The 280,971-nt window shown below is 37.4% G+C and overlaps 2 protein-coding genes and 4 non-coding genes across 6 annotated transcripts; 3 read left to right on the plus strand and 3 right to left on the minus strand.

Moving 5' to 3' along the window:
• The first annotated feature begins 19,975 nt into the window (after window positions 1-19,975).
• On the plus strand, window positions 19,976-166,991 carry ST8SIA1 (ST8 alpha-N-acetyl-neuraminide alpha-2,8-sialyltransferase 1). The gene is made up of 5 exons (XM_049783839.1): window positions 19,976-20,299; window positions 75,927-76,071; window positions 110,639-110,748; window positions 116,969-117,061; window positions 165,736-166,991. Exons 1-5 carry the CDS (start codon window positions 20,064-20,066, stop codon window positions 166,220-166,222), a joined length of 1,071 nt encoding a protein of 356 aa, XP_049639796.1. The 5' UTR covers window positions 19,976-20,063; the 3' UTR covers window positions 166,223-166,991.
• LOC126023776 (U7 small nuclear RNA) lies at window positions 24,771-24,832 on the plus strand. The gene has a single exon (XR_007500839.1). It is a non-coding gene; the product is annotated as a U7 small nuclear RNA (small nuclear RNA).
• On the minus strand, window positions 33,772-33,901 carry LOC126023098 (small nucleolar RNA SNORA22). Its single transcript, XR_007500310.1, has one exon. It is a non-coding gene; the product is annotated as a small nucleolar RNA SNORA22 (small nucleolar RNA).
• LOC126023144 (small nucleolar RNA SNORA51) lies at window positions 40,110-40,242 on the minus strand. Its single transcript, XR_007500351.1, has one exon. It is a non-coding gene; the product is annotated as a small nucleolar RNA SNORA51 (small nucleolar RNA).
• A 56,213-nt stretch (window positions 166,992-223,204) lies between the features above and the next one.
• LOC126023272 (U11 spliceosomal RNA) lies at window positions 223,205-223,333 on the plus strand. The gene has a single exon (XR_007500451.1). It is a non-coding gene; the product is annotated as a U11 spliceosomal RNA (small nuclear RNA).
• Window positions 223,334-248,482: 25,149 nt separating this feature from the next.
• Window positions 248,483-277,517, minus strand: CMAS (cytidine monophosphate N-acetylneuraminic acid synthetase). Its single transcript, XM_049783818.1, has 8 exons — window positions 277,087-277,517; window positions 271,354-271,496; window positions 271,052-271,207; window positions 265,144-265,277; window positions 260,014-260,108; window positions 259,486-259,657; window positions 257,943-258,096; window positions 248,483-248,681 (listed from the first exon to the last, which is right to left on the minus strand). Exons 1-8 carry the CDS (start codon window positions 277,380-277,382, stop codon window positions 248,491-248,493), a joined length of 1,341 nt encoding a protein of 446 aa, XP_049639775.1. The 5' UTR covers window positions 277,383-277,517; the 3' UTR covers window positions 248,483-248,490.
• Window positions 277,518-280,971: the final 3,454 nt, after the last annotated feature.

Consider the following 280,971-nt stretch of genomic DNA (forward strand, 5'->3'; position numbering starts at 1 on the left):
AGAAACACTCTCAAATAATTTTTATGATACAAAAAGTGACAGATATGCCATAAAAAAGAGAACTACAGGAACCAGAGCAGTGGCGCAAGCAGTAGAGTGTTTGCCTTGCACATGCTAACCTAGAATGAACCACAGTTCAATCCCCCAGCATTCCATGTTGTCCCTCAAGCCAGGAGCGACTTCTGAGGACATAGCCAGGAGGAACCCCTGAGCGTCATGGGGTGTGCCCCCCAAAATAGAACTACATACCAATATTCCTGATTATTAGCTCATCCCCCATTCTTCCTTTATAACCTTACATGCTAATAAGACCTACCCATTTCTGGGAGGGGTCTTTGATGGGTAACAAAAGGTTTAGCCTCAGGGGGATTTGGAGGATGGACTGAGAGAGAAGCATGAGGAGGAGAGATGGCTAAAAGAGGCTGTATGCAGGGCTGATGATATCCAGCATAAAAGGTTATGAGAGAAGCCACACGTGTTGGTTGGCTAGGGTCTTGAATAAAGCTGATATCTCCTGAAGCTTGCCTGTGAGTTTTCCCCCGCCACTATCCTGAAGCTGCAGACCCGTTGGCTGGAGGGGGTTGCAGACTTGTGGCCCGGGCTGGAGGAGAAAGGCCTCATCTCTCCATCCACCTCCATCCAGCCCAATCCAAGGGCTATTTTGCAACACCTGATGAACACAGATGCAAAGATACTAAACAAAATCCTATCAAATAATATCCAAGGCCTCATCAAGGAAGTCATATACCATGACCAAGTAGGATTCATTACAGAGATGCAAGGATGTTTCAACATAAGCAAATCAATGTAATGCATCATATAAACAGAAGAAAAATTAAAATCCACATGATATGTCAATAGATGCAGAGAAAGCATTTGATAAGGTTCAACACCCATTCATGATCATAACTCTTAACAAAAGTGGAAGAAATTTTTCTCAATATAGTCAAGGGCATTTACCATAAGCCCATGGCAAATATTATCTTCAATGGAGAAAAACTGACTTTCCTCTAAGATCTGGCACAAGGCAAGAACTTATCAAGAAAAAGACATCTAACCCCATCAAAAAATGTAGAGAAGAAATGAAAAGACATTTCCTCAAAGAAGAAATACAGATGACCAGAAGGCACATGAAAAAATGCTCCATATAACTAATAATCAGGAAGATACAAATCAAAACAACAATGTGATTTCATTTCGTGTCATGGAGATTGCTACATATCTTAAAGAACAAGAACAATCACTGCTGGCATGGATGTGAGGAGAAAGAAACTCTCACTCAGTGCTGGTAAAGGCTATCTAATCCAGCCTTTCTGGAAAACAATATGGAGATTCCATATTGTTAAAACTCTGGACATTGAGCTCCCATATGATCCAGCAATTAGGGATCTAGTGTAGAACCACAAAACTACATTACAAAAATACCCTCTGCACTTCTATGTTCATAGCAGGACTTTTTACAATAGCCAAAATCTGGAAACAACCCAGATGCCCTACAACAGATGAGCAGCTAAAGAAACTGTGTTACCTCTCAGGGATGGTGAACGCGCAGCTCTAGAGCCAAATGCGGCTCCCTGCCAAAATGAATGCGGCTCTTTGCCTCCTATCATGATTTTGTATACTGTGGCTCTTTGCCAAGTTTGGATTTTGTTCTGCTGCTTCTGAGGAGGGACCTTTGAGGAGAGATCTCCCAGCGCGTAGTCCCTCCCCAGGCTGCATCATCCCGTCTCCCATCCCTCGGAAACAACTGCATGGGCCAGTGAGCCGGGGACCCGTGTGTCACATGTTGGGTCACATCTTGCCGTGAGTTCTTAGTGTGGAGGACGCAGCACACCCTCACCATAACTGCAGGATTTTGACCCTCCCTCAAAATGGCAAAATGCAATATGTGTTTAATATATTATTGTTAAAACTAGATGCCTTTGTGTGTTTGTGTGTTTTGGCAGGTCACTGAGTGATGTGGCTTTCTGACTCTCACAGTTTAAAATTTTGGCTCTTTGTGTTGAGCTTGTTCGCCACTCCTGATTATGCAGCTATTAGAAAAAAATGAAGTCACAGAATTTGCCTATACATCAATAGATCTGAAAACTATCATGTTGAGTGAAATAAGTCAGGGGGAGAGAGATAAACACAGAATAGTCTCCCTGATAGTATAGAAATATTACCCAGAGACAATAGAGATGAAGGCTATAAGGTTCAGCCCTTGATATAAAGCTTACTACAAAAAGTGGTACGTGCAGGTAGAGATATAACTACACTAACAACACGACAATGATATAGAGAGAAATACAATGACTGTCTCGAAGACAGGCAGGGGGTGGGGGAGAGGGGAAATGGGGACATTGGTGGTGGCAAAGTTGCACTGGTAAAGTGTGGTGCGCATTTTGTGGCTGAAGCCCAATTATGTACAAGTTTGTAAACAACGTGCTTAAATAAATCAATTATTATTAAAATAAAAGTTATTTAATTGAATAACAATGTTTTTTATAGTATATTTACTTAGGATCTGGAGAGATAAGGGCTGGGCTGCCTTAGGTAAGGGGCGGGGTTGCGTCAAGTAATGCACTTGACATATATGTGGCCTACATGGGTTCAATCCTCAGCATTCCCTATAGTCTCCTGAAAACTGCCAGTATTGATTCTTGTGTGCAGTCAGAAGTAACCCCTGAGCATTGCCAGATATTTTTCCTTCAAAAATATATATTTGCTTAATGTAATTTTTCTATTTGTGGCATGAGAGGGGACAACGAAGCCAATGTTATGCTTGCTCTCCTTAGCATTTATTATTAATTGATTCTGCTTTGAAATAATTCTTTATTTCAGTAGTGTTATGAGTGTTTAATCTGTGAGTTTGTAACCTTAAAGCATAAATTTACAATCTACTGTCTACAAAGAGAATATATGATGGGTTTTAGGGATGACAAACTGTGCAGAGAAAGCCACGGAGCCACATAATAGCTGTCTCCATTTGCTGATGGGTAGCTGAAAAGAAAATTTAATCTTTGGAAGGAGATGTGCAAGTCATGAGGTAAAAATAGAGAGTAATTTCCCTGCAGACCAAAGAGGAAGAATCACACGAGAGGGCTGAACACACCACTGCCCTTGTTCAGGCAGTCATTGTTTCCACTGAAGTCGGATTCTCACTGTGAACCCACTGCAGGCTTTATGGGCTGCTCCCACTGGCCACACAGACTTGTCCCTGTGTGATTTGTTTTTGGAAGAGCTCTAGACACAATCATAAACAACTAGTTGCCTTTTGTAAGATAATTTTATTTCAAAGGGAATCAGATCCAGTTAAGTTACCCGAAAATAAAGGACAGAAACAAAAAACACATTATTCGATTGGAAAGAGAAATCTTCTAAACCTATGATAGAAGGCTATACAACCATTTCATCCTTGTTCTTCATCTCACAACAGCAGAAATTCATGACGGGTAGATTCAGATGGTACCATTACTGCTTTCCATCCATAAGCATCCATGGGAGTAGGTTCACTGTCTTTAGTTCACTACATGTACTCTAGGAAACATGGGACAACGAATTAGTTTGCAAAGTCACATGACTAATAGAGGCAAAAATACTTATTTCAATTTGAATTCTCTGAACTTGCTACTGTTGAAATGATTAGAGAGGGCTTTGGATCCATTTTACCATCATAAATGACCCAAAGCTGCCTCTGTTTTTATTTTGATATTCCTTTATATTGCTTCATCTCCTGTCCTAAGGAAAGTACACTGGTAGAAAAGAACATATAAGTGCATTCCCCTAGGCTATTGACTGGGGTTTTTATAACAGTAAAACTAGAAATTACTGAGGCCAATTGAAGGCCATCAGTGAGGTGATGAGGAAAGAGAGGTGGTTGCTGTTAACAGTGAAATAAGAAGGGCATATAAGAAATAAGGAGGGCATATAAGATTCCCCTGAGATAGTGGCTTTCAGATATTTATAATTTTTTTGAAAGACAGAGGCACATTGTCTTCCAATCAGGGGAGCTCCTAAACTGGAAAAAAATAAAAATCTGACATGAAAACAAAACCATGAAAGCATTTTACTAGCTACAAATAAATTAACATCTTACTTAAATACTGGTAGAGGCTGAGACATTTATATTTGTGTTCCTGAGCTTCTAGAAATTAAGACACAAGGACCAGAGCAATAGTATAGTGGGTAGGGTGTTTGCTTTGCATGCAGATGACCAAGGTTTAATTGCTGACATCACATGTGGAGTAATCCTTGAGTGATGAACCAAGAATATCACTTTGTGTGACCCAAAAGCAATAAATAAAATAAAATAAAGACATGAAACTATTGTGTAGGTGAGTCAATAAGCACATATTTCAATTATGATATATCTATTCTGAAGAACATAACTATTTTTTAATAATAATATTTTTCATCTTTTTTGCTCTTAGATTGAGATTTTAAAGGACTATAGTCCTTTTTTTTTGGGGGGGGGACCATACTCAGCAGTGCTCAGGGCTTACTCTTGGCTACACATTCAGAGATTTCTTCTGATGGGGTTCTGGGTACTATATGTAGTGCTGGGTATTGAACCTGGGTCAGTCATGTGAAATGACTTGCTGAAAGATCTCTCGAGCCCCTACGTTATTTCTTTTATATTTTTCTAATTTTTGAGCTACATCTTGCTATTCTCACGGTTTACTCCTAGCTCTACCTTCAGAAATTAATCCTGGCAGTGCTCAGGAAATCACATGGGTTGCTGGATTACACATATTTCAATGTTTATTATTGGCTGTTTTCACTTATTTATTAAGGTATCTTTTTTAAATGTGTACATTGAGTAATCAAAGTTCATATAGGTCTCTTACTTTATTTTTGTTTATTTTTGAAGTGAAAACAGGATTTAGAAATTCTAAGGAAGTGTGAAGCAGAAAGAGAGAATAACATTCCTAAGAGAGAGCGTGGGCTTCTATAGAGGCAGAAAGAACACCAGTACACATCTCAGCATTAAAGGATGAAAGTACACAGGGGAGATGCAGGTGACATGTGCATGCAGCTATAGTGTGCACAGGCTATTGATTTCTTACACTTTAAAGATGATTTTTATTGATTTGTAGAATAAGCTTTCCGAGGGCAATCAATATCACCTCCATTTTTTTGTCCTATTTAAGGAAAAACTGCTTAATATTGCCTGAAAAAAACAAACAAACAAAAAACCTTGCCTCTCCAGAAATTGAATACACAACCATCATTGTTATCAGGAAACTCATTACTGGATTAGCACTAATTTACTGAAAAGAACAATCCTGTCACAGATTTTATGTCATTGAAACCACAGCAAGCATGTTAATTGATTTTCTGCATTTTTACGGTCTTGGGAGGGCTGTACCATGGCTCTATCACGTCTAGTCAAATATAGAGGATTAAAATACTGCTTTCCTTCTACCATGAATCATTCTGAATTGTACTTTTTTTTTTGAAATAGGAAATTTTGTCTAGCTTTCTGGATGACAACTTTTGACTACCCAACCAACTTCAATGGCTAGTTCCTGCTGTGGCAAAACTAGTAATAAGAGTAATGTTATAAGGATGCATGTTATTTCCTGACGTGGTTTGTTGATATTTGTTTTCCCAACAGAATCCTGTTGTCTATTAAGTCTTCTACCACCATCTGGTACAATTAATGACATGTGAGTCTTGCCTCTTGGAGCACAAAAATCCATCTCATGGCAGACAATGCAGATGGGCATTCTATGATTTTGGAGCCAAGATTTTGTACATAAAGGCTTTCTCAGCCAGCTGGGAACTAATACATGAGGAGCTCTAGCCACCTAGAATTTATTTTCCTTCCTCTTTTATTGTTCTAGCACATAAGGCAATAGCTTAAATTCGACTGACTGGAAATGAAGCTTCAGTTAGTGACATTTTTAGCACTGCCTAAACTTACACCATCATCCTACCTTTGAATTTAGATTCATGTTATATCAGAACCTTTGTTTTCTGGTTCTTCATTCCAGTCTCTTTCCCCCTCACTATTGTGTTCTTGCATTTATCTCTCCCCTAAGCATGTCATCATATTTTTATTTCCACTTACTTTTAAGAAAGAAATAATGCATGCTCATGGTAAAAATATTAAAAACTGGGGGCCATTTTAATGATGTAATCCTTTCAATATGAGTAGGGTATATGTGTCCATTTCCTTGTGTCCTGTTTTATTTCTTGAAGAAGTGTTTTCGAGTTTTCTTTGAGGTCTTTCACCTATTTAGTTGTCTCCAAGGTACTTGATTTTCTGTTGCAAAATTGTGAATGAATTTGTTTTTTAGTGGCTCTTTCTTTTCTTTTTCATTTTCTTTCTTTCTTTTTTTTTCTTTTTTCTTTTTTTCTTTTTTTGGTTTTTGGGTCACACTCAGCAGCGCTCAGGGGTTACCCCTGGCTCTATGCTTAGAAATTGCTCCTGTCAGGCTCGGGGACCATATGAGATGCCGGGATTTGAACCACTGACCTTCTGCATGCAAGGCAAACACTATCTCCATGCTATCTCTTTGGCCCAGGCTCTTTATTTTCTGTTATTATTTATATATTTAAAAAACGTGGTTTTTGCATGTCAATTTTGTAATCTGACACTTTACTATACAAACCTATTGTTTCTACAAGCTCATATCTATTAGGGCTAAGAACCTATACTTTTTATAATTCAGGGAAGCCTCCCACCCTGAGCTTGTGTCACGTGGACTCAACTTGACTCCATGCGTTTGGACAGTGACAGTCCAATCCAGAACCCCAGATCCCAGAAATAGAACCGACACAGGTTCTAGCAACAGCACCAGGAACCAAACTCCTTCCGAGGAAACTCCGAATGCCATCCCAGCACCAACTTGCACCAGTTTTAACATGACATCCTGACATGAGAAAACGGCAACAACTTGAGTTAAGAGACAGCTGCCCTAAATCACCACCTAATGGTATGATACAATTGAGAGACTTGTCATCCTTTGCCCTAAGCAAAAACCAAAATTGCTATTTATAGAAGACTGACTTTGACAGATATGGTCTGGACAGAACCTATCGAGGGACCAATGAGGAAGTTCCTAGCCTGGGCCTCGGCCTAGAATTTGTACAAAAACACAGATCCCTAATTCCAGAGGTCTGACAACTGCGAATGAGTAGACATTCTGGAACCAGGTTGAAAGACTATGCTAGGCTATGTCCTAGGATCTGAACAAAAACCAAGACCACTAATTACAGAAGATTGATCACAACGGTAATGGAACAGAACTCCTAGAACTATTAAGAAAAACTCTCTCCTAGCCTTCATCCTATGACCTACACAAATAACAAGAGCTCCAGCTACAGAGGGGATGTTATCACCCATATCTGAGTGGAAAGTTTCCTGGCATGATAAAAAGATCTTGGGGTGTTGTAAATGAGTGAGTATGGAGCCTGTAGTTGTTCCTATGGCAGTATGCTTCAAAGACAGAGAAACCTTGTATCTCTTAGGCCAAGGGAATTCCCGTTCTAATTTCCCATATATTTACTGTGCCTATGCAAGAAGAAGGAGGAGGAGAAGGAAGAAGGAGGAGGAGGAAGAGGAGGAAGAAGAAGAAATATAACGTTTTTTTTTTTTAAAAAAAGTCGCTGGTATGTTGTTTTCTCCCATTTTTTGTTTTTCTTTCTTTCTTTTTTTTTTTTTACCATAGCTGATGGTTTTGGTTTTTGCTTTATTCTTTTTTTTTAAATTCTTTTTTTGTACTTTGTTGTTACTCCTTTATTGTTTTTTGTTTTTGTTTTGCTTTGTTACCTTCTTCTTCTTTTTTTCCTTTCCTTCTTCTAAATGGATATCTATAAAACCTAGACGGACTCCTCCTAGTTTTTCTCTTTTATGTTAGCCTTCCCTCCGCCCTCCATGGTACCAAGACCAAACATTATGATCATTTGGTGGAAATAAAAAATGATCAGACTTGAATACCAAATCCAAAGTCAACGACAAAAGAATCAACACCCATTCTACAACAAGCTGTACACGTGGGGAAAAATAACAAGCTGTACACGTGGGGAAAAGTTCCTCTAGCATTACGGTGGGGGGTGAAGGAGGGAGATGTGGGATGCATGCTGGGACCAGGGATGGGGGAGGACAACACTGGTGGTGGGAATGCCCCTCATTCATTGTCACTATGTGCCTTAAATATTGCTGTGAAAGATTTGTAATTCACTTTACCACAATAAAAATTCTAAAACAACGAAACAAAACAAATCTATTGTTTCTAGAAGCTATTTGATAGTCTTAGGATCTTCTAAATATAATTAATTCCATTTGCATACAGAACAAGATTGACTTCTTCCTTTTTTATTGAATGCCCTTGATATCTTTCTCTTACCTGATTGCTATGGCAAATACTTCCAGTACTGTATTAAATAGAAGTGACTATTTGTATTATGTGATACACAGGTGTATACATACACACACATATGTATATACACACACACACACACACACACACACATATATATATATATATGGTTTTGTTTTTGGGAAAGAGATGCTAAGAAGTGGAATTGCTAAATCATATAGAAGATATTTTACTTTTTTTAATAATCTCAATATCATTTTCCATAGAGATTGAACTAGGTGAATTTCACACCAACATTGAATACAATTTCCTTTATCCCACATCCCTTTCAACACTGGTTTTTCCCAGTTTGTTTTTTGACCATCATTCTTACTGGTTTGTGATATTTTTATTATTTGGTGCACATTTCCTAATAAGTGACAAAGAGCACTTCTTCTTTTATTGACTGGATGTTTATTCTCTTCTGAAAAGCTTATTTTCTTATTCACCTCCTTTCCCCATTTTTGATGGGGTTATTGATTTTTGTGCTATAGACTTTTGTGAGTGCTTCATATAGCTTAAATATTAGTTCTTTAGTTAATGTATTGTGTACAAATATTCCCTCCCATTCAATAGGGTGCCTTTTCCGGGGGGGGGGGCGGGAATGGGGAAACTTTCTTTTACTATGCAGAAAATTTTAAAATTGATATAGTTACATTTGTTTATTTTTATCTTCGTTATCATTATCAATGGATTCAAATTATAGAATACATTTTATGCAGACTTAAATAATGTGTATTTACAGTAATACGTAGAGCACCTTCTATTTCCAAATGAACATATATTTTTCCTCTCTACCACTCTTGTTACTTAAATGTCTTGGGAGACACACTTGATTGCAGGGGTCAATTACATATTTGTGGTTTGCTATACATTTTACACTTGTGCTGGGGATCAGAATGAAAAAGTGCTGCTGAGAACTTGTCATTGTGGGGTAGTGCCAGAAATCAAACTGATAGTCAGTGGTCTACTCTTGAGTCATATTTCTGGGATAAATGGCATCATTTTTATTTGTGCTTTCTATTTCTAACTTTTCTTGATAATTGCTTTTTAATTGGTTTCCAGTATGGTATTGTCCAGGCTTGTGAGTATTGGGGACCACTGTCCTGTTGCAGGTTGGGTATTCACATCAGCTTTTAAATCAACAATTTGACCTCTCAACTTTCATGTGGTGATGATGTCTGAGGTTTGTTTGTTTTGGGATAGCATGGTTGTTGTTTATTAGTGTCCATTTTACATCCATCTCTCTCTTTCTTTCTTTCTTTCTTTCTTTCTTTCTTTCTTTCTTTCTTTCTTTCTTTCTTTCTTTCTTTCTTTCTTTCTTTCTTTCTTCCTTCCTTCCTTCCTTCCTTCCTTCCTTCCTTCCTTCCTTCCTTCCTTCCTTCCTTCCTTCCTTCCTTCCTTCCTTCCTTCCTTCCTTCCTTCCTTTCTTTCTTTCTTTCTTTCTTTCTTTCTTTCTTTCTTTCTTTCTTTCTTTCTTTCTTCTTTCTTTCTTTTTTCTTTTTCTTTCTTCTCTCTCTTCTTATTTTTTATTTTTATTTATTTTATTATTATTTTATTTATCTTATCTTTTTATTTTTTCTTTTCTTTTCTTTTGTGCTACTGGTGCTCAGAACTTCTGGTTCTAAACCCAGAGCTCATTCCTGGTGAGTCTCAGGGTACCACATGGGGTTCTGGAGATTGAGCCCAGGCCAGATATGTGCAATGCAAACCACCTGTCTGTGCTTTCATAACAAAATATAGGAAAGTGTCAGTTCAAACCTCAGCATCTTTGCTAAACAATTCAATAATCACAGAAGCTGTGGCTTTAAGTCAAAATCTCAAAGGAACTTAATATTATTTTTTATGGACTTTTTGAATGTCAGTGGAGTTTAGGTATTATGCAACATCATTTCTATTCTAGTTTATGACACATTCTAACCAGAATAATGTCTGGAATATAAAAATAAATAAAGTATTTGAAACAAAAAATAATAAATAAACATTCACTTTTAAGATTTCAGTTGCTTTCTATAAGTGTCATTTTAAAATTCAAGATAGATCTCCCTGAAAATAGTGAAACTTGTAAATGTCTTAAAGATATATAATCTAAGTAACATTTTATTTCAGTAGGCCTAGATAATGTAAAACAAAGTCTTAAAAATAAATTATGTTCTGTATACTTTGGCAATGAATGTTGCAGGAATCCATTAAATACCTACTTCAAACAGAGAAACACTTAAAATGTTGCCTTTAAATAACCAATTTTTCTTGGAATCCAATTTGTTTGTATAAATCTAAGGCAAGGATTGTCACCGAGGAGAAAGATTCTAGTATATATTTAGGAAGAGTTAGCTGAGAATAAGAATTTAAGAAAAGTTAGTTGAGAATAAGAATTTATGCAACAAAATTGAAGTAAAACTATTTTTATTATAACCAATCTTTATTATTTTCAAACATACAATATGTACTTACTATTTAACTATTTAAATTGATATTATTATTCTTTGAATAAAATAAGGAAATATATCTCTTGGTTACATTGTGGCCTGAATTACGCCTCTCCCAAAAAACATGCAACAAGTTACACACGTGTTTAATTTAATAGTTGGAGATTTCACAGAGTCATGAGTTAAAACTGTGATTGGCAGAGAGCCCTACTAGGAAGGTAGAAACAAAGTAAGAAATAAAAACAAGTAGAAACAGGCATGTAATCAGGAACATACAATTGGGGAGATGATGCATCTTAAGGTGTATATTTTATTTTATTTTATTTTATTTTATTTTATTTTATTTTATTTTATTTTATTTTATTTTATTGGTTATGGGTCACACCCGGCAGTGCTCAGGGGTTACTCCTGGCTCCAGGCTCAGAAATCGCTCCTGGCAGGCTCAGGGGACCATATGGGATGCCAGGATTCGAACCACAGACCTCTGCACACAAGGCAAATGCCTTACTTCCATGCTATCTCTCCGGCCCCATATTTTATTTTTTTAAATTTCTTAGTTTCTTATTTCAGTTTAGAAAATTTTGGCCATTTTTTGTAGGAAACCAAATGAAACTACTATTCAGAACAAATATTTTACATTTATTCCACTATTATTTTAAAAACACCCCCCCCCAAAAAAAACTAGGCTTATATAACATGTAGAATTTCTCCATATATCTTCCTTAGAGTATTTCTTTTAAGAGAGCTCTTTATTATTTTAATAGTTTGCTTGAGCTACCAGAACTGCCATTTAGATGGGAGAGTGGATGGTGCATTGTTTAGTATACTACGAAATATGTACAAATTGGATCTACATTCAGCTATTTTGAAGTGGACTGGGTGGGTATTGGAGTAACTCATTCAAATGCTTTATGTAGTAATTTTGCTTAATGCTCTAATTTAGTTTCTAAGGCATATCTTGCAAAGCAAATGGCAATGCCTTTATGTGTTGGAAGGGGTTGCTGATTTGTGCTAAAAGCCACTTCTTGTTGAGAAGGAAAGAACTTGAGGATGCTCTTTTCCCTTACCAAGCTTCTTTCTAAACATTTTTATTGTCTTTGTCTTAAAAATACATACTTTAAATATATAATCATTTTTATGTTTTAAATAATTTATTTAAGCATAATGGTTGCAAACATGTTCATAACTGGATTTTAGCAATAAAATACACACTCCCCTGTTGTGTATGTAAATATTTTAGGGGATTACTATGTTACTCACCCTAACCTGATTGGTGATTGTGCCCTACCCTAGGATGTGACCTGGCATTCTGCCCCCACCCTAGGGTAGTACCTGATTCTGCTTCCACCATTGGTTGGTATCTGATCCCACCATTGGGTGGTACTGATTCTGGGGGATAAAAACAAGGGTCTGTGGAAGGCGAGAGGCTTTTTGGCTGGAACTGAGGCTGAGTCTTTGGACTTCAGTCTTGTCCACCGAATAAAGCTAATATTTCCACAAGCCTGACTGTCTGCGAGCTGTTTACCCGCCATTTCACCTCAGAACCGTCAGCTAGACAGGGTGGCAGACGCGTGCTGGAAGAGAAAGGCCTCATCCTCCATCCCTCCATCAGTCAACCTCTTCAGGGGCTGACTTGCAATACTCCCCCATATTTCTACCTTCCCCCAATCCCTTGCCTATCTTCAATACAAGCATAGCAAGGGTTTTGTTTTTGTTTTGTTTGTTGGGCCACATCCTGCAATCCTCATGGTTTACTCCTGGTTCTGTGCTTAGAAATCGCTCCTGGCAGGCTTGGACGACCATATGGGATAATAAGAATCAAACCCAGGTTTACCCTGGGCTGGCCACATACAAGGCAAATGCCCTACTGCTATGCTATCTCTCCAGTTCCAACAAATACATACTTTCCTTAGTGTATTGTATCTTTATTAGCAACAGAAAACAAAATGCTTATTAACCTTATTTGTGATATTAAACTTCTTTTATAGTGACCAAGACACAAAGGTTACCCATGGAATGGGAGAAACTATTCACACAATACCCAACTGATAAGGGCTGTAATGTCTAAGATATACAAGCTACTTATTGAATTTAAAAAGAAAAAAACGGGGCCGGCTCGGTGGCGCTAGAGGTGTCTGCCTTGCCAGCGCTAGCCTAGGACAGACTGCGGTTCGATCCCCCGGCGCCCCATATAGTCCCCCAAGCCAGGAGCGACTTCTGAGCTCATAGCCAGGAGTAACCCCTGAGCGTCACTGGGTGTGGCCCAAAACAAACAAACAAAAACATTACATCTAACCCACCCAAAAATGGGGAGAAGAAATTAACAGACATTTCCTCAAAGAAGAAATTTAGATGGCTAAAAGGCACATAAAAAATTCTCCACATTACTGATCATCACAGAGATGCAAATCAATACAACAATGATATATCACCTGACACCAGAGACTGGCACACATCACAAAGAACAAGAACAACCAGTGCTGGCATGGATGGGGGAAGAAAGGGACTTGCATTCACTGTTGGTGGGAATAATGACTGTTATAGATTTTTTTTTTTTTGGAAAACAATATATTTCTAAAAATACCAGAAACTGAGTTCCCATTTGATCCAACAGTACCACTCCTCTGCATATACCCATAAGAACACAAAAACACAATACAAAAATGCCTCTGCTCTCCGATGTTCATTGCAGTACTTTTTACAATAGCCAGAGTCCAGAAACAACCAGGTGCCTGACAATGACAATGACACATGAGTGGCTAAAGAAACTGTGGTACATTTATACAAAGAAAACATTAGGAAAAATGAACTCATGAAATTTGCTTATACATGGATGGATAAGATTATTAGGCTGAGTGAAATGAGTCAGAGAATATGAAAATGACATACAATAATGACAGCGAATAATCTCACTCATTTGTGAAATATAAGAAAAATAAATGACATAGAAAGAAAATGACAAAGAAAAGTACGTGGCATAGAAAAGGACAGAGAATAATCTCACTCATTTGTGGGATATAAGAAAAAATAAAAGACAGTATGGTAATACTATCCAGAGGCAATAGAGAAGAACATCAGGAGGACCACTGTGTGGTAGGAAGCTTGCCCCAAAGAGCAGTGAGTGTAATTAGGGTAGCGAAAAATCCTATGACATTGATAATTGGAAATGATCACACTGGATAAGAGCTGAAGGGGGATAAAGTGATATACATATTACCCCTTCATTAACAATAGTGCAAATCACATTGTCAAAAAGGAAAGTGAAAGAGACAGAGAGAGAGGAGTAAGAAGAGCAAAAAAAACCTACCCCAGATGCATGAAAGGGTAGGGAGTGGGAGGGAAACTGGGACATTGGTGGAGGGAAATGTGTACTGGTGAAGGGTAGTCGTGTACATTTTATGACTGAGACCTTACTATAAACATTTTTGGTAAGCACATGTTAAATAAAGCAATTATATTTAAGTTAAATTTTCTTTTATATTTTTAGTAGCTCAATTTTTTATTTCAAAACCAGTTTTTTTTTTTCTCTTAACTGAGGTATATTTCTAGGGAGGAGAATTAAGCCCAAGCTGTGTGTGTGTGATAAAACCATTTCCCGCCCAGTCTTTCTATTAGTGTCAGAGTAGAGATGGGTTCAAAACAGAACACATGGTCACTTTTCTTATCTTTTTTCACCTGCACATTAAAGAGTCCTTCACAATCTGTCCTTTAGCTCCAGTACTTATTTGCAGACAACTTGGATGTAAGAAGACATTTTCTATCAACTGATAGAGCTATTCCACTAGTAGCCTTTGAACCACTAGCCGTGTCATTAAAGTCTGCCCTATGTGTTGATGTATAGAGACCAAATTTCTTTCCAGTATATATACATATACTGCTTGAAGCAAAAAAAAAATGTGAATGTCTCTTTGATGGTTATTCCTAAATTTGTATCTCTATTTGGATTTTATATTTTTGGGTAGACAGATTAATAGATAGGTAGGTAGGTAGGTAGGTAGGTAGGTAGGTAGGTAGGTAGGTAGGTAGGTAGATAGATAGATAGATAGATTGATTGATTGATTGATAGAATGATAGATAGGTCAACAGACATATACTGAATTTTCCACATAAAATGTCCTCATCTGTTGTGATTCAGGACCAGTATTTCAGGCAGCTAGCAGAGAGAATTGTTGCTTTTCTTTCAGCAGAATCAGATTCATCTGTCCACTCTTTTTTGCTACACCAGATGGCAGCCATACTGCTACACAAAGAGGTCCTTGGGTCACTGGAAGGTTGAAGATGTCCTTCAAGTGTGCTCTAGGGACATGCTTGTTATCTGCATATTCTAGACTCTGTGATCAGTAGTACTTTGGTTACAGAGTATATTTGGACTGTTTAGGGCCTCTGCTAGACCTACTTTTCCTTTCTTTGATCAAGTAACTTGAGCTCTCCTCTTATCCCCTCAAAAATCAAGAAATTTTGCATAGCTCATGCCCTGAACTTAAATTCTTTCTTTTTAAAAACAAATTTCAACCTTCTATTAATTTTTTAACCTACTTAATGTTTATGGCAATGAAGAGACTAAAATGACACCACAATCCTGAATCTGAATGGGTGCATGTGAGAGGTGAGCTGGGTATCTTTTTGGAAAGAGGCATTTTGGAATTTTGGAATGACTATTTGAATTCCTGCATGGTGTATGTATATGTGTGTGTGGGGGGTCACTGTTGCTGCTGACTGGATCTCCCAAAAAATGTTTATAATTCTGCATTGGCAAAGTTTCATTGACTGGTAGGATTTATTCTGTTTCAGTGAATATTTCGATATTAAATGTAAACATTTACCTCAAACATTAAAAAATGATATTTTGTTTCTGAAGTTTATTTCTGTAGTTTGAACATACTGTGTAAGTCCATTTTAGTTTGAAGTTTTGAGTTTTTGTTTTATTTATATTTTGAGTAGGTAATTGTTGAGATTCCTCGCCTTTTGGACTGGTATTACTTTTGGAAAACTCTCAGCTATTCAACTGTTCCTTCTATTCTTTTTTCACCCTCTTTTTCCTGGTATTCTATTATATACAAATAATACCTTTGAAAATACTTCACATTTTAGATTATGATGTTTTCATTGACTTGTTTTCAAGCTTGCTTATCATTTTCTACTTATTTATTTCCAGCCACTGATGAGTCCATCTAAGGCATTCTTCATTTCCATGAAGTAGTTTAGAGTGTCTGCAAGTTGATTTATTTTCTTATTTTTTATTTTGTGCTCCATTCCCCATGCTGCCCAACATGGTATACTCAGGGCAAGGTGGTGAGGTACTGAGTCATATGAATAGTCCTTGGGGAAACATGCACAATGTCAGGGGATCAGGCTAGAGCCTTTAGTCTACAAAGTATGTCATTGCCCCTTAAGTCACATATCTACCATTTAATTTTGTCTTAGAAATTTTATTTCTCTGCATAGTTAAACCATCTTCATTATATCCCCTTAACACCTCAAAGTGATTTAAATGATCTAATACTTTTGATTCCTCCACTCAGATGTCCTTTGTCTATGCTTGCTTTAACTCTTTGTCTTATAGTATTGTTGAAGTGTGTTTTAGGTATGGTGTGTTTATTAAAAAGTGTGTTTTTTATTTAGAAGTGTGTTTATTTAGTTTTTATTTAGAAGTGTGTTTTGAATATAGTTTTATTTAGAAGTGCGTTTTAAATACAGTTTTCTTTAGAATTAACTATATGCTTTGGCTTCTGTATGAACTTGCTTAAGAGTTCTAATTGACAGAAGTCCAGTCTTGACAGGCCTAGACTATAACCAGTGAAACAAACAACTTACTGGACAGGGTGGGCCCTGTCAATTGAGAAACTATAGAGATAAAGATTAAGTTAGGCCGAGGTCTGTAGCTATCTTTACCCTGCACCCGCATGAAGGACTAAAGGCTGGAATGCTTGCCCTTGCTTCTAGGGGTGGTTTAATTTTAAGTAATACAAGATGATGCAGGTACATTTATGATATATTACCTTAGAAGGATACTTATAATATGAGACAGTGTGAAACAATAAGCTTAAAATAATAGGATAGGAATTAATACCACTTTATAGCTTTTGGAATGGGCTTGTTGTCATATAAATTTCTCAGAGATCAGGCTTCTTTGATCAGCCTTACCCTCACAGATGACAACAGAATAAACTTTTTGCCATGGGAATCCACCATGCCAGATCAAGACTCTTCCAAGGGGCCACCTGGCTCCACCCTGCCGAATCAGGACATCTGGCAGGTACAGGCTGTATCTGTGTAGAACACCAGGGTGTGAGCAAGGGTAACTGATGTCATTGGAGTTCTGAATATGTTAAGAATGTGTCCCTTTTCTTCCTTGCATTCTTGGTTGTTTTCAAATTGTAACACTTGTATAAACCGTTGTATAAACCAATTCCATTATAAATACAATTCCATTGTATAAACCAAATGGAATGTTTGAAGTTTGAAAACTTATTGGCATATAAAACCCTATAAAACCCCAAGGTCTCTGAGGCTCAGGGTTCCACCAATGGACCTACTGTGTTAGGAGATGTTTGACCCCAGAGCTCTGGTGAATCAATCCTGCGTGTTCTTGCTTACTGTAAGTGGCTATTTGTCTCCCTTTCTGGAATTTGGAGTGGTGGGTTACCCTGACCTTTAATTAACTTTATTTTTCTGCCTCTTCTTTCTTTCTTTCTTTCTTTCTTTCTTTCTTTCTTTCTTTCTTTCTTTCTTTCTTTCTTTCTTTCTTTCTTTCCTTCCTTCCTTCCTTCCTTCCTTCCTTCCTTCCTTCCTTCCTTCCTTCCTTCCTTCCTTCCTTCCTTCCTTCCTTCCTTCCTTCTTTCTTTCTTTCTTTCTTTCTTTCTTTCTTTCTTTCTTTCTTTCTTTCTTTCTTTCTTTCTTTCTTTCTTTCTTTCTTTCTTTCTCTCTGTTCAGTGATAACTTAGCTGCTACGCCTCTAAATACCTCTTCGTTGAAACAGTCTGAATATCCTCTGGGACACGGAACTGCCAAATAAAGGTCTCTAGGACGGCTTCTGTAAAGACTCCCATGACAGGATAAGGGTGTCACAAATAGGTCTCTCCATATAAAGGTCTATCCCCCTCAGAAGAAAATTCGTACATCGATTCTAGGCACACATTGATTAAAGCAAAACACTGTCCCAAAATATTTGGCAGACACATACATATAAATACACATACACACGCACACACACACATATACCCTACATATATACATATTGGGTACTTGAAAGGTAAATATGCCTTTAATATGTAGTTAACTTGCATGATATGCTATAAGATAAGAGCTGGGCTTGATAAGAGTTTCTATTTCTACTGATTTACCAAAGGAGGAGAGATTTCTGGGGACTGCCTGGGGGCCAACTGTTCATTTTTCTATAGCCAGCACAGTAATATTGAAAGAAAGGCGTTTGGAAGAATTGTGCCATTTGCCAGGCAGATAACTTTCGATCAGTTTCTTTACCTTTTTATCTATAATTTTTAAATGAAATCACTATGAGGTACCCAGTTACCTTTGAGTTTCAATCATACAACATCCAACACCCATCCCTTCACCATTGCATTTCCATCCGTTTCATAAGCACCTCCTCTGAGTGAGGGAAAGAGCTATCCGGCAGGGCTGCCATAGTGCAGGTGTAGCTGGACTTTGCACCCTGATGCCAAATCATCCAGCAGCTGAGTTGCTGGCTTTCGGTTTTGTTTCCTAAAGACTAAACCAACCCACCCTCAGCAGCTGCTGCGTTTCTTTGTCCCTGCGCCACGTTCTGCGTGAGAGCTGCTCCAGCCAACGGAATCGCAGCCCGCTAGGGGGTACTCGATTCTGGGGGGGGTAGAGAAATAACTTACAGTGTTTTCCCACCCTGGGTGGGCCCCAGCGGGAGGCTCGTTTCCAAGGTCAGCCTCGCCCAGTTAGCAGCTAATTGTACAAGTGGGAAAGCGAGGTAGCTGATGACCAACCCTTTGCAACCTCAAAGCGATTCAGAGACCAGAGGGGAGGAGGTTCGCCTGCATCCTTTGGCACCCGCACATCCATCCAGAGGTGCTTGGGCAGCAGCTGGCCTGCACATCTGGATGCAGCAGCAGCAGCTCCCTTCCCTGCGCGCGCACGCACACACACACACACACACACACACACACACACACACACACACACACACACACACACACACACACACACACACACACACCCTAGTGTCCGCACGGCTGCATGTATGTGTTCCCCCCTGTGTCCACGTGCGCGTGCGCGCCCTAGTGATTGGGGGGCGCTGGGCTCTGAAGGTGGGGGCGCGGGAAGAAACCCAGCCTGTCTCCGCCCGCCTTCTCCCCGCGGCTGGCTCACTGCGGGCGAACCCACAAGCAATTCGGGGTTTGGGCAGGAGGTGGGCTGGCGGAGGAGGGCAAGAGGCAGGAAGAAAGGAGGGAGGAAGGCTGCGCGCGTGTCTGGAGACTGTTTATTGTCTGCCGCCAGTTTTGCGCACCATCTGGGGCCCGGGCGACTGTCGGGGTCGGGAGCGAGCAGGTCGCGGGGGACAATTTTGCGGGTGGGGGAGGGAGGCGAGACCTTGATTTCCACCAATCGGGGCGCCCGTCTGCTTGGTGCGGCGCAGAGGAAGGCTGCGGCGCGGCCGCTGAATGAAAGTGATGCTGATGCGAGCGAGTTCTTGGCTTCCCGGGCCGGGCATGGGGGGCGCGGGGCTGGCCTGACAGCCTGGAAATTTCCTAGGACTTGGCACGGTGAGAAGCGCATCTGGGGCGGGCTCTGGAGTCCCCCCCCACCCCAATTCCACCCTACCCCCCTGCCAAATCCCCCAGGCGCAGAGGCGCGGGAGGAAGGCAGGAGCCAAGGGCACCGGAGCATCTCCAGGCAAGGGACGGGGACACCTTGGTGTGGACCGGAGATGCGCATTGGAGAGCCGAGGCCGGGCTGGAGCCCCAGCTCTGGGAGACCGACCTGAGCGCTTGCCTTCAGCAGGGGAAGGCACCATGGACATAGCTCGTGACTTGTTGTCCCCCAGACACTTCCCCTAAAAAAAGACATCGTGGAAAAGTTGCTTGCAAGAATTTCCACCCGCTCCTCCAGGAGGGCTGCTGGAGCCACTGTGGTCTTACGGAGTGAGCGCGCGTGCAAAGGAGAAAGAAAGACGAAGGTGTGTTTTTAGTGTGTGCATGGGGGGTTGGCCCTGGGCGCCCCCCCGCTGCTGCAGCCTCGCCCTAAGACTCTGGTGAGACTCTGGCCTGGCCTCCCCGCCAGGGACCCCCGGGTGGCGATGAGCCCCTGTGGGAGAGCCTGGAGACACCAGTCCAGAGGAGCCATGGCAGTTCTGGCGTGGAAGTGTCCAAGGACCCGGCTGCCTGTGGGTGCCAGTGCTCTCTGCATCGTGGTGCTCTGCTGGCTCTACATCTTCCCGGTGTATCGGCTGCCAAATGAGAAGGAGATCGTACAGGGCGTCCTGCAACAGGGCACTGCTTGGAGGAGGAACCAGACAGCCGCCAAAGTCTTCAGGTACTCAGTCCTGCCCTGACCTTTCCTTCCCCGGTCAGGGGACAGGGTCACCTCCTTTACTCTGTCTTCCTGTCCCTGGCCTTTCTGTGTCATTTCCAAGGTAGCACCTGCAGCAGAAGGCCCTTCCTTCCGTATCCTTCAACCCCACATATGTCCAAAAAAAAAAAAAAAAAAAGCCTTTGCACATCTTTCCAAACCTAAGTTTTGTTCAACGGTTTGATTGGGAAGGAAAAGCCAGGCTAACTTTATTAGTTTGAGCAGGCTAACCTTGCTCCTATGAGAATGTGTGTTAGGTTTGAGGAAAGCTTGAGACTGTAGAGGGGAAAAGTAGCAGGAAGGAGACTTGCATCCCGGTGGGAGAAATGTTTTGGTAACATAAGAACTAATGAGGAAATAATGGGCAAGCCAGGAGCTTTGAATATATAGACCCCTTTGGGACCACAGTTTCACATATCAAACCAAATATACTGACATCCTACCAAGAACCAAGATCTGGGGTTTCAACAGCTGGACTTTCTATGTCCACCTCCAAAGGTAAACAAACAGGGACTCTCTGGGATGGTGTTGTTTTCCCAAGGTCATGTACCTTGCAAGGGTGGAAGCTGTGCCTCTCACCCCATCAGGCTCCAAAACACCCAGTTCTTATGCCTGACTTAGCATGGGTAGGTGCTTTGTGAAGGGAGGGAAACATGCTTGGTAGGGAGTTGGAATCAAAAAGCAAAACACTAAAACCAGGTAGGAAGTCCGAAGAGGTCTGCACAGAAGTGTGAAAGAATTACACAGAGGTTATAGTTGCTCTCCCTTTCTGGGGTTTCAGCTTAAATAAGTTCCTAAGTTCCTGACACAGAAAGGGAAAGCTCTTTTCTCTCTTCTCTCTTTTCCTTTTCCTGGGATTTAATGAGGAGACACTCCGCATCCCTCCCGACCCCCCAACCTGCTGCTGGTTGTTGCTACTTTGTGTGTCCCAAGGATTGAATTTTGACTTTTCCTATGATTGTAGTGGTTTGAATACAGACTTCTTTCCTGTGTTCTGCTAGGACCTTTTCAAGCAGTGCATGGTGTAAGTAAAATCCAAGTGACACACTTTTGACTGCTGTTAGCTACGAATGTTCAGAAATACCTATAAATTAAAACTTTTTAAAACATATGGCTTCCCTCCCCTTCTTGGGCCTGCTCACACAAAGGAGGGCAGAGAGACAACCAATTCTTTCAGAGGAAGGTGAAAGCTGAATTTAGACCTGAGTTATTAGCATTGGGAGGGAAGTCTCTCTTTTTAGAATTCTATTGTCAATAAATTTAAAAGTAACCTTAGTCCCTTTAAAAGTAGATACCAATTTTTTTTTACCTTTATGGTATTGATTATTAGAATCAAAGTCTTTGTAAACAGCTAGTTGTATCCAGCAAATTTTTTTAAATCTAAAAACAGAAGGCATTTTTATTTCAAGCAATAAGAAAACGAGTTAAGAACTTGCCCTTGGTCTTTAGTAAAAAGAGAGCCCCCTCCTTTTCTTTCTTTTTTTATGTTTGTAGAAGAGATAGAATGATTTGCTAAAGAATATATTTATTTAGACTAGAGAGATACTATAGCAGGAAGGATGTTTGATTCCATGCAAGTTAGATACCCAGCACCCCATATAGTCCTCCTAGCACTGCAAAGAATAATTTCTGAGTATAGAGCCAAGAGTAATGCTTGACCATAGCTGGCTATGGCCCCCAACCCCCCCAAAAACAAACAAGAAAATATTTCATTGGTGAATATAATCAAGTGAAAAATGCTTCATCTTCTGAAACCCAGGCTGATGTTTCTGAGACACATTAGCTTTGTTATTTTGAGCCTTCAATATGCTGTCATTTGGTCTAATCTCTTTGTGCTAAGAATTTTATTTATTAAAACCTATATGCTATAAAGACTACCAAAATACATAATCCTCAAACTTAGAATTTAGGATTTTTGTAAGAGGCATCATTGGTGATGGGAGAATTTAGGCCTTAGAGCTAGGATCCTGTATCTTTTAGCTTCTCTCTTTCATGACTAGATAAATTACACTTTCCTTGACAAGTTGCTTTATCTCTTTGAGTTTAGTCTCTTCCCCTTTCCTTCTTTTGTATACTGGGAATTACATATGAACTCTGTTGCTGAGCTAAATCTGAAGCCCTAGTTTCCTTATTTACATATTGGGATAATAGCATCTGCCTTGTAGGGCTAGAATTCCAAAAATAACAAACCCCAAGCACCCTGATTCTTTCAATGGATGGTGTTATTATAATTGTTATAAATGATAATTTCTGTACATGTTTCAGCATAAGATCAGCAGGCACGCTTATAAGAATTTTTAATACTGGGGCCAGAGAGATAGAATAGTGGGTAAGATGCTTGCCTTACAGGTCTGAGTTTGATCTCGGTACCCCATTTTGGTTCTGTCATTTTCCCTCCTTCCCCAAACCCACCAGAAATATTCTCTATGCTTAGAGCCAGGAGCATGCCCTAAACTCAGATGGTTGTGACCCCCCAAACAAACAAAAAATTTATATATATTTTTATGTCATCTGGTAAATTTTCAGAGGAACATTATTGGTTCATAGTTTGCTGTCACTGCCCCCATAGTTAAAATACAATAATACAATAACTAATAGGAATGGGCAATTTCTGTTTATTGTTTAAAAGATTGTATTTTAAGTAACATGATTACAATTGTATTAATTGTAATGATTCTGATGTACAAAGTTACGACACCTCCACCACTACCAAAGTTCCAAAAAGCTTCCACTATCCTTATGTCACTTCCAGTTGCTTCTTACTATGGGACCCCACTGTTTGGTTACCTGAAACTATACTCTGAGTTCAGGATTTGTTAAAGGATGCTGTCAATTTCCTTGCCTTTTTATATGCCACATGGGCGAGAGATCAGCTGGCATTTGTCTTTTTGGGGGGACTGGGGAGTTTTTTTTATGGGGCTGGGGAGTTTTAAAAGACAATAAATGTTTCATGATTTCAGTTATAAACTTATCTTACTTTGATAAAATTTATTTTTAGACATCTTGCCTATTTACAATGCGGGTAAGTGTTGTGTCTTTGTTAAGTGTTGAGTAGAGTAGCCCAGTCTTTCTTATGTTAAGGAGGCACAACTTTGTCAAACAAGTAACTATGTTTTCTACTCTGCAGTATTTAATGCACAATACAACAGCATATACATACATGTGCGATTTGTGCTTTTTGTATGGAGATTGATGCATATGGATAGTGCGCACAGCATACAAATAACTGCAGTCACTCAACCATTATTTAATGAGTGACTGCATCACACCAGATGTGATTTAGCATGGGGGACAGCAATGAGCAGAAAGGATAGATTCCTCTGAGACAGCTTAACCTCCTACTGGGAAGCTACTGGCAAAACAAGTGAAGAAATATTATGACTTAAAGTACATTCAGATGCTCTGAGGACAAAAGAACATGTTTCACTTTGTTTATAAATACCCAAATTCCCAGAGTATTTTGCTCTCCGTGCTTTCGTGATTTTCTTTTTCTACCTCAGAACTTAAATTATCAAAGAGAACTTTGACAATTGCTACCAGATAGGTAAAGAAGTAGCAAAGCTGCAAATTTTGAACTACTAGGAAGTTTTTTTCTAAAATTCACATGGTATTCAAAAACTAACTCAGTTGACCCTAAATTGCAACTTAAGAAAGTCTCATTACCATTACAGCTCTTGTTCCTGATTGAATAGTCAAGTAGTATAGGGAAACAGCTAAAGAGGTTTTTGTCCTGTCTCTCTGAATCTCACCTACTTATTTTACTTCTTGCTCCAAAATAAAATTCAACTCAACATCTTATTTTTGTCCCTTAAAATAGTCTCTAAGATCAACAAGAAAAACAACAACAATTTAAAGTACTTATTATCTGTGTGGCACCCTGCTACATGTTTAAAATGTGTTGTTTTATAATTTCCCTAAGATATGTGTATGAAATTTATACAATATTTTTCACGTTTATAAAATAAGTTTGTCTTAACTTCAAGCCTCTGGTCCCCACATTTTGTGGACTTATTATAATTACTATGAGACAAGTTCATATAATTACAATGAAATAATCAGCCAGATTATTATCAATAATGGAAAAATGCTGTTATAGTGATATATAACAGCAGAAGGAAGTACCAGGCAGATCTAACAGCAAAAGTCAAAGTGGAGAGATGTGGCAGTGCCTGATATGTTTCCTGTGTGATAACTTATTAAGTTTCTCCTGGAGAATACAGTATAGCAGTAGCATGGGAAGTGAGTGCAGGCCAGATCAGAATGATTGAGTGACTCCTATATATATGACTCATATATATATGACTCCTAAGAAGTGGACAAGCAAGAATTCTAGAGATAAGTCTGTATGTTAGCTAAGAGCTAATTTATCTCAGTTGTACTGGTAAATTTCAGTTGGTAGGTTTTACACTCCAAATTGCTTTGAAAATCCTATTTACAGTGTTACAGCTCTTTTAGAATTTGTTTAGCAGGCCTTCTGGTCTCTACCGGAATGCCCCCCAAAAAAGAAAAAAATGAAGATCCTATTTACTTTTGGGTGGAGACTACTATTTGTTTTGGGGTCACACCCAGGGATGCTCAGTGGTTATTGGCTCTGTGCTCAGAAATCATTCTTGGTGGCATTTGGAGTGACTATAGAGAATGGCAGAAATTTAACCCAAGTTACTGGTATGCTATTTATTACTCTGGCCCACAGTGACCACAATTTTATGTTCCTCTTCCATTTTCTAGTTTCTGATAATACACTACTCGAAGCACTTGTTACTTTGTGTGACTTTTTTTTTTCTGTTTCTATTTTTAAAGATATAGATATCAGAAGTTTTTAGGTAATCCCACACCTACCTGGTGGCCAAAGGGCCCAGAGCTGGTTGGAGAGATAGTCCAGTGGGGGCAGAACATGTCTTGAATATGGCTGACCTGTTTCAATATCTGGCACCTCCATGTAGTCCCTGGAGCACTGATGGGAGTGAGCCTGGAATACTTTTGGGTGTGTTCCTAAAATAAAAAAGTGGGCCACGGAGGCCAGGGGTCAGGTTAGAACAGATGAAAAGTAGGTGCATCCATCTGTGAAAGCCAGGTTGTGATAATTGTATGTCTGTCTCTTTGCCTGAAATGCTTTTCCTTCAAGGCCACATCTTCTTGACATGTTGCCACTTTCTACTCAACTCACTTTTTTTCAGTGGTTTAGAGCAAAGGTGAAGAAGTTAGCTGTGCTCAAACCCTAAGCCCACCACTATAATTAATGTCTATTCTTGAACAAGTCAACCTTTTTTATATTTCTTACTCAGTAAAACATGATTTCTTATAAAATCTTTGTGCTTGTTTAGAACAGATTACATATTGGAAACTTAGAATTTTTTTCTGGCATATATAGTGCTTAATCTATGTTCACTCTCCAAACTTTACTATTTTGTCCTTCCTTCCCAGGCTGTGTAAAACATTTTAGGTATTTTAAATTTAAGTATCAAGTACATATTATTGTCTTTCTTTTCATCTATCAAAAATATCTATTGCCATGTGTCTACCACTGTTAACCATAGAAGTAAAATAAAAATAAAATAATAAGATTAAAAAAATTCTTACTTTCTTAAAATGTACTGATAAATAAGGACAGACATAATAAACAGAGATGCAACAATCTGGTGCATTTTTTTCATGCTGAGATAAAAGTACTGGTTTATTGAGCAGAAATTTCTGCCATTTTATTTCTATTCCTATTCCCAGAACTTAGCGCAGACCCTGGAGCTCTTGTTTTGATTGACTTTCTGTGTACTTGGGTGGTGTAGGGATGTGTGGAACTAGATAGTCAAAAACTCTGTTAGAAGGCCCAGTGCTGTATGGCAGTGTGTGGGGATCAAATATCAGGCATTCTCTCTGTGGTCAGAGTTCCTGCTCTAATGTAGAACTTCCTATTTTCCACATGGCCTATGGTCCTTTGTTATAATGTGAAGGGCTGTCCTTCCACATTAACAGAGGTTTAGCAACATCCATAGCCTCTTTCTACTATATTAAGCAACCATAAATGTATCTAGACTTGGGGTCAGAGTGTTAGGACAGCAGTGAGGCGTTTGTCTTGCACGTGGCCCAACACCACTGGATATTGGCTCATATTGCCTATATGGTCCTCTGAGCCTGCCAGGGGCATTCTGCCGTTGAGCACAGAGTCAGGAGTAACCCCTGAGTGCCTCTGGGTGTGACTCCAAAACCAAACCAAACCAAACCAAACAAAAATGTGTCTAGACTTAGCTGAATGTCCTGGGAGATAAAACTGTTATGGGTTGGTACCCTTTGCCTTATTAGTTCATTATTTGTTTTAAAGGCCGATGTTAATTTGTTCCCTTTCCTTTGTGCTGCTGTTCTTATCTAATGGAATATTCTGACTCACATAGTTCCTCTATTTCAGATGAACAAGGAATGTCTTTAGTTCCTCTATTTCAGCTGAAAAGGGAAGTCCTTCCCTGTACAGGATTTTTCAGTTTTATCTTCGGGCTAACACCCGCTGTCTATGGGGAAATTATAGAGTGAAAAAATACTTTACAGTGGCTTTACTGAAAACTTGGGACCACTGTGGCCTTAGGGCTTTGGTTCTCACACTGGTCTGTGCTGTGCTGGTATCTTCAGGCATGTAGAATTTGGTTGCACGCACTCTTTAGCTCTGGGAGTTCCTTTGCAATAATGTCCTTGATTGTTGATACTTTATGGAGATTTTCTTCCTGTGTCTCTGTGGCTTTAATGATTCTTATATTATTTCTGTTGAGTTTATCAAAGACTTCTATTTTTATCTGTTCACATTCTTTGAGAATTTTTTTCATTGTTTGATCATTTGTTTTGATGTGTTTTGCAACCTCTTCTGTTGTATGGAGTTGTTATACATCTCATCTTCCAGCTCATTGATTCAGTCTTCAGTCACTGTTCCTCTGTTGGAGAGACTTTCCATCAGATTTATATTTTGCCTATCCTGTTTTTTAGCCCTGTTATTTCAGCTTGAAGTTTTCTTATTTCTATTCTCAGATCTTCTTGATTCTGAGTTCTATGAACATTTTCTATATTTTTTCTCTGAAGTCTTTATCTGATATGGTAAGTAAATGGTTGGTACTTCTTGTGTCATGGGAGCTACCATCTTCATTTTCTGTGCATGGTGGGTCCTGCATTATTTCCACATTGCTGTGGTCAAAGTGTGTTGTTTTCTATGTCCCATGCTGGTTTTCCTTGAGTAGGAGTAGAATACTACAGAGTGAAGCGTAGTGGCTGTGTTTCACTGGATCTTTGTCTTTGACTTGGATTCTGTTTCTCATCTGGGCACTGCCAACATCTTTCTTTTTTCTTAAAAAAAAAACAAAAAAAACCTTCCTTCTTCTATTCCTTGTTTTTATTTTTTCAATAACTTTATTTTTACTTACTGCTCATGTCAAAGTGAAGTTCTTTTGGAGGAATCCTCAGTCTTGGAGCCACAGGCCTGATCTTGTGACCATTATCCAGTTCATTCAGTTTTCCTGTATAGGAAAAGAACAGACTTGCAATAAAACCTCTTGGACAATAATTGATCACATTTTTGTTTGTTGATTTGATTAAAATTTTAAAATATTTAGATACTTGCACTTTTGTCTTCTGCCTGGAAAATGAAAATAGTTAGAGTGTCTTCAATAAATATTAAATGAAATATTTTATTTTTTTTTCAACTTGGAAGCCTGTTGATCTTAATTTGGGAGAGAAGCAAGCAGAAAATTCAGGATCTATTGAAAATAATGTATGTCAGTGTAGATTTTATTTTATTTGGTCTTTGACCAAGTTGGGTATTGTCTTGTAAGTAATGCTAACTATATATTTTTAATGAAGTACCTCATTCATTTCTAGTAAATTATGATACTTCTTAGCTATTGATTTAATTTTGACTCTGTCAAGAGCTATGTGAACTTGGGTAAGTTGCTTGACTTCTTATTTCTTTGTTTTGTCATGTGAAAAAGTATTAAATTATTAACTCATTTCATAGGTTATGGTGATAATTGAGATATTAGTGTTGAATTCATAGCCATCTTCATCTGGCAGAAAGAGTTGATGAGAAGCTGGTTCTCATCTATATAGAGTTCAGGCTTTGCAGTTCTTGATAATTAAGTTTTGAATTTATTTATTTATTTTTTAAATATATAAAATCTTTATTTAAGCACCATGATTACAAGCATGATTGTAGTTGGGTTTCAGTCATAAACAGAACACTCCCTTCACCAGTGCAACATTCCCACCACTAATGCCTCCTCCCTTCCCAACCCTTGCCTGTATTTGAGACAGGCATTCTACTTCTCTCATTCTTTTAGATTGTCATGACAGTTGTTAGTATAGTTATTTCCCTAAGTGCATCACTACTCTTTGTGTAGAGCTTCATATTGTGAGCCGGTCCTTATGACCCTCATAGTCTTCTATTTGCTTCTGTCATTTGTTAACTTTGTGATCTTTGAAAAATTTACTTAATCATTTTGAGTCCTAGGTGGGTGGAAATTCTTACTTCAAGAAGGTTAAATGACTAATTCTTACTACATATTATGTCATAATGATGAGAAAAGCTTCTCTCAGGAACAAGTCATATGTCCCTAACTTATATTTCAATAATAGAATATGTGATCTTGTAATGTACCTACTTCTTAGTGTTAGAACTCGAGTCTGTAACTTGCCCAGCAAGTCCATCCACAAATCACCTGCCCAATAATTAATTAATTCATTAAACATTTACCAAGTGCCTAGTGTCTACCAGTTAAGTGCTAAAATATGATGAAATCATTGTTCCTGATTTTTATAGAAGTTATAGTATAATGTCTAGTCTAATGTCATTTAGCAGTCTCAGTCAGAAAACTAAATATGGTGTTTTCTCAAGAATTATAGTCTGTCTGTTTTGGATAATTTTGCTGGATTGCAAAGAGATTGATTTTTTTTTCTATTTCTTTCAGACTGTCTTCTAGCTATAGGATGGGATAGCAAGAAAGCAGCTCAAACCACAGAAGTTCTGTCATTCCTTAAATTAGGTGCCAAGAGAAATCTGAATTCAGAGCACACTCTCCATTATTCAGGGACAGTGATAGAGTTTATAACAAGACTTTCATATCATTATAATGGGAAGTCTTTTTTTTAAACAAAGTGCCTGTTTAAATATTAATCTACAGATATATTCATGCTTTTAGTCTCTCCTACTTCTTTAAGATTTTATAGTTTTTTTGGTCACAATTTGGAAATAATAAATACTGTAGAAAAATTATAAATGTGGTAAAAATGGAAAAACTCTTATGGAACTATTAGAAAAACTCATACTTTCTTCTTTTAGAAGTACTCATTGTGAACATTTCCTTTTGTGCATATTTGCATGTTACTATTAAATTGTCTATCTTGTTTGCTTTTTATGTACTTTATTTACTCAACACCATTTCTTTATTATTTTCTCATATAATTAACATTTTAAAAGCTTATGGTAAAATTGCTTTAGGATTTTTTTATTCAAATATTTACTCTTAGTTTCTTTAGTGTTAGCATATCAGTGGTACCATACCAAATGACTTTCTTTAATGGGATCCTTAAAAATAATACTAAAATTTGCATGTTATATATGTTATTTAATTATTTAATAATTAATTAATAATTAAATAATTATAAGTAATTATTCATTTAAGTTTGGTAAATACTAGGCATTGGAAGCAAAATCAGAGCAATAGCACAGTGGGGAGGGCTTTTGCCTTGTATATGGTCAACTTGGATTAGATTCTTGGCATCCTATATGGTCCCCTGAGCACCACCAGGAATGAATCTTAAGCTAAAGCCAGGAGTAACTAGTGAGCACTGTTGGTGTGGCCAAAAACTTAAAAAAAAGATAAGAAAATAAAATTAAAAAAAGAATTATTTTTAAGTTGAATTTAATAAAAAAAATGCTGTTTTCCTTTGTAGGAATGACTTATTTGGGGCCAGAGATATGGTATAGAGGTTAAGGTTAACTTTCATAAGGGTGAGCCAGTTCAGTCTACTGGACTGACCTTCCATACATCAGCAGAAATAAGTCTAAGCACTGCCAGATGTGGCCCCCCAAACCAAAACTAAATCAAAACAAACCAAACCAAAATCATACAAAAAATGATTTTATAGTGGTTACTGTTGCTAATATTTTGGGACAAGTTCTTCTAGACCTCTCAATGCTTTGTGTATATAAAACAAAAATACAGCGAATACAACAATATATCATGACTAATTTTTATAGTAATAGTGTATGTAGAACTACATCACCCCCTTTTTAATGACTATAAAATTTTTACTTAGTTAAGACTTTATGTAATGAGATTTTTTTATTTAACCAACTTTATTACATACATTATTGTATTTGGGTTTCAGTCATGTAAAGAACACCACCCATCACCAGTGCAACATTCCCATCACCAATGTCCCAAAACAGCCAAGATACCCTTCAACAGATGAATGGCTAAAGAAACTGTGGTACATATACACAATGGAATATTATGCAACTGCCAGGAGAGATGAAGTCATGAAATATTTCTATTCATGGATGTACATGGAATCTATTATGCTGAGTGAAATAAATCAGAGAGAGAAAGACACAGAATGGTGGGGAGGAGAAAGATGTAATGAGATTTTTATTTTCTTTTTGTTTGTTTTTTGTTTGATTTTTGGGTCACACCCAGTGACTCTCAGGGGTTACTCCTGGCTATATGCTCAGAAATTGCTCCTGGCTTGGGGGACCATATGGGGTGCCAGGGCATCAAATCATGGTCTGTCCTTGGCTAGCGCTGGCAAGGCAGATGCCTTAACGCTCCATGCCACTGCTCTGGCCCCTGTAATGAGATTTTTAAGGATTTTTTTTAAAGATGTAAGATATTTTAAGGAAAGAAAAAAATCTATGGACAACAAATGACTCCACCATTATTAGGTCTTCATGCTATAATTTCTCACTTTTATAAATAATGATGTGATTAATGTCCTTGTGTGTGCATGTTGAACACTTGTTTCTTTTCTTTTTTGGGGGGGGGCACTCCCGTTTGATGCTCAGGGGTTACTCCTGGCTAAGAGCTCAGAAATTGCCCCTGGCTTGGGGGGACCATATGGGACGCCAGGGGATCGAACTGCAGTCCTTCTTTGGCTAGCGCTTGCAAGGCAGACACCTTACCTCTAGCGCCACCTCGCCGGCCCCTATTTGCGACCCCCAGAGGAGACCCCCGACCCACGGGGATGAGGTGAAGAGGGTCACTACTAATTTGGTGGGTTGTCATGAGTAGACCCGATCTATAAAACAAACTTAAGAGGTTAAGAGGAATGCTCAAGACAACAGATGCTGTTCAAAACCGTTTATTGTAAGGGGTGGCTAGTTTTTATAGGCAGATGCATGGGGGAAATTCAAACACACCAATCATCATTTCGGGCAAGGAATATTTCCAAATATGACAGAGGCAAAGCACGATTTGTTTTTCAGTATCTACATAAGCCAGGGGAGGAGTTGGGATAAAGAGTTTGTGAGCCAACATTCCAACCTTATCAGTTACTTAAAAATGTTACAAGACAGGATCTAAAAACTTTGTTTAGCCAACAGATCTAAAAGAAGCTGCTAATCTTTTGCTAGTTTTAACTGTTACAAAGACAGACTGTTCTGTTTATGTTGCTTCCTCCTGGCTATGCCATCAGGCTGCTTTGTGTAAATTTTAACTTTTGAGGTTAGCCATATCCTTTGTCATCAGGGCATGAGTGCCTCTTGTCACATAGGCAACAAGGTCAGGGGCTTCTGAGACACCATTTTGTTCTAGGTTCTATCAGCTCCCCACAGTTCCCCCTTCTCTATATAGTAAAAGGAAAAAATGAGTGAATGGGTGGAGTGCCTGTTTTAGGTTACTTGGTGTGCTTCCAGTTCTGGACATGGCGAAAAAAGGTTCGAACCAGGTTTTGCCGGAAACGTTTGGGGGGCCATGTTTGCTCCCAGTGTCTGACACCAAGCTATCCCCGTCTTAAGCATCTCTACAGCCTGGAACAGAGTGAATGCGGGTGCTTGGCCAGGTACTCAAACTCCTGAAAGCTCAGTGGTTGAAATGCAGGTTTATCCAAAACCTTGTGTCCTTCAGGATCGTGCTGAGAGAGCTGCTGATAGCGAACCTCTATCTGATTCTTAACAAAACTTGTGAAGCGACGGAATGCCCAGGGGCCAAAGGAAATAAGCAGCAAAAAGCCAATAAAAGGTCCTAATAGGCTAAGTGATTTTTCTTAAACTTCTTAGTTATTATTTTAAAGCTAGATGTTTCTCTCTCTAGCCACAGATCCATATTCTTTTGGCCTTAACTTACACGTAGCAGGAAAGCAAAGTCCAGAAATTCTCCAGGGAAAATTTATCCCCAATGGCCATTGAGTAATCTGGGGTTTACCATCCCCTACACCTTCTGCCATGCTCTCAGAAGGACAAAGCTAGCTTAACACATCATTTTTAACACATGATCTTTAGTTGCAGGATGCCACAGTCTGTCAGCTGCTAAATGACCAGACTTGACCAAGTTGTGAAAAAATTAATTGAAATCTCAAAAATTGATAAGGCTTTGAAAATTGTATTTATCATAAAATTTAGAGATAACAAATAAACAGGCAAAACAAAACAACACTAAACACAACATTTTATACTCATGGCCACTTTCATTCATCACAACACACACATGAACAGACAAAAGTATCGATTCAAAACTTTCATTAGAAAAATTGACCCGGGTAAAATTGGACAAGCGGTTTTAAATATTTAGCCGGCATATTTGTAAGAAAAACAATTTTTTTTTTGTAGAAAAACTTTTCAGTTTTTAGAAGTACTTAATGTAGATGGAGTGAAACTTTGCTGAAAATAAAAGTTTTAAGGTTTAGATTTAGAACAAAACATTTTTAAAATAATTCTAATTTGAAGTTTAAAACATTAAGTAAAATGGTTAGTAAGCAGTTAAAAATTTTTAAGTAAAATGGTTAATGAGCACTGTAGGAGGAGTTTTCACTCTGAAGTATGATATCATCTGCTGTAAATGAACAGGTTTTCTTTAAATTAGTTTTACAGTAGAACAGTAAGACAGCTGCAATAAAATGTTAAAATTTTTATGATTAAACACAAGAGCATGAACTATGATTATTAAAGGTATGAAAAACTGACTTAAAAACAAACAAACAACTGTTCCTACTTTGAAGACTTCAAGTGAATAATTTGTAAAAAATATTATATACCAAATTAACAAAATGTTTAGATCATTATAAAATATAGTTAAAGACATCTGACGCATTTCCACACCTAGAGCTTAAGACCAAAATTATATTTGATACATGTTGTCAACCTGCTTATAAAATTTAGTTACTTTTATAATATTACTTATAAAATTAAATATATATATATATTTTCATCAATACTAAATTTCTTTACTTTGACACAAATATACAAATTTGTATAATGTGCTGACTTTCTGAGTACACTTAAAAGGATAGTTCTTTCAATGCAGAGGTAAAGAACAACCATTGCTGTAGCACAAAATTAAAACCAAGGGTACTATAAAGCACACCTGGGTGTTCACTGTGCAATAAAATTAACTATATTATTTAAAAAGGCTAACTACATCATTTTTCACATAATTTTTTTAAACACCTTAAAAATCAAAATAAATTTTCTAATAGAAATATAAAAGACTCAAATTTTAATACTTGTGTGTCCATTTAAATTTTAAAACACCAAAAGGTTTTTCTTTTACCGATATTTTGTTATTACAAGTCAAGTGACAGAATTATGACCTTGCTCTAAAATTTCTGAGAGGCATGAACAAAGGGAGTTTATTGCTCTTATCTCCCTGTTGCTTTTTCTCCGTAGAGAATTTTTTAACCCTTACAGACCTGAATTTAGAAGGTTTTCTAATTTCCAATGTTTTAATAATTACTTTACAACACTCAATGCACAAAAATTAATAACACAAATGCTTTTAGAAAAGGCACACTTATGCCGCATAATTTAATTCACAAATTTCACAATTATTTGAGGCTTTTTATGAGACACAACAAAATTCTGACAATAATTATCACTATAAATTCCACATGAACAGTTTCTGAATCTTTTTAATTCTACCTCTGCCACTCTCTGCCATATTTAGCAGAGCAATCAAACTTGTAACCACAAAGACACACACGGGCTAGCATTATTTCTGCTGAACTTAAGCCAAATTTTACCAACTTTAAGAGAGAAGTGATATTTTTTTCTCCAAAATTTTTGTCTGCATTAGAATATGCCACATATACACTACCTCTGCATAGATTAAATAGCTTATTATGACATTTTTGAACACTTTTAAAACCTCATAATTTTACCAACTGTGGTCTTTATCTTAGAAAAACATTTTAACTCAGGCTTAAACCTGTTGTCACAACAGAGAGACAACCATAAAAACCTAAGGGAAGTTAGGGCTGCATTCCTGCCCTAAGGGATGGTGGGGTATATGGCCTCTCCCTTGAGCGGGGCCAGGACTTTATCTTTCTGTTTGTGCTGACATGAGGTTTTGATATAAAAAAGGAGAATTTTTAAGACCAGAAGGTAGGGGGTACCTTGTTGTCATTGGCTTGCGACTCTTTTTCTCTTCACATGCATCTTTTAAAAAACTGTATAAACTTATTTGCTGGATAATGAATATCAATTTTTTCCTTAAAAGAGGAACATGCCAAAAGCCAATTATTTGTATTTTGCATCAGCCAATTTATATGCTGTTTTATTTTAAGGTTGAATAGGATAATTAGGTTTATTTTCAAAATATTTTTTACAAAATTTATTACCTGTGCTACATATATTTGACAAAGTGTGAGGCAGAACCTTCCACTGATAATGCAGGGAGGGGTAAATGCCGGTAGCTAAAGAGCATATTTTTGTAAAAAAAAAAAAAAAAAAAGAGGAGGTGTGGGGGGGGGAGACTGAGTCTTCGCAGCAACCTTGGTGATATCGAAATCAGTTAGGGAAGGGTTTCTTTTGGAAAGATCAACAAAAGAACTGGCTCAGGAGCTTTCATGGGAGGCAATTTTTAAGTGTTCCTGTGCATCTTTAAGAATTTGTTCATTTCTGGGATTTCCTTCAGTATTAACTATAATGGATTTTAAAAGATCCCAGTATTGCTGCATAATTTTTCTTTCGGCCTCACTGCCCTGGGTGTTAAAGTGATCAGTGAGTTCAGCCCCAACTTGGTCCCAGGTGCTGCGGACTATCTTTGGTCAAGTTATAACAAACCAAGGGACAAACCTCATGTATAGAAAGCAAAAATTTTATCAAATCCTTTTTCTTAACCTCAGTATTTCTATCTCTTAGTTCCTATTGAATTTCCTTAATGAATTTAGCTTCTTTGCTGATAGTAGTCCCCATTTTTGTGGGACGAATGGGATGGTGATGTTCAGCTAGCTGTTAGACTAACCCTACTCTGCACCACCTGGATGGGGCTTACCTGACGTCTTATGAGTGGGCTCCGGACTCGTCGCACAGCTGCCATCCGATTGGTGGTCTATTTTCGTGCCCCACATTGGGCGCCAGTTGCAACCCCCAGAGGAGACCCCCGACCCGCGGGGATGAGGTGAAGAGGGTCGCTACTAATTTGGTGGGTTGTCATGAGTAGACCTGATCTATAAAACAAACTTAAGAGGTTAAGAGGAATGCTCAAGACAACAGATGCTGTTCAAAACCGTTTATTGTAAGGGGTGGCTAGTTTTTATAGGCAGATGCATGGGGGAAATTCAAACACACCAATCATCATTTCGGGCAAGGAATATTTCCAAATATGGCAGAGACATTTTACGTTTATGTTGCTTCCTCCTGGCTATGCCGTCAGGCTGCTTTGTGTAAATTTTAACTTTTGAGGTTAGCCATATCCTTTGTCATCAGGGCATGAGTGCCTCTTGTCATGTTGGCAACAAGGTCAGGGGCTTCTGAGACACCATTTTGTTCTAGGTTCTATCAGCTCCCCACACCTATTTTCTTTTTCTTTTTTTTTCTACTTTCTCAATATAAATTTCTCAAGACAGTTTTTCTTGGTATATTTTTCCCCACTTAATTTTTTTTAAATAATGTCTTTATTTAAACACCATGTTTAAAACATGATTGTATTTTGGTTTCAGTCATACAAAGAACACCCCCTTTCACCAGTGCAACATTCCCATCCCCAATGCCCCCGATTTCCCACTTTATTGTTAATCCTTATAGCTGGTTTTTTTTTTTTTTTTGGTATTTCATCCAAAATCTTTGACTTTAGCCAAGCAGACTGGAGACTTTTTCTATCTCTGTGTGGATTATGGTTGGATAAAAAGTGGTTATTAACATTAAATGATCAACTATCCCAAAGGGGAAAACTCCCGAAAGGGACAAAACACCTGTAATGATTCCCATATCACTGGATTCACACATTGACTGATCTTTGCAGAAACCTAGTCAGGAGGAATCTATATTTTTTAGAGTTTAAAGTTATATTTTTATTCTATGTTATTTGAAATTATTTGAAAAATTTAGTGTGAATGTTATATATAAATATATTCATAGATATTGAGTGATATTAATTTTATCAGTGTATTACCTATATCCATATTATTTCTAGGTTGTTGTGTTATCCAAAAATTCATATGTTAAAGGTATAATCCCTAGTAGTGAAGTTATTTTTAATTTATTAATGTCTTTATTTATACAATTTGATTTAAACATGATTGTAGTTGGGTTTCAGTCATATAAAGAACACCCACCTTCACCAGTTCGACATTCCCATCACTAATGCCCCAAATCTTTCCCCTCTCTCCCTCATCCCCCCACCTGTATTTGAGACAGGCTTTCTACTTCCCTTATTCATTCAAATTGTTATGTTAGTTGTCAGTGTAGTTATTTCTTTAACTGCACTCACCACTCTTTGTGGTGAACTTCATATCTTGAGCTAACCTTTCAGCCTTCATCTCTATTGCCTCTGAGAATTATTACAAAAATGTCTTTTAATTTTCTTAAAACCCATAGATGAGTGAGACTATTCTGTGTCTATTTCTCTCCCTCTGGCTTATTTTACTTAGCATAATTGGAAATCTACTTGGTGTACCCAGAACATGCCTTTCCCTGTCATTCCATCACAATCTATTAGCATGGCTTTTTATCTACGTTTAAAAAGAAGAAACCTTGGGTCTTAGAAGGATTTAGTTACAGGATAGTTATGGAGTATGCATGCAACCAACCCTAATTAGATTCTCCTACCACATGGCCCTTTCATCTTACCTAGTGTAGCCCTAAGGGCCTTAGAGCACCACCAGGGTGACCCAGAAAATTCCTGACATTGCAGGGTGTGAGAAGCTAACCCATGGGGCTAGTTTGAAAGTCCTCTCTAACAAAAAAGAGCAATGACTTTATGGAACTATTTATATAACTTTCTAGAAAATTAAATGACACTTTAAAATGATATTTAAAGTTATTTAAAATTAAACAACACTTTAAATCTATGTTTCATGAGATGGTAGAGATTTTAAGGAGAGAGAGGGAAAAAATCTTTAAAAAACAAATATATTTGTTCCTGGAATATTTTGTGAATTCTTTTTCGGTCTACTAAAATTTAAAGCCTTGGACTTGAATTTGGAACAGATCAGTTCAGGGGTTGAGTGTTGAGTTCAAGGTGATGAAGCAGTGCTGGTGTCACTTGTTTGGGCAGTGAAGAGTCACACATGGAAGTGTAGTTCCTGTAGACCACTGTGAAGATTCCTGTATGTTGATACTGTTTCATAGACTGGTGACTCAAAATCACCCAGCTATGATCCAGTCTGTGTGTGCAGTCATTAGTTAAGTCTATGTTTCTGTCAAAATGATAAAATTGTAAGGGTCCAGTTCTCCGAACATATATTAGTCATTCCTGGTTTATGTTTTGTGTAGTTTTGGGGACATTGGGGATTAATAATTGTGTTGACACTGCCCTGTGTCATCTTTGTTCTGGGTGAAAATTTGTCTGCTGTGCAGCTTTTTGAAGTGACTAAGCATTCTATAACTCACTTAGCTTTAGTACTTCAGGATCAATGATTGAATCTTTGTTTATATTTGTCTATGATTCCACATCATTGCCCTAGTGTGTATGTGTGTGTAATAAGTGCTTGTGGCATAAGACAGACAGATTTTGGGAGTACGTGTTCTTAATTTTCAGGGGGAGTTTAATCTATTGCCTAGAATAAAGAAACCATGATTACATTGTCACTAGCAATTCGTTTATTTGCCTCTTTGTTCAAATAAAGGACTTCTGTGCCTGGCACTGCTTGGGTTTTGAGAATAAAGTGGTTAATTAGAAGTATATGAACCTCTCCCCTGCTGTGTCCATTGGTTCTTTCAATTTAGAATACAGGATACCAGGTAACTTTATCTCCAGCTTTGAATTTAAACGATAAGCCCAGCATAACATCACACTGAGAAATATCAGGAAAGAACCAATTAAAAAACAAAAATTTTTTGTGCATATGACTTCAAAGTTTGTAAGGTATAAACAGTCTGGAAAATTAGACATTTTCTTTGGACTTCTGATATAGAAAGGTTGGGACTAGGGTTGTCGCTCAGTTTGATATCCTAGGTTTGATCATTAGCACTGGGAGAAAACAAACAGACTGCTCTGTAGAAAAGAGAAGAAATATGGAAAGTTAAGCTCATGTTTAATTGACATTATTTGAAACAAAATTTTAAAGCAAAATATTTTTTAATAATATAATTTTTATTTTAATCATAGTGACTTACATATCGTTCACAGTAATATTCCAGGTACATATTTACATTGAATCAGGAGAATTCCCACCACCGAATTGTCCTCCTCCCACATCCACTCTCATCTTGCCTCCCATATCCTCCACTCTTCACCCAGGGGCTGCTAGAATGCATGGTCCCCTCTGGGTCTAGATTATTACTTAGTGGTCTTATACCTGTTTGGTCTTGGTACCTCCATTACTGCCTCCTCTAATTGGAGGCAGGACTAAATAGTTCAAGTTACGTGGTTTTGTTTGAGGAAGAGAAAAGTAATAAAATGAGGTAAAAATAAACTATGCCAACTATGAGCAGAGTCATTCTAGAGGCTCTCCTCCTTGGTTTGAGAGACGAAGGGGAAAAAAGAAGGTAAAACACCATAACAGTTCAAAACGAGGAATTAAATAAGATTTCCAGTGAGCACTGCAGCAATAGAGATATGCACCACATAATTGCCATGGCCATGAGATAAAAAACATGACAAAGCACAAAAAGGAAGAAGAGAAGAGAAGAAAGAAAAAAGTAAATATATAAATAAAAAAATGGATGTCTACTACAATATCCACCCCAAAACAAAGAAATCGACAAAAACTTGATAAAAGGAAAAAAAAAAGAAAAAAAAAGATTATTTTGTGCTTTTTGCCTCTCTTTTTTCCCCCTCCTGCATAGGCACAGTAAATATTGGGGTCATTCGAAATGAGAATCCCCTTGGCCTAAGAGATATAGGGCTTCTCCACCCTTGGAATATATTGTCATGGGATTATCTATAGACTCCTTTCAAGTTCATTTACTCTCCCCTTGGTTAAAGCAAAATATTTGAAGCAAACCAAGAACAGTGCTGGGTGCTCTCATAAGTCTGATTGTTCTAACCCTTGAATTTAAATTCAGTTTCATTTTCCAGACAATACTGATATTTTTAGTAATAAAATGATATATTTTGTGTGTGTCTGCCATAGCCAGGCACTGTTTTAAGCACTTTACACCATTCTAACATTTAATGTTCACAAAGACTCTGCAAGACTTATTCTTTTTCTTTCTCCCCCAATTCACAATACAGACCGGGCAAAGGGCCTGTGTTGAGGTGTATATTGGGTGCATTTACTGTACCTCCTCTTTCTATACAGTCAGTGTAAAGAACACAGCCTGTGGTAAGAATTGGGAGGCCTTATCTTTTATTTTTTTCTTTTATATATATTCCTCACCAGTACAACATTCCCATGACCAATATCCCAAGTGTCCTTCTTCCACACCCCACACCAGCAGCCTGTACTCTAGACAGGCTTTCTACTTCGCTCATTCAGTGTAATTATTTCTGTGACTGCACTAAACGATCCCTGTTGTGAGCTTCATGTCAGGAGCTGGACCCTCCAGTCCTCCTCTATTTTGTCTCTGAGAATCATTACACAAATGCTTTTCATTTTTCTCAAAACCCATATACGGTAACCAACACCCATAGATGAGTGAAACCATTCTGTGTTTATCTCTCTCCTTCTGACTTATTTCACTCAGCATAATAGACTCCATATACATCCATGTATAGGAAACACCCATAGATGAGTGAAACCATTCTGTGTTTATCTCTCTCCTTCTGACTTATTTCACTCAGCATAATAGACTCCATATACATCCATGTATAGGAAAATTTCATGACTTCATCTCTTCTGACGGCTGCATAATACTTTATTGTGTATATGTACCATAGTTTCTTTAACCATTCATCTATTGAGGGACATCTAGGCTGTTTCCAGAGTCTGGCTATTGTAAACAACTTCTGCAATGAATATGGGTGTGAGAAAGGGATTTTTGTATTGTATTTTTGTGTTCCTAGGATATATCCCTAGGAGTGGTATAGCTGGATCGTATGGGAGCTCAACTTTCAGCTTTTGGAGAAATATCCATATCGCTTTCCACAAAGGTTGGACCAGATGGCATTCCCACCAGCAATGAATAAGAGTTCCTTTCTCTCAACATCCCCGCCAGCACTGCTTGTTCTCATTCTTTCTGATGTGTACCAATCTCTGTGGCATGAGATGGTACCTCATAGTTGTTTTGATTGGCATCTTCCTGATGATTAGTGATGTGGAGCATTTTTTCATGTGCCTTTTAGCCATTTGTATTTCTTTTTTGTCAAGGTGTCTGTTTATTTTTTCTCCCCATTTTTTGATGGGGTTAGATGTTTTTCTTGTAAAGTTCTGTCGGTGCCTTGTATATTTTGGATATTAACCCCTTATAACTCCATCTATTTATTTCTGCTTTCACTTGCTTGGAGAGTACTGTTTCCTTTTTAAAGATACCTTTAGTCTCAATGTCAGAGAGTGTTTGACCTACATGTTGTTCTATATACTTTATGGTTTCAGGTCTGATATCTAGGTCTTTAATTCATTTGGATTTTACCTGATGTTTACATGATTTACATGATGTTATTTGGAGGTCTAAGTTTGCTTTTTTACAAGTGGCTTGAAGGACTTATTCTTATCTTATAAAGAAATGGGCTGTAAGTAATTATTAACCCGAGACCATTTTGACCATAGATGGTGCTGAGAACTAGCATTTTAACGAATCTATTATATGAACAGAACTTCTTTAAAATATTTGTTACCATCCTTATAATAGCCTTATTAGAGAATCTTTTTTTGGGTGGGTCAGCAAAATTGCATCACCTTTCCCTATGATGAAGTCGAACATGGTTTTCAGGTTAGAGTGAAATGGTGCCAGGTGACTTTTCTTTCTGAGGCACTAGGGGAGGGTCCAGTTTCCTCTTTATCTGGATAGTTGTTGGCAAAGTTCACTTCCTTTATATTTAGTAGCAAAGTTTGCCATTTCCTTGGTGGCAAATGATGGCACTCGAAGCAGCCTGCTCCAAGACACACCAGCCTGGCACTTTGAGTATTTGGAACTCAAGTTATATAAGAAACAGCTGGTGCAAAATAAAAATGTAGCACTTCTTGGTCTGAATAAAAGGAAAAGGATTTCCCCAGGGGAAACAATGTCTAACTGAAGGGGAAAGGTATCTTTAGCCAGAAAGTATAATTTAGTCCTCCAAAGCAATTAGATGTTCTTACTTCACTAACCTACTAACTTTTCTCTCCTCAATTCTGTCTAAAAATACTGGGATAATTTCTCTAGTTCTCATATTCATGGTACTCTCTGAGTAAGAATTTATATTAGTCTTTATCCCCTCGTTACTGGTTTTGTATTAATTTGGTTACTAGACCAACTAGAAATGAGCAGGAAATTAGAAAACATCCCTCTTCCAGACACTGTAAGTTGTCTCTGCCATCAGAGATCATCCTTATTACCTGGCTACCTTCTTGTTTTCCTCTATCTTAAACCCACTCCAAGCTATTGGGAAACTATTCTTTTATTTACTTAAAATGTAATTTTGGGGAATAGTTGTAGGCTCACATCAAAATTAAGTGGAAAGTATAGGTTGTAGGTCTATATCCACCTGTACTGAGTTGGTATGAAACATGTGGTGCTGAGGACAGAATGCAGATGCTTTTGCATGTAGCATATGTGCCCCACATCCCTATATTATCTCCTCAGTCCCAAAACACTGATAGTTTATATATGTATATGTATATATAATTTCTTTTGCTGTTTGGCCACATCTTTTTTTATATATTTATTTAAACATCTTGATTACAAATATGATTGTGATTAGGGTTCAGTCATGTAAAGAACACCCCCCTTCACCAGTGCAACATTCCAACCACCAATGTCCCAAATTTCCCTCCATCCCACCTCACCCCCATCTGTACTCTAGACAGGCTTTCCAGTTCCCTCATTCATTCACATGGTTATGGTAGTTCTCAGTGTAGTTATTTCTATAACTGCACTCACAACTCTTTGTGGTGAGCTTCATGAAGTCAGCTGGAAGTTCTAGCCCTCTTCTCATTGTCTCTGAGGATTGTTGCAAAAATGACTTTTATTTTTCTTAAAACCCATAGATGAGTGAGACTACTCTGCGTCTCTCTCTCTCTCCCTCTGACTTATTTCACTCAGCATGATAGATTTCATGTACATCCATGTATAGGAAAATGTTATGACTTCATCTTTCCTGACGGCTTCATAATATTCATTGTGTATATGTACCACAGTTTCTTTAGCCATTCATCTGTTGAAAGGCATCTTGGTTGTTTCCAGAGCCTGGCTATTGTGAATAGTGCTGCAATAAATACAGGTGTGAGGAAGGGATTTTTGTTTTGTATTTTTGTATTCCTAGGGTATACCCCTAGGAGTGGTATATCTGGGTCGAATGGGAGCTCATTTTCCAGTTTTGGAGGAGTCTCCATATTGCTTTCCATAAAGGTTGAACTAGATGGCATTCCCACCAGCAGTGGATAAGAGTTCCTTTCTCTCCACATCTCCGCCAGCACTGATTGTTCTTTTTCTTTGTGATGTGTGCCAATCTCTGTGGTGTGAAATGTTATCTCATCGTTGTTTTGATTTGCATCCCCCTGATTATTAGTGATGAGGAGCATTTTTTCATGTGCCTTTTGGTTTTTGGCCACATCTTATGATGCTCAGGGGTTACTCCTAGCTGTGCACTTAGAAATCGCTCTTGGCTTGGGGTACCATATGAGATGCCAGAGATTGAATCAAGGTCCGTCTTGGATAGGCCGCATGCAAGGCAAACACCCTAACACTGTGCTATCGCTCCAGCCCCAATATTTTATATTTTTATAGTTTCATGTTTCTCAAAATATCAGAGATAGAATTATATACTATATTGCCTTTTCAAATCGACTATGCTCTGGTCAGGAGTAGTACAACATATATATCTGTGAGAATTGACTGTCTTGTGGGCACCCTGTGCAAAGGAGACTTTGAATATGGCAGCTGATAAGTACAAGTTATTCTTTCACATCTCTTCATTGGTGAAATCCACAGGGACTTTGCCTTCAGGATGAATTATTGTCTCTGAAATTGAGTCTGGATCATAATAGCTTGAATTATTCTGAAAGATAATATGGAGTTCTAATAAGTAATTGCAGGTTTTTTAAAAAATTAGTACACTCTTGCTGATAAAGTTTTATACAAGTCCTAAGTGTTAAGCAAACCTGGGTGTTTTCTCAATCTCATTCCCTACAGGTGAAGAATGTTCAGATTTTAATTTCTATTTTTCCAGGTGTTTCCTTTCTAAAAGTATTATTTGTAATCCAGGATGGGATATGTGAGAACTATAATTATTACAGGGATAAACTAGAACTATTTCTAACAACCCATGCATAATTGCCTCAGTTTATGTAATTTTTGTATTCTATTTATGAAAATATCTAGAGCTATTTTCTCTGTACTCTATATAGTCTAGCTGGCTCCTACAGGTTACATGTGCAAACTCTCTTCATTGAATAAATAGGCTAGATTTAGTGATGAACCTCATGAATAGAAGCTGCTACTATTAGGATGCTTCTGTTTAGTGTTGAGTTTCATGAATAGTGATGTTTCCATCACTTCTCACTCTAAGTTTCTAAAATGACCTGTTATGGGTGCTCTTTCTCGGTTGGTTTCTTTCTCTGGGAGAATCAGCTGCTAACCAGCTGCCATGCTAAGAGGTCACCTCAGGTATTTTATTAAACTATAGTAAGAAACTTGTGACAGAATGGAGGAGGAGGACACAGCCAGGAAAGAACTGAGGCACCAGTTACACCAGTTATTGGCTACTCCAGCTTAGGTAACAGCAGCTTGATGAAAGACCCAGAGCCAGACCTTGTAGCTAAGATACCCCTACTCTCCAGAAATCATGTTAGAAAATAAGATTTATAATATGGAGATTCCTTAAAAAACTGTGAATTGAGCTCCATATGATCCAGTTATACCATTCTTAGGGATATAACTTAGGGATGTAACAAAAACACAATACAAATAAGTCTTCTGCACAACTATAGTCATTGCAGCACTATTTACAATAGCCAGAATCTGCCTTTCAACAGTTGAGTGGCTAAAAAAGCTGTGGTACATATGATTAATGGAATATTATGTAGCCGTCAGGAGAGATGAAGTCATAAAATTTTCCTATACATGGATGGACATGAACTATTATGCTGAATGAAATAAGTCAGAGGGATAGATAGACACAGAATAGTCTCACTCATCTATGGGGTTTAGAAAAAATAAAATACATTATTATAATAATGCCCAGAGACAAAAGAGATGAGGGCTGGAAGGACCAGCCCATGATATGAATGAAGCTTACCACAAAGATTGGTGAGTTTAGTTAGAGAAATAACTATACTAACAACTATCATGACAATGGTAATGAATGAGAGAAGTAGAATGCCTGTCTCGAATATAGGCGAGAGGGAGGAGAAGGGAGATAAGGGACATTGGTGGTGGGAATATTGCACTTGTGAAGGAAGGTGTTCTTTATATGACTGAGAACCAACTACAAACATGTTTGTGATCATGGTGCTGAAATAAAGACATTATTTTAAAAAAAAAGGAAAGAAAGAAAAATAAAATAAACAGTTCTAAAGCTATTAAAAAGAGTAAGTTGAAGCATTTTGGATTAATTTGCATTAGATAGCATTATATGAAAGTAATATGAAAGTTTTTAAATTCTCATCTTATTGAGAAGTTTTATCATAAATGTGTTCTAGATCTTATACAATGCTTTCTATGCATGACAATATGATTTTAATTTTTGTATTTTATTGATATTGTGCATTGTTGATTGCCTTGCATATGTTAAACCATCCTTGCATCTCCGGATGAATCCTACTTGGTTATGATATATGATCTTTTGGATGAATTGTCAGATTATCTTTGCTAGTATTTTGTTGAGAAGTTTTGTATCTGTGTTAATCAAGTATATAAGCTTTTAATTCTTTTATTTGTGGTGACTTTGCTTTGGTATCAGAGTGCTGCTAACTTCACAGAAATTAGGGAGTTAGGACATGTTTATAGTTCTTCAGTTTCCTGGAAGATCTTGAAAAAGATTGACAGTAGATCCTCTTTGAAGGTCTGAAAGAATTTACTAGTGAATTCATATGGGCTTGGGCAAGGGGTTTGGGAAGCATTTTGATTATCATTTCAATATCCTCAATTGCAATAGATCTATTCAAGTATTTCAATAATCTTGGTTCAACCTTGGGAGGTTATAAGCATCCAAGAATTTATCCATCTCTTTTAAGTTCTCTTATTTTGTGGCATAAAGCTCAAGGTAATCTATGATTATTCTTTGAATTTTCCTTGTGTATGTTGTTATAATCTAACTTTATTTATTTATTTATTTTTTGGCTGTAGATAATCTCACTTTAATTTCTAATTTGTTTTATTAGGATTCTTTAGTGAGTCTTTATTATTAGCAAAACTATTGATTTTATTTATATATAGTTGATATATTATTAATTTTATTTATTATTTTCAAAGAACAAACTTCAGCTTTCAATTATCTTTTGGATTGTTGTTGCATTTTCAGATAGTTAAAATCTGCTCTAAGTTTTATTATTTCCTTCCTCCTGCCTGCTTTCAATGCATTTTGTCAGTAATTTCCAATTTCTTAAGCTGTGGCATTATTTATGTAAGCCATTTCTTTCTTACTGATGAATGCTTGCAAAGCTATAAAGTTTTCTCTTAATTTTCTTTTACTGTATCTCATAAATTCTGATCATGTCTTAATTCTCTCTTGTTTACAGGAATCTTTTTATTTTCTTTCTGACCCATTAGTTGTTCAGTAGTGAGCTGTTTAATTTCGAGGCATTAAAGTTATTTTCCTATTTATGTGTATAATTCTCTTCTATTTTCAGTGCATCATGGTCTGAGAAGATAGTTGATACAATTTCTATTCTCTTGACGTTTTATGGCCCAGCATGTGGTTTATATGCCAAGTACACTGAAGAAGAATGTGTGTTTAGCTTTTGGGGGGATTGAAAATCCCTATATATCTACTAATTCCCTCTCTTCCATTTCTTCTTTTAAATCCAGTATATCCCTTTTGAGCTTTAGCCTGTTTGATTGATCAAAAAGTAACAGAGAGATTTTGAAGTCTCCAACTACTATTGTGTTACTATTGATGTCTTTCTTCATTTAGCAGTTATTTAAAGTATCTTACTTGCCCCTCTTTTATGCATATATGCTTATGAGTATGATTTATTCCTGATGTTCTTCCTGATGATTTTTTCCTTGATTATTAAGAAGTTACCCTCTTATCTCATAACCGTTGGAGGCTGAACTTTATGTCGTCTGATATTAATATGGCTACCCCAGCCTTTTTAAGAGATTTATTTGCTTGCAGTATTGTCTTCCAGCCCATGACTTTGAATTTATATTTGCTCTGACTACTCAAATGTGTTTTGTGCAGGAAACAGAATGTTGGATTTATAATAGATTAAAAATAAATTCTCATCTATTTTTTCACTTTGTGTCATTGAGAGTGGTTATTGTCATGGAATTTTATGCCATCCTTTTTGTAGAAGTTCTGTGTTTGTGGGGTACTTTATATAAAGTACTTTCTTCAGTAATTTTTTAAAAGTTGTTTTTGAGACTGTAAAGTTCTTGACCTGTTGTTTATCTATGGCACTGTGTATCATTCCTTTAAACCTGAATAAGAATCTGGCTGGGTGAAGTATTCTTGGTTAGGCATTCATTTAGTTGAGTTTTTTTTTTAAACTACATCCCACTACTTCTTTCAGGACTGAAGGGTTGCTTTTGATAAATCTGCTATAAATCTGAAGGGTGCTTCTTTATATATAATTTCTCTTTTGATATTGCTGTTCTCTTTATTTTCTCTCTATGATTTTCATCATTGAAAATGTGCCTTGGGAATGTTTTTATTTGGGTCTCTTTAAGCTGATACTTTTCAGGCATCTAGGATGTAGGTGCATGCATTCTTCAGCTCTGGGAACATCTCAGCAATAATGTATTTAACTGTTGCTTCTTCATAGCGATTTTCTTCCTGGCTTTTGGGACACCAGTGATTCTTATGATGCTTCTGTTGACTATATCCCAAAGTTTTATGGTTATATGATTGTTTATTTTGAGAACTTTTTCTATCTTCTGTTGTGATCTGGAAGTTTTCTGCACTTTATCTTGAACATACGCTGTTAATCTGCTAAGGCCTTCCAGTGAATTTTAATTTTGTTTTCCATGGTTTTCAGTTCTGACATTCATATCTGTATTTTTCTCATTTCTGTGTTTCTATACTCCTGTGATTTATTGGCAGTTGATTCCATCATTTCTTTGAGATTCTTGCACATCCTAAGCATTTCCACTCTGAATTCCATTTCAGAGAAGTTATATAGGGGATTAGTACTATTAGGTGTGCAGTATTGCATTCTTTTCTCATAAGAGTGGTGGGCTTTTGCATTGCTTTACCATAGTTCCTGTGTCCTTAAGGTGCTTTTCTCATATGTCAATGTAAGTATTCTCTACTGCCCTGAGGGTTTCATGGGCGTTTATGCGAATGAGAGATGATTTTGCAGCATGATAAGTGGCTGCCTGTTTGAGAGGCCATGCCCTGGCTATGGCTTCTACCTGAGTAAATGGTCTGAAGTTCATTCTTTTGGGAGCCAAGCTGCCACTACAGCTGCCAGCAGCAGCCTTTGCTTCCAATATTTTCTTCTAAGCCTTACAAATATTTTTAACCTGATTTGGCAGATCCTATAGATATTTGCATCTGATATTATTTTTTGGGGTGGGGGATTTTTACACCCACACTAGGCTGTGCTCAGGGGTTAATTTGCCTCATTGAAGGCTCTGGGGGTCATATGGGATGTCAGGTTATATGGGGTCAAATCTAGGTTAGCCATGTGCAAGGCAGGTGCATTACCCACTGTACTATCCCTCCAGATCCAATGTACCTGATTTTTTTTATTATTTTACACCTTATTTTATATTTATCTGTGATTTGTTTTAGTATAATGAGAGAGTCCATCTTTTCCCAATGGTTACTGGTAGCATTACTAACATTTACTTAAAAAAAGAATTGCCTACTCTTATTGATTTGAAATGTAAAATTTAGCTATGCTAGATAATACTGTATATTTGACTCTATTCTAGGAGTTCTTTTATTTTTTTATAAGATTGTCCTTTAGCTCTGTCCTATACTACCCAAAATATTGTGAGATATTAAGCTTTGCTTAATCACAGAAAGTCATTTTTTTTTGTTTTTTTGGGCCACACCCGTTTGACGCTCAGGGGTTACTCCTGGCTATGTGCTCAGAAATCGCCCCTGGCTTGGGGGGACCATATGGGACGCCGGGGGATTGAACCGCAGTCCTTCCTTGGCTAGCGCTTGCAAGGCAGACATCTTACCTCCAGCGCCACCTACCCGGCCCCAGAAAGTCATTTTTGTTAAATATATTTTTGTTATTCTTTCATATTTTTAGTAATATTCAGTTGTTTTTATTTGTATTTCATTAGTTTACATATTATTGCCAAATTGAAGCATCTTCTTCAATAATAAGATATTTACTTGAATATTTAATTTTTATTGATTTACCTAAACACAATATCTAGTTTTTAGGCTGTACATTGTAATAGAGAATACTCCTAGATATTTTAAATTGTGAGGACTCTGATATTTTATACAATAGCCACTTGTTTTTATTATTGTTTTTAAGTGATTATAACTTGTATTTAAGTAACTATTCATTTTATTTATGAAGCTGAAAGTTAATGGTATTTATATTTACCTTTAAATTTCTTATTTTTTCTTTTTCAGTTTTCCAGATTAGTATTAGATTACAATTAAGTAATTATCATAATAATAATTTATCCTCTTTTCTGATATCTCCTTGTACTTTATATCCTTTTATGAACATATTTTTTTCCTGTGTTCACTGAATTTTATTAATCAGTTTTTTTGCTCTGTGACTGTGTCCATAAAAAGAGAATAGAGTTTATGGGTGTAAGAAGCTGAAGTAAGGCAAATCCAGAATTATCTGTTTCATGACTCACTCTCCAGGCTATCTCTTTTTTAATTTTAATTAATATTTTTTATTTTGACCAAAGTGGCTTACATATCTTTCACAGTAATATTTTAGGTACATATTAACATTAAATCAGGGGCAATCCCATCACCAAAGTTGTCCTCCCTCCACCCCTGTTCCCATCTTGTACCCCATATCCCCTGCCTTCAGCCCCCTGGTCTACTAGTATAAGTGGTCTCCGCTGTGTCTAGCTTACTACTTAGTGATCATACAACTGTTTGGTCTTGGTACTCTCCATTATTTCCCCCTCTATTTGAGAGGTGGAACTAGGTGGTTCAAATTATGTGGCTTTATTTGAAGAAAAGAAAAACAATAAAATGGGGTAAAAATCAAATAAGCCAAATATGGACGGAGTCCTTCTAAAGGCTCTCAACCTCAGTTTGTGAGTAGAAAGGGAAAAAGAAAGTGAAACACCACAGCAATACAAAAGGAAATGTCAAAAAAAAAAAAAAATCCAGTGAGCACTACAGCAATAAAGAAATAAAGACAAGCACCACTTAATAACCAAGGTCCTGAAATAAAAAGCATAACAGAGTGCAAAAAGGAGAAAAAAATAGAGACAACAACTTTAATATCCAAACCAAAACAAAGAAATAAAAAAAACAAAGAAATAAAAAAATAGATACATAAATAAAAAAGATTATTTTGTGCTGTTTTTTTTTTTCCTGCATAGGCACAGTAAATATTGGGGATATTAGAAAGGGAATTCCTTTGGCCTAAGAGATACAGAGTTTCTCCACCCTTGAAGTATACTGTCGTGGGAATAACTATAGACTCCTTGCATGTTCATTTACTCTCCCCTCAGTGCCTTTGTGGTATATGGAAGACTTCTGCTCCGTCATGGGTGATAAAATCAGACCTCTATATCTAGAGATCTTGGCATCTGCACAGGTCAAGGAATGGGGCGTATGATGAAGTCTTTCTTTGTGATTCTAGAAGTTCTGTTCCTTCACTGTCATTTTAGTCCGTCTATTGTAGTTGGTGGTCTTGCGTGCTAATCCTAGTATGGAGCCTAGGATTGAGTCTTTCATTATGTTTCCAGAAGACCTGTTCAGTTGCAATTGTTTCAGTCAGAACTCTGGAATTAGAGATCTTGATTGTTGTACAGATAAACCAAAACCTAGGCTAGGACTATTTTGTTGGTCCCAGGATACATTCTGCCCAGTCATGGTAGTCACAGTCAATCATCTGTAGATATTGATCTTGGCTTTTGCACAGATCAAAGGGTGACAAACCTCCTGATTTTGTCTTATCGTTAGATGGTGAGGTAAGATAGCCTGTTCTTAGATTAAGTTGTTCCCATTTCCTCATTGTCAGGATATCTTATTAGAACTGGCACATGTTGGTGCCAGAGAAGTATTAAGGATGTCCTGGATTTGGTTCCTGGAGCTGTTGTGGAGAACTGTGTCTTTTCTATGTCTGAGATCCAGAGTTTAAGGCTGGATAGTCTGTGCTGGGGTCCAAGTTGGTTCCACATGACCTATGCTCAAGGTGGGAGGTACCCTGTATTGTAAAAATGTCTGAGTTCTTATCCCTAGTAGATAAGAGCTTGTTTTTATATGTAAGATTTCCCCCTTTTTTAGTATGCCTTTGCAGGAAGAAATGGTGTTACATTATATTGCTGGTGCATTTGGGGGTGGAAAGAGAAGAAAACAGAAACAAGACAAAAAATAAAAACAATATGCTCACATGTATATACAAATAATTTTTGAAATAAATTTAAAAAAGTAATTAAAGAAACAAAGTGATGCAGAGAGTACCTTACATTTGGGGAAAAACAGGTTAAGATGTAGTATTATATAGGTCTTAAACCTTTGAAAGAAGTTTAGGCTTCCACATTGTCTTTTGAGATTTTCTTGTGGGGTGTGGGCTTCAGGGCACATTTTCATCACACAACCTGGCCATCTTGAAATTGAGAAAAGATTTTGGCAGAGAGGTCTTGGGTAGAGTTCTTGAAGTGGGATCCTTTTGGAACTAAGTCCGGTATCAAACAACAGTACACGTTGTCACACAGTATGAGTCAGCAGGGGTGTTGGTTGTATTTTCTTGCCAGGGACGAGGTGTGGGTCTGAGTGGATGTCCCTTCGCTTGGGTGCTGGGTACTAGTTCATTGGGGTAGGAGGTCGGTCTTGATGCCTAATGGATTAAGAACTGAGGGTGAAAAATTTTAATAAGGTGGGAAATCGGGTTGGGATTGGGGGGTGAAGTGATAGTCATATTTCTGAAGGGGGGGAGAGGGGATAGTATATGGCAGGGGCTATGTACACTATAGGTATGGGTTGTCTACAATTTAGGTTTGGCTCTCAAGGAGGAATCCTATCTCTGTGTGCTCATGCCCACATATAAACATATAGGAGTTAGCTTAGCTATAGCTTAAGAAAAACAGAAGGGGAGAGCAAGAAATAAGCTGAGTACAGAAAGATAGGTAAATATAGTACATGTAAAGTAAAGAAACTAATAGATCACCTTTTGGATACATTGCATCTCGAGTACTACACAATATGTTAGTGAGGTCTATCTATCTAGGTGTTTACCCTATGCAGTATTGTTCGCAGCACCTAACAACTTTCCTTTCCTACAGAGGTAACAGTGTGGTTTTTATTTGACATGGATTGAATTGTGATAGTGAGGGGGAAAAGGTAGAAGAAGAAAAGGGAAAAAAGAAGTAGTGAGAAGAGAGGAGAAAAGAGCAAGGGAATGTTAGCTTGCTTGAACATGTTCGATGAGTAGGCCCTGTAGTATAAGTCTGTGGGTCACAATTGCTGCTTCAGTGGTCTGGCTGGTCACATGCTTCAGGTCCTAAAAGAGGGCATAACCTAGAGATAAAGGGTATGTTAAAGTGTTTTATCAAGACATTTTCATAATGCAAGCTGAGTATGGTATCTAGTGTGACTGAGCACTGAGGTGCCACTTTAGGTTGTCCACCCTTTGTATTCAAGAACCCCTGTGGACAGAAAAGCTAAGAGGTTATTTTAAATATAGTAAGATTAAGGCATCGAAGCATATTGTTACAAAATGCCTTCATTGGAATCAGTGACTTCTCAGCGTATTCTTTACCTGTAATCCTGTATAAGATTCCTAAGACATTATTTTGGGCCTTTGTAGTAAAAGGCTGATTACATACCTGTTCTCTCTACACCATTGTTTCTGCTGTTGTTGGTTTCTTCATGGTATAATGTACAGTTGAGGCTTTGTGTTGTTCCTCTTCCACTTGTTTTGGGCACTACTCTCCAGTATCTGTTGACAGTTATAGTGTTTGGAGTTTCTATCCTGTTGAACCCTGTTATTTGTTCTTGGAGTATTACCTGATTATATAGTGTATATTCTAGGTACTTCAGAATAGTGCTATCATTCTATGCTTATCTTCCAGCACTATCTCTTATAACTACAAAAACTTCTGGACGCTTGTTTTCTTGTCTTTTTCATGCCTTTGTTTTCCTTTGTTTCTTTTATTCCCTCTTTCCTTCCACCCTTTTCTATTTCTAATTCTGCTCATTGTCTATGGACTTTTAAATCTAGTTTATGAATCTTATAGATACATGATGTTTTTATAATTGTGGCAGAAATATGCATTTCATATAATAAACATCAACTATGCCATATGGCTATTCAAAGCAAGGTCTAAAAGTCACCAGGCATTAAGAACAATGTACATTTTATAGTGTTGTCTCTTATTCAGAGAAATTGTTTTTCGGGAGGTGTCCAAAATATGGCAAGGGTTGGGCCATTGCCATAAGTGCTCAGACAACCATAATTCGATGCCAGGAATTAAACTTGGATCAATTGCTTGTATCATCTTTGTACTTTTTTCCCCCTTCTACTATGTTTTGTTATCTTTCTGGCCTAAATTTCTTGAAAATTCCCCCTAAATTACTATTGTCTTTTCCAGATTGCTTAATAATCCTAAATTCTTTACTACTTCAAGAATTCTTTTTTTTTTGTTGTTTGTTTGCTTTTTGAGGGGAAGCACACAAATTATGCTCAGAGGTCACTCCTGGCTCTTTCCTCAGAATTTATCCTGGTGGTGCTCTGTAAATCATATGAGATACGGATTGAACCCAGGCCAGCCACGTGTAAGGCAAGTGCACAGGAATGTTCTGTCTCTCTGGCCATATTACTTCAAGGAATCTTGGTCAGTGTTCTTCACATTATTTCCTCAACATCCTAAGTTTGACAGGAAATAACTCACTGTGAAATATTTAAATGAATTGTGTTTCTGGAAATGCAATTATTTTAAAGGAAGTGCAAGAGGGAGTGTAAGAATCAAGTTTGGATGAAGTAGAGAAAATAGGAGGCAAAATAAAAGTTCTATTCAGAAGAAAGAACAGAATTAAAACATGTATATGTTAATTTTGAAATATTTTCTCTTCATGAATCTATAGAGAAAGATTAAAGGTTCTAAATCAAGTGTTGTTACTCAAGCTTGGATCCATGTTAGGCGGTTGCAATGCGAATGGAGATACATGTAAAATAATAAGGAAAATAGAAACTTCATACTTGAAGTGAAAACATTTACAACTCTTAGAACATCTTTTATTCAATATACCATCTATGGACTTCTGATGTGGATAGAGAGAATCTAGGGAAATTGCAAAAGGCAGAAACTTCTCTTCCAGTTGCTTTTAGACATGAGTAGATCACTAAGTAATGGATTTCTGAAGATGAAGTGGGAATCACTGGACTATACCTCTGACGGATGAAAGTATTTGAGTGTGTTGAGCAATAGTAAGGATGTATTCTGAGCCCTAAGAGTATCAGAGACATGTTCTATTAAAAATTACCATGATGTAGTTGATTTTTAGCAAGATTTTACAAATGTGAGGGGAAAAAAAAGAAAATATTGAGCTTTGGGGCCAGAGTAACAATACAGCAGGTAGGGCACTTGCCTTGCACTTGGCCATTTTGAGTTCAATCCCCACCATCCCATACAGTACCCTGAGCTCACCAGGAGTAATCAATGAATCCAGAGTCAGGAATAATTCCTGAGCATTGCCAAGTGTGGCCCAAAAACCAAGAGAAAAATAATCCTGAGCAGTTAAGATAAAACTCCTGAGGAGTTTGAAAGGTACTATACAATCTTACAAGTGGAAGTGACTTGATTTACTGTGATTAAGGGCATGACTCTGGTGGTGTGGAGACAGTTTGGCTGCAGCAGGGATGTCAAGTAAGAAACAGTCTTGTTTTGAGGCAGATTTAGAGAGTAGATAATGGGAAAAGATAGCATGGGAAAATGTAATCTAGCAGAAAGCCCTCTGGACTAGAGTATGTTCTTCGCAGAAAAGATGACATTCTTGGAAGAGAAGGAAGGTACTACATTACTGGATTTGTAGTCTCTAGGCTGCTATTCAAAACTGGATTGGTGGAACCTGAAAGATAGTAAAGAGATAGTAAGGAGACATAGTAAGGAGTCTACTTTATATGCTACGGTCCAGAGTTTGATCTCTGGCACGGCATATAGTCCTCTAAGACTCATCAGGAATAAACCCTGAACACTGCTGGCTGTGGCTGTCTCCCAGTCCCCCCAATCACTCCAATAGACAAACATGGATTAGTAGGCAAAATTAGCATTATAGATGTAGTATTTCTCCAAGTCATGGTCTTTGGGTTAGAAATGAGTTATATTTTGTCTGTTGAGCTACTTATTCAATTTTTAAAAAAATTATTTCCCCCTACTTTTTAAATGGGATTCTCTAATATGTTCTCATAGCATCTTTATCATAGTGTCTAAAATTGTCTGTGAATTGCTGTGAAAAATCAAAGTTATCACCATGACGGGCACAAGTGGAGATTAGAGAATTCTGTTAGTAGACAAGTATGGCTGGCTTCAGTCTTGTTCTCTGATAGCAGCATAACTATTGGAGAACTCTGATGACTAAAGATCAACAGTGAATAATAGAACAAGTGTGCTCAGAGGCAGGAAAAGGAAGACTGCAAGCTCAACCAGTTCTATACCAGCTGCTGACCCTTGTGCACTGCCATATTGGTGGCAATGGAAGAGTATAGGTAAATGCAAAAGGCAGACTCTTTGACATATTCCCTTTCCCTTCAGTTATAGACTATCTGTATGTTTTGGGGACCATAAAATGCTTATTCCAGATTAACCATAGGCATATGGAGAAAATACTGCCAAAATAATTTCTTCAGTAGAATAACTCAAAAAAAAAAAGAAAATACTTAAATTTGCATAAATCGCAGTATCCAGGCTTAAAGCAGAACATATCTATTGATGCCAGGTTTTGACCTCTGCTTGGTTATCCATATGGCTGGATCACTTTCCTGCTGGCAACACATGCCAAGGGCTGAGAGACATTCCTAGTCCATTCTAGATAGAAATGTTTTAGTGTGAGAAGTTTAAATTTCATAAAAACTGATACTTTGAATGTATACATAAATTTTATCAATATTGATAGGTTATATTTTCATTCAATTGATTAAGTCCTATTGTTGGACATTGGGGTATTTGGCTTATTATTTGACTAGGTTCATTGAAATATTATGACATTTATAGGCAAGGTGGTTACCCAGGCATTTTGGCAACAGGCTGGGAATCCTTTGTTTCTCATTCTCAGCTCTCTTGGATATTATCCCATTTTCTATCCCTGTTAGTTTTCATGTGGCAATTACAATTTTTGCATTTAGTGTTTGTGGTTTTTCTAACTTTTTATGTTGGAAAACTAAGGTTGTTTGATAGCTTTAATATCCCTAAGATTTTGTTTGATTCTACCATATTTTCCGCGGTATAAGACGACTTTTGAAACAAAAAAAAAAGTCAACTGAAAATCAGGGGTCATCTTATACGCTGAGTATATCCCGAGAAAATGTTTTCAATATGCTGCTAAACAAAAATTGTCTGAATATTGCCACAAAATGAATTTTCCAACTCGATCCTGCACCAATCACTGCCAGGCTGCTCGGATAGCCTCTCTAACTCAGCCAATCCAAGCAGGCTTTTTTATGCATGCAAATTAGACAGTGTTCTGTACCTGAATCTACACTGTCAAAAGCCTGCTCAGATTGGCCAAAGTCAGAGAGGACGTCTATTACAGTATAACCTTTGGACCTTTGCTTATTGTGATTGGCTCACTGTGGAAGATACAGTTGCAGCACAGGAACATTCTGTCTTAGACAGCAAATATAGGCCTAAACCTATGTTTTAACTGTAAAATTAGGGGGTCATCTTATATGCCGGAAAATAATTTTTCCTAGTATTGTATGTTGAATATTAATAATAATAAAATATTTTCAGGCATAGGGAGTTTGATGATGCTGCTTAGTTATTTCTACTGTGTCTTATAGATAAGCCTGATCCTACTTTTCACCTGAGATAACTGAAACTTAGAGATTTTGTGAGAAATACCCTAGGTCTCGTATTAATAAGAAATAAAATCAGAATTCATGATCAGTAAAGCTTGCTTCCCAAACCTGCTAACCAGAAGCTAGCTATTCATATTACAGCATATTTATGAATGATTCAAATTTAAATCATAATGTATTTATATATGCATTAGTTTCTAAAATATGTAGCATAAAGTTTTGCCATTATAAAACATTAATCTACATTGCAAGTAGCACACAAGAATCATTGTAATATTAATGCCATGTTCTGGTTCAAACTTAGAGAATATTAGGAATATGATATATTGATTTAACAGAATTTCTAAACTTCTCCACAATGATTAAATTTGTCCTTTTAGGACCTGACGTATCAATTTTTTTTTTAAATTGTTGCTTTCCTGTTTCTGTAATACATCTTCTGGGTTGGCACACCAAAATAGTCTGCCTTTTCATTAAGCTAGTAATGACTGAAGTGATTAATATTTGTAAACAAAAGCAGTGGCAATTGAAAAAAAATCACACTAGTTCTCCCCAGTACTGATGATATGCTAATAAGAGTCTTTTCTAATAATCTGAGAGTTTCCCAACTGTGTATGTTAGGGACAATGCTAAAGAACATGATTGGAGAGCCAAAACTTGTGTGAAAGTTAGGCATCTTATCAAACACTGGATAATCCCTGGTGAATATAAACGATGTGGAATCTTGTACTGGAACACAACATTTTAATCTTTAAAATTGATGTGACTTGTTAGGAGTGGTGCTTCCTCACAGATAGAGTGGTGCTTTGATTTTAGAACCTTGGAATAGTTTGAATAGTTCTTATTTCATCTCCTGCTGGAAATTTTGTCTCAGAAACCTGGCGAAAGTAATGGGATGGTAGATGGAAGATTTTAAGAACTAATAAGTTAATATATTGAATTATCTTAAGAATATATTGGATTGAATTATATTAAGAATCTTAGTAAGTTTTTTTATTTAGTAGTATATACTAAATTTATGGACTTTTCTCAGCTTATCCTGATTTAATTATAGCGTTATAATTTTTATAATTGGGGGGGGGGTTGGTTACCAGCATCTGCCTTTTGCACACAAGTAGAGTAAGAGTAAAACTTTTTCAACATCATGCTTGTTGATTCCTTACTGTGAGATAAAATCTAAACTTCTTAGTAAGATATTTAAAGCCTTGCATCATCTGGTCCTTGCCTACATCTTAAATTTAATTTACTACATAACTTCCTGCTGCGTATTTTCTTGTGTCTATTCTGTCCTTTGATCATGACAAGTATTGTGGCTCTGTTCATCATGCTCCTGCTTTCCCAAGTTTAAATTTAATAGACCAGAAAATTACCATAGAAATTAATAGTAAATAGCTGGGGTTGATAATTTTGTGTTTTGGCAAGTAAGGCAATTAGAAAATACTATCATTTCATTAAGGAATTTGCATATTAATTTCAAAATGTAAAGGGTATGTAATCTTTGGGAAAGTAGGCTATAAAATTAAAATAAAATATAAAAGCTTCACTAATTGCCTGTCTCTTCCTCATTCTGTAAGACACTGATGAATAAATTGGGACAATTTAGATGTTTGGGAATTTTATACTTTTGTACTTGCTCTTTTCTCTCTCCAGGAATTCTGTTTCTCAGGCCAGTCAGGCTCTGGCCTGTCTGACAAAAGCCTTTTAGCTCCTCACTTCTATTTACATACTGACTTTAGAAAATACGTTGCCATCTTTTACTCTACCCAATTCTTCAGCTCTTTCCTTTGGCATTCTAGGCATCCCTATCCATGCCTGCATTGCTGGGGTTGTTGTTCACTGCCCTCTTGCTGCAAGTCTATGAGATTCTGACTGGCAATGGTGTCTTATTCATCCTCTTTACCAAAGCTCAGCATTTTATCTGTTGTACCCTCTTCAGTATGTAATACATATTTAATAGATGGATGAGTGAATGAATGAGTGCATGAGTGACCTAGGCTCTCGTGATATCTTTTGCGTGCCTTTTATGTTTTCTTTGACCTAATTTCAAGCACAAATTCATTCAAACAAACACAAACACTCAATTAACTCAGTTAATGTATGGGCTTTGACCTCGTTGGTCCCTCTATTTTTCTTTGTTGAGGAAAACTAATTATGTTCTTCATTATCAGAATGTCTGGGAACCGTCTGCAGCTGCTGTTGGAAGCACTCCCATAGATTCTTCTGCTTCTCCAACTTTTGCCAGCTTATTTTCCCCACCTGCTCACTTTTAACTTCTTATCTTGATGATCACACTTTTACTTATTTTTATGGTAGTACTAATATTGATAGGCTGTAAAAACCATATGGAGATGATGCAGCATTTATTTTAGTCTTCTCTTAAAATCCATTCAGGCTTATGTTATTTTGCCTTTCCATTAGTGTTCCTTTCAAAAATATATTCTAGTTTTTCCCACTTTTCAAAATTTATCAAAACAGTACACTACTTCTCACGAGAGTCAGTGTTGACACAAACATTCTCATTTGGATAGAAATGTTCTCAGGGAAGTCAGAGTGATTGGATTGAGCACTTCCCAAAATGGGCTGCTTGCTTCCCTGGTAATTTCACTGATTGGTTGTTCTGTCAGAGGGACACATGGTTCTTTGTCTTTCTCACAGAGAGGCCCTGGGTAGACCAAATTTTCAAGATAGCTTTTCTGAATTGTGCTCTACACTGTGGCACCTTGGAAAAAGCATTACTTCTTCTTGTGGAGAGTTTCTCTTCCTTTGCCTCTGATAGCCATCACATTTGTTATGAAAATAACCGGTATTTAAAGAATCAGAATTATAATAATCATATGATGTATGACTGCTTCCTGGAAGAACTCCTTAAAACCCTATTTAAAATTCCTTCTAATTTGTTATCCATTATTTTTTTCCCTCATTTTAAAAACAAGAAAACTGAAAACCAGAATTTAAGGTGGTTTAAGAAGAGAGGGGAAGCAGGTAGTTTAAATTGATTTAAGCAGAGGCATACAGAATGATAGTTAAAGCTCTGTGACCCCAAAGTGTCTATTCTTCCTATCACTACATACAGCCTTCTTTATTAAGTGACCTGGATCATTGTCCTGTGGATGCTGTTTCACTCCTGGAAAGAAATACCTTATATTGCAAAGATAGTACATGATTTAAGGCACTTCATTTATTTACACACTGGTAACTGCAGATCCAATATCTATCACTTCATATGGTTTTCCAGGGGTCTGTCAAGAGTATAGGACCAGTAGAGTCCCTGTGAGCACTGCCCTAAATATCCCAACTCTAATCCTTCTCAATTTCTGCCAAACGAGCAAACAACTTGATCAATAAGGAAGAAATCTAGCATGGTACCTTGTGAACTATAAAAAGAAAGTATTTTTTTTTTATTATTTTTTTCATTTTCCCTCTGTATCCTTTTTTCCTCTACTGATTCAGTTACTCCCCTGCTCTGCCCTTCAACTTTTGTCATCTCCTCAGGCTGATAGCTCTAGGAGCTACTCCCTCAGGAGCTGCTCTCTGTAGGAGCTTCCCCCGCAGGCTGATAGCTCTAGGAGATACTCTCACTCCAGGAAAACAGATAATAAATGTCTGGGTTTTTGTATAAGTCCTCCATTATTACAATGAAAAGTGATGGGAAAACAAGAATTTGAGGTCTTTGGCAAAAGCATAATTAGGAAATAGGAAGAAAGGATGTTTTGTTAGGAAAAAGAAAAAGCAGCAGGAGAGAGAGGTGGTTTGGTGTGTTGGATATTGCCTGGGGAGGAACTGATAAGAAGAAATGAATAGTCTACAATCCTAAAGTGAGAAGAAATGGGAATGGTAATCTGATTTGAAATGGGTAGATGAATGTTTATGAAGACTTTAGAGTACAGATTCTATCCAAGAGATTCACTGAAGTCCAATCAAAGACCAATGCAGAAATAGTGACAGTTTGGTTTGTAAAAAAATTTCCGGAAAGCTTTTTATCATGTCTTGTTATTATTTGGGAGGCTTGTGTAGAAAAACAAATTTAGGGCCTCAATACATATGAGATGTCATTCCTATCACTGAACTATATTTCTAGACTTCATATTCTAGAGATGTAGCTCATTTAAGGTAATGTTTCTCAAATTAGGACAAATAGAAGTATTTGAGGTGGGGGGTTGAGCCCATACCTGGCTGTGCTCAAGGTTTACTCCTGCTTTGTGCTCAGAGACACTCTCGATAGATTATGTGGTACAGAGGGGATGCTGGGGATCAAACCCCAAATAGAAGTATTTTTCATGAGTAGAAATAAAGGATTTATTTAAGAAGACAACGTTGATGATGCTTAGATTAGGGAGAACTAGCAGGTATCGGTTTTGAACACCCGTAGCTATAGCATCTATCTTATATTGGTAGTATTTCTCCTTTCTCCCTATAGCTATTATTTTTATTTTGCTTTTTGGGCCATAGCCAGCATTGCTCAGGGGTTCTCAGGAATTACTTCTGGTGGTGCAGAGGGTAATGATCACGCTGAAAAAGAACAGGGTGCTGAAAGGAGATAAAATAATATGATTCTCCTTCAGTAACAATATTGCAAACTACAGTGTTGAAAAGAAAAAAAAAAAGAAGAGCTTAACCTCTTCACTGTTTTTGCAAATCAGTTCCTTCAAATCAGAATGAAAGAGAAACTAATTTTTTTTTGGTCTAACACAATTTCAGTGATATCAGGTAACCCTGCTCCCTGTTAGGCCATGGGTTCAACATCAGGGATGTCTGTAGAAATAGAATGAGTCCATATTACAGAATTCCTGTAAAGACTCCTTAACAGAACTGAGTTCAGATGACACTAATATCAGGAGGATTAGTTGGGAACATTTTATAGAACTTTCATAAAAATTGCTTTATGCCTGTCAATCAGAGAAAGAGAGATTCTGAATTTGGAGCATCAGCTGAAACTACAGGAATTTTAAATAAAGTTATGTACCAAAGAGCGAGATCCCAGCCTTCCTTTATCCTCATCTCCAAGAATGTTGTTGCCTAGGCTTCTATCTTATCAAGAAATTGGACTCCTTTGTGGGAGGTTGACTATAGTGCAAGAGGAGGGGCTGCTGCACTGACATTTGGGTGTCCTGCTAATAACTAGCTGAATTTCTCCAGACTTATCCTCTACTGTGGCCCAGCACTTGATAATTAATCACTCTCCAAACATAAGAAGCTTTATTGCAGCTGCTGAATACCTCACTCTTAAATGTGAATAGACATCTACAAATCTGTAAATATTTCTAGAGCACCACTTACACCAAAGAGTCCAAAATAAAATAGTTGGAGCAACCCCACAGGAAGAGACAATAGAGAAAACAGAATTATATGAAACAAACTGGAGTTGTGTTTCTTGCAAAGAAAATATATTATACTTGCAAGCTTAATTAGGAAACTATAAAAAGAACTGTTAAAGACCTTTTTTTGAGGTGAAGGGTCACACTTGGTGATCCTTAGGGGTTACTCTGGGTTCTGCACTCAGAAATTACTCTTGGTGGTACCTGGTAACCATATGGGTTGCAAAGGATTGAACTTAGAGTATCCAAGTGCAAGGCAAACTCCCTACTATCTTAGCTGCTCTGATAAAGAGCTATTTGATGGTAAAAATTTGATATTGATAATGGAGGGGTGCCTTGCCTGTTAGTTTCTCTACTCTCAGTGCCGAATTCTTGTCCAAACTGATAAGTTCCAACTATCATTGTCCCAGTAGGTCCTTTTCTACTCTAACTACACTCACTTCTCTTTGGGACCAACTTTTGGAACCTAACAAAGAACAGTTTTGTAATCACAGTGCTTAAAGAAAGTAATTAAATTTTTGATATTAAAATAAAATAGCAGTAGATGGATTCATGAAATAATGTTTAGAAAATCATTCCCTGAAATGAAAAACTAAGGAGTTGAAAAAGAAAATATTAAAGATTTAAATATTAGGAATTGCATAAGGAGGGATCAGAAAGCTCAGTGGTAGAGAACATGGCTTGAATGTATAAGACCCTGGATACATGCCTTCTATACCTGATATCATCACCAAAAAAAAAAAAAAAGAGAGAGAGAAAATAGAGAATAGAAAGTTATGAAAAATATTAGATGTCTGTATTGAGAAGATCTTTTCTCTGCATATATGTCAATACACAAGTGTGAGAGGACTCATCTAAGGTTTTTTATTTTAATGAACTTTCAGAAGCGTTCACTAAAGTAAAATGACAACTAACAATTGATAGGTATAAGAATTATACCAGATTTTAATAGGAACATTAACAGAATACAATGAATGCATAGGTGTCTTTCAATGTATGATAAAAGTAATTTCTAAACTAAAATTTTGTACCCCAAACTAAGAAGCATTTTCAATAAAGGCTCAGAAGTTGTTCATTCTTTGTATCCTTCCTTGAGAAGGAAATACAGTATGTATTATACCAAAAGGAGGATTGCCAAAGAGAAAAAGTGGATAAAGGAATCTGGGAATGCAATTCAAGAGTGAGAGAAATACTGGAGTCAAGAGGAGAGGTTTTATGGAAGTTATAGAGCAAGCAGATTAGAGAAGAAGAGAAGCTTCCAAGAAACATGTTTGACAACATTAGAAAATTTTATAGTTCTTTGAAGAATAAGAAGAGAAAATGGAAATGTACATGGTTAATGGAGAAAATTAAGTTAAGCAGTAACTAACTCAAAACATAAATTAAGAAAAATTTTTGAGAAAGGAAACACAGTACTGTACAATGCAGCTATTATCATATTTAAAGGTTTACACTATAATTCTGCTTTCAAAGTTTTTACATAATTCTGTAGCCAATATAGATTAAGAAAGGTCTGCATGTTTATGGAAAACTGAATGCTATTCTTGGTGTGGTTGTCTCTTATATTGATCCACAATAAAATTATAATATTGTAATGTGATCTAGTCAAGGTATTTCTACAAATGATTAAAACAGGACACCCCAAGTTTTACAGGTTTTATAGTTTCAAAGATTGCTTTTTTTTTCCATCATATCAGGGATCAAATCTAAGACCTTGTATGTTGTGAAACATGTGCTCTACTCTAGCCCCAAAGTTGTATTTCAGTTCAAAATGACCAAGAGAAATTTAACTTTGTGATCACAATTCATTTCCATTGAAGAGTCTCTATCCTTGAAATATTTTTCTGCTTTTTGGTAGATAGTCAGGTACATTTCCCCAAAATAGTTTGGTTTTGTCTGCACCCACTGATAATTTTTATGCAACTTTTCTTAATAATCTCCTCAGATGTTGTGAGAGATTCCTTAGCAATTTATTCCTCATCATATTTTTAAGATCTACATTTGTTCTTTTTATTGTCTAGTAGGAAGAGTTCATTATAGCCTGCATGTTTTTTACCAGCCATACTTGTACCATTTACGTTTTTCCTAATTCTCTTTAATCAGCCTGAACTTTCATTAGGTTTACAGACATCTTACATCTATGGTTTTTTTCTTTAGCAGAAAGCTCAAACATATTTATACTTCTCTCAGTTTTGGACAGTCTTGCTGATTTCTGAACACTGGCCATATACTAGTAAGTTTATCTGACCTCTAGCTTTTAGCCTTTGCTTATCCATTATTAACAAACTAAAAAAATTCCATGTTATCTATCATTTTCCTTCTCTTGTCAATACTTTTTCACTTATCCTGAGGAAATTCAGTCCATCTTTGTTAGTAATACCCTTTAATTTCTCAATGCTTTTGCTTTTTAAACACACATTATTTCTATTTCAAAGCCTACCCTTTGTAATCATTGCCATACCTCTTGACCATGACTGTAACTATTTCTGTACCTCCATACTTTCAAGATGGGGTTCTTATTCTTACAAAATAACTAAAAATTAGGGTCAAGCACAGCCAGCATAGAAACAAGATAAAGGATGGATACAATGAAAATGATTTCCTGATTGCTTTCATAAATTAGTGGTAAGCTTAGTTGGCACATTCCTGGAGAATAAATATGTTGGTTTGCATCTATGAAAGTTTATAGGATGAGCTTTTTTTCCTCTAATATTTCTTATAAAATGTGATTTACCAAGTTGTTCATAAAACAGTCATCTCAGGCATCAAGTATTCAGACACCAATCCCACTGCTAGTATGATTTTCCCTCCACCAAGTTCTCTAATTTCTCACCTACCATCATAGCCTGCCTACATGAAAGTACTAACAAATAAATTCACTTCATATTGTTTGTTGCAACACAAAGGCAAGTGAAATGATCAAAATTTAGATCAGCAGGAGCCATAAATATTGCATGGAGAGCGGGTAAGTTGTATTCCTTGCACATGGCCAACCCAAGTTTGATATCTGGCAGCTCATACAGTCCATGGAGACCTGAGTTCATAGCCAGGAGTAACCCCTGAGCACCACCTGATATGCCCCTAAAACAACAACAACAACAACAACAAAATATTTAGATTAACAAGGTTCAATTTGAAACGATTGCTATATATCTTCATGGTGTTACTAAAGTCAGTGTTTAAGAATTTACTGGGCCAAATCCAAAGCCAACAACAATAGAATTGATACCCAATCTACAGCAAGCTAGATACGAAGGGGATCACTTATACAAGCAGCCAGGGGGGTATGGGAGGGGGGTATTGGAGGCATGCTGGGAATGGGGGGGAGGGAGGTCAACTTCGGTGGTGGGAATTCCAATGCTTCAATGTTAATATGTACCTAAAATATTACCATGAAAGATATGTAATCCACTTCGATCAAAAATAAATTTAAAAAATGAAAAAAAAAGAATTTACTGGGCTGTGATTGGTGCTATTGAGCCTTCTGTGTTATTTAGACTCACTGAGCTTGGTAGATTTATATGTAATTTTTCCATCACATTTCATGTGATACTACTGGACTGACACTATTATAAAATATTAAGGCGATGTAGCTGTGCAGTCCAGGATTTATATATCTGAAATACATGTAGTGACTTGGAAGTCTGATAAGGTTAAGTCATGGAGCTGAGCTGATTTTGATGGAAGATGTAGGTTGTGGTACTGAACTGTTATATTTCATGTGGAAAAGAAAATCTGACACATCCTCTCTCACTCCCATCCTGCCCTCTCTGAGAATGCCACAGAGGTATCAGTCTTGCCCAGACTACCTGGGAAGTATCAGTGGTCATTGTTTTCTTTTAGAGCTTGGTGGAGAAGCCAGGCTGTTTTCTTCCAGGAAATGGCAGCAATGGGCAGAGCTGCTGGGTTTTACATTTGTGTGTGTGTGTGTGTGTGTGTGTGTGTGTGTGAGAGAGAGAGAGAGAGAGAGAGAGAGAGAGAGAGAGAGAGAGAGAGAGAGAGAGAGAGAGAGAGAGAGAGAGAGAGAGAGAGAGCTGTAGTTTGATTTTACCTGAGGGTTTAGTTGCTCATATTATTTGATTTCAGTTGCTGAGCTAGGCTGTTTCTGTCAGAGGGTATAGGAGGGTATGGCATTGGGCTACTATAGTTCATGCTGAAAGGACATTCTTTATCCCCACCCTATCTGAGAATGCACAGAGGTATCAACCCAGGCTGGGCTACCTATGGAGTATCTGTTGCTATTATTTTTTTTTTTGAGATTGGTGAAGAAATCAGGCTTTTTTTTTTCCATTGGGAAGATTGAAAAATTTTTAGGTGGGATTTTGGAAATAGTTACCTCAAGTTGTATAAATGCTGACTTATGGGCAGTAAAGAATCTAGCTTCTAGATTCCTGTTGCTTTACTCACATTTGGCGAAAATCAAATTATAGGTTGTTGTCAACCTAAAATACTGATATTTGAGCTAAGAAAAGAGAAAGACATATGCTTTCGAGAGGCAGGTGGTACAGTTAATATTCTGTTGAGAAAATTGAGAATCTTGATGTTGTAACACAGAATTTCATCTTGTGGAAATGGGTCATAACATAAAACCAAGTTTTTTTTTTCCAGAAAATAATTTTGAATTTTTCAAATACTAGGAATTACAAAAATATCAAAAGTATATGCATAAATCATGAGAAAGATTATTATGGACTGGAAATTTTTCAGAACAAGCACTGTAGTAGGCAATAGAGTTTGATAAAAGACTCTTGACTTCTGGGCTTTCTGCTCTACAATTTGCTGCTTCCCTGGTCATCTTTTTTCTTGGTTCAGTTCCCTACCATGGAAAAATCATCATAGGTGCAAAATCTATATTTCTCCCCCACTTTTTATTTGCATTGCCTTCTATTAACTTATCTTCTACAACATAATCTCAGACCCAGGGTTCATCAGACTAGAGTTCATCAGAATAGAGTGCTTAGGTTCAGTGCTTTAGTGTCTTTTTTTAGAGCTGTTCAGGAACATCATGGATCATGACTGCATAAAGAATCTCTTGCTGCCTCCCTTCTTGCTGTATAAACTTAGTGGAGAAATTGTCCAAATGTTAAAGCAGATTTGCCACTTGAGCACAAGTTTATAATCCACTGGGGTTGTGAGGGTGCATGTGTAAGCTGACTAGACCTCATTTTCAGAACAGTATGTTCTCACAAATGGCTATTCAGATATCTCTTCAAGAAGTGGTGCTACCTTTTCCCTCTTATTCAGGCCCCAAAGTAAATGATCTTTTTTCTTTAAATAAATAATTGTATTGTTACTGAGACAGCATGGTTATAACTGCTAATGTTAATGCTCTTGGAGTATAATTTGCTGCTACCACCAAAGTGGTTCTTTTTTCATTTCTTTTCCAGACCCCATCACTCTAGCCCAGTTCACATATTTGCTCATCTCCGTTCTCTTATCACAGTGAAAAAAATCGCTTTCATTAAACATTGTCCATTCTTTAGTGGTGATTATTTATATGCTACATATAAGTTAGAGCTTCATTTGTCCCTTTTCCTCTAATTTATTTCACTTAATATAAAATAAATATTTACTAGCTCCATCCTTTTCTTGCAAAAGGCAATATTTTAATTTTTTATAGCTGAATAGTATTCCATTGTGTGTTTATATGTGTGTATGATAATTTTTTTCCAAGCAACTGTTAGACATTTTGGTTGTTTCCAGATCTTGACTTGTATAAAGGGATATGCAATGGATATAGGTGTGCATATAGCATTTTAAATTAATATTTTATATTCTTGGGTTAGGAAATATAAATAAAATGATTATAGTTATAATTTCTTGAGAAATCTCTATACTGTTTTCTACAGAAGCCAAATTAGTCAATATCTCAGCAGTGAAAGAGGGGTTGGTTGGGGATGGTGGGGTCTTTGTGACAGTCTCATGGATATGAGATAATATTTCATTGTTATTAGATTATATTTCTCCTATAATTAGTAATTATAAATGCTTTTAAATATGCCTCTTGGCCATCTGTATGTCCTCTTTGAGAAGGAAGATGCCTTTGAACAAATTTTGTAGTTGGACTTGTTTTTAAGAGTCTATGGGTGATTCCACAGGCATAGTTGGTAATAAGGATAGGTTGTACTTTTTTCACTTAGAAAAAAAGCCTTCCCTGGGGCTGGAGAGATAGCACAGCAGTGTTTGCCTTGCAAACAGCCGATCCATGACCTAAGGTGCTTGGTTCAAATCCCGGTATCCCATATGGTCCCTCGTGCCTGCCAGGAGCTATTTCTGAGCAGACAGCCAGGAGTAACTCCTGAGCACTATGGGGTGTGGCCCAAAAACCAAAACAAAAAAAAAAAAAGAAAAAAAAGCCTTCCCGATACTCTCTCACCTCTGATATATCTACACATGCTTGGTTTTTTCAAACTTCACTGTTCTTTTTTCTTTGAACATACCGACATGCTCTTACCTTGGGCCTTCATGTTTCCTGTTTGCTCTTCTCTCAGGTATCATGGGATTTACTTTCTTAGTTCTGCTCTTTACCCAAAAGTTACTAACCCAGTGAGAACTTATCTAACTAGCCTCAACTTAAAAATTTCATCCTCCTCCACTTTTATCCACCTATTTTTTTCTAGTCAGCCTTTCTACTCCACTATAATTTTAGAGAACTGGTTTTCCATTGCCCCAGCCCCTCTGTTCCTAGTGCTGAGAACAGTACTGGGCACATATCATGTGATTAGTAATTTTTTTTGTAATTAGTAAATATTTGTTGTAAAATCACTTCCAATTACCAAAAATACAATTGCAAGGTTCTCAAAGGATAATAATAGAAACTTTCTAGCTTGTAAGACCAATTAGCATAAGTAGTAAGATTGAAGCTAAGCACCCACCAAAATCCTTCTAAGAGAAATATATGTTCTTTAATTCAAGTTATCATGTGTATTTGCTAAGTGTGTTACAAAAAACCTTCTGTATTAGGGAGAGCCAAAGCATCTTGAAATATTTGTGTTCCCAGAGTTTGGTCTTTGATTTTGCACTGTCTGTTTTTAAAGAATGCAGATCACATATGACACTAATCTACCTTTCTTTTGAGCACTTTCCATTTATTATGCATTTATTTCAAAAGAGAAAAGCAAAATGCTCATAAATAAAAAGATTACTTGCTGTCTTAAGTAGTACAGAAAAGCTGTTTTTTGCTTTTTGTGGTTCTGACAAATTATTCAAAGATGAATCTTGGAAAAAAACATGTTATATCTGTAGAAAACACTGTTTGAAGTAGTAATATAATGAACACAGTTTTCCTCAACATTTTTAAAGAGGATTTTACAGGAAAACAAAATGAATAGAAATCTTGACCCCAGTGTTAATGCAGAAGCTAATATACAATAGTCTAAAAGGAATTTAGTAGTTCAGTTCAGTATTGCTCACATCCAGGACTATTAATTTTGCCGCCTGGAAAAAATGCATTAGATACATGCTTTTGTCTTCAGCCAAATGTTAAAATCAGTAATTGACTAAAATCAGATAACACTGGAATAGAAAACATTTTGAATAAAATATTAAATCAGAAACCTTATTAAATATTTGAGTCAAAATGAGAAAATTTGAACCAGAATTTATGAGCAACATCATACTGCTTCTGTGAGATGTGTGCTAGGAGCCTGCAATCCTAAAGAACTCCTTACTTGATTCAGAAAAATGCTTAGTACATAAGATAAGGAACACAGGGCTTATCACTTGGCAAATCTTCTAATTCCTGGATTTGCTCCAACTGAAAGTATTGAGCACAAGTTTTAGTGTCTGATCTCCATAAATCTTAAATGAAAAATTTGACTTCTTTAATGTGAATTTTGAATAGTGAAAATAAAAGATCTGATGAGAACCTAAAAGTTGTGAGTTTTTGCAAGGGTTCCCCAGATCTTCTAAGTATTTTCTATCATGATGTAGCTCCAGTATCTCTTGACAAGTACTGATAGATCTTTAATTCAAATATGCAAAAGCATCTGAATTTTAACTCCAATGTTCAACTCAACCCTAACTGAAACAGTAATCTGCACAATTGAACCAAACATAAAAATAGACTTACTTCTGCTTTTCGAATTTGTGATTTTATTGTTTGATGCAAAAACAATGGAAAGCACCAGTGGAAAGCATGTAAAATGTGTTCGGAACCAAATTTGCTATGAATTCTAAAAGCTGGTATAGATTTTCCCTTCAGGAATGCCATAGTTGGGTGGAGGTGAAACTCATCATTAAACTCAACCGTTTTTTGTTTTGTTTGTTTGTTTTGTTGTTGTTTTGTTTTGTTTTGTTTTGTTTTAGGGCCACACCTGGTGACGCTCAGGGTTACTCTTGACTATGCACTCAGAAATCGCTTTTGGCTTGGTAGACCATATGGGATGCTGGGGGTCCTGTCTCTGCTCATACTTCTCTTTTCTGTTCTCTTTTCCTTTTCTTTATTCCTGTTCTTGTGATGACTGGGGTGGCTGAGGGGTAGAATGGATCTCACACACTTGGTTACAGAACTTGCAGATTTTAGTTGTGGTGCTGCCTAAAGGTTGCACAGTTGATGGTGGTTAGGGGTTAGAGGGCATGATGGTATGAAAACATATGGAGAAGAGGGAAAAGGTGCTGTGATGAGAAATAATGATGATATAGATGAAGACTTTCTTTGTGAGCCACTTTCTTGTTCATTAATGTTGAAACCATGAAGGCCAGGCCTATGAGAGCACCTTGGGGACTGTGACGGCTGACTAAGACTGCACTCCTTGTTTCTACACTGGGAGAGACTATGTAGTCAAGATGCTCACTACGCATTGGTGTCTCTTGATGTGAACCCTGTCTATTATTTCCATCGTCTACTCCCTAGGTTGATGTTGCTAATTGTCGAGGCAGGTTTTGAACTCAGGTTCTCCATGTAACTGTTCTCTTTCCACCACCAACATCTGTGCCAGGGGTAGCTGAACTTGTCTGAGAGACTGTGTTTGAGCTGTCAGAAGTGGTCATATCTATATATTGCTTTAATCTTTCTTCTAGATGTGAGATTGGGTACTGTGTTCAAATATTTGTAATGGAACAGCAAGGAGTTGAGCTGGTTACTGACAAGTTTGTTTATCTTTTTGATTCATACCTGGCTTGCTCATGGATAATTCCTGGATCTGTGCTCAAGCATCACTCTTGGTTGTGCTTGGGGGAAGCATTTATACATCTGGGGTTCAAACCTGGGTTGGCTTTAGGAAAAGCAAATACCTTACCATAGTATTATCCTTCCAGTACTTGTAAGGTTTTTAATCGGAGAAAAAGTCACAAATTTACATGTAGAGCAGTAATAGTCTTGTTTTTGAGAGGCACAGACTGCAAGGTAGTCAACTTAAATTGCTGCTTGATTATTTGAGAGCTGATCACTGTCTCATGAGATTCCACATGAAGGGAAAGGCTTTCTGCAGTCCAGAGTGCAGTAAAGGCAGGGGCCATCTATAACTCTGCCTTAGAGCAATGTTTAAATCTTCCTTTGTTTCCATGAGTAGAAATCAGGTAGAAGGAAGAAGATAGGCAGTGCCAGAAACTTCTTTTTTTATATATTTTATTTAAACACCTTGATTACATACATGATTGTGTTTGGGTTTCAGTCATGTAAAGAACACCACCCATCACCAGTGCAAAATCCACATCACCAATGTCCCAAGTCTCCCTCCTCCCCACCCGATCCCCGCCTGTACTCTAAACAGGCTCTCCATTTCCCTCATACATTCTCATTATTAGGAAAGTTCAAAATGTAGTTATTTCTCTAACTAAACTCATCACTCTTTGTGGTGAGCTTTCTGTGGTGAGCTGGAACTTCCAGCTCTTTTCTCTTTTGTGTCTGAAAATTATTATTGCAAGAATGTCTTTTATTTTTCTTAAAACCCATAGATGAGTGAGACCATTCTGCGTTTTTCTCTTCCTCTCTGACTTATTTCACTCAGCATAATAGATTCCGTGTACATCCATGTATAGGAAAATTTCATGACTTCATCTCTCCTGACAGCTGCATAATATTCCATTGTGTATATGTACCACACTTTCTTTAGCCATTCGTCTGTTGAAGGGCATCTTGGTTGTTTCCAGAGTCTTGCTACGGTAAATAGTGCTGCAATGAATATAGGTGTAAGGAAGGGGTTTTTGTACTGTATTTTTGTGTTCCTAGGGTATATTCCTAGGAGTGGTATAGCTGGATCGTATGGGAGCTCGATTTCCAGTTTTTGGAGGAATCTCCATATCGCTTTCCATAAAGGTTGAACTAGACGGCATTCCCACCAGCAGTGGATAAGAGTTCCTTTCTCTCCACATCCCTGCCAACACTGTTTATTCATATTCTTTGTGATGTGTGCCATTCTCTGTGGTGTGAGGTGGTATCTCATCGTTTTGATTTGCATCTCCCTGATGATTAGTGATGTGGAGCATTTTTTCATATGTCTTTTGGCCATTTGTATTTCTTCTTTGTCAAAGTGTCTGTCCATTTCTTCTCCCCAATTTTTGATGGGATTAGATGTTTTTTTCTTGTAAATTTCTGTCAGTGCCTTGTATATTTTGGAGATTAGCCCCTTATCTGATGGGTATTGGGTGAATAGTTTCTCCCACTCAGTGGATGGCTCTTGCATCCTGGGCGCTATTTCCTTTGAGTTGCAGAAGCTTCTCAGCTTAATATATTCCCATCTGTTAATCTCTGCTTTCACTTGCTTGGAGAGTGCAGTTTCCTCCTTGAATATGCCTGTAGTCTCAATGTCTTGGAGTGTTTTGCCTATGTGCTGTTCTATATATCTTATGGTTTCGGGTCTGATATTGAGGTCTTTAATCCATTTGGATTTTACCTTTGTACATGATGTTAGCTGGGGGTCTAAGTTCAGTTTTTTGCAAGTGGCTATCCAGTTGTGCCAACACCACTTGTTGAAGAGGCTCTCTTTGCTCCATTTAGGATTTCTTGCTCCTTTATCAAAAATTAGGTGATTGTATGTCTGGGGAACATTTTCTGAGTATTCAAGCCTATTCCACTGATTTGAGGGCCTGTCCTTATTCCAATACCATGCTGTTTTGATAACTATTGCTTTGTAGTAAAGTTTAAAGTTGGGGAAAGTAAGTCCTGCCATTTTCTTTTTCCCAATGATTGCTTTAGCTATTCTAGGGTGTTTATTGTTCCAAACGAATTTCAAAAGTGCCTGATCCACTTCTTTGAAGAATGCCATGGGTATCTTTAGAGGGATCGCATTGTCTGTATAATGACTTGAGGAGTATTGCCATTTTGATGATGTTCATCCTGCCAATCCATAAGCAGGGTATGTGTTTCCATTTCTGTGTGTCCTCTCTTATTTCTTGGAGCAGAGTTTTATAGTTTTCTTTGTATAGGTACTTCACATTTTTAGTCAAGTTGATTCCAAGATAATTGAGTTTGTGTGGCACTATTGTGAATGGGGTTGTTTTCTTAATGTCCATTTCTTCCTTATTACTATTGGTGTATAGAAAGGCCATTGATTTTTGTGTGTTAATTTTGTAGCCTGCCACCTTGATATATCAGTCTTTGGTTTCTAGAAACTTTTTTGTAGAGACTTTAGGGTTTTCTAAGTAAAGTATCATGTCATCTGCAAACAGTGAGAGCTTGACTTCTTCCTTTCCTATCTGGATTCCCTTGATATCCTTTTTTTCCTAATTGCTATCTCGAGTACTTCCAGTGCTATGTTGAATAGGAGTGGTGAGAGAGGACAGCCTTGTCTTGTGCCAGAATTTAGAGGGAAGGCTTTTAGTTTTTCTCCATTGAGGATAATATTTGCCACTGGCTTGTGGTAGATGGCCTTCACTATATTGAGAAAAGTTCCTTCCATTCCCATCTTGCTGAGAGTTTTGATCAAGAATGGGTGTTGGACCTTATCAAATGCTTTCTCTGCATCTATTGATATGATCATGTGATTTTTATTTTTCTTGTTGTTGATGTTGTGTATTATGTTGACAGATTTATGGATGTTAAACCATCCTTGCATTCCTGGAATGAAACCTACTTGATCGTAGTGGATAATCTTCTTAATGAGGCATTGAATCTTATTTGCCAGGACCGAAACTTATTTATTTCTTAAAAAACAGATGCTTTTCAAGATAAATAAATTGAGGTCTTGGAAACAATCAAGGCTTTGGTCTTTCTAGATGAAATTCTAAAACAGATCTTAGTTGTTTGGTTATTTGATGGTAAAAGTCAAACAGGAACTAGGTGTTGGATTTCTGAATGAGTTTATACTTTCTATTTCGTTCAAAAACTGTTATAAGATTAAATGTGTCTATGAAGTAGTTTCTCAGAGCAGTTAATATTTTCATCTTGCCTGGTTCATCAGTTTTAGGTAGCTCTGTTCCATGTAAGTACCATGATTTACCAGCCTGCAGGGTGGGACAACCAGGGGCTGCTGGGGCTTCGGTACTCAAAGACAGACACATGCTGCTGGTCTTGAGACCCAGGACAAGTATCAATTAGCAGACATATTTCTCTGCCTCTAGTTAAAAGGGTTTCCCAGGAGTTATCATTCAATGTTATTCCTGGTTCGGGAGGAGTGTAGAGTGCACCTATTTCGTGAAACCTTGAAGGAAAGGGCACCAATTTCTGTGAAATTTGTCTCACTGAGCCTGCAGTTTATTGCTAGGACCCAAGAGACACAAGTTGAGTTCTGGATTATTCACTGTCAAGGATTACCAAGGCCTGCCTGGTGGTGTTCAAAGGCCTCCAGAATTGCACCCAATGAGACTAGATGGACCAATGGTGCTTGACATGCACACTGACTATTATACTGTAGCCTGTCTTGTGCCATCTTTGGAGCTTCTCTCTGTATTTCCTCTACCCAAAAGTGACTTATGACTGAATTAAACCCCTATTTTAAAAACACCACGAAGATGCATTTCTGCCACAGCTAAAAAGGCTCAGTGGTCTTCAGAATGAGCCATCTAAATATTTTCTGGACCTGGATGTATATATATATTGACAAAAAAAATTGCAATCACAATGATTATTCTTGCCATTGGACAAATTTCAATTGCATTTGAAGGCTGCTGCATTTTTTAAAGGTTTTTTTTAAATCAAATCAAATAATAAAATAAATCAAATATTCTAGGCATACATTCTTTTGGCTGAAAGAGTGAATTAATAGTAGTCTGATCACCCTGGAGACCCAGAGGCTTTTGTGAGCAGGTGCTGAGGTAAGGCTGCATGTCTCTGTGGGAATGACAAGTGAATGAGTCTGCTGCTCACTTCACCTGCTGTTCTTTTCTCTCCCTATTTTCTCTCCTAGGAAACAGATGGAGGACTGCTGTGACCCTGCCCATCTCTTTGCTATGACTAAAACGAATTCCCCCATGGGGAAGAGCATGTGGTATGATGGAGAGTTTTTATACTCATTCACCATTGACAATTCAACTTATTCTCTCTTCCCCCAGGTTAGTAATGCATTTGTTGCTTTTCAATCTAACATTTTATGGGTCCTAATGTTGTAGGAAAAGATCATTGAGGTTACTCCACTGTGGAGATCTAATTCTACCCATCTGGCTTCTTCCTATCCTAATGTAAATTTTTATCGATGGCTGCCTTTTGGTAAAGAAACCAGATAAGTCTGATGCCACAGCAGAAGGAATAGGATATTATCAAGTAACAGTTTTTCTAGTCTTTTGATGAGACTGGAGGAAGCAAGCAGGGAATCATCATGCAATTATGAAATCACAGTGTTTAGAGCTGGGGAATGGTATTAAAATCGTTAAAGGGAAATATTTTCTTAGGACTGGTGTTGCTCTCAGGGAATAGGGACCAGATGGTCAGAAGCTCTACTGATAGCTCTTGAATCTTATCCTTGTGTTACACAGTGGAGACAGAGGGGAGATGGAGGGAAAGAAATCAGCATTTTTGAAGTGATCTCAATTAAGTCTTGCTTTCTCAAAGATTTTTCTTCTGGGTTTCCTTAGCATTGAAGTAAAATATTTTACTAAAATACATCTATTTTAACATGTGGCAAAAAAAAGAAAGGGAGAATTCTTTTGTTTCTAGGGAGATTGAATTGAAGAAGAAAAAAGGTTTAGGGTGAAATTTCCATTAGGGAAAAAGTGAGAAATGAGGAGTGACTTCTCCAAGTGTTTAATACCTTCTGGTTTGCCATAATATGGTGTAGAAAGAATTTAGGTCACATTCCATGATGGAGACTGACTAGAAACTTCCATGTACCTGTATTTCTAGCTATGAGACTTTAGAAGACTCCCGGCAAGGAAAAAACAAGTCTCTGATAAAGCTTGTGTATGCTCATTGTCCTAAGTGTTTTAGTTTATTTTAATGATCTTCAAATATATGATTAATTTATTTTTAGGCAGTAAATAATTTAATTTTTAACCAGAACCTGTGTGTTTTTTCTTTCTTTTCATCTGCCTTTTTTTGGGAGGCTTCCCTGTGTTAAACAAAGTGACTACTAGTTTTGTAGAATTGGATTTTTCCTTCATCCTTTTTCATCCAACTGCCTTGCTAGCTTCAGAGACTGGGGTTCCTACCACCTCACATAGTTGGAAACTGAGGTCAAGTATGTCCTGGTATGTCACATACTGTATAGTACAGAGCATTGTGCAAATGTCAGGTGTCTGTGTCACTTTGCTGACTTGGCTGCTTCAGTGCTGAGAGTGAAGAATACTGGATTGAAGACTGGGAACAGAATTTCTTCTAGAGAATTTTGGACAAAAAGGTACTTTTATTAGGAGTTGAGCACTTATGAAAATGAGAATACAGAAGTGGGAGTTAGGAAGTGGCAGTGAGTTCTGCCTAAAATGATTTAAGGATTAGGATGCCCCCACTGAGACCCAACAGACATAGCAGGGCCAGAATGATGAAATCCTGCCATTCCTCCTCCCCAGTCTCTTCTCTAAGTACACATATGGAGTAGGTTTCATTTGCATCTAGAATAATTGGTGCAAGGATGTTCAGAATAGCCCAAAAACAATTTTCTGCATTTTTACTGATTGCTTTAATATTTATTAAATAGAATTTAATAATATTTACATTATAAAATTTAAATATTTTTAAGCACTGTATTACAAAATTGTATATAGTTGGGTTTCAGTCATAGAATGTACACTACCCTTTACTGATGCACCCTTCTCACTACTGACTTCCCCTGGATAGACCAACTTCAACTATCATACTTTAATAGGAAGCTAGAAAGCTTGTGGAACAGGGTTTGAGCAGGCCAATCTGCTCTATCTTCCTGTACAGACACTGTTAGCTAGACACTCTGAAAATGGAGATGATGAGGAAATAGCATAACAGCTCCTTGAACTGTGCCACATAAAAAAAATCCCCAATAGGCTTTTATGTAGAGTAAAGTTTTCAGACATGCCAACTGGCTTCTAAATTTGTGCTAGAATATAGATGTAAAGAAAAATGAATGAGAAAACAAACTCATCTATCTCCTAGCTTGGGGGTGACAAACAGGATTTTTACCCTCACTCAAATGGCAAAATGTAATATGTGTTTAATATATTATTGTTAAAGTTATATACTTTTGTGTGAGTGTTTGTCTGTTTTGTCAGGTCACTGCGTGGTGTGGCTCTCTAACTCTCACAGTTTAAAATTTTGGCTCTTTGTGTCGAACTTGTTCACCATCCCTGTGACCTAGCTCATCTCTCAGCTGTAGCAGGAGCAAACATTGCCCTTTTAGAATGGGCATGAGCGCTGTGTTTCTGAACTTTGTGTTTCTTTGTGGCTGTTGCAAGACCAAAGTACCATGCTGGAATGAGAAAGGAAAACAATGCATTTTAGAGTTTATTGCATCATTGTATATGTATGCATAGTCTTTGCTGAACCAATCAATGAATAGACCTATAAATTAAGGTATATATGTGTTTCACGACTGATATTCTTTTTGTTTGTTTGTTTTTGTTTTGGGTCCATTCCTGGGTTACTTCTGGGATTACTTCGGGCTCTGCCCTCAGGAATATTCTTAGTGGTGTTTAGGGCACAATTTGTGATACCAACAATCTAAATGGGTTGACTGTGTGAAAGGCAAAAACCTTACCCACTGTCACTTTGGCCTCTTTTGTTGCTGATATTCTTAAGTGACCAATTAGTTTATTGAAATTCTGGAAAATCTGAATCACAAACTGATTCAGAAGGGCATATTCCCTTGCCCTCGCCTACTCATTATTTTATACTGAATTCTTTTGACTCTGTTATTGGTAAGCTGTGCTGGTTGTTAATTGACATGCTTCGTTCATATCACTGTGAGAATGAAGTTATAGGTTCCCATTAAGCAGAATGCAGGTAAAGGGGCATGGCAAGTGTTGTCTGTGAACAAAGCATCCTTCCTCTGTGATGTAAAGTTATATTCTCTCTAACTCAGATGGATAATTTTGCATTATTCCTTTAATGGTATATTTCAATATGTTTGTTTTAATTATATGTTATAGTTTCTCCTACGTACAACTTGTATATTATCTGTCATTAATGTTGCTATTATTCCTTTGTCTGCTTTGGTGCACTGTCTTTTCCAAAATGTAATTCAGAATGCTCTTGAGAGTTAGCAGTCCTAAATCAGGGTTCTATATTCCTATGGGGGGTCCTGCTGAATCACTGAGTAACTTGAGATGCCACATTGAATCACTGTAATTATAGAGTAGCTTCTTACTCATGCTACCCACAACTTCCTATAGCTGTATGATCAAATTGATTTCACATGGCCTCTTGTGGCATTACCAATGTAACAACATATTGGAATATTCCTGTTTTCTGATCATAATTTTGCCTTGTGAGCTTTGAGACATGAAAGGTTTTCCCTCCCCCCCTTGGACAGTGATTCTTCCAGCTGTGCAGGATTGTCAACTGCTCTTCAGGGAGCTGTATGTCCCCTGGCTGTATCATCACATGGTTCTTGCTTGAACGGGATGATATAAAGCTGGATGATTTGAATCAATGTTTTCCAGATCAGCCTATAAGCTTTTTTTAAAATTTCTTTGGGACACACCCAGTGGCGCTTAGGAGTGTGCACTCCTGGCTATGCACTCAAGAAATCACTCCTGGCAGGCAGGGGGGACCATATAGGATACCGGGATTCGAACCATCATTAGTCCTGGGTCGGCTGTTTGCAAGGCAAATGCCCTACCTCTGTGCTATCTCTCCGGTCTCATATATGCATTTTTTTGCTTAGCAATCTTACTTAAAAATTCTGTTTTAACCTACTTGTTTTAACCTATTTGTGCTCAGAGAGAGAGAGAGAGAGAGAGAGAGAGGAATGAACGAGTAACAAGAATGTTAGAAACCACAACTGTGATAATGTAATTTGAAAATAATTTTGGGGTGTGATAAGAACATAGTTGGCTCACTATTCCCTTACATTGTGTTGGAGGAATAATCATGTGATATAAATCACACATAGGACAAGTCATTTTCCCTTTGTTTGCCCAAGGACATACATAGAAAACAACATCATGAATCTACCTTAGATGGACTTGCCTTCCCAATTCCTTTGGTCTCTGAAATACCCTGTAACTACATCCACAGGGTTCTAGGCCCATGGGACATTCAGAAGAATGGTTTTAATTCATTTGTCAAAATTAAAATATACACTTACCACTTCATGGTAATGTGCTTAGTAGGGTCATCCAAGCTCCTAGAATCCTCTGCACTTGTCCATAATGCATTAGGCATCATCAATACTCAGGAGGTCACTGTTCTACTTTTAAGAAGCACAGTATTCAACCATTTCTCCATTTTGACCAGTAGAGAATCAAATGTTTACTGTATACTGGACAAAGATCATTGTCAGCCTTGTAGGCAGGCTTGTATTTGGCTGCTCTGGAAGAAAAATCTCTTAGAGGCTCAGTAAAATAGGTGCCCATACCCCTTAAGTAGCAGGAATTTGAAAAAGGTTGGGTCAGGGCTGTATGATGGCTACCTAGAGCTTCAGATTTAAGACTTCCTGCCAGATCTTAAACAAATGGCCGAGGAACCACCCAGTTGGGTCTGAGAGCCCAGCATTAAGGGTGAGAAAGGAATGAAGACCGAGTCCTGCTCGTGGCAGGCCCCTTGGGAGATGCTGGCAAACCACTGTTATTCTTGCTGAATGTAGGTATGCTGTTAGTCTCTACTCATAGTCTCTGTTTCATCATATTTTTCTCTGTGTCCTTCAACAGTTCCGTGTTAGTGACTTCATCTCATAGATGAAACTTAGACTGAGAGCCTCAAAGAACTGGTAACAGATACCTGAGTTAGCAGCTCAAAGGTCTGGAATGTGAAATTTGGTCTATTGGATTTCAAAAGCTTTGTTTATTATTTTGTTTATGTCTTAAATAACATGACTTCTAGTGAATTATTATTTTCATCAGCCAGACACCTTGGAACCATGTTATGTGGTTTTGCTGTTGTTTGTTTGTTTGTTTGTTTTAACCTTCTTATTTAATTGTCTATTTGCTTAGGAGCCTACACCTATTTATGTTCAGAACTTACTCCTAACTTTATATTCAGAGGTCACACTGGCAGGCACAGGTGACCATATTGGGTGCCAGGGATTAAACCTAGCTTGGCTGCTTACAGGGCAAATGCCCTGCCTGCTGTACCATCACTCTTGTCCTGTATTTGAATTCTTTTAAAAGTAATGAAGAGATTTCTTTTGAGAAAACAAAACACCACAAAGCATAGACGTATAGGCTATGGGACCACATGCAGTGCTACAATTTTCTACATAATGCTGTGTACCTTTGCTTCTGAATTCCCCCATGGCTCACATTGAGATGATAAATATGATCAGTTACATTATTTTGATTCTTATGTTGGAGAAATCCAGGTTCTCAGAGGGAAGCAAATTTATTCTTTACATACTCCTTTTTTATTTTTGCAATTCAAAACATGGTTCCACCACCAATAAATAATTTACACCATTTAACCTATCATTCATGGCTAAATATTAATGTTAAAGAAATTGATAAGGAATAGAGTCTAAAGGTATAGATTCTAACAGACTCCTAACCAGATCATGTACCAGTTCTTAAACTGAATTTTTTTCATTTAAATTCATAACTAACAATGCCTTGTTTTCATATTTCAGTATCAACACACAAAAAAGGTTAAACTAAGATTATGGGTATAGAAATGTCTTATAATGATATGGCAGAAAAATAGTGAATAGTAATGCTACTGCTATTATAACCTTAAATATTTGTGGTGCTTAATAATTTTCTTGTCATTTTAGTCATTCTAAAAATCAATTAAAAATCTAGAAAAGGAAGGGATACAATATCATAAAATACCTTTTTAGGAATTGAAGATATTGTACAACTGTTGGGTGTCTGTCTGTTACACTTGCCCAACCCACTTGTCCAAACCTCTCACTCTCTATGGTACCGCTGAGCACAGAGCCAGAAGTAAACCCGCGTGACGGTGTAGCTGGGTATGCCCAACATATCATCAGTAGGGACAAGAAACATAGCAAAACAAAACTAAGCCCCTTCAGTTAAGTTAAGGTGAGAAATATTAATAACCTATGTCTAGGATTTAGGTAATTTAAAAATATATAGTGTAGGAGAGAATACTCAAAACTTGGCTACACAGTGGTATTTTTATAGCTGAATAGTATTTATAAACTAACTAGACATACTATTGTGAGAGTTACTAGTTTTTCCAGTGAATTAGAACTTGTGTGCTAACAACAGGTTAATGTCATCTATTCCTCAAACTTTTGTAAACTGAGAAGACAACTGGCACAGATTTCCTCATCTCTGTATGTTCTCAGAAAAAGAAAATCAAAATGATTAGCAGTAAGATAATAGAGCCTCACAAAGAGTAGACCTGTAAGATGGCTTGTCTTTCAGACTTAGAGATAATGAAAAATTAATGCTGTCTTCTCATCAGAACTCACAAGTTGTCTCTGGTTGAAGACAGAATGAAAATTTAAGAAACGGTCTCTTCATGTTGTAGATCCTTCTAAAACTATTTGACAGTGTAATAAAATTTAGTACAAGAACTGATTATGGTTCAAGCTTGAAAACATCCAGGGGCCGTTAACAAGATTCTAAGGGTACCAATTATCACTGAGCCATAGTGTCATTCTGTGGGTCTGATGGGAGTAACAACTTTTTCAGGAAGTGTTAACATCTTACATACAATTTTTTTTCTAGGTTTGGTGACATTCTCGGCTGTTTTCTTGAAGGAAAAAATAGTGTAAATATTAAAATGATTTCTACATCTTGGTTCTTACTGGTAAAATATAGGTATAAAAAATTCTCTCATAGTTTGCTTTAGTTTTTGGAATTTAGTTTCATACCAGCAGATCTGTTTCATTTCTACTACAAACACGTTCATTTACATTTAACTTTGTTTGAGAACTCTTAAATGAATCAAGACACATTTGAAGAATTAATAGAAAGGAATCATATTAGGGCTGGAGAGCTAGTACAGCTAGAAGGGTGTTTGCTTTTCATGTGCTGATCTGGGTTCAATACCTGGTATTCCATATGATGCCACCAGCACTACCAGCACTAAGTAACTGCTGAGTACAGAGCCACGAGCAATCCCTGAGCTTCACCAGTAGTAGCCCAAAACCCAAAAACAAACAAACAAACAAACAAAAGAGTAATCATAAAAGGACACAGTATTTCCTCTGGTTTGATTAATTCACCATGGTTAACCCATTTCCTCGAGTTTAGTAGCATTTTTGCAGCAGGCACCCTTCTTCTAAGAAACAGGTACTTCCCTTTTAAAACTTTGCATTCAATTACTTAAGTATTTGATTCATAATCCTCTCATCAGATGGCTAAGATGCTCCTCAGGAACTGTGTTTAGTGGGGGTTGAGGAGAGAGTCTTGGGAGATGCAAGATCTCAGCAATCAACATGGTGCCTCAGACTTAGCTAGTGTCCAGCAATTTTAGTGGAATTGAGAAATGAACTGAGACCTTATTTTTGGTTTTGCTGTGGAAAAGCAACACTAATTGTCCTGGCAGACTTCACAAACTATGTTTGTGTGTTTGTTTTTATCACAAACTGTTTTGGAATGAATACAAAGACATTGAGTGTGTTATAACCAGAACAGAGGGAAGTCTGTCACAGAGAGTATTCCACTTGGGAAGCCTCTAAGTGACTGTCAGATTGAAGAGGCCTTCAAGGATGATGGTCTGGGAACACTGAGTACATCTTTTCAAGCTGGTTTGTCCTTGAACAGTCATTTCCTCACACACAACAGAGTAGTTTGTGACTTTCTGAAGATGCCCAGTAGGGCACAGATGTCACCATGGTCAGTCTCTACTTCTGCCCAAACCAGACCAAGCAGATAAAGTAATGAAGAAGCACCTAGGTAGGAAATAGTCCCTTGACACAGTGTTGGGCCTTGGGTAGTTGCCCACTGCACTTTTCTCTTCAGTCTTCCAACCAGCAGCTAATTCCTACACAATTTCCTCCAAATGGGGAATTTTGTGTTTTGAAATCACAGCTATTATGCCACCACCTCCTTTGAATGAACATAACGGCTTCCCTGCTTTTTTTCGTTATCTTGGCTGAGCTGCTTACGGAGAATATTTTTTCCCTCTATCTTCATAGCATAGTGAAGCCAATTATGTTAGGAAACAGCCAGTTGATGGAACTCCCAAACAGCTTCAGAAACAGAATATTTCTTAACCCTTGGAAACTGAACCAGAAAAGAAGATTTCCTATGGAAATGATGGAAAAGGACAGTTGAGTTTCTACATATTGGGTAATGACAGAAGGAAGGATTGTCTGTGGAATGTAATGGTGTGGCTATCTCCTTGTCAGGCTGTCTCAGAGAAAATGATGCTAGCCACGGAACTGAACAAACTCCATGGAGAGAATAGATGAGCTGATTCCCCCATTTTCATCCTTATCTGCCTTCCTAAATTTTCTGCCATTCAGAGATGTTTATGATAGTAAGACTTTGGGAATAGCCTGCACTATGCCATAGCAAGGAATTGGTTAAATTCTGAGACATCTATCTAGCCAAATAGTATGCTTGGCATTAAAATACTTATGGAAAAGATGCCCCAAATCTTTAGGATACATGTCTGTAACAATGGTCTGGATAAAGATTATCTCATCAGGCCTGAGTATTGTATCTTATCATATGAACCATAGAGTGACCTTAGGACTTCCTGAGTACTTCTTGGGGGTGTGCCTTAGTCCCCCCAAATATAATATTATTTTGATTAGAATGCAGATTTTTTTTAAATGAGAGGCTACAGGGCTCTACACAGAGCTGAGAAATCTTGGGTTATTATCTAAGAACTTAATGTTATTTTGAACAGGAAGTGGGAAGACTTCAAAAAAGATGTTCTTAAGTGCTCTTTGTTTTCTACAAACCTTTTTATATGTAGCCTTCTCCTTTTGAGTAAATGTAAATCAGGTAGGTCTTCCTAAGATATAAAGTAGAACTATGAAAATCTGATTTTGTTTGGGCTTTAGTGTTTGTTTTTTAAGTCATTTGAAAGGCCAGAGAAATGACATAGTGGATAGGGCATTTACCTTGCAAAAAGCTGACCTGGGTTCGATCTCCGTCATCTCATATGATTCCTAACCTAGCGAGGAGTAATTTCTGAGCACAGAATCAGGAATAAACCCTGAGTACTGCCGAGTGTGGCCCAAAACAAACAAACAAAGTAATTTGAGGGTTGGAGATGTTGGATGGTAGAAGGCATGCATGAGGTTCTGGATTTTATTCCTTGCACCCTGAACAAACATCCTCAAATCTATGCTATCTTCCCACACTAATTTCCCACTCCTACATCCCCTAACCCTTGCAACCAAAATAATTTTTTAGCTTATTTGTCAGCATTAAATCTGAATTTTCAGGGCTAGGGCTGTGACTCAAATGCCAGAGTTCAGACCTAGCTGTGTGTGGCTTTAATTCTAGGCCTTGTAGTCCTGGGTCCCATTAACTAGCTGTTGGTCCTCTTTTAGTACGATTTTGGGGAGAGGGGATCAGACTAACTGGCAGCTCCAGGTTCCAAGCACAGCAGGGTATGGACAGTTCCTGGTCTTTTGTGGTCTGTCCTGTATTTACCTATAATCGCTTTCGCTCTCTATCCAGTCACTTGTGCTGCCTGCTTGGATCCTTCAGGCATTTGACTTTGTAGCTCCTAATTCAGTTGGTATCATTTAATGATTTTTTAAATAGCTATATCTATTGTTTGAAAAGTTAATAAATTTGCTTAACTTGCTTGATTATATGCCTGGTATTTCTGGATAATATAGTCAATGAAAGCAGTTCCATATTACTGCAGTCATTATCTAATGTCTGAGGATGTTGAGTGACAGGACTTGACTTACACCATAACTTGAGATTCTGGTGTGTTGAGTAATGGTGTGTAAACAGAGTCGTGAGCACTGTCTGGAGTCTTATTGATAAGGCTGGCAGTAAGTTTACAGAGTTGTGTTTTTCTTTCTTTGTTTATTTGTTTTAGTGACTAATGGCAGGATTGTAAATTTTAGTCCTCAAAGATAAGATTGGTGAAAGGAAGTTCTGGTCAAGAGGGAACTTTGACTATATTCGACAGCTGGTAGCATCTTGTTATTTACAAACTTTACTTATTGTGCACATCTATCTTGTAGAGAATTTATATTCTCAATTTCAAGAAGACTGAAGTGGAACTAGGAATCTGTTCTTTCATTTTATTTTGCAATTTTTATAGCGGGTCAGATCCATAGGCGACACATGCTGAATCACCTGCCTTGCATGCACCCAATATGGGTTTTGTTCCCAGTAGAACAGAGGCTCTGAAGTACCACCAGATGTGACCCTGGTGAGTCCTGAGCATTCTTGTGGGTGGCTCTAGTGGTTTCTGGAATATTAGGGCTTAAGTAGCACTATGCACTTGACCCCAAGCATTAAACTCCAAGCTCAACTGGCCAGCCTAAGGACAGTCTTAGGGCCCTATGAGCATCACTTGGGATGCCTAGAAAAAAAATATGAGGCAGAAGATAATATCAGTTTTTGTTATTTATTGCAGATGATCAGATATATGTGGGCCACACTATGAAAAGAGAAGCAAAATTGGCAGGGTAAAATATACAAAAAGAGGAGTGTGAGTGCAAAATTTGGAGACCATTAAAATTTGGCTGATTGGAAGCTTACATGGGGAACTCCTAGGAAATTATTCTAGGAGAAATGCTGGGAAGAAAAAATACTCGGAAGCATCATTTTTCTCTCAAGAAACAATAACAATTTTTTTTATGAAGCTGGAGAATACATTAGCAGGATTCAGTTATTCAAAAGGGGAAACTCTCTACATGATTTCTTATTTTTAAAATGGGATGGCTATATAAGAGACTATCTTATTTTTCAGATTTATTAACTAAATACTTAATAGGAAGACAGTCGGCCTTACTTCTACATGTTGCTTGTATATTTTCTTTCTGTGGGGTAGATGAATTTAATTAGAGCATTATTGTTCTCTACCATCCAATTCTTTGGTAGTGTCTGAGTGTTTCACTTTTAAAAGTAAGGGAGAACTTCTGATCAAGAAAATGACCCACCTCTACCTTAAATAGAAATTTCTTTTTTATTTCTCTACTTTTGTTTTTGAATGATTTTCATATTGCTTGAAAAGTCACAGAAAAATTTATTGTGAAACAAAAGAACATCAGCTTATAAGAAATTTTGAAGTCTGAAGAATTGATGATATAATTCTATTTAATTCCATATTTATTTACAAGCCACTGTATACAGCTTTGATGCATAATTTACATGACCTATTGAGTACAAATGAATTCTAATATGCCTCTGATCTTTACTTTTTGAACTCTCCTAAGCCTGTGGGGCACAGTACTTGTAGAGGCTTTATAGATCTTAAGGGTGAAAGTCATCTGGTAGGTAGATAGCAGAGTAAGGCAAGTAGGGAGAGAAAGAAGAAGAGAAATTGCAGCAGTCACAACTATTGTATATGTATACATTTCAATGGGATTATTATGTTACTGACCCTACCCTGGTCGGTGATTGTGCCCTAACCTAGGGTGTGACCTGGCATTCTGCTCCCACCCTAGAGTGGTACCTGATTCTGCTCCCACCATTGGGTGGTACCTGATTCTGGGGCATAAAAGCAAGGGTCTGTGGAAGGTGAAGGGCTTTTTTCCTGGGCCCTATTCTGAGGCCTTTGGCTTCGGCCTCTTCATGGAATAAAGAGCTGTTTTCTTCGGAAAGCCTATTGGCTTTCTTCCCGCCGCATTCACCTCAGAACTGCCGGCTGAACAGAGTAACAGACGCGTGGTCTGAGCTGGAGGAGAAAGGACTCATCCTCTATCCCTCCATCAGTCAACCTTATCAGAGGCTGACTTGCAACAGCAACTAAAATAAGGTGACAAAAAATGGAGGGTGTATTGAAGAAAACAAGGATAAATTAAGGGGAATGAAGGAAATATTGGGTGTGAGCATAGATGTGGGTGTGGAAGGACATATAAACCAGGAGTTTAGAATGTAGTAGTTTCTTAGAAACTCTATGAAGAACGTCAAGTATTTTTTTCTGTGACCAGAGAGAGACATCATGTTTTCTTGATGGGAGCGTGTACACAACTTTTACATTAACCTTGGCTTATTTTTTTCCTTTTTGGGCCACACCCTGTGATGCTCAGGGGTCACTCCTGGCTATGTGCTCAGAAATTACTCCTGGCTTGGGGGACCATATGGGACAATGGGAAATTAAACTGCTGTCTGTCCTAGGTTAGCATGTGAAAGACAAACGCCTACTGCTTGTACCACCACTCCAGCCCTTAACCTTGGCTTTTTAAACACTTATTTGTCTACATATATATCTAGGCACTATATAATCAGTTTCCAGTGCTAATAAGCTATAGTTTATATAGATATACATTTAATGGATTAATTTGGTGCATTTGGACATTAACAAATATGTGATAACAGCACTTTGTTTTTTTATATAGCCATATATAAAAGTATAAAATGAGTGCTGGACAAGTACTAGAAACAACTGATAGAAATAACTGATAGAAATAACCCCTCCTGTTTTTATTGTATATTTACAATAGGGGTGGAAAGAGAATACAAGAGCTTTTGCAGAAGTAGAAGTTAGAAAACAATTTCAAGATTTCTAGCCTATGTTGCTGAGTAAATGGTGGACCATTACAAATCTAAATGGAGCAATATTAATTATAAAGTTTCCAAACCCACACTCTTTACCAGAGAGTATATTTCCCTTTGGCCACTTGTTAGCCCTCACTATGCTTCTTTATATTTCACAACTGAGAAAGATCATTCTGTATCTCTCCTTCTCCTGGATGACTTCACTCACTATGATAACTTCTAGTTCCATTCACATAGTGGCAAATTGTTCCCCTTATAATAGTTAAGTGGTATCCCATTAGAGCAATATATTACAAATTTTTAAAACTCAGTCATCTGTTCTTTAATACTTGGCTTGTTCTAGATTTTTAGAAGTGCCTTCCTTCAGTTTTCGTGGCATTACTTTCCTCATAATTATATTCCCTTTTCTCTCGCCATTTATATTTATTTTTCTCTTATTTTATACATTCAATCATAACTACACTAATAAACTCTACAATTGGTTGATGCTTCTTCTAGTTCTTTTGCCAATATTTATTCCCTGAATTTTAGTATCAACTACTCAGAATGTCTCAATTTGATTGTCCACATTGAAACCCCATTTAAATTAATATATCCTCTTTTTCTATCTTGTAATGTGTTTGTATCCTACAAATAGTAATTCTCAGTAACTGAATTAAAACAAAAACATTTTGATACCTCAAATGAAACTTACTTCTACTATAATAATGCTTGACTTTTTCCCATCATTCATTTTTTAAAAGTTTACTATTTTTAAAATGGAATTACCAAGAGATATGTAGTTACAGGCTTGTTGGTTGAGTTTTAGTCATACAATGATCCAACTCTCAACCCTTCCCTAGTGTACACTACCCACCACTGTATTGTAAATTACAGTGAGTAAAATAAAATATAGCTTCTGTCATATAGTTTTAAAGCTTCAGGACTAATCCTGGAAGAGACACTAAGCCAAAGAATCATTCTAGTTTTACAACTCTGGAGTATGTGGCCACATATGAAGCCACAAAACACCTCCAAATTCCATGAATCTAAGAGTGAATTAGATAAAAAAAAAGTATCATAGAAATACACACAGCTCAATAGCAAAAACAATAACATAAAAGGTTCAGCTAGCAACAAACAGTTTACTAAATCTTCAATGACTCAATTATATTCATGCCATTGTGAGATATAAACAATTTTCACAAATTTTCTTCTACTGAATGACTTCTTTTATTTCTATTTACCATCTTGTGATAAAAATATAAAATAAATTATTTTGTGCCTGCTAAAGGGACAGGCTAGTGGGTGGGTGGAAAACATGATAGTGATGGACAAGAGGTTATAGTGGTGATAGGATTGGTAAGATAAATAAATTCAGCAGGCTGGTTGTCTTGTGTATGTGATGGGAGACAGTCAGTGTGAAGGTCACTGATCCATGCCACCTTGAGTAGCACTTTAGCCAGGATAGAAGATAATAGAGGCTGACATCGTGTGGACTCAAAAAACTAAGTCACAGCTTACCATCTGGGGTTGCTTAAGGCTCAGTTGAATACGTTTCATAGAGAACTCATTACCCAAAAAAGATGATGATGGGGTGGTGGTCTAGGAGAAGTTTTTGATGTTACCAAGACAAGTTGTATCCAAATTGGATTTGCAGGGTCCATACTGTTCAATAATTTGGTAGTGGTGTATTCTGAGTTTACTGCTTTAACCACCATTGCTGGTATTATCAAATACAATAATGTCAAGTTCCAGCTCCTAGGGTGAGGATGTAGGCCAAGGATGAGGAATATAGAGTCTGTCAAGTCATAGTAGTAGCCCAAATCTGTAACTTGGTTCTGATAGTTCTGGATTTCCTGAAGCCTGTGGGACATAAGGAAAAGGATAAGGAAGGCACAGTCACTTATCCTCAGAGTGAGTTGGACACAAACTGTATGGGACACTTTGGTTGAATTAAATACTCATAATGCTGATGTTACTTTGCATAGAAATGGCCCAGCAGATAACCTCATTGATTTAGTGTAAGGTAAGAGTTTATATCTTCTGTCAATAAGATTAGCCAGATTTCCACTGGGGAATTGTATTTTGACAATAAAGTGCTTTACTGTTTATCTCTTCGGGCCTATCACCATTGGAATATTGATGATCTGTTGGAAAAGATTTGGAACAGCTTAAAACCAGTGACATTTTCAGTGGTACTACTTTATTTTAGCACCACCATGGAGAATTTTGGCATGAAGATTCACAAAAACATTATTAAAGATATCTTGCTCTGGGGCAGGTATTTTGCACCTCTCTCATTCTCCTCTTTTCCTTTATAGACACTGTGGTTTGCACTATTATTAATGAAGATCTTTATCCAGCATTCAGTTACAGTCCCTACTGATCAGTTCCAGCTATTATTGGCATGGTGGACCTTTGCTGTTCTAACTTCACTGCTCCACTATTTGTGGCAAGCTCCATACTATGGACTGGTCCTTCTAGCCCTCCTTTCTATTGTCTCTGGATATTATTACCACACTATCTTATTTTTCTTATATACCATAAATGAGTGAGATTATTCTATGTCTATCCCTCTCAGTTTCACTCAGCATAATACTCTCCATATCCATATACATAAGCAAATTTCATTTTTCATACTTCATATCTATCCCCATATACTTATTGGGTGATGGTACATCATTGTTGTTTTGATTTGCATTTCCTTGATAATTAGTGATGTGGAACATTTTTTTCATGTGCCTTTTGACTATCTGCTTTTCCTCTTTGAGGAATTTTCTATTCATTTCTTCTCCCCATTTTTGGATGAGGTTAGATTATATTCTTTGTTTAAGTTTTAAAGGCGGGAGGCAGGCTCTAGTGCCCTATTCCTCTGCAGGAAGATGATGATTAGTGGCACAACAACCTTTGGAGTGAAGATTAGTACTGGGACTCTGTTCCTTCTGCACTTCCCTCTCCACTACTCACAATCCCTGTCAATCACTTTTGAGCTATTGGAGCTATTCTAGCTTCACCACACACACACACACACACACACACACACACACACACACACACACACACACACGAAAACCAAGGTTTTGAAAACTTTTTAATGTGTGGTCAATTTCTGACTTACAAAAATTCTTCGTTTTTGTTTTTATATGGGAAACAAAGTTTTTGAGAAGTTTTTGTTATTTGGGAATTGGTGATGACAAATTTAATCTGATGAATTACCACATTAGCTAATGTTATTTTTGGTTTCCAGAACTTATATTTAGAAAATATCAGTATTCTTTTTTTTTTTTTTGGTTTTTGGGCCACACACGGTGATGCTCAGGGGTTACTCCTGGCTATGCACTCAGAAATCACTCCTGGTTAGGGGGACCATATGGGATGCTGGGGGATTGAACCATGGTTCATCCAAGGTTAGCACGTGCAAGGCAAACACTCTACCACTTGTACCATTGCTCTAGCCCCTAGAATAGCAGTATTTGATGTGAGGAATACATAATTCTCCTTAGAATTGTTATTTTTAAGTATGTATAAATAATTCATCATATGAATTTTAAGAGTAAAATTATAGCCAATAGTTAAATATTTACATCATTCAATTACCAAAATTTATATTGCATTGAAAGAATATTAATACTTAATTTTATCCTTTTAAAACTATAATTTTATTGGTAGAATGGGGATTGTAAATATCAGCAGCAGCCTTCAGGAAATTTGTTTTCATGTAATTGAAGAATGATTAAACTTCCTCAGTTGGTAGGGAAGTGAAAATATTAGTGCTTGTATCTGCAGGAAAAGATTTGGGTAATGCTTTTCAGTCTTCAATAATTTAGTATATGTAAAATTTATTTGGCTCTGAAATAAATTAGCTAATATCTAGACATTTTCACCATAAAATACTTATAAATGCAGTGAGAGAACGAATGAATTTTTAATTTTTACAAGGCTTACTGAAGTATCATGAGTTGCAATAATATTCATATTTTTATTTTAAGCATACAGTATACTATATACCACACTCTCTCTACCCAAAAGGCCAATATTCCTTACCATTGTCTTTAGAATTCTTGTTCACACCTACTCTCAACTATCCTGTTGACTAGATTTGCTTTCTTTGCTGATTTGTTTATATCTGTTTCTTGATATTTCATGTATGAAAAAGATCATGAGGCATTTGTCCTTCTGACTCCACTTAATCTTTGCTGATTTGTTTATTTCTGTTTCTTGATATTTCATGTATGAAAAAGATCATGAGGCATTTGTCCTTCTGACTCCACTTAATCTTTGCTGATTTGTTTATTTCTGTTTCTTGATATTTCATGTATGAAAAAGATCATGAGGCATTTGTCCTTCTGACTCCACTTAATGTGATTTACTCTACATATATCCAAGTTGTTTCAAGATGTAAGATTTTATTTTTTTTCTTGCAGCTGAATAGCATTTTATTTTGTATATAGGCTACAAATTTATGCTGGTATTTTTTTGTTATTGTTTGGGGCCACACAGCAGTACTCAAGCTTTACTCCTGGCTCTGTTCTCAGGGAAAATTTCTGGGATAGTTCTTGGGACCATACAGGGTGCTGGGGATTGAATCTAAGTCAGTCATGTACAGGTATGTGCCTTCTTTGCCTGCTGTACTATTGCTTCAACCACATACAACTTTTTATGTCACTCCTCTGCCATTAGATCTCTCTAGATCTTGGCTGTAGGAAATGGAGCTGTAGTGAATATACGTATAAATATATCTTTTGAATTAATAATTTTGTGTTCTTGGAATGCATGCAAGTGTGTGAAATTACTGGATTATATGATAAGCCTATTTTTAATTTTTTAAAAAGATTTCCTAACTACTTTCCTTATGCAGAAGCTGGCTCTGATTACACACTTGTGTGTAGTAAATGAGGGCTCCTTTTTTTTTTTTTTTACCACATTCCCACTAGGATTGATTGTTTTTTTTTTTATCCCCCCGTATTGATTGTTTTTGACCCTTTGATATAGATCATTTTCACTGGTTTGAACTAAAATTCATAATTTCCCTGATAATCAGTGATGACAAGCATTTTCTTCTAGACTATTTGACCACCTATGTGCTTTTTTCATTTTTTTTTTAATTTGTGCTTGCTTGTTTGTGTTTATTTTGGGGGCCATTTGTGGCTGTGCTCAGTGCTTCCTCCTGGCTCTGTCCTCAGGGATCACATTCCTGGCAGGACTTGAAGGGTGATATTGGTGCCAAGGTTGGAATCTGGGTCTACCATGTGCAAGGCAAGTGCCCTGCTTACTACACTACCTCTGCAGTCCTTTCTTCTCTATCTTTTTTTAAATTTTTATTTTGACCAAAGTGAATTACAAATCTTTCATAGTAATATTTGGGTACATAGTGACATTGAATCAGGGGCATTCCCACCACCAATGCTGTCCTCCCTCCACCCCTGTTCCCAGCATGCATCCCATACTCCCTCCTTAACTCCCTCCCCCCCCCCCCCCGGGCTACTAGTATAAGTGGTCCCCTCTGTGTCTAGCATGCTGTAGATTGGGTATTAATTCTGTTATCATTGACTTTAGATTAAGTCTGATCTTTTTTTAATTTCTACTTAATGTTCATACTACTATTTGGTCTTGTTACCCTCCATTATTTCTGCCTTCATTTGTAAGGCGGAACAAGATGGTTCAAGTTATGTGATTCTGTTTGAAGAAAAGAAAACATATATAATAAAATGGGGCGAAGATCAAACAAGCAAAAAATTGAAGGAGTCCTTCTAGAAGCTACAGATATCAATTTAAGAGAAGAAAGGGAAAAAGGAAGAAAAACATAACAACAATACAAGAAAAACTCGAAAAGCACCACAGCAATAAAGACAAGAACCACACAATAACCACGGTCCTGAAATAAAAACAAAACAAAGCACAAAAAAAAAAACCCAACTACAACAAACAATAACAAAACTAAAAAAATTTAATTTGTGCTTCTCTCTCTTTTTTCTTGCATAGGCACAGTAAATATTGGGGAGATTAGAAAGGGAATTCCCCTGGCTTAAGAGATACAGCGTTTCTCTACCCTTGAAGTATACTGTCATGGGAATAACTACAGACTCTGTACATGTTCTTTTAGTCTCCCCTAAATCCTTTTGATGTGTCTGGAAACTTTCTACTCCATCATGGAAGATAAAATCATGCCTCTGCAGCTAGGGATCTTGGTATTTGCACAGGTCAAAGGATGGAACCTAGGATGGAGTCTTTCTTTACAGTTCTAGGAGTTGTGTTCCAACTCTGTTTTTTTTTCTTGTATCTACATTTTATTATTTACTTTTCAGTAAAAAAATGGAACGCTTCACAAATTTGTGTGTCATCCTTGAGAAGGGGCCCCAACACTGTTGTTTTCATCAGTCTTCTGTAGTTGATGATCTTGGTTTTTGCCCTGATCCTAGGATGAAGCCTAAGATAAGAGTCTTTCATGTTTTCAGAAGATCTGCTCAGTTGCAGTTGTCTCCATCAGACCTCTGGAATTAGAGATCTTGTTGTTGTGCATATCATAAGCCAAGGTCTAGACTAGGGTCTTTTTTTATTGGTCCCAGGATAAGTTCTGCCCAGTCACGATTATCACAGTCAGTCTTCTATAGATAATGAACTTGGCTATTTTTACAACTACTTAAGTATTGTCATTAAGTTTCAATGAGTCTGATGAGTTTTATCATCTTGTTTCTGTGTATAGGTATGTCCTCCCACTCAGCCTGATTCCTAGGTATTTAATTTTTTTGGCAAAAATTTTAAGTAGGCTTGTTATTTTCTGCTTTATTCTAGATCTACTTCTAAATCACAATGGAATTATGTGTGTTGATTGCATTTTATTGCCTGCCACTATATTTGTTGTTTTGGGGACATTCTTGGTAGTATCTTTAGAGTTTTCTATGCATAATACCATGTCATCTCCAAATAATGATAGTTTGATTTTTTTCTGATTTGAATCCCTTTGTGTGGCTTGGAATTCCAATTTGGTGTTGCATATGGTGAAATATTGTTGCCTTGTGTTTGACCTTAGAGAAAGACTTTCAGGTTTTTATCATTACTAAGTGTGATGTTGAGTGTGGTTTGTAGCATATAACCTTCATAATATCCTCATTTTGTTGATAATTTAGTCACAAATGAATACTGAAGGCTTTTTTACATTTAAATCATCATATGATATTTGCCTTTTCTTCTATTGATATGGTATATCACATTGATTTACATATCAAACCATCCTGACATCCTTAATAAATCTCAAATCTCTAAATCTCATAGTGTATGAGCTTTTGAATTTGCCAATGCTTTCTGAGAATTTTTGCATCTGTATTCAGATGTATATAGGTATATAGATATAGATCTATAAATTTATAGATATAGATCTGTAAATTTCTTTTTTATTTATTGAATTACTATGAGATACAAAGTTACTGATTAAAAAAAGTTCCTGATTAAGTTTAATGATACAAGCACCCACACTTCCCTCCTCCTGTGTCCACGTCTCTAGATTCCCTACCATTGTCACTCCACACCCAGACACCCTCTATGGCAGACATTTTAATTTTTTCCTTTTAGGCACTGTGGTTTGCAATTCCATTACAAAATGGGTACCATGAACATCGTTTTACCTTTTATCAGCATCCAGTTCTGTCAGAGTGATCACTTCCCACTCATTGCCATAGTGGTTCCTTCTCTGAGTTATCCTCCTCCCCGCATATATTTTTTGTTTATTTTTGGACTACACGAGGCCATGCTCAGGGACTACTTGTACTCCTGACTTTGCACTCAAAAATAACTCCTGGTGTGCTTGAGGGAACTACATGTGATGCCAGGGATTGAACCCAGATTGACAGCATGCATGGCAAGTGCATTAACCGCTATCCTGTCTCTCTGGGCACGGTAACATTTTTTTCTGCTATTGGCCTACATAGAAACAGGAAGAGGTCCCAGAAGACTTTAAGAAGGATGAATGCAATATAACCTGGAATCGTTTAAGGAAAATACATAGGATATCCTGGAAGAGTTTAAGTAGGATAGATAGGATTTTCCCTTCAAAGGTTTGGAGGAATTCACTATTCTTTCCCAGAGCTCCCTTCCCCCGAATATAATTGCAGTTTTTATTTCTGTAGTAATAACTGGCCTGCAGGTTTTCTACTTTAGAATTCAGCTGGAATGGTTGAAATATTCTAAACATTTGTGTTGCTTTTACTTTCTCCAGCTTGGGGGCTCCAATTTATTCACAGAAATCACTTACAATTGTTTATATTCTGTGATACTTCTTGCAACTTCTCCCCTTACATTTCTTATTGTAGATTATTATTATTATTATTATTATTATTAGAGTTTTCTCTCACTTTTTTCCTTAATTGAAACTAGCTAAGAGTTTGTGAATCTGATTTTAAAAGAACAATTAATAGTTTCATTATTTTTATATTATATTATATTATATTATATTATATTATATTATATTAATTATATTATATTATATTATATTATATTAATTATATTATATTATATTAATTATATTATATTATATTATATTATATTATATTATATTATATTATTATATTATTTTTTATGTTTCTAGTCCACTGGTTCCTGCTTTAATTTTAGTTCTTTCTACTTTGAACTTCATTTGTTGTTCTTATCTAGTTTTTAATCTTTTTTAAAAGATAAGACTTCAGCTCTTAAAATGATATGTCAAAGAACTGAAGTATATACCTTACATATCTTGAATGTATGAGAACCCAAGTTTGAGCCCCATCATCTTATGACCTCTTGAGCACCAGTAGATGTATCCCAGGAACCCCGTAAACACTTAACTGGTGTGATTCTGGTAGCCCACTTGATTCTGTTGAAGTCAAGCTGCATTACATTGCTAATCCTTGGATGAACCAGTTGACCTGGCTCATCTGGAATAACTCTATGTCCTTTGAGCATGGTTTGTAGGTCCTATCCTTATATCCTCCCCACCCACACCACCACACCCGTAGTACAGATGTATGAAATTAAGTCATTTGTTTGAGCTATTTTCTGTTTTTCTATGAACTTCCCTCATTGTATGACTTGTTCTGTTTCATAGGTTTTGGTACCTTGTATTTCTTTCCTATTTATTTCCAGAAATCTTTTTAGTCTTTGCTTTTATCTTAGATGTAATGGTTGTGCCACAGTATGTTGCTTAATTTCCAAATGTTTGAAGATTTTACATCTAATTTATCAAGTACTTATACTTTCATTGCATTGTGATCTAAAGAGATAATAGCAATGATTTCTATCTTTTTTATTTTTATTATGGCTACTTTATGTCCCACTATGTGATTTGTCCTAGAGTGTATTCCATTTACAAAGGAGAAAAATATATTACCAGCTTTTTGTAAGCAGGGAACCTCTATACATGCCTATTTAACTGAGCTCTTTAATTTATTCCTTTAAGATTGATGTTTCCTTACTAATTTTTTGTCTTGATGCCTAACCAGCAGTGGTGCTGGGATGTTAAAATCTCCTACTATTGTGTTTCTATAACCATGCTTTTTCTGGTTTAATAGTGTTTGCTTTATATATTTTTACATACATTTCTTAGTTTGAGGTCTCTTTTCTGATGTATCATGTATTTTTTATGGTACCATTTGCCTTTATGATTGTTCCAGCTTTTCACTTCCATCCTGTGTTTATTATCACAGCTCACATCTTATAAGCAGCAGACAGTTGGTTTATTTTATGATAAAATAAATCCATCCAGCCACTCGTTGACTTTTTATTAAGTTTAGGTCATCATTGCTATAAAATGAAATTTTTGAGAGAAATAAATTTGTTACCATATTTCTATAAAATTCTATGGATTTGTAAGGTTTGTTTTTCTTTGGATAAATTTCTTACCATATATTTTAATTCTGCCAATTTAAGTGACTATGTTCCATCTATCTATTCTTGTTTATGAACCATTAAAATTTGGACTTTCAGAGGGCTGGTTAAATTAATAAAAATGCAAATATGTATTTGGTTTTTTACTCAAAAGGTCCAAAGCTGCTTTCGATTCTGAAGCATCTTGTCATTTTGCCTGTTTATCTCTTGCCATGCTTGCTAATAATTCATTTGTGGGAAGTTGCCAATCCTTCACTGAAATAATAAAGTGGAATACAGGGAGTTGCATCTGATGAATATTGGTATAGAGTTGGGGGGCTTAATTGATGCACTGATTAGAAGGTAATAAGGTCCTTGAGCAGGGCAGTGCAATTAAATATGTCATGGAGGGCATAATTAGATGGGTGGTTGAATGGTGTAATTATGCTCATAAGTGGGGGCTATAATTAGATGAGAGACAGGGGGTGTATTTAGATGCCTAGGTTGAAGATATAATTAGCACATGGGCGAGAAATTAAATTATGTGTGTGGGTGAAGCATAATTATGTGTGGGAGGCCCTGTGGATGCGTGGGCTAGGGTAAGCAGAAATGAGTGAGTTGGAGTGTAATTAGAGATGTGAGTTCATGTGTTTATAGACAAAAACATGACGTTTTCGTTAATAAGGGAAAGTATATCGAGACAGTGTGACTACAAATGGCTGACATACATTGACAGTCTTTGAGACCACTTTGAAGGGTTACATATCACAATCTCTGCTTCTCTATTAAAACTGGAGCCCCATATATAACATTGACATTGATTTTTCTTGTTAGTAGTAGTTAGTAGTAGTTCTTGGTGGTATTCTAAGTTCTGAATACCATGATAACTTTTTGAAGCTTAAACACAAAATGCAAGGCAAGGAAGACTTTCTTTCCATTTCTGTCCAAGGACTGAGAGAGACTAGTAGGGCAAAACCAACCAACCAATAAGCAAATTGCCTTTGAATTGTGGCATGTAAAACCAGCTGTTTTAGTTGAGAGTATCAGTATAAAGGTTCATGAGTAGCAAAAGCAGCAAAATTTAGCGACAGTCTCCTTTTCTTTTATAAAGCAATATTCAGAAATAATTATAGCACTACCTCAATATGACTCTGTATTGTAAAAGCAACAAGGTAAGGAATGTAGGTTCCAAGCAATACAGTTCCAGAAAGTAGTAGAACAAAGAGCAGAATAGGTACAAAAAAGCTTGTGAAAGTCTGAGCTACTTATATTGAGTCAGTAAAAAGTATGAAGAGTTGTACCAATAATTTTATATTATAATAATATATATCTTGTATTAAATTTAAGGCAATGAAATCCTATGTTGCATTTTCAAAAGCAAAACAACATTTAAAAATGAATTTGTGACACCAATTTAACAAGTCAGCTAACAAGTGTTTACTAAATCTTCTGCCATTGTATTATTTGCTTCATTAGAGATACAATAATTTTCTTCTCTTCCTTTTTCTTTTTTCTTTCTTTTTTTTTCAGTTACTAGCTTTCACATATCTAGAAACAAATGTATAAGAATCAACTATGTCAACTATATGATGTACTTTCTTTAAATAAATGCATTTTCTTTAAATAAATTTATTTTTCTTTCAAAATGAATTTGTGACTCATAATTTCTACAATTTAAAGATATTTAATAGGGTAATGGTCTACTTAATCTTATTCGATCTATTTCTTGACTCTCATAAATTCTTCCCTCTTCTTTTTGTTAAGGGTTTAAGTCATTTTTTGATGGGCTCCACTATAGTGAGAATCTTAGTGGATTGCTTCTGGATCCCAAACTTTTTGGCTTTCTGGTGATATCAGTAAGCGTAAATTTAAGGTTTATTAAAAAAGTTTCTGCAAAACATATTTTATTTTATTTTTCTTTTGTTGCATGCTTTTATGTATGTGTTGATTTTGGGATTCATTCCTGCCTGTCTCAGGGCTTCCTGCTGGCTTTGTGCTCAAGGATCATTATTGGCAGTGTTGAGAAACATTATGTGGCCTACTGGTCTAGGGATTGAGCCAGGGTTGGTTGTGTGAAAAACAAGTACCAGTACAGAAGTGTATTATCATTTGGAAGAAGGGACATTAAACTCTGTCATCTAACCTCTGTCCTTGTTGAATATTGATTTTATAGAATATTTTTATTTTATCTTAATTTTACATCAATATTATTTTTACGTTATAGACATGTCTCAAAGGTATACTCTTTAAAATGTATTGTAACTTAGCTTTTAATCAGATTAAGATATTAAGATATGTATTTCTGTGAAAACAGTTTGCATTGCATAATCTAATTCTCTACTAATTTATAATTTTCTTTTTCTCCATGTACTTTCTTACCCACTAATCATCTCCCAATTCAGTCTCAGACTCTGAAACCATTCTTGATTGATGGTGTTAACTCAGTTGCTCTGAGGCAACATAATTATCATTTAAGAATCTATTTATGTCTAGTCATAAAAAATAAGAGAAACACAAGACATCATCAAACTAGTGATTGTGGCTATTTGCTCTTCATTCTTTTTGAGTTGACTAGCCTTGTTGTCTTGTGCATTGCCAGAGATCGAACATAGGTTGGTTGTATATAAGACAAGTAGCTTAACCTTTGTATTGTTTCTCACCTTCTTTTCTTTTTTCTTTTGTATTTTTTTATTTAAACACCTTGATTACATACATGATTGTGTTTGGGTTTCAGTCATGTAAAGAACACCACCCATCACCAGTGCAAAATCCACATCACCAATGTCCCAAGTCTCCCTCCTCCCCACCCGATCCCCGCCTGTACTCTAAACAGGCTCTCCATTTCCCTCATACATTCTCATTATTAGGAAAGTTCAAAATGTAGTTATTTCTCTAACTAAACTCATCACTCTTTGTGGTGAGCTTCCTGTGGTGAGCTGGAACTTCCAGCTCTTTTCTCTTTTGTGTCTGAAAATTATTATTGCAAGAATGTCTTTCATTTTTCTTAAAACCCATAGATGAGTGAGACCATTCTGCGTTTTTCTCTCTCTCTCTGACTTATTTCACTCAGCATAATAGATTCCGTGTACATCCATGTATAGGAAAATTTCATGAATTCATCTCTCCTGACAGCTGCATAATATTCCATTGTGTATATGTACCACACTTTCTTTAGCCATTCGTCTGTTGAAGGGCATCTTGGTTGTTTCCAGAGTCTTGCTATGGTAAATAGTGCTGCAATGAATATAGGTGTAAGGAAGGGGTTTTTGTATTGTATTTTTGTGTTCCAAGGGTATATTCCTAGGAGTAGTATAGCTGGATCATATGGGAGCACGATTTCCAGTTTTTGGAGGAATCTTCATATCGCTTACCATAAAGGTTGAATTAGATGGCATTCCCACCAGCAGTGGATAAGAGTTCCTTTCTCTCCACATCCCTGCCAACACTGTTTATTCTCATTCTTTGTGATGTGTGCCATTCTCTGGGGTGTGAGGTGGTATCTCATTGTTGTTTTGATTCAATCTCCCTGATGATTAGTGATGTGGAGCATTTTTTCATGTGTCTTTTGGCCATTTGTATTTCTTCTTTGTCAAAGTGTCTGTTCATTTCTTCTCCCCAATTTTTGATGGGATTAGATTTTTTTTTTGTAAATTTCTGTCAGTGCCTTGTATATTTTGGAGATTAGCCCCTTATCTGATGGGTATTGGGTGAATAGTTTCTCCCACTCAGTGGGTGGCTCTTGTATCCTGGGCACTATTTCCTTTGAGGTGCAGAAGCTTCTCAGCTTAATATATTCCCATCTGTTAATCTCTGCTTTCACTTGCTTGGAGAGTGCAGTTTCCTCCTTGAAGATGCCTGTAATGTCCTGGAGTGTCTTGCCTATGTGCTGTTCTATATATCTTATGGTTTTGGGGCTGATATCGAGGTCTTTAATCCATTTGGATTTTACCTTTGTACATGATATTAGCTGGGGGTCTAAGTTCAATTTTTTGCAAGCAGCTATCCAATTGTGCCAACACCACTTGTTGAAGAGGCTTTCCCTGCTCCATTTAGGGTTTCCTGCTCCTTTATCAAAAATTAGGTGACTGTATGTCTGGAGAACATTTTCTGAGTATTCAAGTCTATTAGACTGATCTGAGGGCCTGTCCTTATTCCAATATCATGCTGTTTTGATAACTATTGCTTTGTAGTACAGTTTAAAGTTGGGGAAAGTAATTCCTCCCATATTTTTTTTTTCCCAATGATTGCTTTAGCTATTCGAGGGTGTTTATTTTTCCAAACAAATTTCAAAAGTGCCTGATCCACTTCTTTGAAGAATGTCATGGGTTATCTTTAGAGGGATAGCATTAAATCTGTATAATGCCTTGGGGAGTATTGCCATTTTGATGATGTTAATCCTGCCAATCCATGAGCAGGGTATGCATTTCCATTTCCACGTATCCTCTCTTATTTCTTAGAGCAGAGTTTTATAGTTTTATTTGTATTGGTCCTTCACATTTTTAGTCAAGTTGATTCCAAGAGATTTGAGTTTGTGTGGCACTATTGTGAAGGGGTTGTTTTCTTAATGCCCATTTTTTCCTTATTACTATTGGTGTATAGAAAGGCCATTGATTTTTGTGTGTTAATTTTGTAGCCTGCCACCTTGCTATATGAGTCTATTGTTTCTAGAAGCTTTTTGGTAGAGTCTTTAGGGTTTTCTAAGTAGAGTATCATGTCATCTGCAAACAGTAAGAGCTTGACTTCTTCCTTTCCTATCTGGATTCTCTTGATATCCTTTTCTTGCCTAATCGCTATAGCAAGTACTTCCAGTGCTATGTCTAATAGGAGTGGTGAGAGAGGACAGCCTTGTCTTGTGCCAGAATTTAGAGGGAAGGCTTTTAGTTTTTCTCCATTGAGGATAATATTTGCCACTGGCTTGTGGTAGATGGCCTTCACTATATTGAGAAAGGTTCCTTCCATTCTCATCTTGCTGAGAGTTTTGATCAAGAATGGGTGTTGGACCTTATCAAATGCTTTCTCTGCATCTATTGATATGATCATGTGGTTTTTATTTTTCTTGTTATTGATGTTGTGTATTATGTTGATAGATTTACGGATGTTAAACCAGACTTGCATTCCTGGGATGAAACCTACTTGATCGTAGTGGATGATCTTCTTAATGAGGCATTGAATCCTATTTGCCAGGATTTTGTTGAGGATCTTTGCATCTGCATTCATCAGCGATATTGGTCTGTAATTTTCTTTTTTGGTAGCATCTCTGTCTGGTTTAGGTATCAAGGTGATGTTGGCTTCATATAAGCTATTTGGAAGTGTTTCAGTTTGTTCAATTTCGTGAAAGAGTCTTGCCAGGATTGGTAGTAGTTCCTCTTGGAAAGTTTGAAAGAATTCATTAGTGAATCCATCTGGGCCTGGGCTTTTGTTTTTCGGCAGACATTTGATTACCGTTTTAATTTCATCAATGGTGATGGGGGTGTTTAGATATGCTACATCCTCTTCCTTCAACCGTGGAAGATTATATGAGTCCAAGAATTTATGCATTTCTTCCAGGTTCTCATTTTTAGTGGTGTAGAGTTTCTCAAAGTAGTTTCTGATTACCCTTTGAATCTCTGTCATATCAGTAGTGATCTCTCCTTTTTCATTCCTAATACGAGTTATCAATTTTCTCTCTCTCTCTTTCTGTGTTAGGTTTGCCAGTGGTCTATCAATCTTGTTTATTTTTTCAAAGAACCAACTTCTGCTTTCGTTGATCTTTCGGATTGTTTTTTGGGTTTCCACTTCATTGATTTCTGCTCTCAGCTTTGTTATTTCCTTCTGTCTTCCTATTTTTGGATCCTTTTGTTGAGCACTTTCTAGTTCTATTAGCTGTGTCATTAAGCTACTCAGGTAAGCTCCTTCTTCCTTCCTGCTGTGTGCTTGCAAAGCTATAAATTTTCCTCTCAGTACTGCTTTTGCGTTGTCCCATAAGTTCTGATAGTTTGTGTCTTTATTGTCATTTGTTTCCAGGAACCTTTTTATTTCCTCCTTGATTTCATCTCGGACCCACTGGTTATTGAGCATGAGGCTGTTTAACTTCCAAGTGTTAAAGTGTTTCTTCTGAGTCCCTTTGGAGTTCACAAATAATTTCAGAGCCTTGTGGTCAGCGAAGGTAGTCTGCAAAATTTCTATCCTCTTGATCTTATGGAGGTATGTTTTATGTGCCAGCATGTAGTCTATCCTGGAGAATGTCCCATGTACATTGGAGAAGAATGTGTATCCAGGTTTCTGGGGATGGAGTGTCCTATATATATCCACTAGGCCTCTTTCTTCCATTTCTCTCTTCAGGTCTAGTATATTCTTGTTGGGTTTCAGTCTGGTTGACCTATCCAGTGTTGACAAAGCCGTGTTAAGGTCCCCCACAATTATTGTGTTGTTGTTGATATTATTTTTCAGATTTGTCAACAGTTGTATTAAGTATTTTGCTGGCCCCTCATTCGGTGCATATATGTTTAGGAGAGTGAATTCTTCCTGCTCTACGTACCCCTTGATTAATATAAAATGTCCATCTTTGTCCCTTACAACCTTCCTGAGTATAAAGTTTGCATTATCTGATATTAGTATGGCCACACCAGCTTTTTTATGGGTGTTGTTTGCTTGGATAATTTTTCTCCAGCCTTTTATTTTGAGTCTATGTTTGTTCTGACTATTCAGGTGCGTTTCTTGTAGGCAGCAGAAGGTTGGATTGAGTTTTTTGATCCATTTAGCCACTCTGTGTCTTTTAACTGGTGCATTTAGTCCATTGACGTTGAGAGAAAGAATTGTCCTGGGATTTAACGCCATCTTTATTTCGAAATTTGGTGTGTCTTTTGGGTAGTCTTGTCTTAGATTAGGTCTTTCAGTTTTTCTCTTAAGGCTGGTTTTGTGTCTGTGAAGTTTCTGAGCTGTTTTTTGTCTGTGAAACCATGTATTCTTCCGTCAAACCGGAAAGTGAGTTTTGCTGGGTATAGTATTCTGGGTGAAGCATTCATTTCATTCAGTCTTGTCACAATATCCCACCACTGCTTTCTGGCATTGAGTGTTTCTGGTGACAGGTCTGCTGTAAATCTCAAGGATGCTTGCTTGAACGTGATTTCCCCTTTTGATCTTGCTGTTTTCAGAATTCTGTCTCTATCTGTGGGATTTGTCACTGTGACTAGGATGTGTCTTGGGATGGTTTTTCTGGGGTCTCTTTTGGTTGGTACTCTTAGAGCATGCAGGATTTGATCACCTATATTCTTTAGCTCTGGAAGTTTCTCTTTAATGATGTTCTTGACCGTTGATTCTTCCTGCAAATTTTCTTCCTGGGTCTCTGGGACTCCAATGATTCTTAAGTTGTTTCTGTTGATCTTATCATAGACTTCTATTTTCATCTGTTCCCATTCTTTGACTAATTTTTCCATTGTCTGTTCATTTGCTTTAAGTTTTTTGTCCAATCTCTCCTGCTGTATGGAATTGTTATGTATCTCATCTTCCACACACCAAGTCTATTCTCAGCTTCTGATACCCTGTCCCAGAGCTTATCCATTTTGTCATTCACTTTGTTTACTGACTTTTTCAGGCCTGTTAGTTGACATGTTATTTTAGTTTGGAGTTTTGTGATTTCTGTCTTCATATTTTCTTGGTTCTTATTAATGTTCTGTTCAACTCTATCCATCGTTTCTTTGAGTTCTTTGAGCATCTTCCATATTGCTAGTCTAAAGTCCTTATCTGAGAGGTTGATTAGTTGGTTGGTCATTATCTGGTCCTCAGAATAGTCATCTTCATTCTCTATGTCTGATGCTGGCCTGCGTTGTTTCCCCATTGTCACACTTGTATTGTGGGTTTTTCTACGTGTTGTGGTGGTATTCATTGGCTATATGATGCAGGCAGCACACTTTTCTGGCTCCGCACTTTCTGGATGGGCTGACTTGCCTCTAAGGGAGGGGAGTCCTCCGTGGATGAAGCCTCACACTGGATCAAATCTTAGGCCCGAGCATGCAACAGAGAAGACAGTCCGTAGAGAAATGCTTGCTTCTGTGATCTAGCACATTTTTTAGTGCGATTTTTTTCTTCTTGTTGTGATGGTGTTCTTTTCTTAGGAAGAGCGCATGGCCGTGTAGCGAAGCGGAGTGGCCGTGCTCTGCTGGAGTCTCCTTTGCCCCACTCCCAAGAGTTTCACGCAAGAGGACAGTAGACAGACATTTACAGGTAGCACTCACAGTTGGGCCCCACTCGGCAGGCGTAGATTCGTGGCTTTACCCCGCCTGATGTCCCAAACAGGGGACCCGGCTTCTGCAAAAGCCTGCCGGTTTTTATGTTCTGGCGTCCCGCCCTGAAAATGGCCACCGGGAGAGCAAGTTTTCTGGAGTCTCTTTTGCCCCACTCCCAAGAGTTTCACGCAAGAGGACAGTAGACAGACATTTACAGGTAGCACTCACAGTTGGGCCCCACTGGGCAGGCGTATATTTGTGGCTTTTCCCCGCCTGATGTCCCAAACAGGGGACCCGGCTTCTGCAAAAGCCTGCCGGTTTTTATGTTCTGGCGTCCCACCCTCTCACCTTATTTTCTTCAAATTTTAGTTGCATTCTTCCAGAAGATATATGGTAACTCAGAGATATTTTCACAATTGTAACTTGAAGTTTGTTTCCCAAAATCTTCTAACATATTACTGTAGCAATTAGGCTGCTATTGCTGCTGCTCTTCCATATATGCTTCTTATGGGCTCAGAATTCTACCTGGAAACCTTGTATTTGGTGCTAGGAAACCTCATGTTTGGTGCTAGTTAATTGGCTTCAAGAAATTTCCTCTAGCTGGAGAGATAGTTTAAGGGGGGTGGGAGAGGGTATTACATGTAGTAGGGCTGACTTGGGACCCTGGTACCTTTTACTTTCCTCATCACTGAAAGCATTAAACAAGCACAGTGCTGGTCATATCCTTAAAGCTCTCCTTGGGTCTACAAAACAAAACAGAAAATTGAAATCAACCAAAAAAACTCTAATAACAAGTCAGGTTAAATTGGAATTTCCAAAACAGTAATAAAATTTAGTTTATCTATTTTTTATTTTATGTATTAAAATAATATATACTTATATATACTTACACACATTAAATATATAATATATACATATATTTAATAGATAATATCTAATATGTGATTATAATAATTTAATATATACAATAAAATATAAATATATGACATATAAATAACATAAGGATATTTATTATTTTGCATATAATATACAAATAAATAATGAATAATGATAAAATAATAAATAATAAAATGGTGATAAAATAATAAATATATAAGATACATATGTGAGTGAATATACATGTACAACTCATTGAATTAGAGTCAGATTTCTGTCTATATTACTTAACAGAGAAAGTCCTTGTTTAGATACCCAGTCATCCCAACCTGCCTGGTCTAAAGGCATTTCTTGGTTTTCAGTTACATATCCTTAATACATATAATAATCGATTAATACCACAGTAAAATTTCTCTTCCTCTATATGCCTTCTCTTTAAACTAATTTCAGGACCTTATATTTTTCTATTTACTCATTACCCCATCATGACATTGACTGCACTTCTTTGTCTCTTTTACCAATTTTTATTCTGACTTTTTGTTGGAGTTGTCTGAGCTTCAGGTCTCAGTCTTTCTTTTTCTCTCTATAACCACTTACCATCTAGTCTACTAATTTTAAATAACATATGCTGATCACATCAGCTTTCTAGCCCTAAGAAAAGCAAGCTCCCTTGCCACATTCTCATATATTCAGCTGCCTACTAGCCATTGCCACTTACATGTATGTATAACAGGTATCTCCTATTTGACAGATTTAAAGTTGAGCTCCAAACCTGTTTATCTTGTAATTTCCATGTTCCAGCAAAAGCACGTACATTATTATACTTCTTTAAACCAAAACCCTTGTCATCATTTTCAATCTGTCTTTTTTTCTACTTATCCCATTTCTAGCACACTGAGTCAACTCCTTCATCCACGTATCTCCAGAAAATGCTTAATTTTCACCAGCTCCATTGTTGTCATCAGAGGCCAAGCTACAACTGTTGAGCCATTTTGTTCTTCCCATGACATTGTACAGTATAGTCACATATCAGCACTGACTAATCTAAGTCAAAGATTTACTTTAATTTCGTTCCTTTGTTCATCCTACAATGACTTGAGTCTCATCTTGGAGCAAAAAACAAGTCTTTGTAACACCTCATAAGACCCTACTGAGTTGGTTCTCTATTTTGCAGCTAGTTCTTAAGTCTTTCCTCCTTCCTTCTGCTTAATTTGGTTCTAGACACATTCTTTGTTCTCCCTTTCATAGTCCTAATGTGTCCCCTTATCTGTTATCAATGTTGCACACTTACTACTGCAGTGTCTATAGGGACTTGCTAATGTGACTCTGAGGAGTTCTGCCATGATCACCTATGGAAATAGGACTTCCAAAGCCTATCCTGCTTGATGCCAGGATTTATGATTAAAGTTTGCTTCTCTCCACAGCCATGTCTCGAACAAACTATTTGATCTGTTCCTTAGCCTATCTTCGTCATTTAGCTCCTCAGTGGAATGTTAAGCTCCTTGGGAGCCAGGATTATTGCATAATACCCTGTCACCCAGTGCAGTACCTGGAATCTAGTAACACTTTGTACTCTTGTAGAATGAGTGAGCAGATAGTTTGAGCAGTGAAGGGAGAGCCACGCCTAACTTATATATATATATATATATATATATATACATATATATATTATACATATTGGTGATGAGTGATTGTATATATTATATTATATCTATATTGGTGATGCGTGATTATATATAATTATATTTATATATAAATATATATGTGGTGCTCATCTTTGCCTGCATCTGCTCTGGGATTCCTGGCATATTTTTCTCTTTCATGACTTTACTTTATACCTATGTGTGGTCCTTTGATACATATTCAAATATTTATTACACTTATTCTTGTAAAACTTCTCATTTGTTGCAGGCTTCATTTAGCATGGCCTACTTAATACCAGTATAATTTTTCCTCTTACCATTACATAGATGCAAGGTCTTCCCTTGAGGAATTCCAAAGCTACGCACTGTTTCAGTAGGCGGAGAATTCTGAACTTGGTTCCTCTTGCTGACTCAGGGAAAAGAGAGAGAATGACTCATTTGATCCTCAGGACTATTGTGAGGTTTGCTATTTTCTGGGACTATAAATAGCACTTCAGAGAACACTCAGGTACACTGATATTTTCTTTACAGTGGTGCCCTGCTAGCAAAGGTCACATGCTGTCTGCTTTAGTACAGTTACCCCTGATGTTTCCTGAGTTCTAGACAGACCACCCAAGGTATTCATTTGCTTATGAACACCAAGTTGCCTTTGTTTATGCTGCTTTCTCTGCCTGGCAGAATCCTGCATATCTTCTAAGATTACATTCAGTGAGGGAACTTTCCCTTACCCCTGGCCTCATCTTTTCACTGTTCCCTGGGATTTTGTACAGATTCAAGCATATGAACATATCTGTGTATGTTCAGGCATTAAATTAGGATGTTGCATGAAAATAAATGTTCACCCATGAATTCTGTGTTTTTATATGCCCCCCAACACTTGCTAGTTGAGTGAATAACTGAATACATAAATCAATGAATGAAACTGATTGTATGCTAATAGGGAAATAGAAAAGATTTGAGTTTGTACCTTGCTAAGTATATCTTAAATTAAACCATATCTGAATTAAACCTCTGAGACTGGGAATGTGGTTCAGTTGTTGAGTTGTGATTTTTTCTGTATATGAGGTTTGGGGTACAATTCCTGGCTGCATACACACTAAATAATAAGCCTAGAGTTAACCTTTTCTTTCCTTGGTACACTCAATGCTGGGTAGGTGCATTGTCAGCCTGATACAGGAAAATATATATTGGTATATTAAATACATGTCTAGGACTGTTTAAAAAAAAATCTCAAGGGACAGACTAGTTCATTCCTTATGAACGTCTTGGCTGTTTCCTGTCTACTACAATCTCTTTTTACTGTGCTCAGTCTTCAAAAACATTTCCACAAAGGGTTGTAACAATGATTTTATGAGTGCTTGTATGTTCTCTCCAGTGAAAAGCTGCCTTGTTTTCTGTTGCTAGGCAACCCCATTCCAGCTGCCCCTGAAGAAATGCGCAGTGGTGGGAAATGGTGGGATTCTGAAGAACAGTGGCTGTGGCCAGCAAATAGATGAAGCCAATTTTGTCATGCGGTAAGATGGTACCCCTTGCTCAGCCTCTCTCCTTCCTTCACCCCTCCCACATGCCTAAGACCTTTAGAAACCAGTCACTTGTGATTAATGTTTTGTAGCCTTTCCTCAGCTACTATCCAAGTTCATACATAAATGAGTTTAGGAGGGGCAGAGTGTTGGATTAACTGGGTTCCAGAATAAGGGAAAAAGCTCAGGAGAATGCAAAGCTGAGATCCTGGGGAGACTCCCTCAAAGTGGAAACACTCATATTTCATTTCAGGTAATACTTTCAGGTGATTGAAAACTCTAAACAAAAGATTTACTTTCTGAAAAGAAAACACATTTATTTACTTCATGATATTAATTTTAATTTCTCATGAAAGCATTTGGAGGGAGCAAGGGAATTTGAGGAAAGATTTGAGCTGTGCATGACATGGAAGAATGAGCAAGACAAAGGGGAGTAAGTTTTGAGCAAGGAAGAAGCTTCAAAGGGCCTGAACTGCATTTTGAAAAATTCTTCAGAAAACAGGAAACTTCTAGAAATTCAGGGGCATTAAAGGAATTGTAAGGAGTTTCCAATCAGGGCAAGAGACTGTTCAACTGGATGATACTCATCTGCACTGTGGGTGATTTAAACAGAAGAGAATATAGAAGAAAATGAACTAGTATAAGCTTGGAATTTCATGGGGAAGGAGGAAGGATGAGGTCCTCAGAGGAGTAAAGGAGCAAGAATGGACTTGGAGGGACAGATGGGGAAAAAAAAAAGAACAGTGGGACCGTAGAAGATCGGTTGAAATGCAGCTTTCTAGAATGCAGGGAAAACAGGCCTGCCATAGCAGTTGAAAGCTGAGTCAAGGAGGGATAGGATTAAGTATTGATCATTTTGTGTGTTTTTTTCCTTTGAACAGTATTTGATTTTGTTTATTTAATTTTATTTAATTAATTAATTTTTATTTATTTTTAATATATATCTTTATGTAAATACCATGATTACAAGCATGTTTGTAGTTGGGTTTCAGTCATAAGCAGAATACCCCTCTTTACCAGTGCAACATTTTGAAGAGAAATGACTCTTGGGCCAGAGCAGATAAAGGCAGCTTGGACACTACTGTTTCTCTCCTAAGGGAGAAAGAAATCAAGATTCAGGAATGTTTTGGGGAAAGCCTTACTCTCAGGGAAGGGGTAAATGAACTTAAAGGCAAGGTCAGTCTAAAGAACTTTATTTCTCTGGTGCAGTTTGATGCTTACTGTGGAGAACCTTGTAAAATCACCAGTTTTTTCACGATGCTGTCCTTCTATAGTTTTACCAAAGTAGAACTATGCTTTCCTCCCCATCACCATTGTTACTCCCCATCTAGATAGAAAGCAATACAATATAGTGTTCGTAACACAAGTCAGAATATCTGTTAATTGAGACCCAACCTCAGTTTGATCTGGCAAGGATATGTTAAATGTTTTTGCCTTGGACTTAGAACCTTGCTTGAGATTCCATAAGACAGCTGGTGGAGGAGAGGGGACCTTCTTAGTCAAGGAGTTGCAGAACTGAATCTGCTTTTAATTCTACTAGGCCTACAAAATCTGGCCAAGATTTCAGTATAAAAAGATACCGAGTGCTGCCTCATTGTGAAGAGTACAGGAGAGTGTTGTGAGAAGAGTCTGGAAGCTATTAGGTGAATGTATTAGGTGAGATGAACCCTGACTTTAATTCAGGCCACCGTTCTATTATGGTGGCATGTGAAGAGATCATGGAGCCAATAATAAAAACAGAAGACAGGCAGCATGTAAAATCTTGGGTGTTGGGCCCGGAGAGATAGCACAGCGGTGTTTGCCTTGCAAGCAGTCGATCCATGGACCTAAGGTGGTTGGTTCGAATCCCGGTGTCCGATATGGTCCCCCGTGCCTGCCAGGAGCTATTTCTGAGCAGACAGCACTGCCGGGTGTGACCCAAAAACAAAAACAAAAACAAAAAAATCTTGGGTGTTTCCATATGGCAATTCTGTAATTCTGATTCTATTTTATTGTTACTTATTTTTTGTACTTCAAAATTTCAACTTACTCTGTGTCTACATTAACTTACTCTTTCCAAAAACTGAACAAATAATACTATGTTCAAAGTTTCAAGAAAGAGAAGTAATTTTAAGTGATTTCAGGCTTACTACCATATAGGAAGAGGCAATAAAATATAGTTTTTTTTCATATTATTCCTGAGTCTGCATATGTGTCTGTGTTACTATATTTAGGAAGATAGCTAATTTAAACTTAACATGTCTAAGACTAGCCTTTTAGAGAGTTATCTAATGGGAACATATTTATTAAAAATAAATAAGACTAAATTCGCATTGGATACTATCAGTGTTGATATGTTCAAGTTCTGAATAATGTGTGTCTGTAACTAAAGTTCCCACATAGCAATAATTCATAGAATGCTGATGGAGGTGAGGCTTGAAAGGAAGATAAGGAGGGAGATTTGGGACATTGGTAATGGGAATGTTGCACTGATGAAGGGGGATGTTCTTTACATGACTGAAACCCAACCACAATCTTGTTTGTAATCAAGGTGTTTAAATAAAGATATTAATTTAAAAAAAAAGAAAGGAAGATAAAATAATAAATAGAGCTGTACAGACATAGCTTTGAATTTGAGGTCAAGAATAGCAATGATTTATTTGAAATTTTAAATAAACTCATTATAATTAACATTATGGAATTAATTGAATCCTTGAAAATTGTTTAAAACTTATTCTTATTTGATAACTTATGAATATATTTATAATGACTGCTAATAACTCCTAGTCACCTTTAGTTTAATATGCCCAAATCAACCACTAAGTGTACACTTACCACTGTATGCCTGGTTCAGAGTTACAGGCTGTATGGCCAGTGACAGAGAGGAAATCAAAGGAAAATCTTAGAAGTGTTATTTTTTTTTTTACATGTACCTGGAAGGTCTGTTAAGAGTTAACTATAATTGCATCGTAGCAGGGGGTCTCAAACTAGCGGCCCTGCCCTAGAAGAATCTTTTTTTTTGTTTTGTTTTGTTTTGTTTTAGTTGTTTGGGTCACACCTCCCAATGTTCAAGGCTTACTACTGACTTTGCACTCAAGGATCACCCCGACTTTGCCTCCTGCGGCCCCAGGTAAATTGAGTTTGAGACCCCTGGAGGCACTGAGCATGTTAAAGACACAAAAGAGAGGAACTAATTTTGGTGTCTTTGAAATATGTTTAAATGTATACTTTGTGGATCTAAGCATATGTAATACTTTAAATATAGTTTAGTTTATGATTTTAAATATTCCTCTTCAAGACCATATACCATTTATTTCTTCTTCCACATTCGCAGAATATTTATTTCTCACCAATTCCGTGTTTAAATATCTTTTAGAATTATGAGCACAGTAAGTTACTAAAACACTTTAGCCACTAAATTTGTTAATTGTAACAAGTGATAGTGTGAAATCATTTTGACACAGTTATGCCTTAGTGTGTGTATATATAAATTATTTTTACTATATTGCATAGCCTTTTATGTAAATCTATGCAATTGTCAATTTAAGAATTAAGGAACTAGGGTAAGGCATTTGCCTTGCATGAGGCTGACCTAGGACTGACCTGGGTTCGATCCCTGATGTCCCATATGGTCCCCTGAGACAGGAGCAATTTCTGAGACCATAGCCAGAAGTAACTTCTGAGTGTCACCAGGTTTGGCCCCAAAATAAAAGCAAGCAAGCAAGCAAACAAACAAACAAAAAGAATTAAGGAATTAGAGACTAGAGAGACAGTACAGTGGTCTAATTTGGTTTCAATTCCTAGTACCCCAAATGGTTCTCTGAGCTCTGCTAGGAGTGATCCCTGAGTGCAGAGTCAGGAGTAAGTCCTGAGTATAGTCAGGTGAGGCCCACCTCTGCCTCCAAAAGATAAATGTTGAGGAGTCTAAATGATATTGTGCTTTTTGTGCGGAAAGAAGCATTACAGGGAAACTTGAATAGAAAGTTTACCCAAAATTAAAGACAAATTTTAATACTAAAATACAAGGTCATTTTTTTTTTCTTTCAGAAAAGCATCAATTTATTTAATCATTTTAGCTTGAGGGCCATACTCAGTGGTGCTCAAGGCTCATTTCTAGCTCTGAACTCAGAGATCTCTTTTAGGGACAGTATATGGTGCTAGGGACTGAAGCCAGGTTTGCTTCATGCAAGGCAAGTGCCCTACCTGCCGAACTATTATCCCAACCCCTAATACTTTAAGCATTTTCTTCTATTGTATAATTTGTCAGTCAACATTCACCAGTTTTTCTTGAACTGTTAATTTTGGTTGTCAGTATGAAAGGATCCATGATTCATAAGTCCCAAATCTCCTTAGAAAGGACTAAACATTTAAGAAAGTATCAAATCATGAAAAACAACATGATTCATTGCATAGTGGCACAATAGGTTGAGTTTACTCCCTCGCAATATTTAGAGTTTATAGTTTTAATATAGTATTAACTTTGGTTATTTCTCATGTTACAAAGTATCATTGAAATCAAAACTTTTTCAGGTGCCTTATGTTCAATGGTTAGCCTTTGTCATATCCCCTCCACACTGGAGGCACCTCAGGATGAAGCAATCTATTTTGGTTTATTTTGGATTCCACAGTGTCCACTTTTAATCTTAGTGGACACACAGTTGAAGTCACTCTCAAGCTTACTAAAGTGCTGGAAAAATCAATATGTGTACCAAATTGTAGACGAAAGGAAGTTTCCAAATCAACTGAGATGAGTTTCTATTTAAGATGCTCTGATTTGGTATGACACAAGTCATAAAGTACATTTTAGACAACATTGGATATCCTCAATTGGTCAGCAGAAGAGAAGGGAAAATCTATGTAGGGAAAATTTGTAGATGAGAGATATAATGATGCGTGTTTGAAACTTATATCACTTTACAACACAGGGTTACTTTAGTAAAATGATAGTAAATTTAAAGATAAGTTTTGAAGGAGAATCAATTATGATAACAAATAACTAAAAACTGACCTGATCTCTTGAAAAATACCTTTGTTTTCAAGTAATCATTTAGTTTTTTGAAATAATATAAATCTAGGCATAGTTTGATATGGTAGAAGTAAAGTTAGAGACACAGAGAGGAGACATTAGGACATGGTCATAGAAAAAAAGCCTACTGGAAGCTTTGGGGTTATATTTGGAGTTTTTATAAATAATAAATGAATAATAAATCTATGTTGTTATATCTATATAGCATTAAGAGGAAATTAAATGATATTCTCGAGCTTTTGTGATGTGATTGAAGTAAGAACGTTTTGTGCATTTCTTCTTTTAATCATATAAGCATCTTATCAGAGAGGAAAATCTGTAACTATTTAGTCTGCTAGGTAAACAGATGCCATCCTGATGAATTAACTTGCCTAATGTCCTGCTGGCAGAAAACCATGAGATTTGGGTTTGCCCTATTTTCCTTTATAAGCAGTTATAAGACATTGTGCTGTAAGAAAGCAGTCAGAATGGGGTGATTGTGTGAAATAAGGAAAGGGTAACTATTTTCTGTCACCAGAAAAATGTTACCTATGTTCTTTCCCTTGGTTGAATTGGGATGGTGAATAATTATTGCATTTTTCTAAATGATAAATCATTATGCCTTCACTATAGTTGACTCATAGATTGGTCATCTGAACAAGATACTCTTTTGTAAAAGTTGTCCTCATTATTTAATGAGAATTTGGAGGAATACAAGAGCAGATCTAATGCTCTCTGTGGTTTGAGATATGTAGATATGCAGAGAACATGGTGGATCTTCTAGGCCATGTCTTCTAGGCCAATGTTTCTCAACCCCTGTATTTTATTCTTGTGGCCTCCTGTCCTACTCATCAGCCCCATCCTCTTGTGCCCCATTGGCCCCATCTTGAGGAGCCTGTCTAAGAAGTACAGCTGCTTTTAGGTACCATACACCTGAGTTCTTATTTCTGGCTCTCTCATTACTTTAGCTAATATTTTCAATGGAATAAATTAATTTTATAGTTCTTTTATAGCTCATTTACCTTTCTGGTTGCCTTCTTATTTCTTCTAAAATAAGTTTCTATGACAGCAATTTGAATGAGTCTGCTGGAAGTTAGCCACTCTATGTCTGTTAAAGGGGAGAGGTGATGTTATTTATGAACTAGAGTTAGTAAAATTCTGATTCATCATAACTGACTCAATTTAAAAGTTATGTAAACCACTTTGAAATGTTTGTTTTTGTTTCTCTAGGTGTAATCTTCCACCCTTGTCAAGTGAATATATCAAAGATGTGGGATCCAAAAGTCACTTAGTGACTGCTAACCCCAGCATAATTAGACAAAGGTAAGGGTATATCACTTCTGTTTCTAAGGAATGAAAGAGAAAAAGTTTTGTAGTATTTATTGTCTCAAAGACTGCACAATTCCATTTGGAAAACAATGAAAACTTTCTGTGCATATAGGAATGATGATGGGAGGGAATTGTAAATAAACTATATTTTAAATATCATGCTTCTTTAATATTTTTAAATATATATTTTAATATTTAATATATTTTAAATGTCATGCTTCTTTCAATATTATATTTATATATGGGATTGAAAACACAAGGATTTATTGTACTCATGAAAGAAGTACAACCTTCTTACTTATTACTACTTTCATTTTGTTGTTTTTCACTCCCAACTCATTGATCGATGTTGATAGGAGAATGGAATGGATATCAGCTTCGTTGATGGATTAAAAATAAAGAATTGACCATTTTACTGCATATACAGAGATGAAAATAGCATTGTCAAAACTCATAGGAATAGATTATTTATGATATTAGAAGGTATTTCACTGCACTCAATCTGTTGAGAGAGCAGATGGAAAATTCTTGTTCTAGTATCAAATCCAGAAATTTGGGTAACTGTTGTTGGATGTTCTGTGAATGATAAAGCCATCTAGTAAACTATCAACTACTTTTCTTTTTTTTTTTTTTTCTTTTTTTTTTAATTTTTATTTTGATCATAGTGGCTTACATATTGTTGACAATAATATTCTAGGTACATATTCACATAAAATCAGGGGGGATTCCCATCCCTAAATTGTCCTCCCTACACCTCCGTTTTTGTCCTACCTCCCATTTCTTCTTCCCTCACCCCCAGGGTGGCTATAATATGTGATCCCCTCTGTATCTGACCTACTACTTAGTAGTCTTGCATCAGTTTGGTCTTGGTGCCTCCCTTATTTCCCCCTCTAAGTGGGGGCAGGGCTAGCAGTTCAAGTTAGGTGGTTTTGCCTGAAAAGGAGAAAATGAGTAAACTGGGGTAAGAGTCTAATATCCCAAAAATGGGCAGAATCCTTCTAGAGGTTCTCCTCATCGATTTGGATAATGCAGGAGAAAAAGAAGGTGAAACACCCCATCAGTACCAAAAGAAGTGTCAAATATCCAGTGAGGACTCCCGTTATATCGATAAGCACCACAATAAACTGATAAAAAATACAAACAAAAACAAACAAACATATGAACAAAAAAAAAAACAAAAAAAAAACAAAAACTCGCCATGGTCTTGAAATAAGAGACATGGTGTAGCACATAACGAAAGAAAAGAAAGGAAAAAAAAACACACACACACACAAAAAAATAATTGGGGACAACAATTTCAATAATCACATCCGAACCGAGAAATCGACCAAAATAGCTAGGTAAATAAAATTAATAATAACAATAATAAATGAAGGTAATATATATATAAATATCCATTGATATCCAATTTATATAAATATATAAATATATATATATATATAAATATCCAAGGTTTTGTGCTTTTTGCATTTTTGTTTTTTCCCTCTGCCCTGGCACAGTAAATATTGGGGTCATTCGAAACGGAATTCACTTGCCCTATGAGATATGGGGATTCTCCGTCCTTGGAGTATACTGTCATGGGATCAGTTCTAGGCTTGTATTGTACATTGTGGAGAAAGAGAGAGAGAGAGAGAGAGAGAGAGAGAGAGAGAGAGAGAGAGAGAGAGAGAGAGGAAAGAGGATTTTACTACTGCCTTTACACTTCCCTGTACAGTTAGGAAAGACAAAAATATTCATGTGTTCCGGGCTCAGGCTTATTGTCTAAAGATGTCCTTACCAAGAACTGCTGTACATTTTTGTAGAAATCATGCCACACTGCTTGTTTTGGTCATGTTTCTATAAAGCAGATGTCAGATGTTCAGAAAAATGCAAGTTTTAATGTTTTTGACAGCTCCATTGAAAAAACTCTTCTAAAATATACCATTTACCCTTTCTCTATTAATGTATATGATTGTTTTTTTCTTGTCAAAAGCAAAAAGTCATGTTTTTGTTTACTTCTATCTTCCATATGCTTTCAAAATTTTAAGATTTGCAAAGATTTGTTTAGAGGGCTGGAGTAATACAGTGGGTAGGCCTTTTGCTTTGTGTGCAGTTGCAGCTAACCCAGTTCAATCCCCAGGTGGTCCCCTGAGTCCTGCCAGGAGTAAAAGATATTGATATTGATATTAAATATATACATCACAATGTCACAAGTCTAAATAATTTATACTAAAAAAGGCTATAGCAAATCTTCTTTTTACTATGAATTTCTTAAAATTCATAAAAATTAAAAATTTAGTTCCATTTTTCATAATTTTCATAAAAATATTCCATTTAGATTTAAAAGTACTATGAGCTTTTACTACAATAACACAATATCAGTTGCAATATATTTAATATAGCAAAGAACCAGGAGTAAACCCTGACCACAACTGGGTTTCATTTAAAAACCAAACCAAAACAAAAAAAGCACAAGGTAACAGGTAATACAACACTTTCAGAAAAAAATTGCAATTAACAAAGTTACTTAATATAATTACAGATTTATAAATTGTTAAAATGAGAAAAGCAGTGTTTCTATATGGATTATTCTCTGTGATACATTATTCATATATTATAGTTTCCTTTTAAAACCATACAAATCCAAGACAAAGACACTTGCAGAGTCTTGAACTTTTGGTGTGACTAAAATTTAAATTTATTGTACAAATATGTGCAGTGGAGGTAGTAAGTTGCATTAATTCTCATATTCTCCAAAGTCATGATTTTCCTAAAAAATACTCCACTGAGATTTAAATGCACTATGAGCTTTAGCTTTCACTAAAAATTCTCAGAAAATTTCAATATCAAGCTAAGACAGATTTAAGAAATTAAATATATTTGTGAGAGACAAAAAAGTGAACATAATGCTATAGATGAGCGGTATACATATTTATAGTCGCAAAAATAAGATTAGAGAGGGTAATACTTCTTGATGTATTTAGAAGTAATTCATAGTAAGAAGGAGATTTAATATAGCCTCCATTAGTATAAATTAGACTTGTGATATTGAGTCTTTAGTTTTTGTGCTTTTCTTATTTTTATTCTGGGAGGGGGACAAAATGCAAATATGATCAGGACTTACTTCTGACTCTGTGCTCAATGATCACTCATGGGTTGCTTGGGGTAGAACCTAGGTGGCCACTACCCTCTCTACTATTGCTCCAGCCCCAGCAGATATTATGATTTGTAAGAAAAATTGTATATATTTTGTCTTCATCTACATAGTTCATGGCTCACAGATCCCCAAACCCTTCAAATTTTCTAAACGGTGAGAATGATAAAGGTGTCTTTTTTTTTTTTTAATGTGAATGAAGTAACTTTGGAAGCACCTATGACTGAGTGCCAGTAGAATCAACATGTAATTTGAACATGTAATTTGAACATGTAATTGGAACTTTTAGGAAATAAAGTTCATTCACAGACGTCAGGTTATTTGAATGGGGTGGGAAAGTTTCCAAGTTGAAAAACTGAAATTTGGGGAGAGCGATTCTCTTGGAGATGGAGTAGAAGCTCAGTGCTTTTCCTTCATATGATGCCCCATTCATGTCTTCTGTTTGGAATTTCCTGAGTTAAAATATATTCTTTAACAAACTTATGTTCTGGAGAGTAAATAGGTTTGCAGAGTTCTATGAAATGGTTTATCAAGTTAACTTGAGGTGGAGTTTGTGGGAAATCTCCAGTGTGTAGCATGTTGGTAAGAACCCTTGGTAGCAACCATCGTAGCTTTAAAATGGTCATGAGAAGCTGAGGCATCATGTTTGATACCTGAGAGCTTCTTATTAACATGTGGAAACTTCCATATACATTTCAATCCTTTTCTAAGGAGAGTGCATTCTTAAAAGAAACATTTCTAATAATGTGTTTGGTGTACTAAAATTACAAACCCTGCATGTGTATAAAGTATTTCATCTCTGATGAAGTTGAGCTTGCATCTCTATTTGTGATAATTGTCACCACAATTAGTGTAATATACATATTTATCACCTCCAACAGCTTTTTCTCACTGCCTTTGATTATAAAAACAATGTGACAGCTGGCCTCTTAACTCACCTTGTTGAGTGGGTAAGAAGTACATGCTTTTCACAAGATGAGTTAGGGTGCCCAGGACATAGATGTCTAAAGACTTGCTAGGACTCTGCTGTCAGTTACACTTGTCTTTTGAATGCATTTTCATGGGCTGGGAAAGGATAAGCTTTCTTAATATTGCAGTAGAATCTGGGTCTTTGTCAGTGGAAGGCAGCAAAAATTCATTCATGGTCTGGCTGTCTTTGATATTTGTTCATATGCCCTTTGAAGCATTTTTTAAATTTGATTATCAGTTCCTTGACAATGATAAAGTTTTCCAATGTGTGAATGTACATAAAAAATTAAAAAAATAAGTGTTGGAAAAAAAGGAAGCCTTATTTACTGCTGGTGAGAATATTGACTGGTCCAATTTTTCTGGAAAACAGTAAGACATCCTTAAAACATCTAGCAATTGAGCTCCCATTTGACCTGCAAATTTCACGTTTTGGAATTTATACTCTTATATTCATTGCAACACTATTCACAATATTAAAATCTGGAGAACAACCCAAATGCTCAAGAATCAATGATTCAATAAAGAAGCCAAGATTCTTCTTAAAGAGTGTTATATATGGAACAATTGTTTTTTGTTAACTTCTGGAAACTAGGGATAGACTTAGGGCTTGGAATTGGTTCCATCATTATCTCTGAGTAATAGAAGAATATAGCTAGTGGGATGGGCCAAAAGGAAGGGGAAGAGCAGTAAAAGATAGAAGAAAAGTCTATAAAACTTTTGCAGGGTGGTTAAAAAAGAATAGAAGTGTTCACTATTGAACAATAGTGTATTGAACAAACTGTAAATTGTTTTTCAGTAGCTGAGATTATTTTCTTTTGGCCTCTTTGTCCTTTTCTCACCTTTCAGATTCTAATATTCCCATGCATATTTTGTGTATGATGTCTGTGTTTGCATGTGTAAGTAAATGGTAAGAGACTCTGATCTGAGAACAATATGGTTTGTGCTCTCAATGATGATTGTTAGGTCGCAGAGAGGGCCTTGAAAATCTAATCCTACCAGGACTATTCGATTGAAATCATGGAAAATGCTATATTTATACTGCATGCAAGAGTCTTTGGAATGTAGGGACACACTCTTGACTCACAAAGATATTTTGTTACTGCCGAAGCATTTGTGTATGAGATTAATTATGAAGGATAACTTTCAACGTGAAGTCTGAAATGAGCTGATTATTTTACCAGACTCCATAGACATATTTTGGGGCAAAATGGCAAAGATCCATTTATGAGCCATTTCATGGAGTTTATTATATAGTCAGTGATTTCATGTGGCTCCACTATTAACTTGGCTAATCATCCTCATGAATAAGGATAAGGTTTAATGATTGTTAGTAAGGGTTGGCTATTTCTATAATCTGTGAAAATTACTTTATTGTAAATTTATGATTATACGGAAGAATATGAAAGCCATGGATCAGTCAGAATTCTGGTTTTAAAATTAACCAGAGTTCTGATTATATATTGAGTAAAATGATTTTAAATCAGTTATATATTCTTTTAAAACTATATTTATATTTCAACTTCAATTATGGTAACATCTCTATAAGTTTATATTGCTCGATTATGTTAGTTTGTTTAATAGAGATATTTTTGTTGTTAATCATAGCTTTGTGGATGTAATAATAAATATTGTTATTTATTATTTTATTTAATAGCAAGATTACTAGTTTTTTTGGTTTCATTTCTGCATATCTGTAGAACACACACCTATGCACACCACCAAGGAGTACAAACATCTTTAGAATTTATCACATTATTAAATTATCAACTTATTGACAAGGCAAGTCTATAACTTGGTTGGACAGAAAGAAACCATTTTATATAATGAATTGATAAGTAAAAGGAAGGGATGCCAGCAAGATAATACTGCATATATTTTGACCACGAAGTGTACAGACATTTTTATTTTAGCATTGAGACTGAGCAGCATGCACAGCTACCCTTGGTTTGTTACAAACTGAGGCAAAGACAGTATTGATTAACTCCTCCGCCTTTTTTCCCAATAAAAACATTTGTTGCAGATAAGTTGTAACACGGGCGACCTCAGTGATGACATGCTATGTCATTTAACTTCTCATAGAAGTGAAATTTGAGGAAACTTTTAGATAATATGGAAACAAATATATTTTTTTTAAAAGCCACAAAATGATATCAACATAAACAGCCATAAGTTGATGAAGCTGTATTGTAGGTTGCTAAGATGCAAACCAAATAATTGTGTCTATAACCATGCAAGTGAAGATCGGAAAGATCTCTCAGTTCCTTAGAATGGATGAAAGAAATGCAAGAGATCATCATTGAGAGCTACTTACAGAGCTATTATACAAATATTGAGTCCGTTTTGGGGGCCGTTTTTAAAATTATTGATAAAGAACATGAATGCCATCTTAGATTTGATGAACTAGAACTTATATAAAATACACACCAATTACTCAGAAGTGAAACATATTAAGTGAGACCTCAAAGAGATAGTCCAAATGGAAGACACTTTGTATGTAACCAACCCCAGTTCAATCTTTAACACTTTGGGGGACTGGGGAGCTGTGAGTATAGATCCAGGAATAAGCCCAACTGGTGTAGCATCCCCTTCCCATTCCCCCCAAAAGAAATGTCAATAGTCACTAGAAAAAAGTTTTTTTTGGCCACTGACACATAAAAGAAAAGAAAAGCCATCAAGCATCGAATAACTGTTAGGGTCATGGAACTGACACGTAGAAAGTTGGTATTGCTGGCATTAACATCTCCCCTTTTTTTCCCCAATGAAAACATTTGTTGTAGATAAGTTGTAAATTACTTTAGTTATATACTAAGTAGCACAACTGGTTTAACCCTAAATCTTGGGTAATAATTGTAGAGGTAATCATGCTTATAATAATGCTTATTATTATCATCACAATTTAGTCAGATCTCACCAGGAGAGAAGAAAAACCTCCAAGAGACCAATCATGAGTTTGTCACTTAAAAACAAAGGGAGGATTTATCTAGAAAATGTTGGGTGAAGCTCCTGATTTAATTCCTTTGTAAAACTATATTTCAAAAGATAGGATAGACTGACACAGTACAAATTTCTAAACCACAGAAAGTTAAAGAATTGCTATTGAAACATTGATAAACCAGTATGAAAAAGACCACAGGCCACTAGGTGTTAGCACCGGAAATATTTTTTACTACAGTATAATTCAACACATTTCCCATTTCCAGTTGTAATTTTGCATCTCTGTAAAACAGAATCATCTCACAACCAAAGAATTGCCTGGGGTGGTAGTTATAAATTAGTCCTAACAATTTCCCATCAAGATAAAAGGTGGCTGTTCCTTTCCAGGATAAATTATGGTTACCCCTTATCAGGTATTCTGCTTCTATTGTCATTTATCTTTCTATAGTCAAGTATCACAGCTAAATTATATGGTCTTTTAACTAAAATGTCATGGACTTTAAATCCTTCATATCACTTTCCTTCAATATAGAGGAGTCCTCATCTTTATATCAAGCCACTTCCTCAATATGATTTGTAGAAACACTCTTGTTAATAATTTGAGACAGAGAAGAACAAGAACTACAAGAAATAACATTTGTGGGAACAAAATGGCAACTATGGTACTTGCTTCCAAATCCCCATTGTCAGTATCTACTTCAATTTCTGCAGAATTTGGGGTATCAAATTCTGTCTGGTCCATTCCTACTGAATAGGGGCAGTGTTGCTAATTAAAATGGAAAAGGTTGATATGATGGGTGAAATAATCCTTTGTATAAATGTTTGGGGTTTTTTTCTGGGCAGGGGCACACCCGGTGACTCTCAGGGGTTACTCCTGGCTATGTGCTCAGAAATAGCCTCTGGCTTGGGGGACCATATGGGACTCTGGAGATAGAACCGAGGTCCGTCCTGGGTTAGCCACGTGCAAGGTAAATGCCATACTGCTGCCCTATCGCTTCTAGCCCCTCCTTCGTCAATTTTTTTTTTTTTTTTTGGGAAAACAGATCAAGAGATCAAAGGGAGGCTTTTTTCTCCTCAGCTAATTTTCCTGAAATATTTTAGTCTTAATATGCATTTTAATATGGATGAACTCCTAGCTAGTATTTCACAAATTAGGTTTATAGAGAAGAGTGATAGTACAGTGGTTAAGGAGCTTGCCTTGAATGCTATCAACCAAGATTCGGTCCCTAGTACTACATATGGTCCACCAAGCCCTGCCAGGAGTGATTCTGAGTGCCAAGCCAGGAATAAGCCATGAGTACACCAGGTTTAGTCCAAACCTAAAATAAAAAACAAAATTGTTTTATAAATTATCCTTATTCACCTGAAAATAATACTTACTTATTGACTTATTGACCCTTACTTATCCTTCTAGATTTAATCCCCCACTGTCAATTCATTGTTTTTTAATGTTGTGAAAAATGAGCTTCCTACTGAGGTATGAATATTTCCTATTGGACAGAGTTATATTTGTGGGAATAGTGACATAGGCCAAACTGAAAGGTGGAGAAAATATTCCTTCCACCAAGTTTCTTCTCATAATTGTAATATTTTACCAATGTCATATTTTAAGGTAAAGTATTTTTGCTTCTTTATAGTCCCATGTTTTAGAGAGTTTTATAATTTAGAAGTTATTGGTTCTATAATTTTCTTGAATCAACTTCTTGTACCTGGTATTAGATTAGTTCCAATTAAAGAATTGTTGGCAAATTAAAAATAATAGCATTTATAGAAATAAAATTAAAAAATATTTAAATGAAAGAATATAAAAATCCTATTAAGTTTTCTGAGAATTCTCTTGGATGAGGTCACATTTGGCTCTCTCCTCATTCTTGGTAGGATCTATGCACCATTTGGGATGATCAAGAAAATAATAGTATAGATCATGTAACTTAAAAAGTATTGTAAATTTTAGTTCTGAAAATGATAGGCAAATCATCTAAAAAAGTCAGGATGTTATGCTTTATAAATGAAAAGCAAAAATCCTCAAAAATTTAATATATTAAAACTAACATTAATTTTGATAGTACTAAAATAATAAATATTTAATATATTAGAAATAAGATTGAGTAACACAAAATGCATATTACTGGAATCGCATTTTTCTTTTCAGTTTTACTTTTATTCTACCATAAATTTGAGTAATAAATTAAGTTAGAGCAAATAAATTTCATTAGTCATTTGCACGAGTAAGGGGAAAACAATGATAATGATATGGATTCTTTTAGTCTGCTATAAGTTTTTTAAGGATTTCTAGACTATGTTCTAAAAGTCCTCTCAGGCTCAAGAGCCATGTCACTTACTCTTTATTTAAGAGTCAGTAATCTACTAGTGAGTATCATGAATACAAGGGCCTGGATCCTTTCAACCTGTAGCTCATACCATGAATATAGGGGTAATCATAAAAACTATAGTATCCAACCAGTACAAGATATCTTCTCCCAGGAAGAAATAGTCATACCCTCCATACTACAAGGCCTCAGCCTGTTTTTTTTTTAATTATGACAACAAAGATGCAAAGAAAGAGGACAGGGTAAAGTTACAGTGGAAGCCCAATCACCCATAAACAGAATTCTCGGTAGTCCCATCGATGATATCCCAGCCTTGAACTTTCAGCCAAAGAACATTAAGAAAAACAAAACTGAACCCCATGTACAATACAATTACCTTTGTCCATCAAATCCCCAGTTGTAGTACATACTATTTCTTAGGCCAGCACAACAATATAATCCTAAAGACATTAGACTTATGTAACTCCTTAAACATTGAGGGCAAAGTACATTTATCTAGTTCCATGCACATGCTTACTAGTTTAAGTTAAACCTCAAAAGTTTTAGTGGGTTGTTTTTCTTAAGGATTGGAGTCAAGGGAACATAGTAAAAAATGGTGTTAGAGTGGCATTTGTTTGCATAGGCCCACCAAAATAAAAGGGACATGGAAAGAAAATTATGGTCTAAATACAAGGGAAACCCTATCCCTGAAGTTTCCTGCAAAGGACTGATTCTAGGCTCCAGGCAAACTAGTTTGTCCAATCCAAGTCATCGTCTGTAATGGCAAATACAACCTCCATTCCTCACATAGTCTCTGTTGTTGGTATCATGCTTCTGTATTACAGATCCTGGAGTCTGCATATCCCATATTGTCAGTCAGGATGGTGCAGAGCATCCTCTCGGTTCACCTCACACTTAAGGGGGCACTAGAGAGAACCATGTCCTGTAGAGCAGGTCATTGTTGTTGTCAAATCTTCTCAGTGTAAACGAAAGTCTCTTTTTAGGAGGTCGGTGTCAGACCCTTGGTAGTGTATTTCCTGGTAGAGGACTGCTTCCAGCTATTGCTTATAAAAGACCTTGGATGTTTCGTAGATAGCTTGCCTGGTTCCAGCGTGGAATGGAGGATGCCCCCATTTTCTTCTGAGGCTTTGCCAGGTCATTATTCAATGTTCAGGGTTGTAAGGTACATTGTACTGAGATTTATTAGATAAGAACTTATCTGTATATATGGTGTTTTCCCATTTTAATGTGTCTATGCAAACAAGGATCAATGCCATGAAGCGTTATCGGCCCATTTGGAGGCAATAGGAACAAGACCAGCAATTTCCATGACATAGTTCAATCATAGTCATTAAAACTTGAGGACAGTTCCACCAACAATCCTTACTGAACAGCTGTACAAAGAAGAGACAAGATGAAAAGTGGATAGAAACATCATGGTAAGTAAGAATATATAGCAGAGTTACAGCTTGTTAAAGAAAATACACATAAAATATTCAAAAGATATATGTGTTCAATATGTGTTCAATTTATGTCCTTCTAAATAGTTCTGCGATTGTTAGATCCACTGTATGTCTTTGGTCTGAGATTAGAACTGTGTGTTACTGAAGTTAAGAAGGGTAAATCTGGGGTACTGATGGTGGGAGGAGTATAGTATATGCACTAGCCCCCGCACGGTTTGCAACATGTAGACTGGTATGAAATTGCCAGTACAGCCTGAGTATAACTGAGTAGCTATCTGCCACCCCCCAGATCAAACTCCACCCCCTAAGCCAATCTCTGGAGCTGGCCTGGGAGTGGGGCAAACCCAGGGTGCCCCATCAGGTCCTCCCAAGAACCCACCTGGAGATCCGGAGGAAAGGGGGAGAGGAGGGTCGGGTGACCCAGGTCCGGGCCCCCCTACCCTAGGCTGGGCCAAGAGGCCCCTGGCACGTACGGAGGTCTGTCAGGAGCCAGCCCGTGGTAGCTGAAAATCCTGCTCCATGAAGGGAGGAAGGCCCTCCCAGGCCCCAAGGACAGGATTTCAAGCCCCACCCTAAGCCAATCTCTGGAGCTGGCCTGGGAGTGGGGCAAACCCAGGGTGCCCCATCAGGTCCTCCCAAGAACCCACCTGGAGATCCGGAGGAAAGGGGGAGAGGGGGGTCGGGTGACCCAGTCCGGGCCCCCCTACCCTAGCCGGGCCAAAAAGGCCCCTGGCACGTACGGAGGTCTGCCAGGTAGCCAGCCCGTGCTAGCTGAAAATCCTGCTGCCCAGCCTGTTTTAATCATCTTAAGCCCACAGAATTTCCGAGTTTGGGAAGAGCAAGTGATAGGTGTTATTTCATACATTTCCCATTTTGGTGCTTTTGATTTAATATAGTCAGATTATGTTTGACCTTTAAAGTCTTCAAGAGTGAATATTGTAGTCTGCTCCAGGTTCATCCAGACTTCTAGGTAAGACTCAATTTTAGATATTAGGGAAATATAGCCAATTGAAGTGCAAGTTGAAGCACGAGTTGATATGACAAGGCCCAAAAGATTTATAAAAAGGGTATTTTACTTAATCACATTTTACCTAAAACATATGTGTTTCTTTTTTACTTTTGGTGACTGCCAAGACTTCTTCCCTCCCATTTTTTCCCCTCTAACCCTTAGTCTTAATTCCTAAAGTACTATGTTTTCTGACATGCCAGTACCAAGAGAAAAGCAGATTCTTTAGTTCTACTCACAAGAAGTAGTCTCATATTGCCTGCAGGTTACAGTTGAAAGAGGAAAATGTTTTTATAAAATCTGCTTAAACATCAAAACAGATGGTCCCAAGAAAATTATTTTAAATTTATACTTATCATTAGTGGTTTAATCAATATAATGCAGAAATATCATCATATGTGGAATAATTCTTGAGTCCAGTTTTTCCATAAGCTTCAATTTAGTGTTTTCATTTAGTAATCAGTTTCTCAACCTTTTTCTGACCTTTGCTCTTTTTTTGACATTGTTTCTTTCCTTTGCACCCCTTGTACTACTGTTGGCCCTCAAACTTTCTGTTGCACCCTCCTTTATGTAATTTCCACTGTGACAACTTAAAGTACTCTGGAAGCCAACAGGGACTTTATATATCACGCTCAATTGAAAAACACCTAAGTCTTTGCATATAAATCCTTCTGAACACAAAGCTTTAATGTAAGCAACAATTGACAAATCGCAAATAGGACAATAAAAACACAATCAATATTTCCATTAGCTAACAATAGAGTTAAGACATATGTCACCCCTGAGAATGCCCAGGATTGACTGGAGCATATATATATGTATATATACATATAAGCCAAGTAGTGTTATAATAGAAAATCATTTTCTTTCTACTCATGAATTCATAACTACAAACAGTCCAGTGTCCTAAGACATGGTCCAGGGTATACTTTAAAGTGGTACTCACATTAAATTTTTCCATAGCATAACAAATAAAAAACAAACCCAAAAACATACAGTATATATAGGTCTCCTCCAAATGCAAATCTTCTCAAGGAAGAGATAGAAAGAGTTCATAGAGACTTGTTAATTTGTCTATCAGTTTCTCAAATGAGCCAAGGGATCCTAATGAACCTCCAAAATTGTCATATAATGATGATGATGATGGGTAAAGACAACTTGACATATGTCTTAGTGCCCAAAGGGTTCAATGACAGAGTTTCAAGTGGTCAAAGCAAAGGACCTTTAGCTGTGCATACTAAGCACTAACCTAGGCTTTGAGTCTGACTCATTCTAAATGCTTTTCCTTTCATCAGCTTTTGGTATCTGGGAAAGAAAGAAAATTCCCAAGATACATGGATCTTGGCAGCTGTTGGAAGTCCCTAAAGGTTCCCTCTGTGAATGGTTTGTCTTAAGTTGTTAACAGCACACTTAAGGACTATTGCCACTCCCAGTCACATGGTCAAGTAAACCATGGCCTGCTGCTGCAGTCACTTCTTAATTATTTAGAACTGGGAGAACTGAGTGAACTGGGATGTACAGTATTGCCAGCTGAATCACCAAAATCTATTACCAAGTCCAAGTCTGGCCTACTTGAAGGCCATTATCAAGAAGTAGTAGTCTGTACAAGAAAAAGTAAACTGTTTTCTGGGGGGTATTGAGCAACTTGAGAAAATGATTGTTCCCTTGTCCTCTCAAACCATTTTAGGCTGAGGTTAGTGGTTTTATTTAGGGCTAGTGGGGAAAGAAAATTAAGAAAATATTATGAAGCTTGAGTTCAGAGGAGGAAGGAGTCTGATAAATATCAAGAATCTATTTAGATGGCTGGAGTGATGGCACAGTGGTAGGGCATTTGCCTCGTATGCAGAGACCCAGGACAGGCCTGAGCCCCAGTATCCCATATGGTCCCCAGAGCCTATCAGAGCAATTTCTGAGAGCAGATCCAGGAGTAACCCGAGTGCAGCCAGATATGACCCCCAAAACAAAAACAAACTAACAAATAATCTACTTAGAGGGTAGTTGTTTCTTCTAGAAAGATAAGAGAAATTTTGGGGAGTTTCCTGAGCTTCAGGAAGTTTATCAGAAAGCCTAGTGTATGTAACACCAGAGCCTGTTCAACTCTCAGTGTTTGAAAACATTCTTTCAGATTGGAAGCCAAGAAAGAGCCAAAGGAAAGTGTATGGGTATGAGCAATAAGAAATACATCCGTTAATACATCTGCAAGGAACATAGGATACAAATGTCTTTTCTTCATTTTATTTTTGGATGAAAACATTTGACTGGGAGGAAAAGGTAGTGCTAAAAGGTGGCAAAATGTTATATATTTATATAGTAATACAAAAAAATTACAACAAAATATATAAATATTTTATATAATATGTATAATAAGCACCTCCTGTAGAAGCAGAATGGTAATTGGGAGGCAAATGGGGTGGTGGTGGGGGCATTGGAAGAAAGAAAGATTGAAAAGAAAGAAAAGAAAGAAAGAAAGAAAGACAGAAAAGAAAGAAAGAAAGAAAAGAAAGAAAGACAAGAAAGAAAGAAAGAAAGAGAAAGAAAGAAAGATAGAAAGAAAGAAAGAAAGAGAGAGAGGAGAGAGAGAAAGAAGAGAACGAAAGAAGAAGACAGAAAGAAAGAAAGAAAGAAAGAGAGAAAGAAGGAGAAAGAAAAAGAGAAAGAAGGAAAGAAAGAAGAAACAGAGAAGAAAGAAGAGAAAGAAAAAGAAGAAGAAATGGGAAGAAGAAAGAATAAAGAAGAAAAAAGAAAGAAAGAAAGAAAGAAAGATGAAAGAAGAAAAGAAAGGAGAACACTTCTGAGATGCAAGATAAAGGCTAGAATTAATCACTCTGAGGTGTCATTGTCCTACTTTATTTCATGGTGTCAGCATTCAGTGGAATTTTTCGGTTTGCAAGCTCATGGTTTTTTTTTTTTGGAAAACTTTTCTTGAGTTATTTCTTTAACTCTGCATTTTGAGTCACAGTAGCCAACTCAAATTCTTGAATTGCTTGACCCATAGCATCCGGTCCTGCTTTTGTTACTTCTCTTTCTTAATTCACTCTTTCAATTAGCTGCCAAGTCAACACTCTTGATTTTTGTCCTATTTCAAAATCTCATTTATTAGTAAATTTTGCTCATTTTTCATATTTCCTAGACCAAGTTACATGAGAGTGGCTAGAAATACATACAATAATTTTCTCTGTTGTTTGTTTATTCTTTACAGTATTTCTTCCTAACTTTAAATACTCTCATACTTCTATACTACCTACTTTTATAGAACATCTACTAATTTGTTAATCTCCAATCTCATATACTAAATCCCTGCTTAGTTAATATCTAATATGAATTAGAAATGTTAAGATATCAGTTTAAAAGCTATTTTCTTCCCTTCAAACTGTGTTATACTCTCTTCCTCATCTCAAAAAATGGGCACTTCATTTTTCTTTCTAATTTCAATTAAACGTTGTGGTTTACAAAGTTGTTCATACTGCAATTATTTTGGGCATCAATGTTCTGACACCAATTCTATCACCAGTATGGTTTTTTTTGCTCCACTAGATCACCAGTGCCCTCTTTCTTACCCTGCAAATTCTGCCCCCTTACAGGCATAAAATAATTGACTTTATATTGGTTTTGTTACAACAAAGTGTAAATGAAATGATAATAAATTGTTCAGTAACAAGAAAATTTATGAAAATTGTTATATTTCATTCTGGTGTTATTAAAGTTATATCTGAGGATTTACTGGGCTGTTTGTTGCTAATTCAGCCTTTTGTGTTATTGTATTTGTATATTAAGCGTAGTGGACTTCTATGCTACTTTCTTTTCTAATTTGCTTTGCTCCTACTGGACTGTCAGTATTGTGGTGTTTGGAGCTGTCTCCAGGAGCTGTTTGATGTCTCTTGAGATTTGTTCTGAAGGTGATAAAACTGAGTGGTTAAATGCCAAAACTGTTGTGACACTCACATTTTTCTTTTTTTTCTCATATAATTGCTTTTTTAAAGCAATTATTTACAGAAATGTTCATAGTTGGGGGTCAGTCATAAATGTACACCTCCCTTCATCATTACAACTTTCCCAAACAAACATAGTAAAGCATAGGGCTTTTCTGCAAGGTGTTTTTGGGTTCCTAGGATATATCCTTAGGAGTCGTATTGCTGGAGCAATACTTCCAGTTTTTTGAGGAATATCCATATTGTTTTCCCAAATGTCCCTCATTTCCCTCCCACCCTCCCAGTTCCTATGCAGGCATTTTGCTTCTCTCTCATCGTCTCTCTCTTTCTCCTTTAAAAACTGTGGTCTTTACTATTATTAATGAGAAGGTGCCATGAATATCACTTTATTTCCTTTCAGCACCCAGTTCTTTTTTGTTGTTGTTTTGTTTTGTTTTTGGGTCACACCCGGCATCGCTCAGGGGTTCCTCCTGGTTGTATGCTCAGAAATTGCTCCTGGCAGGCTCGGGGACCATATGGGATGCCGGGATTTGAACCACCGACCTTCTGCATGAAAGGCAAACACCTTACCTCCATGCTATCTCTCTGGCCCCAACACCCAGTTCTTGTTTCAAATGATCAGTTCCAAATATCACTGTCATAGTGGAAACTTCTCTACCTTAACTGTACTCTGCTATTTGTGGCAAGCTTCCTACCATGGACTGCTGCTTCTGATCCTCATCTTATTGTCTCCATATATTATTACCATACTGTCTTTTATTTTTCTTATGTCACACAGATAAGTGAGATTGTTCTGCCTGTCCCTCTTCCTCTGATGTATTTTACTTAGTATAATAATTTCCATGACTATCCATGTCTAAGCAAATTTCATGACTTCATTTTTTTTTCCTAACAGCTGCATAATATTCTATTGTACCACAGTTTCTTTAGCCACTCCTCTTGGGCACTTGGGTTGCTTCCAGATTCTGACTATTGTAAATAGTGCTGCAACAAGCATAGTAAAGTATAGGACTTTTCTGCAAGGTGTTTTTGGGTTCCTAGGATATATCCTTAAGGAGTGGTATTGCTGGAGCATATAGGAACTCAACTTCCTGCTTTTTGAGGAATATCCGTATTGTTTTCCCAAAAGGCTGGACAAGCCAACACTTTCACCAGCAGTGAATGAGAGTACCTTTCTTCTCACATCTACTCCAGCACTGGTTGTTCTTGTTCTTTGTAATGCGAGAGTCATTTGCACGTGCCTACTGAGTAATGCTATGTGGAGCATTTTTTCATGTGCCTCTTGGTTACTTGTATTTTCTCTTTGAGGAAATATTGGCCAATTTCCTTTTCCCATTTTTGGGTGGAGTTAGATGTTTTGTTCTTCTTACTAAGTTCTGTCAGTACCTTGTATATATTATATTAGCCCCTTGTCTGATGGGTATTGGGTGAATATTTTCTTCCATTTCATGTATACTAATCATTCTTTCCTTTGGAGTGCAGAAGTTTCTCGGTTTAATGTAGACCCATTTATTTATCTTTGTTTTGTTTATCTTTTTCATTTAATTGGACAGTGGTGTTTTTTTTTCTCTGAAGTTGCCTTTAGCTTCAATGGCATGGAGTGCTCTATCTATGTTTTCCTTTCTGTACCTTGTTTCAGGTCCACTTTGATTTGACCTTCATGCATGGTGTTAAAGAGAGGTCTGAGTTCATATTTCTACACCGCTTGTTGAAGAGGATTTCCTTGCTCCACTTTGTATTTCTTGCCCCTTTATCTAAGATTAATTAATGTACATCTGGGAATAATTCTCTGAATACTCATGTCTATTCGATTGTTCTGAGGGTATGTCTTTATTTCAGTATCATGCTGTTTTAAGGACTGTTGCCTTATAGTACAGTTTGAATTGAGGAAAGTGATGCCGGCCATTTTCTTTTTTCTAATGATTGCTTTAACTCTTCCTGGGCATTATTTGTTCCAAATAAATGTCAGGAGTGTTTGATCACTTCTTTGAAAAATATTATGAATATCCATAGAGGGATTGCATTAAACCTGTACAATGCTTTGTGAATTATTGTCATTTTAATAATGTTAATTCTGCCAATCATGAGCACGGTATATGTCTCCATTTCTTTGGTATATTTCATTTTTCTGTTGATCAGTTCACAGGCCTTTGAGTATTCAAAAATTCATATTTGATTAAATACATTGCCATGTTATAATCAACCTACTTTTAAATATTGTCACAAATTTTCATCTTATCCATAACCATACCCTGGTTTAAATCACCAGCATCTTTCGCTTGAACTATTACAACAAGTTTTTATCATTTGGCTGTATTATTAGACCGCTTATAGGTTATTGTCTTATCTGTGTTTCTACTTTCCTATATAGTGCCTTTCCTGCTGTACTTTCTCCCACCACCATACCCCCCAACTCTTAAAACTTGTAATCACTTAGGTGTACATTTTTATTCTTGTCTCATAATAATTTTCCATGTGTAGAACTACAACCCAATATTAGCAACATATAATAAAACTAATATATAATAAAACTATTTTTATTAGTATAAAATAAATAAATGTACCCATGCTCTGTCTTTCCACATTATGTATTCTCTTTTTGTGCATGTTATCATTTGGCCTTAGTGTCTACTTTGGCTTTTTGTTTACTATTTGATCAGTTTTTGTATATATTGCTCTTCCTTTTAAAAGAAAATAGCTTATATTAATTGATTTTACAAATTCTTTTTTTTTCTTGAAATTAAGGGGTTTTACAAATAAGGATGGTGAATGGGAATAGTGGTAATGTAAAGCTGAAATTTCAGTAAGGTATAGTTCTTTGGAAAAGAATATACAATATTATAACTGTGCATTTGGGTACTTATATTTGAAAAAAATAAATTTTTAGATTTGGGAATGTAAAAGATGATAATTTCCACATTTTTCACCTTTTATTTAAATACCATGGTTACAAAGTTGTTCATGGTTGATTTTCAGTCTTACAATCCAAGTGGATAAAGAAACTGTGGTACATCTATACAATGGAATACTATGAAGCTATCAGGAAAAAAAGTCATTTTCACATTAAAATCATGCTAAAAAGCTCAGAAAATAGGGATGTGAGGACAAATTCTCATCAGATGGAAATGGTTTCAGTTCAGATTCTCTAGTACTACTATGTAAGATCTTATTCATTTATTTATTTGGACATAGTTTATTATTAAATAAATATTTACAAATAGTCACAAGCATTAGTCATCATTCTATTACTTCATATTTGCTACACTTAAAACTGTTGCTTTCTGCTTCCTTGAATTTTTTTCTTCCTAAAATCCTGTTTCTTCTGTTTCTTGTTAGCTTCCTTTGCTATTTCTTTCATAGATCCACTAAAGGTTTATGTTTCTCAAATTTCTCTCTCTCTCTCTCTCTCTCTCTCTCTCTCTCTCTCTCTTGCTTTCCCTCCCTTTACTCACTGTATCTGCTTTTTTTTATGAGGGGAAAACATTGCTGGTCTTCACTCTCAATCTTAAACATCACTGGAATAGGTCTGCCCCAGGCTTAATTCTCTTGTGTGCTGAGTCAATCTTCTGTCACAGTCAGCCACCAGCACCAGAAGGCCACTAGCACCTTATGTCCAATATGTTCCCAGATGATTTAAATATTTTCCCCACTTAACTCCCTGACCATAAATCCCATCATAGATATTGCTACCAATCATCTAGTCCCCAAGGGACTAACTTTGGTATAATCCATTTACCTTGCTCAGTTGTCAACAGTAAAATTCTGCCAACGTTATTTTCACATGATGTACCTTCATAATATTATTCTGTCTACTATCATTTCCTGTGGCTAGTTTGTAGCAGTTTTCTGTCAGTGTTTATAAATGTCTAATATTTTTCAAGTTATAATTTTTACGGTACAGATTTATCTTCTAAAATCCAAAATTAATATTCTTTACTTCCATTATTTTTTAAATAAACTCTAAGGCCATAACTACAGGTCATTTTTCTCTTATTTATCCATTTGCTCATTCTCCCCACCCCCTAGAACCCATGCTTTCAGCACCCCTGAACACAGGCAGTGGCTGCTATAGATGGAATGCTCTTCACTGGCTTTTTCCAAGACAGAGCTTTCCAAAGGCAAAGCCTGTCTTTTACATTGTTTGATTCCCAATGTCTTTCAAAGTGTTTGACACAGAATAAATCTTCAAGAAGTTACTGTAGTTATGCCATTTTGGTAAAATATTTTATTCTAACTCTGTTGTTTTCTTTGTGGGTCACACCTGGCAGTACTCAGGAATTACTCATGGCTCTGTACTCTAAAATCTCTTCTGGAGACTCAGAGGACCACATAAGATGCTGAGAACTGACCCTGGGTCAACAGCTTACAAGACAAATGCCCTACCCACTGTGCTATATGGCCCTTATCCTAACTTTTTAATTAAATTACCATAAATAAACAAAAAATTTCAAATAAAGCAAAAATAAGAATAAGAGAAAATCAAATGCCAGAATCTGCAGAGAATGAATTATTAATGAAAAGAGGATTTATTTGCAAGTCACAATCCTAAACTAAGCCTGCAAAACAAGAATAGCACAGAAATCTGAGAAGAGGCAAAGATTATGACTCAACCCTGTTTTTTCTCTGACAAGAGATACAAAATATCCCCAAATTGTGTCATCTCTGCTTAGCTTATAGTTTTTAAGACAATAGAGAGAGCAAAGTAGAAGTGGAAAGGAAGATAGCTGTGAGCAGGCATAATACAAAGCAATATGGATAAGGCGGGGAGCATAATTAAAATGCATAAATATAGTCTAATATTTTAATGTAGTTCCATTTGTTTTTCTCTGCTTCCACTTGTTTGGACATTGATATATTCTCCTTGGCTTTAGTCTCAATGTCATGTAATGTTTCATCTATGTGTTCTTCTATATACCTTATGTTTTCTGATATTAAGGCCTTCAATCCATTTGGATTTGACCTTTGTGCTTGATGTTAGATGGAGGTTTGAGTCCGTTTTTTAGCATGTGTCTGACCAATTGTTCCAACACCACTTGTTGAAGAGGCTTTCCTTACTTCATTTTGCATTTCTTGCCCCTTTATCAAAAATTAATTGATTGTATGTCTGATTTACATTCTCTGAATACTCAAGTTTATTCCACTGATCTGAGGCACTGTCTTTATTCCAGTACCATGCTGTTTTAATGACTATTGCTTTGCAATACAATTTAAACTTTGGGAAAGTGATGCCTCCCATCTTCTTTTTCCTAAGGGTTGCTTTAGCTATTTGTGGGCTTTTATTTTTCCAATTGAATTTCAGAAATGTTTGATCTACTTCTTTGAAGAATGTTATGGGTATCCTTAGAGGAAATTTATTAAATCTGTAAAATGATGTGGGGAGTATTTAAACAACCTAGATGCTTGAAAACAGATGAGTGGCTAAATAGACAATGGAATACTATGCAGCTTTCAGGAAAATGAAGTCATGAAATTTTCCTATACGTGTATGGACATGGAAACTATTATGCTGAATGAAATAGAGAGAGACACAGAATAGTCTCATTCATCTGTGGGATATAAGAAAAATAAGAGACAGTATGGTAATAACTCCCAAAGACAATAGAGATGAGGACAAGAAGGACAAGCCCATGATATGAAGCTTATCACAAAGAGTGTTGAGTCCACTCACAACTATTATGACAATGATAATGAGTGAGAGAAATAGAATGCCTGTCTTGAATATATGCAGGGGGTGAGAGAGGAGGGAGATGAGGGGCCTTGGTGGTGGGAAGGTTGTACTGGTGAAGTGTGTTCTTTTTATGACTGAAATCCAACTACAAACATGTAACTATGGAGTTTAATTAAATATATTATTAATTTAAAATAAATAAATTAATTAAATTAAAAAATAAAGACATAGCTTCCAAAACTAAGAAATATTTTAATATTTCAATTTTCTTTCTAATATTTCAATGTTCTAATATTTGATTTTGAAATATTTCTAATATTTCAACTTTCAGAATAGAGGGAGAGCTTTCATTTGGAACTGCTGTCTTCTAATTAAATTGTCAAAATGATCAATATAAAGAGGCATCTTTTAGGTATTCTAGATTCCTAAAACACATACATTTATTTCTTTGGCATACTCATGTGACTTTACAAGAAAGATGGCATTGTGGTCACATAGACAATAGCACTGATTAAAAAGGAAGGGTCCATAAATCATTTTGTGGCATAAATAGAAAATTTTATATTGTGACATATCATGTGATTGGCATTATTGCAAACAAACAAAAAGCAAGATTCTGACTGAGAGAATTAACGTTTTTTTTATTGAGCTTATTAAGCACAGTAAAGTTGAAATAGATTTCTGAAATGTGTGAAGAAAAAGGATTCGAAAGCCAAAGAGTAGGACTTGGATCCAACTGAAGCACCAGCCTGTTCCCTCTAGAGCAGTGCCCTGTGTGACAATCAATGAAAAAGCCTGAGCTGCTGGCACCTTTTTGTGAACTCACATGCATGAGAGACATTTAAATGTCCAACAACGAACAAGTGGATCATGAAGATGTGGTACATATATACAGTGGAATACTGCGTAGCTGTAAGGAATGATGCAATCATGCAATTTGCTGCAACATGGATGGAACTGGAATATATGTTAAATGAAGAAAGCCAGAAAAAGCATAAAATACAGAATGATAGTAATTATATGTGGTATCTATAATAACTACATGAAGAAATGCAATGCTCTAAATGGGAGCTGTGTCAAACACCCTTGGCACCAGAGTATAGTGAGGAGAAGGAAAGAAACTTGAGCGGAGAAAGAGAAATACAAAAACAAAAGGATGAGGGCCAGGGGCCAAGTGGTCTCAGGTGCATTGGTATTGTTAAAACGGGACATAACTAAATATGCAAACCAAAGTTAACAACAATGGAATCAAGAGACCTAAAGTTTAACAGCATAAACTTAAAATGGGCCTGTTATACTGGCAAGCTGAGGGCAGGGTGGTATGGAATGATGCAGTTTGGGAACATTAGTGGAGGGAGGTCTACACTGGTGGTGGAATTTGCCCTGATTCATTGTATGTCTGAATCCTAACTTTGAAGGACTTTGTAAAACACAAGTTTCAATAAAATATAATTTAAAAAAATTAAAAGATCTCTGGATTACTCGAAAAGAAAAAAATTGTAGAGAAATGAAAGCCTAGAGATTTAGTAATAGGAGAAAATGATGGAAACAAAGAAATGCCTTCTAACTGTACAATAAGATTAGCTGAAGAAGAATCAGGAAATAATAAAATAAGCAATCATTAAGAAATAAACATTAAAAAAGTTAGGTGAAACAGAAACAGATCAACAGAATTTGAAAGAAATCTTACATTCTTTAGATAAATGGTTGTAAAAGATTCACATTTAGACATATGTTCACATTTTTACATTTCGAGGATAAAAGAAAAATCCAACGTGCATTCTGTCAGAAAAACATTGATTAGGTATAAAAGAGTAACATTCAAGGTGGCTTCTGACTTCTCCATGTCATTAAGCTTTAGGAAAAATATACAGTAGCTACAGAGATTTGAGGAACAGAATTTTATCCATACAATTTATTATATATAATGCATGAACTCAGAAAATATTTCAACTGACTTTCTTAAATTACTTGACTATTTAAAGTTAGTCACATGGAATCGGACAGATAGCATGGAGGTGGGGCGTTTGCCTTTCATGCCTTAGAAGGATAGTGGTTCAAATCCCAGCATCCCATATGGTCCCCTGAGCACTGCCGGATGTGACCCCCCCCCAAAAAAAAGTAAATAAATAAAGTTAGTCACATACTACATATGAGAACCAATATTCAGAAATAAAATTTTCCATCTAAAGTACTAATACTAAAGTTCCAAAATAGTTACATGCAGTGGCTTGCTGGTAATCGGTTTAAAATACTCTGGAGGTGTGAGGGGGAAAAGAACTGTTTGGCAGAGTTCCTCCACTATGATGTACATACTAACTTGCCCCAGGCTGGTGTTAGGCTGCTATCTTTCTGGACATGGGACATGTGTACAGCTGGTTCTCAAAGACTTCAGGGGCTAGCTAAACTCATTAGCCCACAATTGAAGAAGTAAACAACTTAAAATTAAGACCATAAAAATTAATTGTATTCAGCATGTTGGTTTCTTTAGGCTGCCATAACTCTCACAGCTCTGGGGGTCAGCCATCTATGAACAAAATGTTAAACAAATCTGTATTCTCTTGTTATTCCTTGCCTCTTTCAAGCTTCTAAATGTGGTCACTGGAAACTTTTTTTTATTTTTTGACTTATAGGTCTATCACACCAGTCTACTCTCATTGCCATAACATTTTTCCTGAGAGTGTCTGCATATGCATTATTCTTTTTATCAGTCATTGTACATTTATATGTCATTTTATAAGTCCTTTTTAAAGTTGTTTATACCAGTCATTGTATCAGTGACCATCATAATCTGCTGCCACCTAATTTTAACTCATATTTTAGTAGATCCTATTTCCTAGTAAAGTTACTGAGGTTCTGAGTAGATATAAATTTGATGAGAGTATTGTTCAATCCGGGTTTTCATTTAAAAGGTTAGAAACAGCCTTAAAAGGAAAAACATTTATGTGAATTCTTAATTATATCTAAGTGGAAATATGTCTGTTGGAAGAAATAATGAGTGCCTTAAACATTTGGTTTTAAAAATCTTGCTGTTTGCTATTGTCAATAGCACAAAATTAAAAATCTGACAATAATTTGGAAAAATGCCTTATATATAAAAGAAAGATATCTTATATATATGCCTTATATATAAGAGGAAAATATCTCATATATGCATAGATAGCATGTAAATTAATGTGAACAGTATTACAGTTGGTAGATTATTGGAGAGGGGGTGTAAAAATGACAAAGGAGTAAATAGAGATTGCTCATGGATGAATCAGTATCCAGCTATATTAATAAGTACATTTAAAGTGCAAAAGTAAAAAAAATGGGAGAATTAATGAAACATCTCTTCTAGTAATACAAAAGAATTGACATGCATTAAGAACCTTAAAAATGATCTTATTTTTTAAATTACAAATAGTGCTTCTAAAAGTCACTCCCTCCTTGAAGTGAAGTCAAAAGCAAAGAATGAAGTATTATCTTGAACAATTAAGAACCCTTCCAATGTGAAGGCTTTGTTGCAGAGAGTGTAAATCATGCAAGCTATTTAAGTATAAAGGGATTTAGTAAATGAATTTTAGAGTTATGGAGAGGATGAGACACTATAGGAACAGAAAACAGCTCCACCACCCACACTGCAGAACTTGTGGCCATCAGAGTTGGATCAGAAAGCCATAATGGAAAACCCAAAGACCACCATTTCCTCCACTTAATTCTAAAAACAGACCTCATCTTTCTTTCTTTTACTATTTTTGGGGGGTCATACCCAGAAGTGCTCAGGGTTACTCATGGCTCAGTGCTCAGTGTTACTTGTGGTTCTGTGTGCAGGGATCACTTCTGCAAGTGGAGGAGACAGGTGTGGTGTAAAGATCGAATCCAAGTCAGCCACACGAAATACAAGTGCGTTAGACCCACTGTACTATTGTTCTGGCTCCAACTTCTTTGTCTTTTAAAATTCAGTATTCTCAGTCCAAAAGTCAAGACACAAAGGTACATCTCTTTGGCTAAACTGGTATTCTAGCTGGAACTTTAGCTGGAATATATGATGGATAATATGTGATATAACCCATCTATTTAACACACCCCATTCAAAGTAAAGATACGAATTTAATAGCTTCAGTTGGCTTTGATAGTACTTCTATTAAATATTTTATAAAAAGTATGACAGTGTATTATCTCACCTCTATAAAAGTATGGAGGAGAAAAAAAACGCTCTAGGGAAATATGCCTATAAGTTAAACACTTGCATGAGACTATGAGAGATTATCCTTTGGGAAAGTATGCTTTTTCACCTTTTCTACATTTATCTAAATTAATTTTTTCATAACTCCTCGACAAAACAAGCAAGTCTTCATTAAATAAATGGCAGGATTACGGAAATGATTAAACATTGTTGTTTCTTTTGCTGTTTCAGAGTTACAGACATAACAGAAAAGATCTGTTCATATCTCTCTTCTTTTTCATAGAAGTCATCAATATGACTTCTGATACAGAGTATAAATGATACAGTTTAGACTTTAATATAAATATTTTCTGTGTAAAATATTGCCTTACATAAAATATATATAACTGATATTATATACTGTATTTACATACAATAAGTTAGGGTTTTCTGGAGAAACAGAATGAGTACATTATATAGAATTATCTTAGGTAATTAGGTAGTAGTATAAGTTATCTCAGGTAGATAGTGGTTATATTTCTGCTTTCGGTAAACTGATACCCTGAAAAGCTGACAGTATAGTTTTTAGCCCAAGTTTAAAGGAATGGGGACCAGGAAAACTGGTGGAATTAATTCTAAGTCCACATATCTGATGGTACAAATTTAGCCCCAAACTATTCACTATTTAACTCAAGGAGTTCATTCAAAGAGTGTCAATTATCTCTTTTGCTTTGTTTTGTTTTAGTCACACCCTTTGTCACAACTTAATGCTGCTTACTCACATTTTGGATGGCTATTCACTTTATTAGAATCTGTTTGTTCAAATGATTTTGAGTTTTACCTGGAAAAATTTACCTTGTTCAAATTTTACCTGCAATTTAAACCTTACAGACTTAAGCATAAATAATACTTATTAAGGATCCCTTAACTCAATCATGCATGACAAAAATTAGGGATCACAGCTACATAATTTTCTACCTGCACTAATTTTATATGTTAAAATAGACTTAATTTTAATATATCAATAATTTTATAATGTCAATTTTGTTATTATAATAATTATATATATGCCTGATTTTAATATAGAAATTAATTTTATTACTCAAATCTAAGAGTATAATAATCTGCAAAGAAAAGTGAAACCCTGAAATGCTATATTTATTTGGGTTTTTCTTTAGTTAACTAGCAATGATATTTTCTTTCACACAGTCCTCTATTTCTAATTAAAATTCAGTAGCATTTAAAATAAATTTTACTGTTTACCAGTTGTAAGTCTAGTTTTTTTGTGTCTCCTCTCATTCAACATCCTCATGTTGCTACTAGAAACTCCTTTAAGATAATATTAAAAGGTGTATATAGACAAACATGTTAGAATTAAATCAAATCAATAGCATCTATACATTCCTCCCAGATTCACTCTTACTATAATTTGTCAATTTATTCAGTCTTAGTAAGATTTTAATAATATATGCACATTTGTTAAAATTTTATTTTTAATTCTTATTTACATGTTTGAACAGTGTGTTAAAATGATGTCATTAAACCGTGTCTTAGCAAGAAAAAAATATCATCATTGGATATAGATAATGAAAGAATTTGTGGCTCAAGACACTTTTTAGCATAGGCAGACAGTGACTGAAGACAGGAATGGAGAAATTGCTATTCTCCATGCATCTTATAGAGGGAAGTGGTTTACTTTAAAGGCTGGTGCGGTTCTCATAACACTTGACTCACAACCTGAAATGAAAATAGATGTTCTGTTTCAACAGCTGTAATATAATTAACTCAAGCTCTGTTCTGTCTAGCCTCAGAATCAATGAATTTTGCAGTCTATTAACTTAGGTTTCTTTGGGTCTGGTCGCAAGTTCGTGATTTGAAAGAATCAGAGATGAGGTAAAATGAATGTATAATTTAGTCTTAGAAGTTCAAAGGCGAAAGTTAGGTGCACCTTCTCACCTCCTTTCCTTTGTTTTCTTCTCATCTCTATTTTTCTCTCAGTCTTTGTTCATGTGGCAGATAATGGAATCCATAATAGGGAGGGAAAGAAGTTTTATTTCTTTCCTAACAATGTAGCTCAGACTCTATATCACTCATCTTAAAAATGTATTTAAGGGGCTGGTGTAATATCACAGCGAGGGGTAGGCATTTGCCTTGCACACGACTGACCTGGATTTGATCTCTAGTAACTTATATGGTCCCTGAACCTGAGAGATTTCTGAGTACAGAGCACCTGATTATATATGTATACACATACATATTATGTATCTTATACATAATATATTTTACAGTAGTACAATAGTACAAATTATTTCTTACTTTCGAGTACTATTTTCACTATGCCCACTACTAAAATTACAGGGTTTTACAACTGTATCCTAGGATCTCCCTATTCCCCCAGCATCTTCAGACCATGGTTTTATTGACTAGCTCAGGACTTTTCCCCATGGAGATTATCCAATCTCTTGCTTTGCTTCTGTATACTCTGAAAATTAGAATTGTGTGCTGTATTTTTCATTCATCATTTCTCTTTTTCATTTCTTTCATTTTCTTTCTTTTTTCTTTCTTTTTGTGAAATGGGATAGTTTTTCTTGAATGAAACTTACTAGAAAGATATGAAGTGAGGAGAAGGAAAAGGAATACATGTGCAAGAGAGAAAAGACTTGAAAGAGCAAGCAAAGAGACATATAAATAAGCAAGCAAGATTCATGTTCATGGGAGAACACAGGCTTAAAGAGCAAACCAGTGTGTGTCTCACTTTCTCTTTCTTTCTTTCTTTCTTTCTTTCTTTCTTTCTTTCTTTCTTTCTTTTCTTTCTTTCTTTCTTTTTCTTTCTTTCTTTCTTTCTTTCTTCTTTCTTTCTTTCTTTCTTTCTTTCTTTCTTTCTTCTTTCTCTCTCTCTCTCTTTCCTCTCTCTCTCTCTTTCTCTCTTCTCTTTCTTTCTTTCTTTTCTTTCTTTCTTTCTTCTTTCTTTCTTTATTTCTTTCTTTCTTTCTTTCTTTCTCTCTTTCTCTCTCTCTTTCTTTCTCTCTTTCTCTCTCTCTTTCTCTTTCTTTCTTTCTTTCTCTCTTTCTCTTTCTTTCTTTCTTTCTTTTCTTTTCTCTTTCTTCTTTCTCACTTCTCTTAGCACAACTTTTCTCAGTTCTATCTAAGACACAACTTAACTGCAACTTTTTCCCTTTCTCATAGCTGAGTATATTGCATGTGCCAAGATTTTCTGCATCACTCAACTGTTGGACATTTGGGATGTTTCTAAGTCTTTGCTGTTGTAATTAATGCTGCATTTTCTGTGAATGTATGCATTTTCAGGTTTATTTTCTTGGGGAATATGAACATTACTGGAATCGCAGGGTCATAGGGGAGCTGTATTCTTAAAATTTTTGAGAAGTCACCAAACTTCTTCCAAAGAGGTAAACAGTTCCACCAGAAGTGAATGAGAGTCATTTTCTCTATATCCACATCAGACTTCAATGCTTCAGATTTGTTTTGATACAGACCATTCTCAATGATGAGAGGTGATAACTCATATTATCTCTTGAACACTATTTTTCTCTTTTTCTTCTTTCACATCTTTTTGAGTAAGTTCCTTTTGATAAAATCTACCTTGCTTCACTAATAAATTATACAGCCATATTTTTATGGTAAATTAGGTAAAAGATTTTATAAAACCTATTAGAGGTATTTCATTTTCTTATGTACCTTATACATTATTATTTTGATAATAGAAGAGATACTTTTAAAAACAAATGTTTTCATTGCATCACTATGAAATATACTGCTACAAAGTTGTTCATGGCTGGGTTTTAATCATGCAATATGATTAAATTGTATTTAATCATCTTTTAATCACCATCCTTTTTAATCATCACTATTTTATCACCCATTCCTTCTTTAGTGTACATTTCCCACAACCAATGTTCTCAGTTTCCCTCCTCATCTCCCTCTTGCCTCCCTTGATAGCAGGCATTTATCCATCCTCTCTCTCTCTCTCTCTCTCTCTCTCTCTCTCTCTCTCTCTCTTTCTCTCTCTCTCTTTCTTAAAGGTATAATATTTATTGAATATTACTGCTTAACTTAGTACAGAAGGACTTAATTACAAGATACTTTTTTGATATAATTTTTATTTTGACCAAAGTGGCTTACATATCTTTCACAGTAAAATTTTAGGTACATATTAACAATGTGTCAGGGGAATTCCCATCACCAAAGTTGTCCTCCCTCAACCCCTGCTCCCATCCTGCATCTCATATCCTCCACCCTCACCCCTGGGGCTGTTAGTATAAATGGTCCCTTCTGTGTCTAGCTTATTACTTAGTGATCATACAACTGTTAGGTCTTGATACCCTCCACTCTTTCCCCTTCTATTTGAGAGGCAGTACTAAATAGTTCAAGTTATGTGGTTTAGTTTGAAGAAGAGTAATAAAATGGGGGTAAAAATCAAATAAGCCAAAAATGGGTAGAGTGCTTATAGAGGCTCTCAACTTCAGTTTGAGAGAGAAAAGGGAAAAAGGAAGTGAAACACCACAACCATACAAAAGGAGATCTCACATAAAAAAAAAAAATCTAGTGAGCACTACAACAATAAAGACAAGCACCACATAATAACCACGGTCCTGAAATGAAGACATAACAGAGCGCAAAAAAGAAAAAGAGAAAAAAAAAATTGGAGACAACAACTTTAATATCCAAACCCAAACAAAGAAATAAAAATATAAATAAATAAATAAAAAAGATTATTATTTTTTTTCCTGCATAGGCATAGTAAATATTGGGGACATTAGAGAGGGAAATCCCTTGCCCTAAAAGCTACAGGGTTTCTCCACCTTTGAAGTATACTGTCATGGGAATAACTATAGACTCCTTGCATGTTGATTTACTCTCCCCTCGATGCCTTTGTGGTGTACTGAAGGCTTCAGTTCCGTCATGGGTGATAGATCAGACCTCTATATCTAGAGATCTTGGTATCTGCACGGGTCCAGGAATGGAACTTATGATGAAGACTTTCTTTGTTGTTCTAGAAGTTCTGTTCCTTCACTGTCGTTTTAATCCATCTTCTTTAGTTGGTGGTCTTGGTCATTGCGCTGATCCCAGTATGGAGCCTGGGATAGTCTTTCGTTATCTTTCCAGAAGACCAGTTCACTTGCAATTGTCTCAGTCAGACCTTTGGAATTAGACATCTTGGATGTTGTATAGATCGTAGACCAAAACCTAGACTAGGGCTTTTTTGTTGCTCAGTCATGGTTGTCACAGTCAGTCATCTGTAGATAGCGATCTTGGCTTTTACACAGATCAAAGGGTGACAAGTCTTCTGAATTTGTTTTATCGTTAGATGGTGAGGTAGGACAACCTGTTCTTAGATCAAGTTGTTCCTATTTCCTCGTTGTCAGGATATCATATTAGAACTGGCCCATGTTGGTGCCAGAGCAGTATTAAGGATGTCTTTCTCTCTCTTATTTAAAAGAAATTCTTTGATATTCTCTTTCTGCTATAAATAATTTCTGGCAAAACTAAAACTACATGTACCTTTTACTTTTTTTTTTTACTAAACTCTCCAATTAATTTTTTTTTATCCTTTCTAAATGTTCAATGACAGTTTTGACGGTCTCCTATTAAATTTTTGTTTTCAAAATAATGAAAAGTGACAAGTGACATTTGTTATAGTCATTTTAGTAGTCCAGTATTCTGTCATACAGGCTTTCTAGCTAGAAATATTCTGCTGAGGAAGTGCTTTTACTTTTTAACTTGCTTCCCCAAAATAATTATTGCTCTGAAGTTTTAAAGAGTCATTTTCTTCTCACTTTTTTTTTTTAAAGGGAGAGGAAAAATAAAATTAAAGATAAATGCCGTTGGAGATAGGGATAATGATGGTGGTCATGACAATGATCGTGGTCTTTTTGAGTTGTGGTGATTATGGCGATCTTAGTGTTTCAAATGAGGTAATTGAGACATGATGATAATGCAGGTTGTGCAAGGTTGCAGTTTTTTTTTGTGTGTGAGACTAAAATGCCTACGCTGTCATTAGAAACCACATTTGAAACTGATCTGAAATGTATTAAAAATTTTGTGACAAATATGATGATGGCAATAACTCATAAAATGCATTTTGTTTTTAAAAATATAAGTGAGTATTTTATGCCAAAATTTCAATGCCTTTTTTTTTTACCTTTTAAAGGTGATATTGCACAGATCAGAATGTACTTTATTTTATTTTGTCTAAAAATTAGTAAGCATTTGCTCATGTTGTTTGCTTTTAATTTTGTATTGAAACCTAGAAAAATATGTTGCTGCTATTCTGACAGAGAATAAAGGGAGAGGAACACCTCTAATTAGGAAAACAGTAAGTTGAGGCTAGGGAGATAGTAAAAGGGGCAAGACATTTGTCTTTCATGGGACTGACCTGGGCTCAATCTCTGGCATTCCAGGTGTGATATCTGAGTGCTGAGCTAAGAATAACCTCTTGAACTGCTGGGTGTGGCACCAAAACAAAACGACAAAAATATTTTATTTACTAAGATTTTATTTTTACATTGAGATTATTTTTTCTAAATGATTCCTCAGATTTAAAATGACGATATAATTTATAGAGGTTTGATATTTGTCAGATGTTACCACATTCTTGTTTACAGGGGTGTCTAATGAGTCTTGTATTAAAGAATGCCATTCAAATCCTAATTACATATTTTCTGGATTAAGGTAAGGGAATAATTTGCACAAAACTAGTGAAAGAAAATTGTAACAAATGTCATGGGGGGGGGGGTCAGTAGTACAGGAGGTAGGCTGTTTGTCTTGTATGCAATTGTTAAGTCCAGGAGAATGACAGGCCTTTCAAAGACACCAAGACCCCAGTCTCATGCAAAAGCAGAGGGTTTATTTTCTTTCAAGCATATGCAGGGGCTGTGCTAGAAACCAACATAAGCTAGAAACTGTCAGCTCCGAACCATGATCTCACAAGACGTATATAGTATTTACAGTAGATTGATTTGCTTCAGGAAGTACATGACATCTGGCATTTGCTCAATTACATTTTTGCAAGGTTTAGGTTCAAGCTTACAGGGTTAACATGACCATGTCAAAACCATGTCAGAACAGAAAAGCAGTTAAACTGTAACTGGGTCGACATGTTCCCAGAATTGTGAAGGGGGTAGGTAGGTGATCAGGGCATTCAGTTAACTCAGGGAAATTTTTCTTTTTCACAACCAACCCATGTTTCATTCCTGACACCCCTTATGGTCCTCTGAATCTTGCCAGAAGCAAGAATCCTGAACATAGATAGCTAAGTGTGGCCCCCAAAACATGAAAAAAAAAACAAGCAAAGAAACTCAAATTTCAAAGGAATTTTAAAATATCTTTTGATATTATCTTGATCTTTCTGAAAAATATTTGGCTTCATCTTGCAGCATAATTTAGAATCATTTCATTGTATTTTGTAACAAAGATGGTTAAAGATTATTTTATTTTCTTACGTGTTTATTCATTCAACAATAGATCCCACACTTAATCACACATTGCATTAGAAACAGATAAAGAAGCATTAACTTATTCTAAAGGAATTTGGTAAAGGAACTATAAAAATCAAAGAGATAATTACAGAGCAAAGTGATAAATACCTTGATGATTAAAACAATTCTAAGGAAAAAACATAGGGATTAGTCAGGCTACAGAATGCTCACTCACGTCAAAGTGTGTGTGAAGGCTGAGGCATGAATGTGCATAATTCATTTGAGAAACAGCAAGTATTTATTATTGAACAATGTCTGATATTCTAGGAGCTTCTAGTTCTGTGCTCAAGGCTCCCTCCTCATAGTACTCTGGAGGCCATAAGATGCTAGAGATCAAATTCTGGCCTGAGCCTACATGGTAAAGACTTGCTTTTCTCATTGAGTTCTCTCTCTGGTTCTGTTTGAGCAGGGCAGGGCAAGGCAGGGCAGAGGAGGTTGATGAGCAGTAAGAATAAAAAGGAGACTGTAGGGGCCAGAGAGATAGCACAGTGGTAGAGCATTTGCCTTTCATGCAGCATCCAGGAAGAACAGTGGTTCAAATCCCTGCATTGCATATGGTTCCCTGAGCCTGCCAGGGGCGATTTCTGAGCGCTGAGCCAGGAGTAACCCCTGAGCGCTGCTAGGCCAGGGTGTGACCCAAAAACCAAAAAAAAAAAAAAAAAAAAAAAGTAGATCTAGACAGGAATGATATCACACAATTATGTTCTTAAAGCATCTGTCTGATGTGTGGGATCCTAAACCAAAGTTTTTATAGGATAAGAATAGCAAAGCATGATTTTGTTTTTAAGGGTGGGCTGCAGACCCCTGGGCTCCAGAATGACCAATGAATTCTTTGTGAATGGGTATCCTGCAAACCTTAACAAAGTTAGCATTAAGCTTTGGGGAAAGGGCAAAATGAAGAAGATTGTCATTGTAATCCACTTTGGTCAAAATAAAAATTATAAAAAAATAAAAGCACATTCTAACAAAAAAAAATGTGGAGAGGGAAAACTAAGGTAAGAACTAGTATCTTGATCTAAATTTTTTGAATTGTGTTCCTAATTTTTCTGAGTTAGTTTCAAATCCTCTCCCACATTTATGAAGAATATATGTTTACTTGGCACAGAATAACTTTAAGAATGGGCACTGACCTGTAAGCTAACCTGAAGATCAGACCTATATCTCTTGTCCACGTCTGTGGACATTCATCTTCTTTTTTTTTTGTTTTGTTTTGTTTTGTTTTGTTTTGCTTTGTTTTTTTGGATCACACCCCTGGCAGCACTCAGGGGTTCCTCCTGGCTCTGTGCTTTATTTTTGTTTTGTTTTGGTTTTGGGTCACACCTAGCGGCAGTCAGGAGTTTCTCCTGGCTCTGCATTCAGAAATCGCTCCTGGCAGGCAAGGGAGGCCATATAGGAAGTCGAGATTTGAACCACAGTCGGTCTTGGATCGACTGCATGCAAGGCAAACGTCCTACAGCAGTGCTATTTCTCCAGACTGCACTCTGTGGACTTTTCTTCCTTTCCTGTCCAGTACTAAGAACCCTATGGTTTCCTCCACTCCCCTTTGTATGCAAATTCATCTAATGTTTAAGGGAAAAATCCTTCTGTCCTTTTATCTGTCTGTGAAACCTGCTAGCCTCCCTTCTTACTCCTCTGATTTTCTTCTTTGGCCTGCTTGAGTTTTCTCTCCCATTCCCTGCTTTTGCTGCTGAGGCACTCTCAGCAAAAAATGCTATTTCTCTTCCACTCCTTTTCACTCTTGTGTTTGTATCAGAGAAAACTTAACCTGGACCCATGCTCAAAATTCATTTCAAGATAGGGTGTCTCTAAAGGGCTGGCTTCAATTTCTTTTCTTCTTGGGAACATTCCCAATCTAGATTGAGAACTTATATTTGGCTAGTTTTTTTTAAAATTTGCATTCTTAGGGCCGGCATGGTGGCGCTAGAGGTAAGATGTTTTCCTTGCCAGCACTAACCTAGGACAGACCTTGGTTCGATCCCCTGGCCTCCCATATGGCCCCCAAGCCAGGAGTGACTTCTGAGCACATAGCCAGGAGTAACCCCTGAGCGTCACCGGATGTGGCCTCAAAACCAAAAAAAAAAAATTTATTTTTGCATTCTTAGGATGTATTTTAATGATTTTGCATGAGTATATTTGATGTGAAGCATTGTTATAATCCAGTATAATTTTTCATGGAAGAGACACACCCATTGAATAAGGAGGTTTGGAGGTGGGAAGGATTATAAAGCAATTGAAAAATAACATTCACGATAAAGAAAAAAAGAAGCAACAACTGGCAAACTAACATCACAATGGAGAGGGGAAAGTGACAGCTAGCAAGGGCGAATAGCAAATGGTCCAGTTAATAGTAAAACAAGTAAATATTATGAAAAAAGTGAGTTAGCACACTGAAACATTTGAACACAAAGTATATCAATAAGGAAAATATTTTAGTAAAATTCTTACAGAAAAAAATCAGATCAAATATTGTGTTAAAAGAAGTCAGCTTTTAAAAAGATGTTTGACATAACTTGACAAGTTGTCAAGTTGTCATATTTAATATATACTGTATACTGAGGAGATAGTATAAAAATATGAAAACCAAAGTGAAGACACGATAAATTCTATATTACATTGAAAAGAGCCAAAGAGAAAACTCATTATTTGAGTTTGACTTTGCATTTATTGATTACTGAGGAGGCTGACCTTTTGAAAGGCCATTGTTAACACTATAACACATAAATATGTTTACTTTCTAAAGAATGAAACATTCCCCAAAAGGCTAAAATGTCCTCTGACTTTGCCTCCCCCGTATATAGCTTCTGCTCTTCAGAAAAGTAACCATTGTTTCAGCTTAATGTATATCCTCTCAACATTTTTCTTCATTAAGCACATGCTTAGTGTTCTCTTTCTTTCCTTCTTTCTTTCTCTTTCTTTCTTTCTTTCTTTCTTTCTTTCTTTCTTTCTTTCTTTCTTTCTTTCTTTCTTTCTTTCTTTCTTTCTTTCTTTCTTTCTTTCTTTCTTTCTTTCTTTCTTTCTTTCTTTTTCTTTCTTCTTCTTTCTTTCTTTCTTCTTTCTTTCTTTCTTTCTTTCTTTTTCTCTTTCTTTCTTTCTTTCTTTCTTTCTTTCTTTCTTTCTTTCTTTCTTTCTTTCTTTCTTTCTTTCCTTTCTTTCTTTCTTTCTTTCTTTCTTTCTTTCTTTCTTCTTTCTTTCTTTCTTTCTCTTTCTTTCTTTCTTTCTCTTTCTTCTTTCTTTTTCTTTCTTTCTTTTTCTTTCTTCCTTATTTCTTTCTTTCTTTCTTTCTTTCTTTCTTTCTTTCTTTCTTTCTTTCTTTCTTTCTTTCTTTCTTTCTTTCTTTCTTTCTTTCTTTCTTCCTTCCCTCCTTCCTTCCTTCCTTCCCTCCTTCCTTCCTTCCTTCCTTCCTTCCCTCCTTCCTTCCTTCTCTCCTTCCTTTCCTTCCCTCCTTCCTTTCCTTCCCTCCTTCCCTCCTTCCTTCCCTCCTTCCTTCCTTCCTTCCTTCCTTCCTTCCTTCCTTCCTTCCTTCCTTCCTTCCTTCCTTCCTTCCTTCCCTCCTTCCTTCCCTCCTTCCCTCCCTCCTTCCCTCCTTCCTTCCCTCCTTCCTCCTTCCTTCCTTCCTTCCTTCCTTCCTTCCTTCCTTCCTTCCTTCCTTCCTTCCTTCCTTCCTTCCTTCCTTCCTTCCTTCCCTCCTTCCTTCCCTCCTTCCTTCCTTCCCTCCCTCCTTTCCTTCCCTCCTTCCTTTCCTCCTTCTTTCCTTCCCTCCTTCCTTTCCTCCTTCCTTCCTTCCCTCCTTCCTTTCCTTCCCTCCTTCCTTCCTTCCTTCCTTCCCTCCCTCCTTCCCTCCTTCCTTTCCTCCTTCCTTCCCTCCCTCCCTCCTTCCTTCCTTCCTTCCTTCCTTCCTTCCTTCCTTCCTTCCTTCCTTCCTTCCTTCCTTCCTTCCTTCCTTCCTTCTCTTTTCTTGGTTTGGGGCCACACCCAGAGGCACTCAGGGATTACTCCTTGTTCTGTGCTCAGAAATAGCTCCTGGCAGGCTCCAGAGACAATATGGGATAAAGGAGATTGTCATAGGTCAGCTGGGTGCCTGTAAGACAAATGCCCTACCCACTGTGCTATTGCTCTGCCCACCTTTGTACTGCTATATTTATCATTGATTTTGGTCCTTATACTTTAAGACAAAAACTTTTTCTTTGTATCTATTGCAATGTGGGAATTAAACCAAAGTTTCACATCGGTAAGGAGCTTTTCCCTTTGATATTCCTCTTATCTTAACTTGCCTTCAGTATATACGAGTGTTTGCCAGCAATCTGAATTTTAGAACTATCCAATAAATGTTATTAAAAATAATTGTGGCATTTTGAAGTTAAATTAAACCTATAATTTATTTGGAGATAAATCTTTCAATATTCATTATTATCTACCCCCAAATGTTTATTTATTTTTTAGATAGTTCATTTCAAGGTGTTTGGGCTACTGCTTTTACAAGTGAAATCATGGTTTTACTCTGGTTTTCTATTTTGTAATTCTCTTTTTTTTTTTTCTTCAGTTGTCTTTTTTTTTTTTAATAAATCTCAGAGCTGAAAAGAGCCTTGTATAAATTCTTAGTTTATTGCAGTGGGAAATAAATGCTAAGATCACAATCTGTGCCTGTATTTTGGAACTGAATTGATGGCATACCCCCTAATTTTATTGTGACTATTGTCATGGCTTTTGGTTTGTACTCTCTAGTTGTTTAGTCTGTGTTAATGTCATGCCTTGTATGACTCAAAATCTCTGCTAACCCACACTAATTGTATCCTTCCTTCCAGAATTCTCCGAGCAATTTTTTTAGTCCATGTAATGGTATAGAGAATTTATGGTGAGTGATATTTAGTATGAAGAAAAGACATTAATCCATCTGAGCTGAGTAGTTGGTTGAATATAGACTTGTTTTCTCTGACACATGAAGAGGATACATGCAAATGAATGCAAGATTTTTTATATTAACTTATACTACATTTAAAGATATTGTGTAATATATAGTTAAAATTTTTGGTTACCCAGGAGATCCGCATTTAAAGTTAGAACTGGAGATTTGGTTTGGAGGAACCATTAACAATGAACGAGATTTAGTTTGTGACTTGTTTTTTTATTTGGTTTTGGTTTTGTGGTGATTCATGGCTATACTCAGAATTTACTCCTGTCTCTGCATTCAAGGATCTCTCCTGAAGGGGCTTTCATGGCACTATTGGTTGTGTGGATTGAACTCAGGTAGACCCTGTGCAAAGCAAGTACCCTAATCTCTGCAGTTTAACAATGAATTATATTTTAAAGTAATGAGACTGGATACAAAAGAATCTAGGGAAGAGATTGTGAACATAGGACAGAGGTCTAGAGAATATGTGTAGAGAAGAAAAGCCAAGGAAGCAGAAAAGCTTTATTCATTTTTTTTTAATTTTTAAAGAAGTTAACATGTACGTAAAAGGAAATGTAAAAAGCAAGAAACAAAGAAGACAGTCATACCCAATGACAGTTATGCCTAATATGTCTCTGTAGGCACTGTTTAAAGAACTTTAAGCCAAAGAAAACTGCAAAAATAAAAGTTAAACATTGTTTTAAAAAACTTAATTTTAGAGCAGTTTTGATTTAACAATAAAATTAAAGTGTAGAGATTTCCCATGTATAATATTCCACATCTGACATGCATAGCCATCTCCATTATCAGTATCTTCCATCAAAGCAACATTTGTTATAGCCGATGAATTTAAATGGATATAATTACCCAAGGTCCATATTTCAGCTAAGGGTGCACTTTTGGTCAGTTGTGCACTCTTTGGTCAGATGAGTGATGACATATTTCTATTATTTTTAGTATCAGGTAGAGTATTTTACTGCTCTAAAAGTCAAGACTTTCCTTTCTTCAGGATTTCTAGGAGCCATCGATCTGTAACCTTTTCCAGAATGTCATATAGGTGGAATCATGAAGTATATTGCCTTTCATGTTGATTTTTTTTAGTTAGAAATATGCATTTTGAGTTCTCCTATGTTGTTTTCATTTTATTTTCAATGAGCCTCCCAAACATTGCTCAGGGAGCCTAAGGGGCCTTTCCCAGTGATTCTTAGCCAACTTGACTTGCCAGAACCCAAAGATATGGTGGGGACTGTTTGGGCTCTGTGACATTGGCAATTAGTTAGGCCACAAGGTAATGGTGGACTTCCATTACCATTCCAGGACACCACTGTTCCTTCAGAGCAACAGCACCAGTGAAGCTCAGATGAGCATGTGATATTGGGGATCAAACAGGCTGCCCTTATTAAAGGTTTGTGCCTTCTCCCCTCTACTATCGGTCTGCCCTCTCATATATTTTGAGTGCTGCATTAGATACTATTTTATGAATATGACATAGTATTTTTATCTCTCATATACTGAAGGACATCATTTTGCTAACTTCCAAGTCACAATTATGAATAGAGCTACTATTAGCATGTGTGTTGGGGTGTTTGTGTGGATATATTTTCAACTTTGTTGTGTAAATATCAAAAAGCATGATTACTGGACACCATGATCAGAGCATGTTTAATTTTATAAAAAAAACCTGTCAAACTGTCTTTGAAAATTACTATTTTGTCATCCCTCCAGAAGTGAGTGAAGTTCTTGTAATACCACATCCTTATCTGCATTGGGTAATTTCTTCATTTGGATGTCTGCCATTCTTTTAAATATGGAGCTATTATTTTTCTTATTATTATTATTTTATTCCATTTATTATTTTATTTATGATTTTATCTTTATTTTATTTATACATTATTCCCACTCATTTTATTCCCATTTTAAAATTTCCCATTATTATCTTCATTTTGGTTTTCTTGTAGACAAATGATGAGATATTTTTTTAAATTTTATTTTATTGAAGTAATTGTGATCTACAGAGTCCTTCATCATTCAATTTCAGATATACAGTGAGTCAGGGCTATTCCCAACACCAATGTCAACCTCCCTCTACCAATGCCACCACCCGTTGCCCCCTGGCCTGCCAGTATAACAGGCCCCTTTAAGTTTAGATAGTTAAAGTTTAGGTCTCTTGATTCTATTGTTGTTGGATATTTAGTTCTGTCCTTAATACTTCGTTGCCAGTCTTCTTGTGGGTGCCATTCCTGGTGGGCGTAGGGAGAAGGAGAAGTTGGAAGTTAAGCCCTTTGTGTCACTCTACCTCTATAGCCACATGGATACTGGATCATTTATTTTATTTCTAATATTTTGAATTGAATCACCATAAACTATAGAGTTACAAAGTTGTTCACATTCAGTTTCAGGTTTATAGTGTTCTAACACCAACCCCTTTACCATTGTCCACTTCCTTCCACCAATGTTCCCAGTTTCTCTCTTATCCCCAACCCTTCCTCACTGGCAGACAATTTTGTCTTTTTCTTTTTTCTTTTTTACTCACCATTGAGGCACTGAGATGCACGATACTGTGTTATTGATAGGAGTATCATGCATATCACATTACTACCTCTCTGCATCTGGTCCTGGTCTAAAGTGACCACTTCCCTTTATCAATGTATTTGTTCCAACTCCCCACCACTAGTGCCTAATGACAAGTTTCTTAGAAAGGATTTTTTTATATCCCTAATATGAGTGAGATCATTCTGTGTCTGTCTCTCTCCCTCTGACTCATTTGTCCATGTATTAGCAAATTGCATGATTTCATCTTTTCTTGTGGGTGAATCTGTCTCTTTATTGACAGATCTGTTTTGGGGCACTTAGATTGCTTACAGATTTGGTTGTTGTGAATAGTGCTGTAAAGAACATAGGAATGGAGATGTCTTTGGCCTGTCTTTAAAATTTTTTTTTTACAATTTTAGTAGGTTTTTTTTTTTCAAACAACTTTATTTGGGGAAGAGGGATTTTTAAGCTGTGCTTGTGGCATTCAGACACCCCTCCCATCTGGACAGGTTGGTATCTATCTTTTTCTGTTAAAAGTTTGGCATTCTTGGGAATCAATGCCCAGGAGTAGATATTCTGGTCCAGATTGGAGTCCTATTTTTAATTTATTGAGAAGTCTTTATTGTTTTCCACAGAAGATGACATTTACACCAACAGTGAATGAAGCTGCTTTTTTTTTTTTATCACATTCAGTAAACAACTAGCCTACATTGGTTGTTTCTGTACTCTTTGATATTTGCATTTGCTACCTAAGTTTTTTTTTTTGTTTTGAATTCCTGTTTATCTGATTTTTAATTTTTGCAGTATGTGTTTTGATATGACCTTTTTCAATGCATAATATTAATTGACTTTTGGCTAATGACTATAAATTGCTCAGTCTTTGTATGATTACAGGTTTTCATTTTTATTTTTACCAAAATAATGCATGTACATAGTTGCAAAAATCAAATAGTATGACAACATTTAAAATAGAAAGCAGCAATTTCCTGACTCATGCTCTCCTAAACACTGTTCCCAGACTTTTAACCTCTCCAGATGATTCTCCTCTTGAAAACAGCATAGCATGCCTAATTGCATTTTAAAATGAGTCTGTGATTGTTTCTGCCTTTTGTTTTTTTAATCCGTGGATATGTGTCTCTATTTCATTGTGTCCTCTTTTATTTCTTGAAGCAGTGTTTTGTAGTTTTCTTTATATAGGTCCTTCGCCTCTTTAGTTAAGTTGACTCCAAGGTATTTGAGTTTCTGTGGCACCATTGTGAATAGATTGTTTTTTAAGGTCATATTTATTCCTTTTTGGTTTTGTTTTGGGGCCATGGCCGGTGATGCTCAAGGGTTAATCATGTCTGTGCATTCAGAAATCATTCCTGGTTGAAGAAGGGACCATATGGGACGCTGGAGATCGAACTGAGGTCCGTCCTGGATCAGCCATATGCAAGGCAAACATCCTCCCACTGCACTATCGCTCTAGCCTCTATTCTTTTTCATTACTTGTATAGAAGAAGGCCATTGAATTTTGTGTTAATTTTGTAGCTCATCACTTTAATATATAAATCTATTGTTTCTAGAAGCTTTTTGGTAGTCTGTAGGTTTTCTAAATATAATATCTCATCTGCAAACAGTGAGAGCTTACTTCTTCCTTTATCTATCTAGATACCCTTAATATTCTTTCTTTGTTTTCTTATTTTTGTTTTTTTTTGCCTAATTTCTATGGCAAGTACTTCCAGTAATCATTAAAATGAGTGGTGAGAGGGGAGAGTCTTGTCTTGTACCAGATTTTAGAGGAAAGGCTTTTAGTTTCTCTCCATTAAGTATAATACTTGCTTGTGGTAAATGGCCTTGACTATATTGAGAAAAGATCCTTCCATTCCCATCTTGTTGAGTTTTTTTTATCAAGAATAATAAGCCTTATCAAATAATTTTTGTGTCTATTGATATAAACATATGGTTTTTATTTTTTCTTTTGTTGTATGGTATATTACATTGATTGATTTATGTATGTTAAACAATTCTTGCATCCCTGGAATGAAACCTATTTGGTCATGGTATATGACCTTCTTGATAAGGCGTTGAATCCTATTTGCTTGGATTTTGTTGAGGATCTTTACATCTGTGTTCATCAGAGATATTGATCTGTAGTTTTCTTTTTGGCAGCATCTCTGTTTGCTTTTGGTATCAGGGTGATGTTAGATTTGTAAAAACTATTTGGGTATGTTTGTTTCTTCAATATTCTGAAAGAGCTTGAAAAGTATTGGTAGTAGTTCCTCTTGAAATGTTTGAAAGATTTCATTATTAAATCCATCTGGGCATGGTCTTTTGTTTTTGGGAAGACTTTGATCACCACTTTAATTTCCTCAATAGTGATAGATCTGTTTAGATATGCTAGATAACTCTAGTACAATGGTGGAAGATTTTAAGAAATCAAAAGATACGTAGACACAAATTATCAGAATTTGTGGGACACAGCAAAAGTGATACTAAGAGGAAAATCCATAGCTATGCAAGCACACATCAGAAATACAGAAGGGAACTACATAAATAACTTATAGACATAGCATATAAAATTAGAAAATGATCAATAAAATGAACCAAAAATAGATAGACAGAAGAAGATAACAAAGCTTAGAGCAGAAATCAATAAAGTGGAAATCCAAAAAACAATCTGAAAGATCAATGAAAGTAAAGGTTGGTTATTTGAAAAAATAAACAAAATTGATAAACCACTAGCAAAACTCCCTAAAAAAGGGAGAAAGAAACTTAATAAGCTGGATTAGAAATGAAAGGGGGGGCAGTGAGGTGGCGCTAGAGGTAAAGTGTCTGCCATTCAAGCACTAGCCAAGGAAGGACCGCGGTTTGATCCCCCGGCATCCCATATGGTCCCCCCAAGCCAGGGGCAATCTCTGAGCACTTAGCCAGGAGTAACCCCTGAGCATCAAATGGGTGTGGCCCCAAAAACAAAGCCAAAAAAATGAAAAGGGGGAGATCACTATAGCTACTACAGAGATCCAAAGGATAATCAGAGACTACTTTGAGAAACTCACAAAATAAGGATACCTGGAAAAATGGATAAATTCTAATTCTGGACTTTTATTTTCAATTATTAATGATTGTATACATACATATTTCTTACAAAAATTTATACAAATTAAAGATGGATAAAATTTTTCTGTGTCTTCAAGGCATATACAAAAATTGAGTTTAAGTTGAAACACACAGAGAAGACTACTGACATTTTTAGAAAGGCTAAGCTTGATAAAGAAATGATAATGTGGTCAGACTGATAGTACACTTGGTAGGGCATTTCTTTGCATAAAGCCAACCCAGGTTCAATCCCTGGCATCTTATATGATCCCCCAAGCACAGATAGGAGTTAACCCTGAGCACTGTTGGCATGACCCCAAAATCCCAAAGAGAAAGAAAAAAAGGAAGGAAGGAAGGAAGGAAGAGAGGAAGTAAGGGAGGAAGGGGGAAAGAGAAAGAAAGAAAAAGAAAGAAAGAAAGAAAGAAAGAAAGAAAGAAAGAAAGAAAGAAAGAAAGAAAGAAAGAAAGAAAGAAAGAAAGAAAGAAAGAAAGAAAGAAAGAGAAGAAAAAGAAAGGAGGGAAAGGAAGAAAGGAAAGAAAGATAAAGAAAGAAAAGAAAGAAAAAGAAAGAAAGAAAGAAGAAAGCAAGAAAAAAGAAAGAGAAAGCAAGAAAGAAAAAGAAGGAAGGAAGGAAGGAAGGAAGGAAGAAAAGCTAAAGTTAGGTCTTGATTTGTGTGCAAAAATTCACCAGGATAATGAATGGATGAGTACAAAGAAATCTTTTTTGCTGCATACTCAAAATGAGGGATGACAAGAAGCTGAGAATAAAAGATACTCAAGTACGAGTCTAAATAATTTTGTAACAGTTCAATAAAATGGAAAGTTACCTTATCAAGTTCTTGATCAAGATAACATTGAAATCTGTTAGATGTGTCATAAGAGATTGTTGAATGGAGGTCTGGTTTTATGGGGGCTCCCTAGCAGTACTCAAGGGTTCTGGATCTGATCTAGACGACCGGTGCTCACACCTGCAATGCAGTACAGTTGGGAGGGGTTGCTCACTGCCGCAGTCCACAAGGGCCATCTCTGCAATGTTCAGAACCATGGAAACAACACCTAGAGGTAGAAATGGGGACATGTGAGTCCTGAGATCATATTATGGGCTGAATACATGGGAGACATGTACTCTACTGAGCTATCTTCTGGCCTTCAGTTAACTTCAAATAAAACCCTTTATTGAAGAATGGAATAGGTCAACCAATAAAGTGTAATATACAATCAATAAAGTGTAATATACACTATTAAATATACCTTAATAGTGTCAGTAAAGTTCATGCTATTATAACTATGAGATGTGGTTTATTTTTCTAATTAAAAATCAAGATGAAAGACTAACCTATTCAAGAATAATTACTCTGCTTTAAGACTGGACACGCAAGGTCTGTAGCCATGGTTTTATTAGAGCTGTCTGTAGTTCTCATTAGTATGTCTTGCACAAGAAAATTGAAGATGATTTCCACAGCTGGCAGTGTATTGTGGTGTAGGAGTCATTTTGTACAACAGTGGGAGAAAATAGAAGCACAAAAGGGGAGCACGCAAGTTTTTTGACTGATCTAAAACATAGCTAGTGAAGTGAGAAGACCAAAAAGTGAGATTCAACCATAGGATCTCATAAGTGCTCTCATTTAGTTCTAATCAAGAATGCAAAGATACCGGGAAGGTGGCGCTAGAGGTAAGGTTTCTGCCTTACAAGCGCTAGCCAAGGAACGAACCGAGGTTCGATCCCCCGGCGTCCCATATGGTCCCCCCAAGCCAGGGGCGATTTCTGAGCACATAGCCAGGAGTAACCCCTGAGCGTCAAACGGGTGTGGCCCAAAAAACCAAAAAAAAAAAAAAAAAGAATGCAAAGATGAAGTTAGAGAATGTTATAAAGACAGGAGCACACATTTAGAACCTTAGTCCTTTAAAATAAGTGGATCACCTTTTTCTAAATCACAGAAGGAAAGAGGGAGTACCTCTTCCTCCTAGAATTGAGACCAGGATAATACCTAAAGATGTAAAGAAATGACTATTAAGGGATAGATATAGAGAACGAAATCTTTGACCTCTGAAAAGTTTATCTGCTTCCTATAGCAAAGCACCCTGGAAATGCTCAACCACTCATTTCAGCATTCAAAATAACAGGCTGTGGTAACTATAGATTGAGAACGAAGGTGCAAATGACATAAAAGTTGCTTGAAAAGTGTGTGCATTTGAAGAAGAAAGCAGTTACATGTTAGGAAGACAGTACAGTCTTTTCATGGGGTCTGGCATGAGAATGGCTGAGCAGAACTTATTTTGAAATTTAGGAGCAGGAATTTATGTACCTCTGTGGTTTCTGCTAGAATAAAGTACTAAAAAATCCTGCCATCACATCTCAAATGGTTGGTCTCAGAAGAGATATGCTAAAGCAAACTGCCAGATCAAGGACATGGAGAGAATTACAATTGCCCTTTCTTTTGGACTGAGAAATACACCTTTCCTGGTAGACAGTAACTAATGCTTATGACTGTATAGAATCCTATGGATTTGTATATTCTGAATTTCACTTTCACATACATATATATGTATATATATGTATTATATATATATATATATATATATATAACCCTGCCAAAGAGACAGACTAGTAGAGACCTCAGTTTTTCTTTTTTTATTTTAATGAAAATGTATCACACAGTTAACATCATTGACAGTAATACATTTGTTTCCAGATAAGTGAGATTAAAGTTATAAAAAAAATAGAAAAAATGTTAAAAAGAGAAATCAGTTTAAATAAGAAACAAAGAATAAAGAAAAAGTACAATAGCGAGCACATTTTGTGAAAATAATTTTATCTCCACTGAAGTAAAGTCATTAATACACTGGTCTGGGGTTTAGTAAGGTTTAGTAAGCTCTTGTTGTTAACTGTCCATTTTGTTAAATCAGTATTTTCCTATAGGTATTACAGCTTTAAACAAATGAATTTGTCAAGAAATTCAAAGCACTATTACCATTACTGTGGATTTTGTGGGCATGTTTCCAGCTGCCAGGCTGCCAGGGAGCATGCCCATACTTGCACCAAAAACCTACTCTTGAACCAAAAAGCCCCCAAACTGGTGTACCTGAAGTTCGGTCAGATTGCTGTCTCCAAAGAAAATTGTAGAGGGGCCATCTGTAAAACAGTGATTCTGGGTGATGGAGGCAGAAGGCGTGGCTTCAGCAGGAGAGAGGGACTTGGCCAACCCTCTCCTCCCAAGATTGCCAGCCTTTTGCTGAATGACCAGTGTACCCATAATTTTTCACAGCTTCTTGTGAAAAATCTTGTTTCAAGAAAAGACTGAGTTACATCTTGTTCAAGAAAGATCTCATTTCAAGAAAAGAACAAGTTACATCTTGTTGAAGCCAAGAGTGAGCCTATGGAGCTGCCCGATGAGAACATGGTGGCTCAATTCCTTTCTTAGTGTCTAGCAGTGGTCCTCAAACTATGGCCCGCGGGCCACATATTGTATTTGTATCTGTTTTGTTTCTTCATTGCAAAATAAGATATATGTAATGTGCATAAGAATTCGTTCATAAGTTTTGTTTTTACTATAGTTAGACCCTCCAATGGTCTGAGGGACAGTGAACTGGCCCCCTGTTTAAAAAGATTGAGGACCCCTGGCAGAGCACCTCATTTAACATGAGTGCCTCACTTCCCTTGGGAGAACAAGTTCTGAGGCCTGCTCTAGATGTATCTCTCTTCATGTGAGATTGTTGATCACCTCTTAACCAAATTTCACCTAACCTATCTGAGCTGTTGTTATTTTTTTTTTAATAAAATTAACCAATTACTAAAAAACTGTTAAATATTTAAAATGTAAGTAGCAAATATTCTAAAGGCTATTTGTTGTGACTTTGCTTTAAATATTCACTGCGCTGAGCATCCATTAACTTCCCCTTTTCAGCCCAACATATCACAAGGACACTGCTTGCCCTCCACTGTTCAATGTACACTATTCATGGCAGATCCTCAAGATTCCTTTCTTCCTATTCTCCCATTACCCAAAAGGAAGTATATTTGCCTGCCATTCCTTATGAGTAAATTATGGGCACACTCCACTTTCTCCCAAGGCAGAATAATTTTTCTATTTGTTTTAAAATAGTATTTTGTTTTTAAATAAATAAATAAATATTAATTGTTGTATGTGGGTTATCATCTTTTACTCACATAGAGTTTAGTTTCCATTTTGTTTTCTATTCTAAATTGTACTTAATTTTTTTTTTTTTTGGTTTTTGGGCCACACCCAGCGGTGCTCAGGGGTTACTCCTGGCTGTCTGCTCAGAAATAGCTCCTGGCAGGCACGGGGGACCATATGGGACACCGGGATTCGAACCGACCACCTTTGGTCCTGGATCGGCTGTTTGCAAGGCAAACACCGCTGTGCTATCTCTCCGGGCCCTTGAATTTCTTTTGGCAAAAAAATCCCAGCTCATTAAATTTTTAATTCTGAAATACATGGCAAAGATATATACTGTCAATGTTAGATGACATTGAATTGGGGTGCTTTTCTTTATATAATCCAAACTGAACAGGCACAAAGAAATAAAGAATTTTTGAAACAAACAATATGAGAGACTCTCAGCATCATTTTATAGTAGTAATGAGTCTTTTTTTCATGTTCTGTAATTAGGCAATAGCACTTATTAATATTAATATTCATGTAAAACTAGAATCTCCCTGAAAGAAGGTACTTACTTAGAAGATGTTTCTTTCATTTGTAGATGAGTAAAGTAGTCCTGTATTTGTGTCAGACCACAAAAGTGACTTTCATTAAAGTCCTGCCCAAACAATTTCTATGAATTCATGAGTATTAATTAATCCATTTTTACATGTCTGGCAAATAAATCCTGAAAGAAAACAAAATGAGTAATGTTATAGCAATTTAAGGAATTCTCTCAGGGGATTTCGAGTTTAAGATTGTCTAGGTGAAAGTCAGATTACCTGCATGAGAGAATTTATAAGTTCAAAGAAAATTGTAAGTACAGTAGAATGTTTTTATAGTTATTTGCTATGATGATGGAAGGTATTAATGTTATCAGAAAAAAATATCAACAGAATGGGTTTTGATGCATTTCCTTTCTCCAGGTTCAATGAGCCTCTTTTTCTCTTTAATAGGTTTCAGAACTTATTGTGGTCCAGAAAGACATTTGTGGACAACATGAAAATTTATAACCACAGTTACATCTACATGCCTGCCTTTTCTATGAAGACAGGAACAGAGCCATCCCTCCGGGTTTATTATACACTGTCAGATGTCGGTGCCAATCAAACAGTGTTGTTCGCCAACCCCAACTTTCTACGTAATATTGGTAAATTCTGGAAGAATAGGGGAATCCATGCCAAGCGCCTGTCCACGGGACTTTTTCTGGTGAGCGCAGCTCTAGGGCTTTGTGAAGAGGTGACTCTCTATGGCTTCTGGCCTTTCTCTGTGAATATGCATGAACAGCCCATCAGCCACCACTACTACGATAATGTCTTGCCCTTTTCTGGCTTCCATGCTATGCCCGAGGAATTTCTCCAACTCTGGTATCTTCATAAAATCGGTGCACTACGAATGCAGCTTGATCCCTGCGAGGATGCCTCACTCCAGCCCACTTCCTAGGGATAATGGAAGAAAAAAAGATTGAGCCAGGGTATTTTTGTTACATTTTATACATGAATCCAAAAAGAGAAATGGTCAAGTTGTTTCATGGATAGTCATGGGCAACTTGGAGGGAAAAAAAAAAAGAAAAAACGGAAGAAAATTCCAAAGGAAACCTTCTTTCAATGTTGACTTGAAAACAAGCAAGAAATGAAAGTCTATGAAATATTTTATAAAACATAACTTTGTAGACAGTAAAATACTGATGAATGATGTTGGTAAAGAATTTTTACATGGTTCATATCTAAAGGATGTCATTTATAAACAGGATGGAACTCTGGTTGTTGGATCCAAGAAAGAATTCCAAGTGGATTAAAGGAAATAATAGTGCTAGGAAAATTGCAGTTGATTATCAACACAAACTGGATTAACTTTTATAAAAAAAAAAAAGACTGTCCTATTAAGACTGGCATTAGGACCATAGGTTTTAATATATATTTATTTTTGCTCTGTTTAGGGGCAGTGAGTATGCAATGGAGTAGATTTTTTTTAAATCCCTTACAGAGTAATAAGGGTACAAAATGCTTATGGCTGATCATTGTGATTTGTTGAGCCAAGTCTATGTTACCTAGAGTTCCCTCCTTTTTAATGGTTAAAAACAAATGCTTCCCCCACTTCTGTCAAGTCCTCTTAGATAATGTGAAACATTGTTGAATTTAGATTGTGTTGATTCTTAGTCCGGATAATATGAGCCACTTTACCTCCTTTTCATAAACTCAGTTCACATTCACATTATGTAAGCCTATTTGCATTTTTATCATTTAGTGCAAAAAAGACTACAAGTGTGAGTATATTGTCATTTTTGCAAATTGGTAGAAGTGTCTTCATAATTAAAATGTTGAGCTGAAGTAAAGCACAATGTACAGAGTTTAGCCTGGAAGGCAGACTGGAAAAAAACATCTCCTTACTACTGAGATGATTTCTTCACTCCATGAGAAAACATAAGCCCGCACTTGTGCAAGCAGGCAAAGTTTCATGAATGCCCATCATATTTTAACAAACTCATTCCCATATAAGAGCTGAACTCATGCTACCTGGTCTAGTAAAAAGCTGCAACCACTCTTGGAGAGCTTAGAAATGTATTATATACTCTCTGTTCCACCTTACTATAAAACAACCAAACTTTCTGCATATATTGCCTAGACCAGCATGTGATGCAAGCTTCCCCCCTCAAATGCTTACTCAGAATGAGCAAATTGCTTGACTTATTTTGTCCCCCATTCTCTTGAATGGGCTCTGTTTTGACCTGAGATCTCACAGACATGGTGCATAGAAGTTAGGGGACTTATACTAGTTGCTATTTAAGAGTTTAAACTTAAATTAGTTTCTTAGTAGAAATACAGCAATTTAGACACCTTGTGGCATCAACTTTAACACATTGCAGAAAATAACTGACAGGTGATTACAAGCAGCCCAGTGTGATCAAGGGAAAGGGAGGAGAGATAATATTTGTGCTGGGTAGATATCTAAGTCTACATGGAGATTCTAGAATTGCCTTATATACTAAATATCATATCACCAAGTATTGGTTAATTGGACCCAAAAGTTCAGCTTCATTTTCTTTAATGGTCGAAACTTAATGTACCATGTAGATTAAAATAGGTAACCGTGTTTTGAGGATTAACTTAAAAAAAATCAGCCCAGAGAATTTAGTGAGCTCATCAAAGAGACTCGAGTTCAATCCCTCTGAACACAGGGTACCAAGTACTACTGTGGGGGGATAAGGATAACAAAATCCTTGGGAAAAATTCTCCATCATTGAAGCAGCAATTGCTATTGAATATTGAAGTGACTATGCAAATCAATAGTTAAATTCTGATTTAATATATTGATACTTTAAAAGTTTAGAATTTGAGACATCAGATTAGAATTTGAGATATCAATCCTGTGCAGAACTGATTTGTTGTTTGGATTCTTTATGGCAGTAAAAAATTCATGAGAATATGCTATGAGTGAGATGGGTTAAGCCCTGGCTATATTTTCTTTTATAAGCAGTCATTATCTAGATTTATTTATATTTATTACCTCTACAAAGGAATACAGTTTTGCCTATAAATTTAATCAAAATGTAAAAGTTAAAAAATACAGTGTTAATAAAATGTGCCATTCAAATTAGTGTTCTAATTGCTAAGTTGTCCGAATGCAGTTAAGGACTTTCATAAGGCTCATGCATTATGATTTCATTGAAAAATAATTTTAATTTTTTTTACTTTCTGAAGTTCTTTTACCCAGTTGATTTGTACAATGTTTATTTTTTAAAATTTGTGGCTAGTAACAAATAAATCAGAAGTTGCCCCAATTGATGCTTATTAGACCAGGGGGTCTCACCTGGAATATTCTTGACCCCAACCCTAAGTGGCCTCTGACAATGTCTGGAGACATTTTTATTACCAGAATACAGAGGATGCTACTGTGTCGATGGATAGGGACTAAAGATCCCAAGAAGCATTCAGTCATGCACAGTTTCGGTAGCACCACAGACAAGACTTACACAGTTACAATATCAGTAGCATGAAGAGAAGGGTGAATTAAACCAAAATGACAGATTGTACTATATTTTTTTTACTTAAGGACCATATATATGCCCCTGACATATGAATACAGTTAGTGATATTGCTTCCTTAGCACCTGGCCTTATGATATAGCAGCATAACTTATTTCTGTGGCTAGATAAATGTGTCTAAATTTAGCATTGGTATTCCATCTATTCTCATTGAAGTACTGTGTTTATAAGTGAGAACCATTCTGAAATTATTCTTAAAGAATAATCTGGAATACCCTAATAATTTTTATTAATGACATACTTCACAGAACTGTTACAGGTACATGCAAGTATGAACTATATTAGTAACATTTCTTGTCGGCAACTATTTTCATTGTATTATTTTTTTTTTACTTACAACCTCCTCTTTGAAAAACCAGCTCTAATTCATGTTTTTTAAAACTGGCTTTGAGAAATAGTAACAAACCCTTGTTAGGAGAAACTACTGAGGAAGATAGGTCAAACAAACAAACAAAAAAAGAATTTTGTGAAACTTAAGGACAAGCACATGCAAGAATAAGGACTAAGATCTGAGTTGTGCTTCCTCATATCTTCATCTTCTCAGGGGAGTAATTCATTGCTCAGATGTTATAAGTTTTTGTGAGCACACATCAAGCTGAAAGTAGATCAAGCTCTGAGGTCACTGTAACTTGGCTCCAACCTTCTTTAGAAGTAAGTAGAAACCATCACTGCAGGCACTTAGCAGAGTGGGTAACATCTGCTCACTGTGTTCTGAGAAAGGACGAGGCCAATGGAGAAGGGATCCCTGCTCAAGTGCACTCAGCACAAGTCAGAGAAATCCCTGAAGGTGACCTGGACTTCCTAGCACTCTTTTTATGCCCTCATAGGCAGAGGAGCTGATCTGATTTGGGTAGATGCCGGCCATGCAACTAAATATTTGGTATGGAAAGTTGCAACTTCACATTATTCACTGCTTTCAACCTGCACACTCTAAATATGGATGTGCTGTGGCAGTTCTAATCTCTCACCTAATTATCCTCCTCAGAATTTTTAAAAGTGGAGCTTCTTTCCCATTCAGCTAGATTTCCTAGTGTTTGAATCTAGAGAGACAGCAAATAGTCGACCCATTTCTCTACAGTTTCTTTGAAAACCCTAGAGAGACTCACTTAAAAATCCTGAAGCCTTAAGTCTCTTTGTAAGCTTCTAAATAAGAGAGCCCACATTATATGGGATAGACCCTGGGATCTTTGTATTTTAAAAATGGCAGAAGACTTCTATGAATATACAATTACTATAGACTTTTTTCTTCCTCTTCCCATCTCCAAACACTATTGGCTTTAGTCACTGCCTACGCTTGTTTTGTTGAATTTTTAAGATATATTTCAGAGGTGAGAGAAGGAAACAAGTTCAGGTGCAGAAAACTCACTCAAACATAACATAATCTCTGCTTCTCATTGAAATAAGGAAAAAAGATAAGTATTTCCATTTCCTTCTGTCTGGTGCCATCATTCTGACTTTGTTCTCTGACGAATATTGAACACTTAATTTATTATAAATTGATTTATAATTACTGATGAGCATTCATGTGATAGAAATGGGAATCATATTTCATGAGGGTTATACATTTACCTTTTTTCTCTGTGTTCATATTGATTACTACACTGTGCTAAAAATCCTTTCTCATTCTGTTTTTCTTCTGGAGCTGTGACATAAAAACCAATGATGCAAAGCTGTCTGGAAGTTTTATTATATAATATCCAGATACATTGATTATGTCTCACATAGAAAATAATGAGATTTTCTGCAGATATTTATTTGAAAAGATTTTGTGTTACATGACATCAGTAAATATATAAAACTGGATGCTATCCAGAGCAGAGAAAAATCAGGAGACTGTTTCAAAATAGATGTGTCTGTTTTCCTCTGCAAAAAAAAAAAAAAAAAAAAAAAGAAAAAGAAAGGAATAACAAATTTTAACTGGAGGTGGGGGAGAGGGGCAGTTTTAGCCAAACTGAAAAGAAAAGAGATGAAATTAGAAGTTTAATTGGGCCAGATCACTAGGAGGGATCTTTGATAGTCACCCAAAGAAGTTCATAGAGTCTGTTGTCCTTGAATGCTGCTCAAAACAGAAGCTTTAAAAATACATGATGAAAGGTACCAACAACAAGTCATAAATATGGCTAATGAGGAAAACATATTAGAGAAGGAACATGAGCCAGACCAGCAGATGCTTCAGAAAGCAAATAAGGAAGCCCCATGATAATCCTCCTGCATCCTGATGTGGCCATTAGGAAGGCTCCCTGGCACCTACTCTCACCAGCTGGTGCTTGTCTTAGTGTCTGAGCCTGGACATGCAGACAATCTAGCTTTCCCAACCCTTCTCATCTTCCTCTTAACACTGCCATGGAAAAACAAATGATTTCAGTCTCCATTTGCAATGAGGTGGCAGTCGTAAGACATGTCCCTTGAATCTGTAGCCTTTGTTAGCAAGATTACCATGTGCTATCAGAGGTGAGTTATAAAACTTTAGGTTTAGAGGGAGGGAGAAAAAAAAAACTTTAGGTTTCAGAGCTGGAGAGATAGTATGGAGGTAGGGAGTTTGCCTTGCATGCAGAAGGACGGTGATTCAAATCCTGGCATCTCATATGGTTCCCCAAGCATGCCTGGAGTGATTTCTGAGCATAGAGCAGGGAGTAACCCCTGAGTGCTGCCGGGTGTGACCCAAAAATCAAAAACCATAAACCAAAAAAAAAAAAAAAAAAAAAGAAAAAGAAAAAAGAAAACTAGATTTCTTTTCATTATTACATTGACTTAGCCACCTTCAATGCATTTTCTCCCATGTTCCACATAATACGTACACTCATATTCACCATCTTGCATTATTTATGACTACTGCAAAGTGAAAGATGTCTGAGCTGGGGGAGGGCAGTGGCAGAGGTGCCTTAACTTTTTCTGGCTTGTCTCCTAATTCCTGGTCTATCTCCTTTCTGTACTCTGTCATTTTGAAGGTGTAACTCTTCCAAGTTGTATTTTTCTCATCAGCAGAACTACCACAGTAGTGAATGTGACCATTTTATTTCAATGCACAATAGTCATAGGCCTTGGAGATGTCTGATAACAACCTGTAAATACCCCTTGTTGTTGTAGTGCAACTTTCTTGCTGAGACTGCAGGGAGGAGGTTAAGTTTAAGACTGTTTTCTCCAGCGGATTCTAGCCAGCCTAGCAACTAGGAACCAATATGTTTCTGTTTCTTATTCGTTCTCAAGCACAAGTCCCCAGGGCCTTTGGGGGTGATATGCTACAATAGATACCCTCTTATAATCCGAACAATTCACAGTCTGGGTGATTGGTGGAACACTGGTTCTATCAGAACCAGAGACACTGTGGGGAGGACAGTGAACAGACAAGGATAGCCATTGAAAAGTTTGCTAATTCTTCAAAAGTCTGGACTATCACTAGTATGCTAGCTACTGTACAGCATAGATAGGAGCTGGGGAAAGGCTCTGTAAGTCTCTTGATTATTCCATTTCACATTATGTACCCTTCCTTTGTGTACCATTTTTTTTTCAAGAGTAAATATTGGAGAGGATGGAGGTAAGGGGAAAATTAGAAACAATCAAATAGTTGTAAGCCATAGAATCTGATTACCAGTCCATGGAAACAGGGTTTCAGAAAAAGATTTTAGACCTGAGTATAAAATTGAAATCACTTTTGAAATGTAAATGGAATGACTTTTTTTTTTAAATAAAGATAAAGTCTACTGGCAGGGAAGGGAAGGAAAAAAAAACTATGCTCTTCAATTCTACTTTTTTTTTTTTTTTGAGTTTCATATAAATTGTAGCAGGTAAGAAGAAAACCTTAATTGGTACTTTTCATAGTGTGACTTGAAAAACAGTATCTATGTCTGTTATTTCTGCTGAATTGTTTCTTTCTACAGATTCTAAAGGCAAATGTCATGAGAAAAGATTTGCTGTAAAAACATGCCTTCTTCTTTGGTGTGTTCATTGTAATTATGGTTGGTAGCAAGAAGGTTTTGAGTAAGTCTCCATTTCTACCTCCCTTTACTTAGAGTATATTTGGAAATGCACCCTGTGAATAAAAAGATTTTTTAAAATAGCTTGTGGAGTCCTTTTCTTTGACAGTAATTGTTTCCCTTTCTGTTGCTCTTTTGTTTTGTATCCTTCTCAGCTCTATACATTCTTGCTTTCCAGATAAAAATTCATACTGCTTAGTGAGAAAATGATTTTCAAAAGCAGAGCTATAAATGTGATGAATAGACTATGAGAGTAGCCCGGGTCCTTGCCTAGAGTGAAAGGCTCTGTCAGGCAGAGTAAATTAGAAAGAAAATTGAGCATTAATTGGATATGCTTAATGTACATGAGTCTTCTTTTATAAGCAATAAAAATTGTCCTTTTGGGATGAGTCAATGTACATCAGCCTGTGTGTCCTGGAAATACTTCAGTAAATTCCTAACAAAAGTGAAAACATTTATATTCTCCTTCTGCTCATATGGGTGACTTTCAGAAGGCAAAATGTACCTTCTTGTCTGAATGTTTTAGATAATTAATTCAAACTCTTCATTTCCCCTGGGTGTCAGTGGCTGAGATCTGCCAGAGGGAATGTCTTTGGGAGAATAACCTTGGTCCCCTCCCTTCATACTTTCCTCCTCAAATTGATCAAGGTGATTTCTGCAGATCTTACTAATCTGACTTCATTCTCACGTGCCTTCTTTTGGGCTATGTCTATATTAGGAAAGGTTATTTTACTACTTAATATTAAATTTTCATGATATTTTGCTAAATTATTTGTTAGATGATGGATGAGGTTGAATACGAGTTTTAATAAATGTGGGTTACCCTAAGTTTTTCTTTTTGGGTGGATTGGGCCACACCTAGCAGCATTCATGGGTTACTCCTGGCTCTGTGCTCAGAAATCACTCATGGCAGGCTCAGAGGACCACATGGGATGTCAGGAATGGAACCTGGGTCCTTCTCAGGTTAGCTGAGTGGAAGGCAAATATCCTACCACTGTTCTATCACTCCAGTCCACCCTAACCTTTTCTTAAACTATCTGAAGAATATGGATTTAAACAACTATCATTAAATCTAAAAACATAGATTTTAGTGAATACTGCTGTTCTACTTTGTTTCAATTTCAAAAATAGATATTAAGAACCACAAGACATTAATTACTCAAGAATTTCTCCTAACTCTAAAAAAAAGGTAATTATAAGTCACAGATGGTATTTCTGCTTGGAATTATATTTTGTATGTAGAGTCAGATTGTTGACAGTCTGAAGAACTATAGATTTGAGTAGATTGCTATAAATCTTGCAAAGTCTTTTTGTGATATCATGGGATGAAATTGAGGTCGCATATAGTTATGGAAAACTCATACTTCTAAGACTATCAAGTTTAAAGGATTTTAAAATATAGCCCTAGAAAGCCTATATTGATGTATTTTATATAGATAGAAGTTATTTTCTTCACCCATGAGAGGCAAGATTTCCAATCACGAATTTAAAGCTCAGCCTCAGAATTGAGGAGTTGGTTCTATGAATACAGTGAATACTTTACACACAGGACTGTGGCTTGAGTTCTTTCTCTGCATTCATGGTTCACTGTTCACCACCAGGAGTAACCCCTTAGCTGTGCAGTAAACCCTCAATGTCACCAGTGTGGCACAAAAACAAACATCAGTTTCAATATTTGGCAAATTTTTATGATAATGCAATCAAAAGCTTGATCTGGATAGTTTCAAGAAGAATCATCATTGAAAGTGGCTCGAGAAACCAGAATGAGGCTTGAGAAACCAGAGAGCACAGGAGATAGTACACTTGACTTGTACATGGCTGACCTGGGTTTGAACCCTGGCATCCCATAAGTTCCCCAAGCACTGCCAAGGAATGATCCTGAATAAAGAGCCATGAATAACCCTTGAACACTACCAGATATGACGCCCAAATCAAGTACACAGAGAGAGATCTGAGCACCCCAATTTATTTGGTTGTGTCTACTATAATTAGTGTCTCTAGGTGAGTTGTTGACCCCTAGGAATGACTTTAGTAAAGCTTCAACTCTGGCCTTTGTTATTCTAGGTCAATCTATCAACAGTGAAGACAGAAGCTTCATTCCTCTGTCAAAACACCAAGATTGCTACATACATTTCCGTTTTGAGACTTATTCATTGAGAAAGTAATGGTGTAACTGAGAAAAAGACTAGTCAGTTTGCATTACTTTGTCCTAATCTATTCTAAAGATTCAGAAGAAATGAGATGTTTAATTTCTTAACTAAATGAACAAACTATTAACGTATTTGATCCTGGAGTTCGCAAGCATTTTTTCAATCACTGGACTTTTTTTTTTTGTGTGTGTGTGTGGTTACCATCTTCTTTTTCTTTTTCTTTCTTTCTCTTCTTTCTCTTCTTTCTTTTTCTCTTTCTTTCTCTTCTTTCTCTTCTTTCTTTCTTTCTTTCTTTCTTTCTCTCTTTTTATTCTTCTTTCTCTTTCTCTCTTTTTTATTCTTCCTTCTTTCTTTCTCTTTCTCTCTTTCTTTATTCTTCCTTCCTTTCTTTTCTTTTCTTTTCTTTTTTTCTTTTTGTGAGGGTGAGACATTTTCATCCTGTTATTTGACCTTAGGACATCATACAAGTCAAGTATGCTTTCTACCACTGAGCTATATCCAGATACTGGAGAATATATTTGTTTGGCGTTTGCTTTTTTTGTCCTCAGAGCTTTAATCAGCACTTCCAGCTTTGAATTTACTAAATGTTTTAGTCACCATATTGGTGAAATATAGACTATGAAACCTTCTTTTGACCATGTGACACATTTTACAGTGAAAGAATTGTGGAAAGCTATGACTGTGAAAGTAACAGGTATTACTATTTGGAGGAGCAGCAAATTCTTAGTTATTACAATGATTGACAATCTAAATATATATATGATACAGCATTTGTGGATGCAGAAGTGAAGGGATAATGTATAAAATGACAGGATCTAGTAAAAACTCATTTCAAGGACTAATTTGAAAGGCACTGTCTTTGGAAGTTGTAGGGCCACTTTACAAGATGTATATTTGGGGCTATGACCAATATTTACCATATAGTTTTGATTCACAGAATATTGTATTATAGATACCAAGGAATAAAAGAATGGATCCTACAAAATGTGTTTTTTTTCCTGCCTTATTTTTGACAGTGTTTAATTAAAAATATCTTCTAATTATCTTTCTATCTCTTCTGAACTCTTGAGTTTTTTAATTCTTAAATCTATGTGTCAATTAAGGGTATTTTTGTAGTATCTAACTGAATTCTGTCATAATCACCACATAAAACTATATGATTTACATTTAAAAATATTAGAGCAGCTTCTATGGCCCATTTACTTGAGTACTTTAGAAGGATGCACATTATGGAGCTGCTTACAGAAGTGAATTAAAAGTGTTTACTAGGTCAAATATGTCCTCACTTTTCATTTCTCTTTGCTCTGCAGTTACAGAAAAAGAAGTGTGAAAGCCTTTGAGTAGGCCATGTACCTTTCTCTCATTAGTTCTCTAAATTTAGCTTGGCAGTCTCTGTAATCATGTGAGGAATTACATGGATCGAGGAGTCTAACTCTCAAAGAGCACAGAGCTTAGTGGGAACCTTCGCAACTGACCAGAAGCAAAGAAAGGCTTTGCCTGACCATCCTCAAAGGGAAAAACTCTACTAAATTTGTTTGCAGTCTATGTATTCGTTTTCTGGCCTAGTTGTGGACAAAGTCTTGGCCTCTCTTATACACATCAGCATTTCTCACCTAGCAATTCCATCGTCCACTCTTCAGATGACTTGCTAAGGCTCTCTTTTACACCTTATTAGAGTCTTAGCAGAGGCTTTCTACTTCTACCCTTCCCTATAAAGAGACCCTTAGCTTATTAGCAGTGAATGAGCTTCCAGCTGTCTGCTATCTGCTTCCTGGATGGGATTAATACCTAATGAGTCACCTGAGAATTGACTTTCTCTTCTCTCCATCACAAGAGGCTACAAGAATTAGAACTTAGAAGAGCCCTCATCAGAACTCAACCAAACAAGCATTGAATCTTGAGTTTCCAATTTAAAGAAATGTGAGAATTAAATGTGTTGCTTATCAGTCATCTGTTTAGAGTAGTTTGGAATAACTACCCACACTGGTGATGCTATGTATATTCCTGTTTTTTTCAAACCCCCTAATATAGTGGTGGCTTTAAATATAAATGTACATTTCAAGGAAATTAGGATATTCTAATACATGTTTGCATTTTCATCCCCATGTCCTCATTTCATGCTTTATAATCTTTCCTTTTCTGTTGTCATTGGCTTTGGATTTGGTGTTTAAGTCTGATCATTTTTTTATTTTTACTCAATGTTCATATGCTTGTTTGGTCTTGGTATGATCCATTATTTCCTCCCTCAATTTATGAGACAGAACAAGATCATCCAAGTTATCTGGTTCTGTTTGAAGAAAGAAAAGGGGGGGCAAAAATCAAACAAACAAAAAACCATGATTAGTCCATCTAGAAGTTTAAATATTAATTTAAGAGAAGAGAGGGAATAAAGGAAGAAAAACATAACAAAAATTCAAAAAGAACTAAAAACAGACAAGAAAACAAAGACAACAACAAAATAGCAACAACAACAAAAATACATAAAAAACAAACAAACAAAATCCAAAAAAAAAATATCCACTGAGCAGAAAGTTTCCAGACACCACAAAAAGACCTAGGGGAGAGTAAAAGAGCATCTATGAAGCCTGTGGTTATTCCCATGCTTCAAGAGCAGAGAAACCCTGTATCTCTTAAGCCAAGGGAATTCCCTTTCTAATCTCCGCAATATTTACTATGCCTATGCAAAAAATAAAAGCACAATTTTTTTTAGTTTTGTTTTTATTTTGGAATTGTGATTATTGTTTGGTTGTTTTAATTTTCTTAATTTTTAATACTACTATCTTTTTAAAAAAATCACAGCACAAGGAATTTTTATAGTGGTGAAACATTAGAAAAATATCTTCAAAAATAAAGTTTGAAAGTAGGATAGCAATGTGTTTTTAGAATCTAGATGGCACCAACTATGAATAGTTTTGTAACTATGGTGTTAACAAATATAGAATAAAAGTAACTGAAATGGAAAATTAAATTTGTTTGGAATATAATTTAGAAATCAAAAATTATCTATAATTTACCTACCAAAGTTTTGACAAATGTAAAATAGTGGATAAATTTAGCAAGGCTACCAGATATAAAATTATCATAGGAAAGCAAATTACTTTTTGGTATACTAGAATAAATAGCCATAAAATTAATATGAAAATAATTCTACAATAGTGGCTGGAGTGGAAGTGCAAAAGGTAAGGCATCTGCCTTGCCTGCACTAACCTAGGACAGATGGCAGTTCTATCCCCCAGCATCCCATATGGTCCCCCTAGCTGGAGCAATTTCTGAGCGCATAGCCAGGAGAAACCCCTGAGCGTCCCCGGGAGTGGCCCCCCCAAAACCAAAAATTAATAATAATTCTACAATAGCAAAATATCATCCGTGATTGCCCTTAGAAATATCAACAAAAATTATAGACATATTATGAAGTAATTATTCAATTTTTAAAAGTATTTTTTTTATTGGGAGTTTGGGCCATACTTGGTTTACTTACTCTGTATACTCTGGGTTTACTTCTGGTGTTGCATTTAAAATCACTTCTTTTATTTATTTTTTTAATTTTATTATTTTGGGTTTTGGGCCACACCCGGTGACGCACAGGGATTACTCCTGGCTATGTGCTCAGAAGTTGCTCCTGGTTTGGGGGACCATATGTGACACCGGGGAATCGAACTGCAGTCCTCCTAGGCTAGCGCTGGCAAGGCAGATACCTTACCTCTAGCGCCACCGCGCTGGCCCCTTACAATCACTTCTAATGATGCTTGAGAGTCCATACTTGGGATATAGAGGATCAAACCAGGTCAGCCACATGCAAGGCAAATGCCCTACTCATTATGCTATCTCTCCAGATATGTGTGTGTAAACATATATAAAGCTATATATATAAACATATATCTATATCTATCTATCTATCTATCTTTCTCTATCATCTATCTATCATCTATCTATCTATCTATCTATCTATCTATCTATCTATCTATATTTGTTTTGGGGCCATACCCTGCAGTGCTCAGGGGTTACTCCTGGCTCTGCACTCAAAGATCACTCTGGCAAGCTCAGGGGACCATATGGAATGTCGGAATCTAACCCAGATTTGTCTCAGGTCTGCCACGTGCAAGGCAAATGCCCTGCTCTTGTGCTATCACCCAGCCCCAATTATTTTTAAAAAAATTATTGAGAGCAAGGTGTTACGTTTGTGAACAGAAATAACTCACTGTCTTAGGTATGCCATTATTCTTCAAATGAGAGCTACCGGGTTTGTTGGATAACTTTAAATGGTAATTTACTTGAAAAGAGTAAGTAGTCACTCCCTGATGGTTCTGCCTCATCACTGACTCTAAGATTCCCTTACAGGACACCAATCTGACCAAACTTCAAGTACCTGGTTTGGGGTATGATATCAGCAAGCCTTTTTGCAGCGAGTGCAGGCACACCTCCCTCCCATATCTGCCTTCTTCTGGGAAGTCTGACAGCTGTAACCACACTCACAAATAACAGTTGCAATGTTTGAACTAGGCCAGCTCCATAGTCTCACTCTTTTCTCAAACAAGATATAAATAAAGCCATGAAAGATCATGGGTACACAGGCTCATGCAGCATAAAGCTGGCTAGCTCAAGAGGAGAAGGTGGGCCAAATCCCCATCCTGCCAAAGCCAAGCTGTTGCCGCTATCACCCAGAAGAATCATTGTTTTCCCCAATGATTCGGTCTCATGGCTGACCCTCTGTGAGTCCCTTCAAGAATACCAATCTGACCAAAATTCAGGTATATTGGTTTGGGGACTGAAATCACCAGGCCTTTTTAGAGGGAATGTGGGTACACTTCCCTCATCTTCCTTCTTCCAGGGGATCTGACAGCTGAGTACATGCACCTAAAAGTCTCAGCATCAGTAACCATGCTTTGAATTTTTGGACAACTTAATTTGTTTAATGCTGTCATCCCTAAAAGAACACATAGATCTAACAAAATGGACAGATAACACTAAATCTGCCACTGTATTAATGACTTCATTAAAGATAGAATAATTTTCACAAATTTGCTTGCTACTGTACTTTTTCCTTTTCCTCCTTTCTTTATTTAACTTCTTTCTTCTCACCCATTTTATTATTTTCTTTTTCTTTTTCTTTTTTTTGTGTGTGTGTGTGTGGTTTTTGGGTCACACCCGGCAGTGCTCAGGGGTTATTCCTGGCTCCAGGCTCAGAAATTGCTCCTGGCAGGCACGGGGGACCATATGGGACGCCTGGATTCGAACCGATCACCTCCTGCATGAAAGGCAAACACCTTACCTCCATGCTATCTCTCCAGCCCCTTCTTTCTATTTTTCAATAACTTTGTCACTTATTGGAAACAAATGGATTATTATCAAAGATGTCAACTATGTGATGTATTATTTCCTTTAAAAACATTTTTAAAAGATAAAAAAGTAAAAAGAACAGCACACACAAACTCAAGTCTCTCAAGTTACTCCATCTGTCAATGAACTTTTAAAATTAAGATTCATGTGTAAAAACTGTATTAAAAGTTAAATTAATTTGGGGTGCCATAAAGCTATTAGACACTATTTCTCCATGATTTCCAGACATTTCACTATTGATTGAACTATAGCAAATCCAATTTTCTTTGACACCTCTATACAAGTAATTTCTGGAGTTCTCTTAGATCATGGAGTGCTGTGAAATAAAATTCATGAAATAATCTTCACCAGTAATTCTGCATATTTTTATAGTGCTTTGCTTCCCTATTTAAAATCATCATCTCTCAAACACTGAGTGATGTTAGCTTGTCAAGATATGATTCGGAGACATATTTCTACCTTAGAGCTTTACCAGAGTTTTAGCATGCACAGAATATGAACATCAGTTTGATAATCTTGAACAACACAGGAAAGTTGAATCAAAGCTGATTACAGATTTTTTCATCTGTCCAGAGGAACATTTGCACATCTCCCTACATCTGCTTGCATTTTATGCCAGTGACAAGCAATGTTTCTGTATAACTTTCAGTAAAGACAGACTACAACCCTATTGATTTTTAGACTCCTCACTTCTTGTGGTAATTAGTTGCTTTGTTGTGAAATATGAAATTTGGAATTTCTCCCCACAAATATAACTAGCATACACTATTCAAGGTATGTCTTCTTGCATAATTTTTCTACCTTTTGCTTATCTGGTTGTTTTTATGTGTATATTGATATTTAATAATCTAGCTCTTCATATACTTTAGGGGATATGACAGTTAAACAAAAATGCTATCAACATTGCCCATTACTGAGGTGAGATTGAGAATTGTTCTCATGGAGCTTACAAATGTGTAGGAAAGAAAAATTGTTTTGTGAAACAATTTCACCATATTTAGCTCAGATGACAGCAGAGCATTGATGGCAGGGTGCATACAGTTCACCTTCAGAATGGCACACTGAGAGAGGTCACCTCTGAGAGTCAGTGGCACATTGGGTAAATGTAAATATTTATAGTAATAGTGAATAGTAAATAGCCTATATCAAAAATGCATTAAGAACTAATACTGGCAGCTTGGCAGTGAAAAGGGACCAATCATTTACTGTGATAAGTGGGCAAAAGCAGAGGAACTCTTACCTCACTGCCTGCTAGCATAACTGGTTCATTTTTACTTTTGATTACTAACATTTGGGTCTCGAATTTTACTGTTGTTGACTTTGGCTCAGATGTTTAGTTTGTCTTTTATTTAACACCACCAATGCACTTGAGACCACTTAGTCCCTGACCACCAATTCATTCATATTTATGAATGTAACATATTTATGTTACTCCTCCTCCACTCAATTTCTTTCCTTCTCTTTGTATACTCCGGGGCCTAAAGTGTTCTCAACAACTCCCATTTAAACTAATGCATTTCTTTATGCAGTTATTCTAAATACCACATATAAATGATATCATTCTGTATTCATCCTTCTTCTAGCTTACTTCATTTAACATAATATCTTGCATTTCCATCCATGTTGCAGCAAATGCATGATTGTATCATTCCTTACAGCTAAGTAGAATTCCATTGTATATAAGTACTATATCTTCATGATACACTCATCTGTTGTTATTATCTAGGTTGATTCCATGCCTTAGCTATTGTACTGAGTGCTTCAATGAATGACAGTGTGCATACATCCTTTTGGATAAGTGTTTTTTTGTCCTGGGAATAGACATCCCAAAGTGGGATTGCTGAGTTATATGGCAGTTCGAGTCTTTGTTTACTCCCATACTGTTCTTTTCCCATTCTAGAATCCATGTCTCATCTGATTCTGAAATGTTTCTTCTATTGTCTTATCTTACAAATAGAAATACTTCAAGTATTTAGGCCAGTGTCTTTAAATTTGGATCTGTTTAATATCTTCATGTGATTAGGTTCAGCTAATGCAATTTTTGGCAAGAAAACTGCATATTCTTGGGTCTTTATAACAAGAGGCATAGGATTCCCCTGTATGGCTGAGCAATTGTTTATTTCTCAAGTAAATTAAGTGACCATTTACGCTTGGCCTTGCCAATGGAGTGTGTTGTCAGGACTGTTGATTTGCCATCAAAGTGACAGGTGAAAAATGTTATCTTTTGAATAAACATTTCCTTAAAAAATCAAACAGATAAACAAAAAGCATTAGACAATGAATGTATAATCACTGATTATTAGGAAATGCAAAGAAAATTGGCAATGAGATATCACTTTATAACTGTGAGACTAGTCTATATCAAAAAATGCAAGAAGAACCAATGCTGGCAGTTTGACATTGAAAAAGGACCCATCATTCACTATTGTGGAAGGGTCTTCTCATCTAGCCTCTATAAAAAACATTCTGGAGAAGTCTTAGAAAATTCAAAGTTGAGCTTTCTTTATTATTTTATTAGAATCTCCCTTCCCCCTTAATTTTTAAATTTATAATTTTTATTATAAAACCATGTTTTACCAAGCATGATCCAATGATTCCATTCCTTGGCACCTATACCAATAAAACAAAAACATTAACATGCAAAAATATATAAAAGCCAGTAAATATATAAAATATATATATGCAAAAATGGGGTTGGAGTGGTGGCATGGAGCAGTAAGGCGTCTGCCTTGCCAGCGCTAGCTTAGGATGGACCATGGTTCGATCTCCTGGCATCCCATATGGTCCCCCAAGCTAGGAGCGATTTCTGAGCACATGGTCAGGAGTAACCCCTAAGCATCACCGTGTGTGGTCTCTCCCCAAAAATATATATGCAAAAATATATAAAAGCCATTTATAAAAGCCAGTAATTGGGAGCAATCCAAATATCTAATGACATATAAGTGGATAAAGAAGTTATGGTGTATAAACACAATGGAGTACTGTGTAGCTGCAGGAAATATGGAGTCTTATCTTTTGCAGTAACATGGATGGGAAACCATGTGCAGTGAATATGCTGGTTTTTTTTAATAAGCTAAAGAAAAAAGGACAAATATCAGTTGCTCTCACTCATATGTAGTGTATAAAGAAACAAGTAGGCAAATGGACAGTGTCTAGCAACAGCAAACTAAGGCTTGCTTGACTATAAACCTAAGGTTTCTGAGTGGTGATGGGATAGGTGAGAAAGGATGAGAAGAGGCAGATTATAAATTTCACAAGATATTCATGGAACAAATGATGGGATGGGACAAAGTGTTTGGCGGTTTGGTGGTGATGGAGATGTGGGAACATTGTATATATTAAAGTTCATATAAGCATGGTACCTAAAATAATAATAGTGTTAAAATTAAAAACTTTACATAGCCCTATTAGACTTATTCACCAGAAAGGGCAACCATATGTTTTTTATTTATTTATAGTTTCTATATGTTTAGGACCTTTTTTAAAAATTTTAATTTTATTGAAACCATTGTGATTTACAAAGTCCTCCATAGTTGGGTTTCAGACATACAATGAATCAGGGCCAACTCCACCACCAGTGTTAACCTTGTTCCATGATTGTAACCCAGGCACACCCCATACCACTCCTTTTTGTCCCCCAGCCTGTCAGTATAACTTTAAGTTTATACTGTTAAAGTTTGGGTTTCTTGATTCCATTGTAGTTGCCTTTGGCTTGGATATTTAGTTTTGTCCTTTTTCTTTTTTTTTTTTTTTTTTGTCCTTTTTCAACAGTACTAATGTATCTGAGACCAGTTGGCCCTTGGCCTCATCCTTTGGTATTTGCATTCCTTTTTCTCAATTCAGTTTCTTTCTTTACTTCTCCTCACTATACTCTGGAGCCAATGATCTTCAAGACAACTAACAATTAGACCACTGTGTTTCTTCATGTAGTTATTCTAAACACCACATATAAGTGATATTCTGTAGTTATTCTTCTTCTGGCTTACTTAAATAAATATATTCCAGTTTCAGCTACATTGCTGCAAATTGCATAATTTCATCATTTTCATAGCTATGTAGTATATATTATATATATGTATATATATATATATATATATGTACCACATCTTCATGATTCAGTCATCTATTGCTGGACATCTAAGTTGATTCCAAGTCTTAGCTTTTGTACTGAGTGATGCACTGAATAGAAGTGTGCATACATCCCTTTGGATGAATGTTTTTATGTCCATGGATAGATACCCAAAAGAAGGATTGCTGGGTCATATGGAAGCTCAATTTTGAGTTACCAAGAACCCTCCATACTATTTTCCACAGAGGTTGACCAGGCAGTATTCCCACCAGTACTGGATGAGAGTTCCTTCCTCACCACATACCTTCCAATAGATATTGTTTCTAGTATTTTTGATATATGCCTACTTCACTGTTATAAGATGATATCTCAGGTTGTCTTGATTTGGATTTCCATAATGAAAAGTGATGATGAGCATATTCTCATGTATCTGTTGGCATCTGTTGGTCTTCCTCAGAGAAATGTCTTCAATTCCTCTTCCCATTTTTTGATAAGATATTTTTAGGTTTTGTGGGGTTAACCTTTGTGAGTAATTTGTATATACTAGATATCAAACCTTTATCTGATGTGTTTAGTGTAAAAATTTTTCTCCCATTCTGTTAATTTTAGCCCTTGTTTCTTTTGCAATTCAGAAACTTTTTAGTTTGATGTAGTCTCATTTATTCAGATTGGATGCTATAGCACTTACCAGTGCCATCTAATTATCAAAGACTTCTTCAAAGTTTAAGTCTTGGAGTATGCTGCTTATATTTTCCTCAATGAATTTTATGAATTCATATCAAATCTCAAGGTCTTTAATCCACTTTGAACTGATTTTTGTGTAAAGTTTTATATAGAGATCAATCTTTAGTTTCTTACACGTGGTTATCCAATTATTCTAACATCAATTGTTGAAGAGACTGTCTTTATCCCATTTCAAATTCTTGTTTTTTTTGTCAAGAATTAATTGATTGTATACTTGGGTGCTTGTCACTGGATATTCTATTTTGACATATTGGTCTGAAAGTCTGTCTTTGTTTTAGCAGCATGCTGTTTTGATCACTATGCTTGTAGTAAAGCTTCAAATTAGGAAATGAGATGCCTCTCACCCTAATGCCTTTTCTCTCTGGGATTAAATCTGTGGAACTCCAAAGAAGCAAAGTTCAGGGAATTCATTTCTTCTTCAGCTTCTTTGTCCCTGCTTCCACCTCCTCCCTTTGAGACCTGCAAACAATTCTTTAAAGTTTTTGTTATGTAACAGTGCCTCCTTCTTTCTTGTGACCCAAACACATGGATGGCCAGTTTTCCTGAAGTTAAAATAGTTTTACTACTATGAAGAAAACACAAAAGATCAAGGAGGCATTCAAAGTATAGTGAACACGGTTATGCAGGAAGAATGAAGTAACAGCATGTCCTCATTGATCGATCACTCTGCCTAATAGAATTATCACACTGACCCTCTGGTTGCCAGTGGGGGAAACTGGGCACAAAACACCTTCTCTACACAACCACATGGAGCCAACCATGAATCTATCTGATTACTCAAAGGAGCCAAAAAAAAAAAAAAAAGAAAAGAAAAGAAAAAAGAAAAAAAGAAAAGAAAAACAAAGCACCATAATGTACAAATTTTGCCCTTGTAAAGACAAAACACAGCCAAAATAAAAAGACTACACAAAGCCAAAACAAATCCTGCCATGTCCCTGGAAATCTGCATTCAGTTTTACTTTCACATTTTATGAATCTCTGTGCAGGACAGGCCAACTCATGGCAACGATGTGGACAAGCTTCCCATAAGACATCAGAAGAGCAAACAGAGGGGCTGAAGTGGTGGTGGTGGTGGTGGTGGTGGTGGTGGTGGTGGTGGTGGTGGTGGTGGTGGTGGTGGTGGTGTGTGTGTGTGTGTGTGTGTGTGTGTGTGTGTGTGTGTGTGTGTGTGTGTAGTGGAGTTGCTTTGCACATGGCTGGCCTAGGTTCAATCCCTGGTACCCATATGGTTTCCCCAGTCCACCAGAACTGAATTTGAGTGCAAAGCCAGGAGACCACCCTAAGCATCACTTGGTATGACCCCAAAACAAAAAAAATAATAAAAATACCTGCCTGATGGGAATACCGAGTTTAATGCCAACACTGCTGGGTCCCCTGAGTACTGAGTCAGAATTCGTCCCTTAGCACATCTAGATGGAAGCCTTAAACCAAACCCCTCACGCCCCCTTTAGGGTTCTAGAGTCTTATCTTAGCAACCCAGCTCCAGTTCAAGAAACTGATTCTAGGCTAAAAAAGATGTCAAGGATGACTTTGACAAAATTTAGGGAGCCCCTAAAACTTCACAAGAGAACATCTGTCATGCAAGTACCCCAGCACCTTACATATATGAAGCCATCCCAGCAACAATACATTTTGGGGTCCCCCAGCACCAATGTTAATTTGATCCTGGTCACCCCAAGGGGTCCCCTGAGCCCCACCAGAAGTCTTGGAGCACCACAAAGAGGGGGAAAATGTGCATTGTGGATCACTAGAGCCAAGTATACGCAGGGTGGTCTGAAGTATAGAAAAGAGTATGATAAGTGAATAGGAGAAAGTACAGCAGGCTTTCTGTTGGTTGCATGCAGCCAACCCAGGTTTGATCTATGGCCTCCCATAGGGTCTCCTGAGCCTGCCAGGAGTGATCCTGAGTAGAGGGTCAGGATCAGTCCCTAAGCATTGCCATATGTGGCCAAAAACAAAAACAAAAAATCTGTGCAAACTTCACCACCAAGGGTGATTACTCCAGAATCACCCTTGGTGGTGAAGTTTGCACAGATTTTTTATCAATAAAAAGAAGGTAGGGGACAAATGAATAAAACCTTTCTTTGTACTCTAGTAATTTTCTTTTAGATAAATGATATATAGAATTAGTTTCTAGGGCTGGAGCAATAGCTCAATGAGAGGGCATTGCCCTGCATGCAGCCAACCTAGGTTTGATCTTCTGCATCCTATAAGGTTCCCTGTGCACCACCAGAAATGATAGTTGAGTGAAGAGCTAGGAGTAACCTCAAGCACAGCCAGGTGTGGTCCAAACGCCAAACAGACAAACAAACAAATGGGTTCAATTTACGTGCCATTCCAGGCAGCCATGAGTGATATGCTCACTCAGCTTAAACACCAGCTGCTGCTGCTCCCCTGACAAGTTCTTCCTACATTCTGGCACGGATTTGAGAGCAAATTTTCCTTGCTTTCTGACTCTCAGTGCTGATTTCAGGGATTTGTTTGCTTGTTTTTTGGGGGGTGGGATAACAACCTCCGGTGCTCAGAGCTGACTCCTGACTGTGTGCTTAGGAATCGCTCCTGGCAGTGTTTGGAGACCATATGGGATGTCAGGGATTTAACCCTTGCTCAGCAGCATGCAAAGTAAATGTCTCAGCTGCTGTGCTATTGTTCTGACTTTATGAACAATGTGTGGGGAACTTCTCTTGCAGACCCAATTCTACGGCTACCCAGAGGTTTTGAACAGTTTAAACCATCCTCCAACAGAAGGAAGAATTTCAGGGCTCTCAGTAAAGGGGTCTGGCTGTCAGGACCTGCCTCATCAGAGAAAGGAGAATTCTGGGACCACACATCTAGGAAAGGGGGACAGAAAGTCTTGTTTGTTTGTTTTTATTTGCGGCCACACCCAGCAATACTCAGTGCCTACTCCTGTTCTGCACTCAGTGGTCACTCCTGGTGGCTCAGGGATGATATGGGGTGCCAGGACCTGTGTGCCCTCCCCCACCCCACTTATCTGTCACCTGATCTTCAGGCAAGTCTTTGGGGGCAGTTCCTTGAGACTCAATTTTCAGAATTTCTGAAAAAATCCATTGAAATTGCTTGTCTTCTTTCAGAGGTCTGTGAGCCAGGGTACAGTTAAAAGAACCTCCCTCTATCACTGAGACCCACTTATACTCCTGGACCATCATTGAGGATTAAGAAATCTCCTTCTTGGGGCTCTTACCCCAGATCATAGACAGCCTCTGATCACCACAGAAACTTGCTGCCAAGGGCTGAGAAATATCATAGGCCAATTTGCTCATCTGAGATCCTTGGTCACATTCAAGTTGCATAGTGTAGAGTAGGGAGAGGGCCATAATACACAGCATCCTCAGTCTGTTTTGGCGGGGCCCTTTTTCAGTTAGGAGAGAACTCCGAGAACCTGGTCTGTGTGCAAGATCTTTGGATTAGACACCAGGTGCCAAAGTTTTCTAACCACCACCACCCACTGCCCTGCTAACCTTCATCTCAGGCATCACACAAAAAAACCCCAAACTACTGTTGCTTCTTTCTGATGATAATTTGTGCTTTAATACACCTTGAGAACATCTGAGAAAGCAGTATATGGGGGTAGGGGGGCTCCCTTCTTGGCAGACCACTGTTGACCTGAAGTACACACATACCTTGTAACCAAAAGATAAGCCACACAGCTCTGGAAAGGCCTGGATATGTCGTTTAGAAAAAAGAATTGGTGGGAAAGAGGAAAGAGGTGGAGGAAAATGTGGGGCGTGTCGGTCTGTCTCGGTTTAGGCACAGCCACAGTTATTTGTGGGTACTTCCTAGCAATCTGCCAGCTGCAGTTCATCTCCCCAATGTCCTTAGCCCAATTCCACACCCCAGGGCCCATATGACCCTTCAATATGAAAGGGGGCTCCCCAGTGAAGGAGAAGTATGGTGGTCATTTTCTTTGCACATCTTATCAAAAATCTATTCAAAGAAAACCCAATTGACACCATTTAGAAGCAGCCCTCTGGCCAGTAGGGGCCAGCTATCACATTTTTCAGGGGTCAAGTCACATCTATCTGTCCACCGGGCTCCTCTTTGGGGGAACAGGTTTTCTCAAAGAGTCCGGTTTCCCAAGTTGCAGTGTGGCTGCCTGGAATCTGGGAGACAGACTCTGTCCAGATTAAAGCCCCACAAAGCAGGGGCTACCCCAGAAGCAAGTCTGAAATCTTAAATTTGTTGTTGGGTTACCCTTGGAGGCAGACATTTGTTGAATTACTGGTCCTACATTAATCAGTATGCATATTTTGCCCTAGGATATGATCTGGTGATGAAATTACTGGATCCTTCCCTATTTGGTATTCTTTCTTCACCCTAGGATATGACCTGGTTCTTGTGAATAAAAGCCTGGGTTTCAGAGAGTAAGAGGCTCATTCTTCAGTCTTCCTTCATTTAGTTGCCTTTCTTCTTAGGAGCAGAAGGCTTGTATGGTGGGATACCTGGCCTGAGTATTGGAATTTCTGAACCCGTTCTTGCATCTTTTTACTATGTGAATTATTTCCTGCATTGACATTTGCTTCCAGACCTGCATCTCACCAGATCCTAGTTTTGAAGCCTGGGGCTCAGTTATAGTGCAGGTACATTCAGTGGTGTCAGTGGTTACTCCTGGTTACACCAGAAATCACCCCTGGTGCTGTTTAGGGTGGTTTAAGGGATGTTGGGGATAAAACTTGGGCAAGAAAAGTGCCCTCCCTTCTGTGTTATCACTCGGCACCCAAATCTTCACTTTGGAAAGCTGGCTTGATTTTATGTGCTGTTCTCCCCCTGCCACTGGGGTTACAAATAGCCTCTACAGGCACTTTCCTAGACCAGGGACAGCAAGACTTGAGAAGGGTCCTCCCTTTGTTCCTCAGGGGAACTTTGTACCAGCCTGTCAACATACTCAGGTTCACCTGGGTGCTTAGAATGTCCAAAGGGAACAATAAAATGAGCAGAAAACTCAAGTTCCCCTGAATCCTCAGACTTGTTCTTCCTCTAGACTATTCAGAATGACACCTAATTCTCAGGGCCAGAGCAAGAGTACAATGGGGAGGACATTGGCCTTGCATATGGTCAAGCCAAGGTCAATATCTAGTATTTTATAAGCTCCCCTGAGCCTAGCGGGAATGATCCCTGATTCCTGAGTACATACCCAGGAATAAGTACTGAACATCACTGGGTGTGACCCTCAACTAAAAAAAAATTGGGGGGGGGGTCGTCACTGTGACAGTGCATAAATTTGCCTTGAGTTTCTGGGTTCCTATGGGTGGGATGAAGACAGGTCCTCAGAAGGGCTTAAAACTGCTTGATTTTGTAGACACCCCTGACCCTCTGTCAATACTGGCCTCCAAGAAAATGATTCTGAGTGTGAACCAAAGACTGGGATCTTCAAATTTTCCTCTTTTTCCCCTGGCATTCCTCTGTGTTTATAACTGTATGTGTGTAAAGTGTGTGTGTGTAAGTGTGGTGTGTATGCATCCGCATACGTGTGTAGAAGATCCCAACCTTATTCAAGTATTCAGCCAGAACTTTGCTTATACAGAGTCGCTGCTTCGAGGCCACCCAGAGATGGGCCCAGCTCCCTTCCAGGATAAAAACTGAGGGTACATGGCAGGAAAGCTGCTGGGGTGACCAAATGGAAAAGCCTGTGCTGTAGGGCCAATGGTGCTCTGGGCTTGGCTACATTGACCTCCCTCACAAGGGAGAGGACAGGGGAGGCTTGAGTCCTCAGAAAAGTGTGCGAGGACTTTTGATTAAGAGGATTTTCCTTTCTCACTACACCATGTGGACAGGGCACTGGAGCCTCCTTTTAGTGGGTACAGGGGTGATGGGGGAAATAGGGGAGATTAGATTTCAGTGCTTAATTTCAGCAACTGTCTATGGACAGAGAGGGAGACAAAGAGGCCTTGAGAGAAAAAAGATAAAAGGAAAACTGGTAGCCTATGGCCAAGGGCCAGAAAAAGGACATTTTCCTGCAAATTGTCTCACTCTTAGGAATTCTGATAAGCTTGGAAATCAGTTTCCAAACTTCTCAGAGCAACCCTGCCAGATATTTGCCTCTCTGAGGGCTGATGGTACCTAGTCAACAGAAACAGAGACATAAAGATATCCAAGTATGACCCTCAGGACCTGAGGAATCTGCTCAGGCCTACAGGCCTGGAGGTATTAGCATAACTCCAGAGTCTTTCCTCAGCAGGTTGAGCTGCAATGCTCGAATCCATTCACTGGAGAAGCAGGGGGAAAAGTAGAGCAGTAAAAACAAGCTTTTTGCTAGAAAGAGTGTTGGCAGGGTCCTATCTAGGCTCAACCTACAGAGCTGATGAACATACTTTTGTTTATGGGCCAAACCCAATGGGTCATACCTGATTCAGCACTCAAGATTCACTTCCAGTGAGTTTTAAGGGACCAAATGGGTTAAGGGAAGCAAATCAGGGTTGACCTGGTACATGGCAAGTGCCCTCCCTGCTATACTATCTCACAGCCCCTAGATTCCATGGAAAACATTGAAAGATCACACATAAACACACACACATCACCCTTCCCCTTTATGCCTTTATATTGCTAAGGTTTATTATTGCTCATATTAATAAAAAAAATATATGGTTCTATGGCCAGAGGGACAGTTCAGCAGAGAGGGCACAGTTAACCTGGCTCCAAAATGAGTGATCCCAAAGTGTGCAGCCATGTATAAGCCCTGAATACAGACAGTTGTCACTGGAAACCAACTTTTTAAAAAAACAATTGGCATGAAAGAACTCAACCTCTTTTGTCTTCAGTGATACTTAATTTGATGAGGTGAGGTAATATTTGTCTTTTCCATTATAGTAAACAGTCATCATGTTGAGAACATAGATTTTCTATGCTAGTCTTCTAGATATTTGTTTCTACCTTTCTCCCTAGACAAGATTAAATGTCTTTTATTCAGCAGAATTTTATTTATTCTTTTTAATGGCAATAAGTATGATTTTGATCTGTAAGGTAAACTCTTCTGATTTTAGGAGGTAAATTAATACAGAAGTTATAATATTTCTACTATGACATATAATTTTTCTTTTATATAGAATAGAACAGAGCTGTGTATCATAAATAAGGTAAAATATACTCTTAAAGGAAACTTCCAGACTTCTTGTTCCTTTGATCCAGACAGGATGCCACTAACTGAAGTAAATTGTACCATTGCAGGTGATAGTGTTGTTTGAGGATGTGACTGTGGACTCTGCCTGGGAAGAATGAGGAGCTGAGGAGACTTTGTAGGGGTGTGATGCTGAAGATGACAGTCACCTAGTGTAACTGGGTGAGTGACAGTCATCAGTCACTGCCTACTGCAAATTTTCTCTATTAATGAATATAAAATCTCTACGAAAATCAAGCTTTAAGGTTTGTTAATGAAAACAGTATGATCATTATCTAATCAAGAAATGTTCAAGGGGGGGTAGAGCAATAGCACAGTAGATAGGGAGTTTGCCTTGTATGCAACTGATATAGGTTGGACCCCAGACATGGTCTCTTGAACATGCCAGGAGTAACTCCTGAGCACAGAGCCAGGAGTACACCTAGAGTACCACTGGGTTTGGCTCCCAAACCTAAAATACTTGCAGGTTTTGCCATATGCAGTCTTTTCATTATTAATCTTTATTACATTTTTCAAATAATAAATTTTAGGTTGGAGCAATGGTACAGCAGATAGGAAATTTGCCCAGTATGCAGCCAATCCAGGTTTGATCTTCTATAGCCCAATTATCCCCCAAACCCTCAATGAGTGATCCTGAACAAAAACCAAGGGATAGGGTCTGAGCACCTTAGTGTGGTGCCAAAACAAATAGTACTAATAATTTGCATTAGGTAATTATAGGAGTGTTAAATTGATAGTGTTGCTATCCACACTATCCCACCACCACTTTATATCACTTCTGTTATGGTTTTCTCCCCCCCCCAACTCTCCCACAACTTTTAAAAATAAGTGTATAATCCAAGATCAGTATAATTGTTAAGTACAGGTATATTCCTTTGTTTGGTTTTCTTTGTATCCTACAGAATTAGATTTTATACTTTGGTCTTTTCCCTTGAAGCATTTTACTGATCAATATACACTTCAGTTCATTCACGTTTCAGCAAGTTGCATGATTTTATGTTGTCTTAGAACTGCATAATTATGGATATATATACACACATATGGTTTGCATGGTAAAATCACAAGATGTGTAAATGTATTTTCTAATGTTTTTATATTTACTCATTTTAGATATTCAACCTGAGCATGATGGTGAGTGAACATAACCAGAGAAATCAAGGTAGAAAATTTAGGCAAGCTGGAATTACCAAGAGGAAAGTCACAATACATGAGATAAATGTATGGACTTCTGTTCATGTTTTAAAAGTGATAACTAATGAAGAATTTTCTGTCATGATGTATTATGTGTATAAGAATAGTTTTCTGACTACTGATCCTGATGAGATCAACACTATACATAAACTTAAGGGCCACAGAACATTCCATGAAATATTTAATATCACTAAATATCCAGAAATGTAATCTGGTAAATAAACCTCAAGAGTGTCAGACACCTAGTCAGTTCTTAGTCCTCAGTATACCTGAGAGAACATAATTCTAGGCAAAATATGTAAATGTAATGAATTTAAAAAAGCTTTAGTTGAATCACAAAGGCTCATTGAACATCAAAGAATGCGCACAGGAGAGAAATACTAAGGCTGTAAAGAATGGAAATGAACTGGCAATCAGTCCTCTTTCAACCTGAGAGAATTCACACAGGAGAGAAACCTTATAAGAGAAACCTTATGAATGTAAAAAATGTAGGAAAAAAATTATCATGGAAAGCATTCCTCACTCATCATGAGAGAAATCACACAGGAGAGAAAGCCTATGAATGTAAAAAGTGTAAGAAATGTTTCTCTGGTAAATCACACCTCACTATACATAAGAGAATTCACACAGGAGAGAAAGAATGTAAAAAAAACTTTCTCACAGAACTCATCCCTCTCTGAACATGAGATAATTCACACAGGGAAAAATTCCTATCAATGTAAACAATGTAGGAAAAGTTTGTTTATGAGTTATACCTCAACAGACATAAAGGAATTCACATAGGAGAAACCCTATGAATACAAAAAAAAAGTAAGAAACATTTTTCTGGTAAGTCACACCTCACTATACATGAGAACTCACACAGGACAGAAACCCTCTGAATGTAAAGAATGTGGGAAAGCATCATGTATAAGTCAGTATACACTAAACATAAGAGAATTCACATAGGAGAGAAACACAATCAATGTAAAGAATTTAGATAGTGTTTTGCTCTACCTGAGAGAATTCACACAAGAGAGAAAAAAACCTATCAATGTAGAGTGTAAGCAAAGTTTCTCTGGTAATTCATACTTCAATTAGTATTAGAAAACTCACACAAGGGCAAGAGTAATAACACAGTGGTCAGGCATTTGCCTTGCACGTGACTGACCCAGGACAGACTGAAGTTTGATCCCTGGTGTCCCATATGGTCCCCCAAGCAGAAGCCATTTCTGAGCACATAGCCAGGAGTAACCCCTGAGCATCATGGGTGTGGACTAAAAAAAAAAACCTCACACAGTAGAGAAAGTAATGAATGTAGGAAAACTTTCTTCCAGAAGTCATCCTTCACTGATGATGTAAGAATTAACACAGCAGAGAAACCTTTTGAATGTAAAAAATGTAAGAAAGTTTTCTTCAGTAAGTTCCACCTAAACATGAGAGAATTTACACAGGAGAGAAATCCTATCAATGTAAAGAATGTAGGAAAAGTTTTGCTAATAAATCTCAATTGATATGAGAAAATTCACACAAGAGAGAAAACCTATCTTTATAATGGATATCCAAAAATGACCTTATTGAAATCCTACAACAGTCAATATGAGAAAATTCACACAGGAGAGAAACATTATGAGTATAAAGAATGTAGAAAATAATTCTCGTGGAAATCAAACCTCAATATCATTAAACAACTCACACAAGAGAAAAACTCCATGGATGTAAGAAAGTAGAAAAATAAAAGGGAAATCACTTCATAAGAGAATTCACCTAGGAGAGAAACCTGAGTGTAAAGAATTCAAGAAAAGATTTTCATAAAAGTGGACCTTCTCTGAACATGAGAAAATTCACACAGGAGAAGAAACCCATGAGTGTAAGGCCTGGATGACATTCTTGTGGAAGTTGGGAGCAAATTCATATAAAAAATCAAAGGTTGTAAACATTGTAAAACTTGCCCTAAAGTAAAGCTTCAAACAAAATACATGGTAGTTTACCTGGGTATATAAATCAAAATTGCACAAACTGAACATGTTCCCACCTGAAGGAATTGAAATCTCTTGGACAATTGGCTATTGTGCATTTTTCCTTCTTCCTCAGAAGCATTACCCTGTAACTCAGCTGTAACCAGATTAAATAGAAAGATGAGCATGATGGGTACTTTCATGAATGCCCATCCATTAAAAAGGTGGTATAAATTCTTCCTTAAATTTTTTTTAAAGTTTTATGGTTCTGAAGTTTAGGTGAGCCCCAGATTTACCTTGTAAATAAATTGAATAATGAAAACAACATTGACATCAGCTTGTATTTTTAATTCAACTTGAATATTCTAATATAATTGGATAAAAAGAGAAAACTTCAGAGGCATGCCAGAGATCTTAAACACTACTATTGCAATCTCAGACCACTTGTTGAGTTGAATACAGGCTTTTCTGTGCAACCTGTGAAGAAAGTCAATACAGGAAAGAAATATCATGTAGAAACTTGCTGTCTAATACCTGTGTTTTCTTGTGAACAAATATCTCTAGTGTTTTCTCTGGAGAAGACCATGCTTTCTGCTGAACTAATATTTCCCATGTTTTTAAGTAAATTTTCTCAATAAAACTATCTTGTTTCATAACTACACACACACACACACACACACACACACACACACACACACACACACACACAAACACAGTAACTTTCAGGGCATTAGTCCATGTATGGTGCTGGTAAGTTACCAGCAAGTGCCCTACCCATTTACTGTCCACCATATGACATATTGGAAGTTGTCTTAATCTCCAAATAACTTTTTTGCAACAATATATATATATATATGAGCACATTGTCACTACTTCTTGTCTTATTATAAACAATTTAGAGAAGTTGCAAAGGATGAGAAACCTTTGCAGTAGTGTGGACACGCATGAGATACAGAATGATGAACAATTCCCACCTGTAACAACTGTTACAGTTGAATTACTTCAACTATATATGCAGTGTACCAATACCCAAAAATCTTTATTAAGCTGTTGTCCTTGTCTAAAAAATTTCTTTGGGCCACACCCATCAGTGTTCAGGGGTTACTTCTGGCTCTGTTGCTTTTAGGTGAAGTCTTATGAGATTGCAGCGATTGAACCCAGTCAACTGCATCCAACAGAAAATTCCTTTCCTGCTTTATGCATTGTTCTGTGTGGGCAGTTTGATCCCGAGACTTGAGACTGAGAAGGGAAGTGAAAATAGTTAAGACAGTGCCTTATGGCCCTCATAGCTTTTAGCAGTCACTTGGGATTTTATTTTTAATTGAAGTGTGAAAAGGAAACAAAACTAACTTCACAAAAACACTTAGACTCCACATGAAAAGATGTGATACAGGAACCAGAGCAGTAGCACAGCAGGGAAGGCATTTGCCTTACACACAGATGACTGGGTTCCATCTCCAGCATCCCATATGGTCTCCTAGCTTGCAATGACTGATTCCTAAGTGCATATCCAGAAGTCTGGTTGAGAACAGCTGAGTGTAGGATCCCCAAAACAAAACTAGAAATAAAAAGTTGAGACTGCAAAAAAAAATAGGAAGCTTTTGTCTTAAAGAATAATAAGAGGGGGCTGGAATGATGGTACAGCAGGGAGTACGCTTTCCTTACCTTGTCGACATTGATTTAATCCCTAATACCCCAAATGGTCCCCTGAACACCAACAGGAGTGATTCCTACGTGATGAGCCCGGAGTATTTCCTGAACATCATGGGTTGTCATGCCTTTTTTTTTTTTTTTTTGAGTTTGGGACACACCCGGCGGTGTCAGGGGTGACTCCTGGCTGTCTGCTCAGTAATAGCTCCTGGCAGGCACGGGGGACCATATGGGACATCGGGATTTGAACCAACCACCTTTGGTCCTGGATCGGCTGCTTGCAAGGCAAACGACGCTGTGCTATTTCTCCGGGCCCTGTCATGCCCTTTTGACCCCTGCATCCTGTTCTGAATGAACCCTGATGATGAGGGCTGTGGAGAGGCCACCCTCTACCCCACCTAGGGCTCTGCTTACCTGCCTCTGCTCAGCTGCTCTGACCTAAGCCTGCAGACACTTGACCCAGGTCTGAGTCTTCTCTCCAGTAGTTTTTGGCTGGTCTTTCCACGATTCCTTGTTTTCAGTTCTTGTAGTTCTTCTCTGGGGACCCCCAGTTCTGTGCTGAACCAGGATGGACCTAGCCTCCCAAGGTTCAGGATTCCAACCTGCCATCAGCTGGCTGAGTTTGGCCTGCGCCCCATGCTGTCAAGAAGTGACCAGAGGCACACTTGGGCCTCCCTTGGTGCTTGTGGGCATGTGTGGCTCACCAGAGTGGAAGGTGCTCCCACTGTGGAGTTCTCACACTGCTGTGATTTTTGTGTGTGTGTGTGATTGTGTGTGTGTGTGTGTGTGTGTGTGTGTGCATGGCCTAAACCTTCTTGGGGGGGGGGTGTCTGCTCTCCATCTGATGCAGTTTCTTTCGCACCTCCATCCTATCCACAGGGTCCCCTTTCTTCAGCACTATTTTTGGTTTTATTTTGTTTTGTTTTGGGGCCACACCCAGCAATGCTCAGGGGTTACTTCAAGCTCTATACTCAAAAATCACTCCTGCACTCCTGGGCTCCAACCCAGGTCTGCTGTGTGCGAAGCAAGTGCCCCTCACTCCCCGCTGTTGAGGCACCATGTATCTCAGACTTTTCTTTCCTCTTCTTACACTGGGCTTCTTTATCCTTAAGGACTTAAGCTTTGATGTCAGTCGTCTGTCCTGAGCACAGAGCCAAGAATAGCACCAAGCACCTTGGGTGTGGCTTAGAGAGCCAAGAACCTATTTGGGATCTTGGTTAAAGGGCTTCTTCCTGACTTATTATGCTGCCAGTCTGGTGGTACTCCTTTGACTGTTTGGGATCTTGGCACCAGAGCAGACTTTAGAGATTGGAAAACCTCCAGAAATAAGATACGTGTTTTTTGGAGGGCTGGAATGATAGCACAGAGGCTAGGGCATTTGCCTTGCACACAGCCAACCCAGGTTCAATCCCCAGCATCCCATAGGGTCCTCTGAGTCTGCCAGGTATAATTATCAGCACAGTTTGGGGAGTAACTTCTGAGCACCATCAGGTGTAGCCCTAAACACCTGCCACACCTAGCAGTACTCAGGAATTACTCCTGGCTCTGTGCTCAGGAATTACTCCTGGTGGGACTTGTAGATGCCAGGGACCAAACTGGGTGAACCACATGCAAAGCAAGTGCCCTCCCCACTGTGTTATTGCTCCAGCCATAGAGACAGACTCCGTGAAGGTCGTAAACGAACAGTTGATGGTCAATGCTATTGACCAAAGTTTCCTCGGTCCTGTCCATGCAGACTGTCTTATCATCTCTCTCTCTCTCTCTCTCTCTCTCTCTCTCTCTCTCTCTCTCTCTCTCTCTTTCTCTCTGTCTCTCTCTCTTTCTCCCTCTCTCCCTCTCTCTCTCTCTCTCTCTCTCTCTCTCTCTTCCTTTCCTCTATTTTAGACACCATGTTGTGCAATATTGTTATTGAAGGGGCATCATGCCTATCTATCCCTTTATCTCTTTTCAGAACCCAATTCTTATCCAGAATGATCATTTACAACTATCAATGTTATAGTGGTCCCTTCTCTGTCCTAACTGCATTCCCTTGCTATTTGTGGCAAGCTTCATACTATGAACTTTTCCTGGCCCTCATTTTTATTGATTCTGTATATTATTACCATTTTTTATATCCCACAAATGAGTATAATCATTATATGCCTACCTCTTTCCCTCTGACTTATTTTGCTCAGTATTACCCAGTCACTTAGACCAAGCTTTCAGCTTTTTAAAAATTTTTGCTGAGGTACCAGTGTTACAAGGTGTTAATATTTATATTTAATATTTAATTATTTAATATTTATATTTAATAATTTTAATAATTTATTACTATTTTAATATTTAATATTGCCCACCTCATTTACCACTTCGTCCCCTCCCAAACCTTTTCCATACAACATAGTAACATCAGTTCTCTTGTCAGAGTTCAAGGGATTCCTTTCATCAAATAGTACCAGAGAAAGTATACATAAAATAGGAATCTTGCTTTGCATGTAGTTGACCCTAATTTAATTCCCATTACTCATATTATTCCCCAAGCACAAGGAGAGGTCATTCCTGAGCACAGAACCAGAAGTTAGACCTGAGCACTTCTGGGTGTAGGCCAAAATTAAAAAATAAATAAATTAAATCAATACAGGGTTTAAGGCACTTACCTTGTTTTTTTTATTTTGTTTTTGGGGCCACACCCATTTGATGCTCAGGGGTTACTCCTGGCTAAGCACTCAGAAATTGCCTCTGTCTTGGAAGGACCATATGGAACGCCTGGGGATCGAACCGCTGTCCTTCCTTGGCTAGCGCCTGCAAGGCAGACACCTTACCTCTAGCACCACCTCACAGGCCCCAATTTACCTTGTTTTTATTGGGCATTGATTTGTTTCTTTGTATACTGCAGATGAGAAAGATTATTTACTATTTTCCCCTCTCACTGACTTATTTCACCTAGCTTAACATCTTCTAGCAAAAGGCATTCATATACCAAAAGGTAAAATTTTACATTTTCTTATAGCTTTGTAGTATTCCATTGTGTATGCACACATTTTTTTTGTCTTTTTGGGCCACATCTGGCAGAAATTAGGAGTTACTCCTGACTCTGGGCTCAGAAATTGTTCTTGGGGAACTATATGGGATGATGGGAATCGAACCTGGGTTGGCTGCATTCAAGGCAAACACCCTACTCACTATGTTATCATTTCAGCCTATACTAGTGATAGTGGTATATATTGGAAGTATATAAAAGCTCAGTGCTATTGGCATTTCAGTGACAAGGACCCTTGGTCTGCTTTTGGTGGGAGCATTCTTTGGTCTACCCTCTCTGGAAAACAATATGGAAACTTCTCAGAAGATTACTGAGTCTCATTGAGACTGCCGCTTATCACTAAGGAGATGTGCATTTAATAAAATTTAATTAGAAACATTATAGAGAAGGTCATGACAATAGAACATTCAGATTTGATCCTGGCTGTTATAAGACAAAGTAGACAGACAGTACCTTTGAGGGAAGGAGTAATACTTTTTAAATAGTCAACGTAGGGCTGAAGTGATAGTACAGTAGGTAGGGGATTTATCTTACATGCAGTCTACCAACATTCAATTTCCAGTATCTCATATAGTCCCTTGAACACTACCAGGAGTCATTTCTGAGTACTTATTTATTTATTTATTTATTACTAAGTATTTATTTATTTATTTGTGTGTGTGTGTGTTTGGACCACTCCCTAAGGCTGTCAGGAGTTAATTCTGGCTCTGTGCTCAGAAATCGCTCCTGGCAGGTTGCAGGGGATTATATGGGATTCCGAGATTAGAACCAATGCCAGTCCTGGGTTGGCTGCTTGCAAGGCAAGCACTCTACCACTGTGCTACCTCTCTGTCCCCAGAGGTTGGAGAGAATAACTTCAAGGTCCTGCCTCTGGAAGCCCCAGAGTGAGAAAAGCTTACAATTTTTGTTTTTGTTTTTTTTTTTTAACTTTTGAACATGACTAGAGTATAGCCCAATAGCAAGACAAAAATAAAATAATCAATGTCCTTTCATCTTTTCCAAAGATTTCTCACCACAAAGTCTAGGAGGAGAGAGGTAGGAAGGAAAAGAAGGAGAGAGTATACAGAAGGATGAAGAAGGGATAAAGTTAAGAGAAAGGAGGCCCCATTATCTCCTTGATGGTTTGAGACTTCCCAGGGCTTCCAGCTAGCAGTGAGAAGTCCCCAAGTAAGCAAGAAGCCACCTGAGACACATGTTCCTTCAACAGCAGGCTCCAGACCTATTTATCACAGGAGATTTAACTAAGAAAGCTTTGGCCTGAGCAAGTAAAATTAAATAACAGGATAAAAGATTTATTATAGTTTCAGGACACTGCGCTTCAGCATTGGCTTATTATTAAGTAGATAACAAAATAGTGGAGTAAATTGAAAGGGGATGTCCGTTTTTATTAATGTTGAGGGAAACTAAATACCCCATCACCATTTTCAAACTCATCAAAAATTATCAGTCAGAAATGACCTCAAGATCAATATTCCACTCTTGGCCCAACTGCAAATCATGGTCAGGGTAAATAGAAAACTGGATCTACACAGTCTTTATTAACTCCTTGAAAGAGGAAAAGATATGTGTGCCCCCAAATCTTCACAGTGACTAAGAGCTCATTCCAGATCTTACATGTCAGCAACCAAAAACTATAGGGGCTTAGAAGCTTCACCTCCAAACTCTAACATTCATTGGAAAAGAGAATGTGGCCAGTAACTGAAGCTGCGTTTTCTTTTGACTTTTGTCTCACAGAGAGACAACCTGTAGTCTTATTTTTAAGGAGAGTTCTGTTGGCCAAAGCAAAATTAACAAAATTAACCACTTCACTGGACACAAAGGAATAAAGATAGTTAAAAGGTTCATAGCCCACAGCCACTACCAGAACATTTCAGATCATTGTCTTGTCCCATGTTGTGCTGAACATTCTGGTCCCTGGGAAGATGACGTCTTTCTTTCACTCTCAAGTCTTTAGATTGAAACAGTCCTATCTCAGCCATGGAGTTGGCTACCAGGCACAACATTCAGATCTGGCCTTGTTACAATTAAGAGATCACACATGGCAGTCCCATCTGAAGTGCCTCATAGGCTGAGTTCAGAAGGCCTTGAGAAGTTGCTGAGAGCATTTTGTCATCAGAGTGAAATGGGGCTGTAGTTAGTGCAAGGTTCCCAGGAAAAACACTCCCGAGTGCTTACATGTGGTAAGAGCAAGAGAAGCAGAGATGCCTCAGACTCTAAAACAGGGGTCTCAAGTTCAATTTACCTGGGGGCCGCAGGAGGCAAAGTCGGGGTGAGGCAGGGCCGCATAAGGAGTTTCGCTTACTGAATATTCGCAATAAAAAATCGCATTATTGGGCCCGGAGAGATAGCACAGCGGCATTTGCCTTGCAAGCAGCTGATCCAGGACTAAAGGTGGTTGGTTCGAATCCCGGTGTCCCATATGGTCCCCCGTGCCTGCCAGGAGCTATTTCTGAGCAGACAGCCAGGAGTAACCCCTGTGCAAGGCCGGGTGTGGCCCAAAACCAAAAAAAAAAAAAAAAAATCGCATTATTAAGGGAAAAAATCGCAAAAAATTGCATTAAACATTTGCATACCCCGAAAGGAACTGCTTGGGGTATGCGAATGTTTAATGTGATTTTTTTCTTACTAATGCAATTTTTATTGCGATTATTTGGTAAGCGAATAATCGCGAATACTGCAATATTTGAAGGCCGGCCACGGCCCACAAAATGTTGTATGGAGGGCCGCAAACAGCCAGCGGGCTGCGAGTTTGAGACCCCTGCTCTAAAAGCTAGGTAGTTTCTGCACTGCTCCCTTGGAATCATTCTTTTTCCAAATGCCAGACTCTAAAATGTCAGCTAGAAGTTCTCTGAGGAAACTCACAGCAAACAGAATCCACTGTCAGCCATGTGAGCAGCTAGCTTATGTGTTAGAGATGTTGGGGTCTTCTGAGAAATGCAGCACTTAGTAAACCTTACAGTTCTTGAGTGAGCCAGACTGTGAAAGAAAGGGTTTTGTGGCTTTTTTTTTATATATTGACACTACATTTTCAGGTGATTTGTTATGAGAAATGCACAAGTAGAAAACTGACAGACACTATTTTCAGTGTGACTGTCACCAATTCATACTTCTAATAGCAAGGATAAAAAATATAATATGATTTTGGGAAGAACTTGCATGCAACCAAGCTGGGTTTGGTCCCTTGCATATGACATGGTCCCCTAAATCCACCAAGAGCAAACTCTGAATGCAGAGCCAAGCATAAGCCCTGAGCATCACTGAGTATGGCCACCAAACCAAAATAAAGACCCACACAAATACACACACTTGGTTTTTCTATGGTTGTTTTTTAGGGGTGGGAACTTACAAGTGGTGCTCCAGAGGCTTGTCAGGCTTGTCAGAACCACACTGGCAATTAGCGAATGGTCTAGTGGATCAACACAAAGGCCTGAAAATGTGGTGTTTTTTGGGATCTATGGTGCTGGGGATTGAATCCAGCTCAGGCATATTCCTATCTGTACTGCTGTCCTCTCTCCTAGTCCTATTATATAATGCTAGCAATTATGTGATGTCCAGTGGCTTTTATTTTTTATCTTTTTGTAAAGAGCGATGAAATCATGCAATTGGATGCAACCCGATTGTAACTGGAAGATATGTTGAGTGAAGTAAACCAGAAGAAGAAAGGCAAACAGAGGATAATCTCACTTATCTGTGGTATATAGATGAGGAAATGCAATATAGAATAGGGCTGATGCCTAGATCACCCTTGCCCCCAAAGCTACTGTAAGAGAATACAGATGGAAAGAAATCAAAGCAATAAGGAAGAAGGTGAGAAAGGGAAGTAATAGGGGAGCAGAGGTTGTGGCTTCCATTGTATTGGGGATATGGAAGAGGGGCATAACTATAAATCCAAAGTACAGGCAGACTCAACAACACTGAAAACATGAGATCTCATCTGCAACCACCAAATTTTGTAATATTCTTGTCAAGTGGCAAGCAGGGGGAGTTGGGATGAATGATGGAGTATGGGACATTGGTGATGGGAGTTGACACTGGTGGTGGGTTCGGTGATGAAAGATTATATGCCTAAAATTAAGCTATCAATGACTTGATAAATCATGGTTCTTTAACTCAATTAAAATTCCATGGAGATAAGACGTTCAAAGTAACAGACAAAATTATGTGACCACAAAAAGAGATGTAACTGAGATGAACTGGAGGTTCTTCTTAGAATGAATTTTAGTTTTTAGAAGTTAGAAAAGACAAATGAAAGGAACCCTTGAAAGGAACATCTGTTAACAACTGTGTTAGGACCTCTACCCTACAGAATTAAAATCCAACAAATACATGTTAGTTTAAGATTCTTTGTTTGTGAGTCATACAGGATATAAGGCACCTGCTTTGCTTGTAGCCAGATTACAATTTGATCCTCAGCACCAATCATGAGTACTGAGCACCGAGTCAGGAGTAATTGCTGAATATCACTAGGTATGCCTCTCCCCAAAAACATTCTTTGCAGTAATGTATTATATCATTGAAAGGAAATTAATAAACACAGTATATACATGCAAATTCATATATGCACATATGTATATATGTATTAGTTGAAAGGCATTGGATAACAGTTTCTTGATAGGCTATAATAAAAATACCATTGTAAAACTTGGATACAAATTTTGGATAGACATGTTTTTTTATTGTTCAGAGGTTTACAGTTTAGAATGGCATTGTTTTGTTATATAACTCAATGTTGGCATTTTTCAAGGAACTGCCAAATTCCAAAATGATGGTATCATTTTGTGGACTCAACAGCAGTGTCGGGAGGGTATTCTTATTTCTCCAGATATTGCTAGCATTTGTTGTTATCTGACTGGTTTATTGTTGCCAGACAGGTGGTATGAAGTGACCTCTCATTTTGGTCTTGATTTGCATCTTGCTGAGTATTTAGGATTTTGAGTATCTTGCATGTACTTTCTGTCCATTTGCACATCTGCTTTGAAGAAACATAAACACAAATACTTGGCCCATTTTTTCAAAAAATTATTTCTTAGGGCAAAAATGCCCTAGATAAAAATAAATGTATCATTATACAAAGTAAATATACAAAAGTATAAGCCTGCAATAAAGGTTGTACTCTCTTTATTTATTTGATGACAAATATTTATAGTTTGTCAAACAGGTTATTGGCAGCTTGATTAATATATGAATGCTTTTTATATATGTATTTTTTCTCATAAGAAATTTTAGAAGATGTATATTAACTTATTGTATGTACCTTGGGTTGTAAAACAGTGAAATAGATTTTCTTTTTTTTTAATCTTTTCTACTTTCTATGATAAAAGTTGTTTTAAGCATATTCAACAATTTCTAGACCTGTAGACTGTATTATAAAATTAAAAATAGATGTTTCCTATATTAGTTTTCTTTTTGTGCGTGTGTGTGTGTGTGTGTGTGTGTGTGTGTGTGATTTATTTTTTTCGGGGAAGCATACCTGACAGCGCTCAGGGGTTACTCCTGCTCTGTGCTCAGAAATCGCTCCTGGCAGTCTCCAGAGACCATATGGAATGCCAAGATTTGAACAACCGTCCATCCTGGGTTGCGTGCAAGGCAAACACCCTACCGCTGTACTATCTCTCCAGCCCCTATATTAGTTGTCTTTAAAAGTATAAAGTTGCTTGTTCAGGTTTTGAAACAGTTAAAAACCTTTGCTCTTTGTGTATGATTAAGATCCTAAGATCTGAAGATGATGGTCCTAGGATTTAAGCTCAACCATCAGCCAAAGCTAAATTCAAGCCTGGGTACATACATTGGATAATTCGGGAAGAAAATAACAACAAAAAAATCAGAATTCTCCTGGTTCTGTGCTCAGAAATCGCTCCTGGCTTGGGGGACCATATAGGATGGTGGGGATCTAACCAAGGTCCGTCCTGGGTCAGCACGTGCTACTGCTCTGGCTCCTGCAACTGGTTTTTATCTGATTTTTTTTTGGGGGTCACACCCGGCAGTGCTCAGGGGTTATTTCTGGCTCCAGGCTCAGAAATTGCTCTTAGCAAGCACGGGGGACCATATGGGACGCCGGGATTCGAACCAATGACCTCCTGCATGAAAGGCAAACGCCTTACCTCCATGCTATCTCTCCAGCCCCTTATCTGAATTTTTAATGCTCATCTTCTTATGCTACTGTCAAATCCTAAACACTGCTATCTGTTATTACAATAAGCTTTGGATAGCTCTACTAACAAATCCCTCTAGTTTTCCCTTGGAGCTTTATTCTTAGAATCCAGTTATCAAAATTCTGAAAATGCTGAAATAGGCTCAGCATCTGAAACCAGTAGGACTATTTCAATATTTATCTTGTTTCTTTGCCTTCCTTGGGCAAAAACTCTTTATAGCAGAGCTGGAGAATGAGAAGGGACTAAATGCTTCCAAAGTCCTGAACCTCATTCATCCTGCTGATATGCAAAGTGGTGAGCTTCTGAGAGAGACCAGCACAGACCCTTCATTTTGCACAAGTCACTGCTTTCCTTCCTTCCTTCCTTCCTTCCTTCCTTCCTTCCTTCCTTCCTTCCTTCCTTCCTTCCTTCCTTCCTTCCTTCCTTCCTTCCTTCCTTCCTTCCTTCCTTCCTTCCTTCCTTCCTTCCTTCCTTCCTTCCTTCCTTCCTTCCCTCTCCTCTTTTTTATTCCAAAATGCTATCTAAAAATCCTTTATAGCCTGTTTGACTGGAATAAAATTAGTGTGTGTACCTCTGACTCTATCAAAAAAAGCCAATCAGAACCACAGAACTTGAATCCTCGTGTTCTGCCTCAAAAATTGAGGGGGAAAATAGTGGATAGTACCAGGAGTAAACGTTCACATGAACATTGAGTGGAAATAAAAAATGATCATACCTAAACACCAAACCCAAAGTCAATGACAACAGAATCAAGGTAACTCAATCTACATCAAGCTATATACAGAGAGGACCTATTACACTAGTAGTACGGGGGCAAGAAGGTGGATTAGAATGCATGCTGGGAACTGGGGTGGAGGGAGGACAACACTGGTGGTGGGAATGGCTCCATTTCACTGTCACTATGTACCTTAAAAAAAACTGTGAAAGACTTGTAATTCATATTGGTCACAATAAAAATTATTGAAAAAGAAAGCAAATCATGTCTATGAAAAAAAGCCATTGGCTTAGGAATAAGATGAGATTGTACTTGATGATAATCTATTTTTATGAAACTTAGATGCAGTCTGATTCCCTTGGAAGCCTGGATTACTTAAATGGCCTCAGTTCATTCATCTGTAACATCTACGTTATCTTCCATTTCTCTGGGGTTGCAACAAGAATGGGCAATAAGAAAAGGAATTTAGTACATACATCAAGACAGGAGTTTCGCAAGACATCTCTATCCAAATTTTCTCTCTTTACATTCCTGCAGAAAATCTAGTAATGTTGAATCATGAAATGGGGGATCAGAGTGAAGTACTGTTGGAGCTGGGGAGAAAGGCAGGGCCAGTGACAAAAGTGATGTCTGAGCTCACACCCTACCTTATCGCTTTGAAAGAGTGACCAAGAAATTATTCCACCAGATTCTCAATTTCAAATACCTTTAGATGCTGGAGAAATAGAAGTATATATACACCATAATAAAATTTATAAATATAAGATGTGTTTAGCAATGACACCATGATGAATATAATGTACTATAGTCACTTAACCACAAGGCTATGTTCTGAGAATAGGGATTTCATCATTGTGTGAATATTATTCTTATAAACACATAAATGTAGAGGTTCTATCTCTTGTGTCCATTGCTGCCTGGGAGAAACTGGGGATCACTTTTGGATTTGCACCTGTGAAGCCTCATCCCCCACCCTTTCTCTCTAGGTAACTTGACCTTACCTGCAAGACCCCGCCCATTCCTGGGAGGGGTCTTGGAAAAGGTAGATAAGCCTTTGACCCAGGGGATTCAGGGCCCTTTCGGCTTTTGGCTGGCGCTCTCGCGCTTCTGGTCTTTGGCCAGCATGGAGCTTAAAGGGAAGATGGCTGAAAGGAGTTAAGATGCAGGGCTAGCGAAGAATGGCTGTGCTTGAAAGGTTATGAGATAGGCCACACACATGTGGTGAATAGGGTATGAATAAAGTTGATGCTTCCTGATGCCTGCCTGTGAGTGAGTTCAATACCCATTGCTTTCCTGGACCCCAGACCCACCGGTTGATGGGGGATGAAGCCACGTGGACGGGGCCTAAGGACAAAGGCCTCCATCCACTTCCATCCAGCCCCATCTTTAATTATTTAATTCTATACACCTGCACTTTGCTACTGATTAAAAATATCATTCAAGGGACTGGAGCAGTGGCACAGGCAATAGGGCATTTGCCTTGCACACACACACACACATATGTGTGTATATATTTGTATACATATCCAATCACTCCTGATTATTTAAATAGAATAAGAACAAAATCTACACCTGCTGCCTCTGCATAGATGCAACTGAATCACAGTAAATAGAAATACAATTGATAAATTTCAGCACCCATGATAAAAAAGAAGAAACTCAGCCGCATAGAAGGGAAGTTTTGCAACCTGATAAAAACTGTAGACTGCCAGAGTGAGACTTTTTGTCACTCCACCATGATTTCAGTGTGGGGCAGGTGCCAGTGTCCTTGGGATGAACACTGGTCTGAGTAAGGGGCAGTGTTTGACAATTTTCTTAATAATTTATTTGCTTATGTTGGTATCACATCCACACATTAGACTCTGACTGCTGTTGTCTATAGTGCTGGGGGATAGAGATTACTCTAAAAGGTCTGATTGGATTAAATTTGGCTCTTTTTGCAGGGATTGTCTGCAAATTCTTTTTACTCGGACCTCTTTCTTGGACCTCTCTCTCTGTCTGTCTCTTTCTTGACTCAGCAATGCTTAGGTCTGACTCTTGGCTCTCTGAAAGCTTACTTCAGGCTCTATGTTAGGCAATCAGTCCTGGTGGGGGTCCCAGGTGCCTGTGATGGAATTAGGGTCAGCTATACTAACTTTACTATACTTTATATATTTACTATGCTTTATATATATTTATATATATAAATATTTATATATATTTATATATATATATAGCTATACTAGCTTTCTGGTCCAAGATATCTCTTTTTCAATAACTTTTTTTCTAATTCCCTTTGTTAAACAGACTAGCCAACAGTTCATACTATTGCCTCATGAAGTTACTCGCCTCCTTTTCCATTGCTTGCCACAAAATCTTCATCATTTTCCAGAGTAACATTCTCTGAGTGATGTCCATTCTCAACTGGGGACTATATGGTCCCCATATGTGAATGTAATGTTAATGGGGGCCCATGAGACTAAGGGATCAATAGAAAGGTATTGGGGTTCTGTGATGGTGACAGGAAGGAAACAAGGTCAGAAGATGCAAAAGTTGAACAAGGTAGAAAAATATTTCTGCAGTGGCCCTGAGTCTTGAACTTCACCACTCAATTCTTTGCATTTTTGTGCAGGTAAATGGTCTTTTTTATCTGGTCTGTCCTTATGTGGAACTTCTGATCTGAGAGCAAGCTGGATCAACACGATAGTTTTTTTTAACCTGTTGGACAAGTAGAGCCTCCACTTATGAATAGGGACTGAGAAGAGGAAATCAGCCATAAGCCACTTGGCTGCAGGCCCCTGGAACTTATCCTCTTCCAAGCACAACTGAAAAGGTTGAGTAATATTGTTTTTCTCAGGGAAATTCTTCTAAGGGAAATACCAGGAAGGCATTTCTAGGAACTTATTTCTTTCCTTATTTTTGCTTGAAAACTGGGAGAGAAAAAGCCCCATCTTTTTGACTGTACCAAGAAGTTGTACCAAGAGTTGAGGATCTACAATGCTTAATTGGGTAGGGGCAGTGGAGATAGGGAGCAGCATGGAACTCAGGTTCTTAAATGTTTTTTTCATTTTCTTTTCAGATCATTTCTTGAGATGGTAATATGTGTTTATTCATTTGTTTTGAGGTAAATGTCACCCATCATGACTGTTTTTCATCAGAGAATCCTGGCTTGGGGATTGAACCGCGGTCCATCCTAGGTTAGCACGTGCAAGGCAGATGCTGTACCACTTGCACCACTTGCTCCAGCCCCATCATTAAACTTATTTCTAAGGATTTTTTTTTGTATATTGTAAATAGTGCTCTTTCAAATTTTTCTTTTAAGTTGAAGTTACTAGGCTACAAAATTACAACTTATTTTATGAATTGATTTCACAATTCACCAACCAACCTCTTCTCTGATTATTTATAGAATCTTTTGTTTTTTCTACATGCATAATCATTCTAAATTTTATTTCTGACACTACTATTTATATCTTTTATCTACAGTAAAGTTTTCCTTTCTTCATGCTCAGTTAAAATATGGATTTTTTTCCTTGTTAGTATCTATGTCTTTTGATGGGCAAGCAAAAGATTAAATTATGGTTCACTAAAGTAAAGGTTCACTTTATGATTATACAGAATAAATGATATATATGATTATAGAATATAACAATATAGGTAACAAAACCTGAGTACTGTTCATACAAGAGTTTACTACACAAAAATTTTTATCCATGTATTATCAAAATTCAAAATGTTTCTTTTATTCTCTGGATATCCTCAATACCACATTATCATCCTTAATTTGTTCCATAAGGTTTATCATTATTTACAGCTTTATATGATGGTTCTGTTGATCTGCTGTAAGAAAAAGTTTGTTTTTCTTACCCTATTCATTTCCTGGTTCTGAAATGCAATACTAGCCACTTTCTATACTGTGCATATTTAATAGTAACAAAAAAAGTTTCAGTTTTTTTTCCTGATCTCTTCCACATATAATTTAAATAGTTTTCACACCCAGTAATCTTTCTTATTAAGCTCAAGGATTTGATTAACATTATTCCCTTCATATGTGAATTATCATCTGTCAATTTTATAGGTTTGTGTGTAAACTATCCTGGAAATGAGGTCAGAGTAAATATTTTTGATAAGTTATTAGCAAATTTCAGATAACATTTTCATAATACATTTTGGCTTGCTGATGATTTCAACGTTCCTTCTGGAGAATTGCATGAAAAAGGTGTATTAGTCAATAGTTTTAATGATTTGATGAAACATATTCCATGAACAGGCGAGTGTTTTCTATGAATTCAGGACTATCTGCTTTCTACTGTACCTCAGAAGTCTCTGAATTCTTTGGATTCCTTAAGTGCAAGGGAAGATGGTATGTTTTTGGTGTCTTATCCAACATATGGTAAGATCTAATATTTTTGTTTATTATGTTTTTAGTTAGAGTTCTTGAATGTGTCTGTTCTTCTTCAGCCTGTGCTGTATCCACATTCTATGCGCTGCCAAAACCAGTGCTAGAAAGATTTATTTGTGTGTTATAAATACAATGATGAATTTTTTCAAAACATTAAGATATATTTTCATGGAAAAAAAACCCCTAAAGCTCATTTTAATGACATTAGAAAGTCAAAGTTTGAAATTATCAAGGCAAAAATTTGTTTTAAGTAAATTCAACTTAACAAATTAGAACTTGGCTTCAAGGGTTTCTATTTTATTTATGAGGACATCGAGATGTTGATATATGTAATAGGAATAATATTTATACATTTTAAAGTTCTTTACACACTTTCATTGGTCATAATGACTGCTTTTTAGTTCATAGGTAATGTTTAATTTGTAAATAATTTTTTTCTGTTCTAATAGGAACCATAGATGATTTTATGCTCATGCTTTATTTATGCCCACTTTGTTCAAATTTATTCCTACATATATATATTATTTAAAGATTACTTTTATTTAAGATATTATTCTGTAGAAAATCACAAGTGTATATTATTTTTGGTACAGAGAGGTAGGCAGGACACTAATATCTAACTAGAGTTGCTACTTTCAACAGTGCATGGATGGGCATATGTATGTATCATGGATTCTGCATAAACCCATGCAGGACTTGAGATTCTTTTGATCTTGTGTGGGCAGTTAAGTTCTCCCCTCTGACCCTAAGTCCAATCCTATAGGTTGTTTTAAGTAGAAGATGCAAAATTCACATAGTGTTCCCAGATGTATTTTGATAACAAGGATAATTTGTGCATACATCTTTTTTGTTTGGAAGTATTACTGCCTGGGGAATTAAACTACTGCTTCCAGAACACAATTAATACTTTAATTGTTCCCTCCTTACATGCAGCAGCTATGATTTAGGCCCTGGAAGAGGCCTAAAACCACAAATGTACTGAACCTGCCTTTGTAGAACTTTTTTTCTGTGCAAGCGTGCCTGTAGTGGTATTTAATTTACAAATTAGACACCATAGGATATCCAAGTAAACTAGTAACAAATAGAACAATGATAAAAAAAAATATGGTAAAATCAAAATGAAGTGAACCCAGGTTTCTATAATAGCATCTGATTGTTTGTAATTTGAGGCACTTGTAAATTTTTTGGCTCATATGGTTAATGTATCCCATTTATAAACAAGCATCTAAAAGGGCTTCTACTGTACATATTCATGATTAGAAACTGGACTCTACATCTGCCACCTGGAGGTCCGGTTCTGATGCATAAAACTTGTCTCTCTTCTAGATCAGGACAGATCAAGATATTTTGTTCAAATAATACAAATACCATTTCTATGAGTCACACATATCAATATTCTAGCGGTAAAAATTTAAGACTTAATAAATATATAGTATCCATCATTTTATTTTATTTTATTTTATTTTATTTATTTATTTATTTATTTATTTATTTATTTATTTATTTATTTATTTAGGTTTTGGGCCACACCCGCATTGCTCAGGGGTTACTCCTGGCTGTCTATTCAGAAATAGCTCCTGGCAGGCATGGGGAATCATATGGGACACTGGGATTCGAACCAACCACCTTTGGTCCTGGATCGGCTGCTTGCAAGTCAAACGCCGCTGTGCTATCTCTCTGGGCCCAGTATCCATCATTTTAAATTTAAAACTTTTTTTTTTTTTTTTTTTGGTTTTTGGGTCACACCCGACGGTGCTCAGGGGTTACTCCTGGCTGTCTGCTCAGAAATAGCTCCTGGCAGGCACGGGGACAATATGGGACACTGGGATTCGAACCAACCACCTTTGGTCCTGGATTGGCTGCTTGCGAGGCAAACGCCGCTGTGCTATCTCTCCGGGCCCTAAATTTAAAACTTTTTAGGACAATATTTTCATGATAGATATTCAGTATAAATTTACTGCTATAGTTTACATCTTGGAGATTGCAGTGAAATAAATACATAGAAAGTGGGTCTGATAGAAACTCTTTCGAAATATTGCCTTCAGATTTGCAAAATATCTTCTACACAAATTTGACTTCTCTACAGCACTTCACAATTGTCTCTAACACTAGCACGAGATGTTTACTTAACTTATCTAAGCAAGGTCTGTTCTTTCAGGTTTCTTTGGGACAGGCTCACAATTATGCGGTTTTGCTCATTTTTTCCATCATTAAAATACTTTCTTTGCACAATTACACTATGTTTTCATGCAAAAATAAGATTTGGGGGTCTGAAAATGTTCCCCTGAGCATTGCCAGATATAGCTCTGGAGGCCCCCAGCACTGCCAGGGTGGTCTATAAAATCTCAGTGCTGTAGGTCCAGTTTTGTGAGAATTGCTGGTATAGCTTCCAGGGCTCCTGAACATTTCTTGGAAGGTCTCATGATCCCAAATAGAATAAATAATAAGATTCAGCTTCTATCTTCAAGGAGGAGGAATGTTTGATATGAATAAGAGCAGTTTGATACTTCAGCATATGTTCTCTTAGAGGCAAGTGCTTGCTAGCATTATTTCAGAGAGGCAGAGCTTCGAGGGAGCAGTTCAGCTGAGCTAGTATGGACTGACAGAACAGTTCATAAAATGGCAGGATTGTGAGCTTAGTGAACTCACTAAGGAATTTTGTACAGAAAGCTCTAGATGTTTGATTGCAAAGCAGAGAGGCTAGAGATGAATGATTAAATAGTGGTGTAGAAAAGTATTTCAAGCTAAGAAAATAGCTGGTGTAATCTTTATTGACAGGCATGCATTAGTTAATAATATTCCAGCAAGCAACAGACACAAATAAAACTCACATACAAGTGGTTTTAGAGAGTTCCACCTTAAGCCTGTTAGGTGAGATTGTCTAGGTTTATGTCACTATACTCTATGATGTTCATACAATAACAATACTGCCTAAGAGTGCATTTCTCAAAAAGTTTTTAGTTCACAAATGGCACCTAACTATATTTTCTTTAAAATATGTTCCTTCCTTGGGGAGGAGAGTGGACAGATGTCTAGCTTCCGGTTCTGAATCCTTTTCTGTTCTGGAGACTAGCTCTGGCCGGTGTGGGATTTAGGGAGACCCCAGGCCAAAGGCCTTCTCCCTAGTTTTGGAGGTTTGGGCAGGCCTCCAGCTGTCCCCCTTTTTTCCCCCTGGACTCCAGGCCTTCCCGGTTGCCCACCCAGGTGGCCAGAAAGGTGGGTGCCGGGAGGACTCTAAAGGATTCCCCAGACTTTCCCATTCCTCCCCCTCCATGAGGGGGGAGGGGTGTGGAGAGGAGAGCGGGCAGCTGTCTGGCTTCCCTTTCCAAATCCTTCTCTATTCTGGATGCTAGTTCTTGACTGCATGAGGTTTGGGAAGACTCCAGGCCGAAGGCCTTCTCCCTAGCTTGGGGTGTGCTGGGAGATGCTGGGTTGCCCTGGGGCAGTTACTGGCAATTTTTTTTCTCACCGGTCTTTGTTTTCAAAACTGTGTGGGGCCAGCACTCCCACACATAATGTTTATATTAATAGTATTCCCTATGATTAGTGTAAGTTTTGCATATGCAGAATATCCATTTTACATTCTGCCCTTGCCCACTGCTGTACAAGCTCATTTCTAGTCCTTCACTCCCTCACCTCCAACCATCTTTAGCCCACATTTATCTTTTTTACCTTGAATATCATATGTATTTCCTTAACAGCTATAAGTCTAACAAAATATTCTCTTATACAGTGATGATTTCCCCAGTGTTTTTTTCTGTTCTTCTCTTTGTTATCTGTTCAATAAGTAATTCTGGTAGGAGAGTCTCTCAGTTTAAAGTTTATGTTAAAACCATGTCACGGGGATTGTTGGACTTGTTCTAGAGGCCCCCATATGCACCAATAATGCCATGTAGAATTGTTCCTCTTTTACATAGGCACAGTAAAATGAGAGAATAGTATACATACAAACAAGTTCTTATCTAATAGAGATGGGAACACACAAATTTTGTAATGCAATGGGACCTTAATGCCCTGAACATTGCCATAATGACCTGGCTCAGGCCTCAGAAGAATGGGCATTCTCTATTCATCCCTGAACCAGGGGTTACATCTACAAAACAACCACAGTTGTCTACAACATCACCTGGAAGTAATCCTCTACCATGTAAGACCCTGCCACTGCTCCGGCATCAACCTACTCAAAGGAAACTTCTCTTAACACTCAGAAGACTTAACAACAACAACCTGCTTTCAGTACATGGTTCTCTTCATTGCTCTCTAATTGTGAGGTGAAGTTAGAGGATGCTCCACATCATCCTGACTTCAATGTAGGATATGCACAGATTCCAGGGTCTTTAACTACTGAGGCCTGACACCAACAATAGCTACTGTATGAAAAATAAAAGTGTATTAGGCATTACAGACAATGACTTATCTTGGACAACCTAGTATGCCTAGAGCCTTGAGTTGGTCTTATGCCAGAAAACTTCAGGGGTAAGGATTCCTTGTATTTATGCCAAGGCTTTTCCTTTCCATGTCCTTCATGTTTCGCTGGGCCTATGCAGACAAAAATTCCCATTCTAACATTGTCTTTCGCTGTGCTCCTTTGACCCTTATCCTTAAAAAAAGAGAGAAAAGAAGAAAATAATAACTTTGCCTTTGTTCTTCCTGAAAAAATGTATCATGATTAATTGTGTCAATGACTAATATAATAGTATTAAACTTCAGATCAGGAAGTCTCAAGGTCTATCACTTAAACTTTTGAGGTTAACTTAAATAAATATGCATGTGCATGGAACTGTAAAAAAAAAAAAATACTATGCCGACTGTGGGGACTGCCAGGTGAAGTACTGATTGCTTCACCTGTGGAGTCTCTGCCCTGCTGTGCTTCTTCTGAGGAAACTGAGGACCTCAAGGGAGCACTGTCCTGTGCTCCTGTCTTTTCTGAATCCTTGAAACTCTCCTTAGAGCCCTGGGAAGCGAACCCCCAAAAAACTACATTCTGAAGCTACCCAGCGAGCTAGTGAGTGAGTAAGAAATGGCTGACTTTACAAGCCCAGAAAGGGGAAGCTGCTGAACTCTCCGGAACTCAGATGCCAGCACCCCTATTTGCCTGTCTTCTGTGCTGTGCTCCATTTTCGGCCTGATTTCATCCTGTGTGTGGCTCATCTGCAAATGGCTTGCCTTCCCTGGAGCCTTCTCTAGAGGTGAGCTTACACGCCCAGAAAGGGGAAACCACTGAACTCTGCTGGAACTCAGATGCCAGCACCCCTATCTGCCTGTCTTCTGTGCTGTGCTCCATTTTTGGCATGATTTCATCCTGTGTGTGGCTCATCTGCGGACGGCTTGCCTTCCCTGGAGCCTTCCCTGGAGGTGAGTTTACAAGCACAGAAAGGGTGGAGCCAGAGGAACAGAGATCCAAAGAGTAATCAGAAACTACTTTGAAAAACTCTATGCCACTAAAAATGAAAACCTGGAAAAGTGGATAAATTCTTGAATTCTTATAATCTTCCACGGTTGAATGAAGAGGATGTAGCATATCTAAAAACACCCATCACTATTGAGGAAATTAAGACAGTAATCAAATGTCTGCCCAAAAACAAAAGTCCAGGCCCAGATGGATTTACTAATGAATTCTTTCAAACCTTTCAAGAGGAACTTCTACCAATCCTGGCAAGACTCTTTCATGAAATCGAAAAAACAGGAACACTTCCAAATAGCTTTTATGAAGCCAACATCACCTTGATACCTAAACCAGACAGAGATGCTACCAAAAAAGAAAATTACAGATTAATATCGCTGATGAATACAGATGCAAAGATCCTCAACAAAATTCTGGAAAATAAGATTCAATGCCTCATTAAGAAGATCATCCACTATGATTAAGTAGGTTTCATCCCAGGAATGCAAGGCTGGTTTAACATCCGTAAATCTGTCAACATAATACACAACATCAACCACAAGAAAAATAGAAATCACATGATCATATCAATATACGCAGAGAAAGCATTTGATAAGGTCCAACACCCATTCTTGATCAAAACTCTCAGCAAGATGGGAATGGAAGGAACTTTTCTCAATATAGTTAAGGCCATCTACCACAAGCCAGTGGCAAATATTATCCTCAATGGAGAAAAACTAAAAGCCTTCCCTCTAAATTCTGGCACAAGACAAGGCTGTCCTCTCTCACCACTCCTATTCAACATTGCACTGGAAGTACTGGCTATAGCGATTAGGCAAGAAAAAGATATCAAGGGAATCCAGATAGGAAAGGAAGAAGTCAAGCTCTCACTGTTTGCAGATGACATGACACTCTACTTAGAAAACCCTAAAGACTCTACCAAAAAGCTTCTAGAAACAATAGACTCATATAGCAAGGTGGCAGGCTACAAAATTAACACACAAAAATCAATGGCCTTTTTATGCACCAATAATAATAAGGAAAAAATGGGCATTAAGAAAACAACCCCATTCACAATAATGCCACACAAACTCAAATATCTTGGAATCAACTTGACTAAAAATGTGAAGGACTTATACAATGAAAACTATAAAACTCTGCTCCAAGAAATAAGAGAGGGGGCCGGAGAGATAGCATGGAGGTAAGGCGTTTGCCTTTCATGCAGGAGGTCATCGGTTCGAATCCCGGCATCCCATATGGTCCCCCGTGCCTGCCAGGAGCAATTTCTGAGCCTGGAGCCAGGAATAACCCCTGAGCACTGCTGGGTGTGACCCAAAAAACCACAAAAAAAAAAATAAGAGAGGACACGTGGAAATGGAAGCACATACCCTACTCATGGATTGGCAGGATTAATATCATTAAAATGGCAATAGTCCCCAAAGCATTGTACAGATTAAATGCAATCCCTCTAAAGATACCCATGACATTTTTCAAAGAAGTGAATCAGGCACTTTTGAAATTTGTTTGGAACAATAAACACCCTAGAATAACTAAAGCAATCATTGGGAAAAAGAATATGGGAGGAATTACTTTCCCCAACTTTAAACTGTACTACAAAGCAATAGTTATCAAAACAGCATGGTACTGGAATAAAGACAGTGGAATAGGCTTAAATACTCAGAGAATGTTCCCCAGACATACAATCACCTAATTTTTTATGAAGGAGCAAGAAATCCTAAATGGAGCAGGGAAAGTCTCTTCAACAAGTGGTGTTGGCACAACTGGCTAGCCACTTGCAAAAAAATGAACTTAGACCCCCAGCTAACATCATGTACAAAGGTTAAATCCAAATGGATGAAAGACCTCGATATCAGACCCAAAACTATAAAATATATAGAACAACACGTAGGTAAAACAGTCCAGGACATTGAGACTAAAGGCATCTTCAAAGAGAAAACTGCACTCTCCAAGCAAGTGAAAGCAGAGATTAACAGATGGGAATATATTAAACTGAGAAGCTTCTGCACCTCAAAAGAAATAACACCCAGGATACAAGAGCCCCCCACTGAGTGGGAGAAACTATTCACCCAGTACCCATCAGAAAAGAAGCTAATCTCCAAAATAAACAAGGCACTGACAGAACTTTACAAGAAAAAAACATCTAATCCCATCAAAAAATTGGGAGAAGAAATGAACAGACACTTTGACAAAGAAGAAATACAAATGGCCAAAAGACACATGAAAAAATGCTCCACATCACTAATCATCAGGGAGATGCAAATCAAAACAACTATGAGGTACCACCTCACACCCCAGAGATTGGCACACATCATAAAGAATGAGAACAAGCAGTCTTGGCAGGGATGTGGAGAGAAAGGAACTCTTATCCACTGCTGGTGGGAATACCATCTAGTTCAACCTTTATGGAAAGCAATATGAAGATTCCTCTAAAAACTGAAAATCAAGCTCCCATATAACCTAGCTATACCACTCCTAGAAATATCCCCTAGGAACACAAAAATACAATACAAAAACCCCTTCCTTACACCTATATTCATTGCAGCACTATTTACCGTAGCAAGACTCTGGAAACAGCCAAGATACCCTTCAACAGATGAATGGCTAAAGAAACTGTGGTACATATACACAATGGAATATTATGCAGCTGTCAGGAGAGATGAAGTCATGAAATTTTCCTATACATAGATGTATATGGCATCTATTATGCTGAGTGAAATAAGTAGAGAGAGAATGACGCAGAATGTTCTCACTCATCTATGTATTTAAAAAAAATGAAAGACATTTTGCAATAATAACTTTCAGACACAAAAGAGAAAAGAGCTGGAAGTTACAGCTCACCTCATGAAGCTCACCACAAACAGAGATGAGTTTAGTTAGAGAAATAACTACGTTTTGAACTATCCTAATAATGAGAATGTATGAGGGAAATAGAAAGCCTGTCTAGAGTACAGGCGGGGGTTATGTGGGGAGGAGGGAGATTTGGGACATCGGTGATGGGAATGTTGCACTGGTGATGGGTGGTGTTCTTTACATGACTGAAACCCAAACACAATCATGTATGTAATAAATTTGTTTAAATAAAAAAATTTTAAAAAATAGTATGCTTGGGGCCGGTGAGGTGGCGCTAGAGGTAAGGTGTCTGCCTTGCAAACGCTAGCCAAGGAAGGACCGCAGTTCGATCGCCTGGTGTCCCTTATGGTCCCCCCAAGCCAGGGGAAATTTCTGAGTGTTTAGCTGGAGTAACCCCTGAGCATCAAACGGGTGTGGCCCAAAAAAAACAAAACAAAAAAAAATACTATGCTGTCAATGTTAATGGAGTTACATAAATTTTGTGGCTTTAGATTGCTTTGTGTACTGCTAAGAAATATTGTGATGTACTACAATCCAGGGACTTGAGGGTCAATGTAATTGTGCATGTATTTTGTTCTATTTTTCTTAATGTTTTTTGGCTGAAAGTTCAAAATTAAGGTGTCAGCAAGGGGATTTTTTCTGAGAATTATGTTTATGGATGACCATCTTCCCACTGTAACTTCACTTGTCCTCTTTCTTTGCATTTTTTGTCTTCATAAGATAAAAAAATTAAAAGGTTTCTTTGTGTTAAAGAATTACCAACTCAAGGTTTCAGTAGATATCAAGAATTACTAGCAATTGCCTATTAATTAGTCAAATTATCACAGTAATTGCTTTTATAATATGTTGCTATTTTTCTGTTTTTTTTTTCACTGAAGATAATCAATTAATTAAAAATGCTTTTCTTTTCGGTGTAGGCACTTGCTGAATTGCAGAGGTCATTAAAGAAAATTCTGAGTGCTAGAATGATGTTGACATCTCCTCTCAAATTGATAGACAGTTCTAAATTTGAAGAGTTAAAAGTTATTCCAATACTTTTGAGCTCTGACACACTACCAATGAATATTAAACAAAAACAATGCATGGTAGTTCAGTGGTTAAGGACAGAAGCTCAGGATGGGGTGTAAATTCTTGCTCTCTGCTTTCATGCAGACAATTTCAAGACTTTCATTATTTTTATGTGATATAGATGTAAAAATTTCCCCTTTATAGGAAAGTGTGGTCAAGATCAAACAAATGCATGTACATATAGGTGTTACTAAATCATGTAGCATGTAAAAAGTATTTTAATAATCTTTCAGCAAGAAAAAAGGTGAGTACATTAACAAGTCAACAATAATTATACTACATAGCATACTGTTCTGAGTCTGGTTTTTGTATCTTTGCTTTAAGTACTAATATCTGGGAGTGAAATTTTGCCATAATAATATTACTCTAATTATTTGACTTAACATATTTCAAAAGACGTAAGAAAAGAGTAAGAGGACAGATTTCAGCAAATAGTGCAAAAGAATGACATTTCTTGAGTTCTTGAATTCTTTGTGACTACTCAGGAACTTGACTCAGCAAAGGCTGGGGCTGAGTTTCTCTCCAGCAGCCTCCTGGGGTTGAGAGGAATGAGGAAGAGGCAGACTGCTTCCTTCTATAGATAATGGCCATTACTCATTTGTCAGAGTAACTGTGTTTGGGACCAGTTTCAGCCTCTTTTCAGTGATGCTGCTAACTAGAAATTCCTGGGGAGCACTCAACTTATGGCGAGTACATCAATACTTCCCTTTCAGAGCTTGTGCCCTTGCTAGAAAGGTTCAGAGGATTTTTAAAGGTGCTTCAGGGCTAGTGTGATTTTTAAAGAAACAATAACAAAAAAGAGCTCTTTAGCAACTACTGGCAAAACTAGAAAGAACAAGATTGAGTACCTGGAGGTAATCAAGGGTGCAACACAAATCCAGAGCCACATAATGATGCCAGAGTCAAGTGTGCGATGCCTAGAGATACAGTGGTTCATTTGGGGGGGGGGGTTGTTTTTCTGTTTTTGGTTTTTTTTTTTTTTGGTCTTTTTGGCCACACTCAGTGATGCTCAGGGGTTGCTCCTGGCTATGCCCTCAGAAATTACCTTGGCTTAGGGGACTATATGGGACACCGGGGATTGAACACAAGTCCATCCTGAGTCAGCAACGTGCAAGGCAAATTTCCCATCACTGTGCTATCGTTCCAGCCCCAACAGTGGTTCATTTTTTTATGGGTGAGTTTTAGACCTAAGAGTGAAAATAAAAGTGCCAAAAGGACAAAGCAGGTAAGTGAACAGTTGGTCTAGAGTTCAACCAGCCCTTTCTATAAAGGGATCGTCATGAGGTCCTAAGTCCACCCCAAGGCTGTCTTTGAGATGGATGTGTAGCAATCTAGGTCTACCATTTCAGACACAATTATGGATCAATTCTGTATGAAGACCATACATTATCACAACACATGTGTGAGTGCCACATACAGTACCATATACAACACCACAAACACAAGCACTCTCCTGTCTAAGCTAAACAGAACCAGCCTGGAGGTCAATTGAAAACAAACAGCAGATGTAACAGCAGGTTCTCATGCTTTGTTGACTTTGATTTAAACCTGGGACCTCTCAGCCTCATTTCCTCAGGAGCTTCTCAAATCACCTCATACATTCTAAACCTATTGAATCATTATCTGCACACCTCTCTGACTGCCAATGTGGATCAAATAGAACCACTTTTGTCTTGCTCACCTACACCCTGGGCCTGTTATATTGCCCACTACCTGTAAGTACTGAGTGAATATTTATGGACTCCAATTAAATTGCAGCTGCAGTGTTTGTGTATATGATAGTGTGAGTGCTAGCTCAGATTTCTTATTTCAGAGAGAAGCAAATTCTGGAAAAATCAAACTTCAAGCTACTTTTCCTATATAGAATAGACAACCTCTGTGTAACTCATTCCCTGTAAATTATGCCTTGAAAATTCATGGAAATTTTTAAGCAAGCGTCCTACAAATTAGTACCTTTTCTTTATGACCCCTTTGAAAAGAGGATAAAAATTTAGCAACAGAATTAAAATGATAACATGTGGGGTGGGGTCAAGACACCAACATCAGTGGGAGCTTGTTAGAAATTCAGGGAGCTATGCCCCAGTAATATTGATCTGCTACTCTCATTTCTATCATGATTCTTTTGGGTAGCTTCTGTTTTCTTTCAGAAAATGTTGCATTGGGACTAACTTCATCCAAAAATAAATGTTTGTTTGTTTGTTGTAAAAATTATCTACTTCAGAGGAATCTCTCCTTCATTACTAACTACAGAGACGACCCAAATCTTCCCAGCACCAAAACTTGGGCTGGCTTTCTAGAGCTGTTTCTCAGAGGAACTGACAAATATAACAATTATTTTTATTCATATTATACAGTGAAGTTTTATGCTCAAAATGAAATCATTTCCCACCGATTCAAATGAATTCCTACTGCTAACTTCCAAAAATACATTTGAATAGATTATCCTCTTCCTTGGAAGCAAATCCCCTCTGTTTCTTCGCAGTCTTTTTTCTCACTCACAAGGTTGTGCACATTAGCTACTACTTATTAAGATGGTTTTTAGTGTTTTCAAAACAGATTAATCTAGAGCAAGCATTTTTTTTATTTTATAAAAATGACATATACCTCCCAAAGGGTTTCTTCTGTGAGTGGCACACAGTGCTGCTCGCTTGTTTATGTGTAGAATCAACATCAAAAGATTTTGGAAGCATACTTTAGTGGCAGTTGGGCAGCTGGTGATTGTTGATTCCCCCTCAAAAAGATAAAGAGGGAGAGGGAGGGAAAGAGAGAGGAATAGAGAGATAGATAGATAGATAGGTAGATAGATAGATAGATAGATAGATAGATAGATATGAGCAGTCTTTGCAGTGAAATGAAACAGAATAATCAGGAATGACAGAGGTAACCTAAAATATGTGTACATATTCATATCTATGTACACAGAACAATTGCATTGAACATAAACAATATTAATAAGCAGTACATGTCTCAGATATCAGGTTTCTCAAATAACACAAGCATGAAAGAGTTAGCCATATTAACCCTTGGCTATATTAAAAAACTAGCCAAGTAACTTATACTGCAGACACCCTAATACTATAGCATTTGATTAGTGATGAGTTTTGTACTAACCCTGCGGCTCAGAGCACATCCTTAATGTATTCCTTCTCCCAGGGTTGTCTGAGCACTTAAAACATACTGTTCTGAATTCTTCTCCAGAATTGTCTGGAACACTTAAAACAACACTGTTATGAATTCACAAATCTTCCCTGAATAAAAAAAAGTGTACTAAGACAATGCAGAATTTAATAGAGCCATGACTGAGAGGTGTATACTCAACTTGGTTTGGTCATAGAGTGGATATTAGTCATCATGCACTCTGTTTCTCTGTTAATGGTAAAGTGTTACCTCACAGGTCATTGGGAACTCAATGATCTGTGAGGTAACACTATGAAAATGACCTATGATTGCTCTGCTATGGAGAAATACATTGACATTGTTTCAATTCCTCTCATCTTCCTCCTTATTTAATTGCATCCCTTTGGTAGGATGGAAAGTTTCGGGGATGGCAAGTCCATTAATGTCATCTGGTTGAAACACCCACGTGATTTATGAATTACCTCCAAAATGTCCCCAAGAAGTGGAAGGGCTAAACTTGAACATTTTTAGCACCACTACAGAGTCACACTCTACATTTCCATCTCTGACCCTGGGTAATGCACACCACCTTGGTAATACTGAGAGTCTAAAATAATTCTTCCCCTATGATTGTGACACTTAAGTGCTATGTAACTCTGTGTGAGGTACAAGGCTGTCTCTTCACTTTACAGGGAGTGAGCACAAAAGAACCACTGATGCATAGTACCAAAGAGAGAGCCAGAGTAGAAATTTCTGGACCTTGGTTTTTACACTGTTCCATGAATTATTCTGCAAAAATGTCTCAACAAACAAACAAAAAAACAAACCAAACCAAAGATAACTCTACCTCACCCTCTATCCCATCTATATTGCTCTTCTGATGAGGAGAGCCTTTAAATATTTGAAGTTAGGGGGACAGAGATATAGTACTGTGGGGAGAGCATTTGCCTTGCAAGCATCCAATCTAGGTTCAATCCCCAGGATAGTGTGGCCTGCAAAATAAAAATAATTTCAAAAAAATTGAAGTTAGCATGTCCCTCTTAACTTAACTTGCATTTTGATGATAAGCACAGTTGAAATATATGATTCCATTTTTGTTGTTTCATTTTGTTTTGGGGGTGCTCAGGGTTATTACTGGTTATGCACTTAGGAATTACTTCTGGGAGTGAAGGGATACCTATGACATGCTGCGACTCGAACCTGGTTGGCTGCATGTAAAGCAAATGTCCTACTCATTGTGCTATCTCTCTGGCCCCTGATTCATTTCTTAAAAAAATATACGTTGAGTCTACCAGAAAAGTTGTGTCTGGTGCCATTGTCTTGTTCAGAAACTCACAAGAATCTCCCACTCACGCTGGCATAAGTTGGCCCTGTCTTTGAAATTTAGCAGCACCTTAAGAATGTACAGCCTCTGGAAATGGCCTTGCTAGGGCAGAGAAAAGCAGGCCTGTTGCTGCCTCTGTGCTAAAGATTGTGAACACAGCCATGCAAAGCCAAGATCATCCTGCAAGGGCAGAGCAGAGCTGGTAATATTCCGGCTGGTTTCTTTACATCTTCAGAAGTGAATGAGGAGTTGATTGTGAAGGGACTGGTGTGCCAGTATTCTATGGTTGAATAATCCAACAGAAATAAACATAGTGGACAGTGGAAGAGACACTGAATTACTATGGGTGTGTTTCCCCCTCCCCCCATTTAGTAGATGACATCAGTATGTTTACATTTTACTATTTATGTGATGATGTTCTCTTGAGAGTATGCTTATATGTGTGAAAGTAGGATGCAATTGTATCTATATAAAGGGGTGGGATTCAATAACTTTAGTTTGTTGAGTCCAACCTGGTGATGCTCAAAGGCTACTACTAGTGGTAGACTAGGAGGTATCATGCAGTGCCAGAGAATAAACTCAAGGCTCTAGCATGCATAGCACATACTTCAGCCTTTTGAACCAGCTATCTGGTGTTTTTGACTTAATGAAGGGTGAGAAACTTCTCTTTCAAATGATGACCCAATGAAGGAGGAAAAAGATACTATAGAGGCAGAAGAACTGGGATCAAGTCCCAACCCATTTCTTCTCTTTAAGACTGCACTAAAATAACTAAAATCATCTGAAGTCTAGACTTCCATGATAAAATTGGACTAATAAACTCTTCTCTTTAGAGGTTTAAATTGAATAATAGCTAAAGTTTATGGGGGAAAATTGATTATTTTTCATGAGACACACATTCTTGAAATTTTATTTATTTAAAAAAATGTATCACATAATTGTCATAACTGATCATAATACATTGTTTCAGGATGACAGAAAGCAAAGTTAATAAAAGAGACACATGGGCCCGGAGAGATAGCACAGCGGCGTTTGCCTTGCAAGCAGCCGATCCAGGACCAAAGGTGGTTGGTTCGAATCTCGGTGTCCCATATGGTCCCCCGTGCCTGTCAGGAGCTATTTCTGAGCAGACAGCCAGGAGTAGCCCCTGAGCATCACCGGGTGTGGCCCAAAAATCAAAAAAAAAAAAAAGACACACAACTTTTTAAAAAAAAAGTTTTAAATTTCTAATAATATATTTACTTAAGCACCATGGTTATAAACATGTTTATAGTTGAATTTCAGTCATTAAATGTACAGTCCCCCCCCTTCACCAGTGCAACCTTCTCACCACCAATATCCTTCATCTCCCACCTCTCTCACCCCCTGCCTGTCTTTGAGACAGACGTTCTTTTTCTCTCACTCAATATCTTTGTCATGATAGTTTTTAGTGTAGTACATACACTTTTAAAAATATAGATAAAGCCTTTTAAATAGTTTCACATGGTGAAAATGTTACAAGTAAATATTTAGCTAAAGAAATCACTTTATAACTAAAATATCATGAAATCTTAGACTTATTTCTAAACTGAGACAAAAATACACATTATGTGACAAGACAGTACAATAAAGTCATAGATAGTTATACATTTATGTAGTCATATAATCTTTCAAATAGTTTGTAAATATGTTGTAAGTTTATAGTTAAACTACCTATGAATGGTGTTCGGGCAATATTCTGACAGGTTGCTATCTTGTTATCTTATCTTAGTAAATAATACTTGAATATTTCTTCCCCCCATCCCACCTCTCCAGTTTTTTTATTAGAACTCTACATTTTCCTGAGCCACTTCATCCTGCTGAGTCTTATTTTCTATGCAATTATCATCTCATCAAACTGATTTCTGGAAACAAGAAATTAAGATGCTTACTGTAAATGAAGGTAATGCAGAAAATGTGAAAGAGTTGATATAGATGCTGTGAAGAATGGGGGATTTGTTAATACAAGACAGATGGTTTTGCCAAGCAGTGTGGGGACACATCAGGATGAAAAGATGAATTTGCTGGAATTATAAAAAAGTACAGAGCTGTGCAGCAAATTTTCCAGCCAAACTCTGCAGCAAAAGAGAGTGAATTGTTTGGATTGAACACCAGCTTTCCAGAGGTGGTTGACATAAACACTATGGAGACAAGGAAGTTGAAGTCACAAAGAAGAGAAAGTGAGGACAGAATGGAGCAGTAGTTCTCAGCATTGAAGGCTGTTGAAGTTCTCCATTCACTTGGTCTTAGTGTACAGCAAGATCTGAGTATACTTCAAGAGCGGAAAAACCATGTATCTCTTAGGCCAACGAAATTTCCTTTCTAATCTCCCCAATATTTACTGTGCCTATGCAAAAAAATAAAGCACAAATTAAATATTCTTGTTATTGTTGTTTTTGTTTTTTTGTTTTGTGTTTGTTTTGCTTTGCTTTGTTTTTGAGCTCTGTTTTGTTTTTATTTTGGGATCGTGGTTATTGTTTGATTGTTGTATTTATTGCTGTGGTGCTTTTCATGTTTTTAGTTTGATTTTTCTTTTTCTTTTTTTTAGTATTGTTGCTATGTTTTTCTCCCTTTTTATCTTTCTTCTCTCTCTCTCTCTTTTTTTTTTTGTTTTTTTTTTTTTGTTTTTTTTTTTGGCCACTCCCATTTGATGCTCAGGGGTTACTCCTGGCTAAGCGGTCCTTCCTTGGCTAGCGCTTGCAAGGCAGACACCTTCCTCTAGCACCACCTCACTGGTCCCTATCTTTCTTCTCTTAAACAGATATTTATAACCTCAAAAAGGAGTCCTCTCATTTTTTGCCTGTTTGATTTTTGTCCCCCCCTTTTTCTTTCTTTCTTTTTCTTCTTTCCTTCAAACAGAACCACATAACTTGAACCATCTTGTTCTGCCTCTCAAACTGAGGGGGAAATAATGGAGGTTACCAAGACCAAACAGTCATATGAACATTGAGTAGAAATAAAAAATTATTAGACTTAGGTACTAAATCCAAAGCCAAAGACAACAGGATTGATACCCAATCTACAACAAGCTAGACACAGAGGGGACCACTAGCAGCTTGGGGAGCAAAGGGGGAGGATAAGGTATGTATGCTGGGAATGAGGAGGGAGAGGGAGGACAAAATTGGTGGTGGGAATGCCCCTGATTCAATGTCACTATATACCTAAAATTTCACTGTGAATAATTTGTAATCCACTTTGGTCAAAATAAAAATATTTATTAAAAAAAAAAAGATCTGAAATGACTGCGACTATACCTAAAAATCCAAGTCTTCAGTACCTGGAGAGGAGAAACTTGAAGATCATTTTATGACCCTGACAAGGGAAGATTGATTTATCCAAAGACAAATATCTCCAGTGGGCCAGAGTCTACAAGAGAGTAAGGTTGGTGGTAAGCAGTGAGGTTGCTAGAACTTTAAACTCATAGGTTGATGGAAGAATTTGTTTTTTGAGCATTTTGTGGGAATGAATGATTTGGTTACTAAAGGGGGTAATCTTGGTATGTGTTGAAAGCCAAAAAGTGGCAGCAAAATTCTGTAATTAAGGATGTGAAGAAAGCATTTCCCATAAGAGAAAGGTTGTAACTCATTTTTGAAAGACACATATTTTGAAACACACACACACACACACACAAACACACACACACACACACACACACACACACACACACACACACCCCTTATTTTAAAAATGGGTATGTGCTAAAAGCCAGAAAGTGGCAACATAATTCTGTAATTAAGTGTTGGGGGCTGCTTGAACCCTGAGCATAACCGGAACCTCTGAAACTTCAGACTCGTACATACAACCAGAGGCACCCATGCCCTGAGGACAAAGGAAATAGCTAAACTCTAAAGTATATTCAAAGCAGCCATCTACCCAGCCAGAGAAAAGTTACCCATATAGAACAACTTGCCTTTGTGTTAGCAAAAGATTAATGAGAGATAGCACAGCGGCGTTTGCCTTGCAAACGGCTGATCCAGGACCAAAGGTGGTTGGTTCGAATCCCGGTGTCCCATATGGTCCCCCGTGCCTGCCAGGAGCTATTTCTGAGCAGACAGCCAGGAGTAACCCCTGAGCAATGCCGGGTGTGACCCAAAAACCAAAAAAAAAAAAAAAAAAAAAAAAAAAGGATTAATGTGTTTACAGCTGATATTTTATTTATGCTTGCTGAGTAAAATTTATAAGATTCTGTTTGGTAACGTTTTACATGACTCTTGCTTTCAGTACAAACAAGATAATGATTAGCATTTTACATGTGCTCAAGCCTACCTCTTTACCCCTTCCTATTTCCTGCCCCCAGCTTATGCTGATAAGCGCTTGCAAGCTGTAATTGGTGGAAAGTTGAGTGCAAGCTGTAATTGGTGGAAAATTGAGTGACGTACTTGTAACACCCCCATGACGTATTTTGCCTTTAAATGCCAGTTTCCCCAGCAATAAATCCCTTAGAACAGCTTGAGTTGTCTTAAGCTCTCTTCTTACTAATCTATCAAGTTTACTTCACAGATCAGCTCTGCTCGAGGGAACCCACAAATTACTAGCGACCTTCATTCCCACACCCCCGCGGGTCGGGGGTCCCCCTTTGGGGGTCGCAATTAAGGATGTGAAGAAAGCATTTTCCATAGGAGGAAGGTTGTACCTCATTTTTGAAAGACACATGTTTTGAAAGAAAGACACATACACACACACACACACACACACACACACACCTTATTTTAAAAACTGTAGGTGTGTTAACATCCTGAACATGGAAGGCTCTGATAAAAAAAAAAAAACAATTAACCAACAGTGTAATTATCTTTGTAAGAAAGGCAGACAATTGCTTTGATTAATGCTTTTGGCATATGTGGGATATAAATTAATTGGAATAGGTGGGGTATAAACTGGCCTTCAAATTATAATCAATTAGACTATGATTGGAGTAGCTTATTATTATTTCTGTTGGAATACATCCTATGCAAAAATACTTTGGGAAAGGCCACTCTAACCCACAGCCCAAGAATACAGATGATGCAGGGACACTTCTCCATGCAAGACTCATCAGAGTGCTAAGCTAGAATGCCAAAGAAGGGGCAGGCTCAGTGAGATTCTGGAGCACTGGAGGCCAGCCATCTTCTGAAATCTTCAAGAGAGAAAAGCAGTCTTATTTCTCTAGGAAGAGGTCAGCCCTTTTTGAAGGTAAACTACTGATGACTGATGCTGTCGTAAGAATGAGGGAGAGTGTTAGATAAATCATGGGAGTGCAGAAAGATTGCTGATGACCAGGAACTAGAAAATCCCTTCTCCTCATTCAGCCATCTCAGGACGCTGCAGCCTAGGCTGATTTGAGTCTGCTGTGGTGTGGGAAACACTTATTTAAAATAGTATATATGGTTATGGTTATTTTCTTGCTCTATGGTCCCTCAAGAGCTAAAGCCATGAAAAACAGCAGTTACTTTTAAAACTAATTAGACTTTAATTTATTATATTATTATGAGGCTTTAATGATCGAAGTGTATATAGCGCCATGTGTGGCAGACAGTAATGGCTTAATAGAAATTGGTTCAGCCAATTAATGGTCAGCAGATGTGCTGGAAATTGCTGTGATCCCTTTTCTGGGCATTTGCTAGAATGCTATAAATCTTTTATAGTGATGAGAGGAAAGTATGTATGTAGTATTTTGAATCTACTAACTTTTGAGCTTTAGATGGTCAAACTAACCAACTTTCTATAATGACAAGGAGTTATTCTCTTTGTATTTGTAATGGCCACTGCTGTAGAGCTTATTATGTTTTATTTCTAAGACCTGGAGATTTTTATGTGGTGTGGAAAAGCTCTAAAATGGTGCTCAAGAGACCATATGCCTCCTCCTGAATTTATCAAACAACCTACAGAGGGATTCTATGAAAGGGCCTGAGGATGGACCCAAGAATGTGACTCCAAGGTACTGGGATTACAGGCCATTCCAGTGAGATATTACCATGAGTCATTTGATAGATGACAATTTAGCAAAGCAGTAAAGAGACATCAGAACATCATAAAAACCCAGAAGACTGTATTTTCAGCCTTAAACTATGTGACTAGCATGGGTTTGGAAGGAGAGGTTAAAAATATTTACTGCTAAGGATTTATGAAAAATATCTTACTTTACTGAAAGAAAATGGTAATTTCTCATTGTTTCTCTATTTTCATCAAGATCTAAAGTTGTTATCAAAGCACAAATTTTGGGAGAATAACTGTACTTTTTGCCATTACCTCTCCTAATGGTAAAAAAAATTTCAGAATAAAACATCACAGCCTTAGGATAAGAAACAGAGTCATTGCACTTCATTTCACAATATTGTGTTCAGTTGAAACAACAGTAAAATTAAATTCTTTCATGAGAAACATTCACATATTCTAATGTGTGTCTCACTTTGACAAATTTGCTGGAGTGAGGAGACCCTAAAGACTCAAGCCATAAAGTTCAATATTAACATAACAATTTATTTTTCTTCTAGTTGTGCATGTCTAGATGCCTGTAGGAGCTGCGTGTTCCATGTTTAAACTGTCCTGTAGAACATGTTTTGTACAACAAATCACTTATTGCCTTCATTCAGTGAGTATTTATGAAGTTCTGAAACTGCATCATCTCCAGAGGCTAAGATTCTTATGCCCAGATAGGAGCCAAGAAAAAGCCAAAAATGTCCAACAGGTGGACTATTTGAGGGCTATGTGGAGAATAGAATCTTTCTAAGATATACGACCACCTGCCTCTGCTATTAATTTACCCAGAGTCACACATTTAAGTGCAGCAGTGAGCCTCAAGGGCAAGGCCTCTGCAACCCCCACCTTCAGAAGAAAGTTACTGTTGAAAGTGGACCAAGCATTTTTCCAGCAAAACTGTCCCAAGCTACCTGGCCATACAAGTTAGACTATCTGGAAAGGACAGGAAGGGCCAATAGAAAAGGATTCTAGACAACAGCCAATCGTTTTAAAAATCATCAGAAGTTAGAATCTCCTTATATCCCATCCCCTCCCTGTATAATTTGATTTGTGTCCTTGGGTGGGATCACCTCCTCTGGAAGACAGCCCTGATTGGTCAGAATGGAGCTTATGGCTGATGAATTAAAGTTTTGTTTAGTGTAAACATTTTTTTTTAATTTTAAAGGATGAGGCTGAGGCCACTGACTAAGAGCAAGTCTCCTTATGGAACAGAAAAAAAAATGAATTCCCACAAAGAGCTAGCATTTAATTTAGAAGCAGTTAGGCCTTGGTGGATATAGAAGAGTTTTCAATTCCATGTAACAATAATTTAGATTGGGGTCATAGGGAATTACTTTAATACTTTCAAATCTTTGATCATTTGCAAAGACAAATCTTGCATTTATATACTTGGATTTCAAAAGATGTACTATTTCCCATTCTTTGGGTAAACTAAAAAGCATTATTTTTTCTAAAAAAAATATTTTTTTCTTTACAATAGTTACAAGGTAGTTCATAATACAGCTGGTGTTGTTTTTATTTTTACAGATAAAGTTCTTTGAGACTGAGTTAGTCTGGGTTTCCAGTTCATTAATTTCTGCTCTAAGGTTTATTATTTCCTTCTGCCTACCTCGTTTTAGTTCCTTTTTGGCTTTTTTTGAAATTTTGTAAGCTGTGCTATTATATTATTTATGTAAGCCCTTTCTTCCTTCTTGATGAATGCTTGTAAGTTATAAATTTTCTTCTTAATACCACTTTCGCTGTGTCTCACAAATTTGATTTTTGTTTTTATTTCGGATTTTGGTTTTTGGGTCAGACTCGGTAGCACTCAGGGGTTATTTCTCGCTCTATGCTCAGAAATTGCTCCTGGCAGGCTCAGGGGACCATATGGGATGCCAAGACTCGAACCAATGACCTTCTGCCTGCAAGACAAATGCCTTACCTCCATGGTATCTCTCTGGCCCCAAGATGTCACAATTTTATTTTATTTTTATTTTTATTCTTTTTGGTTTTTGGGTCACACCGGCAGCGCACAGGGGTTACTCCTGGCTCCACGCCTAGAAATCGCTCCTGGCAGTCTCAAGAGACCTTATGGGATGCCAGGATTCAAATCAATGACCTTCTGCATGAAAGGCAAACCCCTTACCTCCATGCTATCTCTACGGCCCTAAAATTGATATTTTGTATCTTAATCCTCATTAGTTTCCAGGAACATTTTGATTTCCTCTTTGATTTCATCTCTGCCCACTAGTTTTTTAGTAGTAAGCTGTTTAATTTCCAGGTGCTAAAGGTTTTTTTTTTTTTTTTTTTTTTTTTTTTTTTGCATCTGTTTATAATTCACTTCTATTTTCAGTGTATTGTGATCTGGGAAGATAGTTGAAACTATTTCTATCCTCTTGATTTTATAGAGGTATGTTTTGTGTCCCAGCATGTGGACTATCTTGGAGAACGTTCCATGTGTATTGATAAAAAATGACATGCCTCAGGAATATAAAAACACAATATAAAATGCCCTCTGCATTCTTATGTTCGGCACAGCATTACTTACAATTGCAAGAATTGGGAAACAACTTAGGTGCCCAACAACAGATGAGTGGCTAAATAAACAGTGGTATATTTACACATGGAAAATAAAGTCATGAAATCTGCTTATACCTGGATGGACATGGAGACTATTATGCTGAGTGAAATGAGCCAGAGTGAAAGAGATAGAATATTATCGCTCATTTGTGGGATATAAGAAAAATAAGGTTATATGGTAAGGTTACCCAGAGACAATAGAAAGGTCAGTAGGTCCAGTCCAGAGTTAGAAAGCTGGCCACAAAGAGCAGTGAATATAGATAGAGTTGGGTCTACTAGGAACTGATTGCTCTGGACAAGAACTTGGCACTGAAAATAGAGAGTCACAGTTTCAAAAAGGAAAGAGACTGAAAGAAACAATTTTCTGCTCTAGAACAAGGCAGTCATGGGGCTTAGGAGTAGAAGAGAAATGGGAGACATCAGTGATGAGAAAGGTGCACTGGTAAGGGATGGTGCATATTATATAACTAAACCACAACATTGAAAATTGTGTAACCACAATGCTTAAATAAATTTTGTGGCCATACTCAGCACTGCTCAGGAGTTACTTCTGGCTCTGTGCTTTAGAAATCGCTCCTGGAAGGCTCAGGAGATCATATGGGATGCCAGGGATTAAACCCAAGTCTATACCATGTCAGCTGCATACAAGGCAAATGCTTTATGACTGTGCTGTCACTCCATCTCTGCTTAAATAATTTTTATAAAAAATAATACGTGTACAGTTTTCAAGCCATATATATAAACTAAGCCACTCTCTTCCATTTCTTACTTCAAAGCCAGTTTATCTTTCTTTAGTTTTAGCCTGATCTATCAAAAGGTAACAGGACAGTGTTGAAGTCTCCCACTATTATTCTGTTGTTATTGTTGTATTTCTTTAAGTCTATTAGTAGTTGTTTTAAGTATTTTGCTGGACCCTTGTTGGCTGCATATATATATATATATATATATATATATATATATATATATATATATATATTTAGGAATGTAATTTCTTCTTGGTGTAAATATCCCTTGAATATCAAGAAATGTCCATCTCTGTCTCTTATAACCTTTTAAAAGTAAAGTCTGTTTTGTTTTGTTTTTACTAGTATGGCCACACAAGCCTTTTTAAGACAGTTGTTTGTTTGAAGGATTGTCCTTCAACTTTTGACTTTGAGTCTGTCTTTGCTCTGAATATTCAGATGTGTTTTTTGCAGGTAGAAAAATGGCAAAATGTTGGATTCAATTTTATGATCTATTTGGCAACTCTATGTCTCTTGATTGGTGCATTTAGTCTATTGAAGCTGGGAGAAATTATTCTTGTGGGATCCTGTGTCACCTTTTTTTTTAGAAATTTTGTGTTTGTGGTGTCTGTCCTGCCTTAAAGAAGACCCTTTAGTTCTTCTTTAAAGTTGATATTTTTCTATGAATTTTCTGAGCTGTTGTTTATCCATGAAGCTGTATATCTATTCTTCCTTCAAACATGAATGAAAGTCTGGCTAGGTTAAGTATCCTTGCAAAATGTTCATTTCATTGAATTGTCTTCAATATATCTCACCACTGCCTTTGGGTTTGAGGCTTGCTTGTGATAAATCTGCTGTACATTTTGTGTTTGCTTATTTATATGTGATTTTCCTTTTTGATCGTTCTGTTCCCAGCATTCTATATATCTGTATGGTTTTTATTGTAAATAGGATGTGTCGTAAAGTGTTTTTATTTGGATATCTTTTAACTGGCATTCTTTAAGCATGATTCTAGGATTCTTCAGCTCTGGGGATTTCTCAGAGATGATGTCTTTGATTGTTGCTTCTTCATAGATGTTTTCTTCCTGTCCTTCTGCATCCCAATGATTCTTATGTTGCTCCTGCTAAATTTATCCCAAATATCCATCGTTTTCTCTTTATTCATTTTAAGAGTATTTTTTATTTTCTGTTCACTTACTTTTTTTTTATAAATTATCTTTATTTAAACACCGTGATTACAAATGTAATTGTATGATTACAGTCATGTAAAGAACACCCCCCTTCACCAGTGCAGGATTCCCACCACCAATTTCCTGGATCTATCTACTCCCCACCCCACCCACACCTGTACTCGAGACAGGCTTTCTTTTCCCCTCATTTATTCACATTGTTATGATAGTTTTCATTGTAGTTATTTCTCTAACTGCACTTATCACTCTATGTGGTGAGCTTCATGTCATGAGCTGCACCTACATGGGAAGATGGGGGGAAATAAGGGTTGGGACTGAGACAGTAAAATATTAGAAATGAAGTTTGTAGGGCAGTATCAGGTCACAATACAAGATGGATGTTATGGATATATAAAATATATGCATACAATACTATTAATAAGAAAACAAGGAGAAAAAAATTCCAGTGACTGTCCCAACATAAACCAGTGCTAGAACTGCCTGCCCTCCTCCCAACGCGCATTCCTATTAGTGTAGGGAGAGGTAGAGGGGAAGCCCGAGGACCACTAAGAGTCCACCTGAACCCACTTCTGGCCATCTGAACTGGCACCCAGGGAAGGCCTGGAGTCAGGGGGAAAAGACAAGGATGGCTGGGGGCCTGCCAAGCCTCCCAGAACTCCACAGGCTAGGAAGAAGGGCTCCGATATGGGGCCTCCCCAAACCCCATACCTGGCAAGAGCTGGTCTCCAGAATCAGAGAGGAAACCGGAAGTCAGATGTCTGCCCGCCCTCCTCCCCATGCACCTCCCCCCTGGAGTACAGAGGGAGGGGGAAGCCTGAGGACCACTAAGAGTCCACCTGAACCCACTTCTGGCCATCTGAGCTGGCACCCAGGGAAGGCCTGGAGTCAGGGGAATAAGAGGGGGTAGGCTATGGGGCCTGCCAAGCCTCCCAGCACTCCCCAACTTAGGGAGAAAGCCTCCAGCATGGGGTCTACCCAAACCGCATGCCTGGCAACAGTTGCATAAGCTCAGTTTTTCTGATCTTTTAGTTCAGTGTGAAAATTTCTAATTTCAGTTGACAAATCCTCTTGATGCTTAATTGTGCTCCAGTCAAGTCTATCGATGCTTTTTTTGAGCTCCCTGAACATTTTCCATAATTCTACTCTAAACTTCTTATTTTAGAGGATACCTAGCTGTTTCCTACTTTTTAGATTATTAGAGGAGCCATCTTGATTTTTGTAAATATGGGGGTGTACCGCAAAATTACTCCATTGGTAAGACTGTAGATTGCTTCTTACAATGTGCAGAAATGGAATTCAGGAGTTACAAGATAAGCCGTGCTTTTTGGTGTGGGTCCTGGAGAGATTATAGTCCTTGGTGTGTCTAGGCTGGCTCAGCAGAAAGAGGCAGAGAGCATGGCCGCCGTTCTTTATAAGTCTCTGGGTACTCAATCACACGGCAGAAATTGGCCCCAGATTTTTTGGGTGGGGACATCTTACCGGGTGTGGGTCCTGGATAGATTATAGTCCTTGGTGTGTCTAGGCTGGCTCAGCAGAAAAGAGGCAGAGAGCATGGCTGCCATTTTTTATAAGTCTCTGGGTACCCAATCACATGGCAGGAATTGGCCCCACATTTTTTGGGTGGGGACATCTTACTGGGTATGGGTCCTGGAGAGATTATAGTCCTTGGTGTGTCTAGGCTGGCTCAGCAGAAAAGAGCCTGTTCACTTATTTTTTGTTTGTTTGTTTGTTTTTGGGCCACACCCGTTTGATGCTCAGGGGTTACTCCTGGCTATGAGTTCAGAAATCACCCCTGGCTAAGGGGGACCATATGGGATGCCAGGGGATTGAACCATGGTCTGTCCAATGCTAGCGCTTACAAGGCAGACACCTTACCTCTAGCGCCACCTTCCCGGCCCCATGTTCACTTATTTTAAGACTGCCAATTTCTTCTGTTTATTGAAGGTGTGCATTTCATCTTCCAAGTCACTGATTCTGTACTCAGCAACTGTTTCTCTGCTGATTTTTTGGGTGGGGACATCTTTACAGGCTTTACAGTGAGGTTTTCATTTCACCTACCATGTTTTTCAGCCCTTATATTTCTGATTGAAGCTTTCTCATTTCTACTCTCATATCTTCTTGAGTCACGGACTCTCTGTTCCATGGTTTCTTTAAGCTCTTTGAACAGTTTTAACATTTTATTTCTAGAGCTCTTATAAAAGAGGTCATGCTGTTGTTGGTTGAGTTTTCAGAACTTTCATCTTGAAGTCATAAGGTGTGGTGGTATTCTACATTGTTTACTCATTGTGACCTTTGCTGTTTTTATGTATTATGGTGAGACTCCTTGACTAGAAGGAATGTGCGATGATGGAGTGAAGTGGCGTGGATGCACTCTTGACTAGGCATATATACCTCAGTTCAATACAAAATGGTGCTTTTATTAGTCTAAACTCTGCCCACAGCCCACAGCAGCTCCTGCTGCTGTTGATCAACAACTTCTCTCTCTCTCTCTCTCTCTCTCTCTCTCTCTCTCTCTCTCTCTCTCTCTCTCTCTCTCTCTCCCAGCTATGCTTTTGGCTGGGCTCACACGTCACAGTTGAATTCAAATGGCCTAGAATTACTTTTAAAGAAAATATTTGTTAATACTTATTTGTTAATATTTATTAATACAGATATTGCTTAACTTGGAAACTACTTTTGTCCTTTTTGGTGGTATTTTTTTTAATGTTCCTATCTTTGGAAAATCAGAGCTTATCCAGAAGATATTCAATTTGGCAAATATGTTTTTAGAAACTATTTCCTAGGAACCAAGTTTTTCAAATGGAGTAAAAATACAGCCCTGTTCTTCAGAAAGTTGTAATCTAGACAGTAATACAAGATGATAACAACTCTACTGGCAACATGAGGCAACTATATTCAGAGTTTTTACACAGATTAAGGAGAATTTTCTTCTTAGAATGTAGTTAAGTAGTTAATATTGGAACTGGAACTAAAAGCATGATAAGACTTTTACCAGGAAACCGACAGAGACAAATACATTTCCACAAAGAACTAACCACAACAAGAACAACTCAGAACTGCATGGAATTCAGTAGTGTTTTCTAGAAAAGGCAGGTGGATTCATGAAGCAGAATGAGGGAGAAAAATCTGGGTCCAGAGAGTAAAGACATTGTATATTAAGAGGCTTTTCTTACACATACACACCTTATAGATCACTGTTGGAGGATAATTAGTAGTCAGTAGTAGATAATGGACTTAGTGAGATAGGTTTGAAGAGAGAACCCCAACTCCAATGGAAATTAAACAGTTCCAAGACAAAGTAATAAAAGATCAGGCAGAAGTGGGAAGCCAGTCAGATTCAAGCTTAGCTAAATGGAAAACACTTTCTGTGATTAAGGACAGAAGCATATTGAGGGGGGTTGGAAAGCAGAAGGAGAAGAAGGGGAATGACCATTCAGGATGATCTCTCATGCTGAGAGAAGAAGCTGGAGAAAGGACAGGCACAAGATGACATGAGAGTCTGAGAGAGATGCAGAGTATAGGAAAGGATGAGGAGGGCCTGAGAAAGAAGCTAACTAGGGCAGAAGGAACATAGGAAAGGAGAGTGAGAAAGAAAAGGGGAGAAATGCCTTTGATAAGAAAGACAGTAAAAATGAGGATGTTCTGAGTTTAGTGGATTCCAGTGCTACTATTGACATCTCTTATCTCTGCCCTTTGAGATTCAATTAGCAAAACAATGTTCACACATCTATAAACTTGAGAAAATTTAATTAGATTAAGTTCATCTCACCTACTAATGCCTTCCTAGGGATACTTGTAAATATACCCAGGAAATCACAGCTCTGTAACCGTAGCTAGCAACATTAACTTAAGGACATTTTAATTCTCACTAGCAAGTACCATATTTTATGGCATATAAAGTGACTTTTTAACCCATGATAAACTTCTTAAAAGTGAGGGGTCATCTTATATGTTGGCATACGGCATGGTGAAACTTACTCCAGTTTGAGGTTCGAGTGATCTGCCCCCTCTTACAGCTGCATCCCATCCAGTTGCCAGGCATCATCACTCAGTCCTCTGCTTGTCCTAATTCATCTTTCAGGGCACACACAAGAGCTGTGTTACTGAGTTAACTGAGTTACTGAGCTCTGCATCCCATTCACCTGACAGATATCATCACTAATATGTGGCTTTCCTGTGCTCAATCCTCTGTGCAGCTTTTATGGGACACAGAGGTAGTCTTATACAGCAAGTATAGTCCAAACCGTATATTTTAACAGGAAAAGTAGGGGGTCGTCTTATATGCCAGAAAATACGATAGTACTCTAGCATTTACTCTAACTGCACAGAGGATAACAGTGGATACAACCTCACTGCTATCTGTTAGTAAATCTGGACTCCATGAGAAATTGAGCAAAATGGCAGGTCAATAGAACTCATTGACTATCTTCCTTGTATTTGCTGACTGGGGTGAGATTTTAGTGTATATCACTTAAGAAGAATGTCAAATAAATGACTGAAATTCATCAGTCAAATTCCTTGACACACAGAAAAATTGTCACTTTACAGGTAATTTGTGACTGCTGTTGTCTTCAAGGTCATACATAGAGCTGAATGTTCCAAAAAAAATGACCATTGTTGCCATGAATTAAAGGTAACTATGAAGAATGTAAGTATAAGGTAATAACTGTGAAGAATCCAATTATACTCACATATTAAAATTTAGGGTGAAAGTTACAGGTGTATTGAAAGATACATTGAAAGAAATACTTTGCATGTTTCAGTATTGCTTATAAGAGGAAAATCTAAAATCCACTTAAATGAACACTAATCATAAGCTATTCAGTATATTGTGTCTTACCATTCATTTTTGGAGTTAGAAAAACTAGAAAGAATGTGTTCCTGCCACTGATCATAGTCTTAGTACATATCAGGCTATGACTCAATATATCTTATTGAACCAATAGACTTTTTGGGAAGATTTTCATATCATGCATTCACTTTAATGAATTAGTGGGGCCGGAGCAGTGGCACAAGCAGTAGAACATTTGCCTTACATGCGCCAATCTAGGGAAAACTACTGTTTGATCCCCCAGAGTCCCATATGGTCCCCCAAGCCAGGAGCGATTTCTGAACGCATAGCGAGGAGTAACCCCTGAGTGTCACTGGGTGTGGCCCAAAAAGGCAAAATAAAAAAAAATCTAATTCTACTCAACTATAAATTTTATCCTATGCATATGAATTGGTAAAATGATCATAGTCCAGGGGTGGCGAACAAGTTCAACACAAAGAGCCGAAATTTTAAACTTGAGAGTCAGAGAGCCACACCACGCAGTGACCTGCCAAAGCACACAAACACTCACACAAAGCATATAATTTTAACAATAATCTATTAAACACACATTGCATTTTGCCATTTTGAGTGAGAGTAAAAATCTTGCAGTGATGGTGAGTTGTGTGCTGCGTCCTCCACACTAAGAACTCACGGCAAGATGTGACCCAACATGTGACACACGAGTCCCCTGCTCGCTGGTCTGTGCAGTTGTTTCCGAGGGATGGGAGACGGGAGGACGCAGCCTGGGGTATGGCGGGACTATGCGCTCGAAATTCTCTCTCAGAGGTCCCCCCTCAGAAGCAGCAGAACAAAATCCAAACTTGTCAAAGAGCCACAGTATACAAAATGACAAGAGGCAATTCATTTTGGCTAGGAGCCACATGCGGCTTGAGAGCCGCGTGTTCGCCACCCCTGTAATAGTCAAGTAACTATTATAATTGTGTGGTTTTTAGGTGGTTTACATGTATACATATGTGTGTATTTGCTCATGAAGAATAGCTTCTATAAGAACTCATAATAAACAATTTGTTAAGCAATTCAGCTTAGTTTATTTATTTTATTTGTGTTGGACCACATCTGGTGGTATTCAAGGCTTACTTCTGTTCTGTGCAAAGGGATCACTTTTGGCAGTGTTCAAGACCATATATGTGGGGCTTTGTGGGGTGCTGATGATCAAACCCAGGTTGGCTCCATGCAAAGCAAGCCCCTCCCCTGCCATACTATCTCTCTGGCCTTGTTTTCTATTATTTATTTTATTTTACTTATTTGTATTTTCTGAAACCACATATGTAGTTATATGTTTGAATTCAATCTTATTTTGTGGTGCTGAGAACCTTATATATCCCACCTGGGATGTGACTTTAACAGTAGAGCACATATCTCTAAGGATCTTTTGCTTTTTTGCTTTTTATTTTGGACTCACACCCAGCAGGGCTTAGGACTTATTCCTGATTCTGTGCTAAGGTATCACTCCTAGCAGTGTTCAGGGACAATGTGGGGTACCAGGAATTAAACTGGCTTGGACATGTATAAGGTTGTAGTTACCTCTGTACTGATTGTCCCCAGGATTTTTTTCTTTAAAGTGGTAAAAAAGGATGAATAAATAAATCACAAACTGTTAGCAGATAATACTCATATCATATTTTGTATTTTTGAATTTTGTACTTCAATTAGTAAGCCAAAGAATAGACATATATTAGGTGCATGTACTGTTTCTAAAAACCACCACAAACTAAGAATAATAAATTATCAATATAATTAGTATTTACTAATTTTATTACCCTCTCTATGAAGGGGAGTCATGGGGAATAAAAATTCAATTTGAACAAAGTTTAAAGTCATATATTTTATGTTAAAGCACCTTTTATTTAAAATGGCCAAAGCACTGATATACATATAAAGTGAATTATAAGGCTTTTATTTTTCTAATACTGTAAGTTACTTAATAAAGACTTGCTTCCATTTACAATATCTTCTAAGGCCCATGATCCTCTCAGGCTCTTGGCACCTTGAACCTTGAAGGAAAATCTCTTAGGGGACCCAGTCTGAGCCAATCTATATCTATGATATATAGGCACACACAGTATGCAGCTAAAATAGGATTTTGTTCTAAACTTGCTATTTATCCCCAATGTTTAATATCCAATTTATTCCACCAGAGCCGAGAAAAACAGATCTTGTTTCTTGATTATTTAGCTTGTGCCTTTATCTTTCCAAAATCCCTGGAGTTTGAAGCAGCTATAAAGGTGAAAAGAGAAGGGAGATGTGGAAAGAATGAAGAGACAACATCCTTCCTAACTAACTAATGTCTCTGGAGCAAGGGCTTATTTCCAATTCAGTGGCTCAAAATGAATTTTAATTTGAAGGAGTTCGACCAACTAGTAATGGGCCAGCTGCTCAGTAATGGACAATTCAGTGAATTGCAAACAAGGGATTCACTTCCAGCAAGTAATTAAAAATCATTAGATAAGTATACAAGGTAATGGTACCCATAAGAGCACAATTTGGTACAAGTCTTGTTTGATTCCACTTTTGCTGAAAACCTATATCCTCGTGTTCAGCTTCTGATTGGCAAAAGAGGTTAGTATAAGACCTCATTGTTGTAGAATGACAATGAAGAGAAATTCCATGGGCCTCAGGGAATGTATTAAACTTCAGGCTGGAAGGGACGAATGAATGACTGGGTTCTCGCATTAACTAGCTCAATTGATATTACCAGATTGTGATGAGAGGGGAAGTAAAAGATAGACATGACCTCAGATCTTGGCAAAAGATCCTAAGTATTCTAGTGATGGTGAAGCTGTAGAAATTTTGTATATAATTTGGTAACCGTGTTACCTAAACTACAATAAAACATAAAAGGAGGCTTGGTTAGGTTGAGTCTATTCTTGGAGTGAAAAAATGAAATTATAGGTGATTGCCGATAACTCTTTCTCACTCCATCAAGAAATTAAGGAAGAAAATTCCAGAGAACTTGGCTTACATTTTTCTCTATATAGCACAGGCAAGGACATAGTACAACACCTCTAGGGCCACTACTACTGAGAAATGAGAAGACAAGGATAATGGGAAACAGAGGGCTGGAGAAGGACAGAACATGGAAAGAAAAGTGAGTCCTATCCATAGTTTGGTCATCTCTGCTGCCCTTCTCTAGCCAGTCCTGCTACACAGAACCAGTTGGACTTCCATGAAGGGGAATTAACTAAGTTTCCTCATTCCCCATCCTGTCAGTGGCTTCCAGAAGGGTTTGTTTTTCTTCAGAGTTTATGTCCAAAAGTAGGGGGTGATGGCTAACACAAAAGGATGGTGGGAAAACACTGCAGGCCTGAACTTGTGTGTAGGGAGGCCATAGAAGATCCAGAGGGTTCATGAGTTGGGTGGCAGTAGTCTTGGGAATATAAGTAATAATATGAACTCATGTTTTATCACCTTGTATCTGACTTCAGTATTTATCGCCCTCTCTGTGTCTCAGTTTCTCCATCAGTAATTTAAATACCTTAGGGGTCTGAGTTGTATGACATCCTTGGAACCCCACAGTGACCTACGCTCCCAATTGACATACTTAAAAAGCCAAAAATGAGTCCCTGGCTACTTGAACACTGCTTAGGAGCACCTTCAGTTTTGTTGTTTCTTTTGGTTTAGGAGCCACACCTGACAGTGCTCAGGATTTACTCCTGGCCCACTCTTGGTGAGCTCAGGGGACCATACTGTTTACTCAGTAAGGCTAACACTCTCTGCCTGCTATACTTTTTATCTAGCCTTATGTTTATGGAGATTTGTGAAGATTAAAGGCATTTAAGATAGGCTCTTCTGGCCTGAGGTAACTGGCTGACTAGCCTGGGCAGCTTGGGGACAAGCTTGTCTGACTAGCTCTCTGGAAGGTGCCAGAACATTTATCTCGCCCATATCCACATCCATTCAGCTTAACCTTTGGCCTTGCTGTTCTCAGGGTCAATTCCAAAATGCTGTTAGAAATAACCTTGTTTTTACGTGTTTTGTGGTGAGAAAGACTAAAACAAAATTTGTTTCACAAAGATTTCCTTTACAGGAAAATGCTTTTCTATGTATGGAAGCTGAATCGCGAAAACGTTATTAAATCTCACTAAACTTCCCATTAGTTAATTGACGCCATATTTTTAAAAACTAGTTCTGTAGTGCCACCTAGTGTCCAAAATGTGAACCACTGAGTATTTTTTTTTTTTTCAGCATCCAGAGAATTAACATCTCCATCAACACAGGTAGAATAGAATATTAGACCGTGAAAGGTAATGCCTCCAGCAAGTGTGTTTAGACTCAGGACAATCTAATGGTCAGAGAAAAAACTATTCAAATAATAAGGTAAGTATGGGCGGGCCAGGTAAATCCTTGCTAGCTCCCATCCCCAATCAGTGTAACAACTTTTCTTCTGTATTATTCATTCACTTCAATCAAACATCAGTATATTCACAGCTGTGGATTCAGAAGGGAACATTATGTGGTTTCTTACAGGTCCCCCCCTCATTTGACGTTTGACTTTGCTAAGTGGTTTGAGACACATGGCTTTTGGCTAATGAGAAAGATGAAGTTAGAATTCTTAAATGTTAACTTAATTATCGTCACCACTCTCACCAGAAAGAGCATTTAGAGACTATACATAAACTGGGTACTCTTCTAAATATACTAATTACATTTCTGATTTACTTTCCACAATCCTGAGTTGATATATAACTTCAGTTACAGCAAGCAATCTAGAGAAGTTAACTTGTACAATGCAAATAACAGCATAATTGTAAGGTATAAACCCAAAATGTTCAAGTATCTTTTTTTTCTAATTTCAGGTCTGTCTCTCTTACACATCCTCATACGTACACACATCCTTGATGTGTGCTAGATGGTCAGCAATGCGTCACTCTGGTAGAAATGGAGCTGAAGTCCATTTGAGAGTTTCCTTAGGAGTCAGAAAGATGATGTAGTATCCAATATCACCTTCTTGCCATTGTGAGATTGCCATGCAAAGAAGTCTAGGTTAAACTCTTTTAATGTCATAAGATTTCAAAAAGAGAAAGTTCTACATGAGCAGCATGTGAGTAAACCAGTTAGTAAGCCAGTCTAATCCCTCTAGTGGTCAGCAAAAGTAAACTCAGATGAAACTAGAATAACCATGATCTCACCTTGATTTGCTGATCCACAGAACTCTGAAGAAAGCTGCTTTAAGCTGATATATTTTGAAGGAATTCACTACACACACACACACACACTTGCTATTCTTTAAGAAACACACACACACACACACACTTGCTATTCTTTAAGAAAGACCATATGTTTGTTGTGCATGTTCTATAAAACTAAGAAAATTGAAATCCTATCAATTATATTTTGGACAACAGTGGTTAAAAAAAAAACTAGAAATCAGGGGCCAGGGAGAAAGTACAACTGACAAGGCATTTGCCTTGCACTAGGCCAATGCATAAGCCCCTGTACACCATATGGTCCCCTTACCTGAGTGCAGAACCAGGGTTAAGTTCTGAGCACCACCAGGTGTGGCACCAAAACAAAAGTAGAAATCAACTGGAGGAAAACTGGAAATTTTGCAAACATGTAGAAATTAAACACCACACGCCTGGATGATCAACAAGGATGAGGATTCAAAGGTAACTGAAAAGCTTTTGGAGACGAATGTAAATGGAAATACAGTATACCAAAATTTATGGAACCAACAAACCTCCTCCAGACTTTGTCTTTCACCTGAGAGACAAGAAATTTCATGGTCTGGAGAGGGGACAGCAAGAAAAAGAGAAGTGAAGCCAGGGGCTTGGGTCTCGTGAGGACCTGCTGACAAACATGGAGAAACAATATAGACTGTGGCCTCTAGTAATTTGTCACACTTAATGTTAGCCTGTCCTCAATCTCATGATTCATTAGTCATCGCCTGTTCCTGTCAAGTTTAGTGCATTATGCAGCTTTTGCTTAAGGAAAGCAAATGTTGGATGCTATGCCTTCTATGCATATGTTTTTCCTTTGGATTTTAGTTTTCTGACATTAAAATGGTTGCTTTTAAGTTTGTCCAAGTTTTCCTATTGTAAGGGGTTAGCAACTTGTAAATTCTTCCTATATCAGAACAGATAATCCACAATTTTTGAGTGGGAATGAATTGCTCCTGAAACTTGGGTTTGAATTGCTGGAATTAAACAAAGATTCAGCATATTTTTCATAGAATTCAGCATATTCTTCATTCTTTTCTGAGAGACAAATGATTTCACTGGTGACAGAAGCAGTTACAAAGTAGGCAATAAGAGATACTGTTGAAGAATAAATAAGAAACTTGCCTGGGTTGGAAGGGACCTTAAGAATAAGAAAGAACATGGGGCCGGCGAGGTGGCGCTAGAGATAAGGTGTCTGCCTTGCAAGCACTAGCCAAGGAAGGATCACGGTTCGATCCCCTGGCGGCCCATATGGTCCCCTCAAGCCAGGGGCAATTTCTGAGCGCTTAGCCAGGAGTAACCCCTGAGCATCCAACAGGTGCGGCCCAAAACAAAACAAAACAAAACAAAACAAAAAGAGTAAGAAAGAACAGAGGCTGGAGCAATAGAACAGTGGGTGGGGCATTTGACTTGTACCCCAGGACCTAGTTTCAATCCACAGCATCCCACAAGCCTGCCAGGTGTAATTTCTGAGCAGTGCCAGGAGTAACCCCTGAATGCTATCAAGTGTGTCCCCAAAGGAAAACAAAACAAAACAAAAAAAACAACAAAAAGAGAACTAAGGCTGGGAATAAGGTCATTAAGAGATTAATGGGTAAAGACTTGAGAGGTATCCAGGAGTCTAGCATATAAAAGTACCTGAGGTGGGGCAAAACACAAGGGAAATTTCAGGGTCAGCTTGAACATCTAGTGCAGGGGTTTCAAACTCAATTTACCTGGGGGTCGCAGGAGGCAAATTCGGGGTGATCCTTGAGTGCAAAGTCAGTAGCAAGCCTTGAACATTGGGTGGTGTGACCCAAACAACGAAAACAAAACAAAACAAAGAAAAGATTCCTCTAGGGCAGGGCCACAAAATGTTGTACAGAGGACCGCAAATGGCCTGCGGCCGCGAGTTTGAGACCCCTGATTGAGTGGGATGAACAAGAGCTGGAGTTAGAACTTTGGTTCTACCTTATATCTTACCTGTGTGGGAAACCAAAGAGTACAATGCAGTAAATCTAAGAGAAAAGTTTCCTCTACAGTTTAGCCTGAATTACTTGTTTCCTGAGAGTTTTACATGAACTATTTCTGCGGTGGACATCAATATAAATATTCCAGGGGAAACAGCAACTGTCTTCATTTATATATCAGATCTCATAATTAAAATCTAATGAGGTAAAAGAACTGAGTTCTGGTGGCCATATAATGATGATGATGGGCAAATTTATAAGGCATATTTTCTATAGTCTCTGAGTTAACCAGAGCTTATTACCCATGGACACAAGAGAGTCTATAGGGAGCTGTAGTAGAGGAAATGTCCTTCATATATGCTTGGACACATGAAGTATAGGTGCATGACACACCTGATGAGTAATAGCCTGCTTCCCAGGCTAATTGTAGGGTTAATATCTAAAGGAACTCATGGTATGTCTGACAAGTCTCTTATAGAGCAGCAAGGCAGTTTTCATCAAGTTTGTGAAATGCAGTTTTATTAAGAGTTAGTGTGTGTCTTATCAGACACACTTTCCAAATAAAATCTGGGTATCACAGAATGCACACATACACGCACACACAAATTTACAGGGTACAGTACAAAGATGATTCTGATGATTCTCACATTTACTAAAAGTCTGAAAAGGATGATCATTCATTTCTTTTTTTTTTTTTTTTTTTTTTTTTTTTTGGTTTTTGGGTCACACCCGGCATTGCTCAGGGATTACTCCTGGCTTTATGCTCAGAAATCGCTCCTGGCAGGCTTGGGGGACCATATGGGACACCGGGATTTGAACTGATGACCTTCTGCATGAAAGGCAGACACCTTACCCTCCATGCTATCTCTCCGGCCCTGATCATTCATTTCTAAATTGGTTTGCGGAACGAGAGAAAAGTAGCGAACAGTCAATTAGTTTGGAATAGTAATTTAAGACTGCTTTAAAAGATAGTGATCAAATCACATATACTCTAAACTACATGGAAATGAATATCATCAAAATTTAAAAAGAGTTGAATCTAAAGACTTTCAGACACTAATTTTTATTTTTGGCATGAATTATTGACTTTTTCCATTAGCAGGAAAATGTGCTCTGCAAATTCTCGGAGGGCCCCACGGCCACCATTAGATTTGCAGATATAACTAACAGCTTTCTGAGCCGTGGCGCAGGCGTTGGCTGGAACACCACTGAGGCCTACTTTCTTCAAGCAGGCTTCATCAGACACTTCATTTCCTGTAGGTGTAAAAGAAGGAAAGACCTGGTTGAATATTTAATGTGACAAAGATTTTCTTTTCAAAATAATGCAGAAAGTAACCAGTAAGTAACTATGGTACTTTCAATGAAGCTTCAGGCACTGCAGAACCAGAAAGAACATCTTAGCACCACTGGTCCTGCTGCCCCTCCACACACCCCCCGCCAACAAAAATCACAGAAGGATTGGGCCAAGAACTCAAAATGGCTGGCATGAATGGCTTGCACATGTGAAGCCTTGAGTTTGATCCCCTGAGCACTGCTAAAGTGGCCCTGGTAGCTTCCAGCATTACCACATTGCTATGTCTGAGCATGGATATCAGGAGTATCTCTGAATTATCTAAGGATTTATCCAGTGAGGAAATAGGAGTATGAGGGGGTTAATCAAAAACAATGTCACCAGTTTGATGAAACAAAATTATGTTAAAATATTTTAAAGTATAACTGAAATCTATGCCTTTTTTTTTTTTAAAGAAATTCAACCTTAGTTCTTATTCATTATATAAGGAGAAGGGAATACACTTTTTGGTTATTATACATATTATACTTGCTAAATTTTCCATGTATTATGATTAAACCATTTTATTAAGAAAAATCTTATACATATAATAACCACAAGTTCATAAAAATGTTTGGGGCATTTATATTTTCTCTATGGGATCAAACCTGGGTTTAATCTCTAGGATCTCATATAGTTCCTTGAGCATTTCTAGGAGTGTTCCCTGAGCACAGTGTTGAATGTGGCCCCTGAAAGAGGGGGGAAATATATATATATATTTCTGATCCCATAGAGAAAATATAAATGCCCCAAACATTTTTATGGACTTGGGGTTCATATATATATATATATATATATATATATATATATTATATATATTACATATAATATATATATATATAAATTTACTTTTCTATTCTCCACACCTTGATATTTTATAGGATATAAGAAGAATTCCAGGCATCAATATTTTACCCCCAAATTCTCAAGCTTCTCTAATTTTTTTAAAAAGTAACACAATATCATCACACTAATATTACACACAAAAATTCCTTCACATCCTCAACATCTTAACACCTATTTGGATGCCTCAGTTATCTCAACAGTGTCCTGGACTAGGGAGATGGATCAGAGGTTAAGAGTGAGTGCTTGCTCTGCTGCACAGGAGGCCTGGTTCTAATTCTGGGCACTGAATGGTCCCTTTAAGCCAGGGGTCTCAAACTCGCGGCCCGCGGACCGTTTGCGGCCCTCTGTACATTTTGTGGCCCGTGGCCAGCCTTCAAATATCACAGTATTCATGATTATTCGCAATAAAAATCGCATTAGTAAGAAAAAAATCACATTAAACATTCTCATACGCCGAGCAGTTCCGTTTGGGGTATGCAAATGTTTAATGTGATTTTTTGCGATTCTTTTTTTACTAATGCTATTTTTGATTGCGAATATTCGGTAAGCGAAATTCCTTATGCGGCCCTGCCTCACCCCGACTTTGCCTCCTGCGGCCCCCAGGTAAATTGAGTTTGAGACCCCTGCTTTAAGCACTGGCAAGAGAGGACCTTACACAACCTGCCGGAATCAGACTTAAAGATCACTGAGTGTAACCCATATAAACCCATACCATTCTCCTGAACCTCTTGGGAGTGGGCCAAAAAGGGCCCAGAAAATTCGCTCTCCCAGGGGCTCCAGAAGAGCACGCCATGTGCGCTCTTTCTAAGGAAAGAACGCCACTGCAACAAGAAGAAAAAAATCACACTAAGATCTGAGCTGGATCACTGAAGCCCAGCATTTCTCCCCTGACTGTCTTCTCTGCTACATAGTAGGGCCTAAGATTTTTATCCTGTGTGAGGCTTCATCCACAGAGGGCTCCCCTTCCATGGAGGCAAGTCGACCCACCCAAAAAGGGCAGAGCCAGTGGAGCGTGGCCGCACACATCAAATAGCCAATGAATACCACCACAACATGTAGGAAAACCCACAATACAAGTGTGACAATGGGGAAACAACGCAGGCCAGCATCAGACATAGAGAATGAAGATGACAACTCTGATGATCAGAAAAAGGCCAACCAACTAATCATTATCTCAGATAAGGAGTTTAGTCAAGAAATATGGAAGATGCTCAAAAAACTCAAAGAAACCATGGATCAAGCTGAATAGAACACTAATAAGAACCAAGAAAATATGAAGACAGAAATCACAAAACACCGAACTGAAATAACAGGTCAAATAACAGGCCTGAAAAACTCAGTAAATTAATTGAATGACAAAATGGATATGCTCTCCAACAGGCTAACAGAAGCTGAGAGTAGAATTGATGCTGTGGAAGATGAGATAAATAATAACTCCATACAGCGGGAGAGATTGAAAAAAAACTAAATGAACAGACAATGGAAAAATTAGTCAAAGAATGGGAACAGATGAAAATAGAAGTCTATGATAAGCTCAACAGAAACAACTTAAGAATCATTGGAGTCCCAGAGACCCAGGAAGAAAATTTCCAGGAAGAATCAATGGTCAAGAACATCATTAAAGAGAAACATCCAAAGCTAAAGAATATATGAGATCAAATCCTGCATGCCCGAAGAGTACCAACTAAAAGAGACCCCAGAAAAAATACCCCAAGACACATTCTAGTTACAATGAAGAATCCCACAGGTAGCGACAGAATTCTGAAAGCAGCAATCAAAAAGGGAAATTACATTCAAGGGAACATCCTTGAGATTTACAGCAGACCTGTCATCTGAAACACTCAAGGCCAGAAAGCACATAGTGACAAAACTCAATGAAATAAATGCTTCACCTAGAATACTGTACCCAGCAAAACTCACTTTCAGGTTTGACGGAAAAATACATGGTTTCACAGACAAACAACAGCTCAGAAACTTTACAGACTCAAAACCAGTCTTAAGAGGAAAACTGAAAGACCTAATTTAAGACAACACTGACCAAAAGACACACCAAATTTCGATATACAGATGGCATTAAATCCCAGGACAATTCTTTCTCTCAATGTCAATGGACAAAATGCACCAGTTAAGAGACAGAGAGTGGCTAAATGGATCAAAAAACTCAATCCAACCTTCTGCTGCCTACAAGAAACACACCTGAATAGTCAGAACAAACATAGACTCAAAATAAAAGGCTGGAGGAAAATAATCCAAGCAAACAACACCCATAAAAAGGCTGGAGTGGCCATATTAATATCAGATAATGCAAACTTTATACTCAGGAAAGTTGTAAGGGACAAAGATGGACATATCAAGGGATATGTACAGCAGGAAAAATTCACTCCCCTAAACATATATGCACTGAATGAGGGGCCAGCAAAATATTTAATACAATTGTTGACAAATCTGAAAAATAATATCAATAAAAACACAATAATTGTGGAGGACCTTAACATGGCTTTGTCAACATTGGATAGGTCAACCAGACTGAAACCCAACAAGAATATACTAGACCTGAGAAGAGAAATGGAAGAAAGAGGCCTAGTAGATATATATATAGAACACTCCATCCCCAAAAACCTGGATACACATTTTTCTCCAATGTACATGGGACATTCTCCAGGATAGACTACATGCTGGCACATAAAACATACCTCCAGAATATCAAGAAGATAGAAATTTTGCAGGCTACCTTTGCTGACTACAAGGCTCTGAAATTATATGTGAATTCCAAAGGGACACAGAAGAAAAACTTTAATACCTGGAAGTTAAACAGCCTCATACTGAATAACCAGTGGGTCTGAGATAAAATCAAAGAAGAAATCAAAACTTTCCTGGAAACATATGATAATAAAGACACAAACTATCAGAAGTTATGGGACACAACAAAAGCAGTACTGAGAGGAAAATTTATAGCTTTGCAAGCACACATCAGGAAGAAAGAAGGGGCCTACCTGAATAGCTTAATGAAGCAGCTCATAGAATTAGAAAGTACTCAACAAAAGGACCCAAAAATAGGGATACAGAAGGAAATAACAAAGCTGAGAGCAGAAATCAACAAAGTGGAAACCCAAAAACCAATCCAAAAGATCAACAAAAGCAGAAGTTGGTTCTTCGAAAAAATAAACAAGATTGATAGACCACTGGCAAAACTAACAAAGAAAGAGAGAGAAACTTGATAACTTGTATTAGGAATGAAAAAAGAGATCACTACTGATATGGCAGAGATTCAAAGGGTAATCAGAAACTACTTTGAGAAACTCTATGCCCCTAAAAATGAGAACCTGGAAGAAATGGATAAATTCTTTGAGTCTTATAGTCTTCCACAATTGAATGAAGAGGATGTAGCATATCTAAAAACACCCATCACTATTGATGAAATTAAAACGGTAATAAAATATCTGCCCAAAAACAAAAGGCCAGGCCCAGATGGATTCACTAATGAATTCTTTCAAACTTTCCAAGAGGAACTACTTCCAATCCTGGCAAGACTCTTTCATGAAATCAAAAAAACGGGAATACTTCCAAATAGCTTTTATGAAGCCAATATCACCTTGATACCTAAACCAGAGATGCTACGAAAAAAGAAAATTATAGACCAATATCGCTGATGAATGCAGATGCAAAGATCCTCAACGAAATCCTGGCAAATAGGATTCAATGCCACTATGATCAAGTAGGTTTCATTCCAGGAATGCAAGAATGGTTTAACATCCATAAATCTATCAATATAATACACAATATCAACAACAAGAAAAATAAAAATCACATGATCATATCAATAGAGGCAGAGAAATCATTTGATAAGGTCCAACATCCATTCTTGATCAAAACTCTCAGCAAGATGGAAATGAAAGGAACCTTTCTCAATATAGTTAAAGCCATCTACTACAAGCCAGTGGCAAATATTATCCTCAATGGAGAAAAACTAAGAGCCTCCCTCTAAATTCTGGCACAAGACAAGGCTGTCCTCTCTCACCACTCCTATTCAACATAGCACTGGAAGTACTGGCTATAGTGATTAGGCAAGAAAAAGATATCAAGGGAATCCAGATAGGAAAGGAAGAAGTCAAGCTCTCGCTGTTTGCAGATAACATGATACTCTACCTAGAACACCCTAGACTCTACCAAAAAGCTTCTAGGAACAATAGACTCATATAGCAGGGGTCCTCAAACTTTTTAAACAGGGGGCCAGTTCACTGTCCCTCAGACCATTGGAGGATCTGACTATAGTAAACAAAACTTATGAACGAATTCTTATGCACACTGCATATATCTTATTTTGCAATGAAGAAACAAAACAGATACAAATACAATATGTGGCCCGTGGGCCATAGTTTGAGGACCACTGCCCTAAAGACTCTACCAAAAAGCTTCTAGAAACAATAGACTCAAATATCAAGGTGGCAGGCTACAAAAGTACCACATAAAAATCAATGGCCTTTCTATACACCAATAATAATAAGAAAGAAATGGACATTAAGAAAACAACCCCATTCACAATAGTGCCACACAAACTCAAATATCTTGGAGTCAACTTGACCAAAGATGTGAAGAACCTATACAAAGAAAACTATAAAACTCTGCTCCAAGAAACAAGAGAGGACACACGGAAATGGAAACACATACCCTTCTCATGGATAGGCAGGATTAACATCATCAAAATGGCAATACTCCCCAAAGCATTGTACAGATTTAATGCCATCCCTCTAAAGATACCCATGACATTCTTCAAAGAAGTGGATCAGGTACTTTTGAAATTCATTTGGAATAAAAAACACCCTAGAATAGCTAAAGCATTCATTGGAGAAAAGAATATGGGAGGAATTACTTTCCCCAACTTTAAACTTTACTACAAAGCAATAGTTATCAAAATAGCATGGTACTGGAATAAATACAGGCCCTCAGATCAGGAATAGGCTTAAGTACTCAGAGAATGTTTCCCAGACATACAATCACCTAATTTTTGATAAAGCAGCAAGAAATCCTAAATGGAGCAAAGAAACCTCTTCAACAAGTGGTGTTGGCACAACTGGCTAGCCACTTGCAAAAAATTGAACTTAGACCCCCAGTTAACATCATGTATGGAGGTAAAATCCAAATGGATTAAAGACCTCGATATCAGACCCGAAACCATAAAATATATAGAACAACACATAGGCAAAACACTCCAGGACATTGAGACTATAGGCATATTCAAGGAGGAAACTGCACTCTCCAAGCAAGTGAAAGCAGAGATTAACAGATGGGAATATATTAAGCTGAGAAGCTTCTGCACCTCAAAGAAAATAGCGCCCAGCATACAGGAGCCACCCACTGAGTGGGAGAAACTATTCACCCAATACCCATCAGATAAGGGGCTAATCTCCAAAATAAAAAAGGCACTGACAGAACTTTACAAGAAAGAAACATCTAATCCCATCAAAAAAATGGGGAGAAGAAATGGACAGACACTTTGACAAAGAAGAAATAAAAATGGCCAAAGGACACATGAAAAAATGCTCCACATCACTAATCATCAGGGAGATGCAAATCAAAACAACTATGAGGTACCACCTCACACCACAGAGATTGGCACACATCACAAAGAATGAGAACAAGCAGTGTTGGCGGGGATGTGGAGAAAAGAAACTCTTATCCACTACTGGTGGGAATGCTGTCTAGTTCAACCTTTATGGAAAGTGATATGGAGATTCCTCCAAAAACTGGAAATCGAGCTCCCAGCTATACCACTCCTAGGAATATACCCTAGGAACACAAAAATACAACACAAAAACCCCTTCCTTACACCTATATTCATTGCAGCACTATTTACCATAGCAAGACTCTGGAAACAACTAAGATGCCCTTCAACAGACAAATGGCTAAAGAAACTTTGGTACATATACACAATGGAATATTATGTAGCTGTCAGGAGAGATGAAGTCATGAAATTTTCCTATACTTGGGTGTACATGGAATCCATCATGCTGAGTGAAATAAGTCATAGAGAGAGAAAAACGCAGAATGGTCTCACTCATCTATGGGTTTTAAGAAAAATGAAAGACATTTTTGCAATAATAATTTTCAGACACAAAAGAGAGAAGGGGTGGAAGTTACAGCTCACCTCATGAAGCTCACCACAAACAGGGATGAGTTTAGTTAGAGAAGTAACTAAATTTTGATCTATCCTAATAATGAGAATGTATGTGGAAAATAGAAATCCTGCATAGAGTATAGGTGGGGGTTGGGTGGGGAAGAGGGCGATTTGGGACACTGGTGATGGGAATGTTGCACTGGTGATGGGTGGTGTTCTTTACATGAATGAAACCCAAACACAATCATGTATGTAATCAAGGTGTTTAAATAAAATATATAAAAAAAACACCATACCATTTCTTCAAACTTCATCTGTTTGACTTCAGAAGTCAAACCAGATTCATATATTGCATTTTATTGACATACATTTTAAGTACCTTTAATCTGTAATTTTGGGTGTATACATCTCTTACTGGTAAAAATTACTATTGCTAGTGTTTAAATAAAGTAATTACTAAAGAAGGAAAAATAAATCTTGATTAAAAAATAAAATCGAAAATAAATTTCTATGACATGATACAACTAGCACCTTTTTCTCCTCCTTCTTTCTGCTTTGTTTTTGTTTTGGGGGGTGGGGTAGGCCACATCCAGTGGTTCTCTGGGGCTACTCCTGGCTCTGCACCCAAGAATGATTCCTGGTGAGGCTCAGGAGATCATAAGGGGTGATAGGAATTAAACCCAGTTGTCCACATGCAAGGCCTGTGTTCTACCTACTGTAATACTATTACTATTTCTTTGGTTTCGTTGTGTTTTGTTTTTGATAAGATGAATTTCAGAAGTCCCAATATCTATCAATTTTGAATATAAGTACTGTATTACAGACCAAATACTACTAAGAAAATGCTAGTTTAAGAGTCTGTTTTATCAACCCCATTAATAACAGAATTTGACCTGACTAGACATTTATCTGAAAAACAGGGTCAACCAGCACATGGGAAAATGCTCAGTATCACTGGTAATCAGGAAAATGTGAATCAAAAGGACAGAGAATAGTCTATATCAACAAGATGGCAACAGCTAGCACTGGCAGGGATGGGAGAAAGGCTTGGTCCTCTATAAAAAAACAGTATAAAATTTTTTTATAATATTAAACAGAAAGCTAGAAAATGATTCAGTAATTTTGCTCCTACATACCTCTCTCAAGAATACAAAATAATAATTTTTAAAAAGTACAGCACCATCATATATAAGATGTTAAGACCAGAAAACTGAAGTGTGCAATGACATGTGAGTGGATGAAGATGTGGTCCATTTAAATACACACAATGGAATACTGCTCATCTATCAGAAACGTCTTGCTTTAGACTACAACATGGATGGAACTACAGGATGTTATGCTAAGTGAAGTAGTCAGAAGAAGGACAAGGGCCCAAAGCAGTGGTGCAGTGGTAAGGCATTTGTCTTGCATGTGGCTACATATGGTGGACAAAGGTTTGATCCCCTACCCCCCCATCCCGGCATCCTATATGGTCCCCCAAGCCAGGAGTGATTTCTGAGCTCAGAGCCATATCAGGTGTGGCCCAAAAACCAAAAACCAAACCAAATAAAACAAAAAAGACAAATAGCAGATGTGGCAGACAAAGAAGCAAAGTGAAAAAAGAGACAATTCCAAAGAAAAACTTTGTGAAACAGAACTATACACGTTTTAATAGCAAAGAATATTCACAGCATGTCCTTCCAATACATTGCAATTTGCTCAAGTTCCCTAGGTTATTTAATTAATACCCACACCAGAATGATGACAAGAAGTACTTCTATCCTGGCCAGCATACAGAAGAGGAAACTGAGGTTTACCTTAACAGACTGTCTCCAGACAGGTGTGCGTACTCATTCTGTTGGGGCCACCCAAAGACCTGTTCTCAAAGTAGCCTCAGTTTAAAGTTTAAAGCCTCAGTTTAAAGGCAACTCAGTTTAATACTTTCCTTGTCATGTAAAGGAGTCTCTATGTGCCTACAACCATGCTAATCTTACATTCTGTTTCTTCCCCAAAACAAAACATAACAAACCTCTGGGAGCTGGAGAAATAAAACAGTGCAAAATTACCTTTCAGGCAGCTGACCCAGATTTGATACTCAGAACACTGCCTGGAGTGATTTCTGATATCAGAGGCAGGTTTACTCCTGAGCACTGCCAGGTGTTGTCCAAAAGTCCCAAACAAAAACAAAACAAACAAACAAAGAGGTCTGGTCCATTTTACCATGGCTGAATAAAAAGATACTCACCAAGATATGCCACTTCTTTCCAGCTCAGGCCCATTTCTTTTCTCCATTCATCTACAACTGCTAACTTGTCTGTAACGCTGATTTCCATTTTGCAATCCAGTTTTAAGGATGAGAGTGTCTGCTTCGAACATGCCCTTTCTGAGATTAACCTGACCTTTAAAAAGAAATGTAAATGCCCAAAATGAGGGAAACAAATCTTTCATCATTGAAATAACACTTTGTGAAAAATAAAAAAGCATCATCCTCTGACCTTGTGGAAATCAATCAAGTAAATAAATCAATTATCATTCTAAACAAATAAAGCCTTGAAGTATTTTATTATTATTAGTCTAAAGGACACTTTCTTACAGCTGAGCCTATCTTCATGAAAAAATACACTATAAGAAGCCTGACAATCAAGCTTTTTCCATGATATAATTTACCCAGAGCAATGTCTAAACTATATTTCCTGGACATTTATTTGAGGCTCGAACACTTGCAAACACTTAAGATGTCTAACAAGTTTTTATTTATTTTATTTTTGGGGGGGAGGGGTGGGCCACATCTGGTGATACTCAGGCACTCAGGGGTTATCCTGGCTACGCACTCAGAAATTGCTCCTGGCTTGGGGGACCATATGGGATGCCGGGATCAAACCCAGACAAAGGCACTCTATCGCTGTGCTATCGCTCTGGCCCCTCTAGCAAGTTTTTCAAAATCATCTTGGCCTACCATTTCGAAAATACACTTTTACTATGGTTATTTTGAATTATATTTTCAATCATAATAGCCTTAAGGTGCTAGAGATAGAGAGTACAGCGCATAAAGACAGCACATAAAATGCTTGCCTTGCACAGGCTGATATGTATTTGATCCCCTATTTTCCATATTATTCTTGAGCATAAAAAAAGTGATCCCTCAGCATAGAGACTGGAATAAGCTCTGGGTACTGCTATGTGTGGCCCCACCCAAAACAAAATACATAAGTAAACTAAATGAACAAAATTAAAAAAATAGTTAAGTCACTTTAAAAACACAAGATATTTGCTTTTTTCTAAATGCTGACACCTAATTCCCACAAAATCTTTCTTGTTTCAAGATCCTATGGAAAATGCTTCATAACACCAATTTAAAATAAGTTTGGACTTTAGTAACCAAGTCATTTTATTTGCTGATTGACAAATTCTTTTTTTTTTTTTTTTTTGGTTTTTGGGCCACACCCATTTGATGCTCAGGGGTTACTCCTGGCTATGCACTCAGAAGTTGCTCCTGGCTTGGGGGGGACCATATGGGACGCCGGGGGATCGAACCGCGGTCCATCCTACGCTAGCGCTTGCAAGGCAGACACCTTACCTCTAGCGCCACCTTCCCGACCCCAACAAATTCTTAATTATAGTAATTTAAAGGAAAATAGTGTGACAATTTTCTAAGCATGTGAAAGCTAAATTTCAGGTATTTTAACAGATAATACTACAAGCATAATTCTCTTATTTCCTTCATATGTTCTTTGACACTGAATCATCATAATCCTAAAAAAAAAATGCCTATTTTTAGGGGCACATACCTCAACACCACTTTTCTTTAATAAACTTATCCCAATAGCATCTTTAACATCATAAGATATTATTTCTTTTTGGTCTCCTGATACATAAATGTGGCCATTTGTGAAGCATCCATCAATATTGCAAACCAAAAGTTTTATCTCCTTGAGTTTCTCTTTGCCAAAATAGCCATATCTAAAAGGAATTAAAAGAAGCTTTTGAATACAAGTACAACACACCTCACACCCAGACATCAGCTCCCCAGTATAATTCAGCCACCCATTCCCTTTTCAGTTATTCACACAGCATCTGCAAATATGCTTCACAGGGATACAAGAACTCTAAGTTGGTGATCTTATCAAACTCCGTATTTACTGAATAAGCCATTGGCATGCATGTTTATCTGCATACGTGTCCTCATTTGGACAAATTAACTACAAAACTTCTAAGATGTTGGCAAAACCAGAAATTGGTTTCATGAGTTTAATTAAATGTATCTAATAAAAATGGGTTTGGGTCCAGTGTCAAGGCTACACAAATATTGTCTTTACCTCAGTACTCTTTGTTCTGCAATCGGCCAGTCAATGTCCACATCAATATCCACACTGTGCTCAGCTCGCATTTCATAGTAAGCCATTTTGCCACCCTGTGGAAATGGGTGGAGGGACAATGAGTACATACTGCATGTTCTCTCACTCTCAGATATACCAAACGTTTATTATTCTATAGATCAGTGAGGTCATTTATGTAGAAAAGAAGAAAAGGGAACAAACCAGTAAGAGCAGTGACATAAGACAACATATAAAGGAATAAAGAAATTCCTTAAGACTAATGATAATGAAAAAACAAATTACCAAAATCTCTGGGACACAGCAAAAATAGTATTTAAGGAAAAACTCATAGGAATACAGGCCTACATAAGGAAAGAAGGAAAAGACAAAATTAACAGCCTAAAGGCACACCTTAAACATCTAGAAAACAAAAGGAACCTAAACACAGGCATAAGAAAAAATAATAAAATCCATAGCAGAAATAAGCAATATAGAAACAAGAAACATAATACAAAGAACAGATGAAACTAGAGATAATTTTTTGAAATACACAAGATAGAAAAACTGTGGGCAAGACTCACAAGGAAAAAAGGGAAAATGCTCAAAAATCAGATCAGAAATGAAAGGGAAGAGATTATAACTGAATCCCAATGAATCCAAGGCATCATAAAAGCTTACAATGAACAATACTTTGTTAACTAGAGAACCTACAACAAATGGGTAGATTTATAGAAAAATATAATCTCCCAAAACTGAAGGAGAAGGAAGTAGAATGCCTAAACAGATCACAGGTAAGAGAATTGAAATAGAAATTAAGAAACTCCCAAAGAATAAAAGTCCAGGATATATTTATGGGTGAGTTTTATCAAACATTTAAAGAAGAGTTACTACTATTAATCCTTAGACTCTTCCAAAATATCAAAGAGACAGGAATTGTCCATAATACCTCCTATGAAGCTAACATCATGCTCATTCTCAAAGCTGACAGAGATACTACCAAGAAAGAAAACTATAGACCAAACTCATTGATGAACATTGATGCAAAAGTCCTTAATAAAATCTTAGCAAATCGAATCCAGCAACACATCAAGAAGATCATACATCATGACCAAGTGGGTTTCATCCCAGGGATGCAAAGGAGGTTCAGTATATATGAATCAATCAACTTATACACCAAATCAGTAAAGAAAGAATAAAAATAATGTGATTATTTCAATAGATGCAGAGAAAGCATTTGACAAAAATCTAACACCCATTCATGATGAAAACTTCAGCAAAGTAGATTTGGAGGAACCTTCCTTAAGATAGTGACTATCTATAAAAAGCCCAAGACAACATTATTCTTAATGGTGAAAACTGAAAGCATTTCTATAAAGGTCAGGCACTAGGCAAGAATGTTCACTATCTCCACTCTTATTCAACATAGTTTTAGAAGTCCTAGCAATAGCAATCAGACAAGAGAAGGAAATCAAAAGAATCCAAATCGGAAAAGAGGAAGTCAAACTATCTCTATTTGCAGATGACATGATGATACACATCAAAGACCCTAAAGAGTCCGCATAAAAGCTCCTAAAAACAATAAACCAATACAGTAAAGGGGTCAGCTACAAAGTCAATACACAAAAAACGGTTGCATTCCTTTAAACAAATAATGACTCAGAGGAGAAAGACATCCAAGAGTCTATCCCATTTAAAATAGTGTCCAAAACTATCAAATACCTAGGAATCAACCTAACAAGAGAGGCGAAAAAGACCTATACCTATACCATAAAAATTCAAAACACTTAAGAAACTGAAGAAATGGAAACATTTCATGCTCATGGATTGGAAGAATCACTATCATCAAAATAACCATTTTACCTATACTATTAAATAGATTCAGTACAATTTCTATTCAAAATCAGGCAACACTCTTCAAGGACCTAGAATAATCAACTATAAAGTTTGTGTGGAACCACTGAAGATCGAGGATAGCCAAATCAATACTGAAAAGCAAGAATCTGAGAGGCATCTCATTATCTAATTTGAAGCTCTACTACAAAGCCATAGTAAACAAAACAGCATGCTACTAAAACAAAGACTTTCAGACCAATGTGTCAGAAGAGAATATCCAGTGTCAACCTCCAAAGTATACAGTCAGTTAATACTTGACAAAGGAACTAAGAATTTTAAATGAAAGAAAAACAGTATTTTCCACAAATGGAACAAATGTGTTGGAACAATTGAATAACCACATATAAGAAACTAAATATTGATCTATATCTCAAACCTTACACAAAAGTCAATTCAGAGTGGATTGAAGACCTTGATTTTAGATCTGAATTCATAAAATTCATTGAGGAAAACATAAGCAGAACACTCTAAGACTTAAACTTTTTACAAGTCTTTCATGATAGGATACCAATGGTAAGGGCTATAGCATCAAATCTGAATAAAAGGTCTTTGTACAGCAAAATAAACATGGGCTAAAATTAAAAGAGAGCTAACTGAATGGGAGAAAATGTTTGCACTCAACACATCAGATAAAGATTTGATATCTAGGATATACAAAGTATTCAAAAAGGGTAACTCCATAAAACCTAAAACCCCCATCAAAAAAAATAGGAAGAGGATTTAAACAGATACTTCTTTGAGGAAGACCAATAGATGGCCAATAGACACATAGAAAAAATGTTTACCATCACTTACATTAGGGAAATCCAAATCAAGACAACAATGAGATATCATCTTACACCAGTGAGGATGGCACATATCAAAAATACTGGGAACAATCTCTGTTGGTGGGAATGTGGTGAGAAAGAACTCTCATCCACTGCTGGTGGAAATGCTGCCTGGTCCAACCCCTATGGAAAACAGTATGAAGGGTTCTCAGTAAACTAAAAAATTGAGTGCCATACAATCAAGCAATCCTTCTTTTAGATATCTATTCCCAGGACAGAAAAAAAAATCATCCAAAAAGATGTGTGCACACAGCTATTCATTGCAGCACTCAGTACAATAGCTAAGACTTGGAATCAACCTAGATATCCAACAATAGATGAGTGGATCGTGAAGATGTGGTACATGTATACAATGGATGAAAACCCCACAGCTGTATGGGATAATGCAATCATGCAATTTACAGCAACATAGATGGAACTGGAAGATATTATGTTAAATGAATTAAGCCAAAGAAGGAGAAATACAGAATATCACTTATATGTAGTGTTTAGAATAACTTTATAAATAAATGCAATAGTTTAAATGGGACTTTTTCAAACAGCCTTGGCCCCAGAGAAGGAAAATAACTTGTGTGGAAGAGGAGAAACACATATATTAAAGGCTGGGGGCCAGTGGTCTCAGATGCATTAGTATTGTTAAAAAAGGATATAACTAAATATCCAAGCCAAAGGCAACAACAATGGAATCAAAAGACCCAAACTTAAACAACCTACACTTAAAATTGGCCTGTTATACTGGCAGGCTGGAAGACAAAAGGGGTGGTACTGATGCACTTGGGGAGCATTGATATGGGAGGTAGATACTGGTGGTGGGATTGGCCAATTGATTATGTGTCTGTAACCAAATGTGAAGGACATTGTAAATCACAATGGCTTCAATTCAATAAAACTTTTTAAGTTATCCTAAACCACATTAAACAGAAAACCTCAATGTTTTATCAAATTCTTTCTACTCAGAGCATGTTTCTCTTTTGGTTTTGACTTTAAGGATGAAAACAGGCATGATGGCACATGTAATCTTAAGCTACCTAAGTGGATGGGCAGGTCTTCTCTTTCCTCAGTTTGTTCCCTCTTCACCCAAAAGCAATAGAAATGTTTCTGGAAATTCTGTTCCAACTTTCAAACAGCAGCATCAAAATAGAGATAGCAGTATTTCCCAGAGTGGCTGGTACTAGCCTTAGTAGGGCATTTTCTTGTTCATTTAAAGATAGTTTATTTCCAACAAGGTGCTAATTGTCTTGCCCCCAAGAGAGGTGTGCAGGTGAAATAAGTTCAGGGATCTCTGATACTCTATATGTTCTAAGTTCCTTGAGCCAAAAAGAAAAAAGGAGTGCTGACTGTCTGGGCCACATGTGAACACAGGTTAAGGACAATCTCCCGAGGTTGTGGTCTGAGGGCAAAGGGACTGCAGTCACCAGAACATCCAGATCAATTCCACTTTTCAGACTTGTCTCTTCAGAAATCTTGTACCAGGAGAAGTTTCATTTTCCATACTTTAAGAAAGGTTTCAGTTCATAGTCCATCTGAGCCAAGAGCTGGGGAAGGGTGGGATGGATTATGGGTCAGACTTCATTTTCCTCAATCTTCAAACTTAACAAAACAGCCAGTCTACACTTTGCTTATCCATTAACAGGAAGACTGGAAAAAAATACTTTCTCTTCAGATCATGAGTCATTTAAAATTTTTACTATAAAAGGTAGTGTTTTTTTTAAATGCTAGCTCTTTTTTTAATGTTATCTCTTGACTATATAAGGAGCTGAATATGAATCCCACTGGCTACCTGTTTATGTCTTGTGCCAATTTATTTTTTAGAGCTGCCATTTCCTTCTCTTGTAAGTCTGGTATAGAAATGTCTACTTAATTCCATTGCTATGCATAATTATATAAAATAGCCTATGTAAAGTATTTCATATAGTCTTTGGAACACAGCATGTGCTGAATAAGAGCTATAACTAAATGAACAAACAGTGTATGAAGTAACCATGCTGTGTCTATAGTGAGAGATATGCAACCACTTTATTTTAAAATAAAAGCAATAAAACTTGAAATGGATAAAACTATACATTCAATCCTAGTCACAACTCATTGTAATCATTTTATTCTGTTGCCCCGGTTGATGCTTTCTCCCTTCTAGAATTATGTTTTGGCTTCAGAGACAGAAGTTATTCTGTTGAGGAGTCACTTCTTGCTTTAATGTTCATCGTGTAGCAGAATTTCTGGTATATTTACTGAGTACATTCCAAAGAACTATTTTGGAGATGCTTGCAGAAAGGATGCCCAGAAAATTATCTTGTCAGTGACTGCCTTTTTGAGGGGGTGGATGCTGCCTTCACAAATAGGACTCGCTCCCTCTCCAGAGCTTGCTCATACAAAGAAGTTTCAGGGGCTTTTGTGAAAAGAAGGCACAAACCTGTAAGTAACCCATCTCGATCAAATGCCTTTTAGCGAAATAAAATGAGCCATTTTCATATAATTCTCCATCCCAGTCTTGTCGGCGAGGTCGTTTGGCCGGATTCAAATTCAGCGGCTCAGTCACTTCATGAACTGAAAGCAGAGAGCTTGAATGAGACCACATGACTATTTTTTTTTTTTTTTTTTTTTTGCTTTTATGAAAGGTTTATTCCCGGTGCTAGATCCCCATTTTCCAGGGCTCTAAGCACAATCAAACCGGATGGATCAATGAAAGGTAGCCCACTCATGATGCAAAACAAGAAATAGGGCTCCCCCATCATCCCTACCCCATTTGGTCCCAGTCCTATTCTCTGTTATGGGCACACATAGAGGAGGGACAATGGGAACTGGAGGCAACATCATTGGCTCAGCAGAGCCCACGTGGAGCTGCCATTGGCTGACAAGAGTCTTTAGAGGCTCTGCCATTGGAGACCACATGACTTTGACTGCAGCAAGTACTCTTCCAGTATTTCAAAACATGAACTTAGGAATTCAGGATCTAGAAATTTTTCTAAGTAATTAAAAAGGATTTTCGGGGAATAGGAGAATCCTAGGTGTTGCTCCAAGGTCCCATCACAAATGGATTTTTAGTCCTCCAAGCTGGTGACTCACATCAAGGTCCCAAGGACGTGGTGCTGCTAAGATCCCTACAGAGCTAGGGAAAATCAAGGCCACACCTCACAGTGCTTAGAGAACACCAAGTCTACACCCAGGGATTCTTCAAGGTTTAGGGAGCCAGAGTCAGTTACATGTGCCCTAACCCCTCTACTTCCTCCCTAGCCCAAAGAGGATGATATTTAGTTTTTGGGGTGCTACACACAGCTGTACTCAGGGCCTCTTCCTCACTGTGTTCAAGGTTTACTCCTGGTGATACTTGGGAAAGCATATGTGATGCCAAGGATCAGCCCTTAACAGGATTTTTTTTTTTGGGGGGGGGGAGGCGGGCATACCCGGCAGAGCTCTGGAGTTTACTCTTGGCTCAAGAATTAAAACTCGAAATGCTCAGGGTACCATATGGAATGCCAGAGATCAAACCTAGGTTGGCTGCGTGCAAGGCAAAATGCCCTCAGGATTTTAGTTTTTAAGAAACAAAATCTCAAATAACTGATGACATACTTTTGCTTTCTAAATGGTAACAGAAAAATTATTTTAGAGAGGAATTCTGAATTAAGAATTTAAGCCATTTTATACAAACAAAATACTTCAGAAAGAATATGGGTTGTGATCCCAAATGGAGTCAGGAAACTTCAGAAGTCTGTTCTAGGGCCAGAGAGATAATAGAACTGGTAAAGCATTTGCCTTGGCAGGCAGCTGATCAGGTTTAATCCCTGGCACACCATCTGTTCCACCAAGCCCACCAGGTATGATCTCTGAGTGGTAAATCAGGTGTAAACCTCAGTATCAATAAATGTGGCCCCAAAACAAACAAAAACAAAAACTTTAAAAAATAAATTACTTGGCTATTGTCAGGAAATGTTTAATATATCAAACATTAAATTTCTCTTTGCCAAAAAAAAGGGGTTAAAAAGTTTAAGAAGTTCTTATCCAATGGAGTTGAGAAATTAATTTCATGTAGTTATAAAAAAAAAACTGAAGAGTTTTCCCATTAAAGTACTGAAAACTTTTATTCATAAAAAGTTTATATCATGTATTGTTATAGTCTTCTGCTTGCTAAAATATGCGATATTTTTATTTTTTAATTGTACAACCCACAGTTCAGTCTCCACAATACTAACACTAAAGATTAATGTATTGAACCTGGCATTGATTAGTGTTGGTATTAATATAGTAAATGCTTAGAACATGAGGATTTCCTTGCCTCTCCATCAAATTTCACCAAAGTTTTGGTTTGGAGATACAGAAAAATGATTAGGTATTTATGTAAATACACCTGGCTTTAAAAGCTGGTGACTCTGTAATCTTTCTTCACTCTGTTTAAAAACTTCCCGAAATCACCTCTATTTCTCACTTGAAGTAATCTCTTATCCTCCAATCCATCCCAGAGCTGAACAAAACTGGAAAAGCTGTCAACAAACAAATGAAGGAAAGCTCCAAGTGACTAGATTTATGGGTACACTCCTCTGGATCATGGAAAGTGGAAACTAGTTGTGGAGACAGGTCAAGGACAGACCAGATAATTCAAGAAATTTGAAGAAAAGGGCATGTCTGTCCTAGGTGAACAAGTCAGTGGCAACTTTCTCCCACTCTACAGCTACTGAGTCTGACAAAGACATAATAGGAAGATCCAACTTGGTAAAAGCAAAGGAGAGAGTGGAGGAAAGTTTTAATGGGCCTGTGGGCCAGTTATAGATGGTCATCAGTAGGACCAAAAAACATAAAACAAGTTCACCCACTTTTATGAAACTTCTGTTAGGCATATAGTGGCATAAGGAAGTTGGCAATAAAAAGGAAGGTGGAGAGATACAAGTTATCATTTTGAGATACTTTCATCCCAACAGCCTGTTACCAAAGAAAGGTGTCTCCACTTTATACCAGATATGGCTCTGAACAGTGCCTCTCACTAAGGGCTGAAATGAAATGAGATTCCATTCCAACTCAAGGTGACCATTCCTTTACCCTGCCCACTAGAGAAAGTGCCATCCCTGGAGAATAATCAACATCTGAAATGCAAAAATTATAAAGAAGAAATATATGATCCATCAGGGAAACACTACAGAAGATGCTGGTGTTATAATCTGCTATCAGGATTTTAAGAATGATTCAGAAAAAAAAAAATCAAAGGAATGAAAGATGAAGAATTTCAAGAGACTAGAAACACTTAAAATATAACAAAACTGTACATTCTGAAATGGAAAAATGAACTATCTGAAATACTGGCCAGGATTCACAGAATAATGAACAAGTCAGAATATGCACTGAATGCAAATTGATTCCAACATAAATTAAGTACAGTGAAAAACAGACATAATAATAGAGATTGGAAAATAAATATGTGCTCTTCAGATTTTTTGCTTTTGTTTTTATTTTGTTTGGGGGCCACACCCAGTGGTGCTCAGGGATTTCTCCTGGCAGGCTTGAGGGACCATAAAGGATGCAGGGGACTGAACCCAGGTCAACCTCATGAAAGGTAAATGTCCATCCCACTATGCTATTGCTCCAGCCCCAAGCCATTTAGTTCTTTTAAAAATCTGTTATGGTTCTAGAAATAAGGGTGATAATAAATGCAATACAGAAATATTTGAAGATATTGTTCTAATGGTGACAAATATTAACTTCTATGTAATTTTAGAGAAATCCAAACATAATAAATACAAATATTAATAGCAATACAAATTAAGGCAAAGAATCGAAAAGTAAAGACTAAGAGAAAAACTCAAGAGGAAAACAGACACAAATATTTTTAAGAGGAAAACAGACACAAATATTTAGGAAAAAAGGTCAAAAAAACAGTTAATTTCTTATCAAATGCAGTGGATGGTAGAAGATAATGGAATGACATGTTGAAATTCATCTTCAAAAGAATAAGATCTTATCAATGGGAGGGAAGGGGAAAGTCAACCAAACTTTTATATTCAATGTTGGAGGAAATAGCCTTTAAAAATAAAGCAAAACACAGATAGTTTTAGACAAACAAAAGTTGAAATAACTGTTACCAATATATACACAGTGCAAAAAAAAAAAAAAAGCAGTAAAAAAGCAGTAAAAGGGTAAAGAGTGGGCCAAAAAGATAGTACAACAGGTAGCAACACATATGATCCCTGAATCCGGCCATGAGTGATCCCTAAGCAGAGCCAGGAATAAGTCCTGAGCACCACTGATGGATCTCAAAACAGCAGCAGCAAATGGAGTAAAGAATTGAAGGGCAGCAATGAAAACTATGAAAGTGAAGATAACTGGCCAGCAAAGCATTTGAATACTATTCATGTTTAAAACAAATACAATAATAATATAAGGGTAACTATAATGTATATAAATAGATTATGTGATAATTATACAAAAGGCAGTGAAAAAATAAAATTTTACTGCTGTGAGGTTCTTCATTATTTACAATGTGGTAAATAATAATTTAAGATGTAACATATGTACAAAACAAAATATATATATTATAATAAGTCTAGGTGCAAAGATTGAACTCTAAAGCAGTCCTGTCCAATAGAATTAGAATGTGACGTATTTTTAGCTAATTTTTCTCTAGCTATAGATAAAAAAGTAAAAAAATTTAAAATTAGTTTTATAACATATTTTATTTAGCCTAATACACTTAGCATATTGCTTAAGTTATAAATATAAAATTTTTAAGAGCTTATACATGTTTCATTCATATTAAAGCTTAGAAATCCAGTGTTTTACACTTCATACACATCTTAATTTCGAATTATCACATATCAAGTTCTTATTACCTTTGTGACAACTCTATTAGGCAGTATAGCTTTATTGTAATATTATTATTATATATTATAATTTATTATTTATTATAATATTATTGATTAGTCCACTAATCAACTAAGCAGAAATTTAAGAATAGGATCATAAATACCACATGGATTTAGAATCATTATCTATCAGAGAACATATCATATGAAGACAAAAGTTCCTGCCTTTTAACATTATTTCTGTTTTGTTTTGGCTTTGGGCCACATCTGATGTTGTTCAAGAGCTATTCCTGGTTGCTGCACTCAGAAATCACTACTGGTAGACTAAGGGTCCATATGGGATGCTTGGGATCCAAACATGACTACTATATCTCCGGCCCCTCTCTTTTGGTTTTGCTTTTGGGCCACATCCGACATTGTTCAAGATTGAATCCCGGCTCTAATGCTTAGGGATCACTCCTAATGGGCTCAGAAGACCATATTGTTGCTGGGATGAAACACAGGTTGGATTCATGCCAGGTAAGCACCTTACCAGGTATGTTATTTCTGTCCCCTCTCCACCTGCCACTTAAGTCCTAAGGCTCTTAAATAAAAGCTCAATATTTAGTCTAACAGTAGGCTTCCTTGATTTGCTTCAAAAAGTATTAAAGTTTTACTAAGTCCTTCATATATTTGATTTCTCAGATTTGTTGGTTTAAATGCAAAAATGTTACACATATAGCTTAACACAGAATCTGGAATGGTGAAGACATTCAGCATTGAAAGAATAATCAGTAAGCAAATGAATATAGCTACATATTTTATTAGTTTTAATAGAATAGACTAATGAATCATTCTTTCAGTTTATCTGTATTCTCTTATCTCTTAAACTGCTCTAAGGCTTACTCCAGTTTTACTCCATCTTCCTTAGTAGCTCCTTTAAGTCCCACAAAGGTTAGAGATAATTAAATTAACTTGCCTACATGCACCAAATGTCTGTGCACATAACAGAAACCAGACTTCCTGTTCTCAAGTGTGTCAGTTACCTATTTGCTGCTGACATTATTCTTGACATTTATGCAGGATCTGCACTGACATAGTTTATCTGGCTAGAAGTTAGACTCCAGCTAAATCCTAAAGAACTCTACACAGAAGTAATATATTTGGAGTAGCAATTCCACATTCATTCTTGAGATCCTCCAGAATTTTTTGGTGGAAGATTTCTAATTCACCAGCTCTGTATGTTGGACTTATATATTTATCATTCTCTAAATAAACATAAAGAAATTTGATCTAAGTAAGTGGCATGTTTGCTTATAAAGGAAAATAGAGATTAAAAGGCCCCTTTGTCAAAAGAACAGCAGTAGGTTAATTTGGCCTCCCTTCTAATCATAAGCTTTAAATCTAATTATAAACATCATTCCCTAATACAGTGAAGATTCACATTGTTTTTACTGTTTCCTTTTCACTTTCTTCACTGTTCCTTCTAGAGAATATTTCTATATAAACTAACTGAGTCTCCATAAATGAGCTAAAGTAGTGATATAAGATTACCTCCTTTCTGAATTTCACTCCACCGAAACTGATGGCGTCTCACGACAGAGAAAACAGAATCATATCCTTCTTCTCTAATCATTTCTGCTACTTTCTGAAGGTCAGTAGGATGTAAACATGGAGAAGTAGCTTGAATATTTCCTACAATGTCCACCTCTTTAAAAAAGATACAACAGATAAGACATCAAGTTCAAGCAAGTTCTCTGCAAGCAAGGTCTTACATTCAAGTGTTAAAATAAGTCTTGTTAGATGATAATCAAGTTGGAAATTCCATCAAATTTTAAATACATATGAGCCCATACCATTATGGTAATTAAGAAACTCTACGATGGCATCTAGTGAGGTAGAGCTGTCTTTGGAAACTTCAGAACTTCTTCGATGAACTTGTGCCCCAAATTGTTTGGCTACATTTTCAATTTCATCATGGTCTGTTGAAACCCACACACTGCACAGACAATTAGAAAAAGCATTAATAAAGAAACAGATATCTAAATCATTGAAGATAAAAAAGGCTCTGCAACCCCAAAATATTATTTATGTAATTTTAGCTTTGGACCATCTAAACAATGTTAAGAAACCAAAATGGTGGGGGGGAGAATCCAAAATAAAAAAGAACTTAAAGATTATATATTATATGTATATATGTATGTATATATGTATATTATTTAATGTCTGAATTTTAGTTAACTTTTTCAAATTTTTATTTATTTCTCTAAATAGCACCACCGTGTAGTACTATACTCTTCTAAAAATTGGGAACACTGTCACTTAGTGATTTTAAGGCTACTGGTTTGTTTTAAAGTAGAATATGTGACTGCAAACTCTAAAGATAATTAAGTCTTTCCTATCCCCTATCCAAATAAAAATATTTTACACAGCATTGAATATTCTTGCAAAAAAAAACTGGCCTTGGCTTAGTCAAGCTAAGTAAAGATGAAAAGGAACCCTGTCTAGATTAAAAATAATGAGTTAATTCAATTTTTTATTTTCCCCAACTATCAAATGTTTATAAATGAGCTCACAGAAACACTTAAAAGCAGAACGCACTGTGTCACATAGCCTGGTAATAAAGCCCTGCAGACCATAACTTGGTTGGCTGGGAGAGCTGAGTTTGTAGCATGATTCAGTGAACCACTTTATAGAGCTGACCATGGAGACTTGGGGAAGATGTTATCTAAGACAGAAATGCCACTTTGGGATGTGGACTAATCAGCCGCTATTGAATTCGTAAATTCCCATGGCTGTGTTTATGTACTTTACGTAGCCTTTGGAATACACATATTTCTCTTTCATCCCTTTCCTAACAGGAATGACAAGTTTCAATGGTCAAGAGCAACTGTCAAAAGAGAAACTGAAGAACATTTTCTAACATTTCTGGATTTTATGTACTAATTTAATTTCTCTTATTGTCTTGAACATTTGCAAGATTTATATCTATAAAGTAACACCATAAACAAGAGGCGTTCCATAGGGGTTAGTGGACCAACGTGTACTCATACAGGTTCTGTGAGGCAGAATACAGGAGCCCCTACGGCTCACTGTCTTAAAATCTAAACTAATTTTTTTAACACATTCTTCAGTGGAAAAACGAAACAAAGGCAGTGAAGTAATGAGAACCTACTGCATGTTTTAAATGGAGAAGGGGAAAGAAGCATGTTAAGATGAGTAGGGACTAGAGCAATACTACAAGCAGGTAGTGTGTTTGCCTTGCATGCCAGCTGACCTGGATCAGATCCTCAGCATCCTAGGCAATCCCCTGCCAAGAGTAACCTGAGAAATGCCTATTGTGACCCAAAAATCAAACCAAAACAAAAAGAATATAAAGCCAACAGTTCAAGGAAAAAAATAAATGGATGTTTTGACACTTAATTAATATCAGTAGGCCATTTGTCTCTGAAGAATTTACAAGACTATCTTGATATTTACTGTAATAAAAGTCATCACCACAAAAATCATTTTTGCATTGCTTAAAAAGTAAATAAAAAACAGGTAGGTGCTTTAGGGACCAGGGATGTGGCTCGGTGGTAGAGTGCAAGACTCTCATGTTTTGAGGTCTTTGGTTTAATTCTGGCCATACATATGAATTCTAAAAGAGCTTTTTTTATTTCCTTCTTTCTTTCCTTTTATCAATTATTTATTAAATGTATTATGTTATAGGCACTGGATAATGGAGATAAAACATTTTGTTCTCTTGAGAAACATACCTTAGAGAAAAATGCAGAGCTGAGGTTCTCTGTAAATTATTAGAGAAATAAGGAAGCAATAACTATGCACCATATAATGCATTACTATCTATAAAGTATTTTATAGTTCCATGTTCCTGCTACCTAATAGGTGCTGTATAGATGAAATGGTACATGGCTAAAAGTCTAAGTCACAAAGGAAAGGTTCAAATCCTTGGGTGCACATAGGCCAACCATGGATATTCTGAAGCCTCCATTTTCAGTAAAACAGAAGTGATAGTAAGAGAATTACTTCATGTAGCTGTTATGAGGGTTAATTAAAAAATGTAAACTATAGCATAAACATTTAATGACTTTTAAATTATGCCTGAGTAGGAATGACACTAAAACACTATTTACAATCAATTCTCATTCTGAACTAGTAGAAGGAAAACTGAAGTACTGCTTTTAGACCTTTAAAGTTTCAAATGCCTAACATTCACCATGATTGGCAGTAGCTCTGTGAATGTGAAAATAGGAAATCGTTGTACACAGAAATACAATGGTCGAAATCTATTAGAAGGAACCAGGAAGCAATTTTCTGTGGTTTCAGAACTTCTGTTGAGATAGGGTAAATGAGGGGCCTTTCTAAACAGGCTGTAACATTTAGATTAAGTATAAAACATATGGCAGTTGATGCCAGCTTTAAATGAGGTTATTCTTCCCATAGATGGGCAATATTAGTCATGGTGTTAATGCCAGTTACTAAGATCATAAACTGTCATTTAAGGGATAAGCACACACTATTGGCCTTCCATTAAACAAACATACACATCCAGAAATGCCACCAGAAGTTATAGTTAGTATTCATCACAAGTTAGGCAATATTTAAAACTTAGTTGACCCTAAGGTTCACTTACACAACCCTGCAGAAAATCAAGAACAAAAAATGCAGTTTTACAAATAGTTCTTCGACTAGATTTGAATTGTAAAGACTCTGAGGGGTTCTGCCAGAGAGAAGAGGGACACTGAAGATAAAGGATGTGAACTGAACTCAAAAGTACCCCCAGCTAAATGCTGAGACTCCTGAAAGGCTGGGGCATGTCAGGGGACAGGCAGCCTGGCAGACACAAGGTCTGTCCCTGCATTCACTGTATACACAAAAAAAGATTCATCTTCAAAGACCCTGCAGATTCAATTTATCCAAGGTAGTGAAGTGAAATAGAGAAAATGAGTTACCCCCAGAATGTCTGCAATTCAGAGAGGGTTCCTCGTCCTTCAAGAAACAACTGGGGGGGGGGGGGTTCCTCAGGAAACATCTCGAAAAACAAACGAAACCAGAGAGACTATAACTGCTAAGCTCCCTAAGGCACAGGATCTCTACTCTGTGTCCAAGAATCACGTGGGAGCTTTCCGTTCATCTTTCTGATCCTGCTAATGACAAACAGCATGACAGGACACATCAGAATAGTGATGGAGGAACCCACTTCAGGAGTTTTGTGTCTGTGCAAGAGATTTCGGACTTTGAGAACTCTTGCATTTTCCAACAGCAGCATTTCACAAGTGGGGTCCCTAGGAGACCCACAGGGGAAAATGAATAGGTGAGGAGCCAAAGCAGAGACAGTAAGAAGAGCTAAAGGAGGGAAACAACATCAGTGGCCCTGGTCAGACAAAGGCTGAGAAACACTGCTCTGACATAATTATTCTAAAAGGGGGTGTCTGTCAGAGTAAAAAAAATGGAGCCTTCCACCTTCTCTCCTTTCTCTTGAGCTAGGATTGTTCCATCTCAGGGACATTCCTAAACGGTCATACCCCTGCAGGGCACAAAGGGCCTCACTCCTGTTATTCGGATTATCTGAAGGACATGAGGCCCTTTTAAACAGGAACAGTTGAGACCTGAGTGTGAGAGGGCTGAGTTACAACATTATTCTATTTATTAACTGATTCATTATCCTCTGCCTCTCCTCCTGCTCCAGGAGTGCAGGGGTTGAACTTCAAGAAGGCAATAATCTCTGAGGAAGGACAGAGATCGGTATTAGTCACATAGTACACACCCTTCCTGGATAAATGGATCACTATTTGCCCTTAAATCTGATTGTGCCCAGGCATGACTTACCTTTGGGAATGGAAGGGATTTTGTTGTTAACCTTGAAAAAGGTTTCTGCACATATATAACCCATGAGTTACTTGGAAAAAAAATCACTTTAATTTTCAGTCTATTGTGAATGGGATTTTGATCTACCATTTACCTCACGCCTAAAAATTGAGTTTTACTGTTTCATTGGCGTGATGCCCTTTGTCTTTGTATTCCCCCATTCTATATACTCTTTGTAAGGGCATAAAAAGGACCAAAGGTCGGGTGAGATGAGTGTCATTCAACTTGATATTCCTTTGGAGATATATGTATGTATATATATATATATATATATATATATATATATATATATATATATATGTGTGTGTGTGTGTGTGTGTGTATATATATTTATATATGTAGCAGAAATTAGGGCTCAATGTTTACAAATGCCCACACCCCAAGTCTCCCCCTATCTCTCTCTTCCAGCTTCCTATTACATCACTGTTATCTGGCTGCAAACACTACCTCTGACCATCTCACAGCTCCCTCTGAGTTGCAGCATTTAGAAAATTATTAGGAGGTTGGGCAATCAGACAACGGGTATGCTGCTTGCTTTATACGCAGCTCCACCTTGGTTGAATCCTGGGGAGGAAGGGGGGGTCTCATATAGTCCTCCAAGCCCTGCCAGAAGTGATCCCTAAGCTAGGGGGCCAAGAAGCAAGCACTGAGCACCACCGGGTGTGACCCCCAAAATCAGAAAAGAAAAAAATAAAATAAAATGAGTGAATTTATCCTGGGCTTGTTTAGCTTGGGAGAAATGAATGAATGGCTTTTAAAACAAGGTTGGTTCCACACACCCACACAAAAAAAACCATCACGTAGTCAGCTATGAATGCAGGCAATCATTCTCCTCCAAAGACACCCTTCTCTTTCACATGACCATTCAGAAATGCAAAAAAACAATTGATTTTCTAACCTCACATAAATTCGAGCATAGATTCATCTGGAAATGAAGAATAGGTATTTGGAAATGCCTTCTGAGGAACCAGATTTCTTCTCCCAGACCCACCGCTACATGCAATGACATCAGCCAGTCCCTACCAAGGTAGAGGGAGTGGGGATGGGCAGAATCCAAATGACAGACACACAATGACAACAGTCTTGAGTGGATGCCTTGGGGGGTGGAGGGGTGACAGGAAGATCTGCAAGGCGCCACTGCATAGTGCTGACTCACACACAGCCAAGGCATCAAGTGGCTCCCGACCCCCAAAAGGCGACAGCCCGCAAAAAAGATGATACCCCCAAAAGGTGCCACCAAGGACCTGAATGGGTGTGGGGAAAGAGAAAGAGAAAGCAAAAGGGCCTTTTGACAGCTGGCTTGCTTGCAAGGGAGGAGACAGGGGATTATCCCAGATTGTGGCTTGGAGCCACTTGGCCACAGAGGGAGCCCCCTGCACACCCCATCCCCATCAAAAGGCGACACCCCCAAAAAGATGACACCCTCCCAAAAAGGTGACAGCCCCAAAAGGTGGCACCGAGGACCTGGATGGGTGCGGGGAAGGGGAAAGGGCAAGGAAGGGCCTTTTGACAGCTGGCTTGCTTGCAAGGGAGGAGACTGGGGGTTATCCCAGAGGTGGCTTGGAGCCACTTGGCCACAGAGGGAGCCCCCTGCACACCCCAATCTCACCAGGAAGGAGGAGGTCTGAAGGTCCCAGGTGCAATACCCCAATTCCCCCCAATCCAACCCTCACCCGCCCCAGGCCCCAGCCCCAGGCCCAGCACAGCATCAGGCGCACCTCTGGAAGACCCCCGAGTCCAGGGCGGCTCGCAGGACCCAGCCGATGAGCGGGACCCCCGCCAGGTGCTTAATGTTCTTCAGCGGGATGCCCTTGCTGCCGCCCCGGGCCAGGACCAGCGCGGCCAGGTGGGGCGGCTTCTCCCCGCCGCGGCCCCCGCCGCCGCCGCCCCCGCCGCCCCGGGCGTTGCGCTGCAGCTTGGGCGGCCGCCCGCGGCCCGGCCGGCCCCGCGGCGGGTGGGCGGCGGAGGCGGAGGTGGCGGCCCCCTTCTCCTTCTCCGCCGCCGCCGAGTCCATCTTCCTCCCGCGCCTGCTCTCCAGCTTGCCTCCACATCCGGGAGCCGCTCGCAGCCCCGTCGGCGGGGACGCCGCCCGCTCTTGCCCTTCCCCGCCGGCCGGGGAGGGGGCAGGATGGTGGCGGCGCCGCTGCGACCACGCCCCTCCCGGCGGAAGGCACGCCCCCGAGCCGAGCTCGGCGCAGGGAGTGCCGGGAGTTGTAGTCTTCTTGCTTTCGGCTGCTCGCGGGCCCAGCCAGAAGTTGAAGTCCTTTGAGCCGGCTGACAGCCAACCTGCCAACCTAGTCCGGGAAAGGCCGGAAGTGCGTTGCGTTGCAGTTTTCCTGGAGAACCTTACTAGAGTGGACACACACACACACACACACACACACACACACACACACACACAACACACACCCTAAGGGCATTGGTCTTGGTCTTTTTGCTAAAGGCCTTCCTCTTTTCAAATTGTAAGCACTTTCTCACAGCATTCCTGGAAACCAGCTAATAGGAATCAACTTTATATTCTAAATCTTGTATTTAAAATATATATTATATATATTTATATTTATTTTATGTAATTATATATAGATTAGTTTTGGGGCCACAACTGGCAATTTTTCGGAGGTTACTCCTGGCTCTGCACTCTGGGATTTCTCCTGGTGGTCTCAGGGGACCATATGGGATGCTGGGGATCAAGCCCAGGTCAAACACCTTACCCACTGTACTATTGCTCCAGCCTCTGAATTATATATACATATATATTTGTTTGGGTTTTTTTTTGGGGGGGGGCACAGACATCAGTGCTCAGGTGTTATTCCTGTCTCTGCCCTTAGAAACCGCTTTTGGCATGTTCAGGGAACCATTAAATTCAAGTTAGCTGCATGCAATGCAAGCACCCTATCCACTGTGCTAACGCTTCTGTCCCTGAATTTTATTTTCAAATACAGCCTTCTGTTATACTCCTGACTTACTAGTTCCAAGGATGACCTCGTGGGAATGTCGTACAGGAACTTTGACTCCAGTTGAAAAGCATGAAACCCATGCAAGGTCCATCCCTGGCACCCCATAGAGTTTCCCCAGGTCACTGCAAGGGGTGATGCCTGAACACTGCCAGTTGTGGCCCAATCCCTTCCACAATAAAGGAAGAAATAAAAGACAATCTCAAAGCTAAATTATTTGCACCTTAAAGGGCTCCCTCCTATCTCTGAGCATGCTTAATATCACCATCCCCCTTGCTGGTTTAGTCTAGTGCAAGACTTACTGGGCTTTTGTTTTCTGTTTCTTACAGGCTCACTCTTTTCCTTCCAGGAGCTGTTGATTCCTATTTCTAGGGTTCTCCCAAGGGTGTCTGGTACAAAGCAGATAAGAACCCAGAAGATACTCCCTGAAGATGTTTTTGCTTTGTGGTTGCTGAGGGCCAACTATGCTGAAACCCTAAGGAAAGATCACACACACACACACACACACACACACATATACACACACATATACACATATCTAATAGATATTTGAAATGGGCTTGTCTACCTAACTGCCTTTTATCTTTCACCCCTTTTGCAGTGCTGAATTTAGAAATGGTTTCCTTTCCCCCTTGGTACAGCTGAACTAATAATCCTGAATGAGAAAGGTAGCACTGTCCTCTTCCCTTCTCACGGAGGGTAAAAAGACTTACTGGGAAATAGCTTCCCAGTGATATTTAGGATGTCCCAGACACGCCCCTGGCTATATCAATGGTTAGTCAGTGCATTTTGCTTTAGTTGTTTTTTTTTTTAGTCAGTGCATTTAAACATGCTAGTGCTTCCCAATTGTTTGTCTCTACCTTTCTAAATCTCAGTCCTTTCTGATGGAAATGCATAAGCTTTTTGTATTAGGCCCTTGGGAGACTGGAAACATGGCATCTTTGTATGTGAAGTATCTGGTGGCATCAACTTTCCTGGGACTGAGACTTTCAACTTCTATAGAGCCCAAGGAACAGCCCAGAGCTTTATGAGGACAGGGATCTTTGGACAAATATCGACTGCTTTCTTTCACCACAGTCAGTGTGGGCCAATCCTTCCAGGCATTGCCTGGATACCCAAATCTTTTATAGAGTCAGGTGTCTCCTGGGTCACAGGAGTATTTATCCTCTGAGTTGAAACATAGCACAAGTGGCACCACAGTCACTATCAAAGACAGGTTGAATTGGATTTGCTGGCCTCTCTGGAACTGGCTCATTCTTTATAATCTTCTCATTGAGAACAGCGTTGGATTTAAAACAGAAAAAGAAAAGAAAAGGGCTGGAGCAATAGCACAGTAGGTAGGGCATTTGCCTTGCATGTGGCTGACCCTGGTTCCATCCTTGGCATCCCATATGATCTTTCGAGCCTGCCAGGAATGATTTCTGCATGCAGAGCTAGGAGTAACCCCTAAGCACCTGTGGGTGTAGTCAAAAAAAGCAATAAATAAATAAATAATAAAATGTTAAAATGTTTTCTTTTTTGAGAGAGTGTGTGTGTGAAAGAGAGAGAGGGAGAGAGAGAGAGAGAGAGAGAGAGAGAGAGAGAAAGAGAGAGAAAGAGAGAACACAGCTCTGAGCACACCATGTGCTCCATAACTCAATAACCATAACCAACCAGAGCAGGCAGTTCCTATTTCTCCCCCAGATCTGCCTTCACACACATATTTATAGAGTTAGAATATTCTGATAACATAGCACTTGCTATTGTTACCAAGCAATTTTTTTTAGAATAATCAGCTGGTTGAACTTAATTATTAAGGAGGGGGGACAAGAAGGGATGAGAAAAATAGTAAAAAATGGAAGGTGAGTTTAGTTCTAGGACACATAGAATGTTTAATAAATATCTGAAGTGAAATTAGAGTATACTCATTTAACACTTTTTATGTCTAGTCAAGTGGTATAAATTTTAGTTAAGCAAGATAAACAAAACTTAATATCTGCTGAACATAATTTTCCCTGTAACAGCCACAATATTTTGCACCTTTAAACATTTATTATACTGTGTACAATGCATACTGTGTTCTTAATACTATAAAATAAAATTTCTTAGGATGACAGTCAGAAAGAGGAAATGGCAACCTATCTTTGTCCTTGGATTACTTTAGAGAAATGAAAATAAATCTCTCTCCAAGCAAATATTCAGTTATTCTTTCTTTCAAGATGAATGTCAAGTATGGTTGCCAAAGAATAATACACTAGAGGCATAGTGAAAGATCAGATCTTTCATTACTTCTGTTTTATCACACTATATATGAACAAACTTAATTCACAAAGGTACCTGTCATTTATCTGGGTTGTCATATTTATTACTTCCCTATGCTATTCTTTAGGTGTTCCAAGGCAATATGGTCAGGACAAGTGTTCTTATGGTGCAAGAGATAAAACTCATCAGTGAGATGGAAGGGAATTCAGTGTGTAACCTAAAATCTTAGTGAAGTAAAGGATTGGAATGAAGTGGTCAGTGCTAGCCAATGCTAAGATGATTGCCTAAGAAGAGAATGTTGTGTCTGACAGTGTGAAATAACTCATGATCTTGACTTGGTGGTAGCAAAACTTGTTTGCAGTGGAGGAAAAGAAGGAAGAAAAGTGGAAATTGGGGGGGGGGGGAGGC

Source organism: Suncus etruscus, chromosome 11 (genome assembly GCF_024139225.1).
Source record: "Suncus etruscus isolate mSunEtr1 chromosome 11, mSunEtr1.pri.cur, whole genome shotgun sequence".
Taxonomy (NCBI): Eukaryota; Metazoa; Chordata; class Mammalia; order Eulipotyphla; family Soricidae; genus Suncus; species Suncus etruscus.

Excerpts from the sequence above, each read along its gene's own strand:
- CMAS (XM_049783818.1), bottom strand. The coding sequence starts at position 277,382 with ATGGACTCGGCGGCGGCGGAGAAGGAGAAGGGGGCCGCCACCTCCGCC. Across the intron at positions 271,208-271,353 it reads GTTTCTTAATTACCATAATG|AGGTGGACATTGTAGGAAAT; the intron begins GTATGGGCTCAT and ends TCTTTTTTAAAG. Across the intron at positions 265,278-271,051 it reads GAGTGAAATTCAGAAAGGAG|TTCATGAAGTGACTGAGCCG; the intron begins GTAATCTTATAT and ends CTCTGCTTTCAG.
- ST8SIA1 (XM_049783839.1), top strand. The coding sequence starts at position 20,064 with ATGAGCCCCTGTGGGAGAGCCTGGAGACACCAGTCCAGAGGAGCCATG. Across the intron at positions 20,300-75,926 it reads ACAGCCGCCAAAGTCTTCAG|GAAACAGATGGAGGACTGCT; the intron begins GTACTCAGTCCT and ends TTTCTCTCCTAG. Across the intron at positions 110,749-116,968 it reads GAAGCCAATTTTGTCATGCG|GTGTAATCTTCCACCCTTGT; the intron begins GTAAGATGGTAC and ends TTGTTTCTCTAG.